Consider the following 218817-nt stretch of genomic DNA (forward strand, 5'->3'; position numbering starts at 1 on the left):
GAATTTCACAGAAAATTCTATTTTTAGTAACAATGGCAACAATGTTCATCGAAATCAAAAAATGTATCTTAGTGTAGTCTACTTGTGTGTTAAGTTCTATTAAAATCAGACCAAAACTGTAGGAGGAGTAGCGTTTTGAAAAATTGTTTACAGACAGACAGACAGAGGGACAGACAGAGAGACAGACAGACGGACGACGGACACCTTACTATCGCATAAGCTCTTCTGGTCTCTGACCAGTAGAGCTAAAAATACTGAATTGTAAGTATTGTAAAATGAAATATATACAACTGTACCTTACTGTACGTTTGTTTTTACAGTATATATTTTTTAACATAAACTCTCGTTTTTTTTTGCTTATATGGAGAGCTGCAAATTTTGTACTATTCTCGGCACCTACAGCATTAAGCAGTGAGGGATCTTTTTTGTGTCAGCATCTACTGCGAAACAGGACCTCAATGTATACAGTCCTATATAAGAAGGACCGGTCTCCACGTCTCACAGCGGATTTCCAAAACGCGACGCCAGGAACAACCCCTTACTCCGCGACTCTAGAGCAGATGCTCTAGCCACTATGCCACACGGGCGACTAAACATATAATGTATCTAAAACATCTTACACAATATAGAATGAGAGTTTCCCTTATTTCTTTTCGTTATTATTAAGTACCACTTGATGTTTGTGTCTCCTTAAGGAAACAATACTGACCCTACGAAAAAAATATTTTGTTTTGAATTGAATTATACATCAATTGTAAAAAGAATATCTTAAATAATATTTTGCAATGGCAAAGATATGACTCAAAAAGCACCTGTAATTCAGCGCAAAAAGCACATCTGAGGAGTAACTGGAAATATTAGCAATATAAGGTCATCTTTTGAAAAATCGTTTGGTTGAACTTTCCAGACCGAGTGACTGAAAATGGCCCGACTCAAAACTTTTCCTTACATTCCAAGATACGATATATTTTTTTTTAATTCCTCTTATCTATTGAGCATAATATTTTAAAATTTTCTGAGGAAGAAAGATTTTCCACTTACCTTCCGACCCAATAATTTTACCCTGGTCGGGAGCGGGCATACAAACATTCTTTTAAATATGTGGAAAATTATAGAATACAAATAAAAATTATACAATGCAAATGGGAAATTATAGAAAACAAATTAAATTTACACAATGCAAATGGAAAATTATAGACTAAAAATTAAAATTAGTCAATGCAAAAGGAAAATTATAGAATACAAATGAAAATGATCCTCATTGCAAAAGGAAAATTTAAGAATACAAATTATACAATCCAAATGGAAAATATTATATGATTAAAACTATACAATGCAAAAGGAATATTACACAATACAAACAAAAAAAAATACAAGGCAAATCGGAAATTATAGAACACAAATAAAAAGTATACAATGCACTGTAAGTGGAAAATTCTTGAATACAAATACAAATTATACAATGCAAAAGGAAAATTAAATAATACAAATAATACAATGTAAATGGAAAATCATAGAATACAAATCCTTTGATTTTTTCTTTTGTCATTGCTTGCTTTCTTTTTGGTATTTAATAATATAAAACAGTTATTTACATTATTCATAACATGTATCACTGCTCTTAATATAAAAGATTTTTATAGATGCTTGGGAATTATTTTCTCTAACCATATGTACAAAATGATGGCGTAAACGACACTGTTAAAATCTACAGATACTTTTTACAAGATTGTTTTAAACATATTTTAATGTAGAATACAAACAAAGAGATCGATAACAAGTTTTTACAACTTACAAAAACCTTTCCCTATAACATATACAATAATTAGTGATTGCCAAAAGAATTAATAACAATTGAAGATGTAAAGTTATACATATACATGATGTATACAAAATATTTCAAAGATACTTACTAAAGATTCAGAGTTCTTACAATGTGTAAATCTATAATGATACATGTTAATGATTACAATGACAACAATGCTTTGGAAAGAAAAAATATATGACAATAACGATAATAAATATAAACATGATCACAAGTAAAATTCTCACGTCATAAACAATCAAAGTTGTACATACTGTAAACCAACTATTATTCGCGTCATCTTTTATTCGCGATTCGTCAGTTTAAAATCAATCCACGACGATTAATTTCCGCGACTGAGGAAACATTCTCTACAAAAAACAAAGCAAAATGAATGGTTCGTGGCGATGAATATTCGCGAGTTAAAGGAGGTCGCGGAACTCGCGGATATTTCTCGCACGCGAATAAAAGTTGGTTTACAGTATATGATTAAATGACAGAGAAACAGAAAAAGAAAATAAGATCAAAGTCTACCCGAATCACGAATGAACTTTTGGACACAGTGAAATATTTTATTATTCACATCAACAGACAAGGAATTATTTTCAAATAATAAAAGATGGGCGTTGACTACCAGATTATATGAGGATAGCTAAAATCATTGACCCTCGTTTGTATTGAAGGTATTGTATGGTATTTAAATAAATGAATGAATTTTAAAAATGTTATTTGTCCTTCACCTTAGCATCTAGAATAAATAAAAAAAATTAACGTGTCTATACGTTATTCTATATGCATGATAAAAAAAAATTCAAATTTTATCTTATTTCTTTAAAAAAAAATTTTTGTATCAATTAGCTTCAATGCTTTTCAAACTTAGATTTCAGGGATTAAATAGTGTTGGTATTATTACTAATTTTTAATCTTGATGATAGTATATGATTTGAAACAACTTTAAAAATTAGGAATCTCTAGCTTAAAGATAAAATGGACTAGAAGTATCATCCCTGCCACATTTTAATGACGGAATATCTAATTCACCAAGTTGCTTGTTATAAAAGGGACTAGAAGTATTATCATTCCTGCTACATTTTAATGACGGAATATCTAGTTCACCCAGTTGCTTGTTACCCATAACGAACGTGACATGACATGGACATACCTTTGTTGAATTGCAGAATGGAATATTTATGTGACCCCCTCCATAAGATGAGAGTTCTTTGTGACAGTCTTTAATATTCAAAAAAAAATCTCTCAAATGAACACCGAGATCCCTCTCGTGCACAAATGTGTATTTTAATGTTTGTGATCAAGTTATACGCCTTGTATTTACAACATTGGTATTTCATCAAGCAGGTTTTATATTTTGGTACTAAACATTAAAATATTGTGGCGCAATGGAAAATTTTAACTGTATGATACGATACATATTAATTATGATTTTATTTTTCACAAACCCCACTTAATTTACATACAGGTATGTAAAACGCACTTCATTAAATCCTTTACTTGTGCAATGTACCTTCCCTCTTGTAGACAACTAATACTGTCATTTGTCTTTTAATCCCGAGTCCCATCTAACCTGCAGTTTTGAAATAATACAAAAATTTCAATATAAGTTTTTTTGCTCTTTATTATTGGCTAATTAATGACATAAAAGCATTGCCATGATTTACTCTACGCCATACAAATATTTCATTGTTGTAAATCTGGAAATTCCAAAATTCAAGGCCCATTCAACCTACATTTTTGGTCACGATCCAAGGGTTCTAGTAAAAATGTCAAATCATCAAATCCTCCCCGGAGAATGAAGAGCGTTATGGGGGACCTGTACCCTCCCTTACCTGAGCCCAGCATCACAGGTAGTAAGCAGCTTCACCAGAAAGCTTTAGTAGCTATAAATAATAACGTGTTTATCTTTGTTTGTGCACTTCTGTGAGTGATTACTAGTCTATCTCTCATCGCGGCTACCTTTTTGTCGTTCTTTACAAATATCGCAATATTTCTGTTAAATCGCTCGTAAAACGAATCATAATTTTTATTCATGGGAAAATCAATTGTCAATGATGTTGCGTTTCATAAAAGGTAAAAAAAAAAAATGTTTCACTTATAAAAGCCGAATTTCAAAGCTTACAAATACAGTATATAAAAGGTTTAACTTCAATCTAATGAATAAAAGTCTGTATTTTTATGCTTTAATTTAAAAACAAACCGAAGATGTTTCTAAATAGATGATCAATTTCGACAGGAATTTTAAAGAAAGTTAAGACTGATATATATTTATTTTTTATAATCAAAAGATGGAATTATATGGAACTATTTTTATGCTAGTTAGAAAATGGACTTCAAATAACTTATTTTTATTTCTATATATTTATTTAACCAAATTTATATTGTTTAAAGATTGTTTAGGCACAATCTAATACTAGTAAATATGAAAATTTATAGACTGTCAATATGCTTTTTTAAATGCAAAATTAAAGCTATATTTTTGAACCTGAAAAGAATGTACGAAAAAAGGACTCGGGGTATTATACTTAAATCTTGTCAAGAAATTAAAAAAAAAAGTATTAAATTCCACGAAGTTGTAGCTTAAGAAAGAAAGATATTCCGCGGTAAATTTCATTAATGAAGAAACTGTACTTTTTAAAATAATTTTCAAAGGAAAATTAATTCCACGTTATAAAAGTTAATTTGAAGCAAAATTCAGAAAGAGAAGTCCTCACAAATACTCTGGCAGTATTCATTATTGATTTGAATTTAATTTGATGAAAAATGTACAAAATACTTTACTGTATCTTCATATAAGATAATAGGGCTGGGCAATAATATCGATATTTCAATATATTGCAATACAATGACAAAAAATATCGTATCGCAATACGATTTTGTAATATCGATATATTGGCAATATTTTTAGATTAAGGAATTTAGTCATTAAATATAAAAATGGACTTATGAAAGTTTGTTATTAAGCCAAACAGTAAGTCAGAAGTTGTTTTGTGGTAACATTTCAGAGCATAACTTAAAAAAAATAAACAAGATTTTTTTTTGTGTGTTGGTTACTTATCATAGTTATGTTCATTCTGCATGTAATTTAAAGTAAATTTATTAAGAAAATGCCATTTTTATTACATTGAAAATATTGCAATACATATCGCAATACAGTTAAAAATATCGCAATATATCGCAATACAAAATCTTGGGCCAATACCCAGCCCTATAAGATAAGATACTTTTTATCTCACTTATTCATTGAACGTTGTGTGAAATGTATATATAGTGTGTGTATTTTTTGGAGGTATATATTTTTCTTTAAATATATTACCTGTATATTTTTTTTCATTAACGTGAGCTACAATTACTATATTTAAATATATTTAAATACTATTTAATTATTTTTTCAGTGTTGTTCTCCTAAACTAGGTGATTACAAATAAAAATAGAAAGCGTTTTAAGGTATGTCACTCGTCAGTTACAATATTGCTAGGAATATTTAACATAGGTCTTAATTTATATTTTTAGAACAAGTTTTACCCTTCCCTCAACAAACTTTGCCAAAAAATGAAGATATATTAAAGAAGTCAAGATAGAATTTACAACATTTTTTGCCAGAAAACACATATTTTGACCATTATTTTAAAATTAACATCACTGACCCCAACTTTTTCTTTCATTATTTTAAACTACTTGATACTTGTGACTGATCAGCACTTAAGTCGAAAAAAGCTTGATATAAGAAAACATTTTATTGCCTATTTAGTTTTTTAATACCCCAAATATGTTCCTTTTTAGTGCAAAAAGGTCACACAATAATTAATGCGCATTAATTTGCAAGATTTGTTCAATGATAAATAATATTTAAACCATTTTATGTAAAATAAGATTAAATTTATTGCCATGGTAACATCTGATAAAATATAATAAGGGATAAGTAATAAACCAAAGAGTTAAAATTTAAGTGCAAAAAAGTGAACTTAATTGACCCCTATTTTCTCTGCAACTTTGAGTCATACTATATGAGTACTTATCTAACATATACTTCTCAAAAAATCCTTGATTTAAGATATTTCACGACTGACACACCTTAAGCAGAGTTTTAATTTTCTACTTATACTGATTGAAATTTTCCGGGTGTCCCTTTTTTGATGGTTGAAAAGAAAACATAATGAAAGAAAACTTTGTTTTTAATATATTTTGTTGAATCGAAAGGATTGGAACAACTCCTTTCAACTTGCTGGTTTCCCTCCTTATTAATAGACAGATTATCAATACGTCTAGCAAATAATACATCAAAATATATATTTTAAAAGTGACATAAGTGAAAATTCAGCTCATTTACACATCAATTTTAAATCTACACGTTAAATCAATAAATTCATGGACAGCAGCAGAAAACATTGTTTATAATAGTTTGTGTAGACAAATTTACATCACCCAATATAACAGGTTAAGGTCAATAGTAACCAATTTGTCAAGCAGAAAAAATGGTGGTTTAAAAGATTATTCCTAGCAAAAAAGAAATGAAAATCCTCTTCTTATTTGGGTGAATTGAAAAAAAAAAACATCAAACTGATTTTCTTTTCTTCGTTTAAATTAAATTACTTATAACATATTTTTCACTTATATCATCATATTGCACATTCATTCTTGTTTAAAATCCTGAAGTGACAATAGTGTGGACAATTGAATTAAAAATTTTCAAAAATTTTATCAGTAAAATTTCTTTAGAAAAAAGAAAACATTCCTTAAAAGACCTTTTAAATACATAATGACAAAATATTATAGTTTTTTATGCTTTAAAATGGTTATAGGGATATAAATGAATAAATCTAGACATTGGTTGAGTTTCTTCTTTTGTATATGAGACAAAAAATTGGCTTTCTGAACATTATTTTACATTGTTTTTTAATTCTGGTTTGAAAAGTTTTAATATAAACAAAATATGAAGCAATAACATTCCACAAAATTCACGTTTTTGTCCATTCAAGTCAATTCAAGGGAAATTATTTAAGAGCTTGTTCTGTTGTTTCAGTGAAGTTGAGGAGTAATAATTTGAATTTTATGACTAATGCTGTGTTTATTTTCAACGTTCATTTGAAAAATCATAGAAAGGATAAGAACATATAAATGAATTAATAACATTGAAAAGGGAAGGATTTTTATAATAAAACTGCCAATAATTTAGTATTAAATTATACGAAACGATCGTTTTTAATTAATATATTTTTTATAATTAATTGAAGTGTTTTTGTCACAACTTGAATCTATTTTTTAAAAAATCGTGTTGCACTCCTGATCATAGAAATATAAATCTGAAGCACAGACAGATCCTGTAATTGATAGATCTACATGTATTTGGTAAATATGTTCTTTGTGTCTTTATTTTCCAAAATAAAAAATCAGAAAATCATATAATGATAATAGTTTTTGTTTTGCTTTATTAACATCAAATGTTGCACTCTTTGTCTTTACATTATTGGGTATGCATACATGTACATACTTGAGTTTTAAGTTTTAAATTGTACACCAGTTATTGTTTTACACTTAGAAAATTCTTTCTAGCTTAATTTTCTTTCAGAATTTTACAATTGATGTATTAAGGCAACACTACATTTTTTTCTATTGCACTCCTGACATGGTATAACATTTTTTAAACATCTGCCATGACCAAAACTAGATTAAACAAAAGTTACCGTACTTTAGAGTCCACACTTAAAACTCAATTCATTGAATACAAGTATTATCAGGAAAGTCTTTATTTTCAAAATAAACGTTTATATTTCTTACTTCACAGATCTAATTCCCAAATGTCTGACAATTTTAGCATCATTTTGGGCATAACTTTTTTGTTAACTGAGATATTGACTAGATATTTGACAGGTATTTAGACACTATCTAAAGAAATATGCTGAGACATAGACATCTATTTTCATTGCCTGTATTTTTAGTATGGGTTGACAAATATGCATTTGGTAATTTTTTTTTAATTTAACCACTTACCACCTGACCAAAAAAGACTATTAGAAAACTCTAAAATTATAACTTTAGTTCAAATACATACAATTAAATTGAAAACAAACAAAAAGAATGAATTAAAGATTGCTTTTCAAAAGAACCCAATGTTTCAATTCTATTTCACATCTCAACTTTAAAGATTAGACTTTTTATATCAACAGTCTATAACAAAAGGTATGCATTCCTTGCATGCCGTACAGACCAATGAAATGTGCATGATCAATGATAGTCCTTCAAAAAAAAAAAAAAAAAAAAAAAGAAATCCATCTCCTTAAAAAGTGCTATCGTAGTATTTTGTTCACTTCATTCAACTTATATAGTTAAATTGCACACTGATATGTATATAAATGAATAAGTATGACAGAAATGTAAAAGTTTATTTAATCAGAAGTGAGTTTCATACATGACTTAAGTAGTAATAATTCATATTGATGCAGTAACAATTACTAGTATTCTGAAAATAAAAGTTAATTTACATACCTATTTTTTAGCTATATATGTTATATTCAAAAAGAAAAAGATCAAATCCTCATTTACTGACAAAAAAAAATTCTCTGAACGTTTCGGAATTTGTAACATGTAGTTTAGTAAAATTTACTTTTGTTATGAGGAAGTTTTAATATATAATGGATCTATCTTTATTACGCAACCTTTTGACAAAATAGAGCAACAAAATGATCAAAAGAGTTAAGCAGCGCACTGACTCAAAACATCCGCGACGGGGGAGTGTATCTACACAGATCAGCAGTCTCGGAGCGTTTTTATCTTCTGTGAGATTAAATTGATTCAGCAGAAACAGATAATTGTTTTTACCGCCAATTTCAAGGGATTCGTGCTGATCTTGTATTTTGCCATTTCCATGGTTATTAAAGTTTTTACCAGCAAATTTTGTCTTGAATGATATATATTTGATATATATATTCAAATATAATTTCTTTTCTATTCTATAAGTAACATACTATACATTAGTGATCCTGATAAGTATTGTTAGTATCGATCTTCTGAAGTCAAGGTCGTCAGGCAAACGCTGTGGGGCCCTCTACTTGTTTGTTAAGGCTTGCATTTTGAGTGTTCTTTTTTTAGTCAATAAAGGTGCGCATACCTAATGGATCATGTGATTAAGAAGTCGCACGCGACTTATTTTCTTGGGTTTTTCCAAAATTTCTGGGTTCGTTCTGGTCGAACAAGAGTAAGCACGTACTTCCAGTAGGGCGCTTCTACATTGATCGCATACCTTGTCTTTTGCTTTAAGATAAGATGTATCGATCTTCTGAAGAAGAAAATAAAAATCTACCATTTCACATAAGATAACGTACTATTTCTCATTTTTAACATTGGATACCTGTATATTCATATTGTTCACACGTGTAACATTTATTTTGGATTTTGAGAGGTTTAGATAGTCAATAATTTAAGTAACATGTTTATATTTATTAGATCCGCTCTCTATTTAGTTTTGTTTCTACATCCTTAAAAGTATGGTTTATCATTTATTTTATGTTTAAAAACAGAAATGTTATTTTTTTTAATCATTTCTTTAAAGTGTCTAAAATTAATCAAGCAACGTCATGGCATTAAGCGCCATTTACCTGTCCGTTCCACTTCAAGTAATAATGTCAAGGTCATTTAATATTCGATTCAGCAAATCCTTTGAACCACGTGGTATAACAGATATGGTCTCTCTTTCCCTCTTTACCCTTATTTGGAAATTCTCTACAGCCCTATATGGTAAAACAGTCTAGTGAACGATAATGTTAAACTATATTGATAGGGATAGAAATACAATGTTTATCAACACCATGTTCCATAATCTGACTTACAATTGGCACCTATTGACCGTTTTTCTTTATGCCATATAAGGAAATGACGAAACTAGAAATTAACATGTAAACATATACAAAAGTCGGTTTCTCTGCTATTTAGTATCATTTTGTCAAAATGTTTGGACTTCTTACATTTGCTTACAGTAATCGTGTTATTGGTAAGTCTTAACCTCAGTTTGATTATATGGCATTTTAATTTAATAAATCATAGAACCCAGAACGCACGTGAGTGACTGCAGGAATTTTTTTTTTTCTGATCGAAAAATATTAATGCAAGAACAAAGCGTTTTGTGAAAAGAAATAGATACTTGATGTAGAACATCAAGCATTTGTAACGACATGAATATATAATTATACATATTGTTACAAAGCATGTTACAAACTGTGTAATGAAACCTACATGAGTTGAAATCAATCGATACTTTCCTTGATATAGTTTATTTGTGTACTTGTGCGAGTGTCGCAAATAAACATGCTTTTGCTAGACATTATCTAGACATCAATTAAAAGTGACACTAAACTAAGCCACTATAAGGTGATAAATATTTTATAATAAAAATAACAACCTTTACTAATGTAGGACTACAGAATTAGCTACAGCTATCTTTTATTGCGTTCCTGTCACAATCATTTATGTTAAGATACAATATAAGAAAAGCAAACATAAAAATGTAATATGGCCGATATATAAAATCGTTTAGTAACTAAAATATATCTTTTAAAAATCAAGATACAATATAAGAAATATCAAGCATATGACACCTAACTGGTAAATATATAATAACAGTATCATAACAATGCATTAACTGAATGTAAAAATAAATAAAAATACTTTGGTTTAAAAATATCCAGTGAAACAGAGTTTGGACTGTGTTAGTACAATTTATTCTGAAGGAATGCAGATAAAAAGCTGCATGCATGAACATTTGTGATTTTATGGGTTTTACATATAATTATTCGACCTGGTTTAACAACTGACATCTCTTGTATCATGAATCACATTTAGATAATTTAGCATTTGATTGTTTAAAATCTTAAACAGAAATATGCCCTTTCTAAACAAAAAATATTTCTTGATCATTATGAGATTTGCTCCCAAGACAGCCCTGGCTTAGTGCTTAGTTTTTGACGCCCCGCCATGACATTACCCGGGGCTTTAAGCTGCTTCATTCCGACACAGCTACCCTGTCACTTCAGCTCCATTAATTAACAACACGGAAAGACAGATTTTAAAATTCGCAGGGTCATTGTTAAGCAAAAAATGTGGAAAAAATATCGGATATTTTAAAAAAAATCTTAGGATATTGCTTCCGATGACATTTCTTACAATACTAGTATTTGATTATTCATTCATGGAGATTATAAAACGAGGTTTAATGACAATATTTAACCAAAATTCGACTTGTAGAAACAAAGTCAATAATATTAATTACCTCTTAACCAGTAATAGACTAAATTATTGCAGGTGCTATTTTATTTAAGTAAACTCTCTGCTACTCTGCGGTAAGGACTTTCATTAATTTTAAAGGATACTCCTGTTTTGTTTATACCCCATCGCTGTAAATAAAGCTGGTCCGTCTACAGGTGGAGCAATGATTTTGTGACGTGATTTGTTCATCCTTTCGGGAGCCCCTCCTTATTTGAATGCAGATCTATGTCAAATAGATGGAAAAACCAGAAATCTATTTATATCACTTTTAAACATGGCTAGAACGAAATCGATTTTGACTGGTTGAGGGGTGAGGTAATTCACGCTCTGTTAGTTTGAAACAGACAAGTTTTCATTGATAAATTTCGCCGCATGCAATTATTGATGTTTTTAAAAAAGAATAGAAAATATATAAAACACAATAATAAATTTAGGTATTAATAATATATTGCAAAAAAGGATATTCCGTATACCACGATTTAAACAGCAAATTATAATTTGTACAATAATCAAATTTAGACACGTATAGTTGTATCACGGGGGTGGGGGTGGGGGTAAAATATGAATAGTAAACGGTGCCTATAATTATTCTTCATATCAATCGTCAATATTCGAAGTGCAAGTAGTTGCTTGAAAAAATAGGAACGTATTAATTTTGCTAACACGTTCTAGTTTTCTTGATAAGCCACCTAAATATATTTATATTTGCGAATATTAGTATTCTTGATTAGCAAAAGAAAAAAAGAATTCTCCATATATATCATAAACATTGTTTCAACTTTTCAGCTATATTAGAAAGTTTTTTTAATTGTAATTTTTATAAAGAGACTTGAGCTGCTTTAAGTGGACCACAGTCCTAGGTTTTGGCCGTACAACACCGGCCGGTGTGTATTATAAGCAGACAGCGTGAGTAAGGCTCTCCCCTTGTGATTCTTAGTCATTCGTTCCAGCGTGGCGCGATCCAAGTGTACACAATCACACGTGGATATAACCGACTTCCTTCTGTTTATCGATCTGTTCTCGATCCGCTCCAATAAAATTAGAATCATAACCAGTATCTTACTATATTTTTTACTAACTTTGTGAAGTCACAATCAAAAATGAAATACTGAAATGAATCACCATTAAGATACAGAGTGATACCCCCCTTAAGAGCCACACGGTTAGCCGGGAGTTTATATACATATTCTAATTAGGGCTTAGAGTGACGTACCACCGTCATATGACTGCCTATAAATAGAAAAACACGAGCCGGTATTTAAACCACGCCGATATTGTGTTGATATTATTTCCATGACCGAGTATACAGGACGTTCGAGCAAGCTAAATAACAAAGTATTTCACAATCTTAGCGAAATAGTTTCATGACAGTGCATTCACGGGATAGCGTAGTCTGTGCTTACTTGGAATTTTTGTCGATGCTAGTGGTGAGTCTCCCGTTTTGTTTTTTTAACAAATGAAAATTAATTTACCAGCTTTGAAAACACAAGGAGATAAATGTAAATAAACAATACATTATTTGTAAACAAACGCCTTCGTAAATCACAGGTTGTATAGGTATCTCGTCAGACAAGAATAGTCTTACCATGCTTACTGCAAACTGTTGGTGGAAATTGTAAAAATATTTTTTTAAATCATAGTAAAATTTCCTATGGAGCAAATGATTGTGCTGCACAATTACCCCCCCCCCCCCCAAAAAAAAAGACTTCACATGCCATGAAAAATAGTAGGAAAGGGTTTTGATAATGCTTAATTAATATTTAATCCAAATAATTTTCATAAATATTTCATTCAGTATTTTATTTAATTTAAAATAATTTAATTTGCAGAAGACATGGTTAAGCAGGACAAAGTAGACATCCTGGACTTATTTCTTGAGAGCGGTGTGGACATTGGGCATTTTCTGTCTGAAGAAGGTCAAGCGTTTACCAGACCTCGGGTCATTATGGATGATCTAGTCCCACCCTGCACTCAGACACACATCGATCAGACTGCTGTTCTAGACAACCCCCTCTGTACTGATGTGGATTTTCTGAATGACAATGTCTCGGCTGTGGTGGAGATCAGCGAACAGGTTACTCCTCCAGTGATAGATGGTGAGGCATTGATCAATTAGTTAGCATTGATTTCTATATGTACTTATATGATATATGAAAGTCAACGCAGCATCAGTATATTAATACCCAGTAAACACTAGCACTAATTAAATACAAATAATTTTTTTTCTACATATAAATTAAAAAAAAATAACGATGTACATTGATATTGACTTGAGTTCTTTTTATCTTCAGATTCTGTACCAGAAGTGATATTAGAAAACAGCCAAAGTTCTACCTCATATCATGGCAGCATCTCTGATGGCTTCCATCACCTGGAGGAAAATGTCACAACCCAGTTCCCCTTCGACGACCTTGACCCCTCTCAGAACTTCTTTGCAGAGGAGGTCTCGGAGGCAGACCTGGACATTGACCTTAGTCCTCTACTGAAGGAAGAAATCAAACATAAGATAAAAGCAAGAAGGATTGCAGAAGGGAAGGCAGAAATCCGGGTAGAGTTCAAAGAGCCTTCTCCTGAACGGGTATGCAAAGTTATTGTGTTTTTAGTTATTAATGTAGACTGATTTAATTAGTTAGTCAAATTATCACTAAACACTTGTTTGATTTTTGCAGTTAACTCCCGAGGAAGAAGAACGTAGAAAAATAAAGAGAGAGAAAAATAAACTGGCCGCTCAAAAATGCCGGAACAAGAAGAGAAAACTAGCTGACACGCTTGAAGAGGTATGCAATTCTCAGAAGAGAAATTGAAGTGTCAACATTGAAAATCATGAATTTCTTGTGTACAACGGGAGAGGAATGAAGGGTCAGAAATGGGAGAAAAAGGGGGGTGTAAAGGGGAAGAGACTAGGGGAGGAGGGAGAGGAAAAAAGAGAAGTTCACTAAAGTGATAAATGATACACTTTGCATATATCAGCAAATTACGATAACTCTAAAAAGGGGTAATAAATAGTGAGGTACATCTAGATGTAAACACACGATGTTAACTTTGCTAGATTTTATTTTACAGGAGACATTACGACTTGAAGAAAAACAGGAGAAGTTACAGGACCAGGTGCAGAGACTGAGGGAAGAACGAGAGCACCTGCTGGACCTGCTCAAAATCCACAGCCAAGTCTGTCCCAAGATGGCCAAATTAGGATCGTGACGTCATCAACTAATACTCACTGGCGCAACATGAGTATAAGTTTTCCCCAACGAACTTGTACAAGTTTACACAAACTAACCATGTGTTTAAAGGTGCAGAAAAGTTTTATGTGAGAGACTGCATCCAAGTGACAAAAGTGGTTTCTCTGCGAACTGAACCCACCGTTTTCTATAGAGACACGTGAAGGGGAACCCAGAATTCTGATTCTTTGAGAGACTTGAATTCTAGTTCCTGTCTAAGTAAGGTCAACAATCCATATACAGTGTACTGTAAATTGTGCAAACTAGTACAACAAAAACTGACAAAAAAACATATTCTGGTATTCATTGTTAGTATTAATCAAAAGTTTGTGATTTGTTGTATATTTTTTTTATATACAGGGTGCAATAGTGTCCTTTCTGACATAATTTATTTTATCAAATAAACTCTGAGAGTTTATTTGATAAAATAAATTATATCAGAAAGGACAATAGGATAAAATAAATGACAGAACCAGGCCCCGAAACCATGGAAGCCGTTTTGGACTGTGATTAAACTTTCAGTCAAAGAAAATAATCTTTACAATGAACCTACACTTGAATTCGATAACTAGCTTGCAAAGGAGAGTTCTTCTTTTTACGAAAATTCTATGTACACACGTGTTTTCTATAATGAACTCTCAGATTGGAGTCCTTGATTGCTTCCTGATTCTGGGTTAGGCCCATATTGCTCACTTGCCAAATGTAACATTAAACCAGAAATATCAGAAATAAACTTCTAGTATAAATGGCAGCAAATTTTTATGACGGCTCTATTTGTTTGATACGATCTTTTATTTTAAAAAAAAACAATTATTGATATTTAAATTGGATGTAATAGGATAAAATGAATGACATGTGATATAAAAAAGTATTCCATGCATTGTCCCTTATTTATGAAATCTGTCATTTAAAGGGAAGCCTATGATGTAATTGCAAATTCTGAAATTGGAAATGCATTTCCATTAAAATATTTGTAAGACCTGGAATGGAATAGAATATTTGGGAAAAAATGTACTAAATATTTTTTTCTTATATTCTTGGAACTAAATCTCTAAAGGAAGGGTAGTGAAATTATATGTTCTATTATTTCAGCATTAAAATTGTTTATTACATGTTTTTACTTGAATTTCAAAACTAGCTTGAAAAGGAGAGTTCTTTTTTAATGAAAATTCTATGTACACACGTGTTTTCTATAATGAACTCTCAGATAGGAGTCCTGGATTGCTTCCTGATTCTGGGTTAGGTCCGTATTGCTCTCTTGCCAAATGTAAGACTAAACCAGAAATATTTTCAATCAAATGGCTTCTAGTATAAATGGCAGCAAATTTTATGACGGCTCTATTTGTTTGATACGATTCTTTTTTAACAAAATAATTATTGATATTTAATAATTTGGTAAATGGCAGACCAGAGACAATGAGAATTGTATTTTTATATCCAAAGTAACTAACAAGGATTCATTACGATATAGAATATTGATTGCATGTGATATAAAATCAGCTGTTTGCATTCTCTGATGTTGTCTTTGTTTATATGTTGTGTTGATGTTATTAAATTTTCAGTTGCTCATTGTCGCTTATTTATGAGATCATCAGTCTGTCATTTAAAGGGAAGAAACTCTACCCCCATGCTCTATGATGTAATTGCAAATTCTGAAATTGGAAATGCATTTCCATTAAAATATTTGTAAGGTCTGGAATGGAATAGAATATTGGGTAAAAATGTACTAAATATTTTTTCTTATACTCTTGGAACTAACTCACCAAAGGAAGGGTAGTATTTAAATTCTTTATTATATGTTTGTGCCTTTCTTCAAAGCGCTGCGCAGCATCTTAGTGGATTTCATTAAAAAAAAAAAAGTTTTCAAATATTAGAACTGTAGCTCTCTGAAAAAAATATATTGATAGACCGGAGAGCTACAGTGCCACCCATTTGAAGAAAAAAGGTAATATTTATTGCGCACAAAAAGCTGCGCTTGGTTCTGAATTAAATCTTCCAAATTCTTAATTACCCCAATTGCAAAAAAAAAACAAAACTAGATTTCAAAAAAGTCTTACTCCTCTATCAAGTACACTCGTAGTTTACATAATTATGCACAAAGCGCGTTGGACCGAATTATCTTGCAAACCAAAATGGCAGTATAAAGAAACAAAATTTTCGAAGATCTGAATTTCAAAGCCAGAAGGGATATTAACAAAAATTAGAAAGAATGTTTTATTGTGGAAACAGTGAAAAAAATATGTTAGGAACACACGGTTAGTAAAATTTCTAGATGACGGTTTTGAAAACATAGAGAAATAAATCGAGAAACAGCGCATTTTATTTGTGCGCAATAAATATACAGTTTTTTCAATGGGTGGCACTGTATCTCTCCGGTCTGTCCAAAATAAGGGGGGAAAAATCGGAGAGCTACAGTTCTGCAGTTAGTCTGGATCACAATCACCACATTGACGATATATCAACAGTTTGTCAAAGACAGAGGGCGCATTTCATTTGCATTCGGACGCACTTAAAAAGTGAAAATTTGATCGATCTGTTGGTCACACAATAGTTTTGATACAGGGTGTCAGTGATTTTAGAAATGGAAACATTTTCCTGATATTGTGTCTTGATTTTCTGAAAGAGTTTAAAAGATATGGGCAGATGAGTCATTTGGTATAAAACTTTACATTTTTAAAATATTTTTAACAACGACTTTAAAGATTATTTGCGTGAATTTATAGAAATCGTCACAAACCACAACACAACAACCAGAAAGTAACGGTAATATCATAGACATCTTATCAGAGAGAGAGAGAGAGAGAGAGAGAGAGGTCCCTAGCTGGACCGTGGATTTATACGATGAATTCAACAAAACGAGCAAACATTTGTAGAGAGATAGAAAGGATCCAAATACAATTAAAAGAATTAAAAACAATAGTTCTGTATATATACATGCCACATTGTGAAAAAGCCTTGCTATGTTTATCCTGGCTTCCCGCGGATTTGGATGTTTCACGGTAGGGGGCGTTAATGGTGATCTGACAGTGGGGTTGCTGATTTCTTTTTTTGTCATCAAGTTCCCTTGCTTGTGTAGCGGTTGTTCACTGGTCGCCTGTCAGAGGAGGTTTTTCTCCCCAATTATCATAGAAATTGTTGACCAATTCTTAACGCACTACGTTTTCCGTTAGCTCGTTTAAGGCGATCTCGTGAAAACTCTCCCCTCCCCCTCCCCATCCCCCACAAGTAGTCTGGTTGTATGGTGAGACAACATCGAGAGGAACTATTTGAGAACATAAGAGGATGTAACGCTGTGAATAGGGTATGTTGTATAGTTAGGTTTCCCTTCAGGGACTTTTACCCACTGGAGGCTTCAGTACAGCCATCTGACCCCCTTTGCCTTCTACAGCGCCCCCGTTACGAAATTCCTGGATCCGCCACTGTGAACCAATTTAATCTGAAGCCATCCACCTGTATTGATAAACTATTTCTAAACTATTTCTGTTGATAGCATTCCTAACATGAACAAGCGAACAGACAGACAAACAAACCCAGGTTTTCACTTTGACCATCTTGTACTTCAGGGACCATAAGGTTCTTTGTGGTTTTCTGAAATATTAGGCAGTTGTACCTCTACCTTTGATTATTTGAAACCAAAAAACAACGTAAAGTCTATTCGATGCATTAACTGGTACATGTATTTTATTAGATTTAATAAGAATATTTATTTTTCAATTTATGTGTATTATAATTTGCAGAAGTACTCAGAGCAGCGTTTTAGAGTGCAAGCTCAAAGTAAGATCGTTAAAATATTTATTTCTTTGTAAAATAAGATACATGTATATGACATATACCGTGACAATTTTACAATGTACATGCATAATACGAAATCAAGAAACCATGAAAAGGGACAATGTGATTAACAAAGTACGTCATTAGAATTAATATTCACTCTGGAAAATCCAGATATTTTTATAGGAATGAGCCATAGGCATGCATAGCTGTTTCTAAATGATTTTATTCAAACCAGGAATGACGAACATGCTGTACTATGAGAAAAAATCATTGAAAGATAGATACATGTATTTATAGGCTGTGTTTCTAACTGGTATTAAATTAGACGTCAATATTTGATAAATCAAGTTCAATGTATTGCTATAATGGCATGTACAGGTTACACGTGTACTACAGTATGAATTACAATATACTGTTATGACAAAAGGGACAGAACTCCAACACATGATAAAGATAGATTAGAGACATGATTCCAAAGCTTTGAAATAAACAGAGTGAATTTTTCAACCTGTTTATATGCCCCGTAATCAAAGATTTGGAAGTATATAGTTTATAACTGTGTCCGCAAAAACTTGCCCATAGCTTTTTATTGATTGGCGCTGGCTTTCATATTTCACGTGTATTCCTTGTGGCAAAACCCTCTCTTAGGTTCTAACATATTATATTTGACCTCTTGACCTTGGTTTGACCCACTTTTTGCAAAAAATTACCCACCTTTAACAATGGCCATTATTTTCGAACAGTACTGAGGCTCTCACATTTCTAAAATGTGTATTTATCTTGACAAAACATTTCCACAGATATTAATTTTTCTGACGTTCACCTTATACATGTATACACTGAAACAATGATCCTTGCCATAACTTTTGAACACCATGAAATTTCACAGGTGTATTCCTTGTGACAATTACCAACAATTTTGACCTTGACCTTGGTATGGAAAAAACTTACTTTAACAGTTGGTTTTGAGTCTTTTATATTTTGTGAGTTTTTTCAATAATAAGGCTTTCTCATAACTTAATACGATTTTCCCCCTGTGTACCATTAGTTTTCACTCTTTGATTTGACCTTGGAGTTTGATCCACTTTTAGAAAACATTAACGTTGACGATAGCTTTTCAATGGTTGGTGCTTGGGATTTCATATTCACCAGGTTTATCCATTGGCACAAGTTCTTTCCATACTACCCTTAGTCCTCTGCGTCTCCGCACTCAGAGATTTGGATTGGTACAAACGAACTCTGGCTGAAGTTTGAAGTTCTTTCACTGGGACAGTTGGTAACATTTTGACCTCTTGACCTTGAAGTTTGATTTGCATTTGATAAACTCTAACCCTCGCTTTAAGCTGCCACATGGGGGCATCAGTGTTTCACAAACACTTTTTTTTCTTTTAGAAATAGGTACTCAGCTCGGTTGTTTTAATTTAGATTGACATGCAAGAAAAATGATGCAAATATTCATAGTATTGGCTCAGTGTAAATTTTTCACATTCAATCTAGTTTCCAGAAATTGTGAGAAAATAAATACTCTTTAAAGGTAAGTACAAGAAAAAAAAGCATTCTCTTGCAGTATGATATTATTGTATCAATAGAGAATTTTTAATATAATTTAGCAAATGGCATCTTATTTTCTGTAGCGATATATGGGGTTGTAGAAAAATCTTGATATATGTAAACTTGTATAATTGATTTTATAGAATGTGAAACAGGACTATGTATTCCTTGGAATTAAACCTGCATGCACTCCCTCTTATTAAAAAAAAATCTAAAATCTTTCGTTGTATATATAAGAAATGTATGCGCTTTTGAATTCTGGGTCAAATAAGTATTGATATTGTTTACTTACAATTTCTGCCGACGAAGGTTAACCAAGATCGCTTATGAAATACGTGCAATCATTGCCTCATCAGTTGGATCAAGACGTGTAACTAGACCTGCAGGCTTCAAACCTGTTTAAAAACTGATATTATTAGTTCTTTGTCATTTTATTTAGAAGAATTCATTAAACAATTTAGCATATACATTTGACGCTGTATATAATTTTTACATCTAGCTTTATGACAATTCTGCTAATATTATAATTACATGATATTAAATAACTTTAAATAACTATAAGTAACTGATTTTTATATTCATAAAGGACTTGCAAGTTTTAAAAGACTGCATGCATATATATATATATATATATATATATATATATATATATATATATATATATATATATATATATATATATATATATATATATGTTTAAAATTATATTAAACTTAAATTAAATGATATTAATTTCATCATTCAATTTCATAATCTTGCAGTCCAGAATATTCCTTGAGATAAATCAACCAATCGGTGATCAACTCGTATTCGTAAAGAATATTTATAGACACGTAACAAAGTTAGAAGTTTCGTCACCGTTGTAAAATACCTCAGGTTGATATAAATAAGTCGACCTTCACCTTCGAGGAAGTATGGAATACACATCGTGTTTTCATTTTACGCGATGACAGATAAGCGCGAAATGAATGACATAGAGAAAAGGCTTGATAAATAATCTTAGAAGAACAGAATTAGAGTATATATATTTTCTTCTAACATTATTGTATAATCCAAATTCGCTATCATTTGTATTCACATTGAAAATTGTCAAATGAAATTTATTTATAGCCGCGATGGGAAGCCGTAGTTTTCATTGGTCGATTTTTTGATGCAAGACTGACTGAGTTTAAATATTATGACACAAGGTGATTCCCGACATTCACGCACTGATCAGCTGAGAGCTAGAGTCGCCGGTTACGCAAATATCGTCCACCGACAAAAACTAAAAGAAAAGTAGCAAATACAACTGAAAGTTAGCATTTTAGTGTCGTATAAAGCAAGGAATATTAATTCAAGATTCACCATGGTTCGAGTTTTGTGTCAAAATCAAGCAGGAGGGTGTAGTCGTGGTCAGCCAGAGGACCTGACCCCCACAGAATTTTCTGAGGGGGTAAACTGCGATGTCATTGATGCTGCAATGGCTAACCGTGCTGCAGGGGCCCTGAATGCACACAACGAGGATTCTAATTTTAGCACCGACTTTAATTCCACAGGGACAAGCTCTGACTCGGGGTCTTCCAGCGATAGCGACTCCCTGTGCATTGCTGAGGCGGATCAAAATGTTGACCAAAAGGAGGTAAATGTGTTATCTTTGCTTTTAATTTCTCTAGTGTATATAGATACACTATATTTTAAAAACAAGTTTAACAGTGATAGAAATAATTGTTAATCGTGAGCTTTTGCTATTTTTTATACCATAATTTGTACCAGACGTTAAATTACGCATTGGTTTGCATCTTCAGGTAATTGAAATGAAACGCCAGCGTAGAAGAGAAAGGAATAAAGTGTCTGCTCAGAATTACAGACAAAGAAGGCGAGCCCAGAACAGCTCCCAAAACCAGGTAAATAGCGCATCTGTAGCACTGGTCCCAAAACTAGGTAGCTGCAGATCTGTAGCTCTCCGGAAAAAAAATATATTTATAGTCTCCGGTCTATCAATATATTTTTTTTCGGAGAGCTACAGACCAGTCACCTGCAGCTAAAAACTAGGTAAATAGCGCATCTGTAGCACTGGTCCCAAAACCAGGTAAATAGTGCATCTGTAACACTGCATGGCCCCCAAACCAGGTAAATAGCGCACCTGTAGCACTGCTCCCAAAACCAGGTAAATAGCGCATCTGTAGCACTAGTCCCAAAGCCAGGTATAAATAGCGCATCCATCTGTAGCTCTGCAAGGTCCCAAGATCAGGAAAGTAGCACATCTGTAGCACAGGTCCAAAAACCAGTAAATAGCGCATCTGTAGCACAGGTCAAAATCGTATACTTTATTACTTTTTTATCCATACCTGTTCTTTGGGGGTATGATGAGCGATTTCACTTCTCTTCCAATATTTAAATTGAAATTTTGAAAATAAATAATAAGAAGAAAGAGCAATGTTCTGCAATATCTCTTTCGGTAAAAGGATACAAATGTCATTGTATGTCAGCTCTTTCGGTAAAAGGATACAAATGTCATTGTATGTCAATTCATTTCTGAAGAAAATTACACAGATCACGGCTTCTAAGTAAAAACAAAGATATAACAGTTGTCATATGACAATTGTTATTTTTTTGTTTACTACCACCCAATAACTAATAAAAAAAATTACAACATGACAAAACCATTGTTCAATATTTCTTCGAAAATATTTCTAATTGTCCCTGGTTGTGAGGAGACAGAAGAAATGGGTTGGGGGGGGGGGGGTTAAGAGAAGAACTGAAATTCATGATGTTGATGACAAGCAAAAAAAAAGAAAAGAAAAAGAAAGAAAGAAATTTAAAGGAAAAAAAAGTTATTGGAAGTCATCGCTAAAAAGTCACACGTTTTCTTTCCTTTTAACTGTACACTGAAAAAAATATTAACCCCCCCCCCCCCCCCCAAAAAAAAAATCCTCCTGTCTCCTTCTGGTCTAGCTTGTTCTCCGTCAATAAGAAAAAGATACAGTTATGGAAAATTAATAGATGAACTATCCTCAAGCATTGAACACCTGATCAAGTCGTCATGCAGTGTAATCTGATTTTCCAGTCACTGAACTTTTGTTTTATTTTTTTTTAAATTATTCAACAAACTTTTTTTTTACTTCCAGATACTTGCCGACTTAGAGAAGCGCCACCATGAGCTTTTAGAAATGGTTCGCAATCTCGAGGAACAGAAGTCCATTATCGAAGGATTGATTAAGAAGAAGGCAAAGATTCCTTGGCCTTGGGGCTACCATCCTACAACACATCCCTACGCCCCCGTGACAGAAGGAATGTGTGGATCCGCCGCCAGCATGGACGCCCCCATGTCTATGACAACGAGTGCGATAGTCGCATCGTGATGCTCAGTAAACCGTGAAGGAGTTTTACTGCCGCTCACCTTGTACTATATGTATGCGCCTGCGCATGGGAGACAACGTCATATCCCGTGAATCTAATTGTGTTGGCCCGGGGACTTGAAACTGATGGGCTTTAACAAAGATGTCCTTGAAAGGGGATACATTTGCAGCACATTAGATTGTATGACAAATTGTCTCGTGTATTCACTATTGTGAAGTGGAAAAGTGTTACATAAGACCAATATTCTGTCAGAGAACTGTCAAATATTGAAGGTTTTCAAGTTCCCATGACTTCCATAATGTTCTAGCTCAGACCAGACATTATGACTTACAATGTGTATAATTACTGCCATGTTTGTTTTTCAATCTTATTTAAACATAATTTGTGAGCGGCAGATGAAGTATTACATTGTTCAAGTTTTATGAATTTACATTTTTCATTGAACTGGTGATTAAATATTGTCATGTATGGTTTACTTGTTTATTTTTTGTTTGAATCCCAATCTGAAGATTGTATTTTTTGATACTAAAGACCAATGCAACTTGCAACCCCCCCTTTGGATTTGCAAAAAAGAAAGAGAATAAGAAAGTTCCAATTTTTTTGTTGTGTTTTACTATGGAAAATGGCAAGGTGAAAGGCTAATGTTGTAATATATAAAGAAATTCGGTTGTAAAAACAAAATAAAACCCCACCCCTTTACAAAATTATTTTAGGATTTATTTTCCTTTTTTTTTCAAAAACATGTATAGTTCCCACTTTCAAAAACCATACACCACCCTGTATCGATATTCTATTGAGTTATTTAACTATATGTATGTGTACAACGTACGTTTTAACTTTTTTCACCTTAAAACCCCCCCCCTTTTGAAAAAAAACTTCAACCCCCCCCCCCTTTGAAAAATTTCTGGATCCGCGCCTGAAGACCTTGTCCGCATTAATAGGAAAACTATCTTCATCGTTCAGAAATTAACACTGAATCAATATTTCAAAAAATAAAATGGTTTAATGTCCTCATTAATGGACCAATCAAAACTCAGCTCCAAGCAACGGGTTACTAAATCAAGATCAGAACTTTAATACACAATACAATCTTTATTTTTCATTATAATTCTACACAAGTATTATTATTTAATATACACCTATTATGTACATAGGCCTTGTCTGTTATCCTTATTGGAAAAAAAATCTGCTAGGAATTTGTTTTAAAAATGCAGATTACATATTTCAAATAAATTGAACTTGCAAAAATTCGAGTTTTTATGAGGAGAGACATGAAATAAAAACGTTGACGAATGACTTTTTATACTGATCTCTCCAATGAAATAACGTCTTTGAAATACTGCTTTTTAGAAATAAATAGCCTGAAAAAGTATTCATCAAAAAATTTTTCCTCCAGAAAAATTAATTTTTGGTTGGAACATGCTTAATTAGATATCGGACATAAATGGATCAAACAGCAGGCATTGTCTATATGTGTTTTCCTCATTCGTTCTCACAGCCCGTAGGAAGCAATTTCAGTTCGGGGCGGGGGCCATATTTCATTTGGGGGAAGTTTCAACTGTCAAAAAATCCTGAAAAGGCATATTAAAAAAAATGACATCAGACGTTTTAATTGAGGGGCAAAAGCATACAGTAGAATTTTTTTACTACTTTTTTTATCGTATACTGTATGGTCGCCCCCCCCCCCCCAACACACACACGGTTCTCACGGTTATGTATCCTGCATTATTTGGGTTTTTTTTTTTTAATTATATTCTTTTTTATATTTCCGATTATTGCATATGATTACATGTATTTGAACGTTTTTAGAAATTTTCTGATAATTCTAAACATATTTTTAATTAGAATGTCTCTAGAAATGTTCTTTTTTTTTTTTTTAATATTAATTAAATCTCTATATATAGTTCATGGATAATTTTTGAATATTTTTATTTATTTATAAATGATGGGGCTAATCAAACTGTAAAATATGGTACTTTTTCGGGATTTAGAATTTATCTAAAGATACTTGATTTTTGGTGAAGAATTTTTTTCAATTTTGTGTGAAGATGAGAGAGTGTTCCACAAGCGTGCATTGACGCTTGACCTTACACTAATAGATTATCAAATGTGGTTAAAAAAAATATTGAGGCATATGAAATTTTCAGTTTAATGAATCATCAGTCGCGTGTGTCCGTACATACATGTAATTAAAACATAACAGTCACTTATTCGAAAGCAAGAGTAAACCAAAATAAATATCTGTTAGTGTAGCCAGTACATCATATTACAATCGTCTTTCCCCCTTCCTGCACCTCATCATATTTTGTGCGGAGATGTTCTCGAGGTGACGTGGAAGATTTGACATCAATTTTAAATAAAAATTATCAAATAAAGTTTATATATAAGTTACATAATCTAGCACTATTTCATGATTAATCAATAGCATGCAATTAATTTTTGCGGTAGTCTATAGTGGCATGATAAAGGGAAATTGAAGTTTTGAGGCATATATAGGGAATATTGACACACTTCAAAAGAAGCTCATCTTACGTGAACAAATTGCTATTAAAAATTGCACACAAAACAGGGCATGATAATCTTTACATAATGTAGCGATATCACTTATTATTTACTCTGAATAATGTAAAAATTGATCTCTTTCAAAACATTGCATTAAATCTCCTTTCCGTCCCCCAAAAGAACGTTTTTAAGGAAAGTACCTTTTACTATTTTTAGCCAAAATTCGCCCGGCTGACGTCATTTAGTGTATTAGAATAATCTCCCTTGCTGAGCGAGCAAAACTTGTCGAGACATGTTAGATTTCAGAAACGCTGAATAGCGGACTTTTTAAAGGTAAAGTTTAAAGTGTACAGAGGTGATAGATTGATTGATTTTTGGATATACTACCAATAGTAAGGTAGGAATCAGTTCCACTCAACTTTATTTTTGCATAATTAAAGAAGAAAAGTGTTTTATTGCTGCAAATGAATCGTTTGTTTACAAACATTGAGGATAATTGCCAATGACGTGAAAAATAAAAATTGCTGAAGTTGACAATATCGTTTTAATGGTCAGCCTGATTATTTCTTTGACTGTAGTTTTTCTTCAGTACGGTCAAAAAAGATTTTTCAACTAAAAATTTATAAGTTCAAATAAAAATAGCCTACATATGTATGTGTAGAAAAATTATTTTATACATTATATTTCATCATGCAACATATTTAAAATTGTTTCCTCAATATTCAAATCACAGATATTTTGCACGGTTCCCCTCCCAAAATTTACATTGTCTTGATGGGAATTTATATTTTGAAATCTTCACCTCTGTAGATTGGCCGACTGAGAGATGCAAAAATAGAAATCGGCCATTTTTGTTTCGTTGCCACAACGTTTTGTTTGCAACCCATTTTTAAAATAAAAGAAAAAAAAGAAATAAAAGCCCCCCCCCCCCCACCCTTCTTTAATGTTACACAAACAAAGATCGAAACGATTTCTATTTTATATGCACTTGGGAAATTGATAGGTTATAACGATTTAAAGAACGATATATATTTGTTAAAAAAGGATTTTTTCCTACAAAGACTAGATCTCTTTATATAATAATACAATTGATGAAAAAGTTCATTTGAAACAGGAGTGAATACACTAAAATAATTTCCTTAGCACAAAAAAGCCGAATTTTTTGTTTATATCCTTAAAAAAAAAAAGAACTGGTTGGACTCTATAGTTCTTTAACCAAAACAAAGGCATGCTGTATGTTTGAATTGAAATACATTAAATTGAATATCATATGCAATGATAGCATCAAACATTAAAATTTACCACCACTCATGGAAGTAACCAAGACTGTACCGGGTCACGGTGACCAGAATTCCAACATCGATGTGATTCAATATGGCGTCCTCTGAATAAAAAATCAATTCTTTAAACTGTAATTTTTTTTAAATATTTTTTTTAGCTTTTTCAAATTCTGCAAAATTTTGAATGGAGTTTACTTTAAAATTCAAGTTTTTTTTTGTTCGGGGTGGGGGATGGGGGCTATGCAATTACTTATTAAAACAACATTGTCAAAAAGTGTTCTTAATTAAACAGCTTACTATATATTTCAAACGAACTTTTCCTTAATTTTAACTTCGTCGAGAATTTTTTATTCTTTTTCGGGGTGGTTTGGGGGTATTACAAAACCTAAAACAAATTGCCGACTTAAAAACAAACTTAACATAAAATTGAAATAAAAGATGGTCATGTTATCATAAAAAGAAATTCATTCTGCATATTTTACCGTGTTTATGCACAGGAACTAATTGACAGGTTTGAAAAGCCAAGTCAGAAATGGTTATCGTGAAAAAAAATCTTCATTTTTTGTGCATGTGTATGAAATTTACTTACAACAACCATTTCACATTTCTGTTTATTGTTGAGAGAGGAAAATGAAAAAGAGAACTTTTAATTTTGAGAAATATATGTTAAAATTGCTTATTTTCCTTTGTGGTTTTTTTTTCTCTGTGCCTGCTTTTTATTTTAGATTGTTACAAATATATAAATGCATTATGAAATCTTCATCCAGGTCACTTTGTCATTTCATCGTGTGTCCAATTAAAAAAAAGGTTTACAGGGTTTGAGAGTATAGGCATCACGAGAAAAAAAATCAACTAATATGTTCTTCCTTTGTGAATTTCAAATAATTGATAATACCGTAAAGTTTGGGTTGTCAAATCCCTTGCGAATTTTTACAGGCATATTTATTTTATAAATTTTTATGTCCCCATTCTTACTGTTTATCTTTCTTTTTTTCAACATTTTTGAAAACAGCGACTGTAACACACTGCCCAGATTATAAAAGAATTTATATTTTAAGTAGATGATTTAAATTTTTTTGAAAGTTATTAGCAATGTATGTATTTGTATATTTTATTGTTTCTACCCCAGTCTTAGTTGAGTAATTTATTTTTTTTTTTAAATCATCTTCAGGTACCTGCTTAAAATATGTATCTTTGAAAACTAAGAATCAAACAATTTTTCAATTTTCATGATAAAAGAAAGACTAGTAGAGGGTGAGAATTGTTATCCTCAAATCTTATTAACACTGCATAAATTAGGGTTAAGTAAAGTGATCCTTATTAAATATGCACAAACAGGATGTCCAATGGAAATCCTTGTTGATGTCTGGGATGTGACTGTAACCCCGCCACAACAGGGGGAACTGTGGGAAATTTGCATATACTAGTATCCTAATTTTGTTGTTATAGCGATATCAGCTGTTACTTTTTTTATACGGTAAATACTTATAGTGTCTAAATACACTAATTTAACTGGTCTTACTCATATTTGTGGATTTTTAAAATAAATACAGTACTCGTTATCCCTAAATAAATCAAAAAGTAAAAATAGGAGGTGCACAATGACAATATGCAATAAAACTTCTTTCAAGTCTCATCAAATTTCATTCAGTGGTATGAGAGGAGTTGCGGATAAGAGATGGGTACCCCAAAACATAACAGACGGACGGACATCCCGATTACCATATACCCTCCCACTTTTCAAGCGGGGAGTATAAAAAAAGTTATGTGCTGTGTTACAACGCACTTTGAAAAATTACTCACTTTGAAAAAAAAAAATTCAAAGTGCGTTAGATTTGGGACCATATCAACGCACTTTGGAAAAATAAAATTTCTTTTCAAAGTGCGTTAATATCGACCATATTAACGCACTTTGAAAAAAATGTGTATGGCTTGGACAATATTCTTGCAGATCGTAGGTATGATAAATAATTGAACCTGTTTGATAACTCTTATGTGATGAGGTCACTTCAGGGTGCGAAAGTGAGCGATTTTGATTTTTCCATACTTTGAAAATTTCTTCTCTCTTAAATGTTTTACTGTACTTAATTTTTTTTCAGTTTGCATGCATTCTAGACAAGATACAAGATACAAGATATTTTATTTAAATGTTTTACATAAATGTACAATTTAAACATTCTCTCTTTTTTTTTTTTATAACAATATAATTAATTTTTTTTTTATATTTTACATAATAATATTGTTCTCAGTGTCACTGATCATATATAATACAAGTGTCCAGAAGAATGTCATTGATCACAAAACAATACAAAAATGTGATGCTATACATGTATAAATTTAAATGGCTTAGCATGCATAAACATGATGACAGAGTCTATGTATTTATACATTGGTTCTTTTACCATTTTCAGAAATAAATTTTCCAAGTAAGCATAAAATTTCTTTATTTTCATTATTCAATATCCATATAAGTTTTTCATCATGTGTCAAAGAAGAGAACTAAAATTTATTGAAAGTTTTCAACGTCATACCAGTTATGCAAATACATATATTTGGGTGTAGCATAGGCATCTGTACTGACAAATGTTTTTCAAAGACATAATATAGGTATTGAAATTGGGGCTTACCTTGGACCTTGGGGGTTATCCTCTTTCAATTTGCTACCGACGGCTATGTATAATGCATAAGAAAAAAAGAGTTAGGCTGAGAGACCTTCTACTCGTCCTCTCCTTGTTCTCAATGAGGTTAATTCAATTCATATAAATTAAAAAGTTTTTCGAAAGATATAATTATTACAAATTGATTCTCTTATAATTAATTACTGAAATGTAGAATAGTCTAGAATTTTTTGTTTTATGCATATTTTTTTTCAAAGTGCGTTAAATGTCCCCGTTGTAAAAAATGTTTATGTACACTCTTAACGCACTGTGAAAAAATTTTCAAAATGTGTTGATTTTGTCCCAAATTTTACGCACTTTGAAAAAATGTTTCAAAGTGCGTTGATTTTGTCTCAATTTAAACGCACTTTGAAAATTTTTTTCAAAGAGCGTTGCCACAGTGCCGATACATCGTTTTAGAAAGATTTGTGTGTACAGCGCAGAGTCTGTGATGTTAAACATGTGTGTGAATAAAGATATTTTTGTCAGTAAATTATCAACACTTGTACTAGCTTATACAAAATATATATAATCTTGATAAATTTTAATGTTGTGTTTATGTTTCACAGTCAGAAAATGTAAGGCTTGTTTTCGTTTTATGCTTTACGAATGAGTTATCTCTCTTTTATCTTAGTTTTGTAAATCAAATGTACTAGTATATGAAGAAATGGAACATCATTAGTCAATATTCAAACAATGCAAATCAGGAAAAGAAAAAATACGGACTTCTAAAACATCAGAGATGGGATCTGAATCAGATGCAATGGAGGAGTGAGCATCCCCTGACGACCTGTCACGCCCACCACGTGCTTCTTGCCATGATCGGGAAAATCCGTCGACAATTCATTGTGTAAATAAATTGCAATGGGTTTACAATAATTTTTAAAAAAGGCAGTCATCATTTAACCTAGTGATAGATTTTATTTGCTCACAAGGTCATTGTATCGACCATAGAATTAACAAAATGATGACTATAAATGAGACTATTGATATAATTGTTTCATCAACTTGTTTGTCAATAATTTACCCCGTTTTATAGAAGTTTTTCCTACGTAAAGCATGCTTTTTCATATCGAATCAATTGTGAGATATGCCAGAACATACAGGTGATGAGGATCTACTGCTGTATAAGACTAAAATAACAGACGTTGACGATTGAAACGTTTATCTTACAGCGTCTTTGTTAGGTACCATTGACGTCCTTTTTTTTTTTTTTTTTTTTTTTTTTTTTTAAGAAAATATTAAAATATGAGACAGAAATGTCAGATTCTATCGTATCTCTAATCTCAAGCTTATTGGGGTATTAAAAATATCTCCCTTATTTTTGTACCCCCGCTTGAAAAGTTGGAGGGTACAGTAATGTATATAGTGATAGGAATGTCCATCCGTCTGCCTGTTTGTTACGCTTTGGGGTGCCCATCTCGTATCCGCAACTATCGTATACCACTGAAGAAAATTTAATAAGACTTTTTACAGTGTCATTGTGCAAATCTTATTTTTACTTTTTGATCTGACACTTATTTTGGGTCTCCAAGAGCAAAACATGGACTTTGCCGTTTCAATCGGTATCATTTAGTGAGCTCAATGCTCACTGCTCACAGTACCTCTAGTTCCAACTTTGCTTATAGTATTAAAATAATTTCCTAAATTTCGAATTTATTAACGCTATATACATGCAGTTTTGTTAAGTTATATGTTTATCCATGAGCATTCACTTACAGATGCAAGACATTCAAGGGATAGATGAAGAGGTAATGAAGGCAGGGGAGGAGGCCCAGGCGTCTGGGCAGTTGACGCCCCTCATTAAAGTGGAGCTTTGGTCGAAAATTCAGTCCCGAAGATTATCAGAGGGGAAGGAGGAACTCAACGTCCAGTTCAGTCCACCCACGGCCATACCTGTAAGTATTCCTATTTCTGTGAAATTATTTAATTAAAGTACATGTATTACAGTTTTGTTATCTTTGTTTAAAAATGAAAATCTGTACAGTACTTACCATTAGTTGTCAAAGAACTATATGCGGTATATTGCATATGTTTGCCCCCACAAAAGTCAAATTTTAAAAACTTCCTGAAATGTGCTGAATTCAATAAATTGTACGAGAAATATAAGTTAACAGAAAATATTATAGTTCCAGAGCAGTGTATTCACAATTTCTGTTTTTATGACGTCACAAACTAGTCCAATTTTATATCCTTTTTCAGAAAGAGGACAAAATGGACAAAATTTCAACAATTTAAGCTTTAAAATTTATAGAGCGCATGTGTGTTCAGGAACAATATTGACATATTTCATTGATATTATCATTCTACACATTATATCAAAATATTTATCCTGAACACACATGCGCTCGGTGACTTTTATTTAAAATATCGACGAAATATGTACATTTTTCTGCAAAATTCATAAAAAACTGAAATTACGTCATATTTGTGACGTCATTACGTACATATGACGTCATTACTTATGAAATTATTCAGTGCTTTGAAGTCAGCATATACTCCCCTGTTTAAGGACTTAATTAAATATTACTCCATCAAAGTTTGATTTTGGGGGGCAAATGTTGGTTAATACCGCATATAGTTCTTTGTTGTATTATTATAGTTGACAGAGGAGGAAGAGGAAAAAAGTAGAAGGAGGAAAGAGTGTAACAGGGAGGCGGCCTACAGATGTCGTCAAAAGAGGAAGGAACTACAAAAGGATAAGGAGAAGGTAAGATAGCACAAAGGTCCATAACGGTAAAATGTCAGGATCCGGATAAACACGATGTGTGCATCCACAAATGAATGTTATCTTATGCTCTTAATTTTCCCGTTGTAGGAGTTAGAACTGCTGGTGGCCAAGAACGAAGATTTGAAACGGCAGATCGAGCATCTTGAGCAGGAGATAGAAATGTATAAGGGTTTACTCAGTGTGGAGCCTATCGGTAACCCGGCCTCGCCGGAACAACAGGTGCCAGGTCACTGGAGCGGAACGGACTTCCTGGAGTATTCCCTGTGAGACCCTGTTATTAGTCCACGCATTATAAAGCATTATCATGTTGTAAATTTTACCAAACTTTTTCATCAACTGATTTTTTTAAACATTTTTTTTCACAGCATATTGTATTTTGTTATCAATACATAGACTCCAAAAAGTGATAAACTTTTCTGAAGTTACCATTAATATGAAGAATCGTTCCTGGATTTTTAATTTTTGAGCTTCATTTGGCGAAATTTTTTTTGTTTTAACTGAGGAGCCAGTTGTCTCCATATTTTTCAATTCTCAGGGAAAGTAAGTGAAGCTCCTGTAGTGCTATATCATTCCATTGAATTCTTAGTCACATTAAATTTCTCAGAATGATTCAAATGGCATAAACTGTGTATATAATCTCAGTGTAGGTGTAAATCACCCTGATCGTATTTGTTTGGTTGTAGCGCATCTGTAAATATTACATTTATTTGCTTAGTCAACTTTATCATCATTTTGTTGTTAAAATGTTTTGTAAGTTTTTGAGATTTTTGCTTTGTTAAAAGCTGTTGCAGTATTTTTGATGTTATTTTGTTTAAACATATACTATTTTTGTTTTGTATAAAATGTTTATTACTTACTGCTACGCCAGTGTTTCATTGGTCAGTTAATCACGAGACCAATTCAATCTGTATTGTTAGCTGGGCATTAAATGCTATAAAGCCATGTAATGACATTCATATCATCAGTGAATGCTTTAAAAGTACAAATAAGAGAAGTTGGGCGGGATTGTCTCGGAAATTGATAATCCGGATTTATATTGCCATATGTTTGTAACGAGATATTTGATTATTTTTTTCTCGCTGAATATGTAGTACAGTGTATACGTTTCATTTGGCATTCTTTTTAATTCGCCCTTTTCATAACTTTAATTTTTGTAGTCATATTTTACCATCCGGTTCATAATTGTATGCAATGTAGAATTAACCTCAGTTATTCTAGTTACATCTCCTATACTGAATAACTGTGTCCAGTGTGAGTGGTCATACAAGAACGATAGTGAAGAGTTGTATGTATAACTGACATTCAGGAATGTACTTATACTGTACCATCTAGTGCTGACAAATGTGTTCAAAGACCCAGCATATTGCCACAATGCCAACAGTGCTGGTAGTGTTGTATATTGTTATATATTTTTATACTTGTTATATATGATATAAAATGTTTATGTACAATATCTTCATATTTCTATATAATCCAAGGAATGAAAAACTGCATAATCACCATTTTTCGCGGGGACATACGTGCATGGTTTGAGGAAAAATGATGGTCTAAAGTGATTTGGTTTGTTTCTATTGTACAGTCTTGTCTTCTTTTAAAATTTTGAAATTTCTTGGTGGAAAATTTAACAATTGCTTCATACCATGAGAACAAGGAAAAATTAAGCCTACGAAAATTTATGCTTTGACATTTTTTTGAAATGAAAGCAGACCAGACAATTTTGCAGTCGTGTGCTAACGAGAATTTTCTTCGCAGACCAAAGTATCACCCAGGCCGCATTCTTCGTCGTATAATTGATTGTTCATATGTAAATTTACCACATTTTCAATCACTGGACCCTTTTTATCTAAATATGCATCATGATCTTTGAGCAATGGAGATGAAGTCTCTATGAAACATATTGAGATAACAAACAATATTCAAGATCAAAAGTCCATAAACAAAACAAAATAGGAGCAGAGCAAACACGGACCTCCAAAACACCAGAGGTGGGATCAGGTGCCATAGAGGAGTGAGCATCCCCTGCCTACCGGTCACACCCGCCGTATGCTCCTTGTCATGATCGGGAAATAACGGAAAAATCTGTCGTCAATTAAGTGTATAAATAATGGACTAACAATTAGTATGAAAAACGTCAGTCAGCATTAATTTGACTCAATGATAAAATGTATTTGCTGACAAGGTCATCGTATCGACCATAGAACTTACGAAATGATGACTTAAAACAAGACTGTTGATATTGTTGTTTCATCAACTTGCTTTTCAATAATTTACTTTGTTTTAGATATTGTTCGTACGTAGAGCATGCTCTTGCGTTTCGAATCAACTGAGATATATAAACTCCGTATGCAGGTGATGAAGGTATATTACTGCTTAAGTAAGAGAAGTTGACAATTGTTTAGTTAAAGTCATCACGTTTATCACAGAGCTTGGTTGTTAGATAACCATTAAGTCTTTTTCAAGTAAAATATCCAAATAAGAAACAGATGTGTCAGACTCTGGTATCTTTTAATCTCAAGCTCATCAGGATATATCGTATCGACATAGGAATGGAAATTACCATTGTCAATTGACAATACGTCGTCGATATATCTAAATGTCGAGTTGAAGGCCACAGCAACTGTTTTCTCCTTTTAACGTATAAGATTTGGGAGAAATTCTGATTCATGTGAATATAAAAATATATCCGCTAATAACGGAGCGCAATTGGTACATGGGTATTCCATTAGATTGTTGGAATACCTGGTCTCCAAAAACCACATACTGTAGTAAATATTATGAATCAGAAACTCAAGCATCTCTTTGATGTCAACTTCAGAGTACTTGTGTGTGTAATCAGAACGTGTTTTAACAAAATAATTTTGAAAATAAACAATGACCAGGTAAGTAAATTTAAGAGTTCCTTTTTTTCAATAAAAAAGCAGCTCAGTAACTCGGTTGAAAGCAGAATTTGATATTTTTTAAAAACATTATTCTGAAAACGAGAATATGAGATACATCCAGTAGCAATAGTTCATTTTGGAATCATTTTTGATTGGATAAAAGATTTAGTTTATATAATATAACTGCGCACGTCACAATTATTCATGTCAAAAACGTATATTAAGTTTGTCGTTACCTTTAAAGTATGCTCAAATTGAAGCCATTTTTGAAGGAAAAATATCTTTTTTGTCTACAGTGAATGATGGAAAATTAACTTATAAGGCATGAATTTAATAGCTACCCAGTAATACTGGTATAACTTGGGTTTGAACAATTTACGCTTTTTAATAAAACGCCTCACATGCTATTAAGTTCATACCAGTATAACTTGGGAAGTTCCCAAAGAATGATATATGGGGATAACCAACAGTATTCAAGCTCAAAATCCATTTTAAAAATGATTTTTGGGAGCAAACACAGACCTCCAACACATGAAAGGTGGGGTCAGGTGCCATACAGGAGTTAGCATTGCCCCCTCCCGGTCACACCTACCGTGTGCTCCTTTTCATGATCGGGAAATAACGGGAAAACTCCGTAGATAATTCAGTGTGTAAGTATGATGACATAAAATTGGTATGAAAAACGTCAGACAGCATTAGACTTAATGATTGGTTAACGACTTAGCAACTTGTTTGTCCAAAGCTAACATTGATTTACAAATATTTCATGCGTGGGGCATGCCCTTACAATTGTATCGAACCAACTGAGAGACATAAACGCCATAGGCAATTGATAGAGTATAATGCATCTTAAGTAATGGAAGTTGACGATTGAAAAGTTGAAGTCAACACTCTTCTTGTAAACTGTGTTGCTAGGTTACAATTGATATTTTTCTTCTTTAAAATTTCTTCTTTAATAATCTTTGTTTTATAAATCAGAAAAAGACCAATGGCAAGGCAATTAAATTAAAGAGGTCTATCTTTATTGTAAACGTTGGTGTAATAACACCTTTAAAACCCCGATTTTTTACAAAAATATTAAGTTCCACAAATAAAAAGTAAATCATTCTGACTAGGTTTTTCATAAAAAATATTTTGCTGTACAATAGATTTATATAGAATCATTTATTTTAACAAAAACGTCATTGTCTACGAACATTTTGGACAACCCTCGTATTTCAAGTAAAATGTTATTTCAATTTTAAAAGATATATTCTTGGAGTTTTTAAGTATCTAGTATCATTTATACCACTCTTCAGGAAGAAATGCTTCAATATTAGAAGGATTTATGAGGAAATTATTAGCTTCTGAAATGCCGATATTTTTCAAATCGTAAAAGACATTGGTGAGTCAAAATTATTGTTATGCAAAAAGAATGCAATTATGCTGTTAGTGAAAATTTTTAATAGAAATATATTGCATTCAGACAAGAAATTAGACTTGTCAAAAATTTGGGGGAAAATGTTTTATGACTACACCACTCACATGTGATGAAAGATATAAACCTTCACCCAAGAGAACGGATGCAAGTAGTGGTGGCTGATTTCCTGTCTTGTTCAGTCCAGCACGTGAAAATTTCGCATGATGCTTCTTATGTCTCGTGAAAAAATATCAGATCAGATCCTGATTATGGAATATAGTATTTTATAACCTTTTGTTTATAAACAAAACCCCCCTCTCACTTTCCTTCGGTGGCGGCAATTATACTTTTCTCTGAAACTTAGGGTATTAGAAAAATCTATTTGGGAAGTTTTTCTTAATGACATCTTAAAAAGGACAAAGACATATGTCAATCACTGCAGCTGGGTCAGAAATTTAAACTCCAGGCATAATTCGAAGACAAGAATCCCCCCCTCCCAAAAAAAAATTACTGTATGTATTATCATGTCTTATCGTATTATAAATGAAGCTAATCAAATAACATAAATTCTACAACAATTTATATGTAAATGTTCATAATAATTCAAAACAGAGTAAATTAATACACTGAATATGGAAAAATAAATATATTTAAAACATTTCTATACAAAATGTTTGACCCAAGAAAAAAATAAGTATAGGGTTGAAAAATATCACCTTACCATGGCATCAATTATTGTTTTGATAAAACCAGTTGCAAACAAACAAGGGAAGTTTAGGCCTATTGTATTTATTTATTGTATATAGCAATTACCTACTTTTTTATGAATATAAAAATAAGGGAAAGCAGACTATAAATAGTAAGCCTTAAAATATTTATAGATTATTGTCACACGAGTACAGAGCATATCATTTTTAAATAAAATCATTGAGTTGTTTATATTCATAGTATCCTGCTTTGTTAAGCTAGTGAGGTTTACCACACAACTTCACGTGAAACCGTCTTTACACATATTTTAATCGGATGTTCGGATTTTTTTATGTGCACTGTTTTGAAACGTACGATGAAATTCTTCAAATTACATGTGTGTATGTTTGATAACTTTGATTAGGAATATTTTACAGCATTTTTTTGAAAAATTAAATAATGTTATCTTTAGATAGAGACTATTATTGATTGGTTGGAAAAGCTGACATACATGTATATGCACATGAAATTTACAAGTAATTAATACAAGTAAGTTAATCACGTGTCATGTCAAAATACCCAGTGTAGAATCTATTTTGATAGTTAACCTTAAACAACATGTAAAGTTTAAAGTTCGTTGATGTTTTATTTACTTTTAAGGCATTTTGCCAAGCACCGATATAAAGTTTAACTACTTTCAGTTTTGCTTGATATGTGCACTACCAATTCGTAGAAAAGTGGACGATGTACATTTATTCCATTGATCCCAGGGACAAATATTCTTGGACAAATCAGAATCTTCTCGATGAAGATGTAAGCATTATATTTAAATTCTCACAAGCCGGATATTACGTACAGCCGAAAACAGGGATTACAATTGGCCGGTATTCGCGGTTTTCCCTCAGTCGAAGGGAAGCATGGCGGAAGATCTTTTGTCAACAATAAAAGACGAAAAGTTAAGAAATGCTTCTTTGGAGGCCACAAAATCTGGATGCATTCTGCCAATTCTTAAAGAAGAGCTTAAAAGTAAAATTCAGTTGAAACGATTTATACAAGGACAAGATGAAATAGATCTTACTGTGCCATCACCAACAAAGAAAGTGCATGTGGAGGTAAAAATTTTTCATCTTTTTCTTTTCCTGCTAAATGATAATTATCTTAGAAATGATATGTGTAGATATCAAGGAGTTTATAATGATATTTATAAAATTACAGTTTACTGAGGAAGAACTTGAGCGAAAGGAAAAACGAAAAGACCAAAACAGAAAGGCGGCCATGAAATTCAGATTAAAAGAAAAAGAAGATAAAGTTCGCCTCGAACAGGTATATTCATTCCATATATTCTTTTCTAAATTCTCATAATTTTTTTCAATTTAATAATCAATATTATTCATGTTTTTTTAAATTTAATTTGATCCAAAACATGATATGAATAATTATACTTGTTTGTAGAATATTAACGCAATTAAAATCAGTGGGAAAAAATGTTACATATTTAGATTGATAAAGTAAATTTTTTATCTACATTAAATCATCATAAAGTGTCAATACTTGTAACATAATTGTGTTTTTGTTAATGAACAGGAAAATAATTAATTATTGAAATTATTCAAAACACGCGTATTGTATCAGAAATACACTGTATATCAGGAGAAATAATTTTAAAAAATAAATAAAAATAAAACATTTTGCTCAGAGGTAATTTTTAAACATAACATCAATAAAGATCTAGAAAAAATGTTCTGATCTAATTTTTAAAATCTGGAAATTAGAAAAATGGTTCTAGGATAGAACAATGTACCTACATTTCTTTCAGAATTATTTTTATGAACAGGAGTAGATTTACTCCCATTTGAATAATTAATGACAGTTCCACTCATTGAATTCTTTATAAAGATATTTTACTAAGATCATTTCAATATGATTCACACAACATTATGTGAAATTAACATATTATGTTCCTGATTTTTAAAAATATTTTTTGGCATTATGATTTAATTTTTTTATTATAAAAATCGATAGAGCTGATGATAAACAACACTAATTATCCATTAAAAATATTTTTACAATAAAAAAAAATCTCAAAAATATAAATTTATGAAGAATTAATATATAGAAAAATATCATGAAAGCAGATTATATTATATCTGCCGAATCTATTCATGAGATTGATTATTTTAACATTTTTTTACAATTTAGACTCTGAAAGAACTTAAAAGAAGAAATGAAGAATTGAGGAGTAATGTACGTCAGATGGAGGAGGATAAAGCTAAGATTCTACAGCTCATTAACGATAAAAGTAAACGCTACATGACATGATGGTAGTGATCACAACGATGTCTCCATTGTGTTCATCATGTGACTGGGGTTTTACAGGTGTCTATTTTTGTCTTATCAAAAGACACATGCCAAAATTGTGTTCTCAGTATTTTCGCTCGAATCCGACCAATATACGAATCTTTTATTGTCTTTTGAAAACATTCCATATTGTTTTCCGAATTGGATTCATATTGCTCAAGAGAGGTAAAGTGTTATGTTTAATGTAAAGAGAAAGTGGTTTTGTTTTCTTTTCTTATGTACTCTGAGTATGTTTACTACATGTATGTATAAGAAAATCGTTTTTCTAGAGTGTGCATGAGTTGTCATAATTTATCATAAATTTGATTTAATCTTTCCAATAGTTTTTTTTATGACAATAAAACAGGAAAAGATAACCTGCATTTGTTGTCATTTTGATTGTTTATACTTTTATTAAAACAACACAAAAATTTTTATTGATACTCAGATTCTTTTTTTAAGTTTATATTTACACTTAAAGTACCACTTACTTACCTTAAAATATTTGAAGAATTAATTCTAAACTTTAATACATTAAAAGATTGTATAATATTTTTTTAATTATAAAAGTAATTAACAAAGCAATATAAAAAGAATACTAATTTAAAATTACCAATTTTTTAAAGCAAATATTTAAACGTAAAATACCACCTACTTGCCCTAAAATATTTGTAAAGAATGAACATAAATTTGATTCACTGTCTTAAAACATTTTAATAATATTTTAAAATGTATTATAAACATTATACCCTTCACAAAGTCAAATATATTTTTGAATACTTAAGTGTGCATAAATAAATTACTAAATATTTCACAATTTAGTAGAAAATACATTGGGAAAATTATTTCTTTGTAAATTCAGAGAGAGATAGCAATTTGCTCTATTCTGAAAACTCTTCGATGAGGTATCAATTCTTTGTGTTATAAAATACATTAAAAAATATTCAGTAATGATATATTCCCTTTTGGATTAATAGAAATGACAGAAATCGATATGCTTCTCTCTCTTATACATTTACAAATACAATTCATTTCAACTGCAGTTTAATAAAGTAATTATAATTTACAAGCATATAATTGCGCCTTTTCTGACTATTGTTTGTTAAATTTGAAAAGAATAATAACTCATAATTTATATGTTTAAAAATATCTATTTATTACGTATAATTTTTTAAAGAAATAATAAATGCTGTTAGGATAATGTGAAGGCGACTTTGGAATTATTTACTTTATGAGAAGTACATGTACTAAACACTTCTTCTGACTTGTTTATTTCATCGTAAATCACATATACTTGTGAACAAAATTTAAAAAAAAAAAACATCATTACCAGTTCATCATCGATGTTTATTTCTAATTATGATTGCAAGGGCTATATAAATAACTGAAAATTGTAAACTATGATTCGAATGCTTTGCTCTCAGTATAACTGCATGATAACAAAGATGGCTGCAACCTCACGTGTACATGCAATCTCGTCTTTTTACCTTTTTATCGCACAAGAGTAATGAGGATTTCCGATGTTGCAATAAAGATAATTGATTGGAAAAACCCTGATTATTTACCCAAATGAATATAGGAAGTACACCAAATATAGTTCTATTGAGTAATGGTAATTAATATTGTCGAGTCAGGTAAGTTTTTTTCAGTTCCAAATCTGTCAAATCTACGAAAATAGAAAAATATAATGGAATTATATGCAATATGTAAGTTTTCATTAAAAATTATGACTATGAAATTAGCTATCAATCTGATCAATTTTTTGAAAATGCAACTCAATTTTCTAGATTTAAAACATAACATGACATTGATAAGATGATTTTTGTAAATAGTTCAATGGTGTTTAAAGTCAATGGAGAGATACAATAAATTGAATGCAAATTGTCTAAACGAATATTGTTTTTGCGGATACAATGCATAGATTATGAAGTTTAAACTAACATAACCTTAATTGTATTTGTCTATTTAATTAAATATGTTTGACTGCATAAAACATGCACATATCCTGGTGTGTAACCTATTTGTGTGCAAAATATACTTACCTCTGCAAGTATCAATTGACCCAGTTGACCAGGGTCACGATGGCTGAGCGTGTGCAGCAACAGGGAGGTGCATTGTTTATTATTCAATGAACTTCACACAAACCATATTTTACTTGTGTTACGTCCGATATTTTTAAAGAAAACATTAAATATTTCACATACATGAAAAATATTGTATAGAAGCATTCAGAAAATACAATAAATAACCAACTTTGTTTAATTTTTTGTTGAGAAATTGTAATGTCTTCCGTATTCTTCACGTTATAATCGACTATCTACTTCATTATTTAGTGGTCAGTTACAGAGATTACATCGATTACAAAATCTTAACAATTTGACATTGTTTTATGATGAATGTTTTGGTTAACCTTGCTTGAAATTATTTAAAAACAAGATATAGCATGGATTATAGATATTGAATTGAAACATAATTTGACCTTCGTAAGTTGAGTTGTGTTTACAACCATCCTAAATCGTCCTTTTTTTGGCAAAAACTTTTTTTTGCAAAGAGGGAGGTTATATAATTTTGGTTACCCTCTTTCCACTCACATGACGTATGTACTGCATGGAGTGTGTTACTTCTTGTCAAGAAGTTTTTTTTTTCATTTAGCATTCACTAGTAATTTGTTGAAATAATTTTCACTTTCCTTAAGTATTTTTATAACGGGATAGAATTGTTTTTCTCTCGATCAAATAAGTCAAACACAGAACCTTTTTATTTTTTTTTAAGGATGATGAAGGAAGCAATCCTTTTTAAAATATTTTATTTGTTCTTTTCTATTTTGTCATTGATTTCTTTTTCTTTCCTCATATATATGGAGAACACGTATATATTAAGACAGTGATGGGTGTGTCCGTGCGTCCTATCATTCGATAAGCTTAGAGGTTAATTGACCTCCTTTTCCACTACATATAATTTACTGAGACTTTGATTGAATTTTCGTTTATATCTTAATTTTTGCATAATCGTGATTTATCATAGCAAAACATGGAAACTGTCATTCTTTTCTTTGTATTGGGGATATCCACCTGCTATCTGCAACTCCTTCTATATATACCAATGAATAAAATTTAAAGAGATTTTCATAGAATCTTCATCACAATCATCCATTTGTGTATTCTCTATTTAACGTTTAAATCGGACATATATTTGGAGTTTCCTTCAACGTGGACACTGTCATTTTTCTTTTTCTTCCAATAATATTCGTGGCGTCCATTTCTTATCCCAAGTCCAGGACAGAATCTTTCTAACATAACGTCATTGTGAAACTCCAGTTTTACAACTTGGGCATATATAAGAGGTTTCTCAAAGTCAAACATAGTGCCATTATATTCTTATGGGAGCGGAGGTATTATTTTGTGATATCCATCAATGTCCAGAGCACCTCTAGTTTTTCATTGTTAGGTTAAGAAGTAATATGACTAAGACTGTCCTCAACATCAGAAACGAGAATAATTTTTTAGACAGGAAATTGATAATTTAAATTATAACTCTTTATTTGCTTAATACATGTGTATTATGTCAATTTTCTATGATACAAAGAAAAATCAGTAGGGTGTGGTATGAAGCTTCTGCCCATCAAAAACAGACATAGAATTATATTTTATAACAAATCTGCATAGTATGGCGCTTCTACAAATGTTGATTAGTACAAACATTGTAACCAAGCTCTGGCGTACATTCAAACAATACAAATCAGGAGCAAAGCAAATACGGACTTCTAAATCATTAGACGTGAAATCAGGAGCAATGGAGGAAAGAATATACCCAGCCCACCGTTCACACCCGCCTTGTGCTCCTTCTTATGACCGTAAAAAGGAAAACCCGTAGACAATTCAATTCAGTGTGTAAATAATGGACAAACATGTACTATGAAAAACATCAGTAAGCATTTGACTCAATGGTATGTTGTATATTTGCGGATAATGCCATGGCATCGACAAAAAAAAAACGAAACAAAATGATGACTCCAAACAAAACCGTTACATACTTGTGTCATCATCTTATTTGTCAATAGTTTGCCTCTTTATCATACGTAGAGCATGTCCATGCATATCAGATAAACTGGGAAATAAAAACTTCATAAGCACATGATCAGGGTATATTCCTTTACAAGTAAGGAAAGTTGTCGATTGAAAGTTGAAGAATGGATTACATTTTTTTAACTTAAAAGCTAATCGCAAACATGTTCCAAAATAACAAAGCACAGAAAAATGGTGGACACCTAGTAATTGAGTCCAGGTGTATAGAGGTGAAAAAAGTGAACCCGATTTCGTTTTAACATAGGACGTGGTCATTATCCCAATGGAAAATTTTTAAAGGTGATAAGTAAATGACGAACAGAAACGAAAAGCATCATGGAGCTTCAAAGAAAGTCCTCGATTAATCTATTCTGGTCTGATTAAATCTTATGGCTAATTGGATTGTTTACAAATTTTACAAATTAGAATATACAGTAGATTTCAATTTATATGATTTTAGTTCTAAGGAAAGATCATTATAAATATTTAGTATGATCACTTCGTAGTTTTTAAGCCCTTGAGTAAAAATTCAAATTAACACTTATTTTAAAATACTAGTAATATTGAAAATAAAACGCACTTTTCATCATATGCTTATAATTGAAAATAATACAAACTCTCAACCATTTATATAAGCTTAATGAATATTCCAAATCAAAACTGAGTTTAAAGTCAGTTTCTGTTTCTTAGTATACGGTAGGAGCTCACCAATATATTTGAATTTGGGGACAATTTTATTAACATATCCAGAAGGTTTTTTCATTGCATTTCATTAAAACTATTAAATGACGAATGTATATAGCAATTTTGTTTCATACTTGGATATTTTACTTGAAAAAGACGTTAATAGTAATCTAACAACCAAGCTATATGATACACGTGATGACTTTAACTTTTCTATCGTCAACTTTCCTTACTTATGCAGCAATATACCTTCATCACCTGCATACGGAGTGTATATATCTCAGTTGATTCGATACGCAAGAGCATGCTCTACGTATGAACAGTTTCTAAAACGAGGTAAATTATTAAAAAGCAAGTTGATGAAATAAAAATATCAACAGTCTCGTTTAAAGTCATCTTTTCGTTAATTCTACACTAGTGTATGGTCGATACATTGACATTGTCAGCAAATACAATTTATCATTGAGACAATTTTTCATACTAATTGTCAGTCCATTATTTATACACTGAATTGACGACGATTTTTCCGTGATTTAACGATCATGACAAGGAGCACACGGCGGGTGTTTTTGTGGAATATTTTTGTGGAACATTTTTTATTTATACTATTGTATTTTTTTAAATCTTATGCTTTTTCCATGTTTCAAAAAAAGATTGAAGAGTTTTAAAATATATAAACCCCTGTTGATTTAATGAATTAATATCTATTTTATTACACTTGTGTTAGCACATCTAGAATTAAATTGTACAGGTATATATCAGGGATTATACAACTTTCTTTGTAAATGTTTATTTAATTTTTAATGAATCTATTTCTATTCATAAACTCTCAAGGGAAGCCATAACAATTTTCAAATATTAATCTTGCTTCTTTATATGTGCACGGTTTGCATTATTGACTGATAAACTTGCTGCATGTACTTCCTGATTTCATAAAGAACACTAAATGATTTCAACCAAAGAGGTCAGTTCGTACGGTTATCCAGTACTAAACGCCAATCAACTTTCCCTTCTTTGTGTGATAAAATATTGATACTTAAATTCAAACGTCTCGCTTCCCCAACAAGGAGCGGAGGGGTTCCCACAAAGAGACTAGTGTGAAGACATAGGGTGCAATCATCACTTCAGATGACGTATGAATGGTGGTCACCAACAATCAAAGGTAGATACAGGCGGACTGGAAATACTTGTTGTTAAATATAGTTCACATCTCACATATAAACATGTGCCTTTTGAAGTAGTTTGTCAAGTTGCTAGTTTTGAATTCATCAAATAGCAGTATAAACAAAATAATAACACGACAAACATTTTGATTTTGTGCTCATTAAATTCAGATTAATAATATATTTTTAGTATTGATAACCTTTTTTTCCGCATTTCCATTTGCCTCTCGGACAGTGTTTTTCTCAGAGAATGAGCAGTAAAATTACTATGATAATTCTCTCCGTCTTTAGATATGAAACTGAGATAGTTTGTTTTAAAAAGGTCTTTCAAGATGATAAGAAAAGAATCATTTCATCCTAAATACTCGTACATTGATTTGTTTAATTTCAATTCATTTTGCAAAATAATAACAAAGGAATTAATTACAACTTGTGTATAGGCACCTGAATAAAATAAATAATATATTAAACAACAATATTTTTAAACATTTATTTCCACATTGCACATATGTTAAAAGGAAACACAAAGGAAAAGAATAATGTAGAGATTTTTAGATATTTTAAGGATTAAAGAATCTTGCGTACAAACTCCACTCACTGCTGCTGTAAGATTCATATGCATATTTATCATATATGTCGGCTCTTTTCCTTTTTATTGTTAGCTGTCATGAACATACCATTACGTTTCTAACCATAAGAGAAATATTTTTCACCCTTGGCAGTATTAAAAATTTAGAGAAATTAAATGTAATTGATGTTGAACTTAATTTACATAAGACTTTACATGTACTTTGAACCTTACTCACAAGTAATATTTTCCTTGTTCTCAGTGCATTGCGGAAACGCCTGGCTCACGTGTCGTTGGTAACCTCCTGACCAAAATGAACCAAAAGAAAAGGCATGTGACATAAAGTGTATTGTAAATGTGTAACAAAGGAAATATATTTATATTTTTAAAGGATGAGGAATATAAAACATAATATATAAATTTGAGTAATTAAAAATACATACTCGTGACCATGTGTTATGAACGTTTTTTTTTTCGCTGCAATTGATTCAAAATAAATTTAGAATTAAAGAGAAAGAGGTTTACTGAACTCTGTCTCTCTCTCGAACTCTCTCTCTCTCTCTCTCTCTCTCTCTCTCTCTCTCAGGACAAACCCATGTCTTTCTGAATCAATGCACTAGCCCTGCTTCTTCGTTGACAAAACTAAGTTTATTGAATTGATATGTCCCAGTTTCCTTGTAATTTTTAGAAGAAAAATGGATATTATAGTTAATACCAGATTTCCTTTCTACCTCCAATGCATTTCGTCGTACAAATGCTGAAATAAAAAAAACTGAAATTAAAATAAAACTTTAGATATAAAATATCTTTATAAATCCAGAACATATGCAGTGTTTACTCTAGTATGTTTGCTTTATTTTCATGTTTTCCTGCTATAGATATGAAGAGACACAGTGCGCTATAGATATACTTTATCAGTATTTTATGTACGACCAATGCATTTGTTTTTAAACTTACTATGCTGGTGTCAAAATGTTACACTAGAGTCTTCAGTAATAGAGAGAAAACAAGATTGACCAATAAAGTGAAGTAACTACATTTACCTTTAAATTTATTTTCTAGGATTCCTAAACTATGTTTTCTGCGTATTCAATTTGAATTTTACATATATTAATTGTCTATATAGGCAATATTCGTCAAACATAAGAGAACAGAAAATTGTGAGTAAATTTATGACACTGAAAATATACAGTATATATGGGAGAGGTCTATCTAAGTTTTTGAAACTTGTGTCCAATTCCTTTGACATATTGTTAATAAAATATGTTGAAAACAAACAAAACAGTACTGTAGATTCCTTATTTTTCGCGAGTACTTATTATCGCAAATGAGTGAGAATAATAATTCGCGAATGGACGGTTGGTTAAAAGATTTAACATAGATTTCAGCACCATAAAAATGAAGACGAGTAATTTTATTTCGCGTGTGGTGCTTCTCGAGAAATAACGCGATAATTAATTCCGCGCGTTTATTTAGGAATTTACAGTAATGTAATATCCCTATAGTAAGCTTAAAATCTTATTATGCATAATATTACTATAATTGCAGTAAAAGTAAAAAAAAAATGATATTATATTTCTCTAATACTCCAATTTCTCTGATTTGCTGAAACACGACCACACGATCAAGTATATAACAGCATAATTATGTACATTTGTTACACTTAAAAGATTCTGAAATGCATATACACGTGATGTTTCTAAAAATAGGGGAACATCCTTTTTAAAACCAATAGTGTAAATTGACATTAGCTAAATATGATTTGATGGCTTTTTTAAAAAGATTATTTTTAATTCTAAATGTTAATAATACAGTATATTATGACCATCTGTAATAATTCCTAAAAGGTAACGATACGTTGGATATTGGTCTACCATATGTTGAAACAAATTTAATATATTTTTCATATATTCAATAAAATTATAATCAAGCAAATGTAGCTTTATTAATTGTCACATCAGTATAAGTTTACACAATGACATTCAACAGCTAACCTCTATTTAATCTCTGTATGAAAACAAGGTTTATTTTTAATATTTTTCAAGTTTTTTTTCTTGTCAATCTCTTAACAAAGTATTATAACAAATGTACCCTTTCATTCGGTCTATCCATAGATATATCGACTTGATAAAAATATCACATCGTTATATGCTTTTCCGTCAAGCTGATGCTGTTTTTAGTTAAGTGAATTTTATCAGAAAGAAATGACATTTTGCCTCCTAACCTTGCATCATTAAAGAATACTCCAAATATATCTGTGGCATTTTGTTAATCTCCCGGGCATATAATCTACAACAATTTTTGTATCCTCCATCAGCTTTGAACAATAAGTGATATTGATGTTTTTCTAGTGGATTGTTTAGATCGTTAAATTATGTGTATGATATTCTTATTACTGTTTGATATTTTGTTTTTCCTAGAAAAAGCACACATGCGTAGTTTTTCTGTATTTGTGTAAACTATCATTGTACAGGGTAAAAATAAAAATGTCAAGATGATTTTTTTCTTCTTGTGTGTTTGTTTGAAGCTTTTTTTTCATTTAAAAAAATATATTTTGATTTGTTTTGTTTTAATTAAGTTTATATTGTTTATATGATTTCTATATTCTTTTTACTTCTGATTCAGGTATATTTTTTTAATACAAGGGGCGTGATTATTATTTAAAGCAAAAGGGAAAAATGTTTATTAATATTAAAGGAAGCTTTTTTTAATGTTTGCCGTTTTAAATAAATATTTCCACGTCGTCTCTAATCAAATCCTTTAGATTACATTTGTTAGTATTGACAAGCTCACTTCCTGCATAGTCATCTGAGGGTCAGTCTAATGACCGCAAATTCACTCCATTCTGGTCAAGATCCTCCGAGTACATGTGGACAGAAATAAAATAATAGCGTGTAATATTATTGAATAGGTCTTCAAGATAAATAGCATAGAACTTTAAAAAAAACAACAAAAAACGAAAACAAATTAAATGTCATACATGAAAAAATGTTTAATAACATGGTTTACCTTGATATGATGTCTAATAATACAATTAAAATATCAGGAATATTCATAACATAGGGATAGTTTTAAAGAAGATAATTAACATTTCTAAGACCCTTTATTTATTAAAGTTTTGAAACAGTAATACAGGTATTATGAGATTAATGTCTGGTCCAGAATTTAGAGATTACAATTTAGAAAAATAATAATAATCTCTTAAAACTCAAGATTACACTTTTACATATGAACTGATTACTCAAAGTTTATGGATGTTGATTCCGCGAAACTCTTTTTCCTACTGATTTGTAGGGCAAGCAATTCTGTATAATGATAACTTAAATTAATGTATATCTTAAAATCATAATGTAACGCTAACAATTATTAAATTTGCAGTTCATTATATCTATATATAATCGATTTCGTCATTTTTACCTTTCTCATTAATTTCACTTATGATGTTTTGGAGGTCTTTGTTTGCTCTGTTCTTGATTTTATTGTTTGGATAGACTTAAGGGCTTTAATACTTTTTGTTATCTCCATATATTTCAGTTTAAAAAAAAATTTACCGTTAAATGTTGTCAAGGAACAAAACATTTAAATAACATCACTGTATTTAAAAAACTCAATGTATTTTTATCAATGGTCACTAATAAGGTCCTGATAACTCTAGATTTAGAAAAAATGACGAAAGGCAACCGTTAAATAAAATCTACATTCCTTAAAGGTTCCTCGCCAACATTTGACACTTGATTTTATGGTTCATCAAAATCTATCAATAAAAAATTAGGAAGTTTAAACAGTCATAATGACTAATCAATTTTTAATTAGAAGTTAAGATGATACAAATTATTTTTTGTTGCTGGATGCATGAGTGAACAAATAAATAAACAAAAATTACATCTCTGATTACAACTACATGTACGCTATTTCAATATTTTTTCTACTATTTTAACAATTTTTCGTGCTTTTTCTCGTAAAAATGTTTTATTTTAGTACAAATTCTTTTATTTGAGGACAGCAGAAATCACAAACATGCACTTGCAATGTATATACAGTTTATTATATGAACTGTTATATCTTCTGACAAATACACTCAAGCCCTTACATGTGTATCATAATAAAATAATCTATGAAATGTATATTCCTTATTCAGATCAATAATGCATTTTCCTTTATTTAGAGGACAATCTGAATACATTATATAAAATTATCATCGTTTAATACCTGTACATGTTATCTCTTCACAAACAAAAGTACTTGTCCCCCTCTCTAGACCTCTTCCTTACTTCCATAACAAATCGCCGGTCATCGCCTTGAGACCTTATCTTTAAAGAGAATCAGTACGTACATCTCTAAGTCATGGTCAAACAATACTAAATCTTAACATAATGCACGTATTACATATTTTATCAAAATATTGCCGAAATACCATCACAGTGTGTTTCCTATCCACGGTTTTTTTAGGGTTCCGTTTTGTTTTTGTTTTTTTGTTTTGTTTTTTTTTTGTTTTTGTCCTTTTTAAGAAAATTAGAGGATAAATGACATTGATCACTGTCCGTTATCTCCACCTTTTTCACTAAATTGTTGATGCTTTGTACGCTGTGAAGCATAGCCATATTTATTTACAAAAATTAGTATTAATTGGAGAGGGGGTAGGGGTATACTTTTAGATCTACCAATGTTAAGATTTGTAGAAACAGGATTAGTCTGCTCAGATTAAATGAGTATCTATAGTTTTTCATATCACATGATTATTTCTCAAAGATATTCCGTGTGAAACATTTACTAAATATGATGTAACTTTTACAAATATGATGTAACATTTAATATATGTGCTTTGATACAAATTAAAAAAAACTACTTACGAAAACACTATATAGATTATCTATCTTCAGAATATTATTATCATACACAAACCTGAATGAAATAAACTTTCCAAATCTTGCACAGATCTTTAAAAGTCATCTTGTAAATTAAAACAAAATGTGCAAATGAAATTTATGGAGATAACGAACAATATTCAAGCTCAAAAGTCCATAAAACAATACAAAATAGGAGCGGAGCAAACACGGACCTCCAAAATATTAGAGGTGTGATCAGGTGCCACGGACGAGTGAGCATACCCACCGACAGGCCACGCCAGTCGTGTGAGCTCTTTACCATGATAAAAAAAATTGCTCAACAAGTACAGGATTTTTAAAGGACACTTTAAGCAGATTAAAGTTATACGACCTGTAAAAAAATATAATTCAACAAAATAATATATTTTTTTTTTTACCTTCCTAAATTGGAAAACTGTCGTTTAATCTGAAGTTGATATTAAAAGGATGCTGGAAGTACGCATTGACATAATAAGGAGCCCTATATTAAGGGCAGGTAATAGATGTATAACATTTTTATGAATCATTTGTGATAGTTTACACGGCTTACTTAATTCTTACAGGTTAGTAAACACCGTTTACTGTTTAAATATAAGAATTCTTATATGAATTATTTTTAATGAGCAGGCTGTCAAAAATGTAAAAAAAAAAAATAACAGTAATTTCAATTTTGATTTAAATGAATTTAAGAAGTATGTCCTATTTGGAACCCAAAACACCCCAAGACGTCGATGTTCTTTTCTAAATAAATGAGAAATTAAAAAAAAAAGAGCAAAGCATAGAATTACATCGCGATTTGCGACATTAAATGAAAGCATATCAACTTCTTGAATTTATAATGCGTACGTGTACGTAATGTACAAAAGCTACAAGGGTTGATTAGTCCTTGTAGGCACCTGATCCTACTGCTGGTGTTTCCAGGTTCTCTAGCCTTGCTCACAATCTGTAGACTTTGCTGAACTTATGAAACTAATCACTACTCGTTTTCTTAGCTTTATTATAATGACTTTCCGTGAAGGCATTAACGCCTTCCAGTAATTTGAAACTTGTCCTTTGTTTCTCCATGTATATTATTACTGCAATAAACAAAATGAATTGACCACTCAGTTTTTGCATATTAACAATAAGTAAACATTTACTAGATATGATGTAACTTTGACTAAATATGATGTAACATTACTAGATATGCTTTGGTACATGAAAATGAAACATATGGAGATAACGAACAGTATTCAAGATCAAAAGTCCATTAAACAATAAAAATATAAGCAGAGCAAACACGGACCTCTGAAACATTGGAGGTGGGATCAGATGCCATGGAGAAGTAAGCATCCCCTGTCGACCGGTCCCAACCGCCGTGTGCTCCGTGTCATGACCGGGAAATAACGGAAAATCCGTCGTCAATTCAGTGTATAAATAATAGACTAACAATTAGTATGAAAAACGTCAGTCAGCATTTGATTCAATGATAAATTGTATCAGCTGACAAGGTCATTGTATCGACCATAGAACTTACGAAATGATGACTTTAAACGAGACAGCTGAAATTCTTGTTTTATCAACTTGTTTGTCAATAATTTACCTCGTTTTAGAAATTGTTCATACGTAGAGCATGCTTTTGCGTATCAAATCAACTGAGATATATAAAATATATGCAGGTTATGAAGGTATATTGCTGCTTGAGTAAGGGAAGTTGACGATAGAAAAGTTAAAGTCATCATGTTTATCATAGAGCTTGGTTGTTAGATTACCATTAACGTCTTTTTTCAAGTAAAATATCCAAATACATGTATGAAACAGATGTGTCAGACTCCGTGGTATCTTTATCTCAAGCTGACCAGAATATATCCTATCGACATAAGAATGGAAATTATCATTGTACGGAATCCGTCGGTGCTTTGTGTGGATCAGGGCACTCTTTACTGGTATAAGTGATATAAACATTTTCTCTGATTTCCTCCAGTTTTAGTATTAAGGTGATGTCACATGCACAGTAAAAAGATAATGATCATACAGATTCCAAATTCATTCCACGAGCGCTTTTGGAATTTAATAATCCATTGAATAATGCAAACATATGAACCAATATCTAAAATGCTAAATATCTAAGTGACAGGAAATGGTAATGAAGGGAAAGGGGTGCAAAGAAACGTGAGTAGCAGAGGTTGTAGGATTGCTCACAGATCACTAAAGCTTTAGTTTAAAAAGATTATTCTTAAAACTGGCGTAAAAACAAAAACATTCAAACTATTGTTCTACATTTGCAAATAAGTTTTAGGCGTTCGAGATACATTCTTTGAAAAAACAAACAAGGAACTGTTCGATTTTGAATAGTTATGAGCAAGTTTAAACCTCATGTACTTTTAAAAATCGATAATTACAAAAAACAAACTGGATTTAATTAGATAAAGGTGTCAATAACAGTCTAGCAAATAGATTTGCATTTTGTGTGCTAATTGTTAATTTAAAAATGCTTTAAAATAAGGCATAATTCATGTAATTTTATGTTAATAATTGTATTACATTTATGAGGTATGTAACACTTAAATTAACAAATACTTTCTTACTGAATTGAAATGCATTTATATGCTCAGAAAATTAAGGGTGTGCTTCCAGATAAATAGTGCTAACAACTTTGTCTGCATTTGCAAAAAAGTGGAGATTTATCCCTATGATGCCTTAATATTATCTCCCTCTTTATATATGCAAATTACAGTGGAAAGTAAATTGACCATAAAAGCTTTCTATAAATAAAATATTACTAACAGTTCTATACCTACGGAAAATTGATGATTTTTAATTATTGTTATAGTGTGGAGAGTTTAAAATTACGACAAACATATCCAAGTTCCATTTATCAATTAATTAAATGATGAGTTCTTTTTATTCGATGTTCAATGCGAATTCCAGTTAATATACATATATAGACGAATAGTAAGTAATATTGTTTGCCTAATAAATATTAAATTGCTTTCCAACCTCAATGGAAAATCGATATTCAAATGATAAGTACTTTTAGATTTAAATCATATTCTATTATAAATATTTTTTCCCTTTTTAAAAAAGAGCAATATACAAATATGCAATAATAAATGAAAGCTGAACAGATTTGCATTTGAAAAATAACCCCTTTGTAACAGATGCCGGTGCTAGCCATACAGTATAGATACACGCCCTGTGTATGACACAGTAGTGATAGTCATTTAACTGCACTTAGTCAGTGCCATGGAAATTCCTAACTTCTAAAATTATTCATACTTTAATAATTAGTCACATTTATCAATAAGTCTTTACTAAGAGGGGTAGATGCAGAGGCTGTTTTTTTTAGGGAATTTCCGCGCTAAAAGTTCCCGCCCGACTGACGACGATACAACGCAGCCGTCAGTTCACGAAAACGACTCTCTTTCATTAGTTCTAGTATTGATTGATTTCTGTCTCGTCCTCGGCGAGAAATTATATATATTTAGTAGCACCCGATTCTGTTTACAAGTTACCAGAATGTTTGTCTGCGCAAGCACTCTATAAACGCTGCGGCCAGCTAGAAGACAGACAAGCGACCCCTAACTTGTTCAACCTATAGCTATTGAGATACATGACACGAGTTACGCCCCTTGAAACTACGTTAGAGTTATAAATAAAACATAAACACTAAACGTGCCGAGACCTGACTGATAATACACATGTTTAAATGACACAAGTATCGGATAATTGCTAAGTGCGGTCATTAAAATATCACCTGGTGAGTTAACCAAACATAAGGAAAAGTATTGATAACTATTACGTAACAAATATCACTAAAAGGAATAGTACTCACAAAATTGGCTTTAAAAATTCTTTATTTTCAAATTTTACAAAAGTTTTCTTTGTTTTCAAAATGCATATTATAAAAATCATTTCTTAATAAATATGACTTTTTAATGGTTTAAGTTTTCGCCATTATTTTTTCAGCGCATCAGAGGTCGGGGGTGACTACAGTGGGATGACACACAATATTATTTTTAGATCCTTCTCTTCTTGTATCTGACCGTCACAGCAGTTTTGCATCTGGAGAAAATATCTACGTCATCCCCTGCGAGACTTCGCGGGAACTTGGTATTATTATTATTTTTCAAATTCAAGAGACGGAGGCCCTGTTTTTACTGGCATTGTCGACCTGACGTGATGGAGTTGGACGATATTTCGGACTGCGGGAGTCTGGAGGACGGCGAACTGGACGAGGAATTACTGTCTGCCACGATGGAGGCGCTGCAGACAGGAAAACTCACGCCACTTCTAAAGACGGAGCTTAAATGTAGAATCCAGAAAAAGTGCTTTGACGAGGGGAAAGATTTAACTTTGGACGACGAACCAAAAATGGTTCAAAATAAACCCCCGGTAAGCACTTGTTGTTTTTATCATAAATATTATTTATTTCAGTTTTGCGTTTCCTTATTTGTATGAATTATTAAATTGATATGAAATTATATGATATGCAAATAGCAGATTTAGTTTTCTAAAAATGTTAATTATTATTAAGTTTTTAAAAACTTTTTTTTAAATTTATGTTTCATCCCCACATGGCGGCTTCGGTTCTATAACATTTCCCTCTTTCAATCACGCGGGTAGGCTTTTATGGACAAGTGTTTGTTAAATTGCGCAGTTAATTTATCAAGCATATGCTCAGACAAAAAAACTTAGATTAAACCGTAAGATTATATACACTTTTAATGTAAGTTTCTTTGAAGATCATTTTTGATGAAAATCTTATAAAAAAAATATTTTGTGTAAATTCATCTTCAATAATTATTTTACATAAAAAGACTTTTTGAAGTTTTGAATAAGTAAAAGTCTATAATAATAGAATGAAATTATTGTTGTATTTTTTAGCTAATAATAATCACAATATTTTATTATTTTATCTGAATAGTATAACTTTTAAAGAATTTATGTAAAGATTTAACCCTGCTATATTTTTATAATTTTCATTTAATAATTAATTGGAAACTTCAAAGATACATATTCCATTTTAGGTTTAAATATATTTAATTTTTAAACAATCACGATATATAAATTAATTTTCTTTCAAAAAATAAATTAAGCTCAAAATTACAAGCTTCTGTTATTTTTATTTATTTTTCAATAATTTATTTTAACTTTAAACCGACAGAACTATATTTTAAAAAAACGTTGTGGTTGATAGTTACACATAACTTGTTTTTTTAACATTTCGTACCATTTATGTATGTTTCTGAATTGAAGATTAAATTATTTTATAAATAAGAATGATGAGGAAAATATAAAAATTTTCGTCCATCTCTCTAGGAAGAAAATGCCGTTTTATAAAAAAAAATATTTTATTTAAAAAAAAATTATATTGACAAAATAAGAAATCGCAACAAAGAAATATCTTAATTTGTTTTTAATTCTAATATGGGAGCCCTTCTTTCTCCAGCTACTGCCATTTGAGATAGAGAGACTGGAAAGAAGAAAAGAACAGAATCGCCGAGCCGCCAAGAAGTTCCGCCAAAAAAGGCGACAAGCATCGGGAGAGTTGAAGAAGGTTAAAAGGATTTATTTTTATGACATACCGGGTGCACTTTAATAATGTTTATAACAGATATATAAATAAAAAAAATATAAACTTCCTTGTCAATAAAAAAATAAGCTGGATCTGTTACCTTTATTCGAGTATTTGAAAAAATTAAACATCAAAGATAACATTTTTGTGATTTTGTGTTGACCACAAACAAACTCAGTTGGTGCAGTGTGTCCCAACAACAAAGATATTACTGAAATCATTCGGTCGAGAGAGAGAGGAAAAAAATCAACACAAAAATAAAACAAAACAGAACAAAAAATATACTTACATTCAGATTTGATAGCAAATCCTCAATTAAAAAAAATTAACTGGTGTTCCCAATAAAATAAAACACAGATCACTTAACCAGATAAAATATGCTGCAGATATCCTCAATATATAAATAAAAATATACTTGCAACTTAGCTAACGAAGACGACGAACAGACGAAATATATCAGAGGAAAAGTTGATGACTAACAGACTTTCATCCGATGAACTGAATCACCCTCTATCTGTAACAGGGGAGCGGCCTGACCACAAAACAAACAAAACTCGCTCACCCCAATTAAACTGACCGAGATTTTATTGATATTTTTCTATATAAAAACTAAATCATCCAAAAGTTGATATGCGATCAAAAAATAAAATTTTATTGGACAAATTTGTTATTTCAAAAAATAAAGTTATTTTAGTAAGTTTTAATGATTTAAAATAAACTCTTGTATACAACTATCTCATTTTTAGACATAGCGATTGTTTACTAAACAAAAGCAAAGTTAAATAAACAAATAAAGGAAAATTGTTTATCGATATATCACGAGTTTACAATAAAATAAATAGTCTTTTTTTTTCTACAGTACAGTCTCATTAAGCCATATTTACAAAATGAACTTTTAATCACTTCAGTAGGAATGATGTCGTATTAAACGTTAGTATATATGTCCGGTAAAAACTATTTCTTTACATTTTCATCAAGATTGTCGTCGAATTGGAGGAAAAGAACCGCCAGCTCAAAGAAGAAATTAAGAGACTACTGACGGAAACGGACATGATTCGAGCCGTGTTGTCCAGTCAGCTGTGTTCGCCGGAGCCCGAGACCCTCCCTCCCTCAGGGTCATCGCTTCACCCCCGGGAATTCACCCTACACTGACACTGATGGTCGTTAATTGTTTGCATATTGTGTATAAACTGTCAATCTTTTCATCTCATACATGCATATAGACCACAAAGATGGGTAATTCAATTTTTGTTTTGAGTCATTATCATAAATTATAAATGAAGCATCTCATATGTTGAACATAACTGAAAATAATAACTGCAGATTGTTCTCATATTGATAACATAGAAGCAAGTTTATACTGTTGTGAAAAAAAAAAACGAGTTAACACTTAGTAATAGGGGATTAAGATTATCTAGGCTCTTAACTGATGCTTAGGTGGCATATAAACTAATCAACAGTATAATTCTTCGTCTTCTAATTAAAGCAATGAATATATGTGGCCTTACCTCAGCTGTTTCTCAACGAGAAAAATTCCGTAACAGACTCTCAAATTCATCTCAGTCCTGAAAAAGACAAATGCTGTCTCTAACAAAATAGCTTTTGAAAAAGTTGATCTCAATTTTGTATATTGCATATCATCAAATGATGTAAAATTTGCATTGTTTTGTCTAATGAAGTAGATTAGAAAAATATTTACAAAAATTGTCTTTAAAAAAATATAAAAAATGTGATTTAAAAAAATTAGTTATATAGTTTACAATAGATTGTTAAATATTGTACAGATTTATCTTGGCATGGAGAAAACATAACTGCAATGTCGACAAGATGGCTGTTGGTAAACAAATCTTACATTGTTGTTTTTTTCTATATTGGTATCTTGTATATTTGGGTTGATGACAGTAGGAACTTTTTTTCCAGAGTCTCTTATTTTTGGGCTCAATGGCATTCCTCGTTCTTTCGAAGTTTTATTTGTTCTGAGGAATGGAGATGTGTTCGTTGTCCGATAAGGCAACATATCCAGTATATTTAATGATGGAGTTTGTACTACTTCCTATTGTTTCAGATAACGCACAATGTTCATGTTTTATGTGTTGCTTTGCGTACAGAAAAAATGTACAAGTTTTGTTTTTATTATTTTTTTTGTAAATAAAATATTCTTTACAAATAATTATGTCCTTGTAGTCTGTACACAACACACATTAATGTATTCTTTCCGTCCATTAGACTCCAAGAAAATCGTCGTAAAATATTATTGTCATATTTAAACATCTATAACTGATCACATACACTGTTTTGGCTGCTTTCCAAAGTCGATAGACTTTGACATACGCCTCGCCGATACTAGCTGATCGACTGGGGTCACATTAAAGGTCACTCTAACACAGTCCAGACGGTTGTGACATCACCGGGACAAGCATTGAGCGCCGAAGTTTATTTTAAATTCCGGATAATATATCCTCCGAGGTTGTTGTCCAAATTCGTCCCCTTTTCTGGATAAAATTCACCTCCAGGATCGATATTTGTGTACCTGAAGCGAGCTTCTAAAACTGGAGTAACAATAACAAATAGTGCTGCATGTTGAGGACCGGCTGTTCTGTTTTTTCCATGTTCCACAAGCCTCCGAGGACGCCTAGCTGTGAGGTTTACACACTTCACTTGACGACAACTTCCCGGGCAGACGACCGGATACTCACAGTGCAAACTATCGTCTGGTCACGGAGACCTTTACGTACCAATGTCAAACAGATAGATGATAACGTTTCATTTTGCCAAAGAATTGCCGACACAGCATCTTAAATGTCTTGCTTTTTCATTCATGGCGAATTTGCAAAAGAGGAAGAGTTTACAAGGATGTGTTACGTGAATGAAATTCGTTCTCCCGGAAATAAGGAGAAAATTTGAATATTCATATCTGGTGGAAGTTATATGACCTAGGATTTTTGAAAAATCAATCAGTCAACTTCCCTAATTCGATCTGCATCCCGATTCCGACTTGTATGTACCTTTTCATGGAAACATTAGCTGCAAATGCAACCAGCTTTCAATATATGACACGGAGTAGGTTCACATTTATAATTTACTTTGAGAAAATTATGACGAATGACAGTAGAAGGTACTGAAGAAAAAGTTGACAGTGGAACGGACTCGAAAGATTCCATGGATCCAAACTGATGAAAAGAAACACTATGACACTTACCTGTTCATTTACCTGTGCATCAGAAGTGATGGAAACCGGTAGCCGTGATGATAAGAAATTGAGCGTAACCAGATTGCCTGTTCACCTGATATGCCACCTTGTGTTATTATAATATAATATCTTTTCAAAAGGCGTAGAAAGATACATATTTTCAAAATGTAACGGGTTTACATTTGACAAGAGAGATAAAATATTAGTGAAAAAGATTCTATCTAAAAAGGATCAACCATAAAAAGAAAAATCGCACTTGGATTTTTAACGTGTGTTTTTTGTTGTTTATGTCATAAATGCAATTACAGATGGTAAATTTATTTTTTTTTTCTCTATCAAAGAAGTGCTATTCTATGGAATTCTATAGAATTACCATCTGCCAGGCATCGACAATGTTGGATAACTCAGGTATTCAATTTCAGAATATCAAAGCGACCTTTGTCAGGTAATAAACAAAATATTTCTCTCCTACATCAATAAAACTTTTTTTATTTTTCTTTGGAGAATTTTTTTAAAATTAATATTGAAATGTCAATAAATATTTTTAAAAGAATATTTTATTCAAATGCAAATATAAAGCCACAATTTAAAAAAAAATGTATATCATAGAAAAAATAATGACAACACATGATGTACATAATTTTATTTTTAAAAATCACCTTATATTTTGATTATACAAAATAGGATGTATGCATTTTTAGATGCATAGAAATATATATAATTAAATAATAACATATTTTTGTGAAAATAAATTATTTCTTGTTGCATAAAAAATTAAGTTATTTTTCCAGATTCAGCTTAGATTTTTCCTGAATAATATTGTTCATTTTAATGCCAAATCTGCAAGAAAAGTGTATTAATATTGACTTAAAAATGTCTCTTAAAAAATATACACTGTGCTTACTAATGAACAAACATTAACCTATTTTTATCGTAGAAACCTGTAGATAATATCGTTAATGTCAATGAATTTTCGTATTCAGACCTCTGCATGTGTTTTATAAATATATATTAGTCAAATATCTGATGAGAAAAGAAACCTGTGTTGTTAATCAAAATAGCGGGGGGAAAAGACTCAAGACAAACCCCAAATAATGAACATTTCTAATAGAATTCATGTTCAACTTCTGAAAGAATTAATGTAATGACCATGGCGAAGAACGGTTGCAATAAAGCGAGTATTTTGATACATATCTATTGCCAAATTGTGTATAATTTACTCTTTCTTTCTTTTTAGCATTCTCTCTGTGAAGCAACACATACAGTGCTGTGAAACTGCAAGAATCTTTTGTCTTTTTAACATTAATATGCATACATTTCAAATGAGATCGAGAAGAAATAAGATTTACAAGCTTATCCTCATGTTTTATGTTTTACATTTTGTGTCAGTATTGGCATAATATATCCATGGGATAGGTATGGTTTTTCCTAGTTGCATTTGATTGCCACTTTTATTAAAATTAAAGCCCATACTTTTGTTTAACAACACACCATTTTCCAAACAATGGTTGAAGATTGGTGTGTGAATTGAACCGTGGAATAAACTATCACGTGTCCATTTAAAAAATCAATGATTTAAAATGCGTCCTGGACTGATTTCTTGATATAAATAATATGCTGTTGCAATGTGCAAAGTACAGGAACAGCAAAGGCGTTATCAGATAAGTAAATATCTAGTGAACAGCTGTTGGCAAGTCACATAAACGATATTGTCAAAGTACGAGGGATTCCGAACGAATGAAAACAAAAGAGGTCATAATTAATAATAAAAGCTTCAGCAGTTTGAAAGTAGGATGGGTACTACTGAAGAGTGGCGACTATCCGTCTCCTACTTCATAATTGTTATTTTTCTTAATTATGATTATTATGATTAAAAATACTTTTTATCTGAATCGTACTAGAAAAAGTTTGCTCTCTCGTTGGTGATGTTTTAAATGCAGTCTCAATGGTTGGTGGCTTTATTCAAAATAAAGTATTTTGAAATGCATCAAGTGTTTCTCAATTGTTGAATGTAGTGGAACGTCGGAAGATTATGCTAAGAAATGAGTATCTAATCAAGCTTGAGCATTGTCTAGTTTTATTAAATTGTTTAAAACAGGTACCTCACATTTTACACAGTTTTTGGTTATAGGCTAACTCTTGAGTTATTTGAATCTTTGAAGGTAATCATTTTCCATTTGTTCTTTTTTTTTCATGTATTACGATGAAGATCATCATTGGTGTACACCAATTTGTTGGTAATTTAAATGCATATTATATATTTATTTATTCTAGAGGGCACCGTTTATATTAAATATGGGATAAGACTACAATCTTTATGACTTTTTTCATTGAATTGTTATAGTTAATGTTACTTTAAAAATATATATTTTTGAAATTTATACAAGTCTTTGAGACACATGTGTGCGTATTCTAATAATATTATAAAACGTACATAGATGGTCTGCTTTATTACTGAATTATATTATACATTGTATGTCAAAATTTCTTGGAAAAAAAATTATAGTTGTCCAATTAATCAGTTAATGGAATTGATCTGTCAAGATAATTTAGATTTGTAAATTATGTAAATGATCTCTCATTCCATATGTTGATTTATTTCTGATAGAATTCGCTAAACATACTGTCATTATACACGAAAATAAACATGTGAAATAAATTACGTGCTGCAACATAACGTGAATTTGAAAGGCTTTGAAACCGGAAATCTTGTAAAATGCAACTGATATTCTTCAGATTATTTTTTACACTGAATGGCAGGGGAAGGGGATGGCCACAGATGTGCACATCCGGTCTGGCTGATGCATTTAACAATTTGTCATGAAGTAAGCGAAAGTTTCCTGTCAAACTCTCACAGTTGTCATAGTGACATACGTGAACGAGTGTCAAAACTCTTCATAAAACGTGTCAATAAAATGACAAATTCAAAAACTTGGACAAAAGACAGTAAAAAATATTCAAATACTGTGCAGTGATTTAAAGTAAGATTTTTTTTTACAAAATAATTTCGTTTATTATCGAATTAAAGTTTATACCTTTTTATATATTTTTTCACTAGCTTTAAAATATAATCTAAGATTTAAATTCTTATATATGCAGTGATAATAGATTGACTTACCGCATGGTCCTGTGTCTACCTCCAACAAAGAAAGAACGATTTTCCTAACACCTGAAAAGTAAAGACAAACTATCAGTGTTTTGTCCAATCAGAATTCAATATTTATGAATACAATACAGCAAATTCTTGAAGTTTAAAAAATAATGCAGGAAAGGTGTAGAATTAACAAAGGATGAAATTCTCTTGTGATAAAAATCGGATAATAATTGTGTCAATGGTAAATTTACACCAATTACTTTTTTTACGTGGTTTCGCACATGTCATGGTTAAGCGGTTTCATCTTGATGGCAAGGTTAAATAAATTGTCGAATACAGCTGACTTCAGCATTACCTTGGTAATCAGAAGTGTGCACGTCAGTCACCACCTGGGGGTGCTGCATCTGATTTCTGAGGAATCACTCTTGTGTAACATTTGCGTGGGAGACAGCCGTTACGAATCTTATTAATGTATTGTATTTATTTTTAATTTTCGATGCACTTAGCAGCAAACTAAATGAACATTATTCTTCTGCATATGCTTTTTATAATAACTTTATTAAATTTTGGACGAAGACCATATGCTAAATATAATTACTTTTTCAAAATATTTTCGCTTAAGTACGATTAATTATATAATTATTTAGATAAAGTTCTACATTTGTATTTCAGGTTTCATGTACATTGTAAGTATTTTGTGATAAGAAATAACCATTATGTTTTGTAGTGTCTGTAATAATTGTATATGACATTGATTAGCATGTCCAAGACCACCGAAAGTGTACATTGAAGAGGAAATTAAGATTATTGTTTTCTCAGCTTGGTATTTATACATAGAAAAATGTTACCAACACAAATGATTAATAAATTTCCATTTCCATCTCTTATAGAATAGAAAAATAGATAAAATACTGAGAGAGTGAGAAAAGGGCAAACAGACCTTCACTGGAAAAAAAAATAACCTCAGACTGAATCACACAAGAAAAGCTTTCTCGATATTCATTTGATTATTTTTATTGACTCGTGTTTCATTTAAATTATTATTACTTTTTTCCAGATGTTGAAGAGCATAGTTTCATCGTTTTTAATGAGCATTTATTTGTTACAATTAAGAATTTTTTTTAATGCAATTAAAAAATACATGCGGTATTATCACTTTAATTATGTATAATTTTATTCACAAAACTGATTAGGATGAGGCAGCAGGCATAACCTATTTTATCCGATACACAATGTAAATATTAATAGACTGGACAGTCTGATTGATTTTTTTTTATTGCTCAGTGAAGATAACATTATTGACGGTATGATATGGATTATTTTGAATTTACAAGATTTCTATTTCAGATTTACAGATGACACGAAAAAAACTAAGTACTTGTTAAAATACATAAAAGTACCAGTTGTCTAGTAAAATCTTGTTTTCAGGATTGGTAGAAAATCACAATGTATGGATTTCGAGCACGATCGAGCAACAAATTTCAAAATGATGATATAAATATATATCAGTATAAATGTGAATTATTTTTTTTATATTGCATGGAAAAAATTATAATATTAAAAGATTATGAAAAGAAATCCAAAAAAGTCTTTATATCAATTTTTCTTTACAATCATATGAGTGAAAAATTCTCAAAAGGGACGGTAAACAATATACAATCTTAAGTCATTGTACACTAATATTAACAGAACATCTATATTACTTAGATTAGTGCTCATGATCTGAAACTTCAAAGAGGAAGATCAATAGTCTCAAAAAAATGTAAAAGATGCAATTTTTGTCAAATCGTTGATTTAGAAGACTAATATAACTTAAATGTTAAAAGTACGGAACTTTGCGATAAAAAAATACATTTAAAAACTATTGACCCCCAACCCCTGCCCTTGTATTTATGATTTTATTTGTTAACCAGTCTAAATACAAAGAAATTATGAAATTTTTAAAATTGTATATTCTCGAAAATAAATGAAGAAATTTTCATGGATAAAAAATGCCATGATTATTCCTTACTCGTCCATTAAATATTATGTCGTTCCGCTGTGATGCATGGAATATAAATATTTATTGATATAACAGAGATGAAAGTCTTTTGGTCCAATAAAAATATATAGTATTACTATTATAGATTTTTTTGTCACAGGAAGTACTTCTCGCACTGCCTGATTTTTTCAACAACTGTGGAATAATTATTTTTATTTAAATCGAAAAATCTAGGTTTTTGTTTTTGGATATTGATTACTTATTTTCTTGAAATATTTATGCACCGGTATTAGTTAATTCGTTGAAATGGCTCACAAAAATCAATTTCATAAAATTATTTTACAATGTAAAACACTGATTCTGGATTTAGTATTACATGAAAAGTGTGGGATATAGATTAGAAGTCAGTACTAAATAGGGACCCAATGAATTGGGCATATATTATATACAACACAATATATGATTACAGATAATGCAAAAAGTAGGGGAATTCTTAAGATTATAATAGATTGATATTAAAGTCCACAATTCTTTCATCAGCTGTTTCATATTTAGATATTTTACAAGAAAAGACATTATTGGTAATCTAAGAACAAAACTTTATGATAAAAGTGATGACTTCAACTTGATAGTCGGTCTTTTACATGCATATTTATTATCAATACACCCTTTACACCTGTATATAGAGCTGATGTTTCTCAATTGTTTCGATACGCAAGAGCATGCTTTACGCCAACAATTTCTACAATGATCCAAGATATTGACAAAAATTTCGGGGAAATAAGAATATCAACTTCTTGTTTAAATTAATTTTTTTGCAGATTCTATGTTCGATACAAGACCTTGTCAATAAATACAATTTTTCGTTAAATCGAAGGTTGACGAACGATTTTCATACAAATTTCTTGTTCATTATTTTCACACTGAATTGTTTATAATTACGGATTTTTCCATTTTCCGATCAAGACGAGGAGCACACGGCGTGTGTGACCGACCGGCAGGAGATGCTCACTCCTCCATGGCACCTAGCTGAACCAATCTCTGATGTTTTTAGATGCCCGTGTTCTACTTCCAATCTGTATTTTCATTGGACTTTTGAGCTTGACTATTGTTCGTTATCTTCATGTTGTCAGGACTTCAGATACTGATCACAGTCGTTATCTTGTAGAATTATTGTTATTGTTGTTTCAGTGAAATTTTGCTAAGTGGAATGCCTAGTCAAGGACAGGTGCAAATTTGTTTGCTCAGATGCAAAAGCAAATCTTGTTTGCTAAGAGATTCGTCTATGGCGTTTCTTGATAAAGATTATAAACTTTTCACTGAGCCCTCTACAGATGAAAAGATTGATCAATCTCTTTTTTTCAATTTTTGTTCAAAATTTAATTAAAAGTTAAAATTAACTGGTTCTTGACTGTGCTTTCTCCTTCTAATTTTTCGCTCAATGAAGAACAATTCGCAATGCCGTATATATTTCAAAGAATTCTCTTTCTCTTTACGAAGGCATTTTTATGGAAATAATGCTAACATTTTTAAAGAATAACAGATAACATATGAATGTATTCATATTATATAAAATCACACGAGAATTCTCTGCTTTACACACAGGTTGAAATGTTGATTTTTGTGATTGTCTTTTACAATGTTAATGTGCCGTATACACACGTGTTGCATTTTTGTTATTTTTTGATTGCCAAATACGTATACACACAGGTTCAGGATTGATATTTGTTATTGTCATATACACACTTGTGGATGTTTAATATTTGTGATTGTCATACCGGTATACACATTTGTTGATGTTTAATATAATTTTAATTGCCTTTTAATCATAAGTTGATGCTTGATATTTTTGATTGCCTTATTCAATTATAAACAAACCATACAAAGTGGATCCTCAGTAACTCTTAAGAACTTTTATAAACTTTAAATTTACTATTTTTTTTTCAAGTCTATATATCAAAACTTACAACTTTTCTACTCTTTATACAACAATTCCTCGCGATAAGTTAAGATCTCAATAAAAAACTGAGTTCGGAAATTTTCACATCTTAATTTGTCATCATCAAAAATAATTACTTCATTAAAAATCACTCTCATTGTACTCACGATTACTTTGAAGTCGATATAAATAAGATATGCTGAATTTCTTATTGTCGAGATTTATACAGTCTTTGGAGACCAAGACTTCCAACAATCTGTTATTTTTATTGTTTATAGATTTTTCTTTTAGATCAATCACGGTTCGTTGTCTTCACCTTTAACAAACGTTCTGATGTTTGATATTTTGATTGCCTTATAGATGCACTTAAATTAGTATTTATTTGATGTTTCATATTTTATTGCTTTATACAGTCGTGTTAATGTTTTGTATTTTTGATTGCCATTAACACACATGTTGATGTTTGATATTTCTGAATGCCTTCAAATTTTTCATACTTATTTTAAACACATATGGTGTGTACCTTATACGCATATGTTGATTTTTTTTTTATCGTTTTTGTCTGTGAAATAAAAAAAGGAAATAATTGTCTAGAAAGAAATGGCAGACGCATCATCATACAAGTAATGTGTTTTATGGCTACGGAGTGATAAAATAGAATGAAATAATAATAAAATTATATTTTTAAGATATTGACAAATGACTATCAAAATATGTCGAGAAGGCAATAGCAAAAAAATATTAAAATTCGTGTGTAAGACTGTAAAAAGTTTCAAAATGAAAGTGTTTAACAGAACAACCAACCATCTTTAATTTTTACATTGTAAATCACAACAACACTAATATCTGTGCGTCATGTTAACGAAGTAAAAACTTTTGAGTTTGTTGCATCACGCATATACTAGTATGTACTTTGAGTCAAGAAGATGCATGTATCATATGATTTTTAACCATGTACATGTAATCGACGCATGACCTTGGCAAGTAATTAAGAAAATTTATTTGCTAGTTTAACAAAGGGTTTTGGCAATCTATCAATGCTACATTTGTACACTACACTAAAGATTTAAAACAGAATACATCAACTAGGATTACAATTTACGAAATATACGTAAGGGATTTCCATCAATAAAAGCATTAACTTCCTTTTATTAATTAGACTTTATATCTGTAAAATTTTCACTGAAAATTCTTTTACTTTTTATTTAAGAATAATGAATATTGACAAAAAAAGATCTTTTTTAAAAGCATAAAGAAAAAAGGAGAGGAGATGAAAATGTATTTTTAAATATTTTTTAATGTTATTAACATAATAGGGCTGTGCAGCAGTGCCTTTGTAAAGTATCCCTATATTTTTAGTCTAGTCCCCTGCCCTTGTTACCGAATATACAATTATAAGTAAATTAAATTAATCATCTGTTCAATATTTATATATATTTTTCTATTTTTTGTTTGATGAAAATATTTCACTCGAAAAAACAAAAAATTCCAAAAAGCTACTTTTAATTATCAATTTATCTTCTTTCATATGTGCATGTTGATAAAATTTATTGAATTTTTTCCATGTGTAATTTTAGTTTTAAAATATACATTAAGCCCAGGGTAATATAAAACACTGCTGAAAATTGATTCTTTCATTTTATTTGAGGTAAATAATTGCGTCTTTTGTATCACATATAAATATTAATGATATGGCCTACATTTCAGCAGTAGGCGGGCTGTGCATCTAACTGTAAAGATGACCTTTTTGAAATCAATAAAGAATAGCATCATGGTATTTATATATAATACACATATGATTTGATTGTACGGTAACTACAGAAAGAGGTTATGCGTGAGGGATGTTTCGAAGGATATGTTCTTGGTGTACAAACGTATTCTATCCCACCCCCTGTCGGCATTCATCACCAAGTACAGGAATTCTGGACTGCGCATGTTCCGTCTTAAGAAAAGAATAACATAAACCATGCTGATTTTATCTACATATATTTACTCCAAAGGGCTCATTAAAAAGTACGCTCTTATTTCTGTTTTGATGCTTATTTTTAAATTAAGATTCCAGCGTATTGTTGTGAAATGACGAAAAATAATAATAATAAAATATAAATGAAATGATTAGAAATATTTTGAATTAATAGTTGTAAAATAAACCAAAAAATCCACTGTGGTTGACTTCTGTTCTGCCATTTATTAATAAAACAGCTGTACAATAACTGGACAATATACAATAACTTGACAATACTTCTTCCATCCTAAAACTACCACTCTGAATTTGTTTTAAAATTGTCAACGTTTGAAATAAATAAGACAGGGCCTGATATATGACCAATTAGATTCCATTAAAAAATGTTAGGAACACGCCATTTCTACATGTAAAAGTGTAACATTTTTTTGTAATTTGTGGCAAAAAATGACTGACTCTACACATGCTCTATTTCATGCATCTATCTTCAAGTTAATGTTTTATATTAAAGTTATTATGAACAACACGTTGAACATTCACAAATAAGTTAGTGTAACAATGGCTCAAGACCACAAGCTGACAACAAATTTAAGTCAAAATTTTGATTTTGAATATCTTGAGTTCTAATTACCATACGTGTATGAAAATTTCCAGGTTTGTATAGTATAAAAATTCATACACGTTGTGAAAATTTGTTTATTATCTTTTTTTAAATCAAATTTTGACTGTTTTCAGTTTATGATCTCGGGGCCTAATTAGTATACAGACCAAAAGGGATGACTATATATAAAAATTGTACTGAGTTAGTATTTCTAAAGTAACTTCCTTTCAATAATTAGATAACGACCGTCATCAGTCGGTGACATTTGCAGTTGCTTTGGAAATAATTACACAGCCAAGCTTTCGGCGACTAAGTCTACATTTTCCCCCAATATGACTGTTAGGGTTCATGATATAAAATTTACTATTTTTAGCCCTAAAGCAACCAACCAACCAACTCCAATTCAGAAAGCCTATCCTGCAATTACCTACTTCATTACATTCACATTGCACAATACAAAAATATATCTTGACAACCGTTTATTAAATAATTATAGCCAGCATGTATTTGCATACTAAATGCTGTAAACTACTCCAAGGGTTAACAAAAATGCATTTTTGTTCTTTCAGAAATTCCTGTTTTTATATATATTGTTTAATTTATTAATCTATTGATCGATATGAGCGCCATCTACCAATCAACCAGTATATAAGCAAACATTTTAAATCGTAATATACGTGAACTCATTAACACACATAAAACCGCTGACCTCAATTTGCATAACATTTATATTTCCACAAATGCACAAGACATTAATGGGGGTAATGCATTTAATAATGGCGGTATTGGTTGTAAACATGAAGTCTGGAGCCTTTAATTTACATCCATTGAAGGTGTAGAGCAAATAGAATTTAAGATAATCATTTTAAGGGTCTAAAGTGGCATAAATTTGTTTGGTCTTCTTGCCATATATGTTTCTTGGAGTTTACCAGTTTCTTTCCTTTTTTCATGTACCATGGTTATGAGTAAATAAATAACACTTTCAGTTTAATTAAACATCTTTCTACTTAGACAAATGAAAACATGGATCTGTTTAGACTTTTTAAAACGGCTGTTGTCTTAGACGGTCTCTGTAAATGGTTCCAATGTAGAAAGAAAAGTGTGACACATAAGAGTCACATTAAAGTTCTTTATCACTCATGAATTCTCTTATATTCACATCTTTTTTCCCAGTGAGTTAGGATGAACTCATGTACGTGTGTCATGGTTCTGGATGTAAGTTGTTTTTTTTTTATTAAAGAGATTATTGTGATACTGATACAAGAATTTTTTTTCTCATGTCTCTTAGAGCTTATAGTTATTGTGCACTATTTGATTTTCTAACCATATAGAAGTTTATTTATAAAGGTAAAAATATATCTTTCTCTGTTGATTTAAAATAGTTTTGGTTTCTAAGATTTAAACTAGCGGTTCAAATTATATTTTTTAAATAATTAAATGCAGTCAGAAAAATGCAATGACATGCCATTTTATCGATATAAAGTACCGCAGTAGTACGCATCACCTCCGCAAGGATTGCATGCACCTGTTCTCTTTGTTCGTGTTAATCCCATGATGCAAAACGACACATATCCGTAATTCTATAAAGGTTTTTTTGTGTATTTTTTTCTAAGTGCAATTGCAAAACTGTGAGTGCACTTCACATGACAATCAATTTTTTTTTTTTTGCTTTCTGTACACACTTATGACGTCATAATGATAATGAAAATGTTTATTTGGTTTATTTTATTGTTGTTTAAGTCCCTTCGAGAATTTTTCAATCATATTAAGACTCTCCCATACGTAGAGACGTATTTAGAGAATGCCCTGTATATCAAACAAGTGTTTGGGGTAAAAATAAGTTTAGAGAATGCCCTGTATATCAGACAAGTGCCTGGGGGTAAAAATGAATTTAGAGAATGCCCTGTATATCAAACAAGTGCCTGGGGTAACAATAAGTTTAGAGAACGCCCTGTATATCAAACAAGTGCCTGAGGTAAAAATGAATTTAGAGAATGCCCTGTATATCAAACAACTGCCTGGGGGTAAAAATAAGTTTAGAGAATGCCCTGTATATCAAACAAGTGTTTGTGGTAAAAATGGGGGTGTACCCTATATATGGAACAAGGACTTTGGGTAAAAATAGGGACAAGATGCCCTGAATATGAAAAAAAAATGTCTTGGGGAAAAAGTACGAGAAGATCCTGAATACGGAACAAGTGCCAGGGGTAAAAATAAGTAGGGGATTCAATGTATATGAAACATGTGTTGTGTGCATATAAGTATAATTACATGCTGTCCTTTATATGAAATAAGTGCATGTGGTAAATATTATCGCATGATGCCCTGTGAGAAACAAATGCCTTTGGTAATTTTAATTCTGTGATGCCCTGAATATGAAACAAGTGCCTGTAGGAGTAAGAAATCACTAGGGCTGGGACGATACAACTTTTTCTATATCGATACGTATCACGATATTTGAGCCACGACACGATATGTTTAATTGCATATAAAATCTGTTTTTGCATTGAAATAAACAAATTATTTCTTTGCAAATAAGAATAATTTATTCAAAATAGTTGTTTATATGTTGTAAAACAAAAATATTTTACTCAAGTGGTGTATTATTATTTATTTCATATCTACATTTATATTTATCTTATTTACTTTATATATTAAACCCCAAATTAAATAAACAAAGAAAAATAGAAGTAAGATTTTGGGGGGCGATATTTTGATATTTCTTCATATGTATCGATATGCGTATCGTCCTCACAGATATCTCGATATATCGTCCCAGCCCTAGAAATCACTGCGCCTCTGATATGCTAATTGAAATATATCCAAATTATTCTCTACTGAATCGAACTTTCCATCATCTTTAAGGATAATAAAGGTCATCGAAAACTAATTTTTTACATAAAAAACATGGGTATAATAAAATGTGAGTTTCTGCGTAAACCATTTGTCAGTCGATCAACCTGACATCAAAGTGACTGCAGTAAAACTATATACATGTACATGTATATTGGTTTATGTGTTTTTTTTCTTCGATACATGAAAAGTTAAATTTTCAATAAGAATCAAGTTTTTACAGCACTTTCTCGGCTTAGAATGACCGATTCATTTAGATTTTATTTTTTATTTTTTTTTTCCTTTACCAAAACTGAATGTGCATGACTTTAAAATCTTTTTTATTCTTCAAGCCCTGCCATTTGAAGCGTTTATCAAATATAGTGTGCGTTTGGTATACTTATCAATGTTTCATATGCTTTATGTTTTAGTTAAGTGTATATTTTGTATAATAATGTTTGATTTAACAATGAAATAAGATCAATTATATTTTGAACACTAGAGCTTAAAAATCACTTTGTATTAATAAAAGAAAAAGGCCTTTACCAAAACATACAGTTCGACGCTGTGTTGATTTTTATCAAATTTATACTGCTTTAAAATAATAAATCTACAACTGTATTCTTAACATGCATGAGTTAATAAATTTTCTAATTCATACTTTTCTTTCCTGTATATGTACTTTGGGTTTGAAACATAAGTTGTGATCTCGAAAAAGTAGCATATTTTACTTTGTTGTTGTTGTTGTTGTTGAATATATGCTCCTTGAAAAGTGCAGTCATATACTGGAGCTAATTTGTAAACTTCTGGCTTATTAAGAGATAAAGGCTAAAATTAAAAATAAATATATACTTCCGTACATTTCTCGTTTCATTTTGTAATCAACATGATATGGCATACAAGAAAAGTTAGTATTTTGTCTGTGAAATACTCTATTTCAAATTTCAGTCAAGACGGGACAGTTTTAAGATGATTCATGACTGTCTTCCTATACAGAGCTTAGTCATTCGTAAAAACCCACCTCTCTCTCTCTCTACCTCTCTCTCTCTCTATCGTGAAACTTTTTTTCCAACAACAGATGCAGAATTAGTATCTATATATCGTATTTTTTTTATTAGTGTCACGGCGGTAGGTCCACCGCGATGGTTCTCTCGGAAATGTTGATACAGTCATTTTAATGAGAGAATATTTCTGATATTAACCTTAATAAGTAAACATGCTATAATATTTATTTTTTTAATCAGCTTTGTAGCACAGCGTGGTTTAGAGTTTGTAAAAACAAAGTTTATTTCTTTCTTCCATTTTAATATGCTGTTAAAATACATATGAATAATATCAATAAAACATGCAAGTGTGTGAGGGGGGGGGGGGGGGCTTTGTGGGTGTTAGGCCTCTGTCTCACCCCAACATATTGTCAGGTCAATGCGTAGTTTTCCCCCTAAATTAGCGAAATCAATAGCATATATAAAAACAGAAATATTAAGAGGTATATTTTGCTGGTCCAACAAGTGTAAAATTAATTAATAGAATTCATAGACATAGTACACAATTTAACTTAAACAGTCAGTACATACATAATTTTTTAAGTAGACCTTTGAATTATGAATTCCTTTTTAATTAATCTTACTGACCCTCGATGTGAATCATTTAATTTTATTAGTTGATCCTCACGTCGTAAAGAGTGGATAACAGCTGTGGTCTGAGACTGGGGGGATGAGTCAGTGGTCGGCAGGGGGTCTGACTCTAAGTGTTGACTCACCGGACCCGACGTCTGAGAGTAGACCAAAAGGGGCGTGTCCACAGTGGAAAGAGCGCTTTATGCATATAACGGGATTTACATATCAATTAATAATAGTTAGCATTATACATATTCATCGTAGATAACGATTACCAACAGTAAATAAATCGAATTCTACGGTACTAATTTTTTTTTATTAATATCGATTTATTTGGACTATTGACATCTCTACTGAAGTCCTAAATTCATTATAAAGATTTCCGAATGCATTCTAATGCATGTTTAAATAAAATAACTGTTTGTATGATAACAGATATTCTATTTACCAATCAATTAAAAAATTTTAAAAATTGAAAACTATAAATTTTAGCATACATGTTTATAAATGCACAATTAAAACATTATGTAGTATAATATTTTTATGTGTAAATCTAAAGTTACATAAATGACTAAGTTACATTATTTTCAATGTGTCAATGGTCAATCATAGACAATCCAAGTATCCAGATGAATGTCAATGATCACAGGACAGCCAGTACAAAGAATGATATGCTAAATATGTTAAATCGTGCATTTTAGAAAAAAAATGTCTGGTAATATATCATATATTATTATACATATGGAAGAATTTAAAACATGTACAGATATGACAGTGCAAGTAAGACGGAAGAAGAAAAATCAAGTATGGCATATTTTTGACATGTGTGATCCACAGAAAATGAAATAATCCAAAATTTCTTTCTTATGCACTGGCGTAATAAGAGGGGCCGGGGGGGGGGGGGGGGGGCTCTTCTCCCTTTTGTGTCCTAAATATACACAAGATTTAATAAATCACTTTCTTTGCTATGGCTATGGGTCCCTACCCCAACCCACCCCCATCCCCTTTTCAGGATTCCTGGATCCGTCACTGTCATGAATAATATAACATTAAAGGTAAACTGGAATATATCTATTATGGATTAGTTTTTGTGCTAGCTCGTTTTTACCATTTAATACTAGTAATTTATGAATGGTGTGGTTTTATGGTCCCAGCATTCATTCGTCTTTTACGGCGATATAGGTGCAGGAGAGATAACTCGTGTTCTTTGCATAGACGGACAACTTCTAAGACATCCATATTTTTCAGGGGGAAAAAAAGATGCTCTCTTGATTTTTTTTCTTTTGAGAAAGTTATATCATATGAGTTCATTTGCAGCATATAGTAGTTGCCCAATATTTTCTCATGAAAAATCAAGATCAGAAATCACATTTGTTCAGTTTACATACGGGCACATTGGTAAATGCTTGTAAATTTAACACAGTCATTTATTTTACCTGGGTATAATGTTAGGAAATCTTTAATTTATTAAAAATTGTTAAATTAACTTTAGATTGCAGTTTATTCCTTCTGTGGACATCCTAACTACTGGAAACTACTAGAGCTTTTTACATGAATGTAATGTGCAGTGATTAGACAGTTTCCTTCGCTTAAATATCACTGTTTATTTTCCAAATGAGAGAAATATATAGTTACCCTAACCCTTATATTATTGAAAAAAAAAATCACAGAATCAATAAATTATAAAACTTAATGAAAATGCACATATTTGTAAAGCAAAAAATACTGTAAATTTGTAAATTTAATTGCAATAGTATTTTTTTAAATTTAGATCAATATTTGGTACAAACTCGCGTACATGTAAATTAGTCTATATATTAACTTAATTATTACATTTTGTCACACTGGAAGCGTGTAATCAATTAAGCTTTAGAAAAGATTTCAGATTTCGAATTATGCCTGGATTTAAATATTCATTATTATTCTTTCTTAATATTTCTAAATATTCCTGTTAGCATACTCTAATAAAAAAGGAAAACAGAAAGTGTCTTTTTCTTACCAGAACTAAAAAAAAATCCAAACATCATACAATTGTTACTGCATTGCTGTAAAATGCATCTAGATTGCAGCAGAACTCGCATGATTATGCACACATAGTTTGGCGTAATCACGCTGTACTTATTTACACGAGTGTACATATTAGATGGAGTTAAATATTGGTGATAAAATGTGGAACGTCAGCGGGGATTGGGATGAAGGCTTTCATCTGGCAGCTGTTTTAGCCCGCATTCAATTTACTTTCATGTTCTAATAAATGAAAGTTCGTCAGTTCCTAGTAAGCTTGTATAAATTCTCTTTACGCCTACGCCTTTTCGGAATAACCTGGGTTTAAATCTCCCCGTTTGTTTTTCATTAAAAGATAGAACAGATACACGAACATAAACTGTGGACTTATTCAAGTTAGCATTTCTTTTGAAATAACTTTTTTAAAATAAAAAATATGCTTTAAATTTGAATATAAGCCTTTTACCTATCACAATAATGCAATTCAATATTTAAGATACATCCAACAAGTTACAAAATTTTAGAACTCTTTTTTGAAAAAAATATACGTCATTCCCGGTATATTTGAAAAGCAATTAAGTTAAATTCATCTTATGAGACAAATTAAACTACATCATAGTGCGATCTGCATGTTTCGATTTTTTTTTTCAAAACAATTTATGTAAGAGATAACGCATATTTTTCTGTCATAAAATTAAAATTTACAATAATTCTTCGAAATGTTTCTGACATTGAGCATAATTTTGAAGGGATTTTATTAACTTTTTTTTTGTCCGAGACAGCGATGTTCCATATTAGGAATTTTTCGCGTACACTGTAAGGAAGATAACTCGTCTTTGTTCGAGCATCCTTCAAGACCGAACCTCTGACCCCCTCGTCCAAGAAATAGAATCGTCCATTCCGGAAGCCATCCGAAACGATCATCGCGAACGGGGAAAGTGGATGCTCAGAGAACTGAGAAGGTAAACAGACGGTGTGTGTTAATCTGGTTTGTTTTCTGTCTTTATCTACTGATTGCAACAGCTCGCACTGTTAATCAGGTGTTGATTGCAATTAACTTTTCATGCTTTAGGTGTAGTCCCGACGTGTAAAACTTTCTGCGGCAGAAGAGAGGATTAGTCAGTTAGTGGCGAGATGTCCTACACCACTAGAACGACCCGAACTGTTCGCACGTTCTACTCTGATGGGCGTGGCCCGCCCAAGGTAGAGACCAAGACCTACACCTACGGGGATGACAGTGGCGGATCATCGATTAACGGAGGTGTGAATTTCGGGGGCGGGGGTGGACGTTTTCAGATTCGCTTTGGTGGACCTAGGGAAGACGGGGGTGACCAGCCGAGCTATAGTGTCCCAGCGTTCTCTCAGAGGCCCCAGGTGGTTGGGAGACCCACGAGGAAAGAGAAGAAAGACCCATTTTCTGGAGTCATTAACCAAAGTTATGATTCAATCAAAAAGAAATGTCTGGAAGAGGGTTGTTTGTTTGAGGATCCAGAATTTGAGGCAGAAGATTCATCCATCTTTTTCAGCAGGGCACCCCCTCGTCCATTCGAATGGAAAAGACCCCATGTAAGTTTACTCCATTGGATTTTATAACTTACTTTTCAGTAGCTGTCAGTTTCTTAATTATAAATTATATCTTATTTATGCACCTGTATTTGTAGATGCAATTATAATTAACAAAAAAAGAATATAATATAAATATGCATTCTAATCTGACCCTATCCCCAGATATTTAAATCACTGAACAATCCCTTATCTGTCTTAAAAATTTGAAAAGGATAAACTTTAATGTTAATCCACCTACTCCACCCCACCCTTATGATGCCTTGTCACATTGTAAAAGTTATGTGTATCAAATGTAAACACAACTGAAGATTTCTTTCCTATTCTGTTAATCAGCCATAAACAGGAAAGACAGGCAATTCTTGTCCTAACAGTTGGTATGCCATTACACTTGTAAACAATTGTCAATACACAATCCACAGGGCTTAGATCTGCATAATTATTCTACAGCTCTAGACATTGACACTTTATAATGGAGTACAATGTAAGACACACATTATCGTCATTTCCCCCACTTATAATGCTGTTTGGATTGAAAACATCTGTCAAAGACAATACACTACTGTGAAGAGAGGATGGTTTCAGAATAGTTACAAAACTTTCTATGAAACACTCCAGTATGATGAGGTAATTCACATATACAGTCGTGTACATAGGGAGGATGAAAATTGAAATGAGTCAAGAACTTAAGTATCAGGTGGCATAATGTTTTTAAAAAATATTAACAAAAGCAAAGGCAAGGTGCTTTAAAACTTCAAGTGGGGCTTTTACCTGAATGACATTCCAGGTAGATTTTTTAAACTACCTTGGTCTTTCGAAGTTAGCAAATTCAGTGAAATTGCATAATGAACACTGATATCCAAGCCATGTATTATTTTTTACACAATGAGGAGAAAAATGAAACATCAAAATTTGTAAATAAGTAAAGATAAAAATCCTTGATACTTGTTGATAATCAGAGAAAATAAATCAGGCCTTGTATGATTCAATTAAAATCGTAACATTGTGCCTGGGGCTTTGTGTAAGAAATAAAAAAGCTGTCTGTTTACTGTCAGATAAGCCAGGAACGGAATGTGATTGAAAGACTTCATAAAAACTCCTGATACAATCATGATGCATGTGTAGAGAATGGGGAGAGATTGTCTTAATAGTTAAGTGCTTCAATGGGCACATGTTTTATTATTACAGTAGATACAAGTGATGAATTTGTAATGATCATATTTCCTGACTGATCAAACAAACTTATTTTTGTCAAAAACATTGATGATATCAATCTTAGATGAGAGTTTGGTCATCCATGTAGAAGAAAAACAAATTCCTCTGTGCACTTTTCGTGTCAGCTGAAATTTAACCATATCCCTATTCATTACAGCAGATAGGACTTTTAATATAGTGTACATGAACCTGTAGGCCTTTTAATCAAGGCTCAACATTCTTTGAGATTTAATTTAGCTCAACACATTCTTATACTAGGTAAAGTCAGTACTGTCTAACAATGAATAATATTTTCCCAAAGACTTTACAGACTAGAAAAAGTTTCTTATATAATAAACCTGAAACTTACGGTGAATCTAGTAATTCCTCCTCATTCACAAAAAGCCCAGTATGTCCGGGTAGATTGGGTATATGCCGTGTTTACCTTGTCTATTTGCTTAATCGAGTCATTGATAGGCATGATAACATTCCAAAAACCAAGATAAATATTTCATAACCATCGACATTCTGTTAACAAGCTTCAACCTGCCTACCAAAATATTAATGAACTTTAAAAGAGAACTTTGCGAGAGTCAACCACAGTGGACATTAATAAGAGAGGTGTGGTTTGTGTGTTACCGTAGGGTGATTGGAGACTTACAGAATGTCCGAGTACTATAGTTACTCTAGCAGTACATATGCATGTCACCGTGCAATCGGGGGTAGGCACTCACGACGGGAGGAAAAAGACCTGATTTCAGGCATCAGAAAACAGCATTACGACGAGGTGAAGGAACAGTGCTTAGCTGACGAGGTTTTATTTGAGGACCCCGAATTTCCCGCCGAGGATAGCTCTATTTTCTTTAGTCAGGCTCCTCCAAGGGAATTTGAATGGAAGAGACCTCATGTGAGTTAAAGTACAATGTAGGATTATACATGCACAATTATGACAAAAACATTCTGTGTGTGCAACCATTGGGTAAGCTCAGTAGGTAGAAACCCTTTGTAAGCTGGGGAACATATGACTGTCAGCTCTTACACAAGATTTCATGCTTAAATTACCCTCCGGAATCCATATTGTGGATTCTATTTTTGTGTATCATATTTTAAGAGAAGCCTCAGATAAAGACATTAGATTTAGTTTTTGGCAAATCACTGATGGTGCCAATGTTCCATGGCCTGTTGACAGTAGGTGGGGTGGGGGAGTGGAGGGCTCACATTTAATGCAGTAATTCTGTCACTGGTGTCTAATTAACTGAATGCTGAGTGGACAGTAGTCCAGTATAAATCAATATTTACCAGGTCTGTGTTGTTTACATTTCACATATGTCGGCAAATACAGTGGCATCAAAGCAGCAATAAACTTTGATCACCTTGCATGATGCATTCCGCCACAAGACCTTGCTGTGTATTGAAGTTTTTTGCCACACTGCCTTCCTACACATTGTAGTTTTTTATTTCTATTTGTTGGCAGCTATGACCTGTTATACTTGGCTCACTGATTGATTTGTTAATGGTTAAAATAATAAGATTCAATGCCTCTGCTCTATTTATATCATTGGGCTTTATATATAATCATTCCATCTGTGGAATTAAATTCTACTTCTGGTCAAATCAGCGTCAGTAATTAGTAGAAGTCATAAGAGAAAGTAAAAGCAAGTTCATCAGGCCCCAGACATCAGCTGATAGAAGGTTGGTATGACTGAGAGAGGTTCCAGTAAACCCCTGCTGATGTGTAGAAAAGGATATCTGCCAACAGACTACACATTTATCTGTTTTTTATTTACCTTGAAGATATTATCTGTACAGCCTATAATGCATACACAGTGCAAATGTTCCAGGATCCCTATTATCATCAAACAATGTCGATTCTCTTGATGTGTAATTGTTCTTTGAGGTGGTTGTGAACCCCCACCCCCCTCTTTCTGGTGACACTGGTAAAGACTTCTACTCAGGGTCCTTTGATGGGAGGGGTTGACACCCTAACATTCTTTTGATATCATTGCAGTTATTGTTTTATTTGCATTGCCGATCAGAAGTTTGAATGTATAAATTATTTATATTGTCTTGAAGATTTCAATCAGTCTTAATAAGTAATTTTTTGTTTTTTGTCGTATTATAATTTTCATGAGAATTATAGAATGCTCTAACATTCTATAGGATTTTATCCTTGCACATATCTCTTTGCAGTTTGTTCTTAACCAAGGTCATCATACACTCATGACCAAATTATGTATAAATCAGGACTTTGATAATATCTGTAATAATAATGATAAAAAATGCTGGCATTATAAGCCCTCTACAGCACCTGGGAAATGGCATCTCTTGTGTTACAAGGAAATTTTTACTTTGATTTTAAGATAGAAAGTTTCAATATAAATAACACATTTAATGTAGAATATTTGCTTTGAAGAAGGATAAATAATGCATTCCTCTTTAGCCTTTTTATCTTTTTTAAAGTGCTTTACAACAGTTTACCTACACTATACATATAAAATGTAGGATGATTTCCCACAGAGAAACTTCACTAAGTAATTCAACATTCAACCTGAGAATTTATTATTAAGGTAAAATTAAAGATAAATACAAAAGTTCCTTGCAGGCTTCACTGCACAAGAATTATTTAGAAGTACGGATTTAAAACTTGCTGACAGAACAAAATGAATTGATGTCTTATTAAAATCTGACGGATGTTTAGTATGGAAATCTGCCTTCTCTTTTATGAACCTAATCACACCATTTAAACAAAATTTTGATATTTGCCAACATTTTTTAACTTGTTACACAGTGCATGTTTTAAGAATGCGATCGTTTCTGTGTAAACAGTAAGTTTTATGTTTCTGCTTGCTTCATGCTTTTCTCTCTGCAAGAAATTTCAGTTGCAAGGATTTGCTGAATTCTTTGGGGGAGTGATAGGATGGAAACATTCCTGTATTAACTCCAGGGAGGAGAAATGTTTGGCTGTCAGTGAGTGAGCAGCTGTGAGCAGGTCTTAATTACCTCAGAGATCAGAAGTCAAAACACACTACAAACATACTGTAGACAGATCAGTTCAAAAACACAAACTAACACTCTGCCCTTTTATGAGATAAGTTTGATCTAGACTTGTGTATGTTTTTATGGTCTGTGTTAAACTTTATGCAAAGTCTGACCAAAAGAATACAAATGTGTCAGATATAATGTATCAGCTAGTTTATAAATCAGTTTAGATAGATAGTCATTAAGAAAAAGAGAAGAGGGTACATGTATTTTTCAAGATTTCTGATGATTTCTATTCTAGTTCTTGGCTTTTTTGCACATCCTCAAAGTGCTGAATGAACATTTTTTCAGCTTCCTCGATTGTTTGATTTATATAATAAAAACACAATAGACTAGCTCTTCCCCCCTGTGACATACCCGCCTACACAGAAACCCTTTTAAAAGTTATTATGCTTAACATTTTTGCAATTTTATAGACAATATGAACTTTAAGGTAGCAGTGATTTGCTAATGCCTCAAACACCATTCTCTGATATCTTGCACAAACAGTGCAGTTTACAATTTATTCTTATTTTTTGTCAAAGGGGTGGTGGGGAGTGGGTAGGTCAGTCTCACTTTACACAATAATACCTTAGTATAACTGTATTAGCTAGGGTGCAGTATAGAGAGGGTCCTTAAAATGAGATTGTTAAGAATGTTAAAGAAATCAAATGTAAATGTGTTTTGTGTTTTTTACAGGAGATTTGTGACAACCCAGTCTTTATTTCGGACGGAGCCAGTCGATTTGATGTTCAGCAGGGAGAGCTAGGTATAACATGTTTATAAGCAATTCATTATCACTTAGCTGTAGAGCTGTAGCTCTCTGCTTGAGAAAATTCGGACAAATAAAGAAGAGAGCAGCTGAGCTACAGGTCCATGCATTGTATTATTCGATTTACACCACCATACAATACCTGAAGTGAGCAACAAAAAATTGAAGGTTTTTAAAATGCATGGATCTGTAGCTCTCTGCTTTATTTGTCTGAATTTTCTGAAGCAGAGATCCACAGTTCTGTTGCCGCACTGTCACCATACATACTGCAGGGATAGGGAAAACTTCAAAATGTCTTTAAGATTGTATCTATGATGCATGGGCTTTTGCTCTTTTACCAGTACGTTTAAAGTTAAACATTCTGACAAACTTGACCTCAGTACAGATGAGGGTAAGGGAGTAACACTGTTATGACTTTGCCCCCATGAAAATATTTATAAGTAGGAATTTTACATGACAGTAATGTCTGATGTCTGGAAGAAACAAATTTATCTGTCTATTGTGGCTTACTCATACAGCTGTATGATGCTGAAGACTGCACTGTTATACTGAAAGATGTGTTCATGTGTGTGTCAGGGTGAAATGTTACTTTAACTGTACCAAATAAACCCTCCTACATATTTTTATCCCTTCCTTAATCAGCTGTAGAAGTGTGTGTGTGATGAGTGATTTCCTCACTGGTGTCACTGTTTATTCATACTTCTAGTATAAGGTTTACATTGTCACATCCAAGTAACTAAAAATACATTGTGTATACTGTATACAGGGTGTTATATTTTCTCTCCTGTTATTTTTCACACTTTTGCACATGTCAAAAATTTTGCCATGCTTAAAATTTGCCCATCAAAGTATTTGTTTAAAAAATTGTACCGTATTCTTTGAATTCGCCCCGTTTTAAATTCGCCCAAACAAGGATATGACGAAAGGGACGAAAATAAAACAGGTGAAATTTTCCCTGTATACAGTAGTAAGATTGTATAGACTAATGATTTTTTTGTCAGTCTATTAGTTTGGCTGTCCATAGCTATAACCTTGTACTACATTTTTGAAGTGTATGAATTATTTAGTAATTGTGTCAATGTGTGTGTCTAATTGCCGGTCAAAATGTTAAAAGCCAAAGAAAAAAAAAACTGCAAATCAAAGAACTTGTTACCTCCGTTACTATTTTACATCTACTTAAAATTTCAGTCTCTAATGTTTCTTTACAGGTGACTGCTGGCTATTGGCTGCCGTGGCCTCTCTGACTGTGAACCAGCGTCTCTTTGCTAAGGTGGTTCCGCCGGATCAGACATTCCAGGATGGGTACTGCGGAATGTTCCGCTTCCACTTCTGGAGACAGGGAGAGTGGGTGGAGGTGGTCGTGGATGACCGACTGCCAACTTACTATGGGCAGTTGACCTTCATGCACTCTTTGGACAAGAATGAATTCTGGAGTGCACTGCTAGAGAAAGCTTATGCCAAGTACGTCAGACATTTTATGGCTTTATGAGTACCACCTTTATGAAATGTCTCAGGAAATTTTGATTAAGGAAACATATTCCACTACACATAGAAAATTCACTGAGCATGAACAGTTTTTTTGCATATCTTTGAAATAATTTTTTTTTTAAGTTGATTTGCTTAAATTAAGAATCTATTATCATTATAAAAATAAAGTATGTACATTTGCTTCACTCATCAGGGTATCTCTACTCTCTACACTGTGCGAGAAATATTTGATCTTGTTCTTTGTCGAACACCTTTTATTTATTTTTTTTTTACATCTAGAGAAATGGCAGGTAGATTTAGAGTTGTACTGTATGTTGTAGGTTGGAGGTAGATTTAGAGCTGTACTGTATTTTGTAGGTTGGAGGGCTCCTATGAATCCCTGAGATTTAGAGTTGTACTGTATATTGTAGGTTGGAGGTAGATTTAGAGTTGTACTGTATTTTGTAGGTTGGAGGTAGATTTAGAGTTGTACTGTATTTTGTAGGTTGGAGGTAGATTTAGAGTTGTACTGTATTTTGTAGGTTGGAGGTAGATTTTGAGTTGTACTGTATTTTGTAGGTTGGAGGTAGATTTAGAGTTGTACTGTATTTCTAGGTTGGAGGTCTCCTATGAATCCCTGAGATTTAGAGTTGTACTGTATGTTGTAGGTTGGAGGTAGATTTAGAGTTGTACTGTATTTTGTAGGTTGGAGGTAGATTTAGAGTTGTACTGTATTTCTAGGTTGGAGGTAGATTTAGAGTTGTACTGTATTTTGTAGGTTGGAGGTAGATTTAGAGCTGTACTGTATTTTGTAGGTTGGAGGTAGATTTAGAGTTGTACTGTATTTCTAGGTTGGAGGTAGATTTAGAGTTGTACTGTATTTTGTAGGTTGGAGGTAGATTTAGAGTTGTACTGTATTTTGTAAGTTGGAGGTAGATTTAGAGTTGTACTGTATTTTGTAGTTTGGAGGGCTCCTATGAATCCCTGAGATTTAGAGCTGTACTGTATTTTGTAGGTTGGAGGGCTCCTATGAATCCCTGAAATTTAGAGTTGTACTGTATTTTGTAGGTTGGAGGGTTCCTATGAATCCCTGAGATTTAGAGCTGTACTGTATTTTCTAGGTTGGAGGACTCCTATGAATCCCTGAGATTTAGAGCTGTACTGTATTTTCTAGGTTGGAGGTAGATTTAGAGTTGTACTGTATTTTGTAGGTTGGAGGGCTCCTATGAATCCCTGAAGGGAGGCAGCACCTGTGAGGCAATGGTGGACTTTACTGGTGGTGTCTCAGAATTCTTCGATCTCCGTAAAGCTCCTCCCAACATGTTCAGCATCATGTTAAAGGCCAGCCAACGGGGCTCTCTGATGGGCTGCTCTATTGACGTAAGAAAAACATAAAAAGGGGTCAAGTTTTATAGATATAACACGAAATATTTATTTGGAAACTTTGAATTGCATTCAGTAAATGGATACATACCAGCCCTGTGCTTGACAGAATCAACATTGTTAACTAGTAGGTTTCAGTGAATATCATCATTTGATAAATGCCTATAATGCTTGGTAAAACATGATTTTTCTGTTACAGGCTGATCCCAATCAGTTAGAAGCTCACCTGGCCAATGGACTCGTTATGGGTCATGCCTACAGTATAACATCTGTCCTACTGGTAAACACAAACCTTAAATTCACACATCTATTACTTTAGTGAGCTTGTTGGGTCCTGTAAATGTAAAATTTAAATACTTATTAATCATATTTCACACTGTTTGATGTAGAATTCTGGATTTGTTTTTGTTATTATAGATACTGAAAAACTTTTGGTCTGTAAGTGTTCTTTTAGTTGTTCACCACATTTGACTTTTAGATGGATATAGAGACCCCCAGCATGTCTGGTAAGATCCCCATGGTCAGAATCCGGAATCCCTGGGGTAATGAGGCAGAGTGGAAAGGCAGATGGAGTGATCAGTAAGTAAAAAGCAGAGGGACGGGTACTGATTTCTGATGTGTCACACATTCTGTTCTTATGTGTACAACCAAAAAAAATTACAAAACAACAGCATACCTACAAAATATAAAGAAATTGAAGGAAATTATGACGGTTAAACTCCTTTACACAGAAAGATGATTGATTTTCTCTTTACCTGCCTGAGTGTATAGTGAGTTCTAGGGAGGATCTTTCTGTTTGTCAGGTCTCGGGAGTGGTCATTAATTCCGGATTCACAGAAGGCAGAAATGGGTCTGACTTTTGACGATGACGGAGAGTTCTGGATGTCTTTCGATGACTTCTCTAAGAATTTTGAGAAGTTGGAGATCTGTAACCTTGGTCCAGACTCACTGGAGGAGGATGAATTGGACGGGAAGAAACGCTGGGAGGGGCACACAGAAAATGGGGAGTGGATTCCGAGAGTAAACGCAGGTGGATGTAGAAATTATCTAGGTAAGTCAAGATCAGGAGACAAGTTTTTACCAGTCAAATTCAAGTTACTAGTGTGCAATCTTTGTTATGTAGATGTTTAGTATCATATTGAAAAATGGCTGTAGAAAAGAAATATTTTTGTGCATTAGTGTGTTGAAAGCTTCCTCTTGAATTTGTTTGATTTTTAACTAAGGGGGATAATCAGTTATACAGAAGGAAGCAAGCAATTTAAGCAACAGGAAACTCAATAAAGGCCTGCTTGTAGATTAAAAGACTAAGAGCAACTTTTTTTCACTCGAAAGGTTATTGATGAAAAGATGGTATGTAACCTCCTTAAGGAAGGTCTTAATGGCAAGTCAGAAGTTTCCTGTTAAAAGCACATTATTTTTCTGTTGTAAGGAAGACTAGATAACATAAGTATACACTGAAATCTTATCTATACATACCACCCCATGTACTTCCTTTGAGCCCCAGAAGCTCATGAGAGATTTTCTGATCAAACTTTGTGCGGCATGTGTACAAGTATGGTTGTAAATTATAATGTACATGTGTTTGTATTTATTTGTATTCAATGACCAATATATGAACACAAGAGCTGCAGATCCAGGTAAACAGACTTCAGTGAGGACCGAGGGTCATTTTTTATACAGTGCAGAATCAAAATTCTTGAAATCATACGCCATAGGGTTTGTACTATACATGTACCCAATAGGAGTGAAAAGATTTACATTAAAATGTATGTTGAATTCTACAAGACTGAAACTCTTTAAAAGAAGAAATGAGTTAGTTTGATTTTAAAATATGCTCTGGAACATGATTCCAGTTTATGTTGAAGCCCCCCCCCCCTCCCCTCCTTCTTCAGATTCAAACTTAAACAAGTAGGAATGAGATAAATTTTCTAAAGAATGTCAGTGGATGTATGCAATAATAAAGGTTGACTAACTATAGAAGCTTTGTGTTCATATCAGAACAGAGTACAGTGAATCATAGGTGAGCAGAGTGGCCAAGGCCTCTATGTATTTCTTGCATGTCTCTAATTAGGAAACCTTAATAATGAAATATACCATCATTAAAATACTGGATATTATTTGAATCATATTGCGTTTTACTTTATTTGAACTATTCATTTTGTACAGATACTTTCTGGACCAATCCCCAGTATCGTGTGACCTTGACCGACCCTGATGATGATGATGACGATGACCTTTGCACTATGCTGGTGGGTGTCCTTCAGAAGGATAGGAGAAAAAAGCGAAAAGAAGGACTGGATATGTTAACCATAGGATATGTCATTTATAAGGTATGATTATAGGATATATCCATTGACATACTTTAGAAAATATGTTTGCATAACTGATGGAACAGCCATTGTTCAAGAAATCTATGCAGTTGGCTTGCTTAGTGTCATTTTTGGCCTGATTAACTGCATTAGTATTCATAAGAAATAAAGGAAATAATATTCAGTTAATGTAAATATAAGGTATTGACAAAAGAATATGTCATTTATAAAGTAGTGACAATAGGATATATCCTTTATAAAGTACCTGGTATTGTCCTAAGGATATGTCATTTATAAAGTATGTCCTTTGTAAGGTATGGACCATAGGATATTTAAGGATTAAGGTACTGACCATATGATACATGTTTGTAATTTCTAAGGTATCAACCATATAGGATATGGGTTTAATGCACTTGTCATAAGATGTGTAATTTATAAAGTACACATTCAGAATGAGTCTATTGGGGAATAATTTGTGTCAAATGGAAACAGTGTAAACAGTGGAATGATTATTTCTTTGAAGTTACGATAAATCATCAGTGTGTAGATTGGGAAATTACTATGACATATTTTAATTTACCTCTGTTACAGATATGGCAGTAACTAAATGCTGATCATAAGATATACATGTTACATATTTCAGGAAGTTTGCAGTATGCAGTCAATGGGGAGACAACCCGCCAAGATTTCCTCCACTTTATCTTTGATACAGATTCATGAGCATGTTTGAATTATTTTGTAGTTGGACGATGAAAATCATGGCCCTCTTGATCTTAAATTCTTCAAATATCATGCCTCTTGTGCTAAATCTCCATCCTTTATAAATCTACGAGAAATTTGTGGACGACACAAGATGTCCCCAGGGACATACGTTATTATACCCTCCACTTTTGAACCTCACCACAAAGGAGAGTACTTACTGAGGATCTTCACAGAGAAAGCTAATCAGACAGCGTGAGCATCTACTTCTGTTAGCTGTAGTCCTAGCTTTGTGTGACTACTGTTAGCTGTAGTCCTAGCTTTATCTGTCTAGTGTTAGCTGTAGTCTTAGCTTTTGTGTGACTGTTGTTAGCTGTAGTCCTAGCTTTATCTGTCTAGTGTTAGCTGTAGTCCTAACTTTGTCTGTCTAGTGTTAGCTATTACAGTAGTCTTAGTTTTGTCTGTTTAGTGTTACTTTTAGCATCTGGCTTTGTCTGCCTGACTAGTGTTAGTTTTGCGCATCTGGCTTTAGCCTTTCCAGTGTTTGTTTTAGCATTTGGCTTTTGCCTGTCTAGTGTTAGCTGTAGTCCTAGCTTTGCCTGTCAAGTTTTAGCATCTGGCTTTTGCCTGACTAGTGTTTATCTTAGCGTTGGACTTCTGTCTGTCTTCCTAGATTATTTTTAGCTCCTCTGTCCAGTGTTAAACTTGGTATCTAGCTTCTTTCTATTTCATTCTATTGAAATGTTGTCCCGATTCATGTATGTATTACTGAGAAGTTTCGCTTATGCTGTGGTGGATTGATGTTAAGAACACAATCTTCAGTTTCTTTACAGCAAAGCACATCTGGAAAGTAAAAAATAAAGTTTTAAAAAAAAATAAAAAGTGCAGAATTTATCTGTTTGAAGTATTGAAATAGTGTTAGTACATTAATGTTTGTTGATTGTGTTCTTATCATCAATTCACTGACAGGTAAATTTAGTTTGTTGTTTGACATCTTTATAATACAGGTGCTGGCAGAACTAATGTTCTCAGTAATACTCCAAGTACTGAGATAATCATATACAGGTATAAATAGCCTAGAAATAATATAAATATTTTGACATCAATTAAACATCAGCCAAAACTCCCTGTAGATACCAGAAGGAACGGGGGAGGGGCCACTACCTCTGGATTTTTTTAAGTACAATGCCTCGTGTGCCAAGTCTAATAACTTTATCAACATGCGAGAGGTTTGTACGCGACACAAGCTCTCCCCGGGGCAGTACTGTATAATACCCTCAACATTCGAGCCTCATCATGCTGGGAATTACCTTCTGAGACTTTACACAGAGAGAAAGTCTCATACTCAGTGAGATTATAGCATGAACACAACATATCCCAGCAGTCCATTCTCTGACTGAATGAGGCCTTCACAGCATGCTTTCTGTAATCAAATTTACCTACACTACCTATAGATCTTCAAATTATTAAATAATATCAATGGGTTTTCCGTTATACCTGTACACACTTGCAAGGAAAATTTTATAAATAAAGGGAAGTAACTACAGCAATACTTAATTTTCCATTCTGATTGTATGAATACCTGTATAATACACCCCATCATCCCTTGCTATTTAATGAGGGCAACTTTCACTCAGAGGTTACCTTTCTTTTTAAAATGGATATTACTGAAGTTATATTTTGCTCTATTCAATACACAGGCATGATCTGTAGCCCTTAGTTTCTGTTTTTGCATTCATAGCAAGTCTTGTTTGTAGCATCTTTAATATATTTTTGTAAAGTGTGTGATTAATAAAATAGAAATGAGATCTGAACAGAAAATTTTAAAGCATATTTATTGTTTCCTGAAATTCAATGTTTTCTTTTTAAAAAAAATAAAAGAAAAATACATGTATTTTTTTTAAAAAATCTTACTTATAATTATTCATTTTGAAAATTAAAAACATAATTTGTTATTGTTTTATGTTTGAAATTTCAGAGAAATGGATGAAGAGACAGGAATAATTGAAGATCAGGTAAAATTTAATTATTTATATACGACATGTACTTCTCATTCAGTCTTACAATAAATGCTGTTAGATTTGTCCATGGCTAATTAAGATTTGTTGTATGTAGGCTCCATCCCCATTAAGTGACTGTATACTGTATATACATGTGTCTTGTACATATTGTATTTCTGTTTTGTTGTTGAATATCAAATGTTTGTGATGATAAATCAGCGTACTTTTACAAGGACAAAGTGCTGAGACTTCTATTTTCACATGCCAGAACAAACCTGAATTCTGTTGAGTAATGATTTTAATAGCTACCCACGTTATTCTGTATGACCAGGGTTAAGACAGTTTACACATTCAAAACTAAAAGCGATTTATTAAAATAAAAAACGTAGTCTTTACCAAACCAGGATATTCAAGAACATGTATAAGTTAAGTATTTTATAATTTAATTGTCTAGCATGTATTGTATAAAAGCTATTTCCCGTCAAAAAGGACATCTTATTTTTGAAATGCAATATAAATTGGATTAATACTTTTTGAAATGAAAACCATCCTTTTTATAATGTGACATTGGCAACACAGGTTAAACAAAAGGATTTTTTTTCAGCTTATCAAATAACACGTTACAACTAGATTTAAAAGTTATTATACCCCCCGCAAACGAAGTTTAGGGGGGGTATATTGGAATCACCATGTCCGTCTGTCCGTCTGTCCGTCTGTCTGTCTGTCTGTCTGTCTGTCTGTAGACGAGATTTTGTCCGGATCATTACTCAGAAACTATTGGAAGGATTTGTCTGAAAATTTGTACACATATTATTCACCATATGAAGTTGTGCACCTGATATTTTCATCTTGATTCGATTATTATTTTGAATTTTACAGGTGTTTTTTCATTTTTATTTTGTGGTTTTGTCCGGACCGTTTCTCAGAAACTATTGCAAGGATTAATCTGAAAATTTGTACACTTATTATTCACCATATGAAGGTGTGCACATGGAATTTTCAACTCTTTTTGTTAATTTTTTTGCATTTTACAGGTTTTATTTTTTATTTTAATTGACTAGTTCATTTTGGGCTCATGTATAAGGTTTGAGATATAGAATCTAGAATATCTGTTCAAAAATGCTACAGCTTAAAACTACTCATAAAAACTTAAAAAAAAGAAACATCATCAAGTGTTAAAAACAGTTTTTACATTGCACAGAAGATAATGTAATTTCATTTGTCTCTTGGGAATAATGACTGGACATGCATCCAGTTAAAGATAAATTAATGAGTTTGGTGTTGGAAGTTGTTAAGGCATATCTCTTATCAAGCGTGTGTGTGTTATCTAATCTCCAGGGAATAAGGCACAAGAATTAAAGATCTCTCTTCTCTTATTCTCTTAATTGTAATTTATTGTCTGTCAAAGCACTTCATTACTGGATGACCAGCTCTTTATTTTCAAAATGCATTTCAAATTGATATATCAAGATTAATTTGATTTTGTATAATGTTTTTTTTTTTAACAATCAGTTTGCAGAGTGACATAACACATAATTGCAATTTATTTTTTTAATGCAGAAATAAAAAAAAATAAAATGAAAAAATAAAAAAAATTGTTACAATGGAATTACAATGTATTAGTATTGATGTTTCATTTGGTTGCACCTTTGTTTCATTCATTAAGAAACATGATGAGCAATTATATTTCACTGCAAATTTTTGTAAGTAAATTGTGAACACCTCTAGATCCATAAAGTATTTTTGAATTGGCACCTTCTCTGAAAAACCCAGCGGGGGGTATTTGTCCCTATTGGACAGTTCTAGTTTTATTTATCATTGCACTGTTTTAAAAAGAAGCATTTTCAGATGATGCCTTAAAAAGTTATCCATCAAATTTCAAGTTAGAAATATTAAGATTTTTAGGATATTAAATTATTTTAACAGGAAAATTTCTGTAATTGTGTACATTTTTTTTTTCAAAAAGGTTTGTACATAAACCAACGCTCATATATGTATTTAAGAAACTAACTTATTCAACAACACACAAAACTCCACCTTTTCATTGGACCATTTTTGTAAAAAAAAAAAATCTTCTGCAAACTGACATTATATGTTTCTACTTTTATGTGATGTGTAATAGGGACCACATCCAAGCTTGAGGGTTATAGGCGTATACAATGTTGTAAATCGTCGAGTTTACAATGCTCGTGTAAGTTACACCATCTGAGTTCTCTCGGCGCGTGAATCGTGATCAGCTGTTGATCTCTGTGCAATCCGTGGATTGTATTGATGCTTTAGAGGGATATACAGAAATATCCCCAATGGTTTTACCAGCAAGAGTTTTTGGTACATTGATTTTAAAGAGATCAGTGCAGTGTGATGTTCTCTTTATGTTTACATGTAATATGTTATTGTTTGTGTGTCTGTATGTATCCTACAGCATTAATTCAAATTTCTTGCTAAGTTATGGAGGTTGAGTTACAGATTCTGCCAGCATGAGAAAATTTTCCAAGACCTCTGTTGAAGTGAACAAGGTTGATGTGGGAGTTGTAATTTCTATCATTGGCTGCCAAAAATGAAGGACTTTGCCTATGAAATAAGTTATGAGTTTTTGTGGCTGTTTGCCGGAAAAAGTACAAAACAAGCTTGTTTGGAAAATTGCTATGCTTGTTAGTTCCTATTTTTGTTTTATTTACTAATCCATGTAGTATGTAATTGGAGTACTTATAGGCAAGAAAGAAAAAAAAGCACCTAGTTTACACAATTTTCTTAGATAGAATGATACTCTACACTTATATTTAACCTGTTTAAAATAATATACTAGTTCGGTTGAATTACTATTTTTATTTGAGTTTTGGGTTGAATTTGAATGTTGATTTAAATAAAAATATGTTTCAAAGTAAGTATAAGTTGTATATTGCTTTTCATTTTGATTTCATTTGATAAAGGACATGGATTTACAATAAACATAAAGCTAATACTTTTCACTTGACCTCATCAGATTCAGTTGTAACATTTCCTGATGCTTTCTATTTACCAGCAAAGTGGGGATTATATGCAACCTGTACTAGTCCCCGCAGTAGCTAGTGCCCCACCCTCTTTGGGGAGGCAGGTAGTAATGCATGCTCAAGTGTGACTTCAGTCCTACCCATTTTCATTGAAACCAAGTTTTGAAGTTTACATTGTAGGAAAATAGAATTTCTTTTCTTCGTATTGATTGTTTTTCCATAGGACTGAAAATTTTAAGTACTATATAGGGAATAGAATTTGCAGGTGTTTGTCTGCATCTCTGTAGCTCACTGAAAAAATACATTGACAGGCAGGACTGAAGAGCTGCAGATCTGCAGCTAGCAGACTCACACCTTAAGTACCTTAATTATTTCTGATATACAGGGAAACTTGTCTAAACTGGATATTGGATTATACAGAATCCTTTATACAGTGTAAACTTAAAGTCCTTGCAGTAAATCAATTTGTATAAAGTGTTTGATCCAGAATACATTTATTGCCTTATTTGGACTATTGCCATATTTGGACCATTGCCTTATTTGGACTATTGCCTTATTTGGACTATTTCTTTGGAACAGTGGTGTCTGGATTAAACAAATCCAAAAAAAAAAAAAAAAGATCCAGTAATGTGGAATATAATGATTTACATTCATGATATCTCAAATGGCTGCTCTACATGTATCGTATCTGAAAATTGTAACATCACATTAAATAAGATTGATATTCTGAATATTATCCAGCCTCCCACTACACAGTATAACTGTTTCTCTGCCATGTGTTACTAGATCAGAATAAATGTCTGTCTTGAAAGCATGTTTTCAAAGATAAATTTAAAGTAGACATTTTTAAGCATGCCTGAAGATAATCTACCAGGTGTGGAAATTCTTTCTCCCCCTCCCCCTTCCTCAGTGAAATATATTTGATTCTGTACCCAATAAAGAAAGTTTCTTTGCCTTCAGTGTTTGAAGATGAATGTCAAGTTTGAAGACATTTGACATATGTTAGATTAAGTTTATCACAGTGTGAGAGTATCATTGTGACAAATTCTTCAAATTAAGGATGGACTGCATTGAATTGTATCTATTTCATTGTAAACTTTATAGTAAATTACATGTGATTCTTGTTATAGTTGTATGTTTAAAACTGATGGATAATGATGTAATCTTAAATTTTTAAAAGTCTTATTGCTTGTTGCTTTACAAAAGGCTATTTACTATTAATGATTGTTTTCAACAGTGTAAATATTGATTATATTTGATTTCTTTGGTTATTGAAGCAAGCTGTGTGTTATGTATGTGTCTTTCAATGTTTATGTTTTGTCTTTCAAACTGCCAGGAGATCCGTAAAATCCCAGCCGCTAGAGTAAGTCACTCCCTCAGAGTGCTCCATACCAAGTTTGGTGTTGATCTGTCACATAATTTTATCTTCACTTTGTAACACTATATTTTGTCAAAATTTTAAATAGTTTCCCCTTTACATGTTTCTTAATCTCTTTCTTGTTGATTTTAATTTTTGAGTTCATTGTTAACAACACTGTGAATAAAAGAGAGAATTGTGTGACAGTGTGATGAGATGACAAGAATTTTATGAACATGAGATGTTTTTGAATTTGTTCATGTTGTCCTGTATATTATATTGATGATATATTCAGTGTATATATGTACCTTGGGTGCAGAGGGTGTATTTCCGCATGTTTGTGTAGAATTCTGAATGAGCGTTACCCCTGATACAGTAACAAGTAGATGAATGACCAATTCCAGGTTATTTTCCCCAGTAGCATGAATATTAAAATTACTGATGAAAACATGCCTTTAAGGCAACTCTGTGCATTTATTAGAGTATAGAAATGACCATTTATTAGAATATAGACAGCAAAGTAACAAAGTAGATATGAGCTTTAACATACAATTTTCTTTGATCAGTATAGATAAGATTTGATTCCTTTTTACAGTCAATGAAAGTGATCCCTACAAAATCTGCGGTCAGTTGACATTATCCTGAGACACTGGCTGACATAAAAACATGAATGCTTGTAATAATGCTTACCTTTACTTCATTTGTTTTGTTTTTGGTAAAAGGGGACAAAACCTAAACCCAAGCCTTCCAGTAGAACACAGCAAGTGTTGGGGGAAAAAATCAGTCCACCACCAGATATTAACTTCACTCGCCCAGAAGCACTTGAATTCCTAACTAAAGCACTGAGAGTAAACTCATTTAATGGCTAGAAAAATCTTATATCTGCCTCAAACTTCACTTGAATTCCTAGCTAAAGCACTGAAAGTAAACTCATTTGATGGCTAGAAAAATCTTATATCTACCTCAAACTTCACCTGTCTTTCAGCGCTTGAATTCCTAACTAAACCTTGGAGATTTAACTCATTTAAACTCAAACTTCACTTGTCCTAAAGTGCTTGATTTCTACAAAACTCTGACTTTATTTTTTACTAGTCAATCTTTCATATTCAGCCAGATTTGATAAAGCATGCCATTTTGAACTTATTATAAGTAGTGAATTTCATCTGAAACTACAAAATAGATGTATGTGGAGTAAACTCTCCAATTTTTTTTATTCCTTCTTAGTTCCTATAGCCATAAGGTATTGGAAGGTTGGAATTTTTTTTTAAACTTGTGAAAACTGTATTTATACTTTCTCCAGTTTCAATTACTTTATTTGGGTAGTTATAATTACTGGTCAGAACAGATAACAACCAGACAGAAAAAAACTGACTTGAATGATAAATCTGATACGATTTGTCATGATGCTAGCTACTTAAGGATTGGGCATATTATTTTCTAGCATTAATGCTAGCAATTGTTCTAACCCTCTGCTAGCTATAGTTAAGAAATTTTGTCTGTCAGAATGATATAATATATAAAAATTATATAATGTATTGAAGGCAGCACATTTATGCCAATCAAAAATTGTAATTTCCGAGATAGTTTATTTGACTTGAAATAAATACATCTGTACTAATTTTACTGAGGCATGGTTGACATAGTCTTGTTTTATACATGTATGATTTACATGTATTTTTATATGTTATATGTTAGTATCTGGACAATTCTTTTGTCTTCTTTGTCATGTGATGTTATGTAAGATATATGTCTTATTCTGAATGCAGTTTTCTATTGTTCATGTCTTGGTTGAGAATGCATGTTTGAGTAACAAAAATTTGCAAATACATTTCTTTTTATAATTTTATTTGTTAACATTTTAAGTTCAAAATTTATTTTTATCTGTTTAGCTTTATTTTTAAAAGTAAACCAGTTAAATTTAGATCTAACAGTAGAATTTTATTTTTCAACTTATTTTTGTTCAAACTTTCTCAGCTCAATGTATTTAAGGTAATAGCATTATAAAGCAGTGTTAAGTTGACCTCATCATTTTAACAATTTCGTCAATAATTATGATGCAACAGTATTGTTTGTTTCACCACTGAATATAACAGGAAAAATTGTGAGAATTATTTATTGCACAGATATGTTCTGCAACTTTTTCTGTCACATACCTTTTGAACCTTTGCCTTTTTGGTTGAATTTTACATACAAAGTGGCCCCATCACAAGTATTTCTGTTATTGTTAAACAAGCAAGGTCATTCTGCACTGCCTTAAAGTAGTAGAAAGTATTAACCTTTTATGTTAGCTTTTACTGTACAATGGCTTTGAATAACCGAGAATGAAATATCCCATTTCTATTTTTATCCAGGAAATCCCTCCCCCCACGGAGGAGGAACAGGAGCAGGAACAGGCTCTGAAGAGCAGCTTCCGCCGCGTCGCAGGCGACGACCTGGAAATCGACGCCTACGAACTCAAGGACATCCTAAACGCCGTGTTTACCAGAGGTAATTATACAGTCCACATTCCTAAGAGAATTCATTAAAAATCTATTCTATTTAAATAATTTGTATCCAAACTTGAAAGGTTGTTATTTTTATACTGAATGAAATTTTATTTATTTTACGTTTCAAGATTCGAAGCATTTAATTTGTCTCCTCAAAATATTGATTACAATGAGATATTTGATATTATTATAAATAAATGGACATACTGAATTAACAATAATTGAATTCCTTCAAAGAGGGAAATGTTGGTAAGACTCTGCACTGTATAAGGCCACATGTATTCTGCATATTACTGTAAATGGTACACTACAACACTGATATAAGTGTTAACATGCAGTAAAATATAAGAAAACATTATTTACATGTACTTGTCTAACTTATAAATGCATGAGATTATTTTTGCATGGTCTGTTATTGCACAAAGTATTGAAGGAATGGAGAAATAAAATGTTATGTAGGACTCTGTGTTAACTTTTATAAAATTACAGAAAGCAAACATGAGCCCCATCCCCCAAAAATCTATTCTCTGGGTCAGATCAATGTCTTAAGAAATAAGGAAAACCAAAATTTTGCTAACTTATGAAATAATGATAGCAGCCAATATGGACAACATAATTTAGTAAAGGCCATATATCTTTATGATGCCTCAAGGTGAAGCAAAATCCACAAATTTAGCATCGGCAAACCTGAACTGCAAGACCAATCCTTGAGTACCATTGTGGTCATTCAGTCAATTTTAATTCAATTTATTGAAAATCTATTCTATTTGAATAATTTATATCCATACTTAAAATGTTGTTATTTTTATACTAATGAAATTTCATTTGTTTTACGTTTAAGATGCTAAGCATTTATGGAACTGTAACTTTTGCATGTTGTAGAGCAGAAAAATTTGATAAGTACAATACAACCATGTAATCCATAACTGTTGTATATATATATATTGAAAGTAAATGTATGTAATAAGGTTCAGATTTAAAACTTAATCATGATACTCTCGTCTTTTTGATCGTTCACCTCATATGTTAACTGTTGGTTTAATTATTAACTAGAATATTAATAATCCATCATTCTGTTTACTAGCATGCTGAATAAAATCTGCCAACAGGCATACTTGTAGATAATATTTGTAGATGTCTGCAAATGTTGCTAGACTGTGAGAGCATGTATATATAATTGTGTTGAATACTTTACTGATTTAGAGTAAGATTGCATATTGACACCATCTTGTTCATTGTAGAGTTTTCCTTTGATGGCTTCTCCTTAGAAACATGCAGAAGTATGGTGGCCATGCACGATGTATCCTTTCCAACTTAACATATTTTATTATATATTTAAAACATAGGAAATCATAAAAAAAATAAATCTTGATGCTTGTATGGCAAACAATGAATTACTTGGCAATAAGAATGAATTTGTTCATAAAGTAACAAACAAATAATTATCAACTTTAACTGATCTAAGGGAGATCTCTCAGGAAAGTTGGGATTTGATGAATTCAAAGTTCTCTGGGCCGACTTAAGAAGATGGAAGGTAGGACTTCAAATCTGGATCAGAATTAAAGAATCTCACATTCAGTAGGTAGTAACCTGTATAGAAATGTTTTAATTTGTTGTATGTATTTAATTTGTAGGGGGTATTTAAGGAGTATGACAGAGACAAGAGTGGAAAACTTAGTTCCTACGAGCTGAGATCTGCTTTACATGCCAGTGGTACGTATCGTACATAACTAAGTTCTTACAAGCTGTTATCCATCATAACTAAGTTCTTACAAGCTGTTATCCATCATAACTAAGTTCTTACAAGCTGTTATCCATCATAACTAAGTTCCTATAAACTGTTATCAAATATAACTAAGTTCCTAAAAGTTGTTATCCTACATAACTAAGTTGCTACGAGCTGAAATCGGCCTTAAATGCCAGTGGTAAATCTCCAACATAACTAAGTTCTTACAAGCTGTTATCAGATATAACTAACAAGCTGTTATCCAACATTACTAAGTGCTTACAAGCTGGTATCCAACATAACTAAGTTTTTACAAGCTGGTATTCAACATAATTGAGTTATAAAAAGCTGGTATCCAACATAACTAAGTTCTTACAAGCTGGTATCCATCATAACTAAGTTCTTACAAGTTGTTATTCAACATAACTAAGTTCTTACAAGTTGTTTTCCACCATAACTAAGGTCTTACAAGCTGTTATCCAACATAACTAAGTTCTTACAAGATGGTATCCAACATAACTAAGTTCTTACAAGATGGTATCCAACATAACTAAGTTCTTACAAGATGGTATCCAACATAACTAAGTTCTTACAAGCTGGTATCCAACATAACTAAGTTCTTACAAGTTGTTTTCCAACATAACTAAGGTCTTACAAGCTGGTATCCATCATAACTAAGGTCTTACAAGATGGTACTCTACATAACTAAGTTCCTATGAGCTGAGATAGGCTCTACATGCTAGTGCTAGGTTAATTTTTTTTAAAATTAAATAGAGCATTTTACTGAGTGTTCATCTGTTATAAAGAGAATTCTCCTCTTAAGCTACATTCCTTGTCAGAGATTATTTTGCCTGGTCACAGATTGGTTTCCTTTGTTTTACCTTGATTTACCTCTATTTTACCTTGTTTTATCTGTGTTACCTGTCTTGTTAACCAGGTGTATATTTACCTGTGTTTTAATTAGGTTTCCGCCTGAGTAACAGGACATTCAGTGCTCTGGTAATGAGGTACAGCAGCAAGGATGGCCAGATTGAGTTTGGAGACTTCATTCTCTGTGCCATTAGAATGAAGACCATGCTTGGTAAGGATATTAATTATTTACCCAACTGTATTTCACTCAACATGCCCCACCATGAACATAGCCAGGGGCATACAGTGTTTGTCCTGTCCTTCTTCTGTCCTTCCATCTTTCTTTGCATTTAGCTCAGTTCAAAGCTCAGTTTCAAAGAAACTATTCAAGATATTTTTAAGAAAGTTCATATGCTGATAGATATTGATGAGAGCTGTGCAACTGAATCAGCATTTTTGACTGTGACCTTTCATTTGACCTTTACCTCACTTTTCTTTAATTAGTTTTTAGCTCGGTTTTAAAGATACCATTCAAGATGGTGTAATCAAACTTTATATTTTCATACATAATGATGTAAGCTTTTCATCTGCATCAACATTTAATGACCTTGACTTTTCTTTTGACCTTGACCTCATCTTTCTTAAATGAGTGTTTAGCTCATTTAAAAAAAAACATTTAAGATAGTGTAATTAAAATTCATGTGTTGATACTGATTTAGTTTTATTTTTTATTGATAGGAAAACTTCATGAAGTTTAAATATTTTTCTTTCTTTTTCTGTTGCATTAACATATCTATGTGTGTATATTTATAGCCTCTTTCAAGAACATTGATGTGGAAAATTCTGGACATGCAGCCTTTGATCTGGATGGAGTAAGTAAACCTGGAAGTCATTCCAAAAATAACTGCTCATTTACAGTTTTAATTTTATCAATGGACCAAAAAATATCTCTATTGGAAAATATAAACTATTTCTAATAATAATAAAAACAAATAAATACTGATGCATCAGAACGATGATTTCAGTTTAATTTACATTTTTAATACAAAAGATATTTGTAAACAAGTCCTTGTATTTTTTTTTCAGTTTATCCAGACTGTGATGTATTCATAAGCCTTCTGGGTACTACTGCTGTTGACTGGGAAAACTTCCAGATTCTTGACTGTTGAAGAGATTTCTTCATAGGAACAAACATTAATATTTAGGAATATATCTACAATTGTAGATCAGTTTATTATGATATTAAATTGTTTTACTTGTTCACCTAGTAAACTGTATAAACTTTATAGCTATGCATGGCTCCTTGTTTTTGTTAGTCCTGCATTACGTTATGGTTGGATACTTTTGTAGAAGTTTACACATTAGCAGCTGAGCAGTGCAATAACTGTTAATACCTCTCATGTTTTGTTAGTGTGGGGAATCTCTTCTGTATGTACAGTTATCAGATAGTAATATATACAAATCTGACATATCTTCCTTCCTTCAATGTTTTAATACAAAATTAATATATGCTCACTAGTTGGTTTTGTGGAGGGTTTTTTCCTTAATATTTACACCAGTGTACATTTTTTCCTATTTTCAATGCTTTTGTAAATATATTTACTTTTTATTAAAAAAAACAAACAAACAGCATATATAATATTTTTATTACAATATCTTTTTATTGCTAAACAATATTTGTGCATCACTGCTTCTTGTTTTCTGATCATTAATTAACAAGAAACTACTTTGCTATTATGTGTCAAGTTCTTTGTTATTTAGGGATTGGAGACTTGTAACATGTATAGCAGTTAAACAAATCTATGGCATTAAATTTTCATGGTGCTCATTACCAGATTTGCCTTCTTGAATATTTAATCATTATGATCTGAAAGTGACAGGAATGTTGTTTTATTATCAATTGTTTAATGATAAAGCCCAGTTCAATTTTTTTTACTCTTATATGCTTCACCAATTGACTTTTTTTACACCCACAATTTGATTATTATATCTTTTGATCCTACTTTGTAGATCTAGGTGTTGTAATAAGTACTTGTTTTATTATATACATACAATGTTGTCTTTCTATTGAGGACATTTGGTTTTTTTGCAAGTTGGCTTGAGTCCATGTTTGATGAGCAACAACTGTTCTAATGTACCTTGGTATATATTACTGGATATAGAATAAAACCATCTGTCTAAAGTACAAGTCTTTTGTGTGCACTATTTTATGATTTCAATTTCCACCTGCAAGTCCAGGGGTGGTCAGTAGCACTAAATCTGTAACAGGAAGGGAGAAAATGTATGGCTGGACTGGGAATCAAACCCAGGACCCCTGCATCTCCAGTCAGGTGCTCTACCAACTGAGCTATCCAGGCCGATATCCATGGCCCAAACCATTACAAAACAAATTGTTAAAAAATTCAGATCTATAGAAAGTCGACCCCCTTTAAAAAGTTTTATCCTTGTCAAATCAGGGTAAATAAAAGTCAAATGTCGCATCTGATATATGACATTTATCTTATGTTCCATTTTGCATCCATGTTGAGGCAGGGCTTAGTAACTGGAATTTGATTCACACCATATACTTGATATTAAGTACAGAACTTCCTGTACTGACTAGGGTATAGTCATTCCCTTGTTATCCTTGGGAACAAAAGAGCTAGAACATGTGGGCAAAATAACGAAGAAGAAGCTAAACTGCGACAGGGTAACAACACCAGGATGTAGTGAGGAGGCTGCCAAGCATGTATTGAGAGGGAATTTAGGAAACGGGACTGTGCTAAAGTGGAAAATGCATTCACTTAAACAAAAGGGAGCAAGAAAATGCATGGCCTGAAAAAAATGTTGATGACCAGAGAGCTACAGAGCTATCCATAGAAAAAAAAATTTTTAATGTGCACAAGTTGCTCTCAATTTTGGATTAAGTTCTCCAAATTCTTATCTCAACTGTACAAAAGCTTGTTTTCAAAACATTCCTTTGAGATCTCTATTTCTCTCGTTTTTGATATCTGACTGAATTATCTTAGTGTACATGTAAATATGGAAAATTTTGATTGTCTTAATTTAAGGTTCATGAGGGCTATAATCAGTAGTTAAAAAGTGTGTTTTGTTGTGGAAAAAGTAAAAGAATGAATTAGGGATGCACAGTAACATTTTGAGATGGCAGTTTGAAAAACACTGAAAAATAAATCAAAGAACAGGGCACTGTTGTGTGCAATAAATATTCATTTTTTGTAATGGGTGGCACTGTAGCTCTCTGGTCTGTCAATATCTTTTTTGGAGACCTACAGTTATGCAGCTAAAAATTGCACTGATATAAAGATAACAGGCATCAGCTTCATCATTTTGCACTTTCTATCATACTTTCTCTTGGACCCAACTGTAACGGAAGGAAATTGCCAGAAGCACACCTAATTTACCATTATTAAATAATTCTGATTTTGTGATTAGTGATAAATAGACAAAAACAGCAGGCAGCAAAAACTAATGACAACAAATTCCAATCTTTAACGATTTATTGGGATAAAACAAAATGTACATTGTACTCATCATATGGTTCTCTCAGAACTACTATGTTCACTTGTCTACTCATTCATGCAACGATTATTCAGTAATATAAATTTTAGATTTAATGAAATAATGAGGATGAATAAGTTTTCCAACACTTCAGCATTAGGTGGCAGTAGAATTGACCACAGTGGTCAGCATTAGGTGGCTGTAGACTTGACCACACTGGTCATTTCTGAGTCATTCTGGTCACAGGGACTGTCCTCCAAACACATAGCCTCAGTTTGTCTGTCTATCTGTCCGTCCATTTCTTCACTTGCTTCAAAAACGCTGTCATCTTCCTCAGTATTAAAGTACTTCTCTTCTTCATCCCGATCAAGTAGGTCAAGGTCATCATAATCAGCATTATGGTCCACTGAGCTAAAAATAGAAAAGTTTCACTGTATTTTTCAGTTTCAGAGGAGCAATTTTCTCACTTTTAATGAAATATTTGTACATGGGCATGGGACTTTTATAAAACGGTCAAACTTTGTATAGAAATTACAACAGAACAGATGCACAAGTCTAAGACAGTAGAAGAGCATGTAAAATAACAGAGAGAGATTGTGCATTGTTGATCTTAGAGTGACCGACCTGTAGTCAAAATGTCTGTCCTCTCCAGCCATAAACCTTTCCTTCATGATCCGAGTGAATTCTGCTCGTAAATCCTGTCTCTTTTCCTCGGATATCTCCTCTGTGTCATCCTCGATTTCTTCCTCTGAAGAAAAGAATTCAGTCTTACAGTACTGTAGGGTTATTGTAAATTCATCCCTCCTCTCTTTGATTTTCCTTTCATCTAATTGTACCAATTTATTAAATGATAATAGATTATATCTTTATATATCTTACATATGAGTATTACAGAGATAAGCTTCTATTATAGTACACCTGTACTGAAGAGAACATTACCTTCATCACTGGTGTCCTCTTCTTCCACTTGACATTCCTACATCATTTGTCAAAAATAAATATAAATACATCATTTATCATGTTTATACAATGTACTATGTTAGACTTCATTCAAAATTGGACATTGCCATTTTTTGCCTATGACGTCACATAATAGAAGCTTCTGGATAACATTTTTTTTTAAAAAATTTGATGACAGCTCACAGTACCTCTAGTTTAATTTCATGACAGCTACTTCACCTATAATAATAGAACACCCACCTCCCTTTCTTTTTCCATCTTGTACAGTTCCTTTTCCTCCATATTATCCATGTGTTTTAACAGAATGGTAGAGAATCGGAGATCAGACTTGTCAATCATTTTCTGAGCCTCCTCCTCCGTTATAAACTGACCAATCAGCTGTTCATACAGAAACGGATCTCGGTACTTCATCTCTTCCTCACTGAAATATTCACCATCGTGTTCCAACTTTTTCATCGCTTCATAGCGTCTGTTTTTCACTACATTTGTACAGAAATGTGCATTACAGTTTTTTCTAATTTCTCGTAAATAAAAGTTAACCTCATAATCATTTTTCCTCTCTCTGAAATAATCCATGTCCTCTAAAGAGAGATGCTGCCAGAACCTGGCCAGAAATGTGTTATCTCCCTTGTTTAAAATTTCCTCTGCTATCTGTAGCTTCTCTGTCTTGGTTAGATCAGACTCTCCTAGCTGCTGATGTTTAAAGTGAGCATTTGACTTAGCTACACGTTCCAGCATTCTCTCCTTAATGTTTCTCAGATCAGAATTCATTTCTGTATTCTCCATTTTGATGTCCTCCTCATTTGCCTTTGTTGTGGAAGGCTGGTCATGTGGATCCATTGTGATGGTAACCAGAATTTCAACTACCGGTAAAATGTTGCAGACATCTTCTACAACATCATTTGTCTTCTGGAAATTAAAAATCAAAACCACATTCAAATGTTAGAAAAAGCCAACTAAAATCAGAAGTAAACAAATTGAACTTGACCAGCCCCATTAGCCCGTGGTTTAGCTGCAGATCTGTAACGTTATGGGTTATGGTCAAAGACAAATATATAAAACCATTTTAAACGCTACAGATCTGCAGCTACCCGTGGTTTGACTATCATGCATCTATCAGGTCCAGCACAATACCCCGATAAAGGTATATAGCTTGATAAAGCTATATAGCTTTATCAAGGTATTTAAAATACCTTGATCAAGGTATTTTATTTAATGAAAATTCAAAAAAATTCTTTAAAAATTAAATACTGAAAGTCGAGTTCTGAGTTTTTGTCAGTGTGTCTACTCGAGCATGAAAAACACTCTGGTATAAAAAAGAAAGCATAAAATAGTGTCTCCTCACACGACACATTTTTATACTGATTTGTTTGTGTTTCAGTACTTTACATGCATGGGTAAATTTACTAACAACAACTCAGAACTCGACTTTCAGTAATTAATTTTTAAAGATTTTTTTTTGAATTTTCATTACATAAAATACCTTGATCAAGGTATTTTAAATACTAAATATTTCAAAGCTATATATCTTTTTATCAAGCTATATATACTGGTGTCTCATAATATCGCGGTACTTAATCCTTTTGCATAAAATGTGTTAATCCAATGTTTTACTTTAACTTTCATCAAATACTATCCATAAACCAATGTATGGCCTAACTTTTTAGTGTCAAATTATTACCCAAGCCCGCATCGTTTAATTTGTTGTCTATTTTTAAAACAGGAAGTCTTATTTACCTCCTAAATTGGAGAGTCTCATAGTATCGCGGTATAGGAAAACATGGAAACTTGTGGCTGACATGGACTTCAATTTTTATTTTTATATTTACGGTGTTATTCTTCATAAAAAATAAACATTTATACAAACTAAAGATTGTCTAAACATAAACATTATTATGGTTTTTACTAGGTTATAAAATCAATGATCTAAATATGATAACAACGGGAATGGAAATCTGTAAAATTACGTTTTATTTGAATAAAAAAATTACCGACGCATGTTCCATAATTTTTAATCGTCACAAACATTTACATTCGGACTACAAACAGATAGTATTATGACAGAAAGGATATGAGCTATGTATCTGAATTTTTGAAATAAACCGCGATACTATGGAACCCGCGATATAATGAGAAGCGAGTATACCTTTATCGGGGTATTGTGCTGGACCTGTCTATGTTGACACGCATATTCTATAAAACTTTGGTGAGACTATATGCCAAGGTCATATTGTGTACAAATTAATGCAAAAATTGTACCTAAAATCTTCTACCATGGTCATTCCATCTGTAAAACCATGGTCCTAAGGTTGTAAATAGTCAGGGTAGTAAAAAAAAAATAGAAAAAAATCTCTTTTCGTGTCAAAACCGGAAGTACATATTCGGAAACTAAAAAAGAAAGGAAAGAAAAAATCCGGAAAAGAGAATTCTGGTTTGGAATGGTTTTACTATTTCCTTGACGATAATAAACAATATGGCGGATAATCCAGACAAAATCTTGCCAACCGAGGATATTTCGAGTTCAAATACGGACATTGCTTTCCCTGACATGAGTTCAGCCGACGATATTGTTAGCAGGGCTCGAGAGGAAATCGAGAAAACAATGGAGAAAGCAATGGCGAGCCAACAGGGTGGACAAGAGTTTGAAGAAGTGATTGAATATGTTGAACCTATTCAGGATCCGTATGGAAAAGCCATAAAATATCTCGAACAACACGATATTTTACAACTTTTTCAGGTTTGTTCATTGCTAATAGCTGATTGAGTTGTACAAAGTTTCCCTAACATTCAACCTGTGTTAGCTAGGTCAGTTACATTAATTACACAATACCAGAAAACCTGCACCTAGTCCATTCATGGTCATGATTGAATTTAGGACCCTTGTAGCTGCAGATCTGCATTATGGTTTTATATATTTGTCTTTGACCATAACGCTACAGATCCTGTAATGCAAAAAAGGTGCAATTTTTGGTGCAATATTTTTTGTGCACATTTGGGGAGATTTTCTCCACTTTAATCAGCATCGGTCAATTAACTACCATTTCCCTAATTCTAGGAACATTATTTAACTAATCTGTATATTTTATCCATCTCCCAACCCTTCATAGTCGTCTCTACAAGTGATAAACTCGCTTGATGAAAATTATTTGTTAGATTGCTGAAAATTCACTTCAAGCAAGATTATTGCCTGTAGAGACAAAAATAAGTGGTTGGGAGGTGGATAAAATATACATATTGGCTACAGAATGTGTCTAAATTTTATAGGGAGTGAAAGGTAGTTGATTGACCAATGCTAGAAAGTGGAGAAATTCTCCCAAAAATTGCGCAAAAAATATTGCGTCATAAATTGCACCTTTTTAGGTCACCTGAGTCACTCAGGTGACCTATTGCTATCTGTTTTCGTCCGTCGTCGTCCGTCGTGTGTCTTGTATCGTGTGTCTTGTGTCGTGTGTTAACATTTGAACATTTTCAGCTTCTTCTCTGAAACCACACAACCAATTTCAACCAAATTTGGTATACAGCATCTATGGGTGAAGGGGAACAAAAATTGTGAATTTTATGGTCCCAACCCCCCTGGGGCCTGAGGGGTGGGGCCAAAACCACTAAAATTAATGAAATCTTTAAAAATCTTCTTTACTCCTGGACATCAAGCAGTCAAACTGTTAGCATGATTGTAATCAGCATTGAGTCCTCTACCAAAATTGTGAAATTGATGGCCCCAGGGTCAGGGTTCTAGTGCTAGGGCAGGGCTATATAGATTATATATTGAAAATGCATTATTTCTTTGAAAATCTTCTTCTCTGCTCCTGGGTGTTAAATAAACTAACTACGTACATAGATATGATGAGCAAGATTGCCTCTTCCAAAATTGTGAATTTTATGGCCCCAGGGTCAGGGGCTCTGTTGATTATATAGTGAAAATACATTAAATGTCTGAAAATCTTCTTCTCTGCTCCTGGGTATTAAATAAAATATATAAGTACATAGATACGATGAGCAAGAGTGCCTCTACCAAAATTTTGAATTTTTTGGCTCCAGGGTCAGGGGTTCTGGTGTTAGGGCGGAGCTCTAAGGATCATATAGTGAAAATGCATTAATTCTTTGAAAATCTTCTTCTCTGCTCCCGGGTATTAAATAAACTAACTTATACATAGTTATGATGAGCAAGAGTGCCTCTTTCAAAATTGTGAATTTTTTGGCCCCAGGGTCAGGGGTTCTGGTGTTAGGGCGGGGCTCTATTGATTACATCGTGAAAATACATTAAATCTTTGAAAATTTTCTTCTCTGCTCCTGAGTATTAAATAAACTAACTTAGTATATAGCTATAGTGAGCAAGAGTGCCTCAACCAAATTTGTGAATTTCATTGCCCCTGTATCAGGGGTTTTGCCAATTGGTGTAAGGGGGGGCTCTTTTGATTATATAGTGAAAATACATTTATGCTTTTAAAATCTTTTCCTTTGCTCCTGAGTATTATGCCAATGATCCAAGTATATATATTTATGATGTAGAAAGTTGCATCTAGCAAAATGGTTATTTTCATGCCCCCTGGGTCAGGGGTGGGGTGGGGGGTGGGGGGTACATAGATTGAAAATAAATTAACATTTTGAAATCTGCTTTTTAGTTATTAATCAACCATTTTATGATAAAATTTTCAAAATTTTGAAATATGTGGCCCCAGGGCCAGTGTTTCCTTTGGGATGGGGTGCACAACTGGTTTGAAGTGGAAGTCTATTTTCTCTTTGTTACTCTGTTCTGCCTCTGGGTATTAAGTAAATAGAGTAAGCATGCTAAGTTTATAATTATGATAAGCAACGGTGCACCTTTCAAAATTCTGAATTTCGTGGCATCTGGTTTAAAACACGAACCAAATTCAATTGTTGGAAAGTTGATACATGATACTCAGGTGACCTATAAGGCCCATGGGCCTCTTGTTTGCATTACGATCTCGGTCTGTAGCGTTATGGTCAAAGACAAATATATAAAACCATAATGCTAAAAGATCTGCAGCTTAATTAGGACCCTTGATGTTGTGAGGATGAGGAAATGTATTAGAAATAAAAAGATTTTTAAACTTTCAAATACTTATTTAAAAAAAAAAAAACTACACTTTGTTCAAATGAAGTCATTGGTAAAATTGAATTTACTCTATAATTATAGTCAAGTTTCCCTACCTTCAAATGAACATTTTTTTTTCATTTTAAATGCTTTACTATACATGTATCTTGTTTCTGTTTTAGGCTTTAACTGCAAATATAGTTTACTTTAAACCAGAGGATCCTCTTAGTTACATGATGAAAGAAATTGAAGTCATAAAAAAGGAGAAAGCTGCTGCAAAAGCAGAAAAGAAGTGAAACTTGTACAGCAAACTTTGTTTTTTACATATCTGGGAGGATTAAGTGAGTTGTAAACAAAGTGTTTTGTGCTTCAGATGAAAAAGGAATCAAAATTTACATCATTTATTTTGTGTCATGAAGCGCGATGAAATGTGTGCAATTTAATTCAAATCTTGTGTATAATCACAGATATACAACAACAATATGTTCATGTTCCACAAACTTTACTTGTTGTAAATTGCTTGCCACTTTACAGATTTTACAAATATAGTTTAGTTGTCCAGTTTTTAAAGACACTAGTGTTTCAGAACTTTTTAAAGGGTTCTAATTGTAAATCTTTTAATAATTTTGTTTTTGTAACAAATTTTGAGATTATGATCATCAAATTGAAATGGCATTCTTACTATCAAGTATTAAGATGTAAAATATAGAAACTTATTTACACATATTAAATATATTATATTTGTGGTTGTGTTATGTGCCAAACTTGTTAAATAGACTTAGAAGTAACTTAATTTCTGTTACAGCATTTCTTTTAAAATCATAATATAAAAAAATGGAATACTTGTATTTCTAATTGTAAAATGATTTAGCCTATGGTTGATGTAATTATATACTGAGTATGTATATATGTATAAATATTGTAATTGACTTTTGATTATAAAATAAAAATCAACTTGTTGTATGGTTACTTTGATTGATTTATAAAACATTTTTCTGCATTGACCTCAACCAAAGATTTGAACTACCACCACATCGGTTTCACAAAGAAAAATGTATAGGTTTACATTTTGTGAAAATAAGTGTGCTGTATAAAAGCTTGCTAAAATGTAAGGGTACCCAATCTATGCTATCTCCCTCCTCCACCCAAGACCCAACACAATTCTTATGAATTTCACTTAAATAGCATATGCATGGAATCTTTTCACTACTACATTTTCTTCCTAAAATACTACATTACCCTTATACTTCACCCTTACTCTCACGAAAAGTGGGGCCCAAATGGCCTTTCAATAAACATTTTCAATAGTAAAAAGTTATGTTTGGAAAAAAGGGGGCATGCCCCCCCCCCCCCACACACACACACACCATCCCCACATCCCTCTTGCTACGTGGCTGCTTTAGAATGAACCTCCTCCCCCAAAAAATTAACCTAGTCACTCGTCCAGAAAATACTGTTCATCCGAAGCAAACTTGGTAGTATGTATTCTTAGACTGGTCAATTATTTAGAAATAAGACCTGTTCCAAAGCTTTAACTTGCTCCTAAAACGCTAGCTAGCTCCAAAATAGTACACTGATTATTCTTTGGCTGAAAATGCAGATCTGAAACCTTGGCTGAAAATGATGATTGCATCTACAGTTACTTGTACAGATTATACATCAGATACATGCATGTATTTACTAGTATATGTGTGTATGTTTATTTGTGTGTATGTAGCCTTTCTTTCAGAACTTTCTATCTTATCATTGTAAAAAAAAACAACAAAAAACAAAAAAAAAAAAAAAAAAACGTGTATGTCTTGTCACAACGCAAAATGCATTAAACTGAGATTATTGCATTTTGCGTTATTACATTTTGCGTCAAAATCAACGTAGAATGTAATAACACAAAATGTAACAGCACACTTTTTAGCATTATTACATTTTGCGTTATTACATTTTGCTTCGAGATCAACGCAAAATGTAAAAACGCAATATGTAATTACACGATTCTTGGATTATTACATTTTGTGTTGTTACATTTTGCGTCGAGGTTAAGCAAAAGGCAAGAACGCAAAATGTTATAAAACACTTTTTTGTCAATCAGCTTGAGTATAATTTTCAATTGAATAGTGGGCGATGAAAATAAATGTACACAAAGTAAACCAAAAGGGAAAATATACACAGATGCTTTTTAAATAGATTTATTTTATAATCTATTGATTTCATTAGGTACTTGTATTAAATATTCAAATCAATGGTGCATGTTGCATTTTAGACCATAATTTTACTGGTAGGTATAAATATATATCGGTGAGGGAGTTTATAAACAATTTGGATGCCATATACATGTATACTATTTGAATACTCTCTCTCTCTTTCTCTCTCTCTCTCTCCAATAATAAAATGGGTTGGTTCTCCTGCCCATTCTCGCTACCGAGACACACATTATACACTTTTACTTTGCTAACCAATGTGCACATGCCAAAGAACAATCAAGAGCTGTAAATTGACCTATGAAAATCTTTGATCAAAAATGTTATGATCAGAAATTAAATAAGACTGATTTATAAAACGGCAGTGTCAATCAAAGTTAGATTAATGTTTCATAATAAAAATGTATCCAATAAAATTGTTACTATTCTGTAAAGTGTATTTCCCATAATTAAACATTTAAATCAATTTTATGATGTTTTGTGTTTAACACAACCCCAAAAATTAACTAGATTTTGTTTTATTACATATTGATTTATTACATTTTCTTCAACGCAAAAATTAATTTACGCAAAATGTAACAACGAAAAAGTACGTTATTATACCCCCCGCTCGAAAAGTGGGAGGGTATAAAGTCACGGTAATCGATATGTCCGTCTGTCCGTCCGTCAAGCTGTCGATCCGTCTGTTACGCTTTGGGGTACCCATCTCTTATCTGCAACTTCTCTCATACCACTGAATGAAATTTGGTGAAACTTTCTCAGAATCTTTATTACATATTGTCATTATGACCTCCTATTTTACTTTTTGATCCGACACATATTTTGGGTTTCCCACAGCAAAACATGGACATTGCCATTATATTCATATGGGAGGCGAAGGGGGGGGGGGGGGGCGGGGCTCATTGCTCACAGTACCTCTAGTTTTTCTTTTCATATCGGTAAAGGACAAATTATTTATTTCCACTTCATCAAGGACAGATTTAAAAAAAAATACCAAAAAATATAATAAAATAAAAGACACCAAAGTGCAAAATTAATTGGGGGGTGGGGTGTAATAGCACTAGTCAGGGACAGCTTATTTATTTTCTTGTCCATCCAGGACAAATCATTTATTTCTAACATATTCTAGAACAGATTATTTTTTTTATTTTTTCCAACAATACTTAAAAGTTGTCGGACTCAATATCCCAAAGGGGAGATTCCATATAAGATCCGATTGGTTTTTAAAAGTCACATGGGGGGAATTCCTTGTCGAGCGCGGCTGGTGGAAATGTCGATTCTTGTTGGTGCATGATTTGGCAGTAAAGTATTTTGAGCATCATTGCAGAATGGCGACCAAAACTGCACCCAAGAGTCAGCTAAGACTGGAATGGGTGTATGGTTATCGGGGACACCAGTGTCGTAATAACCTATTTTACACTGCCAGCAAAGAAGTGACCTATTTTGTGGCCGGTGTGGGAATTGTTTACAACCCAAGGGAACATAAACAACGATTCTTTTTAGGACACGATGACGATATATTATGGTTAGCATTCTGTATTTAAATATTTTCGAAGCAATTTTATTTGCCGCGATCTGATTTCAGTGCATTAATTTTATAGCCATAGTTGGTTGTTAGGTTGGATGCTATCAACTAATTCGAATTTTCTCTGTTTGAAAAATAGCTGGCTCTTAATAGCTAACTATAGGCCTAGTATATCCCACACCCATACCCCACCCACCCAGCTCTAAATGCTCTCATGATGCAATTACATTTTGCAGTACAAATCTAATGAAGAAGTAGTCCTAAATATCTGACGTTTTCCAGTCATGTTTTTTAAATTTGATTTTATTTTTATTAATCCGATTCCTCTGACTCTAACCCCCGCTTTTATTATGACTTGTCTCCCCCGCACAAGTCATAATATAAAAGCGGGGATTAGAGTCAAAGGAATCTCGGATTATATTTTTATGTGCCGGGAAAACATCAGAACTGGCGCCATTACAAAAACTGGAAATTATGCCCTCTCTAACTGGAGTTGATTTTCGATATTTTGGATCCGAACTAAATGCCAAAATCAAAATATATCAGTAGCTCAATGCTTCTAGTACTAACACATTAACATCGATGAAAAGAAAATGTCTCGCAACATTGCGCTACAGAACTTGCAAGACTTTAGAATGCAAAAAATGAAGACAAATTTGGACAATATGATGAAATGTGTTCATCATATTCATTATTGTATATTTTATAAATGAACCAGAATGTTCTGCAAAATTCTTAAAGTGACATTTTCATACAGATCTGTCAAGTGCTTGTCCAACGACACTAATTATATTTAGGTGCACCTGCTTTTGGAGAGGTTTTTGCATTCTTAGATGGGACAATAATTCATTGATTAAATCTAATGTATTTTGTATGCCTTTACTTGCCTATAATTAGTATATGAAATATTTTGTAACACAGAGATATTATTAAGTGTTTGTTAACCTGTTGTGGGATAATACAATTTCAATGCTCTGAATTTGTATCAAGAGTGCAAAATTATTGTTCGGTTATGGTTTTTTAACTCCAAATGTGTACTGTTTTTGATTCTTTAATTTATATATTATAGCCTGGCCCTTCACCCAGATAAGACCATGGTTGCCACTGGGCAGACAGGAAAGAATCCGTTTATTTGTGTATGGGACACAGCTACCATGGAAACAGTTTCCATTCTACGTGATGGACATCAAAATGGCATTGCAGCGGTAGCATTTGACAAAGATGGAGGGGTAAAGATAGGAATTATACTTCTTTTGGTCCCATCCATGATATGACCAAATACAGACATAACCCGGCCTACTTGGCTTTTAACTGGAAAATTATTAGACTAGAATCATAAAAACTGAGCAGATATTAACATCATATTAAAAGTTGTATGTGTTGCATCCTACACCAGGGGCACCTTCTACCTTTAAGTAAGATGATTTTTTTAATATGGTAAATATGGATATGACAGATATTGACCTTCTGTTTATGTTTCAGCATGTAGTGTCTGTAGGATTGGACCAGCACTCTACCATTAATGTGTGGGACTGGAGGAAAGGCAAGATTCTGGCCACGGTGCGGGGACACTCGGATAGGGTGAGTCAACCGCGAACAAAACCATCATAAGAAGTAATCAGAAAGTGTGGTAAAAATGTACTGTAGCCCAGACTGATCAATTTGTTTTATAACTGTACACATTAAGTTCATGTGAATTGATTGCATTAACTTTTTTTAAAGATCTTTGATGTCCAGTTTAACCCATATGCAGCAAACAGTATAGTAAGTTGTGGTGTCAAACACATCAAGTTCTGGTCTCTCTGTGGTAATGCTCTGACCCCTAAGAAAGGTGTGTTTGGGAAGGTAGGGGAGATCCAGACCATCCTCTGCCTGGCGTTTGGTCCAGACGACACGACGTACTCTGGAACGTTGGCTGGAGATGTCTACATCTGGAGAGGAAGTCACTTAGACCGAGTCATTCCGGCAGCTCACCAGGTTAGTTCCTGTGTGGGGAAAGGAGTTAGATAAGTCTGATGATTGATTTATTTGTGCAGGAGTTTTATCAGTCTTTATGCAATAATTATTATTCTCTGTTTCTATAAAATAAAAAAGGAGATGCTCTTGCGCCAAAGCTAATTTGTTAGTATATTTTATTACTTCAGAATGGAAAATAAGGAATGACGTTATAGACTGATGTTAGGATTTGTAAAGGGTATATCATGTCATTGATAATGAATGCTTTAGAAAGTGAGTTTAAACCTATTAATTCTCTATTCTGATGGTTGACAGGGTGCAATATTTACTATGGACATGTCAGAGGATGGGTACAGTACTGGAGGTAAGGATGGGGTGGTGAAACTGTGGGACCCAGACTTTAAACCAGTTACCAGCATCAACCTGGCCAACTCACCAGCTGGATATAAAGGTTAGTCATCCATAAAATGTATTGATCTGTGAGTTATCCATTGGTCACTCATGTATAGTAAAACTCGGTTATAGTGAAGTCTAAGGGACCTGTGAATTTAATTTGCTATATCCGTAATTCATTATATTAGTATAATGAATTCGTATTAGTTTATATGGCGAATTCGTAATAAGCGCGTTTTCCTTTAAGTGTTACTACCAAATATGTTTGGGAAGCAATTATTACAAAACATACCTTGGCTTACTAAGGTTTTCATTATGAATTGAATTTCATTTGCAAATTTTTACTAAAAATAAAGTCGGTTTAATATATCTAATTTTGAGATTTTTGAAAATTTGTTATAAAAGATGTGAATTTCATTATTTTAAACCTTTGCGGGACAAAAAATTGGTTCGCTATATCCATAAATTCGCTATATCAGAGTTTGTTAGAACCATAAAAATTTACAAAGAATTGTTAAGAATTTTGCCGGGGACAAAGAAAAACTTCGCTATATCCGTGAATTCGCTATATCCGTGTTCATACTAAACAAGTTTTACTGTACTAGTTTTAAGAGGTCATCATGTGCAATTCTATCTAGACATGTAAATTTGTGAAATTACCCTGAGGATTTCAATACTCCCTGGTTTTTCAGGATTAACTGTGCGGAGCGTTTGCTGGCGAGGGGATCGGGTGCTAATTGGGACACAGGACAGCCAGATATTTGAGGTGATGGTCCGAGACAGAGACAAGCCACACTGCTTAGTGGACGGCCATGCAGAGGGAGAGTTATGGGCCTTGGCAGTCCATCCTAAGAAACCTATTTTTGCCACAGGAAGTGATGACCAGACTTTAAGGTATTGTGGATGCCATAGTCAAATGTTCTTTTACTTTGATTTTAACTTTTTTTGTTGAGGGAGGATACTTGTGTACATTTTTGTACATAGAATTCAAATCTATCATGAGATATTAGAACTAGATGATTACAATTAACAGTCAGATTGATTACACTTCTGTTGCATAATATATATTTTGTGTATTTATATGTATGTATCGAAACATAATACAGGCTTTTTTATCTCACATTGCTGAAATGTTTCTATTTCTTCAGGCTGTGGAACATGAACAATTTTGAGATCCTCTCCAAGATGTCTGTGGACCAGAAGATCCGGAGCTGTGCCTTTGATGCGGACGGAAGCCATATTGCTTTGGGTCTCACTGACGGCTCATTCATGGTGTTAAAATCCAGGTCTGTTTACTTGAAATACTTGATTTTGAAATGTTCAGCAATGTACATGGATATAGGAGAGGTTTTTTTCATATTTTGCATCAAAACATTTGTGCATTTTTTGATAAAGGAATAAATGAAAACATAAAATTGCATTTTAAAGTACTGGGAAGAGAGTCAAATATTTTATTTTTCAAAAGAGAGTTATCGGACAATATTATGTGAGTAGTGGTGTATATATTGTGTAATTTCCTCACAAGTTAATGTGATTTATACAGAGATTTATCTGAGGTCGTCCACCTGAAGGATAGGAAGGAGGTCATACACGAGATGAAGTTTTCGCCGTGTGGTAAATACCTGGCCGTCGCTTCTAATGACAACTTTGTGGACATCTACTCAACAGAACAGCGGTATAAACTCCTGGGAACATGTCGTGGCAGCTCAAGTTTCATCACTCATATAGACTGGTCTACAGACAGCCAGTACCTACAGACAAACAGCGGGGCCGCAGAGAGACTCTTCTACAAAATGCCAGGTCAGTTTTTCTCTTTCATTCATAACTTAGATAAATACTCCTTCAGAACAGGTAACAAGAATTAGAAAATTAAACCTGCATGCTGTATGTAATACTCCTTAAATATTTTCCTTCATTCATCATTTGTTTGGCCTTCATCATGTTGTGTAGTCAACCATATTTGCCACAAAAAATCCTCTGATGAAGGGAATTTGTTGAAATAAAGGGCTACATTCTATTTAATAATTTACGTAATTAAGAAAGAACGGAAATTTTTTGGCATCTTTTAAAAATCCATTGGGCCAAAAATGATCAAACTTTTGCAAAAGCATGGAATCAAATTTATTTATTTAGGTCGCACATGATTCTAAGGAAGAGGATAGGGCCACAACGAGAAATCAAAGGTTAGATAGGAACAACTATGAAAAATCTTTAAAAATCTTCTGAAGAAGAACAGCTGAGTCATAATTATTCATATTCCTAGGAGCACCCTCAGGAATTCAATATATAGGAAAAAATCCCTGAAAGTCCTCTCAAGAACAGCAAAGCCATGATCATTAATATTTATATGGAAGCATTCCCAGATAGTGTAGATTCAATTTTGCTTAAACCATGACACCCCAACTTCTTCCCCCTTTTGGGTAAGTTGGGGCCACATTGTTAATGGCCAATCAAATGTTGTGGCCCATGGGCCTCTAGTTTAAAATTATTTTTGCAATTAGGTATATTCAGTTTTAAAACATTGCATATCCCAATTTTTATCTCCATAGCTGGAAAACAAGTGACGAACAAAGAGGAGATCTCCAGTATACATTGGTGCACATTTACTGGTGTCTTAGGGAACGAGGTCAACGGGATCTGGGAGAAATACACCGATACTAACGACGTCAATGCTGTGGACGCTTATTTCCAAGGGGAGGTGCTGGTCACCGGGGATGATTTTGGACTTGTTAAGCTGTTTAAATTTCCATGTTTGAAAAAAGGTGAAAAAGGATTTATTTCCAACAGAATTTAAAACACTGCAATTTAAAAGAAAGGAAATAAGCTGTATAACTCATTAAAAATAGTAAATTTTATGAATGCATGGTATATTTTAAAGGAAAATGAAGGGACTCAGATATGTATACAAGTTGTCTTTACTGTCTAGGTGCAAAGTTTAGGAAGTATGTGGGACACTCAGCTCATGTGACCAATGTGCGATTTTCTCATGACAAGACGAGGGTCATTTCTACTGGGGGTGCCGATCATGCCATGTTCCAGTGGAAGTTTTTATTGGATGGAAGTAATGAACCCGACCCTCAGTCAGGTTTGTATACAGAGTGTCATGTAATAGCTAAATTGGTGAAGACAGAACAAAACTAAAAAAAGAGAGGAAAAAACAATTTATAAGTGAAAAACCTAAACATTTACAGGATGTTATCTGTAGGTAGTAATCTCTTGCGGTTTACGGATGTTGACAGGTTTTGATGTAAATCTATATATTAGGTAGTGATCTTTCATGGTTTACGGATTTTGACAGGTTTTGTGGACTCTAACAGTGAGGAGAGCGACTCCGATTTATCAGACGTTGCTGACATGGACTCCGATTTGGAAGCAGAGAAACAAGTCGTGTATTCTAGGGCCATCTATAAAGAGGATGCCGCAAAAATCCGAAAAATGATAAAGGACGAGCTGCCAGCAGGACAGAAGCGTAAACGGGGACCAACTGCAGGACTGAAACTGCAGTTTATTCATGGGTAAGGGAGATAAGTTTTGAATATATATCTTTATGAAACAATTTATTGAATGGGAAAAATAACTCTAATTTTTGTTTGCAGTTTAGATCTAGTACCAGCAACAAAAATTTTAATTACTGTCATTATGCATATACAGTGGTGCCTCATTTATCTGGATGCTTTGGTTCCCAGGCAAATTGTCCGGATAAGTGAAGTGTCCGGATATCTGAATTCTATTGATTTCACTTCCAGGTATACTGTATTTGTATTGTAACTCTTATATATAAAGAAAGATAAATGCTATCATATAGAAATAATAATTTATTTTTTTTAAAAACTATATCTTTAGTACACATCAGCACTACTTTTACACTTTTTTCAAATATAATAAATATTTTTATAGCTAAAAACTAAATGCAGACTCGCGCTCTCTTTGTCGGTGGTTTAGACATGGTTGTAGCTGGAGAGCAGAATGACAAACATTGGATATAACGCTGCTTATATGGGCAGATTTTTCATTACCCAGCTTAGTTTTTACTTTCTACTTCCTATAAATTGATGAACATAGCCAAGTGAATTCTCTCATTTGCAGCTTTGATTACCGGTACACCCAAGCGAGCTGTCAGTATCGAGTCTAATTTTAATTTGAACACTCATCCACGCTAAATCTGACATATTAAAAATTCACGCAGTAATCATCCCAAGCGAAATCATTGATTGTCTAAAATTATTCAAATTTGATTGAATGTTTTAGTTTTTTTTTTCGATGATAACTGCCACCAATCTACAGATGAAAATTACAATACCGATTGTGTGTGCACATGTGTAGACTATGAGATTATGAAACTATGTCGTCCCGTCTATAAATAGAAAAATATTTAAAACCAGCTCTGTACTAAAATTATAAATATTTCGCAGATAACAAATAACTGAATAGAAAATTGTTTTCTGTTACCAACACAGTTAATTGTTTATTTTCATTTGTGTATCGATCTCTCTTATATTATGACCATAGGTCACAGGTGATCGTCTTGTAAAAACAATCAATCCGGCCAGTGTTTTGATAACAATTATCACTCAGTTCAGGCGTGAATGTTGACAAGAATGGAAGTACAAATTAAAATTTACTGTCCGGATAAATGAACCAATTTATAACGTAAAAATACATTTTGTAGTAAAAAAGAGCCGTCCGGATACGGAACGCGGAATTCCGGATAAATGAGTCAAAATTACGTTGAAAAAATCTGTTCCCGAGAAAAATTGTCCGGAAGGTGAAGCGTCCGGATATCTGAAGGTCCACTGTAATTGAACTATCATCGTATTTTACTTCTGAAACAGTTTTACACTAACAAATTTTAAAAATATTTAGGTACAGGGGTTATGACTGCCGCAACAATTTGTTCTACACCCAGAATGGTGAAGTGGTATACCATGTGGCGGCCGCTGGTATTGTGTATAACAGAGAGAAACACACCCAGAAGTTCTACACGGAGCATACGGACGACATCTTATGTCTGTGTATACACCCGATCAAGGACCTGGTGGCTACAGGACAGGTGTGTAGCAGGGTGTCCTCAGAGAGTTACAGGGGAAGGGATAGGTGTGTAGCAGGGTGTCCTCAGAGAGTTACAGGGGAAGGGATAGGTGTGTAGCAGGGTGTCCTCAGAGAGTTACAGGGGAAGGGATAGGTGTGTAGCAGGGTGTCCTCAGGGGAGAGGGGGGAGGGGAAGCTACAGGACAGGTGTGTAGCAGGGTGTCCTTAGAGAGTTACAGGGGAAGGGATAGGTGTGTAGCAGGGTGTCCTCAGGGGAGAGGGGGGAGGGGGAGCTACAGGACAGGTGTGTAGCAGGGTGTCCTTAGAGAGTTACAGGGCAAGGAATAGGTGTGTAGCAGGGTGTCCTCAGAGAGTTACAGGGGAAGGAATAGATGTGTAGCAGGGTGTCCTCAGAGAGTTAGGGGGGGAAGGGATAGGTGTGTAGCAGGGTGTCCTTAGAGAGTTACAGGGGAAGGGATAGGTGTGTAGCAGGGTATCCTTAGAGAGTTACAGGGGAAGGAATAGGTGTGTAGCAGGGTGTCCTCAGAGAGTTACAGGGGAAGGGATAGGTGTGTAGCAGGGTGTCCTCAGGGGAGAGGGGGGAGGGGGAGCTACAGGACAGGTGTGTAGCAGGGTGTCCTTAGGGGAGAGGGGGGAGGGGGAGCTACAGGACAGGTGTGTAGCAGGGTGTCCTACAGGACAGGTGTGAGAGGGTGGGAGGGGGGGGAGCTACAGGACAGGTGTGTAGCAGGGTGTTGTCAGGGTATCTCAGGGGAGGGGAAGCTACAGGACAGGTGTGTAGCAGGGTGTCCTCAGGGAATCACAGGGGAGGGGGAGCTACAAGACAGGTGTGTACTGGGTGTCCTCAGAGAGTTACAGGGGAAGGGACAGGTGTGTACAGGGTGTTCTCAGGGGAGAGGGGGGAGGTAGCGACAGGACAGGTGTGTAGTAGGGTGTTCTCAGGAGAGAGGGGGGAGGTAGCTACAGGACAGGTGTGTACAGGGTGTTCTCAGGGGAGAGGGGGGAGGTAGCAGGGGAGAGGGGGGAGGTAGCTGCAGGACAGGTGTGTACAGGGTGTTCTCAGGGGAGAGGGGGGAGGTAGCTACAGGTCAGGTGTGTACAGGGTGTTCTCAGGGGAGAGGGGGGAGGTAGCTACAGGTCAGGTGTGTATGGGGTGTCCTCAGGGGAGAGGGGGGAGGTAGCGACAGGACAGGTGTGTACAGGGTGTTCTCAGGGGAGAGAGGGGGAGGGTAGCTACAGGACAGGTGTGTAGCAGGGTGTTCTCAGGGTATCTCATTGGAGGGGAAGCTACAGGACAGATGTGTAGCAGGGTGTTGTCAGGGTATCTCAGGGGAGGGGAAGCTACAGGACAGGTGTGTAGCAGGGTGTTCTCAGGGGATCTCAGGGAAGAGGGAGAACTGAAACTTCTTAGTCCTTAAAACTAAATGAATGTTCTTAAATTTAGGTTGGTCGGGACCCTGCTGTTCACGTTTGGGACGCGGAAACTCTGAAGACAGCCTCCATACTGAAAGGACAGCACCAGAGAGGAGTCTGTGCTGTAGATTTTTCAGGTATACTGTAACAAAAAGTGTATTACACAGGTCTCATCTTATCTCAGGTACATTGTAACATAGTAATGTATTCCGCAGGCTTCATCTTATCTCAGGTACATTGTAACAAAGTAGTGTATTCCGCAGGCTTCATCTTATCTCAGGTACATTGTAACATAGTAATGTATTCCGCAGGCTTCATCTTATCTCAGGTACATTGTAACATAGTAATGTATTCTGCAGGCTTCATCTTATCTAAGGTATACTAACAAAAAATGTATTCCGCAGGCTTCATCTTATCTCAGGTACATTGTAACAAAAAATGTATTCTGCAGGCTTCATCTTAATACAGTGTTGTAAAGCAGAATCTGTTATGTGTAATTTTGGTTCATGATATTTATTAGGTGATGGTAAAAAGTTAGCCTCTGTTGGATTGGATGATAATCATTGTATCGTTGTCTGGGATTGGAGAAAAGGAGAAAAGTTAGCTACCACCAGGTATACCTCACTACCCAGTATACTTCACATTATAAATGCATATCATGTTCCCATTTAATTGATTTTTTAATTACATCCATGTACTTCCATTTGAAATACTGCATTAATTTCCTCTTACTGAAAGTACAATTTTTACATGATCCAAATTAATCTTTCATACAAAATGATGTATTCTTCACAAGAAGGGACAAAATTCAGACTATATCTTATAAATGTAGTGATTTAATGACCTTACTAGTTTATTATTAACAATATTCTCATATTGTGTGTAGTGAGTATGTATTTGATTATATTGTAGAATCTAAAGATGTGTTTGATTTACAATTTATTTTGCAGAGGTCATAAAGATAAGATATTTGTCATCAAGTGGAATCCATTTGAAGCCAACAAGTTGATAACAGTAGGAGTTAAACACATCAAATTCTGGTCGCAAGCAGGCAAGTATTTCACCAAACGAGTGTCAGTATCACTCTGACAGGGAATGTAAAAACAAACCTGTAAGTGTCGTTTTTCCTTCTGTAGGTGGTGGATTCACGTCCATGCAAGGTACCTTCGGTAATGTGTTTAAGTCCAGTGACACAAACTTTTAATGCTGTTTTTTCCTTCTGTAGGTGGTGGCTTCACGTCCACACGTGGTACCTTTGGTAACGTGTCTAAGTCCTGTGACATGCTCTGTGTGGCGTTTGGGAAGGCAGCGGATATTAGTTTTTCTGGAGGAAGTGATGGCAATGTTTTTATCTGGAAAGACTCGACCCTCCAGAAGTCAGTCAAAGCTCATGAAGGGCCTCTGTTTGCCATGCACTCACTAGACAAGGTCAGGGATTGTTTCCTTTGGTTTCAAATTCACAAAACTTGTCATTGGTGATGAATTAGATATTTTAGACGGAAAAATGCCTTTTAAACATGAAAAAAAATTTAATTGAGCTTTAAATCAAAGATGACATTAAGGACATTTTTACAAGATAAATCAGCACTTATTTAAGATTACATTAAAGAACACTCTGATTTCTTATTACACAAGCAATAACTGGTGTACTTTAAGTGTGAATAAAATAATTATAAAAAGCATTAAGTAAACTCTGATTTTATTTTCTCTAGGGTTTTGTGACGGGGGGTAAAGATGGCATGATTGGTTTGTGGGATGACCAGTTTGAGCGATGCTTGAAACAGTACTACATCAAAAAATCAGGAATTGAGCAGTCTTCTAGAGGCATGCTGATGACAGAATTACCAGCTGTGCGGGCCATTGTTCTGGGTCACGGAAAAATCCTGGTGGGGACCAAGAATGGGGAGGTTCTGGAGGTGGACAAGGGAGGACCCATGACAATCCTGGCACAGGTACCAAAGGGGGTATCATTGGGGAGGTCTTGGTGGACCCATGACTAGGGGCGGGGATTATCAAGGGGGGAGGTCTTAGTGGACCCTTGACAATTCTGGCACAGGTTCTAGAGGGAATTATCAGAGTGGGGGAAGGTCTCCATTATGTTTATGCTGCAGAATTTACTTGTAATAAGATAAACAATTCAGCTTATGTGATAGCAGTTACATGTAGTTCGTATTGATTGTATGTGTAAACAAGAGGTAAATATTCTTGGAATATGCTCAACTTATCTTTTTAGCTCACCTGAGCCGAAGACTCAAGTGAGATTTTCTGATCACATTTTGTCCGTCGTCCATCCGTCTGTCCGTCCGTCTGTCCGTCTGTCTGTCTGTCCGTCTGTAAACTTTTCACATTTTCGACTTCTTCTCAAGAACCACTGGGCCAATTTTGACCAATCTTGGTACAAAGCATTCTTGGGTGAAGGGGAATCTAAATTGTTAAAATGAAGGGACATATCCCCTCGCAAGGGGAGATAATCAAGAAAAGACAAAAATAGGGTTGGGTCATTAAAAAATCTTCTTCTTAAGAACCACTGGGCCACTAAAGCTGAAACTTATGTGGAAGCATCCTGGGGTAGTGTAGATTTTAAATTGTTCAAATCATGACCCCCGGGGGAAGGGCGGGGCCACAATGGGGAATCAAATTTTTATATAGAAAGATATAGGAAAAATCTTTGAAAATCTTCTTCTCAAGAACCACTGGGCCAGAAAAGCTGAAACTTATGTGGAAGCATCCTGGTATAGTGTAGATTCTAAATTGTTCACATCGTGACCCCCGGGGGAAGGGCGGGGCCACAATGGGGAATCCAAGTTTTACATAGAAATATATAGGAAAAATCTTTGAAAATCTTCTTCTCAAGAACCACTGGGCCAGAAAAGCTGAAACTTATGTGGAAGCATCCTGGTATAATGTAGATTCTAAATTGTTCAAATCATGACCCCCGGGGGAAGGGCGGGGCCACAATGGGGAATCAAAGTTTTATATAGAAATATATAGGAAAAATCTTTGAAAATCTTCTTTTCAAGAACACTGGGCCAGAAAAGCTGAAGCTTATGTGGAAGCATCCTGGTATAATGTAGATTCTAAATTGTTCGAATCATGACCCCCGGGGGAAGGGCGGGGCCACAATGGGGAATCAAAGTTTTATATAGAAATATAAAGGAAAAATCTTTGAAAATCTTCTTCTCAAGAACCACTGGGCCAGAAAAGCTGAAGCTTATGTGGAAGCATCCTGGTATAGTGTAGATTCTAAATTGTTCAAATCATGACCCCCGGGGGAAGGGCGGGGCCACAATGGGGTATCAAAGTTTTACATAGAAAGATATAGGAAAAATCTTTGAAAATCTTCTTCTCAAGAACCACTGGGCCAGTAAAGCTGAAACTTATGTGGAAGCATCCTGGTATAATGTAGATTCTAAATTGTTAAATTAATGACCCCAGGGGGAAGGGCGGGGCCACAATGGGGAATCAAATTTTTATATAGAAATATATAGGAAAAATCTTTGAAAATCTTCTTCTCAAGAACCACTGGGCCAGAAAAAGTGAAGCTTATGTGGAAGCATTCTTGGGTAGTGTTAATTCTAAATTGTAGGAATCATGACCCCCGGGGGAAGGGTGGGGCCATTATAGGGAATCAAAGTTTTACATAGAAATATATAGGAAAAATCTTTGAAAATCTTCTTCTCAGGAACCACTGGGCTAAAAAAGCTGAAACATATGTGCCCATGGAAAGTTCATGGGGTAGTGTAGATTTCAAAATGTCTAAATTATGATCAGTGGGGTAGGGTGGGGATGCATTATGTATAACAAGGGGGAAATCTGGTAAAGAACAGAATGGTCAAAGCTTCTCAGGTGAGCGATGTGGCCCATGGGCCTCTTGTTTATTTTACATAATAGTTTTTGCATTTGTATGTTGATATTTGAATAATATAATCAGTCTAAAAAGTTGCCATGCACACTGACCCCAATTTCATTGTTGATTGATTTGTCAAAACAGCAGCTGCACCCCCACCCCCCAATTTACTTTACCAGATGAGATGTTCATTCATGTGTTTTATAGGGCCATATGCAAGGAGAGCTCTGGGGGTTAGGGATGCACCCCACACAGCAGATTTGTGCCACTGTGAGTGATGATAAGACTTTGAGGGTGTGGGATATTGGATCTGATCACAGGTTGATTAACTACAAAATCCTCAAACAGGCTGCGAGAAGTGTGGCTTTCTCATCAGATGGGAAATTTCTGGCTGTTGGACAGAAAGATGGTATGGTGTTTCTTTAATGTGAGGTAGTATTGTAGCATTTCGATTAAGTATTGTGTAGAGAATCAAAAATATGCTCCATGTTGAGGGACATCCCAGAAGAACATTTGTAGTTAAAGCATACCGGCCCGGTATATGAGATATTCAATATTTGCATCAAAATTTTTTCAAAATAGTAGATTCTAAAGTAGCAGGAAACAAATATTTGTAATTGGGATGTTATTTGGTAAAAGAGCTGATATTTTCACAGATTTTTATTTATGTTGTTTTACCAGTGTTGTTGATAGATGATATGACTTGTTACAGGGAGTTTTGGTTTATTTGATTATTTTGTATGGCCAGTATTGTTGTAAGATGATACATTTTGTTACAGGGAGTTTTATGGTGGTCAATATAGACAACATGGAGGAAGTCATCTCCTTCCATCACAGGAAAGAAGAAATCTCCGATATCAAATTCTCCCCAGGTAAACAGGAAAATATTCACATTGTAAGAAATCTCCGACATCAAATTCTCCCCAGGTAAACAGGAAAATATTCACATTGTAAGAAACCTCCGATATCAAATTCTCCCCAGGTAAACAGGAAAATATTCACATTGTAAGAAATCTCCGATATCAAATTCTCCCCAGGTAAACCGGAAAATATTCACGTGTGCAGAATTTCTCCTATCAGTAATTGTAAGAAAATAATTCGTGGTAGATTATTTACTGTTTTTTTTTCTTAAAACATGAGTACATGTAAATGAAATACATTGAGAACCATAGATGTAGTATACACTGACTAAAACTGATGAATTTCAGAGGAGGGAAAGTACCTGGCTGTGGCCTCCCATGACAACTTTGTAGACATCTACAATGTCCTGAGTAAGAAGAGGGTGGGGACATGTAAGGCAGCCTCCAGTTATATCACACACGTGGACTGGGACAAAGCAGGTAATTAAGTAAGAAGAGGGTGGTGACATTACAGTTTCATTTACATGTAATCACCCTGGTTAATGGCTAGATGGGTAATGGACAAGAGACACTCTGTTGTTATTCTTCTTAAGATGTGTTTGCATTATTTTGACTTACAAGTGGAGAATAAGTTAAGAGATATTTCTCTTAAAAATATAAAGATGACAAAGGCCTTAAAAATTAATGCAGTGCATTGTTTAATTTTGTTTATTTTTGCGTCATTGAAAATAATTCTGAGGCACTTATGTTACAGGGCGATTACTAATGGTTAACACCGGGGCTAAGGAACAGCTGTTCTACGAGGCCCCGCGTGGGAGAAGAGTGACTCTCAGTAACTCGGAGATAGAGAAAATCGACTGGGCTTCATGGACTTGTGTTCTAGGGAAGACCTGCGAGGGGATCTGGCCTCCTAAAAGTGACATTACTGACGTGAATGCCACATCTCTCTCAAAGGACAAACAGTTACTGGCTACCGGCGATGACTTTGGATTTGTCAAGCTCTTCCAGTATCCAGTTAAGGTGGGCTGGTCTTAAGATTACAATAGGTGTATGTTCTAATCAAAATTTAAGGTGTTGCTTAAAGATGTGTGTGCACAACAAGTTTTTGTGAAGAATCATAAAAGTCAGGCATGACATCTTATTTATGATGTACTCTATGGTAATATTTCATGCTGTGTCACATTTTCTTGTTATTCTAATAAAATGTTGTCATGAAATGAAACAGTATATTACTTGCCATGAATTCAGATAATATTCATGTTTGTGAATATATTTTCAATAATTTCAGGGAAAGTTTGCCAAACACAAGCGCTATGTAGGTCACTCTGCCCATGTGACCAATGTGCGGTGGTCGTCAGATGACAAGCTGCTGGTGTCTACAGGTGGGGCTGACACCGCGGTAATGGTGTGGCAGTGTACGTCCGCGGCGGACAGGAACACCACATGTGGTGAGAGTGACGACTCTGACACAGACTCTGAGGAGGAGGGAGGTAAAGCTCGGACAGATAGCAGAACACTCTCATATTTGTTCTGTTAAAATAAAGTGTAGAGCAATGTACATGTACTAGTAAAAATGTTTTATCTATGTTTGTACTGTGCATACTTTCATAATTGGTATGTGTTCAGATAATCAGGCAATGTTGAAATTGAATACTTTTTTGAAGTCTCTCTTTAGTTTGTTTGATTTTTCTTTCTTATTATCACTAATCAGGTTATGACAGTGATGTTGAACGAGAGAAAAATATGGATTACAACACGAAGATATATGTCAACCCAATCCGAGAGAAAGAGGGCACTAAACCTCATCTTCAAGAGCACACAGAGGTGGAGAAGTAAGGATTTTTAATCAGTATATGTAAAATAATGAAAAAACATTATGACTATTGGTAAGACTGAAAGTCCTTGGAAGAGAAAGAAGTGCTCTTGTAAGTCACAACACAATGGGGACTCCAAAATACACTAAACAGCATGTGTTATCATTAGAGTTGTTGAGATTTCAGTCTTTGATCATTATTTTTTCAGACCCAGTGTCAGTAGAAATGCACCTGTTCCACCCAAAGTCCAGAGAGCAGAGATTCCCAGCTCTGGTTCTAAACGCAAGAAAAGAACACCAGTCAATGTAAGATAGGAGAATATAATACACCCCCACTACCCCCACTCCCCTACACACAGTACTATCCAATATTTTAATGTAACAATGAATATTTTTTGCCTTCTGTCAGTTTCACCCTTGCACTCTTGCAAACAATTTTTTCCCACTTAAAATTCATCCGGACACAGTTGTGTTAAAATGATAATCCTGTTTGAATTTGCCTCATTTAAAATTTTACCTTCTTGCAGGCAAAAATAAAATGATGATGAAAATATCCCTACATGCCGTATTTTCATTCCAACATAATTTTTTTACCTATCAGTGTACATGTAAAAGATACTTTACAAAATTAATTGTTTGTCAGTAGTTAGATACTCTTTACAAGTTCATCCCTTTTATTCCCACACAGGACTTACAGTTGGAATACGTCCATGGATACAGAGGGTTTGACTCCAGGAATAACCTCCACTACATCAATGATGGGGCAGACATTGTCTTCCATGCAGCAGGAGCAGGCATTGTCCAGAATCTGTCTACAGGTGAAATCAATCTTTTATATTATATTCTCACAAAGACTTGAAACTTGATTTCACGTCAAGTTTAGAATATGTGTACATTACGTGTACATTACTTTTAAAAAAATATAACTGACTTGTAAGCAGACCAACTTATCTGCAGGTACAGCAGAACTCGGTTATAACGAAGTCGCTTGGACCCCTTGGAATTACTTCATTATATCCGTACTTCATTATATTCCTATAAGAAATATAGCTGGGGATCCAAGATGACTTCGCTATATCCATGAATTTGCAATATCTGTGTTCGTATTAAACAAGTTTTACTGTATAAATGGTACTTATCAAACTTGATGTAAAAGTATTTCAAAGAAAATTGATTACTGTAAATGTATTATATTTAGCGTGTACGATATTTGGCGGAAATTGAGTTTTGAACAAGTTAGCGTAGATTTGATTTAGCGCATTTCTTATCGTTCTTATTTACGTATATAAGTACAAAATATTTAGCGTTGTACTTGAATTAGCGGAAGTGTCTTTCCGCCAAAAGCGCTAAACAGCCAAATGTGCTACGTTTACAGTATAACCAAACTAACGAAAGATACTTAGTGAAAAGCTGCAAGCTGAAATATCCTCTTCCATTTTAGGACATCAAAGTTTCTACTTGGAACACACGGATGACATCATATGTTTAGCAGCTAATCAAAATAACAAGTTTAAGAACATTGTGGCCTCTGGTCAGATAGGAAACCCTCCCTCCATTCACATTTGGGATGCTGCCACCAAGGAGACAAAGTCAATACTAAGGGGAGGCCACTCTAGAGGGGTGTGTTCAGTGGACTTCTCCTGTACTGGGAAGTACATTGTGTCTGTAGATTTGGCAGATGATCACCAGATAGCTGTTTGGAGATGGCAGGAAGGTAAACTTTCCATTACTTAGAAACCATATGAATTCCCTTCTGACAAGTTGTTTGAAAAGTTAGGTTGTGCTCTCATATAATATAAACCCAGCATTGTTAAAATTACTTTATTGAATAAAACGTCTGATATTTCTAGGTGTAAAAGTTGCAAGTGCCCCAGGACACAACCAGCGGATTTTCCGGGCTGAATTCCGGCCTGATTCAGACAGTCAGTTTGTGTCTGTTGGGGTGAAACATGTGAAGTTTTGGACGGTAGCTGGCAGCGAGCTGCTGGGTAAGCGTGGTATTCTAACGGACGCCGGGTCGGGAACTCAGATAAAGACTCTACAGACCATGCTATCTGTGGCATTTGGAGCTGTATGTATATGCAATAAAATTTTTTTGATAGAAACATAAAGAATTTATTTTTACTCTTTAAGAATGAATCAAACTTGTCCAGACCTGTTATGACAACTACAGATTTTAGTCTTTCTAGAAAGTGACCTCCAGTAATCTTCATCATATTGAATTCTTCACATCTCACTACACTTTTCTTAAAGTGCAGGTAGTCTTGCTGAAAAGATGACTGTTTTGTTTTGTAGAACAATGTGACCTTCACTGGGGCAATGAATGGAGATGTTTATGTGTGGAAGGATGTGACTTTGACCCGGATAGTTCCTAAGGCCCATAATGGACCTGTATTTACCATGTTTACTACACTTAGAGACGGCTTTATAGTCACAGGAGGAAAGGAGGGATCGTATGTATTGATAGATTGATCTACAAACCTTTCTGTTGAAAGAACAGATATATACATTAAAACCTCATAAAAGTCAATCAACGGCACCAAGGATGATAATATTGATTACGTACTGTAAATTATTGACGAGTTGAAAAATTGATGATCTTTTGTTTACAAAATTTTATGAGTGTTAATTTTGACGAAATATTGAATCAAGTACAGTATCTTTGAATTTACAAAGTAAAAAATGAATTTCAGAGTTAGAGTTAGACCATCTACAGTGTGTAAGATTGTACATACCCTATGAGTGTGTAAGACTTGATAACATAAATTACCCTTTTGTATTTTGATTTTCAATATTCATGTTATTAGCTTGAGGTGACAAATTTGGTCAAGCACGGCGTGATAATTACGCTAAGTTACGCATGCAAGTATTTGATACATTAGTTTAGATTCAATGGTTTTTAAAAAGTGTGATTATATATCACTATGTTTTCATAACTAATTACAAAGGATATTAACTCTTTACAACTTGCTGATCTGTGACGCAACATGCACTTAATGTTCGCGTCATAGAAATATGACGTTACCATTTCCCCGCAAGCACTTTATAGCAACGTACAAGTTTCTCTAAATTTTAGCGTAAATAATATCATGACGTAGTATTTTAATATGAAAATAACTTTTCTCATTTTATGATGTTTAAGCAAGTATAAAAAAAGAAGGAATTTAGCAATTAAATGAAGATTAAATGAACTTTTTAAAGTGCGTGAAAATGCATGGTTGCGGGGAAACGGTATATGCGTGATTTTGCGTTAGAAATAGGAAATGGTATATGCGTCAAAATGCGTGACCGCGGGGAAGGGGGTTAACAGTAACTTTCATCTAGTTTTAATAGGGGAAAGCCGAGTAAATTAAGCGGAAAAGTTGTACAATGGTCAATGTTTGTTGTGTCGCTATATGTACGATTTGAAGATTGACGAGTGTAAATTTTGACGAGAAAAGAAAAATTGTCAATATAGTCAAAATTAGCACATCGTCAAAATTTCCACGTTTACAGTATTGTATTGTGGTTACAGAAGTAAAGATAATGGCCCGGTAAAGCTGTGGGACCAGGAAATGTTGAGACGTAGAGCATTCCCCCTCACTGAGACAGGAAACAAGATAGATGTGGTTAAATCAGTCTGTAGAATCAAGGTGAGATTAATATGAGATATAGGACATTCTCACTGAGACAGGAAACAAGATAGATGTGGTTAAATCAGTCTGTAGGATCAAGGTGAGATTTTGTCTGAGACTTACTACATTTTTAGGTCACCTGAGTAACTCAGGTGACCTATTGCTATCTGTTTTCGTCCGTCGTCGTGCATCGTCCGTCGTGTGTTAACATTTGAACATTTTCATCTTCTCCTCTGAAACCACTGAACCAATTTCAACCAATTTGTGAATTTTATGGCCCCAGGGTCAGGGGTTCTGGTGTTAGGGCAAGGCTGTATTGATCATATAGTGAAAATGCATTAATTCTTTGAAAATCTTCTTCTCTGCTCCTGGCTATAATAATAAACTAATTAAGTACATAGTTGTTTTGAGAAAGAGTGCCACTTCCAAAATTGTGAATTTCATGGCAGGGGTTCTGGTGTTAGGGGGGGGGGGGCTCTATCAATTATATAGTGAAAATGCATTTATTCTTTGAAAATCTTCTTCTCTGCCTCTGGGTATTAAATAAACTAACTAAGCACATAGTTTTGATGAGCAAGAATGCCACTTTCAAAGTTGTGAATTTTATGGCCCCAGGGTCAGGAGTTGTGGTGTTGGGTGGGGCTCTATTGATCATATAGTGAAAATGCATTAATTCTTTGAAATTTTCTTCTCTACTCCTGGGTATTAAATAAACTAACTAAGTGCATAGTTATGATGAGAAAGAGTGCTTCTTCCAAAATTGTGAATTTCATGGCCCCATGATCGGGGTTCCGGTGTTAAGCTTTGAAAATCTTCTTCTCTGCTTCTGGGTATTAAATAAACAAACTAAGCCAATAGTTATGATGAGCAAGAGTGTCTCTTCCAAAATTGTTTATTTAATGGCCCCAGCGTTAGGGGTTCTGGTGTTAGGGTGGGGCTCTATTGACTATATAGTGAAAATGCATTAATTATTCTTTGAAAATCTTCTTCTTTGCTTCTGGGTGTTAAATAAAGTAACAAAGTACATAGTTATGATGAGCAAGAGTGCCACTTCCAAAATTGTGAATTTTATGGCCCCAGGGACAGGGGCTTTGGTGTTAGGGCAGGGCTCTATTGATTATATAGTGAAAATGCATTAACTCTTTGAAAATCTTTTCCTTTGCTCCTGGGTATTATGCCAATGATCCAAGTATATATATTTATGATGAAGAAAGGTGCATCTAGCAAAATGGTTATTAGGGCCCCGCAAGGATTTGCGGGTGCCCTATAGTAATCACTCTGTCTGTCTGTCCGTCTGTCTGTCCGTCTGTCATTCTTCCGTCCACAAATTTTCTGTTTTTTCCTAATAACTTTTTTTATTGTAGTCCAATTAAGTTCAAATTTGGTATGGTAGTTCAGTAGGCAAAAAGACATATTTTGATGCTAAGTTTGTTTCTCTATGTCCTCTGGTTTGGAGCTGGGGTGGTGGGGTAGATTCCTTAACTTAACATAAAAATGAATTGGCAAAGAGAGATAACTTCTGAAAATGTTCCCATTGTAAACTGAATACTGGCAATGAATGAGTCCCTTGGGATTAATTAGCTTTCCTCCTGAAGAAAATCCAAAGCATTGTCTTTATCTGTCACATTGAAATTAATTACCACCTCTGTCTGCAAATGAAGTTTGTTTTGATGTTAAGTCCATTTGGCATGCTATGAACACTCTGAAATGTTGATTGAAGTATGGATGTTTTTACTTTATTTTTGTTGAAATACCCTGCACAATGAGTTCTAATTTCATTAAATTCTAAAAACAAGAAATAGATTAAAGAAGACATATTTTTTTATTTTTATTTATTTATTTTATTTTATTTTATTTTATTTTTATTTTTATTTTTTTTTGCTTCATGAAAATTCAAGAATATTAATTTTTAGGGCAGTAGGATAAAAACTTCATTCTATCATTACTGAAAAAGTTCTTATTATAAATTAAGAAGAAGATGATGAGAGAGAAGTACAATTAATCCCTTGGGATTAATTATCTAGTCTGCTGCAGAAAATTTAGAAGGCTTATCTTTATCTTTCTCTTTAAGATTAATGAAAACCTTTGTCTGCAACTGCTGTTTGTTTTGAAGTTAAGGTCAAGCCTTCATGATATGTATTTGCATTCATTGAAGGCTGGCATTTTATATAACACAAGCTTCATTATTGTTTAGATATACATTCAGTGTTGAATTGTTCTTTACTGCCTTATGTAAAATAAATAGAAGGATATTATTTACAGGTTTTTAGATATTCAGGAATTATCTTGAAATTTTAAGAATACAGTTGCTGTTTCTTATTCGTCATATATTTTTTAATCATTCCATAAGCTGCACCCTTATAATTCTACCCCATGGCGGGGCCCTTGCTGATTGGTCAGTTTTCTAGTTTTTTATGCCCCCTGGGTCGGGGGGGGGGGGGTACATAGTCTGAAAATAAATTAATGCTTTGAAATTTGCTCTTTAGTTTTAATCAACCATTTTATGATAAAATTTGCAAACTTTTGAAATATGTGGCCCCTGGGTCAATGGTTCCTTTGGGGTGAGGTGCACAACTGGTTATAAAGTGGAAGTGCATTTTCTCTTTGTTACTCTGATCTACTTCTGGGTATTAAGTAAATAGAGTAAGCATGATAAGTTTATAATTATGATGATAAGCAATGGTGCCTCTTTCAAAACTGTGAATTGTGAATTGTGAATTTCATGGCCTTTGGTTTAAAACATGAACCAATTTAAATTGTTTGAAAGTTGTTACACGATACTCAGGTGACCTATAAGGCCAGTGGGCCTCTTGTTTAATATACAATTATGGACTGTTTAGAAGGGAGACATCACCAATTATCAGGTCTGATAAGGTTTTTGACAAACCTACTTAGACCTGATGATTGGTGATGTCTCCCTTCTAAACAGTCCATAATGGATTTAATCATTTATTATCCTGAAGAATCTAAATTATCAATTAGATAGTGTAGAAAATAGTTATCAAACGTCTTGTGTTCTCCTACTCTGCTCTGATTCCATACATTTAAAATATGTCAACAGACAACTTCGATGTTCTCGTTAGAATTTATCGTTTACCGATCCTGCATATATTTAGCAATCAATGTACATGTATAATTATGAATAAGAGTTATCTTGCTTAAGCCCTTGTATTTTCATTCAAAGAGCGACAACACAGTTGTTACCCTGCATGCTCACTTGCGCCATTTCATTATCATCTGAAGGGTGACAACTGGAAGGGTGACAACAGTTGTCACCCTGTGCATGAGCGAGACATCATGAATTGTCCCACCTCAAGTGACATGCTCTAAACCAATCAGATTGACTGTATAATTCAGAAGGATAATAATAGATTTTGTCTTACTTTGTATCATGTGTGACTTAGCATATTATCTAATTCAGAATATTCGTTCATATCATGACTTACTTAAATATAGAGAATTAAGACTAAATATTTGAGTCCTCCATATTAAAGCTAATGTTTTGTTGCAGGGTAAGATTTTGGTCGGGACAAAGGACAACACGATCCTAGAGATCACAGAGAAGAATGCAGCGGTCCAGGTCCTGGTAGCAGGTCACGGGGAGGGGGAGGTGTGGGGACTCGACGCTCACCCCGTCCTCTCCAGATTTGTCACCGCCAGCTTTGACGGCTCTGTACGAGTGTGGGACCTGACAAATAAGGTTAGGCTTACTAGAATTCCTTATATTAGAAAAAACATATAGAAACATGTAACTGAAGCATCTGCAGAGAATGAGATAAAAAGAGATTATTTTGAATTTCAGTAGTACATGTATGTTTGTTTTTTACCTCTTAGACTTTTTGTGTTACATGCTAGGTATATATACTAAACATTTGAAGACATGAGATAAACCCAGTGTATTTGATAATTTCAGTCCTTGGTTGGGAAGTTGTCGGTGAGTGCTGCTCGCTCAGTTGCCTTCAGTATGGATGGAGAGTTAATTGCTGTGGGTTGTAAGAATGGGGAATTCCTTGTCTTCTCGGCCAATGAATTAAAGTTACTGGGAAAGAGACGAGATCGCTCAGGGGCCATAAATGACATCAGGTAGGTCATGCTACAAATGTAATCAATTGCTTGGGGTTATCCTTGTTATATTTTTTTACAAGTAATCTGTCTGAAAACTTGTTGGGTTTTTTTCAAGCATAAACCTTTCATGAAACATATACACAACTATTGTGGTGAAAGAAAATTTTACGAGTTAATTAAAGTTATAAAGCACAAGCCTTGGCAATGCTCATATTTTCTTACCATTAAAAATGTGCTCTTTAATTTTTTTTAAGGAAGGGTTTTTGGGGGGTTACTCTACAATGAGTTACATGTAATTTTTGTATGTATAGATTCAGTCCAGATAAGAAGCACCTGGCCGTTGGGTCGGAGGAGAACTGTGTGGATTTTTACGACCTGACCTCGGGGCCTGCCCTCAATAGGAGTGGCTACTGTAAGGGGATTCCGAGCTTTGTTATCCAGATGGACTTCTCAGCCGACAGCAAGTACATCAGGGTCAGTCTGTCTGTCTGTGGACGGCAAAAACGCTCATTTTATTACCAATTTCAAATAAAATTACAACTATAATTTACAGCTGATTGAACATGTTACACAATTTGCATCTTAGTAAAAATATTCCTGACTCTCAATAAAATATTTCTCTTGACAAACGTAAAGTTTTACAGTAACTCAATTGTGAAAACTCTTCTTAGTGTGGTTTGTCCTTCTAATTTAATGTTAAAAATAAAAGTAATTTAAGGTAATCTCCATTGAACATACACTGTAGTGTTAATTTCTATTCTGTAGGTAAGCACGGGAGCTTATATACACCAGGTGTTTGAGGTTCCCAGCGGGAAAATCATAGAAGACCAGAAAATCATAGATAGCATCACATGGGCTTCGTGGACAAGGTATATATACTTGTCAATAGCTGCAGAACTGTAACTCTCTGGTGTAGAATGTAGAATAGCAAATTAAGTATCCAAAAACAAATGTATTTCTTAATAATCTTAATTCTTATTAGCATCCAGATGAGGGAAGATATGAAAATATATAGATGTATAATTAAAATGTTTAAAAATAGAGATATAAAAGCTTTCCAATAATTTTGAGTTGTGTATTTTATAAGACATTCAATCCTTACATTTGTACCTGTTTGACAGTGTTCTGGGGAAGGAGGTGGTGGGAATCTGGCCCAAGGACTCCAGTAATGCCGACGTGAACTGTGCTCACCTCTCACATCTGGGAACAGCCCTGGCCACGGGTGACGACTTTGGTTATGTCAAATTGTTCAACTTCCCTTGTTCAGAAAAAAATGTAAGTCGGTTGATAAATACACCTAGTGACAAATACCATTATAACTGTTCTTAGTTTAATTAATTTCACACTTATCTATATCTGCGTTCAAGAAATATAAAACAGACTCAGCTCAAAATTAAGCTTGTTCCTTTTTATCAGTGGGTGAGCTTTTTGCTATCTGTCATTGCTCATTGTTACATGTTTTGACCCATGCCTTTGCTTGCCTTCTCTAGGCCTTGGTAAGTTTGCGTTGGAGTAAGTATGATTGATTGTACTCCTGCCTTTATTAGGGCTTCATCACCAGACACTGATCAGGCATACCCTTGTAGATCCATGTAGCAAAGTATAGAGCTAGTATATGTACACAATCAACAGTGAACCATAATGATATCTTGCAAAAATAAAAAGACTGTCCTAGTAGTGGTTGAAAATAGGAATTAATTTAAACATGGTGAAATTTTAAATCTGTGAACTTAATGATAAACCCACGATCAAACTGATGCTTTCTGTATTGATGTTGAATTTAAAAATGGTTCCTCTGCATGAATAATAATATTATATACCACAATAGAGGCTACAGTGTTATATCTAACGTGCAGATTAATAAAGCGTGACATGAACGTCTGACAATAAATACAGAGGTGACTGATGGAGTGGAGGTTTATAAGAACTGTTATGTTTGTTTATGGGGATTTTTTTAATGGGGATTTTTTAATTTTTTTGCATTAACATAAAATTCTGTCTACTAATTTGTTTTTACTTGTGTGTTAATGAAAGATTCAAGAATGAAATTGCATTGACAAGGGAGAAAAATTAGATGTTCACATTTGGCACAAGGCATTTTATAACCTGAGGGTGATGTGTGAAATATAAATACAGTCGAATTTAGGTATCTTGAACTCTGACATCTCGAATACCAAGGAATATGTCGAAGTGATTTTGAAGTCCTAACTACTTATTCTTTAAGTATTTTTCCCTTGATATCTAGAATGCTTGGAAATTTCTAGGGTTCTCAGCCCCATCATGTTAGCCATAACAAGGTTTGACTGTAGTTATATTTTTATCACAAGCGTGTTAATATTTGAACATTTTTTATCATCAAATTTAAAGATAAGATTGGTTCCATTGTTTTTTGTATAGTAACAATATGCTTTGAACTGTTTGTGTAAAACAGGATTTGGTTTTATAGATAATTTGGATTCTTCTTTTTTTGTAGGCACCTCATAAATCGTATGTGGGACACTCAGCCCATGTAACTAATGTCCGCTTCTCATTTGACGACAAATACTTAATAAGTACTGGAGGAGATGATTGCAGGTTTGTTATTTCTATAATTAGAATCTCTTGGGAGACTCTTACATTCGAACTATTATTACTTTCATTTTCACCTTTTTACAATTGATTTTTAGATACTTAAAATATATACTATACAATGTACATATATAACATTTGTTCCCAAGACCAACTTCAAGATATTATTTGGTATGGTAGTGACACAAAAAAATTTTATAAAGAAAATCACAAAATAATTTTAGATGCTAAATACCAAGGGGTATTTTGTGTAGTAAGATGTTATTTCTTGTTCATTATATGGCTGTACAGAGATGTATTTGTGTTGGTTACGTTTCAGTGTCTTTGTATGGCGTTGTCTCTGAGCATAAAGACTACAAAAGACAGCCTGTGTCCGTTCTCCTGGAAGAACTCATCTAAGAAATAACCAAGGACTAGAAGTACATGTAGATACAACTGAAAAACACTGTTAATTATACATGTAGATTAATAACTCTAAATATTACTTTACTTAGATAGTGTCCCAATCTTAAAAATTTTACTTATACTGGTCACATATTTGACCATTAGGCAGCATGAAGTATGAGTGGTTGTGTATTCCTGGAATTTGTGGAGAAGTGTGAGTCAGTATACTCATCAAGAGAGCTTGTAGAAGTACCTTATTATAATCTTCCATGTATTAATTGTCTAATGTATACATATCTAAACATACAGTCAAACTTCCCTCGAAGTCAATGGGCTGAGAAGAAAACTTGAGATATCCAAGGATTTGAGACATTGAGGTTCAAAAACATATAGAAATGGTGATTGGGACATGTAACTCCTCTTGACATATCTATGATATTGGAGGTATCAGTGAAAGAGATACCAAAGTTTAACTGTAGCTGTATTATTATCTAACTGTAGTTGAGAGAGGATGGTTTTTTTTATTTATGTTTAAAAGATATGTTTGTATTCTATGTTAACTCATATGTATATCTTCAGGAAAATGAAATATTTTTATGTCTCCGTCCACTTAGAAGATTTGCCTTCAGGCTTCAGTCTTATTTTGTACTTTTATTTTTTATATACATTACAGTTTTACATAAGTTATGTAACTTCTAGATCTGGATATTTGAAAAATTTCAAAATTGACTATAAATCTTTTATGGTTTTTGATACTTTAGTCACATCAGAATGTGATATTAAAATGTCACAATTTATTGTATCAATGTAAAGATCTGAAGAAATTTTAATCTTATAAATCAAATTGTGATTCCTTTATGGTCTGCTACACATTATAGTGATCAATAAGAGGTTGTTTACAGAAAGAAACCATAACATATACAAAATTTATTAACTTTACCACTCCATATTTTGTGCAGATATACATGTTTTTGTTAACTTATAAGCAACTTTTGTTCAAACTGTGATAGCATGATTTTGAGATTTATGTATAGCTTCAGCAAACTTTTGTTTCTTTGTTTTATAAAGTATATATTTATAAAGATGTAATTACTTTACTATAGGTGCAAGTATGTATGTAGTTGCATAAATTTTACTAGTATAAATGATTTGTTTTTTTTAAACAAGAGGCAATGATATTCACAGTTTTGAAAGAGGCACCATTGCTCATCGTAACTTAACACTTGCTACTTTGCTTATTTAATACTTAGAGACAGAGCTAAGGAACAAAGAAAAAAATGCATTTCCCCTATATAATCAGTAGTGCCCCACTCCACAGGAACCCCTGACCCTGGGGTCACACACTTTACAATTTTGGAGAAGGTGCCCTTGCTAATAATAAATCTACCCCCTCCCCCCCACTCACACACACACACAAATAACCTTGACTCATGCACCAGAAAATATGAATATCACAATTTTTGAATGGGCACCCTTCCTCATCCTAACAATGTACATGGATCATTGGCATACTCCCAGGAGCCGAGATTTTCAAATATACAATATAACTAGATGAGATCTCGTTGCGAGCAACGAGTAGGTCTTCCGTCCGATTTTTTGATCAGATATGATTTTGACCATGATCTTTGTTAGGTCATAATGATATCAAGAATTCTCTCCCTTGATTAAATTCTTTTACTTTCTATAAGATTTTTAAATTCATGTAGTTACGGATGAAAGTCTTTTGGCCCCTAAGGGCCCCTCATTTGAGGGGTCAGACCCTTTCTTCCTATCCAATGATAAGGTTTCTCATTTCAAAGAATTTTTGTTCAACAACTATGCAGAAATTTCTTTTTGTTTTCGAGCTATGTAGGATAGAAAAATTTAGGGGCCAGTCCTTTACATCCTTAATGGGATGTTTTTGCATATATAGAATGGTTGTATAATGTTTAAAAGACGATTCTGAGCATCTTTTATTCGATACTGCTTATCAAAATATTTCCCCTTTTGGAGGTATAAAGATTCCAAGATTGAACATTTTGTCCCCTAATGGCCCCTAATTACGTAACATATTATCAACATTTTACAATGCATTGATGCAGATTGTTATGATAAACAATTTTGCTTCAGTTATTTATAACAAAAAATTGATAAATAAAGAGTTATAGATGAAAGACTTTTGGCCCCTCTCTGTCCTTTATTTGAGGGGTCACACCCCTTTTCTTCATATCAAATGAAAGGAAATTTAATTCTGCACAACTTTTATTATACATCTTTTAACAAATTATTGACAGGTATAAAGATATAAGAGAAAACGTGTTAAATTTTCCGAGCCTATTTTTTGAGCTCAGGCGAGCTTCAACGCCTTTTGCGACGGGAAGATACAGACTCAAAAAAGCAATTCAGCAATCCTTCCTCTACCTACACTGAAAATCTCAAGTCAATATCTTCATTCGTTTTTTAGTTATTGCCAGGACAAGCTGACCCTCTAAAAATCAGTAAATCGTCCATATCTCACGACCGGAAGTGACGACTTACTTATAAAAAATTTCCAACAAGGTTCAGACCAATATCTATCAGATCTGAAAGTTTCGTGAAAATCGACCGAGCCGTTTCCGAGAACTTGCTCAAAATCGGTAAGAAAAAAAAATAATAGGGAAAAAGAAACCGAACGAAAACAAGGTCTTCCGTTGTAAACGGAAGACCTTAATTACGTCATTGGCATATACTAGTAATACTCAGGACCAGAGAAGATTTTCTAAAAACTAAATAGTGAATGCATTTCCGTACACAATCATTAGATCCCAACCCTAACACGAGAATCCCTGTCCCAAATTAAGGGCCATGAAATTCAAAATTTTTGAAGAGTTACCCTTCCTCATCATAAACATAGCTCACCAGCTTATATTCTGTTCAAAGAAGTGGTCTGTTCACTATAATATATCAACAAAGCTCCGCCCTAACACTAGATACCCTGACCCTGGGGCCATGAATTTCAATATTTTGGTAGAGGACTCGATGCTCATCACAAGCATGGCAACAGTTTGACTGGATGATGTCCAGGTGAAAAGTTTTAAAAAATAAAGATTTTAAAGATTGCATTAATTTTAGTAGTTTTGGCCTCACCCCTCAGGGGGGGGGGGGGGGGGGCATGCACAGGCACCATGGAATTCACTATTTCTGTTTCCTTTCACCCAAAGATGCTATATGCCAAAGAGCGGTTTCAGAAAGGTTTTGAAAATATTCAAATATTACAAACTACGATAGACTAAAACAGATAACAATAGGTCACCTTAATTAGTGACTCGGGTGACTTAAAAATCTTTTAAAGTCTTCTCCTCAAATACCACTGAGTCAGAAAAAATGAATTTGATGTGGAAGCATCCTAGGGTAATGTAGATTCTAAATTTTAAACATCATACATGTAATTACCGGGTAAATAGGTATAGGGGAAAATTAAGGGAATCCAGTTTTTTTGCATTGAAGTGTATTTATATAGGAACAATTTTCGCAAGAACCATCGGGGGTAGGGTGGGGACATGATAGATATTACAAGGGAGAAAGTCTGGCGAAGAACGTTATTCAGGTGAGTGTTGTGGCCCAAGGGCCTCTAGTAATTCACATGTATGAACATTTATACTAGTACCTCATACTTTTTGGAAAGACCACCTTTTATCATCGGGACAGAATTTCTCCCCTGATTTGTCCTTGCTACAACAAAATAGGGAGAGGATGTAAATTATAAGGATCGACATAGTAGATACCCGGTATCCAAAGGTGGATCCAGAGCGGCGCGCCGCGCCAGGCGTAGCCCCCCTTTTCTTGTTTGATTTTTTTGTTAGTAAAACTTATATATGTCCATTATCCTCAAATCAAGGGGGATCGAAACATCTCTTATTTGTAAGAACTTGTCAGCTTCCGGGGCTTCGCCTCCGGACCCACAAAAGGACTTTGCCTTAGACCCACAGGGGCTTCAGTACAGGCCCCAGACACACACACACACACACACACACACCCGCCGCCTTCTACTGCGCCCTCTCGTTACGAAATTCCTGGATCCCCCACTGATATATGTTTCGGTTTCAAATAGGGGGAGGAAAAACATTTTATTAACTGTCCAAATCCTGTGGAATTTGCCAGTGCTCGATCATACAGCAATAAAAAGGAAGGGTGGGGGAGCGGGTTTGAGGCAAACATCATCTAAATGCAATTTCACCACTGCAATTAAAATACTGTGCTCAGAATTTACTGGATGAATTGATCTGCCTTCCCCCATTTGTACCCCCCTGCGACATGCCCAATATTTTGGTAGTATAGTTGTCGCTTGCATTAGGTTAACATTGTGATTTATGCAAGGTAAGGCAGATCTATTCAAAATTGTTAAAATTGCATATAATGAAATTTTCAGAATTATGTACAAAACATCTCTTTTTAAACTTTTAAAGTAGGCTTTGATTGCGGGATAGGTTACTGACCCACTTAAAACTTTCGTTTTAGTAGTAGTCTAAAAATAACTACATGCGGACATACTTTAAGGATAATTTTTTGGAAGTTGATGGCACAGGCACTTGTTTCGGGAATAAATTTTAACCCATAGTATAATAAGTGTTATTATTATACTATGGGTAAAAATTTATTCCCGAAACAAGTGCCTGTGGTTGATGGTTCGTTTTAATAGCGAATAAAGGATAATTAGATCTGGACATACTAACAGTATACAAATATGAAATTTCATATTAAATGATACCGATATAATATATTCTATGACTGAAATGCAAGTTTTTGATAAATTTAAAAGAAAACAATACAGCCAAACAACACGATACTATTTCACTACAGAGCCTGGTGACACCCCCCTTTTGAGATGTTGATTCGTTTTATTACTCCTAGAGTATACGTAACGAGCCATGATTAACTTCTTTTTTTACCACCCCCTATGAGCACTGAGGTTTGAAGAATGGGACAATGGTCATCATTTTTCACCCCACCCCCCTCCCCTTCACCTGCTCTAATACTAATTGTGGTTAAAAAAATATGAATTTGATAATGTCATTGTACAAGAACACAATATGAAAAACAAAGCTTAGGATTGGAACTGTGACCAACAATTTCTGAGCTGCCTGTCACAAATAATAAAAAAAAAATTACTAGTTCACCTGGTCATAAAGGAATTGTGAACTGGGCCCAATTTTACAAATACACGTAAAATTTGAAATCTTGTATAACATTAAAATTCAAATATATGTTGAAAATTTTGTTTCAAAATTGATTTTGATATGAAATTTTGACTTAAGTCTATTCTTAATTTATGGTCTCGGGCCCAGGCCCCAGGATCATGAAACATCTTAAGCTTAAGTCAAAATATTCATGTTGTACTAGAATTTAGATTTATGGGTCAAGTAAACAAAAATTTAATAAAATATTTTTTAATATTGTTTTACAAAAATGGTCGTTATCTGCAAAATTAGAGATTCATTCAATAATTCAATCTAAGTCTATTTCATGATCCTTGTCCTGCCATTCATTCTCAATTTAACATTCCTTTTTCAGAATGCTGCCTGCAGGTTTATTGTCTATTGGTGCCATATATATTTGTATTATTGGATTCAAGGTATTCTTCCCATTTCATAATGATCTAGTAAACAAATTCCAAATTCTGCTCAAATTTTAGGGATTTCCTATTTTGTGACTATATCCTTAATGCTTGACATAATCATGTCCTCTTTTATAATACAGGAGACCCATCAGTTCAGTATTCCCTGCAATGAATCTTTAGCTACTGTCCGGCCAGTCAGTTACTGCCCTATGGATGAGATATCATTTGAGAAGGCAGCACAGAATATGAGTTGTGCTACCATTAACAACAATTGTGTCAGATTTGAGTACCACTGTGTACTAAATGACTATTTAAATGGGACAGTGGAAGTGTGTGCCCCCTCATTATGGGTGACTGGTAAGTAGTAAAACAAATCCACATGCTACAATGTAGGTCACTTTAGAAAGAGGTAGAAGGATATGGGGCTCCTTCAAAGAAAATCACTATTTATTGATTGAATCAATTCTTGTGCATTTTGGATATATTTAGGGAAGAAATCTGCTGATGGAGAATGATAGGCCCATGGTAAGTTAGTAACCCAGGTAAGTGATATGGCCCACGGGCCTCTTGTTCTGAAGAATAGCAAGGTCAGTGATCCTAGTACTCAGGTGAGCCTAATGACCCATAAGTCTCTTGTTAACCTCCAGTTTATCATTTATGAGGAAACCTTGCTTTCATAAATATGAATATATCAAACTTTGAAAGTATTCAAAGAAAATATCTTTGATTTACATGCAGTTATCTTTTATTTTGGCAAGGTGGCTGGATCATAGGGTGGTTTATTGGGAGGAAATCAGGGAGAAAAATGCTAACCTTAATAATGGCATACTGAAGCAGCAATATTTCAAAAATATATGTTCATATGAAGTTATTTTTTGTGTTTTATATTGATGAAAATAATGATGACCATGATAATTAATTAAATGTTAAAAAATATGATGTATTCTTTATTTTTCAGGTCATGTGTGCACCAAATTCGATTCAAAACTGAAAAGCATTTTTAAAACAGAGGACATAAGTTGTAAAAATTCAACACCATCATGTGGCTTCAGATATAATTCTACAACTCTTTACAACTGTAAGCAGGCTGAATTTAAAAATCATTGAAATACTAGTACCTTAATTTGTCTCCTTTGATTATAAAGGATGGGCTTGATGGCTGTCTGTGTATATGTCATTTACAAAATCATATTGTACTATGAGTATTAACTCATGACTTTTTAAACTCTTCCTTTGAATGGGCTCAAACTTAGTATATTACTGCTCATACCTAGTGGTGTGTCAAAAATCTGACATAAATTCATCTCAAACTTTAAAATCACTAGGTAATCAATGTCTGAATTATGAAGTTAAAGACATTTACTTCAGAAAATCCCTTCCATAAGATTTACGGATGTGTCCTGACCTGGCTGCAAGGTCATATCTTAGAGGGAGTCAAGGTTAAACATTATAACAAGCATATTATAACTGTAGAGCAAATATGTTCTGGAGATAGCTCCATAATAGCTTTATTTTTATGTCTCCTTAAACGAGGTTTCAGGCTTATATAGTTTTTGTTGTGTCCATCCGTCTATCTGTCTGTCTGTCTGTTTATCTGCAAAAACTTTAACCTTGCCCATGATAACTTTTGATTTAGTGGAGCTCTGATAGACTTTCATATTTCAAAGTTTGACCCACTTTTACACAAAAATTCTAAACTTTTACTTTGGCCAAATTTTTGAACAGTAGATACCAGGACTTTATACTTCATATTTATATTTTTGTGGAAAGACTTTTCATTGAGTACCAAAAACTTTGACCTTTTGATCTTGACCTTGGAGATTTCCTTACTTTTGAAAAAAAACTTTAACATTGGCCATAACTTTTGAACGGTAAGGGCTAGGGCTTTCATACTTCACAAATGTAATCCTTGTGAGAAGATAATTCATTGCATACCAAAGACTTTGACCTTGGAGTTTGACCTACTTTAAAACACAGCCTTGACAATCATTTTTAAGGGGCCGGGCTAGGGCTTTCATACTTCACATATTTAATTCATGTAACAAAACCTTTAATTTGATATCAAGAACTTTGACCCTTTGACCTTGGCATTTGACCCATTTTTACACAAAAAATCTAAACTTTTACTTTGGCCCTTATTCTTAAACGGTAGATACTAGGAATTTCAAATATCAGCTCCTTGTGGTAAGACCTTTTATTTGAAATCAACAATCTTGTACTTGACTTGACCATAACTTTTGAACGGTAAGGGCCAGCGCTTTCATACTTCCCATATGTAATCTTTGAGACAAGGCCTTTTTTAGAATCCAACAACCTTGACCCTTTGACCTTGACCCCGGAGTTTGTCCTATCTTTAAAAACGTTTACCTTGGTCATAACCTTTGTACAGGTGGTGCTAGGGTTTTATATTTCACATTTGTATTTCTTGTGAAAAGACCTTACTTTAGATACCAACATATTTGATTTGCATTTGAGAAAGCTTAACCTTCGCTATGTTGCCATACGGGGGCATCTGTGTTTCACAAACAGATCTTGTTTATTTCTGTTTCAGATAGAAGTTGCTATAATTTGAGCAATATAGCTAAAATTATTGACAAAAAATTAACCAATCTGAAAACAACTGCAGTCCCCCCCAGTACACGGTCAGTAGGTCTTTCACATAAATGTTGATAAGTGGGTTTTTTGTTTGAATAATGAATAAAAACAAAATTTAAATTGAAGAAAAATAATGCTGTTAATTAAATGTACTTAGATTTTAATTATTTTTTTCTAGAGAAATTTTAAAAACAACTGTCCCTGTTTTTTCCACATCGAAACTGCCAACTGTTTTTGATAAAGGGTAAGGGATTATACTTTCATTGTTTTAATGTTAAATAATTAATTTATTTAAAAAATGAAGTATTTTGAAATATTCATTGTTGCTAAGAGTCTCCTGTGCATGCTTGAGTCATCTTTAAATAAAAATGTTTGATTGCCCTCTCCCGACCAACCGACTAAAAATGGCCCAACTCAAAATTTATTTAAGCTCAATGAAGCATGTTTTTTATTTTGCATTCCAGTAAATAGATTTTAAAGATTCAGCATTGCTTTTGAAATTTCCTTTGAAAAAAATTCTCATCTGCCGGTACCCACCGACTCAATTTCATCATCCTCTCACCTACCGGTACCCACCGACTCAATTTCATCATCCTGAGTCGCGAAAGGGAAAGCAAACGTTATTTTTAGTTGGCCTGGTCAATTTACATTTCCCTAATTTTGACATTTTTTATTTAAATCAGAGAAGATGAGGATAAAACAGCTGGTAATGTTGTGGGTATAGTTCTTGGTGCTATTTTTGGAGTTTGCGTGGTAGTGGTAGGGATAGTTGGCAGTCTTGTCTTATGTCTGAAGCTCAAATGGAGAACTCAAAGAAGGAAACGCTTACCGGTAAAATACACAGGTAACAGTAAAAATCACTTATCAACTTCTTACTCCCCATTTTAAGATAATATTTTTCTGAAAGTTCTGTACATTTCATCCTTGACCTTTTATTAAACCAGAACTTAAAATGGCAACACAAAGTGATAAGAAACATATTCAGGACACATTGGACTATATTGAAGTGGATGGAAGTCCTGAAACTATTCCTTTGTTTAGTAAAAATGGGGACAAAGAAGAAAAACCAGAATGTGATCACACAGGTAATAATACAAGTATTGAGATGATATGAAGAATGGACAACTCCCAGAAATTTAAAGAAAAAAAGAGGGACAAATTCAAAACCATGGAAGGAAAACCTGCCTCAAATTAATTGCCTGTAATGAAAAATATGGAAATATGTATTGTATTCAAAATATCCTTCTTTATCTGTGAACATCTACCCAACAATATTATAAGGAAAGCTTTGAGCTTAATTTCAACCAAAATTGTGACATTTCAACCACACCCAACCCCAACCCCAAACAAAATTGGGATATGGAGGTGATCATCACAGAACATATTTGGTCGTTATTTTATCAGATGATTATTTCTCAATATAATTTCTTAATTATATACAACACTCATATTTTGTATATAAAACTTGTACATTGTCCTCATTTTGTCAGTAAATTAATCATCATTTCTCAGTATAAATTGTTAAATTTATTTTTTTGTATATACGCTTGCAAAAGATGGGGGAGCTAAGGCACTTGAAAATGAAAAGTTACCCACCAGCGTTTCTGATATGTCTCCTTTGCCATACAAGTTGATGTCACAGGAACAAGGAATCAAAGAAGAACAAGTAACGGCTCCTAAAACTGGTAACATTCCATTATCTGTCCTGTAATCCTGTGACACTGGGATGTGGCACAAAAAGAATATATTTTATTCATATATTAATATTCAATTCACCTTTTAAGTCTTTTTAAGATGTTAAAAAAGATTTTTTAAAATTATTGTTTATATAAGTTTTTTTAAATATACAAGAGCTATTTAACATGTTTAAATTAGTTGGTTGGTCCAAGACAGGTATGACAGGTCAACAGGGGATGCTTACACCTACAAGGCACCTAATCCCACCTCCAAAATCTGTGATAACCTGTTTACAGATTTGTATTTTTGAAAGATTAATAACAGTTATTATTACCTGTTTTGTTTAGACAAAGGTGCTTCTACAATGCCTGCAAAACAGAAAATGCCCCGTGTATTAGAGCCAAGAAATGAGAATGATTATCCTAGAAGTAAACCTAATTATCAAGGTAATCAAAGTATATCGATATAACTATTAATGTCCTTCCTGATAATTATCTGCTACTCTCTTAACTGATTTTAATATGAATAAATTCTTTTTAGATTACCAGCATGACGACAAGAGAGCCAGAAAGAGTGATGTATGTAACTTGTACTTTGAATCCCACCGTTTAACATTAATGTATTTAAAGATTGGATAGCTAAAGACTGAAAATGTGCCTATCCAAGGCATTAAAACCTCTTTAAGAATTAAGCCAATATACCAGGGGCATAGCAACCGGGGGGCCAGGGGGGGCCTGCCCCCCCTTTTTTCCCCAACCTTACTTATACTATATAAATGTTAATTGAAAGCCTGGTTGGCCCCCGCACTTTTAGTGATGTACCGAAAATGTAGTATTAGAATTGGTACTTAAAGTAGTTGACACTAAAGTTTAACCCCCCCCCCCCCCCACCCCCCCACGAAATAGGATTTTCGACTTTGGGCAATTTCTAAATTTTTCCTTTTTTTTTTTTTTTTTTTTTTGGCTTGTCAACTTTTACAGGTAAGTAAAAAAAATTTTTCTCTGGCTGGCCCCCCCACTTTCAAAAACGATGCTACGCCACTGTATACATAGATGACTTCTTTTTTATTGTATCCCACCCCGCCTTATTCATATAGATTAAATGAGCATGATTTGAATGCTGATGTTAAATATGTTAAAGATTTCCTGAACAAAGTATCTAAACAAAATCAGTCTAATTGAAGAAATTTTAAAAAAAAATAGTGCTGAAATATCAATCATGATTTAAAATTCCAAGCTGTCTATCATAGAAAAATTAAAACTGAAAATGGCCATGACTGTAATTAGAAAGTCTAACAACTACAGTGCTGTAGTGTGCTCTTCTAAACCATTAAGCATGTCATATGTTTGATAAACTTCAGTTTGAAGTCTTTACACTATCTGAGGAAAATTTATTTACATGACAAATAACAACTATATTTTCTTGGGAAAAAGATTTTAAGGACTTTTCTAAGCATTTTTTTATAAAATTTTGATCCCAAATTGTGGCACCAGCCTATCCCTGTGGTCATGATTCGAACAACCTTAAATTTATCTCATATGTGTGGATGATACTACCCGTGAGATAAACCTATGCTTTATCCACGGGTAGATGCTTTATTAATAGCACTTTCGGTTTTGACGTGAACCCTCTGCGTCGCTTCAAGAATCAAATTCATGAAAACTTGATTTGTAAAATTGCTTTATAAATAAATGATATTAAACAAGAACTGGGCTAAAAAGCATAAAAAAAGACTCGTATATTTTAAAGAAGTGTCAAGTTTTAACAAGTTTCTGTATAGGTTACCCCCCCCCCCTCCCCGCCCCCCGACGTTGTGCATGTGCATTAACATTTGATTATTTTCAGTTTTTTTCAGCAACCTCTCAAACATTTTTATTTCTTTTTAGCCCATGTCTGACCATGATAGAATTGGACAATTGGAACAGAAATTTTTATATGTTGATACCGAATTGGCCGAGGGGCGTAGAGAAAGGGAAGAGTTGAAAAAAAGTATAACAACTTTAGAGGAAAACATAAAGAAGGAGAAATCAGAAAAGGAGGATTTACAAGAAAAGATTAAGGAACTACAAATCGAAAATAATGAACTCAAACTCGAGAATAAGGACAACGAAAATAAAATCAAAGAACTGCAGAAAGAGATAGAAGAGAAAGATAAAAAGTTAACTTACTTCCAAAACGAGCTGCACAAGCTACAAAAGGAGACTGAGCAGAGATGTGATAAGTCAGGCACAACAAGGCATAAAAGTTATTAAACTACAAATAATAAGATCTTATAAGACATTAGATTATTGGTTAAACTGATGATGTCTATAACTGTGTATAGGTTACACACGAAATCGGAAATTTCACGTTTATCCAAAATGGTTCAGTCATGGGAGGGGACTAAAGTTTCTGAAACATGTATCTAATCCCTTTGACATATTTGCAATAAAATTTGTTAATAAAAGCACAAAAACCTTCTTTTTCAGCTAACCTAGCCGAACGCTTAAGTGAACTTTTCTGATCACATTTTGTTCGTCGTCCGTCCGTCCGTCTAGCTGTCTGTCCGTCTGTAAACTTTTCACATTTTCGACTTCTTCTCAAGAACCACTGGGCCAATTTTGACCAAACTTGGTACAAAGCATACTTGGGTAAAGGGGAATTTAAATTGTTAAAAAAAAAATAAAGGGCCAAGTCTCCTCACAAGGGGAGATAATCAAGAAAAGACAAAAGCAGGGTGGGGTCATTAAAAAATCTTCTCAAGAACCACTGGATCAGAAAAGCTGAAACTTATGTGGAAGCATCCTGGGGTAGTCAAGATTCTAAATTGTTCAAATCATGACCCCCGGGGGAAGGGTAGGGCCACAATGGGGAATCAAAGTTTTACATAAAAATATAAAAGGAAAAATCTTTGAAAATCTTCTCAAGAACCACTGGGCCAGAAAAGCTGAAACTTATGTGCACATGGAAGGATCCTGGGGTAGTGTAGATTTCAAAATGTCTAAATTAAGATCAGTGGGGTAGGGTGGGGATGCATTGTGTATTACAAGGGGGGAATCTGGTAAAGAACAGAATGGTCAAAGCTTCTCAGGTGAGCGATGTGGCCCATGGGCCTCTTATTTAAATTTTTGTTTCCTTTTTTTTTTTTTTTTTTTTGTTTGTACAAATGCACAGTGGAATGATATATCTAGTAAAATGTGAAGAAGAAAAAATGTCATACCCTGTATTTATTAAATTAGTTTGTATTTATGTGATGACAATTTCACATGGTTATAATTTTTTGTATAGATTAATGATTTCAGAAAATGAAAGCAGCATATCAGTATGAACTATTATGAATTGTATTCTGTTATTTAGAAAAAAAAAATGTTCATAAATAATGCATTTTATTTTAAAATAAAATGGAAAAAAAAATGTTTTTCTGACTCTTCTTTTAATTCTTTTGAAATTAATGTGACTTTGATAGAATCTATGAATTATAATTGTGGAACAAGAATGTGATCAAACGAGTGTAGAGCAAGTTTCAATTACTGATCAGAATGATACTGTTTAGTGACTGGATGTCTTCCATAATAAATATTTATGTATTGTATGTTTATTTTATTGTTGAATCATACACTCTACATCTATCTTACAGTAGGACAAATAGCAGTTGTTAATGGACTTAAATTTTTTTTTTTTAAACAATACAATATCAATAACCATTATGGAGAACACTCGATTGTCATAATCAAAAACCGAAAAATTAAAGTTGCATTTTTGTTCATAACTCCGTACTCTTTTGAAAACGATTGTTTAATGTACGTATTCATAATTCAATAATTCAGATTTTGAACTTGCAAGTTACCAAGTGGGTTGGTATTGGTGATCGGAATGTCCGTCGTCCGTCTATCTGTAAGTCCGCCTATATACTGTAAATTCCTAAATATACGCGTGGAATTAATTATCGCGTAATTTCACGAAAAGCACCACACGCGAAATAAAATTATTCGCCTTTATTATTATGGTGCTGAAATCTACGTAAGATCTCTTGATCAACCATCCATTCGCGAATAATTATTCTCGCAATTTGCCGTTGAAGAGCCCATTCGCGATAATAAGTACTCGCGAAAAATAAGGAATCTACAGTATTACACGTTGGGATGCCACACTCTTATCCAGAACTCCTCTTAATCCATGCACCTAATGAGAGACTTTCACAGATTCTTTATTACATAATGCCTTTGTGACCCCCTATTTTACTCTTTGATCCGACACTTATTTTGTGACTTCAAGAGCAAAACATGGACACTGCCACTCTTTCTATAATATTGAGGGTACCAATGTCCTATCCTCCTCCTATAACACTGAATAAAATTTAATGATGCTCTCACAGATTCTTTATTACATACTGCCATTGTGCACCTCTGTTACAACGCACTTTAGAAAATTACGCAATTTGAAAAAAAAAAATTCAAAGTGCGTTAAATTTGGGACCAAATCAACGCACTCTGAAAAAATAAAATTTCTTTTCAAAGTGCGTTGTTAATATCGACCATATTAACGCACTTTGAAAAAATGTGTATGGCTTGGTTAATATTCTTGTAAATCTTAGGTATGATAAATAATTGAACCTGTTTGATAACTCTTCGGTGATGAGGTCACTTCAGGATGTGAAAGTGAGCGATTTTGATTTTTCCATACTTTAAAAATTCTTTCTCTTATATGTTTTACTGTACATAATTTTTAGCTCTACTGATCAGAGACCAGAAGAGCTTATGCGATAGTAATGCGTCCGGCGTCCGTCCGTCTGTCTGTCTGTCCGTCTGTCTGTAAACAATTTTTCAAAATGCTACTCCTCCTACAGTTTTGGTCTAATTTCAATACTGCATACAGGGTTATTTTCGCCCTTTTGCACTTGCGAACAATTTTGCCCCGTTTTTAATTCGCCCAGTTATAGTTTTGTTTAAGAAATTATGCTGTGTAATTTGAATTCGCACCGTTTTAAATTCGCCCAATCAGGAAGAGGGCGAAAGGGGCGAAAATAAAACGGGGGCGAAAATTTCCCTGTATACAGTATAACTTGGAACACAAGTAGACTACACTAAGATACATAATTCTATGTATCGGTTTTTGATTTCGATAAACGGTGTTGCCGTGGTAACTAAAAATAGAAATTTCTGTGAAATTTCTTTAAAAATGCTACTCCTCCTACAGTTTTGGTCTGATTTCAATATAACTTGGCACACAAGTAGACTACACTAAGATACATAATTCTGTTTATTGATTTTTGATTTCGATAAACGGTGTTGCCGTGGTTACTAAAAATAGAAATTTCTGTGAAATTTCTTTCAAAATGCTACTCCTCCTACAGTTTTGGTCTGATTTCAATATAACTTGGCACACAAGTAGACTTCACTAAGATACATAATTCTGTGTATCGATTTTTGATTTCGATAAACGATGTTGCCGTGGTTACTAAAAATAGAAATTTCTGTGAAATTCTTTCAAAATGCTACTCCTCCTACAATTATGGTCTGATTTCAGTATATAACTTGGCACACAAGTAGACTACACTAAGATACATAATTCTGTTTATCGGTTTTCGATTTCGATAAACAGTGTTGCTGTGGTTACTAAAAATAGAAATTTCTGTGAAATTCTTTCAAAATGCTACTCCTCCTACAGTTTTGGTCTAATTTCAATATAACTTGGCACACAAGTAGACTACACTAAGATACATCATTCTGTTTATCAGTATTTGATTTTAATGAACGGTGTTGCCATGTTTACTAAAAATAGAAATTTCTGTGAAATACTTTCAAAATGCTACTTCTACAGTTTTGGTCTTATTTCAATATTACTTGGCACACAAGTAGACTACACTAAGATACATAATTCTGTATATCGGTTTTTGATTTTGATGAACGGTGTTGTCATGGTTACTAAAAATAGAAATGTTTGTAAAATTGTTTCAAAATGCTACTCATCCTACAGTTTTGGTCTGATTTCAATATAACTTGGCACACAAGTAGACTACGCTAAGAACATAAAGAGACTTTATCAAGGATCATTATTCTATTTATTGCTGTTGTAAAGTTTCAATTCCCAACTGCTAAAGTACTTTTCTCTTCCTTTGCTATAAGTACAAACCAGTAGAGCTTCAGTCTCGACAGAGACTTCTGGTTTCCATTTTGCATGCATTTTATGTAAATTTGCACTGAAAATTTGGGCTTAACTTGGGGAGGGGGAATCCACTTTCAATCTGCTTCCGACGGCTATTTACAATGTATAAGAAAAAAAAATGGGCTTAGAGACCTTCTTCTCGTCTTCTCCTTGTTCTCAATGAGGTTAATAAATGAGTATATGTAAATTAAAAAGTTTTTCGAAAGATATCATTATTACAAATTGATCCTCTCAATTACTAAAATCTATAATTTTTTGTTTTATGCATATTTTTTTTCAAAGTGCGTTAAATATCCCAATGGTAAAAATATGTTTATGTACACTCTTAACGCACTTTGAAAAAAAATTCAAAGTGCGTTGATTTTTTTTTCAAAGTGCGTTGAATTTGCCCCAATTTTAACGCACTTTGAAAAAAAATTTCCAAGTGCTTTGCCACACATCTCCTATTTTACTTTTTGATCTGACACATATTTTGGGTTTCTGTCATGTTGTAAATTTTTAATTTACCGGGTGGCAGTAAAATTCAAAATTTACAACATGACATTTCTCACAACAAAACATGGACTTTGTCATTATATTCATATAGGAGGCGGGGTATGTGGCAACGCACTTTGAAAAAATTACGCACTTTGAAAAAAAATTTCAAAGTGCGTTAAAATTGAGACAAAATAAAAGCACTTTGAAAAAAATTTTCTAAGTCCGTTAAATTTGGGACCAACTTAACGCACTTTGAAAAATTTTTTCAAAGTGCGTTAAGAGTTTACATCAATATATTTTACCACGGAGACACTTAACGCACTTTGAAAAAAAAATCGTATTTTAGTTAAGGAAAGATTTTATTGCTATTTATCTTATGAATTGATTTACTCCCTTCGAAAAGAGGAGAAGACGGGTAGAAGATCCCTCAGTCCAAATCTTTATTTTTCCAAACATAGGTGTCGGTAACAAATGGGGGAGGGGAGAAAAAAAAACCCAAAGAGTAATCCGAATTTTCAATGCTTATATGATCATGATGTATATATTTTTCCAAAATAAGTTGGGGTCTTAGTCCCCCTTCCCTGGCCCTTCGCCCTGCTTCGATGTCTATGCTATATACCCAAACATGTATTAGTCGTCAGGCCAACAAATTAAGATTTCCTCCAACAAGCTGTCCTGGGTTTTCATTTTTTCCAGACTGCTCAATAGGCATCGTCCCTTGGTACCTTATGCTGCCAGGCCAACAATATATATATATATACTTTTTGTAATAATATGACTATTAATAATAATAATTTGATTACATAATGTGTTTGCTATTATCCCCCTGGTCATTGCAGTATAAAGGAGCTTGGTATTTTATTACTTATTTTTTTCTTCATATTGTATTATTATCATTATATTATATATGTAATGCTTATATTAAATATATTTCTTTGTGTACTACCCTTTATATCAGTATTTCAAATCTGAGAACTTTTACATGTGGGGATCAAGTCAATTTTGCTTTGTTATAATCATGATTATATTGTTGTTTCTTAATTGTATATGCCCCCAGAGGGCCCTTGATTGATTGGTGAAATAAATAAATATATATATGTATTTACACAACTGGTATGACGTTGAAAACTTTCAATAAATGAGTTAACTTAAACAGATCATGCAGATGAAAACTAGAAATTTTTAAGTACAGTAAAATAAAAGAGAGAAAGAATTTTCATGTTATATATAGTTTTGATCGATCAATTTGACCCCTTTTTATAGTTCTCCCCTTGCATCTACTTATTAAAGACTAGAATTAAAAAAAAAACGAAATAATGATATTAAACAATCGTCACTCTATTTTTTCAGGGCCCTTTTCCCTTTTATTTTATCACAACCTCAAATATTTAAAACGTCAATATCCCAGTTCCTAAGGTGACTTTATCATAAAAAAGTTATCCAATAAGGGTCAGTTATTTAGTATACCAATTATATGTAAGAATGTTGAACAAGCTTTACAGTTTTTCAAAGTGCGTTAATATGGTCGATATTAACGCACTTTGAGAAAAAAAATAATTTTTTCAAAGTGCGTTAGCTTGGTCCCAAATTTAACGCACTTTGAATTTTTTTTTTTCAAAGTGCGTTGTAACAGGGGTATCATTTAGTGAGCTCAGTGTTCACGGTACCTCTAAATTGTTCGATAAACAAATCACCCATTCCTCTCATATACCTACAATTTGTCTACTCATTTACTGAAACATCTTAGTCGTGTATATGTGATGTATAAAACCCTAAAAATCCATGAGCTTCCGGGGGCCCTGCCCTGGATCCGATGGGGGCCTCAAGGCGGCCCCCAGACCCCTTGCCTTTTTAAATACAGTAGATATTTTGCTAGCTACACCACTGCTATCCAACACCAAAATCAGGATTGACATGTCAACAAAACACATCATTACTGCACGTGGTAAAAAATTAAAAATATCTTTCCAAAAATTAAATCACCTCGCACTGAAATTCAATTCCTTTCAATTTTAAAGTGATGAATGAAGAAAATTTAAAGAGACATTGAGCGATCGGACTTGAGGAGTCTAAGGTAGCGGAACCGGTCGGACTACTCAGGTATTAAAGGAGAAGAGTATATTAATGTGTATCACTGCAGACTGAGCTACCATGACGGGACATTCGGGTGTTCCGTGGAGGCTCCCAGGCTGGGTTATAGCCCTCATTCTTGTGGGCACCCAGCTTTCTTTGGGCCAAAAAGGTAAGGGTTTTTTTTTTTTAATTTTGAGATGTTTGGAATTTGTGGGATTATAAATTTTCCAGTGGAATATGGAGATTTGCCGGGGTACCCATTGTTGATCGATACTCGTATGTATGCATAGTGAGAGTATGTTCGGACTGTCAAGCTACGGCGCCGCTGGAGGGCCAGGTAAAAAAAAAAATTTTATTTGTTCGGACAAATTAGAAATTCGTTCGGACAAATTAGTTATTTGTTCGGACGAATTAAATATTCGTTCGGACAAATTAGTTATTCGTCCGGACGAATTAGATATTCGTTCGGACAAATTAGAAATTCGTTCGGACGAATTAGTTATTTGTTCAGACGAATTAGATATTCGTTCGGACGAATTAGTTATTTGTTCGGACGAATTAGTTATTTGTTCGGACGAATTAGATATTCGTTCGGACAAATTAGAAATTCGTTCGGACGAATTAGTTATTTGTTCGGATGAATTAGATATTCGTTCGGACAAATAAATTATTTGTTCGGACAAATTAGATATTTGTTCGGACAAATTAGATATTTGTTCGGACAAATTAGATATTTGTTCGGACAAATTAGAAATTCGTTCGGACAAGTTAGATATTTGTTCGGGCAAATTAGATGTTTGCACAAATTATATTGTAAAGAGAGATATACACTTTGTTACGGCGCCGCTGGAGGGCCAGGTAAAAAATATTTTTATTAGTTCGGACAAATTAGAAATTCGTTCGGACGAATTAGTTCTTTGTTCGGACGAATTAGATATTTGTTCGGACAAATAAGTTATTTGTTCGGATAAATTAGATATTTGTTCGGACGAATTAGATATTCGTTCGGACAAATTAGAAATTCGTTCGGACGAATTAGTTATTTGTTCGGACGAATTAGATATTCGTTCGGACGAATTAATTATTTGTTCGGACGAATTAGATATTCGTTCGGACAAATTAGAAATTCGTTCGGACGAATTAGAAATTTGTTCGGACAAATAAGGTATTTGTTCGGACAAATAAGTTATTTGTTCGGACAAATTAGAAATTCGTTCGGACAAATAAGTTATTTGTACGGACGAATTAGAAATTCGTTCGGACGAATTAGTTATTTGTTCGGACAAATTAGAGAAATTGTGAACAACTATCAGGACACCGCGAATAATGTGCGGTTTGCACCAAGACGTTTCATTTTATTTTGATTCTTTGCAAAACAATTTTAATGAACAACATTATCAATAAACATTTTGAAGATAAGTCGTTTTAATGTTGATCTCTTTCTTATGATTTTTATGTACATATTCACTACCGTGCAGTTATTAATCATGACATGTGAATGATTTTTGAAACACATTTCTGATAGGCCTACATGTCATATGTCGCCGATTTGTAGCTGAAATATTGCCGATTCGGCGTAAAACATTCAATCAATCAATCAATCTGGTACATATGCAGTGTATAAAATGATTATAAGGTCCTCATTGAGTTTTTAATTAAATATTCCTGTTTGTGAATTTAGAAAACTTCACAAAAATGAACCTGTTCGTATTGATCCCAGGTTGTTCATATGACTCGTGAGCCGGTGAATTACGAGGTCAACCGATCAATCTGGTATATTCCCTAGTCCATTGATTTTCAGAGCATAATTATAGCCCCCTCCCGTTATTGGAGAGGTACATGTAGTCGAACAAACTATTTAATTTCACTTGCAGCATTTCTTAATTTTGTTTATACGCTTTTGCAGTTGAGTACCAGTTCGAAGGTTTGATAGGCCAATGACTCACATATAAAGGGAAATTATGAAAGCAACCCCTTTTACGGGGAAAATAAATCATGAATGAATGTCAAAATATTTTCAAGTAACAACCCCCCCCCCTCCTCTATTTAAAAAACGATCGATTGTCTTAATCATTGAGAACCTTAACTTGCATTAAATTATGATGTGTTTTTAAATTTTACTGCACTTTCTAGGAACGTACATGTATTCATCTATTTTTTATCCTTTTCCCGGAAAGGGGCGTGTGTTTAATTTGGTCAATATTATACCTGCATGTTTTAAAATGCGCTTTTCTGATATTTAAATATAAAATAAAAGTTTTTAACGATCTTAGAAAGAATCCATTGGAGATGGACTTATGAGATTCCCTCTTTTTGTTCCTTTATCACAAAATACGTAATTGTGGGAACAGCGGTATAGAAGCAAATCTACAAATGTCCTAGCTAGTAAGCCCCACCTTAAAAAAAATGAAGACCCTCGAATAAGAGGCTCGATATTTTGAGTCCGAAGTTTATTCAATATAATACAATGCAGCCACCTAGCATCGTTTTTGAAAGGGGGGGGAGCCTGAGAAAAAAATAGCTACCTGAAAAGTTGACAAGCAAAAAAAAAAAGGGGGTGACTCAGGAAAAGTTGCCCAAAGTTGACAGTCCTATTTCGTGGGGTGGGGGTGGGGGCTTACTTTTTCAATGCAGTAGGAGTAAAACCTTAAGGAGTGGATCTCATCTTTTCAAAGAAGCGGTAACTGACTACTGGCACCCCAGTGTTAGTCAGGGATGGGAGTGAAAATATGTTTGATAAGAAGTAACTGACCCTTTGAATTTACTAGTGGGCTCTCAGAAAATATACTTTCAGAAGTAAATAGCTCTTTGGACCATGACATACACACGTAGCAACTAGACATGTGATATTAAAGTCGGGTATGTTGATTGTAAATATTCGGAAATAATGGATCTATACCGGTATATATTATAGGCCTAAAGTCTGCCATTCTGAAAGTATATTTTCTGAGAGCCCACTAGTAAATTCAAAGGGTCAGTTACTTCTTATCAAACATCTTTTCACTCCCATCCCTGACTAACACTGGGTTGCCAGTGGTCAGTTACCGCTTCTTTGAAAAGATGAGATCCACGCCTTAAGGTTTTACTCCTACTGCAGGCAATTGGTACGGGAAAAAATTGACATTGAAAAAGTAAGCCCCCCCCCCACCCCATGAAATAGGACTGTCAACTTTGGGCAACTTTTCCTGAGTCACCCCATTGTTTGTTTGTCAACTTTTCAGGTAGCTATTTTTTTCTCAGGCTCCCCCCTTTCAAAAACGATGCTACGTGGCTGCATTGTATTATATTGAATAAACTTTGGACTCAAAATATCGAGCCTCTTATTCGAGGGTCTTAATTTTTTTAAGGTGGGGCTTACTAGCTAGGAGAAATTTGTAGATTTGCTTCTATACCGCTGTTCCCACTTTTAAGTATTTTGTGATAAAGGAACAAAAAGAGGGAATCTCAAAAGTCCATCTCCAATGGATTCTTTCTAAGATCGTTAAAAACTATTATTAAGTACAGTGTATCTATATAAATTTTATTTTATATTTAGATTTCAGAAAAGCGCATGAATTAAAACATGCAGGTATAATATTGACCAAATTAAACACACGCCCCTTTCCGGGAAAAGGATACAAAATAGATGAATACATGTACGTTCCTAGAAAGTGCAGTAAAATTTAAAAACACATCATAATTTAATGCAAGTTAAGGTTCTCAATGATTAAGACAATCGATCGTTTTTTAAATAGAGGAGGGGGGGGGTCTTACTTGAAAATATTTTGACATTCATTTATGACTTATTTTCCCCGTAAAAGGGGTTGCTTTCATAATTTCCCTTTCAATGTGAGTCATTGGCCTATAACGGGAGGGGGTTATAATTATGCTCTGAAAATCAACGGACTAGGGAATATACCAGATTGATCGGTTGACCTCGTAATTCACCGGCTCGCGAGTCATATGAACAACCTGGGATCAATACAGTACGAACAGGTTCATTTTTGTGAAGTTTTCTAAATTCACAAACAGGAATATTTAATTAAAAACTCAATGAGGACCTTTTAATCATTTTATACACTGCATATGTACCAGATTGATTGATTGATTGAATGTTTTACGCCGAATCGGCAATATTTCAGCTACAAATCGGCGACATATGTATCAGAAATGTATTTCAAAAATCATTCACATGTCATGATTAATAACTGCACTGTAAAAAATGATGTTTAACTTGTGTTTTATTTTTAAACAGTCGTGTTTTACAATTAAACATAGAGGGTTTAAATATAAAACATTAGTGTTTTATATATAAACACTGATATTTAATCTGGTGTTCAATAAGTAGGGTGTTTAACCATACGTCTTAAACACGTAATGTTCATATGCATCAAATCAAAAAATAAATAAGGTGTTTCTTCTCAGTATTTGCTGTAGGAATTCACCATTTTTACAATATCTTAATTTATGAAGCAATTCCGCACATAATGGTAGACATTTTTCGACACAGAAAAAAAAATGAATCGCAAAGCAATATGTTGACTTTAGATCACACCAAAAGCAATTACAATTAGCATTAATTAGTAGTAATTTTGTGCCAAAATTTCAAAATTTTCGTAAACTTCTAAAGACGAAATAAAAACAAATATTATGATGATTTCTATAATTGTATTAATATTTTAATCACCGGTGTTTAACACGAGTGTTCATTTCTTAATCATATATATTTATAAATTAAACACATGGTATTTATATAGAAATTGCAAATTAAACACCATGCAGTGTTTAATACGTTATGATAGAAAATGACGCAGTTGATTATGTCATAACATGGCATTTGAACGCAGAAGATGTAGAATCACGCATATACTGACAAAGAAACACCATATCCAGCAATGAAATAGGAGGTATTTATACATTTCTTTATGTTAAATCTTTTATAAAAGAATGCTAAATACGTGATAAGAGATCTAAAATGATTTTCATTTTTGAAATGCAGGGTTGTTTCCTATACTTAGTAATCGTCTGAGTGCAATGCAGCCATGCGCTGATATAGACATAAAATATTGTAGTCTTGATATCTAATTAATTTGCAGGGACGTTCATCTGTTATTGTGAATCCTGAGAAGCAAACATTACTTGATAAAGAAAAGGGATTTTAAACGAAGATCATACTTAACCTTGAGAGGTGAGTCTTAAAAGACCCCCCCCCCCCCACAAACACACACCGTTGATTCCGGTGTGATAACACACACCGGTAAATAAGTCTAATCAAGTTAGGTACATGTCCTTGCTTACTTTTATGTTCCCTAACATCCAACAATACCACAATCCCGCATGTACAAAAATTTTCATCTCCAGCCCGCGCACATATGGGAGTGCTTGTTTACATGATAGAAAATGTCTTGAGACAAGGTAGCCCCCCCCCCCCCAACCCCTTCTCTTAATTTTTGCTTTTGGGCCGATCCTGCAGGTACATGAACATTTAAATTTTTAGTGTACACACTGTACGCTTATATGATTTATTTCAATTGCAGATTTTTATTCCAAATTTGTCTCAGTATGTATTATATAATTAAAAATGGCGTGAAGAACAAATTATTTTAGTTTTCGATCTCAATGTATTCTTTTGCATATAATTATCTTGATTTTCATAGTGAATCTTTTTTTCATCTATCTTTTTTTCAGGATATTTCTGATGAGAAGAAGGAACTAGAACTACTTAGTGTGGATACAATTTTGGAGAATGGAAAACTGGAGATCATCATCGATATATCTGTGTAGAAGAACCTGAATTTTACCCACAACCAGAGGAGCTAGACTGTTTAAAGGCCGAGATTTTTAACCGTACGGTTTTCTCAGGTAAGGGGAGGGACTAAATTTTACTTGCGTGGCACCACGAGGCATAGACGGTCGTGCAGACCGTGGGAATCGCTAATCACTATACACAAATAGTATACACAGGAAGTCCATGGGTATTACCTGTACAGCTTGATGGCCTACTGTTCATCATAAAATTAGTAGAATTCGACATCGTAATTTAAAAATATCAATAGTAATTAATGATAATTGGAAAATTTCGTAATTTCAGATCATAACTAATATTAAACAAAAAAAATCTACGATATGTTGTACGTCACATGTACAGCAGCAACGACTTGAGTTCGTTGTAAAAAAATAAATAATTATTATGATATACAGGTATAATTTCAAAAGTAAAATACTCATCCTTGTCTGTCCCTTTCATAATCTTAAAAATTATTCATAATTATTGATATATAGTTGCAATTAGAGCATCGATCACGGTCAAACAGTAACAGTTACTTGCCGTTTGTATAAAAAGTCGCGTGATCCTATTTTTAGCAAATGTACATTCTGTATCCCATTGAGTGAAAAAATCGCGATAACGATGGTTTTGTAAAATTACATACAAGTATTTGTGTATTTTAACTTAATTTAGATTATAATATTACAAATTAAAACAAAATATTAAATTATTGCTAACATATGTATTTCTTTCAAAACACTTTTTAACACCTGTGACCTTGAACGGAGGAAACAACCCACGAAGCAAGAAATGCTCGGTTATAAAAAGGAAAAGAAAAGAAAGAAACTCTTAATACTTGTCCAGACGAAGTTGTTACTTATAAAATATTTTGTTTTCATCCTTAGTTGTCCATTACATGCAAAAAGTGTTACTCCTTTATTTACATCGTAATTTTTCGCCGCATCTCAAAAAAAGAACCATTCTTAGTTTTTACGAGTTAAAATAAGATTTCATTCATTTCATTAGTAAAAGTATATACAATCTTGATTTATTTTATTGAAATACAATGAGATCATAAATCATTTTTTATTTACATGTTTGCAATACGGATGATTAATTAATTATAATCAAGCTGAAATTGTTTACATCGAAATGGCTTCCTTATTGCGATCACAGGCACCTGTGATTGCGATGGTAAATTAGCGGTAAACATCAGAAGCCGAAAGTTAATTTGATGGTGGCCACGCGTGTCAAACAAGGTGAAAGAGATATACATAGGGACTAGTAGCTAACTGTCAATCAATTTCAAGTACCCAATGATGGACCTTAATTCATTTGATTGACAGGGGGATACAGACCAGGTAAATCTGAAGGCGGTGCTTATTATCTCGGGCTTTAACTCGGTTAGAATATTATATGGAATTGAGTGAGTGATACCCCGGCAGCCCATGTATAGTATAGAGAATATTTAATGAATGAGTCCTACAGGTCAAAACTGGAAAATTTCTTCATTTGGTTAAAACTCTGAATATTTATGAAAGTAAACTTTACAACTAGATTTATCAGACTGAGTGTAATACATGTATATACATGTACATCCCGTACCCAGACAACAAATAACATTTTCAGTCTTTTTGCATCATATATTCATGGATTTGATTCTTTTATTATTAAAAAAAATGTCAAGGAAGACCTAGCCCTTTTTAAAATTTTACTGATGGAAAATATTTCATTGTATTAATCGATAATGTATTTTGTTTTATATTTCAAAGACACCCCCTTCCCGAAATTAATTTTTTGGATTTTAGTTTACACATGCAGGTTTTACATGTTCGTGATAGCTTCTTTTGATAATTCTATTTTTTTAAAACTTAAATTGAAATGTATCTATGTGTAAATAAATGTGTTGTTTAATGTTATAATTGTTTAATAAGTTTGAACCCCCAAATCAACATTAAATCATTAATTTATCAATTAAAAATAACTTTATGTACAACATGTTCATTATCAACCAAATTGTGTGTTTTGTACTGTTTTATGTTTGTTTCAAATAAAATGTTGAAAAACTTATAAACACGTTTAAGTGTTTATTTATTTGGTAAAATAAACATGTTGAAGTGTTTAAAAATTGATGTATAAACATGTTTAAGTGATTATTATCTGTTGCATCGAATAAACATGTTTAAGTGTTTAAATGTTTAGGTTGAACATGTTTATTAATTAAACATGAAGTGTTTACATATTAAACATTCACGGTGTTTATCTAGTAAACTCTATGTATTAATTCAGTGTTTAATATTTAAACATTTTGTGTTTTTGAAGTGTTTAATATTTAAACAGAATGAAAAAGAAGTATTTAAATATTAAACCTCGTGTGTTTAGAATTTAAACATTCTAACGTGTTTATTTCTTAAACACTTCACGAGGTGTTTAAATCTTAAACGTGTTGAAGTGTTTATTATCTGTTGCAATTTGGTGTTTATTTCTTAAACACTTATTTTTTACAGTGTGCACGGTAGTGAATATGTACATAAAAATTATAAGAAAGAGATCAACATTAAAACGACTTATCTTCAAAATATTTATTGATAATGTTGTTCATTAAAGTTATTTTGCAAAGAATCAAAATAAAATGAAACGTCTTGGTGCAAACCGCACATTATTCGCGGTGTCCTGATAGTTGTTCACAATTTCTCTAATTTGTCCGAACAAATAACTAATTCGTCCGAACGAATTTCTAATTCGTCCGTACAAATAACTAATTTGTCCGAACAAATTTCTAATTCGTCCGAACGAATTTCTAATTTGTCCGAACGAATATCTAATTCGTCCGAACAAATAACTAATTCGTCCGAACAAATAAAAATATTTTTTTACCTGGCCCTCCAGCGGCGCCGTATCAAGCAATGAAAAAAAATGAAAGTTTAATTTAAAATTTAAAAAAAAAAGGTAATGCTGCGTAGAGTGTATCTACGGACACTGAAAATTTCTCTCAGAAGCATCTCCAAATCAAAAATTTGTTTTTTTTTTATGATATAAATTTTCAAAACATTTTGACAAATACAGAAAAAATTAGCCGGTTAATCGCTTGTGAAACAAAAATTAGGTTTACTGTTTTTATCTAAAAATGTAAGAATGATCTAATTGACGGTATTCATAACTTAGTGGAAAAAAATAAATATGATATAGTGAGAACAAGAGAGAAAGTCTTGAAAGGGGGAAAAGTCGTTGATTTCCTTTTTAAAAAGACATTTTTTTATCTTTCATCAGCGTATGGGGTTGATGTCTGTTATTCTGGATAGGCCCACAACCTTCCTAATGAAGATTTCGGTCACAAGCGCTAGTCCATACTTTTTTTTATTCCACATGCTAATTACTATCATTTAGTTAAAAAAAAGTATTTCGAAAAAAAAAGTAAATGGATCATCCGGGATTTGAACCCGGGAACTCTCACATGTGAAGTGAGAGACATACCAATAGACCACGGAACTGCTTTTCGCTTGTGAAATTATACGCAAATATGAAGTAACATACTTGTATTTATATATTTACGTTCGATATTGTCAAAATTTTACACAATGCATGGTGTCTTAAACAGTTCTAATGTAATAAGAATATAAAGTCTGCCGAGAACCTGTTTTATACGTAATAACTCTCTTCATGCCCATGTGCTAAAAATAGCGACATGTAATACAATAAATACTAATATAACAAACGGGGCAGGACACTTTGAGAGGGGTGAGAGAGGTCCTAGGGAGTTTTGATTTAAAATTACATTGCAAAAGCTCAAAATCCTCTTGAAATATCGCCCGGAAAGAATAGTGTTACACACAGACATAATGTATAATTTAACGACGTTGAACTTTGACATTTTAACCTCAAAATATATAGGGGTCTCACTTAGGCCATAGGGAGTTGCTATGTAAAAGTTTATTGCAAAAGCTTAAAGGGTTCTAAAATATCGCGCGGAAACCAAAAAAAAAAGTGTTCTAGCAGACAGAATTTGCGAATTTATGACCTTGACCTTTGACCTTTTGACATCAAAATCAATAGGGTTCTTTTAGTCCATAAGGAGTTGATATGCAAAATTTCATTGCGAAAGCTCAAAGGGTTCTCGAGATATCGTGTGGAAACGAAAGCATTACAGACAGACAGAATGACAGACGGACGGACGGACGGACCCAAAGTAATATCCCCCACTTTTCAAGCGGGGGACAAAAAAAAAAAAAAACAGCCGTCTGCGAAATACCTTAAGATACAGACCATTAAGATGATGAACATAATGAGAGCAAAGACTCCTTTAAGAATCCACCCGATTTATTAAATCTCTATAAATTCCATTTTTATTTATTTTTTAATTAGGTCAAACTCCAAGGTCAAAGTCAAAGGGTCAAAGTTCTTGTTATCAAATGAAAGGTCTTGTCACAAGAATTAAATATGCAAAGTATGAAAGCACTAGCTCTAACCCTATAAAGTTATGGTCAATGTTTGCTTTGTTAAAGTAGGTCAGTCTCAAAGGTCAAGGTCAAAGAGTCAAAGTTCTTGGTATTCAATGAAGGTACTTCTCACAAGGATTACACATATAAAGTATGAAAGCCGTATCCCTTACTGTTCAAAAGTTATGGCCAAGGTTTTAAGTTTTTTCACAAGTACAGAAATCTACAAGGTCTAGGTAAAAGGGTCAAGGTTGTTGGTATCCAATGAAAGCTCTTTCAACAAAAATTACATATGTAAAGTATAAATGTCCTGGTATTTACTGTTCAAAAGATATGGCAAAAGTAAAAGTTTAAAATTTTCATGTAAAAGTGTGTCAAACTCCAAGGTCAAGATCAAAAGATCAAATTTGGTGGTAACCAAAGAAACGTCTTGTCACAAGGAATACACTTGGGAAATATGAAAGTCATGGCCCCACTAAATCAAGTTATGGGCAAAGTTAAAGATTTTGCGGACAGAGAGACAGACAGAGAGACAGCTAGACAGACGGACGGACACGACAAAAACTATATACCCCCGAAACTTCGTTTACGGGGGCGTAAAAATACAAAAACTATATGCCCCCGAGACTTCGTTTACGGGGGCATAAAAATATGATGTTTATTTCAGGTCATGTGTGTGCCAAATTCAATTCAAAACAGAAAAGTATTTTAAAAACAGAGGACATTAGTTGTGAAAATTCAACACCACAATGTGCCTTCAGATATAATTCTACTACTCTCTACAACTGTAAGCAGAATGAATTTTAAAATCAATGTAATACTAGTAACCCTGTCTCCCTTAACATGAAAAGATAATTTTGAGCATGTCTGTCTGTCTGTTTTTCTAAATATCAGTCAACAAATCATATTGTATATGCTGTATACCGAACATTTTAAACTCTTCTTTGGAATAGGCTCAAACTAAGTATATTGCTGCCCATGCCTAGTGGGCAGTAGTGTGTCAAAAATCTGATATAAGGTCATCTTAAAGGTTAAGGTATCCGATCCATAATAGCCTCAGATTCAATGAATTGATATGCATAACATATATATATTTGCTATATACTCAGTATATGTAGTAACAATATTCATGATTAAGTGATATTTTTTTTTTTTTAGTCTCAATATGTAAGAAGGGAATGTGTCCTGGTTTTTTTTACCTTGACCCGTCGTTGAAAAGTCCCCCCCCCCCTTTGCTTTTAATCAATAAAATTAATTAAAAAAAAAACTATCTGATGAAAAATTATTTTTTAATCGTTTTTCTATTCTTAATAATTATATGCATCTTTCCATCATAGCATTTTTTGATATTCATAGAATTTAAACTTTTATTTTAAAAAAATAGATTCCTCCCATAAAGCTCAATACATTCTTGATTAATGAATTACTGCTCGAGTAATTATATTTTTGAAAATTTCTCCTAGTAAATCCTTTTCTACTATAAACTGCTTTGAATTAGTTTCAGAGTATTTAATATAGGATGAATATTGAAGGTTTGAAAATTATGTCCTTTTATGGATCGGATACCTTAAGATCTCCAGGTAATGATGTCTGGATTATAACTTCAGCATGTTCAGGGCCATTGATTGAATAAAAATCTATTAGGTGTGTTCTGTCCTTGGTTCAAGGTCTTTTCTTAAAGGTTAATTAACTACAGGAGTCAAGGACAAATTTTATGACAAGCATCATACCTGTAGAGCAGCTTTATTTTTAGCTCCCCTGAGCCGAAGCCTCAAGTGGCCTTTTCTGATCACATTTTGTCCGTCGTCCGTCCGTCCAGCTGCCTGTTTGTCCGTCTTGTAAACTTTTCACATTTTCGACTTCTTCTCAAGAACCACTGGCACAAATTGGCTCAACTCCAATATAAGGATAAAGTAGTACTTTGAATGAAACAATATTAACATATTCATACATCACTGTATATTGTAGTGATGTTACGAAGTTAATTATTTCTACATTCCACACATGGATTTACTGTCAACCAGGGAGGATTGACGGTCGACGGTTGACAGTTGACACTTCCCATGTGTTTTAGTGTCGACCGGGGACAGGTTGACGGTTGACAGTTGACACTTCCCTTGTGTTCTAATGTCGAGCAGGGACGGGTCGACGGTTGACAGTTGATACTTTTCTTGTGTTCTAGTGTCGACCGGGGACAGGTCGACAGTTGACAGTTGACACTTCCCATGTGTTCTAGTGTCGACCGGGGACAGGTCGACGGTTGACAGTTGACACTTCCCTTGTGTTCTAGTGTCGACCAGGGACGGGTCGACGGTTGACAGTTGATACTTTTCTTGTGTTCTAGTGTCGACCGGGGACAGGTCGACAGTTGACAGTTGACACTTCCCATGTGTTCTAGTGTCGACCGGGGACAGGTCGACGGTTGAAGGTTGACACTTCCCTTGTGTTCTAGTGTCGACCGGGGACAGGTTGACAGTTGACACTTCCCATGTGTTCTAGTGTCAACTGGGGACGGGCCGACGGTTGACACTTTCCATATGTTCGGGACATTGACCCTAATCACAGCTATGAATGCGAAACTAACCCTAATCACAGCTATTAATGCGAGACTAACCCTAATCACAACTATTTGTGCAACTAACCCTAATCACAGCTATAAATACGAGACTAATCCTAATCACAGTTATTTATTCGAGACTAACCCTAATCACAGTTATGTATGTGAGACTAACCCTAATCACAGTTATGTATGCGAGACTAACCAACTGTCAACTGTCCTCGGTCAACAGTAAAATGGTTAAATGTCAACTGTCCCCGGTCGACAGTGGAAATGATTAAATGTCAACTGTCCCCGGTCGACAGTAGAAATGATTTAATGTCAACTGTCAACTGTCCCTGGTCGACAGTAGAAATGGTTAAATGTCAACTGTCAACTGTCCCCAGTCGACAGTAGAAATGCTTAAATGTCAACTGTTCCCGGTCGACAGTAGAACAGAATCACTACTTTTATATATACACAAGCTTCCACATCGGGAAATCATACCCTTATATTGGAGTCTGGCTCAACTAAGGATAAAGTAGTACTTTGACTGAAACAATATTAACATATTCATACATCACTGTTTTAACCAAAATTGGTACAAAGTATCATTAGGTGAAGGGAAATTTAAATTATAAAAATGAAGGGCCAGGTCCTCTCACAAGGGGAGATAATTAAGAAAAGAAAAAATAGGGGGGTCTATAAAAATCTTCTTCTCAAGAACCACTGGCCAGAAAAGCTGAAACTTATGTGGAAGCATCCTGGGTTATGTAGATTCTAAATTCTTGACTCCCAGGGTTGGGCGGGGCCACAATAGGGAATCAAAGTTTTACATAGAAATATATAGGAATAATTTTAAAAATATCTTCTTCTCAAGAACCACTGGGCCAGAAAAGCTGAAACTTATATGGAAGCATCCTGGAGTAGTGTTGATTCTAAATTCTTCAAATCATGAACCCCGGGGGATGGGCGGGGCCACAATAGGGAATCAAAGTTTTACATAGAAATATATAAGAAAAGACTTTTAAAATCTTCTCTGGGGTAGTGTAGATTCTAAAAATGTTCAAATGATGATCCCCGAGAGTTGGGCTGGGAATCAAATTTTTACATAGAAATACAAAGGGAAAAACTTTTAAAATCTTCCTCTCAAGAACTACTTGGCCAAAAAAGCTGAAACTTATGTGGAAGCATCCTGGGGTAGTGTAGATTTTAAAATGTCCAAATTAAGACCCGTGATGTCTGATGCCATCATGGGGTCACAATAGGTAATACAATGGGGACATCTGGTTAAGAATAGCATGGTCAAAGCTTTTCAGGTGAACGATTTGGCCCATGGCCTCTTGTTTTCTGTTTCAGATAGAAGTTGCTATAATTTGAGCAATATAGCTAAAATTATTGGCAAATTAATTACTTTAATTACTCTGAAAACAACTGCAGTCTCTAATACTACAAGGTCAGTGAGTCTTTTCACATAAAACTTGATTTGTGTTTATTTTTTAATAACGAATAACAACAACTCTTTCAGTTCTTTCTACATTAAAACTGTCAACTGTGTTCGATAAAGCATAATAAAGAGATTGCACATTGTTTTATTGTTTAAGTCATTCATGAATTAAATAATTGAAGTATTTTCAAACATCAATCATTGTTGCTCAAGAGTTTCTTATGCATCCTGTCTATTTAAGTTTCCCTAATTTTGCCATTTTTTTAATCAGAGAAGATGAGGATGAAACAGCTGGTAATGTTGTGGGTACAGTTCTTGGTGCTATTGGTGGAGTTTGCGTGATACCAGTGGTGCCAGCGATAGTCGTTGGAAGCCTCGTTTTGTGTCTGAAGCTCAAATGGAGAATTCAATGAAGGAAACGCTTAATCTCTATAGGTAAAGGTAAGAATCACTTCTCAACTTCTCACTCATTTAAAGAAAAATTTTTCTCAAGTTCTGTACACTTCAACCTTGATCCAGAACTTGAAATGGCAACACAAAATGGTTAGAAATATCTTCAGGACACATTAGACAATACTGAAGTGGACGGAGGTTCTGAAATTATTCCTATGTTTAGTTAAAACGGGGACAAAGAAGAAAAAACAGAAAGTGATCACACAGGTAATAATACAAGTATTGAGATGATATGAAGAATGGACAACTCCCAGAAATTTAAAGAAAAAAGGGGGACAAATTCAAAACCATGGAAGGAAATCCTGCCTCAAATTAATTGCCTGTAATGAAAAATATGAAAATATGTATTGTATTCAAAATATTCTTCTTTATCCATGAACATCTTCCCAACAGTATTATAAGGAAAGCTTCAAGCTTAATTTCTACCAAAATTGTGACATTTCAACCACCCTAACCCCACCCCTGAACAAAATTTGGATAGTGAGGTGACCATCACAGAACATATGGTCCTTATTTTTTTAGATGATTATTTCTCAATATAAATTCTTAATTATATACAACACTCATATTTTGTATATTAAACTTGAACATGGTCCTCATTTTATCAGTAAAGAAGAAGGTACAGTTTGAGTTTTAATGTGCCCTAAAATTGAATGGTCTTAAAAAGTTATGATATTGGCTTTAACAATGGTTGAGTAGATGGATATGATAAAACATGAAAGAATATGGCATGAATGAGGACCTTTCTGGTAATATGACGTCATTAATTTGATGCATTTCTAAGTTTCATGCAGAAAAGCCTCAAAATGACACATTTCGGTGCTTATTTTCCTTTAGAAAATAGTGTCTGCCACCGTCGCCCACTTTAATTTTTGGATATATTATTTAAACTGTTATGAAAAATCACATATCTCAAAATCTTTAGTATGAAAGAAAATTCCACTGAAAATTGATGTCTTCTGCAACTTTTTAGGAAAATACGGGAAAATGCACAAGTTAATGACGTCACAATAAGCGATAAGGAGGTCATATGAGAAAAACGATTTGTATATATTCTTGCTGCAGGGAATTTCTATGATTAAGAAAGAATTAATTTTGTTTTCTTATATCACTTTCATATTTTAGAAAAATATCGGGCTTACTTTGTATTGAAACTGTACCTTCTTCTTAATCATCATTTCTCAGTAAAGATTGTTATATTTATTTTGTATATACGCTTGCATAAGATGGGGGAGCTAAGGCACTTGAAAATGAAAAGTTACCCACCAGCATTTCTGATATGTCTCCTTTGCCATACAAGTTGATGTCACAGGAACAAGGAATCAAAGAAGAACAAGTAACAGCTCCTAAAACTGGTAACATTCCATTGTCTGTCCTGTAATACTGTGACACTGGGATGTGGCACAAAAAGAATATATTTTATTCATATATTAATATTTAATTCACTTATAGTCTTTTTAAAAGGTTAAGGCCATACGCAACGCAGTTTTAACTTTTTGGGGCTCTTTACTGGTGTTGACGAGTTCCACTAAAGGAAGGACCTGTGTGCAATACTTTTAATGTCTATATATGGATTTGTACACCTCTTCTAAAATAAATTTTGTTGGAAAAACATCTGGAATTTATGTTTCGTAATTTTTGTATATTTTTTTTCTGAATTATGCAAAAAATTTCATAACTTGATATCTTCCAAAAAACCCTGGTATTGCAATCTGATTTTTTGTCCATGAACATTTGATGGCACTATAATGGCAATATAGAATATCTTGAAAAATTATCAGTAGGTAAAGTACCTTGCGTATGTCCTTAAAAAGATTTTAAAATATTATTGTTTACATAAGTTTTAAATATACAAGAGCTGTTTAACATATTTAAATCAATTTGTTGGTCCAGGAGACGTATGACAGGTCAACAGGGGATGCTTACACCTACTAAGTACCTGATCCCACCTCCAAAATCTGTGTTTAATAACCTGTTCACAGATTTGTATTTTTTTTAAATTAACAACTGTTTTTATTACTGTTTTGTTTAGACAATGGTGCTTCTACAATGCCTGCAATACAAAAGACCCGTGTATTAGAGCCAAGAAATGAAAAGAATTATCCTGGAATTAAACCTAATTATCAAGGTAATCAAAGTTTATTGATATAACTATTTATGTTCTTCCTGATAATTATCTGCTACTCTCTTAATTGATTTTAATATGAATAAATTCTTTTTAGATTACCATCATGATGACAAGAGAGCCAGAAAAAGTGACGTATGTAACTTGTACTTTGAATCCCACTGTATAATATTTATGTATTTAAAGATTGGATAGCGAGAGACTGAGAATGTGCCTATCCAAGGCATTAAAAACTCTTTAAGAATTAAGCCAATAAACATATGCTTTACCTGAGATCACTTCTTTTTTATTGTATCCTACCCCACCTCATTCATATAGATTAAATGAGCATGATTTGAACGCTGTGATTTGTAAAAGATTTCCTGAACAAAGTATCTAAACAAAATCAATCTAATTCAAGAAATTGAAAAAAATAATAGTGTTGAAATATCAATATTGATTGAAAATTCCAATCAGTCTATCATAAAATATATACATTTAAAACTGAAAATGGCCACGACTATAATTAGAAAGTCTAACAACTACAACGCTGTAGTGTGCTCTTCTAAACAATTAAGCATGTCATATGTTTGATAAACTTCAGTTTACAGTCTTTACACTATCTGAGGATAATTCTTTAATTATATGACAAATAACAACTTCCCGGTATATTTTCTTAGGAAAAAGATCTAAATGACTTTTCTAAGCATTTCTTTATTAAATTTTGATCACCAATTGTGGTGCCAGCCTATCCCTAGGGTCATGATTCGAACAACCTTAAATTTATCTCATACGTGTGGATGATACTACCTTTGAGATAAATCTCTGCTTTATCCGCGGGTAGATGCTTAAAAAATAGCACTTTCTGTTTTGACGCGATCCCTCCGTGTAGCTTCAAGAATCAAATTTATCAAAACTTGCATTGTAAAAATGCTTTATAAAATAAATGATATTAAACAAGAATTAAGTTAAAAAGCCAGAAAAAGACTCGTATATCTTACAGAAGTGTCAAGTTTTAACAAGTTTCTGTATCGGTTTAGGCGGTTACTACAAAGACGGATGTTAACCCACCAACCCTGAACGTTTTCTAGAGAAACATAGGGCCTAGCAGTTAACAGGTTACAGGAAACTATATAGTTTGGGTAATATCCATCTTCGCTAGCCAAGGGTTTCCGATCCGAAGATGGGTAATATCCAGCTACACAAAGTATCCTTGGGTGAAGGGGATTCAAGTTTGTTCAAATGAACGGCCACACCCTCATTCAAGGGGAGATAATTGGGAATAAATGAAAATTTGGTGGCATATTTTAAAAATCTTCTTCTCAAGAACCACTGTGCCAGGAAAGATGAAACTTATGGAGAAACATCCTCAGGTAGTATAGATTCAAATTTGTTCAATTCATGACCCCCGGGGGTAGGGCGGGGCCAAAATGGCCGACCAAAGTTTTACATAGAAATATATAGGAAAATTCTTTAAAAATCTTCTTCTCAAGAATGACAAAGCCATAATTCATCATACTTATATGGAAGCATGCTCAGGTAGTGTAGATTCAAATTTGTTCAAATCATGACCCTCTGGGGTAGGGCGGGGCCAAAATGGCCGACCAAAGTTTTACATAGAAATATATAGGAAATTTCTTTAAAAACCTTCTTCTCAAGAATGACAAAGCCATAATTCATCATATTTATATAGAAGCATGCTCAGGTAGTGTAGATTCAAATTTGTTCAAATCATGACCCTCGGGGGTAGGACGGGGCCAAAATGGCCGACCAAAGTTTTACATAGAAATATATAGGAAAATTCTTTAAAAATCTTCTTCTCAAGAATGACAAAGCCATAATTCATCATATTTATATGGAAGCATGCTCAGGTAATGTAGATTCAAGTTTTTTCAGATCATGACCCCCGGTGGTAGGGCGGGGCCAAAATGGCCGACCAAAGTTTTCAAAGATATATATAGGAAAATTCTTGAAAAATCGTTTTCTAAAAAATAGCAAATCCATGATTGGTCTTGGGACTACTTTTTAATTTAAACTTTACAATAAAAAAAAACATTTTCTACTTTTTCCTACCCTTAGTGCTCAGGTGAGCGATGTGGCCCATGAGCCTCTTGTTATATGTTTAATTCCTAAACATGTAAATTTTTTAAACATGTATGAGAAAGTGTTTAGAATCTAAACACGTATGTGCTTCGATTCTTAACACTTTCTCAAATGTGTTTAGAAATTGAACATGTTTAGGTATTAAACGTATAAAAAAGGTGACAAAAAAGTGTATAGAAAAGTGTTTGGATTCTAAACACATTTCTTACAGTGTGATGATCTAAACAGGTGACCTATTGCTATCTGTTTTTGTCCGACGTTGTGCTGTGTGCGTTAACATTTGATTATTTTCAGTTTTTTTTTTCTGCAACCTCTTAAGCACTTTAATTTCTTTTTTAGCCCATGTCTGCCCATGAAAGAATTGACCAATTGGAGCAGAAATTCTTAAATGTTGATACTGAATTGGCTGAGGGGCGTAGAGAAAGGGAAGGATTGAAATTAAGAATAAGAGCTTTGGAGGAAAACATAAAGAGAGAGAAATCAGAAAAGGGGGCTTTATAAGAAAAGATTAACGAACTACAAATGGAGAATAATGACCTCAAAATCCAGAATAAGGACATTGAGAATAAAATCAAAGAACTGCAGAAAGAAATAGAAGAGAAAGATATAAAGTTAGATTACTTCCAAAACGAGCTGCACAAGCTACAAAAGGAGATTGGGCAGAGATGTGATAAGTCAGGTACAACAAGGCATAAAAATTATTAAACTACAATTAATTAGATCTTATAGGACATTAGATTATTGGTTAAACTGATGATGTCTATAACTGTGTATAGGTTACACACGAAATCAGGAATTTCACGTTTATCCAAAATGGTTCAGTCATGGGAGGGGACTATCTAAGTTTCTGAAACATGTATCTAATACCTTTGAATTATTTGCAGTAAAATTTGTTAATAAAAGCACAAAAACTTTCTTTTTTAGCTAACCTGAGCCGAAGGCTTAAGTAAGCTTTTCTGATCACATTTTGTCCATCGTCCCTCCGTCCGTCTAGCTGTCTGTCCGTCTGTTAACTTTTCACATTTTCAACTTCTTCTCAAGAACCACTGGACAATTTTGAGCAAACTTCGTACAAAGCATCCTTGGGTAAAGGGCAATTTAAATTGTTAAAATAAAGGGCCAAGTCTCCTCACAAGGGGAGATAATCAAGAAAAGACAAAAATACGGTGCATGGGTCATTAAAAACTCTTCTTCTCAAGAACCACTGAAAAGCTGAAACTTATGTGGAAGCATCCTAGGGTAGTGTAGATTCTAAATTGTTCAAATCATGACCCCGGTGGAAGGGTAGGGCCACAATGGGGAATCAAAGTTTAACATAGAAATATATAAGGAAAATCTTTGAAAAACTTCTTCTCAAGAACCACTTGGCCAGAAAAGCAGAAACTTATGTGAAAACATCCTGATATAGTGTAGTAGATTCTAAAATGTTCAAATCATGACCCCCGGGGGAAGGGCAATATATAGGGAAAATCTTTGAAAATCTTCTTCTCAAGAACCACTGGGCCAGAAAAGCTGAAACTTATGTGGAAGCACCCTGGGGTAGTGTAGATTCTAAATTGTTCAAATCATGATCCCCGGTGGAAGGGCGTGGCCACAATGGGGAATCAAAGTTTTACATAAAAATATATTGGAAAAATCCTTGAAAATGTTCTTCTCAAGAACCACTGGGCCAGAAAAGCTAAAACTTATGTGCACATGGAAGGATCCTTGGGTAGTGTAGATTTCAAAATGTCTAAATTAAGATCAGTGGGGTAGGGTGGGGATGCATTATGTATTATAAGGGGGAAATCTGGTAAAGAACAGAATGGTCAAAGCTGGGGTGAGTGATGTGGCCCATGGGCCTTGTTTAAATGATTGTTTTCATTTTTTGTTTGACATATTGCAATAAAATAAAACCATTTTTTAATTATTTCTTTTTCTTCATTTTTTGTTTGTTTGTACAAATGTACAGTGGAATGATATATCTAGTAAAATGCGAAGAAGAAAAAATGTCATACCCTGTATTTATTAAATTAGTTTGTATTTATGTGATGACAATTTTACATGGTTATAATTTTTTGTATAGATTAATGATTTCAGAAAATGAAAGCAGCATATCAGTATGAACTATTATGAATTGTATTCTGTTATTTAGAAAAAAAATGTTCATAAATAATGCATTTTATTTTAAAAAAACAAAATGAAAAAAAAAATGTTTTTCTGACTCTTCTTTTAATTCTTTTGAAATTTAATGTGACTGTGATAGAATCTATGAATTATAATTGTGGAACAAGAATGTGATCAAACGAGAGTGTAGAGCCAGTTTCAATTACTGATCGGAATGATACCGTTTGGTGATTGGGTGTCTGCCATATTAAATATTTATGTATATTGTATGTTTATTTTATCGTTGTTGTAGAGCATCAAAAACTGCATGTACATGTATCTTGAATTTGGACCAAACTACTTCAATTGTACAAATAGCAATTGTTTGTGGACTTAAACGTTTTTACACAATACAATATCAACGAGAGGTACTGTGAGTACGAAAGACGAATAGGGCCACATAAAAAAATATTTTTATCTCGTAATTACGAGAAAAGATCTCGTTATAGCGAGAAAAGATCTCGTTATAACGAGAAAAGATCTCGTTATTACGAGTTAATTATCTCGTTATTCCGAGAAAAGATCTCGTAATAACGAGAAAAGATCTCGTTATTACGAGTTAATTATCTCGTTATTAGGAGAAAAGATCTCGTTATTACCAGTTAATGATCTCGTTATTAGGAGAAAAGATCTCGTAATAACGAGAAAAGATCTCGTTATTACGAGTTGATTATCTCGTAATTACGAGAAAAGATCTCATTATTACGAGTTAATAATGTAAATAATATGTATTGAATTTATTAGTTAACATATGTTTCTGTTTTGTTTTTGTTTGTTTGCTTGTTTGCTTGTTGTTGTTGTTGTTTGGGGGGGGGGGTGTACAATGTATGTATTATCGATTTTCAACTCGGTATTTTGTTTACTCGATATATGAGAATAAAACTGAAAGAAAAAAAATAGAACGAAACGCCATAGATTTTTTTAATGTGGGTTGCCATATCCGGTGGATATTACTCGTGTAATTTGATATTACATTGTGTGTTTTTACGCGGCGTGGCGTCATATAAAGACAATACATGTACATTATTAATTCGTTTAAAAACATGTGAAAAGTAAAATCATATACAGTATCAGATAAAAAATTACCCTTTCCACTAATAACGAGATGATTAACTCGAAATAACGAGATAATTATCTCGTAATAACGAGATCTTTTCTCGTTATTACGAGATAACTCGTAATTACGAGATCTTTTCTCGTAATAACGAGATAATTATCTCGTAATAACGAGATCTTTTCTCGTAATTACGAGATCTTTTCTCGTAATAACGAGATAATTATCTCGTAATAACGAGATCTTTTCTCGTTATTACGAGATAATTAACTCGTAATAACGAGATCTTTTCTCGTAATAACGAGATAACTATCTCGTAATAACAAGATCTTTTCTCGTAATTACGAGATCTTTTCTCGTAATAACGAGATAATTATCTCGTTATTACGAGAAAAGATCTCGTAATTACGAGATAAGAATATTTTTTGTGGCCCTATTCGTCTTTCGTATGTGAGCGATGAGCTCACTAAATGATAACCCCGCCTCCATATAGTTATAACTGCAAAGTCCATGTTTTGCTGTGGCCGGGAAACCCAAAATATGTGTCGGATCAAAAATTAAAATAGGAGGTGCACAATGGCAATATGTAATAAATATTCTGTGAAAGTCACATCAAATTTCATTCAGTGGTATGAGATGAGTTGCGGATAAGAGATTGATACCCCAAAGACGGACGGAAGGATGGACGGACGTACGTACTGACGGACAGAATTAACGATTACTATATACCCTCCCGCTTTTTAAGCGGGGGGTATAATAACCATTATGGAAAACACTCCATCGTCATAATCAAAAACCCAAAAAATTAAAGTTGCATTTTTGTTCATAACTCCGTTCTCTTTTGAAAACAATTGTTTAATGTACGTACATGTATTCATAATTCAATAATTCAGATTTTGAACTTGCAAGTTACCCTTTTATTGTACCTCCGCTTAAAAAGTGGGAGGGTATTAGTGATCGAAATGTCCCTCCGTCTGTCTGTACGTCCGTCTATTACGCGTTGGGATACCAAACTCTTATCCAGAACTCCCTTAATGAGAGACTTTCACAGATTCTTTGTTATATAAAGCTTTTGTGCACCTCCTATTTTACTTTTTTATCCGACACTTATTTGGGTCTATCGTAGCAAAATGTGGACACTGCCATATAATCATATGAGAGGCGGGGGTATCATTTAGTGAGCCCAGTGCTCACAGTACCTCTTAATTGTTCTAAAAACAAATCATCCTTTCCTCTCATATACTTACAATTTGTCTACTCATTTACTGAAAAAAACCTTTTCCCGTAATAATATGGAAAAAATGAGGTCAAGATTATCAACATTCACAGTAGTCCGAAATATCTGACGTTTCCAGCTTTTTTTACGATTTTGATATTTTACGTGCCAGGAAAACGTCATCTATCCGGAGGCGGCATTCTCGGGTTGATTTTAGATACTTGGGAATCGAAAAAAAATTCAAAATCACGTTATCAATTGGTAAATACCTCAGTACTTACTAATATCGTTTTCATGCTTCATTTATAAAATAGACAATCCGTTGAAAACATTTTATCAAAGTGTCGAAATTTGTCTTCATTTCGTGCATTTTAAAATTTTGCAAGGGTTGGAATGAAATGTGGAGGGAATATTTCTTTGCATCGATATTAGTGAGTACTAAAAGCATTGTGCTATTGATAAATTCTGATTTCACAATTTAGTTTGGTTCACAAGTATAAAAAATAAAAAATCGTTTGGAAACAGCGAAATTTCCAGTTTTCGTAATGGCACTGGTTCTGACTTTTAAAAAAAATAAATATCAAAATCGTTAAAAAAAAAAGCCTAAAAAACGTCTGATATTTCGGACTAACATAGAAGAAAATTTCTTCTTGCAATATGTAAGACAAACAAAGGTGAGAAAATAAGCTTTTTAATAAAATCTATAATGGAATCTACCAAAACACGCAGATAATGGTTTACACACCTTTACGATGTATCAGACTAAAAAATATTCCCACTGAACTCTCATGGTATGACTGCGTAAAATTGACACTAAAAATTCTCCAAAGCCACAAGCATTCGTCTATCTTAAGCTGAAAAGGTGAACAGTTGCAAAGAGAAAACATATTTTCTGTGGCAGAAATTTGGCACGAGTTCCTAAGGAACTGTTCTAATAACTCAGTTCCCACGGGTGTCTTACGAGCTGGCGCTCTTTCCCGCGTGCTCTCCCCATTAATTGTTGTCATTGTTGTTAACAACAATCGTACAACTTCTTTGTTATAATAATTAATCTACCAGAATCACGCATTCCTGAAGCATCTTCCGCGAGTCGCACTTACTCCTCTTTGTGTATTTATAACCGGTGTTTATCACTAGATTTTACGATGTACTGGGAGAGATAGTAAAAATTGTTTGTAAACGATACACAGACTTTGATAAAATTTCATGATTATGTTTCAGATTAATCGTCCGTATCCTTCACTAGATCGGTTCAGATATTTCTACTAATTTCATCATTGATACTGGATCAGATCGGGGTAATATTTGATACGAGGATTCATCTACCAATAGTCTGATAATTTTGCGGATCAGTTGAATGATGAGAAGTATAATTTGCCTATTGTGGCTAACACTACTTTGTAAATGTTCCATATGAAGCAAACCTCTTCTAGAACTAGAGAAACAAGAGGCCCATGGGCCACATCGCTCACCTGAGCACTAAGGGTAGGAAGAAGTAGAAAATGGCTTTTTATTGTAAAGTTTAAATCCAAAAGTAGTCCCATGACCAATCATGGATTTGCTATTTTTTAGAAAATGATTTTTAAAGAATTTTCCTATATATATCTTTAAAAACTTTAGTCGGCCATTTTGGCCCCGCCCTACCCCCGGGGGTCATGATTTGAACAACTTGAATCTACACTACCTGAACATGCTTCCATATAAATATGATGAATTATGGCTTTGTCATTCTTGAAAAGAAGATGTTTAAAGAATTTTCCTATATATTTCTATGTAAAACTTTGGTCGGCCATTTTGGCCCCGCCCTACCCCCGGGGGTCATGATTTGAACAAACTTAAATCTACACTACCTGAGCATGCTTCCATATAAATATGATGAATAATGGCTTTTTCATTCTTGAGAAGAAGATGTTTAAAGAATTTTCCTATATATTTCTATGTAAAACTTTGGTCAGCCATTTTGGCCCCGCTCTACCCCCGGGGGTCATGATTTGAACAAATTTGAATCTACACTACCTGAGCATGCTTCCATATAAATATAATGAATCATGGCTTTGTCATTCTTGAAAAGAAGATGTTTAAAGAATTTTCCTATATATTTCTATGTAAAACTTTGGGCGGCCATTTTGGCCCCGCCCTACCCCCGGGGGTCATGATTTGAACAAACTTGAATCTACACTACCTGAGCATGCTTCCATATAAATATGATGGATTATGGCTTTGTCATTCTTGAGAAGATTTTCAAAGAATTTTCCTATATATTTCTATGTAAAACTTTGGGCGGCCATTTTGGCCCCACCCTACCCCCGGGGGTCATGATTTGAACAAACTTGAATCTACACTACCTGAGGATGTTTCCCCATAAGTTTCATCTTTCCTGGCACAGTGGTTCTTGAGAAGAAGATTTTTAAAATATGCCACCAAATTTTCATTAATTCCCAATTATCTCCCCTTGAATGAGAGCGTTGCCCTTCATTTGAACAAACTTGAATCCACTTCACCCAAGGATACTCTGTGGCAAGTTTGGTTGAAATTGGCCCAGCGGTTCTTGAGAAGAAGTCGAAAATGTGAAAAGTTTACAGACAGACAGACGGACTGACGGACGCCGGACAAAATGTGATCAGAAAAGGTCACTTGAGCCTTCAGCTCAGGTGAGCTAAAAAACTGATTGTGGAATCTATAAAGTGATAAAACTTTGAAATGCACCTTCTCTTTTAGCATGTCAGGCAATAGAAAATATTTATCATGGCAAAGGAAAAATAACATGTTAAGTGGAAAAGAAAATGGTTTTTCAAGGAAAAAGTTTCATTTTGGGCCGCGAATGCGGATACATGTAATGCAAATCTGCATGTAATTCGTCTTTATATATTATTTCACAAATATCAAAACTTTTAAGTTCATTCTCTCTGTGAACGTTTAACAATTATGAGATTTAGAACAATTCAGAAATAGATGGTAGTTATCAGACTTAAAAATTCCAATTCATCTCTTTAATCTCTGTATTCAAACAACGTGTTTATTGATGTATTTCGATCCCGTCTCACTTCACAGTAGAAAGTAAATATACATCAAATCTCATTAAAGAAAAAAGTCGCACCAAGTTCGTCATAGATTAATTAATGTAAATCGAGAGTAACGGAGCAAAATGAGAATTTAATGCTCACTAGGAAACCGGAAGAAGAATAATAGGCGCTTGGCCTCGTTCGATTACCGGAAGTGCAGTTTGGACGTCTGATTCTCTTTGATGGCCTTTAGTGACTGATTATTTTGCAACTTGATGACAGAATAATTGATAGATCATTAAACTCCGAGAGAAGGAAAATAAATACGATCCTTCAAATGTATTCGTTACCTCATAGCAATAACCCTCGAAATATAGAATATTTTGATATTTTCTTGGCAACAATTTCCAGAAAATTTTATGATTTTTTTTAAATATTTAATGTTATCGGAATCAAAATGCATTTTTCCCGATTAGTCTATAAGTTTTTTAAATAAAATAATTAATCATTCAATATCAAATTACAATGTTGTAAAATTTCACAGTATTTTAAACATACAGTGTATTATACTTGCATTGTAAATTTTTATCAGTACTGCAAACGATTTTCCCTTTCGACAACTAGACAGACTGTGTCTACGTCCACGTATGTGTGTAGGCAAAGATTGTCCACTTCTTTAAAGAGAGTACTGCACACGCCAGGTCAAGATCAGATGAGGGAACAGATTTTAATTGACCTCCATCCTCCTTTTTTACGGTTCAAACCCGTTATTAGGCACCCCTTGTCTCGTGGCAGCCCTCTATGACAGCTCTTGCAGATTCTTGGCAGAACCACTTTCATTAAAGCTGTCTTTTTTACCTCTTGATATCTTTGTTTTTCTTTCAGACAAATCGATCTTGATGGTTAAGTATTCTAAATATTCCCTCCTCTACCGATATTGCAGAAGTTGAATCCAGGACAAAGAACCCAAGTTGACAACATGTGCTAAACATGTGAAAAAAAATGTGTTCGCTTACTTTGCAAAATTTAAATCATTAAATTGTTAAAACCTTTTCCCTATAATTTTATTTTGAATGTATTTAACTCTCAAAATAGACAATTAACATAATTTAGGTATAGTAACAAATAAAAATACAATAAAGTAATAGACGTTCAAAAACACATAAAAGTACAACTCGAAAAATTATTTTACAACAGAAATTGAACTTTAAAAAAATCAACAAGATTAATGCTTGTACACCCCCCACCACGTCAAACCCCAGGTCTCTCATTATTGCAAGGTAAGTTAGTTTAAACAAGTCAAACAAATTTTAAAACTTAACGTCGTTTTCTTCCTGAATTTTTGTCTTGAAAAAATGGATGTATTCTACATCGAATAAATGCACATAAATTCTGATTTAGCCACCCTTTTGTTGTTTTTACCAATATCAAGGTATGATCTGCTCATTCTGTTCTGGAAAACTGTCATAGAAACATGTATAAAAATATTTTGACAGGAGACTGAAAAACTAATGAACTAAATCAAGTAATTAGCGTCAGTTAATTAAACTTTTTTGTATGTTGTCTCAGACGCTGAAATCTGATTACACGCGATTTTTTTCGTGTCAAAGTTTATGAAATTGGAGATATTCCAAGAAACAACACAGAGAAGATAAATAAATCATCGGAAGGCCACGGTATATATGTTTCAATTTCCCCAATTACATCCCGAGACCAATACTTCAGAAAAAGTTCCTCAGTCTGTCAGGAGACAACGAAACGCAGAGCTTTATCTGTCTCGGTCCCGTCACAAAACTACTTCTGTTTACAACCGCCTCTTATCGGTCGTGCAATCAAAATATCATTAACGCACGTGCTTTTCACATTTTCTTTGTGAGTAAATTATCAAATATTCCGTTTTGAACCTCTCGCGGGGTTAAAGATGTCAGTATGTAAACAGAAAATGTTTAAGTTTTTACCTATGCTGTCAATGTTCTATAAATTAATCGGGCGCAGATGGAGAATTCGGACTAAGTCTGATGTATTTCGTCTGGTCGGCTCTGCTTGCCGCCAATCTATAACACCTGCCATTTTCAAATATCTGCAAAAAATTACAATTTACTGTGGTTTGTAAATAAATTAACAGGCAGTCATGAGTAAGATTTTATTATGAGTGGTAGAAACATTTAAAAAAAAAAGAAGAGCAGAACATAGAACGTCTCTCGTCGATTTATACAATTCTGCAAATTATCAATTTGCCCCTTTTCGAATGATTCTTGAATCACTCGCCGATTAATACGTCAAACAACTTATCATCTCCATAAACCAGAAATGAAGAATTGTCACGCTAATAAATGGTTTTCGTGTTAATAAACAGCAAATTGAGAGATTTCCAGAATTCTGCAGCATCAAACAAGCTTCACTCGTCGTAAAATGAAATAATTTTATTGATACTCACGGAACTTTTTCCGTAAAGTTCTCTTTATGACAAATCTTTTTCGATCGACTCGTATAACAATCCCTTCTCTTTCGCGTGCAAATACATTAGAGAGACAATTAGAGTTTCTCTTTATTTTTATGTGATATGAATTTCACGGCAAATCATTAAAAGACAAATAAAAGACCGTGGCCTGCATCGCTGCAGTGTGTCCCGGAATCGTCCGATTTTACCGAGGTAATCCTGTAATTAGAGCCATTATCATCAGTCTCATTTCCACATGAATTGTGTCCAGTGGATGTCAAGATTAGAGTGCTGTTGTTCACATTTGGGATAAAATATCAACAGACAACAAGGTTCGGTCACAGAATTAGCGGGCGGACGACCACTTCACTTAAACCTCTCAAAAATGATCCCCCAAACAACGTGTCCTCAAACAAACCTGATTCAATGATAGGATAGGATAGATTCACTTGAAATGAAGTTTTAAAGAGAGGTTTTTGTAAACATTGTTTGGAATATGCCGGAAAGTGAGTTTAATTAAATAATAAGTCGAAAAAAAGTTTAATAGAAATGTTTCCAAAGAAATATATATCTGAAAATTAATTTTAAGTCCACAGTTTAGCTGGTTAATAATATCCTTCATATATTTAGTATGGAAATGAAGGTGGTGACTTTGATTTTTAAAAGTACATTGTATGGCTTTAGTTACCAATATACAATGCATGGACATTGTATTGCTAATAATATTACTGTTATACGAACTATTATTCGCTATATCTTTTAATCGCGATATTTTAGTTTGAAATCCATCTGGGATTATTAATTTTCACCATCGAGGCAAAATTCTTGTTAAAAATTTACTTGTACATTGGTTTGCAAAGAGGAATACTGGCGAGTACCCAGTCACGAAGCTCGCGGGTATACTAGGATCTTACTCGCAGATAAAGTAGTAGACATTGAAAGCAGATTGTTTTAGGTACTTAAATACACTATAAGTACAAAGTACAAACTGTAAGTACAATGTGCTCTTTTAGGTACTGATAAACACCATCAGTACAATAATGTACTGTTTTAGGTAAATGTACATATTCCATTCACATGTTGACTCGATTAATCCCAGTAGGGTGGTTAAAATAGATACATAGTCTGACACCATCTGTCTCATATTTGGAGATTTTAGTAGGAAAAGACACTGGTTACACCCTAACAACAAAGCTTTAAGATGAACGTAGTGACTTCAACTTTTCAATCGTTCACTTTCTTTACTCATGTGGCAATAAATCCTTATCACCTGCAAATAGGTTTTTATCTCTCAGTTGATTCGATACGCAAGATCATGCTTACATACGAACAATTTCTATAACGAGACAATCTATTTACAAACAAGTTGATGAAACAAGTTTATCAACGATCTTGTTTCAAGGCATCATTTTGCAAGTTCTATAAATGGTTGGTACAATGACCTTGTCAGCAACTACATTCTATCATTAAGTTGATTGTTGAGTGACGTTTTTTAAAACCAATTGTTAGATTATTTTTACACAATGAACTGTTTACGATTTTATTCCGTTTTTACAATCATGACAAGGAACAAACAGTGAATTTGACCGATCGGCAGGGGATGTTCCTTCTTCATGGCACCTGAACCCATCTCTGGTGCTTAAGGTGTTCACTTTTGCTTAGCTCCAGATTTGTAACTTCAATGTTTGGATACTGGTAACACTCTTAGTATATTGAATGAAGGATATGGAGATAATGAACAGTATTCAATATCAAAGTCCATAAAACAATATAAAACTAGAGCAGAGAAACACAGACTTCCAAAACATCAGATGTGGGATCAGGTGCCATGGAGGAGTGAGCATCCGCTGCCGACCGGTCACATACGCCGTGTGCTCCTTGTCATGATCGGGAAATAACACAAAAATCCATCGTCAATTCAGTTTATAAATAATGGACTAACACTTCGTATGAAAAACGTCAGTCAGCATTTGACTCAATGATAAATTGTATTTGCTGACAAGGTCATTGTATCGACCATAGAACTCACCAAATGGTGACTTTAAACAAGACTGCTGATATTCTTGTTTCATCAACTTGTTTGTCAATAATTTATCTTGTTTTAGAAATTGTTCATACTTAGAGCATGCTCTTCCGTATCGAATCAAATGAGATATATAAACGCCGTGAAAAAGGTATATTGCTGCACAGGTAGGGGAAGTTGACGATAGAAGAGTAAAAGTCATCACGTTTATCATAGAGATTGGTTGTTAGATTACCATTAATGCCTTCTTCAAGTAAAATATCCAAGTATGAAACAGATTTGTCAGACTCTGTGGTGTCTTTTATCTCATGCTCACTAAGATATATCGCATCTACACAGGAATGGAAACTACATGTACCATTGTTAAATTGACAATACGTCGTCGATATATCTAAATTTCGAGTTGAGGGCCACAGCAAGTGTTTTCTTCTTTTCATGCATAAGATTTTGCACAAATTCTGCTTCATATGAATACAAAAATAGGTTTGCTAATAACGGAGCGCAATTGTTACCCATGGGAATTCCAATACATTGTTCTGTTTTGGGTAGTAATAACACAGTAAGTACAATGTTTTTTGGGTACTATTAACACACTACATACAATGCACTGTTTTGGGTATACTTATATCAAACAAAGAACAATGTACTTTTTGGGGTATTCGTAAACAGAAGTAACACAATTGTACCCACAGGTACTTGTGGACAGGACCCCCCCCCCCCCCCCCGATATTCAACCCCGGGGCTTATTGGACATTTTTTTCACAAATTATATTTATTACACTTATTCATCATGTGTACAATATGAAAAAATCCTCAAAACCCCAAGATAATCGCTCCTCAAAAAAAATACCCCACTATACATTATAAGAGAGAAAGTTCTCTCTTATAATGTATAGTGGGGTATTTTTTTTGAGGAGCGATTATCTTGGGGTTTTGAGGATTTTTTCATATTGTACACATGATGAATAAGTGTAATAAATATAATTTGTGAAAAAAATGTCCAATAAGCCCCGGGGTTGAATATCGGGGGGGGGGGGGGGGGGGGGTCCTGTCCACAAGTACCTGTGATTGTACCAGATCGGATTCAGAGACAAAGGGTCAGCAAAGAACATAGCATGTAGGTCAACTACTGCGCGGATTTTACCCTTCTACGCGGTGAGCACCACTAATGACATGTGTATAGCATTCCCTGATATGTCCCGTCACTATAGGTCACGTCGCCGGGGGTCCCTTTTATCAACCAGATTCATGGAACAGCTACCATTGCCGAGGTTATATATTGTTTCATGCTATTCTGATTTTTGTTATATATATAATTTTTCCACTTCTTGCTGTGTCTTTTAAATTGTATACAACATTAAAATCAGTTGTTGTTTTTTTTAATTCTTGAGGATTTTTCTCAATATTTTCACTATCTGTTCAATAATCTATTTTTTAAATGCATATCAGAAAAAATTATAACAAAACTGCTCAATTATCATTTTAAAAAAAATATTTGTTTTTTAATGAAAAATAATCAAGCTACAACTTTAATGTCAAAATTTTCTGTTGCAGAATTGTTATGTAACATAATTAATACTAAATATTTGATTGTACAGAGGTCTTTCTTTTGAAACAATTTCATACTTTTTTAAGTCTTATTAATCATAAAGATTTAAAGTACTTAAAATCAATCATAATGACATATTTTCATGGCAAAATAAAATTTTCAAAAATGCAGCTCATATTGCTTTAATTTAGTTCTTTAATTCTGTCCTTTTGGTTTCTCGGCCTTGTAAAGTAATTATTTTAAAAGAAAGTTTCAGAATAGAACCAAAAGAAAGTGTGGACGAATGAATTAATCGTTTGAGATTATTCCAAAATTCAAACATATTTCCCTTCAATGTGATGGGAATGTTTCTAATCCAAACAAAGGCGCTTGAAAATTAAATAATTTATTTTTGTGATATAAAAATATGTTTATCATATACTAAATATTTTTTTTAAAATTATCAATGCAAATCGTTTTAAAATTATATTCAGATTATATTTCAAAAGTTAAAATAACTTTATTTATTCTTTTATTTATTTATTTATTTATTTACTTGTAGTTGAGATTATATTTCTTTTTTAAAAAAGATTCCCCCTCACAATATTCTACTTTTTTGTCATTTCAGTCATAACTCATCCAATTTCATTAAAATAAATATATACTGAAAACTACTAATGCACAAAATGAAATATTTATATCTTGTTATTTCAAATAGAGTTCATATTGCCATGAAAATTCGAGGGTTGTCATATGGTTTAGGGAGAAATGTTTCAACTATCATTATATTGAATATACTGCCAAATGGAGAATAACATCTTAATATAGATTATAATTTAGTGAAGAAAAAATATATGAACACTGAATTATGAAATATTCACACACAGACGGATGTAGGGACAATATGTACATATAGGGGTGCAGTAATTCATGCAGGAGCATTACGAGTTAGTGATCTTTTTGTAATAATGAAATTCGAGATGATAATTTTACACTGTATAGTTAGTATCTCATGATGCGGGTTTTCATTTTATTCAAACTTTTTGCTTATTTTACTTATCTCGTTATTATTACTTCATTAAAATGAATTAAAACTAGATAATTAACTAATTATAATGAGATGTTCGATAAAATAACTTAAAACTTGTTTTAGAGAGACACTGACAATTACTACGAGAATGCTAATTTTAATTATAATTTTAAAAAAACATCCAAGGTTTTAGGACGAGATACCGTGTTATAACGAGATGGTGTGCTACCGATTACAAGTTTGGTACAGGTTATACAACTAGTACTGTCCGGAGTCGTTATAAGGAGATATATCAAAGTACAAATGTACTAGTCTATGCACTGAATTGATGCTGGATAAAAGAAGAAAGTCGTAAATATTCAAATCAATATTTTGTCTTTTTTAGGACAATGCCATATATAGATATTGATGAAGGTCTTCTAACTGCTGTCACCAAAACATATTCCACATATGTGAGCAGTGACTCGGCAAGGTCGATCAATATTGCTAATGCCATCCTCATGCAAAAATAACCGCCCTTATTAAATTAGAAAAATGATTCCACTACATGACTGCTTCATGCAGGATGAAATATTAATAATTAATCATGACTTAAAATGAGTATTAATGTTTTTACTGACACCTGGTCTTTGCCCCCTCCCAACCCCAAATGATACTAGTATTTCAGCTCAACGAAATACACTAAATATTTGATAAATTGTGATTCATTCGTGCTTTGAGAAATTATTTTTTTTTACTTACTTTGAGGAAAATGCACATTGTTACAAATTTAACTCACCCCTACCATGTACTATAGTGAGCCTTTCAAAACTAATGTGTAGTCCTGTCTTTGACATCCATAGACTGTTGCAAAATTACTGTCTGACTTGGCTCGAAGACTTGAAGGGCATCCGGGTATGTTTAAAAAGAACCAAGTCCCATTTCAAACGTGACTTTGCAAATACTACTTAGAGATGTAAAATATATGTAAGAATCTTAAGAAGAATAGGTGCACATTCAGACATATCAGTGTTAAATCATCCTTCATATTTTTTCAGTTTGTTTGCTACTGGGGCTAAGAAGGCCACGATAGAGAAGAAATTTTAAAATCGAAATATAGGAGAACATTAGTAATCTTTCAAGAAAACTAAGCCATGAAGGTAAGTGTAAACCCCTGTGTTTTAAGACCCCACTGTGTTTAAATCATAACACCTGAATAAAACGAAGCCACAATATAGGAGGTAAAGTATATTTGAGGAAAAAAATATATTATTAAACTAGATGATGACAAAATACCCACACTTAGGTGTTTGTCTCTAGATGTACTTTAACTTCATTTTTGGGTAACCAAGGAAGAAGCCACAATTATTTTATAATTTACAAAAGAGTCGATTCATGACCCCAAATAACATCCAGGATGAAAATCAAAATTCCAAAACCTAAAAGCTCATCTTTACAGAACTCCTAATCACACTCCAAAATATGACTCGAAAATGTAAGAGGTTTTCAAAGAACCAGTTTTTAAAAATTGGTATGGGGTAGAAGTCATGGTGTTTCTTTAACCCTAATTTGGCACTAAGTGAAAATTAAAATATGCTCAAGGCACTACCAATCAAAAGATCATTTAGCTACTGTTATAAATATAAATAAACTTTCTGGCATAAAAAATTTATAAATAATCAAAGTTAGTGTAAAGTTGCTTTAAGTCAAACTAATGAAATGAAGTTTGGCTTGAATGGGATTGTACAAAGTGTTCGGCATGATTATGTCAGGAAAAGTCCTTTACTCTAGCAAGAAACGCAACTGATTAGACTATAATATAAATGGAAGCACAAGTGTGTAGATAAGGATTTTTTTAATCATGGGGATTAAAAGGGGTCATAATAAGAAGAAATGAAACAAAAAAGTTTTACATTCGATTTGACAAGAAAAACAACATTTAAAAATGATCTTCAGATCATCCAAACTTCAAATCTATAACAATAAATTAATGTATGACTGCAAATCCACTACCAAATATTTACTTTAAGTTGACTACGGAGAGTCCCGTCTACCTGAGCAATACAGAGGGTTCACGGCGGCTGTGTTCGGTCAACACGGGGTGCTTTCTCTTCATTGGCACCTGATCCCATCTCTAAAATTTCTAGAGATCAGTGCTTATGCCTTCTCTAAATAATTTTATTGTTTGTCATTATTTAGATCGATCACTGTTTTTTAACTTTACCTTTTTTAATTTCTCAAATTATATGAGAGAGAGAGAGAGAGAGAGAGAGAGAGAGAGAGAGAGAGAGAGAGAGAGAGAGAGAGAAACATAAATACAACATATAATTCATCTATAGGAAAAATGTACTTTATATATAAAAAAAAATGCATATGTTGCACATTAATTTTACTTGTTTTGAACATATTTTATTGTATAATTTATACAATGGGATTGGTTACAAGTTCTTGCAACTTAAAAAAACCTCTCCCTGTAATATATACAATAATTAAATTAGTGATTGCCAAAATAACAATTTAAGGTGTAAAGTTATACATATACATGATAAATACAAAATATTTCAAGTTAATACAAAATATTTCAAGTTAAGGCACTTACTTAAGATTCAGAGTTCTTACGATATGTAGATCTATAATGATACATGTAAATGATTACAATTATAACAATTATTTGGAAAAAAATATATATATATGACAATAATGATAATAAATAATAAACATGATCACAAGTAAAATTCTAATTTTACTTCATATCAAGTAACACGATATACAATTATCATTTACAATAAAACAAGAGTTATTGATATTTCATAAATGTCTCTACCTAAGCACGTGACACTGGGTCAAATTTAACGCTAATTTTATGTTTTATATTTGGCATCAAACAGCACAGCTGCATGTGGGTTCAACAGTAGTTCTATATGGACTTTAAAGCACAATTTACACTTTAATCATTTACTTAGTATTCATTGATATGTCATTTTTAGGTATAGCTTTTAGTATATATAATTTTGATGATATGATGATTAATTGTTACTTACTTTAATCGCATCTTGTAGCCTCTCAAGGGCTACAGTAATCTTTCTCTTGGACTGTGCAGTATTTGTAGCTCTTGAGGTTTTATCAATTATGCTGACTTTCATTTTCAATTGAACTGATATTAATTTAGTACTGTAAAACGTTATTTTCCAATGTTTCATTTTAGGTGTGGAAGGGACATTTAAAGATAAAGTGCATTTTAATACATTTTAGAGGGTACACTTTCTCATTCTTTAAGACAAATGAGCTGCACAATGGGACCTGAATTCCGGACTCAGTTTGTTTTGAACATATTTTATTATTTAATTCGTATAAAGGGATTGGTAACAAGTTCTTACATCTTAGAAAAACCTTTACCTTTAATTTATATAATAATTAATATTATAGTGATTGTCGAAGGAATTGTTTACAATTTTATTAAATGAGTAAAGTATATATATATATATATATATATATATATATATATATATATATATATATATATATATATATATATATATATATATATATATATATATATATTTCAAAGACATCAATTCAATTCAATTCTTTATTCACTCAAAACCAGATCACTGGTCCAAGAGGTACATATATACATATGTACAAACAACAATTACAGTCAAGGGTCAAGAAAAAAAAGACAAGTATATAAAGAAAAATGAAAAGGACGAGATAATCATACACATCAAAGATTCGAAGTTAATACAATGTGTAAATCTATAGTGCTACGTGTGAAAAAAGTAATATGACAATAATGATAAGCATATAGTTATTACTTTAAACATATTTTATTGAGTATAATTCAATCAGGATTGGGCAACAGGCAATGCCTATGTACACCCTCTCCTTGTATAATTGGTCAAGATACAATAGTAGGAAATAATACATGAACATGATAATCAATAAAATTATAATGAAAAATAAAGATTCACAATAGTGATGGGGAATCGGAAAAAAATCATAATCAATTATCGGTAATAATCGGCTGGGCATAATCGATTAATAATCGATTATAATCGAAATTTTGAACTTTAATGAAATTAATACAGAAAAGTTAAAACTTATTAAGATTTCTGTCAGACTTTTACAAAAGAAACATTTACTTACATAAAATATTTAAAAATGTTAATTGAAATTTCTTTTTTAAAAACTGGAAAATAATATTTTGTTTACTTTAAACAATATAGGACTATTGAAACAGAATGAGTATATTTATTTTTTGTAAAGTCCATGCAATGGGTATTTTACTGATATTAGTCCCACTTTTCATTAATATATCTACATATTTATTTCTTAAAATTAGTTTTAATTAGTTAAAATTGCAAGTTTTAAAAGTAATTATCCAAAAGTTATACTTGTATTTATGATTATAATTACGTTTAAAGATTGACTAGACTAATTATGTTTTCCTTTACTTGCAATATTACCGTTTCCTGGTATTAGTCTAACCCCATATTTAATCATGGCGGTAAAAGTATCAACAAGACACGGGATCCTTCCATGTTTTCAACATTCATCACTACTTTTATGCTCTTTGCACTTGGATTTGGTATTAAAATTAAAGTATGACAATTTTATTTTTTGTTAGCGATGTCGGCGACATTTATTTTATAATCGATTAGTAGCATCGAAGAGCTTCTAACGACCGACAATCGATTGTCGCCGACAATCGTTCCATCACTAATTCACAATCAAGTATTATTTATCAATATTATATCTCAAAAAAAAATGACACCCCTCTAACTGTATACATATTATTTACATACTGTTCCAGCTTAAAAATAATACAAATATTTGAAAAAAAAATGCATTTAATAGAATATTTAATATAACAGTGTCCCTAATTTAGTCTTTTAGAAGATTTGATAAATTCTTGTACATATGAAAATATTTACAATTTGTTTGATAAGAGTATTGAGATTTTCCTCTTAGTAGAGCGTCGAGTTCAAAAACAACATCAATATCATTTAATTTTTTTTACCAATATGTTTCTTTCAACATTATATGATGGGCAGTTGATAAAATAATGTTCAGTATCTTCAGTATGAAATCCACACTTTTGACATGATTGAATATCTGATAAAAAATGATTTTTTAAATGTGCATTAAGATTACTAGCATTGTTTCGCAACTGACAATGCAAGATATTTTCTTTTCTATTACCAAAGTTAAACTACCTACAAGGTTTATTAGTTGCTCCCCAATTCTTAAGTTTTGCTTTATTTAGTTATTATACTCACAAATAAAATTCTCACGTTATAAAGAATCAAAGTTATACATCTGTAATTAAATGACCCAGCTCTAGGAATGTGAAATCACTTTTTATAAACCTTCTAAAAAGATGTTTCTTATTATAACCAGACAAACAGTTGTTCATATGAAAAAAAAAACAGATTTAATATTTGTAATACATGTATTTTAAGAAGACTTCCCCACGGCAGCCAATTTAGGACCTATCAATAATATATATCTGTGATTATTTCATTTTAAAAAAAAATGTCGAATTCGTTATAACGCAATTTCTTCAAATTTGTTAAAATGAATAAAATCTGTTTTAACGAATTTTTCAAATTTTTTGTAACGAATTCAAAATTTTATAATAACAAATTCTAAAATTGTTATAACAAATTCAATTCGTTAAAACAAAGTAGGTAAATTGTTATGACGAATTCGTTAAAACCAATTTGACAATGCAAACCATTGGATCGAATTAATATATATTTTTCTATAGGTCCTAATTGCTAAATTGTTTATATGACTTCTTAATAACTGTTTTTAGAATAACGAATTTAATTTATAATAAATGTTAGAATTTGTATATACGAATTTAATTTATTATAACAAATTTTAGAATTTAGAATACTAGATAATTGTTTTATAAACTTATCTAAAAAATGTAACTGTCGATTATTAAGGATCTTTTGTAAATAAATTTTATACTGAAATATTAAATGGCTCGTCATCTTCTTATTTTCGTATAGCAGTTTCATTTAACTTTGGAAAAACCACTGTATCTTTTAATTAACATGTAATTTTGTGAGTACAATTAATTGTACACATGTTTATGGTAATTTTTAAATCTTATTCTGCTGGTATTTTACATGTAATTTTAAAACAAGTTCGCGGTATTTATTTGTTATCAAAATAGTTTTGAATGTTATATTCAATAATATTGATATTTAGGTTCATTTGAAATGCATTTCAATTCAAATACCTCATGAAAGTATTTTTTAAAATAACTTTAACAAACTTTCTAGAGTTTATATCTTATGCAGTGTACCCACCGGCAAGTGATGGCGTCTCGAAAAGAGTGCAAAATTTTCGAAAGGGCCGTAAAACAACTAAACTGAAATTATTACTTCTCTTTATTGTAGCCCATTTCTGTTGGAAAGAAATCAGACCTGATGTGAATATTTTTAAGAATACACATATACGATAGTTTTGTAATTAATTGGTAACTGGAAATCTCTTCCTAAATCTTAAACATTAATAGGAGAACGAACAGACGTGATGACTAATAGGCAAAATATACGTTCATCTTGCAATTCATTTCCTATATATTACTAAAGTTAATTGACCTGTCATTGGGCAACATTTATACTTAATAAATATGTCACGATGGTTCCAACATCTGTTTTCCTGCATTTTCCATTATTTTTTCTAAATATTTATGCCATAGTTTAAACACCTGTGTGACCCAGTCACTACAACCGAATTAATAAGGTTAATGTGACAGAATTTCTTATCAAATACGCCAAAATAAACTTAATACAAGCAAAAAAAAACCCCTTCGATCTAAGAATAAAGTTTGATTTGTAAACAGTAAAAAATCAGAGACCTTGATATTAGAATAACGACAAAATGGAAGGAAAACCTCAAGTTCCGATGTGTTAACCAATGAGATAAAGAAATGTCTTAACTCTTGTAAGAAACTTTAATCTTTCAATGAGATACCGTTTGTGTTGAATGAAATTCTTTTTAATTTCATCTTAACCACCAATTAGTAGCAGTTCTAATCAATGCTCTTCTTACGTTATGGCCCCTGCCGTCAACTTCAAAAGTTTGTGTCCAATTAATTCGAAAACTAAATTACTAAGATTACTAATTGGGGCATCCAATCATGATTAAGGACCTATAATTCGGACCATTATGGAAATGAACGAGAGGGAGGTCTGAGGACGTCGCCGAATCTCGGTTTGGATTATGTGTCACGGAAGCCATTATAACACGACAAAGACCAAGTGCTGCTCCGAGAAAGTAATTTGTCAGCAGGAATGTAAATTTAGCACACTCAAGCACAAAATGAATACAAGAGATAGCACTTATCGAAATTAACTTCCGATAGTCAGAAAATTTACGATTCTTCTTTTGCCAAACGAAGCATCTTCAAGACATTGCAATATCAGAAATAAAGTGAGTTAATTTTCGATGGCTGTAAGCAATGAGGGTTAAGGATTGATGTGCATTACTTTTTAACCTTAAATCCACCACCAGTGCATCACTGGCCTTAATTGTCTATTTGGGGACAGGATTTGTCTTGAATTGAGATCCTCAATTTAATTACACGGACATACCATCTCAAGCTGTTGCCATAACTAGCCGTTCGATGTCGTGCTGTATAAAGATTTCAATTGGTCACTGGGCGTTTTGAGTGATTAGGAAACCGACATCCTCAAGTACCATACAGAAAGCACATTGGTGCAAACAATGGTCGCTATTTTACTGACTGCAGGCTAATGAAAATTACGAAAAAATATGTGCAATATCTGAATTTTATATTAGATTTACAACAAGAAACCAGTAGAAAATTAAACATGTGAAGATAAACGATTATAAGACGTTTACTCTGTACATAACAATATTTATGATTTCTTTAAAACGTATTGTCGAATTTGTTTTGAAGAATTTAACTCGTTTAACAATTTTGTTGAATTCGTCATGGCGAATTTAATCTGTGCAAATTCGTTGAAACCGTTAAAATCTATTCTAAAATTTATTATCACAAATTAATTTTTTTACACAAATACATATTCGATGTAAGGATTTGTAGAATTAATTTTAGCGAATTTAATTCGTTACAACAAATGAAAGAATTCGTTTTAACGAATTCAATTCCTTGTGACAAAATTTTGAATTCGTTATAATGAATTTAGCAAAGTTATAGCAGATAAAAATCATTATACTATAGTAACCAAGCCATAGAAATCATTATAAGGAATTCAATTCGTTATAACAAATTCGACGACTCAATAAATCGAATTCACAAATAGTTTTGATAGGTCCTAAATGAGTTTTATTAAAGAGTATCCATGCACAGCTAAATTATCTTCTGAAATACAATGTATGTATGCTCCAGTTGCAGATAGATAAAAAGATTTTTGCAGATACTTGTAGATAAAAATGTTTTGTTTGTTCTTATACTTTATAACCTTTATAACAATGAAAAGGTTTAAAAAACGAACAGGAATGAGGTGGGATCAGGTGCCTGTAGGAGAGGGAAGCATCCCCTACTGAGCTCTTACACCCGCCTGGAACCCTATATATTGATCAGTCAGACGGAACAGTCAAAATAAGTAGTAAATTAAAGATCTAAAAATAAATATGAAATTGGTCAGCCAAAATATTTGCTATTAAGGTCATTAAAACGACCATAGATTTTACAGAATGGATGACTTTCAACGAGGTTTTTGAAATTTTGTGAGTAGCCTGTCCAGGTTTAAAAATTGATTGTATTCCCAGCATGCTCTTGAGTAGCAAGTAAGTTGGGAAACATAAAGAACAAATGCAAGTGATAGTGGAACATTACTATATAGATAAGGAAATACTCTCGAACGGGCCATTAAACAACATATAGTCGATCAATCAATAAAATATATGGGTTTTAGTGAGAGAAAAAAAGAGAGAAAAGAATTTTTCGTTTGTTTGAAATTTTCTTTCTGTAGGTTGTTTCATTTTCTCTGCACGAAATATTTGGAACATAAGTGGTGTTTTTGATTGTTTTTGTTTTAGATTTCAAAAGAACATCTGAATTGTTCTGACTGAAGGTGTTTGTCAGAACAGCTGTGGGTCCTTAAATACTAAAAACTGAATGTTTACTTGTAGAAGATTATTATGCATATATATAGAAGTGGAGTGTTGAAAAAACGTGTGATGTTTGTAATTAGCAATTTTGATAAGTTTATAGTATATAAATATAACCAGAATTATTATATAACTCACGATGAAGTACTTATGCTTTTGTTGAATATCAAGAAGGTGCCTATTAGAATCACCAAGATGTATGAAAATTTCTCTTTGTAGCACATTTCTGTAGGATTATAGGAAATAAATTAAGCTGTCTATTTTTATGGTAATTGATAGAAAAATCTGGAACATTTAGACGCTTTTCTTAAACATTAAAGAAAAAGGCAGGTGTGAAGAGTCATCATTCGAGTCTGAAACATGTATTTTATTATCATTGGGGTATTTTTCGCACCGACGAAATTAAAGAAACAAAAACATCAACAAGATGGTGTTAATTACTTTGGGTAAAATCCCTTAAGAGGTGAACACCTTCATTTTCCACAGCAAAGGAATAATTGCAATTATTTACAATTAATCAAAGAAAAATATGCGGCCTTTACAATTGATACGCTATCAGATTAGTTTCTAATATTTGATTATTATTTTTTATCTTTTCTTTATGAGGTGCGGATATCGCCATTTTATCTGCTCGCTCTGTTATTACAATACGGTATTGATACTCTTATCACAAAGAAGTCGGATACTAACAGCTGTTAAACGCTATTTAGACACCACCGTGATCGCTTTTGAAATTATGAGATTTGGCGTGAAATTGTAATTCGATTGCTCCCTCGATAAGGATTTTATAGTTTTTGGCGTTGTTATTGCTAAATTACCATAATGTAGGATGTATTAACAATTAATTCTGTATGGTTACCCGCGAAACCACCATCAACAAAAGTGTAATAAATATAGGAAACAAGGGCAATGCTTCTTAAATGAATTCTTGTTAAATCTATTATTTCAATATCAGTGCCTTTGATCACATAACTTTGCACTAGTCAATGCCTTGATAATTGGTACTTTCCATCATTGTAAAAATTTAATGCTGTTGCTTAGTTTTGTATGACTTATCAATTAATACATTGTGGACCAATTCTAAAATTAATATATATGATTTTTTCAGTTTGTTTGATGTTTCATAATTGTGCTGATTATAGATGTGGTAGATAAAAATGATTTATTGTAGTAACTTGTGTTATAGAATATCAATAACTATATATGTACACGTGTATATTTATTTTGAAATAGCAGAGGTTTTAGGTGTTGTCCCGAGATTGTCATCTCTGTTCATCCTTTTGCCACAATTTCTTGTTATAGGATTTTAAGTATATATTTTGAACGCCATTAGCCGCGTCATTAAAGCGTTACATTAAAAGTTCAAATCTGAAGTTCAAACATTTCATTAAAATCAAAATTGTTATAGATATCATAAGTTTTAACTTGAGATTTAAAATTTTAATGTAACAAAAGTATGCACTTTTGTTACGGAATTCCGACTTTATGTGAAATATATGGAGATAACGAAGAGTATTCATGATCAAAAGTCCATAAAACATTTTACAAAATAGGAGCGGAGCAAACATGGACTCCAAAACATCAGAGGTTGGATCAGGTGCAATGAAGGAAAGAGCATCCCCAGCCGACAGGTCATACACGCCGTGTGCTCCTTGTCGTGATCGGGAAATAACGGAAAATCCGTTGTCAATTCAGTGTATAAATAATTGGCAAAAAAATTAGTATGAAAAATGTCAGTCAGTATTGACTCAATTTTAAAATTGTGTTTGCTGATAACGTCATTATATCGACCATAGAACGTACGAAATGATGACTTTAAACGAGTCTGCTGATATTCTTGTTTCATCAACTTGTTTGTCAACAATTTACCTCGTTTCAGAAATTGTTCATGCATACAAGCATGCTCTGGCGTATCGAATCAACTGAGATAATTAAACTCCGTATGCAGGTGATGAAAGTATATCGCTGCATAAGTAAGGGAAGTTGACGATAGTAAAGTAAAAGTGATCAAGTTTATCATAAAGCTTGGTTGTTACATTACTATTACCTTCTTTTTCAAGTAAAATATCCAAATATGAAAAAAAGACGTGCCAAACTCTGTGGTATCTTTTATCTCAAGCTCACCGGGATATATAGTATCGACATAAGCCTGTGGACCTATATATCAATCTGCATATAACCAGACCTCAATTAGCGTGTTACTATCAAATATTTTGTAAATTAGTGATTCAATGGTAATTGTTACCTTGAACCAACTTACCTGGACAGATTCTGATAGGAGCATTGATGCTCTATGTGCAATGATCAAGGTAATTGTTCTAAAGAGGACCAATCCAAAGACATAAAAAGCCAGAAAGCCTGCATTAAGACAAATATAGGGTATATTAATAGACAATCTAAGTTTCCGATACTAGATTTAACATATTGTATAGATGAAGTACGACTCACAAGGCCATGACATCATAGTATAAGAGCTCCTCTTTTTTTTTTCTTTTTTCATCTCAGTCTCACTTTTACTTTATATGTGTTTCTAGAAAAGTGAAGGTGGGATCAAAAATGAGCACATCTTTATGCTTTTTTGTTCTGCATTATGATCTTTAATCAATCAAGTGGATTTAAAATAGAAGAATAGTTATTATTATAAACACCCTCTCCGCCTTCTGAATAACATTTATTTGTGAAAGGGAATGATTGTATGTTACAAAGAGTTTTTAATTCTATGGGGTAAATTTAACAAGACGATGATCCGATGTAATTACGGTTACCTATTCTCCGAGCACCTGTGTCTTAACTCCAATTATCTGGAGATGCTCGGACAATTTCCTCTGGGTTATATTACGTATTCTGCTTTGTCTGTTGTGATGTGAATTGTGCGAAATGAAATATCCCATGCATTCTGCAATGACCCGTGCAGTGTATAACATTCAAGCGTTTTGTCATAAATAAAGCATGTAGACAACAAAAGATACCGTTTCATAAGAATAAGAGGCATACTCTCTATCTACTATTCAGAAACTTTTTTCTCCTTACATAATGTCAATTTCTATTTAATTAACAATACTTTTTTTTAACATTTATTAAGGTAAGCTACATGGTAAAAAATATCCCTATTTACAAAAAAAAAAAAATATATTAAAATTAATATTGTATTAATTTTCTTTTGAATCTGTCATGTTTTCTGGGGTTTTTTTTTCTCTCTTTTTGATTTTGCGGTTTCACATTCTCTGTAATTGATTCCTTACCTGTCTTGCCATATCGATACAGGACACACGTCTCAGAGAAACGTTAAACCTCGGTTCGTATTGGCGATCATGCTTTTAAATAATGCATCATCGCATGTTACGTTAAATTGACTCTTCAGCTAACCTCTAAAACTTCTTTGAATGAGAAAGTTCTAACACAAGTATCAAATGTTTCCAGGGTTAGTCAGAAAAAAATGAAAAAATTACCCGTATGAATGAAAAAAAAAAATTATATTTATAAGATAATAAAACTTAAAAAAGAAATAATAAAACAAAAATCTAACAGAATGATTAAGGGAAAAAAAGAAATTAAAGAAAATTAGATAAAAGAAAAAGAAGAAAAGCTTTACTTAAACAATTTGGTATAACCCTAAAGTCTAGTTTAAACATGCAGGTTTTACATGTTCATGCTTTTTAGTTTATTTTTTGAAGTTTACACAATTCGTATTTCAAAAGATATTTTTCAACTAAAATTGAATAATGTATCCATGTGTTGGTAAATGTGTTGTTTAATGTTTCAGTTAAGTTTGAACCCTCAATCAACATTAAATCATTTAAAAATTAAAAAAGCTTTATGTACAACATATTCATTATCAACCACAGTGTGTTTTGTACTGATTTTTATTACATTTTTACCTGTGAAATACTGTAATTTATTCATTGAATAAAAATGATATCCTGTAACAGTGTGAAAGGATATCAAAAATGTTGAAAACTTATAAACACGTTTAAGTATTTAATAATTTTATAAAATAAACACGTTTAAGTGTTTAAAATTGACCTATAAACGTGTTTAAGTGATTATTATCTGTTGCATCGAATAAACATGTTTCAGTGTATAAGTGTTTATGTTGAACACGTTTATTAATTAAACATGAAATGTTTAAATTTTAAACACTCACGGTGTTTATTTAGTAAACTCTAAGCATTTATTCAGTGTTTAATCTTTAAACATTTTGTGTTTTTGAAGTGTTGAATATTAAACCTCATGTGTTTAGAATTTAAACATTCTAACGTGTTTATTTCTTAAACACTTCTTGAGGTGTTTAAATTCTAAACGTGTTGAAGTGTTTATTATCTGTTGCAATTTGGTGTTTATTTATTAAACACTTATTTTTTACAGTGTAATTTTAAATAAATATGATTTTTTAGCATTTTCATGTGTGATGGTTTAAACCCCCTTTAAAAGGTTTAAAAAGAATTGTCTAAATAAATTAGATAATTCTTTTCAAGGATCTTTTTTTTAAAGATAACTTTATTATTATTATCTATTTATTTATTTCCGAAAATTTTCTACAATATTTCTTTACTTATGTTAGAATCAAAAAGCAAATTAGAAAATCAACACAATAAAAAAAATCCAAAACAGATGCAATCAATGTTCTTGTGTGAAATATATTAAAACGATAAAGCCAGTAAAATTAAAAAAAATATATGCATTGAAAAAAAGTAATTTGGTATGTATGTAAATAATTAATAATATTTCTCTCTCTGATGAACTGAAATGTAAGACTCGGGGGATATTTTTAACAGCGAGCTATCAATAACCTTTCATTATATATATTTGAACAAAAGAAAAATTTGGGAAAGTGTTGAATTCCAAAAAACCCTGCGAATGTTTTTCTATAACTTCCAGTTCCGGCGGAATGCGGTGACTGTTTGATCCTATCCGCTAGACGGCGTGCTATATTACCACGATGACCTCTCACCGTGACAATGACGCATGCTCGATGGTCACTTAATAAATGTAAATTGACAATTACACGTTTATCAAAAGGTTCTTGTTGTATTAAAGGGCACTTGTTTACACCAATATTCCCTCGTGTCAAATACACCAGTTAATTCGCTTTAATTTTCTTTGATTTGACTTTCCATTATAGAGGTCTGTTATGCAATGTTAATTCTATTGTCCCGCGTGACGGGACGGGGCGCGAGTCTAGCCCCATGATGTATAATTATCTCCCCTGAGAAAAACTGACAGTGTGTTAATACTGGTTTATTGGCATTGTGATTCATCTTTCCAAAGAATTTACTAAAGGCCGGTTTACACTATGCATCTTGACACATGCATCTAAACTCATGGTTCAATTTTGCCACATGTATCTTCTTATTTACACTATGTGTCTTGATGCATGCATCTTGAAATTTCTCTACTTCAAAAAATAACAATACCTTCAAATTTCATTTCCAGACTTATTTTAGCTGAACAAATCATTCTAAATTTCCTTTTTATGATAATTCTTAAAAGATATAATTTATATTTATTCCAAAACAAAAACTCCTCTATATCATAATAATCAAATAAGTTTTTCTAATTGTAGTTTTAATCAGTATTTTCTGTTTTTGTGTATCTTGGGAAGCTATTTTTGAAATTATATGAAAAAATAAGGCTCATGCTTTAATTTCTTTGATTTGACCTTTCTTTTCATTATAGTTCCAGGTCTGTTATGCAAGTTCTATTCCATCGTTCAAAAGATGCAACACCCATTTAATTTGACACAAGGAGCTTTTACACTGAGATAAACTGACAGTGTGTTGCATCCAAGATGGCATGTGTGATGCATATCTTTAAGAATTTATTAAGGTACAAACAATGTAGATGTCTCCTTGTAATTCAAATTCTGCCGAAGTATAAAAAAATGAGTTTACTCCCGTAATAGCAAGGACTTATAAACTTACACATTGGACACTTCAGTAGTCTTGTAGTTTAATATAGATTTTTAAAATCATTATATACTTGTACACAATTAAAAATGTGTATACACAATTAAGTATGTGTTCTTTTCCAATTTTTTTTCTCCTTCACAATCAATACTTCAAGCATGATCGAAAAGGTAAAAGTCATTTCTATCAATTAAGCGCTTATCTAGAGTAGAGTTGACATTTGTACATCAGTGGCCTATGTCAGCGGTTCTGAGCATTTCATAACAAACGCGAGGTACACGAATTCAGGAGTGAAAATTGACGAAATGTCAAACGTGTCAGGTAAGATCTACTGGCTACAGAAAATAATATACCCACACCTGTAGATTTCATTCGGGCGCATTTATCTTGGCACCATGTCCGAGTCGCTATTGTTGTAGTATTTATTTAAAATTATCGATCATCAAAACAAATGATAATGCTATTAAGCCACATAGATAAGAGACTGAAAGCATTGCAGAATCTATTTGGCGTTCATAATCTGACATTTCAAAAGAGTTATGAGTCAACCTTTCACTGTTTCTAATTGTTTTCCAATACACTCTCAATACACCGGGGAAGTGCTTAAATTTCTTTGTGTTAGTGTTGGTAAATATAATCCCAAAGGGCAGCATTCGCAAATTAAAAAGCAAGAAAGACTTAGGTGTCTGAAGGAAAAAATGTACACGATTTCGATGTCTTCTATTATACATTGTACACTCTCTCACACAGCAAACGTAATGAGAAACATATGGAGATAACGAACAGTATTCAAGATCAAATATCTATATAAAACAATACAAAATAGGAGCAGAGCAAAATGGACCTCCAAAACATCATATGTATGTATAGGTATATATTCAAATCTAGTGAAGCCGATAAAGCTTCTACTACGATACCGTTATCTGGCTAACTGATGGTGGGTCGGATACTAGAGGTCAGTGTTTAATTGAATCCACGAGACATGCTAATTTTGACCCGGACATCAATGCCCCTGTTTGGGGAGATAAAGATCTGCCGTAAAGCTTATTAATTTAATTGACAATGAAGATTATAGTAGAAACATCTAAAATCACGTTATCCCTTAATTAGAATGCAAGTGATTGATAACGCGTCCTGGACACGCGCATCGAACGCCACCGGAAGTCGGATTTACTAGAACAGTGGCATTTTCTCACATATTCGTCCACGGCGACGTATGCATTTCTGGTATCTGTTACCACTGCTTTCTGACAAATATCGGTGATTAATGAAGATATGATATTCGGGTTGTTTGATGCAGTTTGATGCACGATTAATTAGGAGAGAGGTCGTAGAAATATTTACACGCGGTCAGCAGCGGTGGTCATTTCCGACGATTTAATTGACACAACTAAAATTCCAATGACGCTGACGACAGACAAAACTTCCAACTGCATCCACGAATATCTTTCTTGTTTAACTTGTCAGACATATTCACCAAGAGATGACTTTCGTAGCGATAACCTCAAGATATCTTAATCATTGAAACTACGCATAACGATAACTAACTAATTGTCCATCACTTGCCACATTTTTGAGATAGACTGTTGGAATTTGCCGTCAAGCAAACCCGACAAATATATCGAGTATCCACCAGCACCAAATGTTGCGTGAATCTCGCCCGTCTTTGAAGCATCACTTGTCAGTTCAACACAAAAAAGTGCACGATAGGTTAATTAAAGATGAAGACGTAACCAGCAGACATCGTACTCACGCGAATTATTTTTTTTAAATCGAGCCGCGTCTCTGCTCAAGTCTCGGTAATGCTGACTCAAACGTTCACAGCTCTGCTCGCATCCATGTCAAAATTAATCTCATTTTTTGTAGCACTTTGTACGGATGCTTGCAAATTTCTCTTCTCGTTTTACAAGTTACAGCTTAAATATGTTTTTTTATCTTGAGAATGAATCATTCTGTCTATGTTTTGTGATGGAAAAGATGGCATTATTTGGGCCGCGGGGAAACATCTTATTTGCTACATATGTGCGTTATCATGCATAATATGATATCAATATATGTCGGGTTTTATCCGGCATCAACTTTGGCATACATTGTATAACTGTCTCCTCAACCATTTAGACACTGGAAATGATACATTTATCAGTCCTTCTCAGCTGAGAACTAAATGTACAATGTGGTTGTTTTAATGCATTATCACTTAAATCGCGTTTTAATTATTTATAAAGCGAATGAAACAAGTCGTTCAGTGAAGCAGGGAGTATATTTATCATTCACAATTCGATGTGATCATTGCAGGAAACAAAAATATAAAGAATTGTTCTTATTAAATATGCATACAAACATTTAAACATATTCTAGAAAATAAATGCGCAAATTATTTAATTTCAATGCCATTTTTATCACAGATCTGCCATAAACAAAACAACACGCTGCTTAGTATCTCGTTTGCTTGGGAAAAAGACCCAGATGGGAAAAAAACGTGATTAAAAATCAAAAATAGATACAAACAAGTAAATTGTAGAATAGGGTGCAATTTGACTCGAACTGAATAAAGAAAGGCACTGCGAAATTTTCAAAAAGATCGTGTGACCATTGAAACGATGGTGATATTTATAACGGAGCTTGTTGCAATAATGGTAAGTATCAAATCTCGTCATCTGTAAAAAGATGTTATTTACTGGGGACATCGGTCTGTTTTCTGTCAACAGAATGAAATATTGATGACAGATCGTGCTCAAGAACGATTACAGATGGTGCCAAAAATAATATTTCTGCAAATAGTTGGATATTGTAAACTTTCATTATAGCTTTATAAAAATGGAATTCTTTTCCTTTCAAACAAGAACCAAGTAGAGTTATTAGATATGCATCAAACTATTATTAAAACCCAAATTAAGAAAACAAAACAAAAGGGAGAAAAAGAAGACAAGCAAATTCAAAGATTTGTGGTATCTTTGTGGGTGAGATGTCATTATTTATGGCATATTGTGCCAAATATGACACCTATCATATGTCATTCAAAAGTTGTCACAAAAGTAGATTTTTTTAAATTAGGTCAAACATGAAGGTCAAGGTCAAAGGGTCAGGGATCATGCTCGGAAATATCTTGTCACTGGTAATACACATGTCAAACAAACATGAAAGCCACATCTCTTCTCCATATCAAAAGTTATAAGAAAAATATAAGGGTCAAAAATCATACTGCATTTAGAAAGGTCTTTTCACATGTAATAAACATATGCTATATGAAAGTCATATCTGTTCTCATTCAAAAGATATGACCAAGGTTAAGCTTTTTGTGATAGACGGACAGCGGGGGGACAAAGTGCAAAGCATCTTATTTTTTATGTGTTGTATATACATGTACATTTCTTTATTCTGCTGAAAAAGTTCTTGCCCCTCTTTTTTATCTCAATTGTTTTCTACTGGTATGCATTTCTGATTAAAATGATAAGTTTGCAACCATATTGCTTGATTATGTAATTTCCCGCTTTTATAATTTCGTAGATCCTCAAAACTTACGAATTTTCAATTTAATACACAACAATTCCCCACGATATATTAAAGTCCATGCCTTTTCATATCATTGACAGCTGCCTCTTCAATAAAAATGGAACTCGAGTTGTAAATCTAGTTAATCTACTTATCGGTCATTGGTCATTTGCAAAATAATTTTGTTAAAACATTTCTGATTGTATACACAAGTACACTGAAGTTGATATTAAAAAGATGCTTGAGTTTCTGATTAACAATATTTATATGGTTTTTGGTGACCAAGTCTCCCAATAATCTATTGGAATTCCCGTGGGTACCAATTGCGTCTCGTTATGAGCAGACCTTTCTTTGTATTCATACGAAGCAGAAGTTGTCCAAAATCTTATTCCTGAAAAGTAGAAAACACTTAAAGTTGCCTTCAACTCGACATAAAAATATATCGACGACGTATTGTTTATTTACAATGGTTATATATTTCCAATCTAATGCGTGATTGGGAGGTCGTGAGTTCGTATATCGGCCGCGACTGACCTAGTCAATAAAATTGGGTAGCAACTGTTCCTTCGCCATGCGCTCGGCACTCTGAAGTGAAAGTTGTGGGTCCTTCGGATGAGACCTTAAAAACCGAGGCCCCGTGTCAGCGGCAGGCGTTGGCACGATAAAGATCCCTCACTGCTCAATAGCCCTGAGTGCCGAGTAAAGGTCAAAATTTGAAGCCCTTCACCGGCATACGGTGACGTCTCCATATGAGTGAAAAATTCTCTAGAAGAACGTTAAACAATATACAATCAATCAATCCAATCTAATGTCGATACAATGTATCCCGGTGAACTTGAGGTAAAGGATACCACAGAATCTGACACATCTGATTCATATTTGGATATTTTACTTGAAAAAGACGTTAATGGTAATCTAACAACCAAGTTTTATAATTAACATGATCAACTTTTCTTATACTTATGCAGCAATAAACCTTCATCACCTGCATACGGAGTTTAAATCTCTCAGTTGATTCTATACGCAAGAGCATGTCCTACGTATGAACAATTCCTTAAATGAAGTAAATTATTGACAAACAAGTTGATTAAACAAGCATATCTGTAGTCTTGTTTAATGTCATCATTTCTCAAGTTCTATGGTCGATACAATGACCTTGTCTGCAAATACAATTTAACATTGAGTCAAATGCTGATTGACGTTTTTCATACTATTGTTACACACTGAATTGACAAAGGATTTTTCCGTTGACAAAGAGCACCTGGCGGGTGTGACCGGTCGGCAGGGGATTCTCACTCCTCCATGGCACCTGATCCCTCCACTAGTGTTTTGGAGGTCCGTGTCTGCTTTGGTCCTATTTTGTATTGTTTAATGGACTTTTGAGCTTGACTACGTTGTCTCAATATATTTCATCTGCACATTATAAAACCTCGGTGTGTCCGGTCGAATGGGGATGCTCTCTCCTCCATGACACCTTATCCCACTTCTGGTGTTTTATAGGTCCATGTTAACTCTGATCCTGATTTATTTTTTATTTCAATTGATCTATCGAAAAGGGGAAAAGGGGACCCCTGTTGCCGACGCACTATGGAAGCAAAACAAGGTTAAGTTTGAGGTCCATAAGAACAGTCATTCAGAAATGAATACGATTATAAAAAAAATCAGAGAAGCATATTAAACTTGGTCACCCAGCAAGTTATATTTATATGTTTATATTTTTTAAAAATGTCTCGCTTATCATGAATCACGTGTGTTCCTCGACACGCTGATAAACAGAATTATTTTCTTGAGCAAGTAAAAGTTTACGAAATTACCACCACATCATAAAAATATGCGATATTAGGGATCATATCCGTGAGGGATTACAAGAACATGGTTCCTGATTTGTAAGAGACGATCGATGACCTCTAATGCTACCAGACTCAGACGGACATCAACATATGAAGTTTGGTCTGATTTTATCACACCATGCTGCTGTCACTTGTAAACGATTGATTTAGTTCAAAAGTTTTGTTTATATATCTCGTGAAAATAAATCAAGTTGAAATTGGAATAACCCAATATTTTTTATATATGATGTTTAGCTACAGATTTGATATCTGATTCTCTGCTCCCTTATGTTGTTTTAATGATATACACGGATAACTTCGGTAAATGATGATAAGACCCAGTGTCATTATAACTATCACACACAACTCGATACGTAGATATCAGATCATTATCATTTAATGGCATCTCTGGATTTATTCATCATTGAATATTGAATATTATCATTATAAGATGTTGCATTAGTTCTGCATAACTGAACGAGAAACTATGCCCCTCATTCATTGATTGGTTTTGCATATGATTATGTGCCTGTAGGTTTGGTACTGATATCTCGAAAAAACACCTTTGTTAATATGGAGTATGTCTGGATTCAGCATTTGTTTGATGTATAAAGAGGATTGTATGTTGTATGGTACTAGTATTTGTATCAGCATTTGCTTGTATTATGAATATAAAGATCAGCATTTGTATGTTGTGTATATTGATTGAATTATAATTGCATCAGCATCTGTTCGATTTATATTTTGATTGTAATAAATTTATGTTGTGAAATTTGATGTATTACAATTGTATCAGCAATAATATCACAAAAAATATTTTGATATTGTATAATATAGATAGCACCATCATTTGTTTGTTGTTTATTTTAATACTCCTCAGTATATATACAGAATACAAAAAATTATCCTCCTGAATTATTTGCTTTTGTTTGAGCACATTAGTGTACTGTTTGTATTAAGTTGTATAATCATTTTTCTTTTTTAAGATTTCATGGGTGAGGGAAGCAATTTAATTATATGATGTTTCTATTCATATTTTAACAAAATGCATCCCTTTAATCTTGAGAAATAAGACTATTTTTATATACTTAGATTATTATAAATGAGCTCTCAGGACTTTTAGAGTTATCTTTGATCTTTTATCCATATATTGCTTTTTGAAATGATCTTCTTTTTTTTTATTTTTATTTTTTTTGGAAAATTTAAAACCTTTACGAATTATTAGATATTTGCGGTCTGAACTGATGTATACGGCATTTGAAAGGAGAATATTGATATAAAAATAAAGCTAATGAGTGACATGAAGAATTAATAAAAAAAAAGAAAGAAACAATAGAAAGCGTAAATAGATGTGTTAATATAAAATAATACTGAACTTAAACTTTTTATGTCATTTTATACATGTATTTCTATATCAGCTTTTAAAAATAAATTGCTTTTAGCTTGTGAAAATTGTATTTATCTCATTTCATAATTTCAAAAGTTATAAATACAGGTATGAAATATGAAACTGCGTATATCAAAGTATTTTACATTCTTTGAAATAGTAAAACTCGTAAAAATTTCAATCTAACCGCTTACACGTGAGCGCGAAGCAAAATGAACGACTGTGTACATATATCAGATATATTTATCACAGTACAAATACATCGTTCTTTATTGCGTAATTTCTTATCTTAGTCACGCGCTGAAATGCTTCTGTATTATGTCAGTTTAAATAAGTATGGATCAATACTGACTTGTAGAAGAAATGAGCGACACCTCGTGCTGTGATTGACAGGACAAGTGGTTCCGCCGATACCCCGCCCCTCCAAGAGACAACATAGTGATGACACGCCCAGTCACGAGACGGGTTGGTACCTGTGCGGTGTCGTCTGTCAATAAGATGGCCGTGTCAAAGTAATGGTATCTTTGCTCCAAGCGAGGTTAAAAATGATTAATTAATGTTATAAATGTTTTTAAATGAGATCAGTTTTGCAGGTTTTCAACCTCATGCATTATGTATTGTTATTTCGTTCCGTTCCATAAGTAAATGGTGGATTTTTAAAGGTCTTTGACGTTCGTTTTTAAAATATACATGCACATCACATTACTCAAGTTAACAATATTTGATTTTGGTAAATGCCTTTGTGATTGGAAAGTCGTGGGTTCGAGCCCCGGCCGCAAGGAATCGTTTAAAAAGGTAACAACTGCTCCTTCACCATGCGCTCGGCAAATGGAGGTCTCCTGTCACAGCAGCCGTTGGCATGAAAAAGATCCCTCAACATGCTCTAGTCTCAATGGTCTCAAGTGCCAAGTAAATGTCTAAAGAAGCCCTTCACCGGTGTATGGTGACGTCTCTGTGTGAGTGAAAAAAATCTCAAACAGGATGTAAAACAACATACAATAAATCAATCAATTCGACATTAAGATGTTGACGACATTTAAATACTGCAATTGGTTGGTTGTTTGGTTGGTTGGTTGTTTAACGTCGCTTTCGAGAAATGTGCACTCATATTGAGACGCCACTAACTGGCGGTGGAGGACTGCAATTTTAAAACCCTATAACCTGGCAATCTGGGTCATTGAGCACGAAGTAAATTTTCCGCGCCAGCTCCCACTGCACTATGGGACCTCGGTTTGTACGAGCTCATCCAAAGGACAGGTCTTCATGTTCTCAGTAAGATTCGAACCTGCGATGTTAAGATCATCCCCTTACTCCACGACTCTAGAAACAGACGATCTAACCACCGGGGCTAGTAGGGAGACTGTTATCATTTGACAATTAGTTACTTCCACTCATATATCGACTCAGTATGGTCTCAGGGAACTTGAAACAACAGATAAAAGATAAAAAAGTCATACCATAAAATCAAAGTCTCACATATCTCTTTGGATATTTTACTGAGGAAAAACATTAAAGATAACATTACAACAAAGCTTTATGATAATCGTGATGAAGTTGACTTTTCGGTGGACAACTTCCCTTAGTTGTGTAGTAATATAACCTTATCACCTACACATAAGGTTTCCGTCTCACTGATGCTTCTATACGCAAAAGCATCGTCTACATACTAACATATTTCTAATCTAAGCAGTCTTTTAACAAACAAATTATTGAAACTAGGATATTAACAATCTCGTTTAAAGTCATAAATCAGCAAGTTCTATGGTCAATACAAGAACCATTTCAGCTACATCAATTCATCATTAAGTCAAATTCCGACCAAAGTAATACATGCTTATTGTAAGGTCATTTTTACACACTGAAATTTCTACGTAATTCCTGTTTGCCTGATCATGACAATTTAGGAGCACACGGCAGGTGTGACCGGTCGACAATGGATGCTTGCTCCTCCATGGCACCTGATCCCACTTGGAATATTTTTAGAGGTCTGTGTTTGCTCTGATCCCTATATGTATTGTTTCAATATACATGTACTGTTAAGCTTGATTACTGCTCGTTCTCTCCATATTTAATTGAAAAAAGTATAACATTTTTTACAATGTAACGTGAAATTGTAAAAGTCTATTTTGAACACCACTCATGGATTCTGAAAGATTGAAGTCTTAAAAATTCATCCAGCTTGAAATTTTCTTTTTACAGGATAATTAAACGTGTCTTGATAAATACCCAAGTAATCAAGTACGTCATGTACTTCATTTGCCATGTTTTTGCTTCAGTCAGAAAATTATTTTTTTAATAAGTGGATTAATTACACATGTTCCATAGGCACTGTCCTTTCTGACATATTTTATTTTTCAATAAAATCTGCAACATGACGTCATGTTGCAGATTTTATTTGAAAAATAAAATATGTCAGAAAGGACAGCACGGAGAGATATCTTACTAAACCAAACCAATCATAAAAGTATGCATTATTTATTTATACAGAAGCGTCATGAATACAACGTCAATCTTTTTCTATTGTATGAAGGTTATAAAAATTTATGATACTTAAGTATGAAAAAAATAAGAAATAATAATGAATATTTTATATTAATTCTGTTTAGAGTAACTATCAATTGTTTTCCCCCCAGTTTTTATCAGCTGTATCAATTACTAATCTAAAAGTCTTTCTTTTAACATCGTCCTTTGGATTTCTGGCAATGTGCGCATATATCCTTTTGAAAGATTTAGCAAACATATTACACCGAGTCACGGGATTTCGTTATTTTAGTTATTTATAACAAATTGGTGTGAAAACAATACTCATAAATAATTAATCATTTATTGAGACTTTCATCTTTCATATTCTTATTTTGGGTATATCCATTTGAATTAATGAAGTCTATTTCTGCTTAATTTCAGATCATTTCCCTGTCTTCTCATGAAAACTTTTTGGTGTATGAAAGCGGGCGAATTTGATACAATATTTAGGCCACAGTTCTGCCCTATGGGAAAATTCAGTTTCAACTGCATATTTTTTTTTTTGATTTTTAATATCAATTACAAGTAGGATCAATAAACTTGTGCAATGTCTATACCACAAACCAAAAGAAATATATATTTGGAGCTCAAAAGTTCATTAAACAATACAAATTATAGAACAGAGCGAACATGAACCTCTGAATCAGAAATGGGATCAGGTGCCATGGAGGAGTGGGCATTCCCTGCCGACCGGTCGTACCCACCGCGTGTTCCTTCGGGCGGGAAATAGCCTAACAATTACTTTGAAAAACGTCAGTTAGCTTTGACTAAATGATATATTGTATTTGCTGACAGGGTAATTGTATCGACCATGTAACTTACTAAATGATGACTTTAAAAAATGGAACAAATTTAGCAAGAAAAAAATTAAGTAAATCATACATAAAATGTATTTACACGATATCCTTAGTACAAGGAATTCTATCGCATAAGAAATTTATATGCTGCTTGCATGCTCCAACCTATGGTGGCATATTTCTGCCCCTTGTGTGCAAGTTATTTTTCTATCAAATATGTCGACATGCAAGATAAATATGTTGACATGCAAGATAGTTATGTCAACATGCAACATAAATATGTTGACATGCAAGAAAATTGCAATCAAATAAATATTATAAAAAATCTTCAAAAATCTCAGATATCGCCCACATGTGACATCCAACATGCTAGATGCTACTTATTTATGTTAACGTGCAAGATAAATATGTTGACATGCAACTTATTTATGTTGACATGCAACTAAGTTTTGTTGACATGCAAGATAAATATGTTGACATGCAACTTATTAATGTTGACATGCAACTTAGTTATGTTGACATGCAACTTTGTTATGTTGACATGCGAGATAAATATGTTGACATGCAACTTATTTATGTTGACAGGCCAGATGAATATGTTGACATGCAACTTATTTATGTAAACATGCAACTTAGTTATGCCGACATGCAACTTATAAGTTGCATGTCAACATATTTATCTCGCATGTCAACATAACCAAGTTGCATGTCAACATAAATAAGTTGCATGTCAACATAGATAAGTTGCATGTCAACATAAATAAGTTGCATATTAACATATCTAAGTTGCATGTCGACATAAACAAGTTGCATGTCGACATAAATAAGTTGCATGTTTACATATCTAAGTTGCATGTCAACATATTTATCTTGCACGTTAACATAAATAAGTAGCATTTAGCATGTTGGATGTCACATGTGGGCAATATTTGAGATTTTTGAAGATTTTTTATAATTTTTATTTTATTGCAATTTTCTTGCATGTCAACATATTTATGTTGCATGTTGACATAGCTATGTTGCATGTTGGCATAGCTATGTTGCATGTTAACATATCTATCTTGCATGTCGACATATTTGATAGAAAAATAACTTGCACACAAGGGGCAGAAATATGCCACCATACCAACCCTTTTATTTTGTTATTTTATTCCCCCGTTATCGAGCGCTCGGAGTTTGGTTTGTCTGTCTTCCTAACTGTCTGTTCGCTTTTCTGTTGATCTGTTTGTCTGTATCTCTTTGTCAAAAATACTTTTAAACAAGATGTAAACTTTTGCATGATAGATGCTAGGGATTCCATTTTCTATTTGTATATTTTAAATGTCTAGACCTTTTCTTAGGTATCAACATGTTTTACCTTTCAATTACCCTTTTTCTGGGTGGGGTGGAATTGGGTAGTTAACCTTGTCTATAATGTTAATGGTTGATGTTTTGTCTTTCTTACGTATTGCATTAGGCAAGACCTCTTTTTTTCTTTAGTATCTTTATTTTCTGACTCCCTATGACCTTCTTCTCTTTCTTTATTTCTGAAAAGTTGGAACAAGAATTATATATTTCACATGTGCATTTCTTGTGAAAAGACTTTTCCGTAGGTATCAACATTTCTTTACTTTTAATATGTAACATGTGGTTTGGCCTAATTTTCAAAAAATAAGAAATAAAAAATCACGGTAGTGATTACGTTTGAATGACATTTGATAGGCCTTTCATATTCGACACAATATATCATAAAGAATGTACGCAACTATTCCACCTTTCATTAATTTCATTAATGGCATCCCATCCACTAAGACGCCGAAATCGGGGTACCACAATTAATTTTTTTCAGATTGCATAAAAAATTGAGTTTCATAATCAGAAATACGTCCTATATTATGTGCTCTTTTTACTGAATGGTTGATAAACCTATAGGAAATTGACCTACGTACATGTACACAGGGCCTGTGTATATGTAAGGGATTATCTAGTTCAACCAGTTTTAGTGTTTTAATCACTGCAGCCATTTACTGCATGTAGCGGGCTCAATATAAGTGCCTACCACGTTCTGTTTCTCTGTCTGAATATGTCGCTAGTTGATTTAAATTTGAAAAACTTAAAATCGGAGTTACAATCATAAAAATTTGTGAATAACTACATGTTGATGAAATATACCAAGATAACTAACAGTATTCAAGTTCAAATAGTCCATTGAAACAATACGAACCAGGAGCTGATCAAACACGGACCTTTATAAACATCAGAAGTGCCACCAGGTGAGTAGTATAAGCCTCCTAGATAGGGGAAGATTCTGATTGGCTGAGAGAAATCACGTGATCAGTTCTGATTGGTTGAGGGGATAGGTGGGTCAACTGAGTGCAGTCCGAACCCTAACCCCTCTAACCCTAACCCCCTAGCCCTAACTAACCCTAACTAACCCTAGCCCTAACTAACCCTATACCCCTTAGCCCTAACTAACCCTAACCCTAACCCCTTATCCCCTAACCCTAACTAACCCTAACCCCCTAGCCCTAACTAACACTAACCCCCTAGCCCTAACTAACCCTAACCCCCTAACCCTAATCCTAACCCCCTAGCCCTAACTAACCCTAACCCCCTAGCCCTAACTAACCCTATCCCCCTTAGCCCTAACTAACCCTAACCCCTTTTTTAACCCTAACCTATCCTATCCCCTAAATACAGGGTGTTTACATTGTGTTTTTTACATTGGTACGTGGGTACTACGTTTTGTTTATGCTAGCTGCACAGGTAAATGCGCCGTGTGCAAAGCATTTCAAGAATGTCATTATGACGTCACGCTTCATAGTCTAGACAGCCTAACCAGTTCAAACTGGATTTTCTGAAAGCAATCACAACCTGGATTTTTTACTGAAAACAATAACAAATAAGACACAATACAATAACAAGGGAATTTTATTCAGAATAAAAATACATACGTTTATATACCATTGGGTTGTTTTGGGCCGTGTGCTTCAATAGGTTGGACTTACCTATTGATCCTACTATGTACGATTTTGTACACAGTCTAGTCAGCGAGCTTACCTATGCATTATTACATCATACACTTGTAAAATTAAAGTTTCATTTTCACTTTTGTTTCTAAGAAGTGAACTTAAATTTTCAGAAAATATAGGACTATTTTTTTGTTTTTTCTCTCTTTTTTCTATGATGATTGTCATGCTATGAAGCTTTTCTTGTATAAAGCTCAATTTCTCTATGACCACGGAAGTAAACATCCTGATGCATTCTTGTCATGTGAATGTTGAGATCATGTTCATTTTTGAAATCTCCTTTCTGACAAACCTATTCCACAGGTAAGTTTGTCTTATTTTTGTTTACATTTCCTATGAAGATCATCTTTGCATTTAATCATGATTTATATGTAAAGTTCTGTTTTGAATGTAACCACCCTTAGGAAAGAG

At 33.2% G+C, this 218817-nt stretch overlaps 10 protein-coding genes and 4 long non-coding RNA genes across 28 annotated transcripts; 10 read left to right on the plus strand and 4 right to left on the minus strand.

Annotated features, from left to right (window-relative positions):
• Window positions 1–9554: 9554 nt before the first annotated feature.
• Window positions 9555–14560, plus strand: LOC134258414 (protein c-Fos-like). 2 transcript variants are annotated; one of them, XM_062740961.1, is made up of 5 exons: window positions 9555–9803; window positions 12904–13170; window positions 13366–13652; window positions 13744–13851; window positions 14138–14560. In XM_062740961.1, the coding sequence occupies exons 1-5, from the start codon at window positions 9761–9763 to the stop codon at window positions 14273–14275; spliced, it is 843 nt and encodes a 280-aa protein (XP_062596945.1). In that variant the 5' UTR covers window positions 9555–9760; the 3' UTR covers window positions 14276–14560. The 2 variants fall into 2 exon arrangements, with proteins under 2 accessions (XP_062596945.1, XP_062596946.1); XM_062740962.1 differs by lacking the exon at window positions 9555–9803 and adding an exon at window positions 12124–12501.
• Window positions 13414–31205, minus strand: LOC134258419 (uncharacterized). The gene is made up of 3 exons (XR_009990154.1): window positions 31118–31205; window positions 19913–20015; window positions 13414–13553 (listed from the first exon to the last, which is right to left on the minus strand). It is a non-coding gene; the product is annotated as an uncharacterized LOC134258419 (long non-coding RNA).
• LOC134258397 (activating transcription factor of chaperone-like) lies at window positions 20803–23434 on the plus strand. The gene is made up of 3 exons (XM_062740933.1): window positions 20803–21238; window positions 21405–21503; window positions 22728–23434. The coding sequence occupies exons 1-3, from the start codon at window positions 20966–20968 to the stop codon at window positions 22959–22961; spliced, it is 606 nt and encodes a 201-aa protein (XP_062596917.1). The 5' UTR covers window positions 20803–20965; the 3' UTR covers window positions 22962–23434.
• Window positions 25558–33519, plus strand: LOC134258417 (cyclic AMP-dependent transcription factor ATF-3-like). 3 transcript variants are annotated; one of them, XM_062740967.1, is made up of 4 exons: window positions 25558–25794; window positions 31120–31296; window positions 32001–32108; window positions 32217–33519. In XM_062740967.1, exons 2-4 carry the CDS (start codon window positions 31120–31122, stop codon window positions 32394–32396), a joined length of 465 nt encoding a protein of 154 aa, XP_062596951.1. In that variant the 5' UTR covers window positions 25558–25794; the 3' UTR covers window positions 32397–33519. The 3 variants fall into 3 exon arrangements, with proteins under 3 accessions (XP_062596951.1, XP_062596950.1, XP_062596949.1); XM_062740966.1 differs by having other exon boundaries at window positions 25559–25858; XM_062740965.1 differs by lacking the exon at window positions 25558–25794 and having other exon boundaries at window positions 31102–31296.
• A 4187-nt stretch (window positions 33520–37706) lies between these two features.
• Window positions 37707–39754, plus strand: LOC134258371 (jun dimerization protein 2-like). The gene is made up of 3 exons (XM_062740897.1): window positions 37707–38206; window positions 38310–38417; window positions 39294–39754. The coding sequence occupies exons 1-3, from the start codon at window positions 38012–38014 to the stop codon at window positions 39411–39413; spliced, it is 423 nt and encodes a 140-aa protein (XP_062596881.1). The 5' UTR covers window positions 37707–38011; the 3' UTR covers window positions 39414–39754.
• Window positions 39755–40948: 1194 nt separating this feature from the next.
• LOC134258416 (cyclic AMP-dependent transcription factor ATF-3-like) lies at window positions 40949–61509 on the plus strand. Of its 2 annotated transcripts, XR_009990153.1 has the most exons (5): window positions 40949–41065; window positions 54724–55149; window positions 56207–56314; window positions 57311–59967; window positions 60760–61509. XR_009990153.1 is itself a non-coding variant. In XM_062740964.1 (4 exons), exons 2-4 carry the CDS (start codon window positions 54937–54939, stop codon window positions 57482–57484), a joined length of 495 nt encoding a protein of 164 aa, XP_062596948.1. In that variant the 5' UTR covers window positions 53936–54514; window positions 54724–54936; the 3' UTR covers window positions 57485–59842. The 2 variants fall into 2 exon arrangements, 1 of the variants encoding a protein (XP_062596948.1); XM_062740964.1 differs by lacking the exons at window positions 40949–41065; window positions 60760–61509 and adding an exon at window positions 53936–54514 and having other exon boundaries at window positions 57311–59842.
• Window positions 46510–57971, minus strand: LOC134258420 (uncharacterized). The gene is made up of 3 exons (XR_009990155.1): window positions 57841–57971; window positions 50120–50220; window positions 46510–46667 (listed from the first exon to the last, which is right to left on the minus strand). It is a non-coding gene; the product is annotated as an uncharacterized LOC134258420 (long non-coding RNA).
• LOC134258421 (uncharacterized) lies at window positions 60060–75886 on the minus strand. Its single transcript, XR_009990157.1, has 3 exons — window positions 75548–75886; window positions 62641–62691; window positions 60060–60362 (listed from the first exon to the last, which is right to left on the minus strand). It is a non-coding gene; the product is annotated as an uncharacterized LOC134258421 (long non-coding RNA).
• Window positions 75887–76504: 618 nt separating this feature from the next.
• Window positions 76505–101553, plus strand: LOC134258410 (calpain-B-like). 11 transcript variants are annotated; one of them, XM_062740947.1, is made up of 20 exons: window positions 76505–77118; window positions 82027–82096; window positions 83308–83560; window positions 84778–84946; window positions 85149–85229; window positions 85428–85528; window positions 85753–86000; window positions 87116–87279; window positions 89091–89305; window positions 89936–89972; window positions 92080–92148; window positions 92980–93051; window positions 94284–94310; window positions 96656–96791; window positions 98032–98090; window positions 98256–98324; window positions 98425–98503; window positions 99481–99597; window positions 100179–100237; window positions 100452–101553. In XM_062740947.1, exons 1-20 carry the CDS (start codon window positions 76687–76689, stop codon window positions 100476–100478), a joined length of 2484 nt encoding a protein of 827 aa, XP_062596931.1. In that variant the 5' UTR covers window positions 76505–76686; the 3' UTR covers window positions 100479–101553. The 11 variants fall into 11 exon arrangements, with proteins under 11 accessions (XP_062596931.1, XP_062596935.1, XP_062596937.1 ...); XM_062740948.1 differs by lacking the exon at window positions 89091–89305 and adding an exon at window positions 88001–88212 and having other exon boundaries at window positions 76507–77118; XM_062740951.1 differs by lacking the exon at window positions 92080–92148.
• A 1291-nt stretch (window positions 101554–102844) lies between these two features.
• On the minus strand, window positions 102845–106207 carry LOC134258399 (coiled-coil domain-containing protein 97-like). The gene is made up of 5 exons (XM_062740934.1): window positions 106083–106207; window positions 104064–104732; window positions 103803–103839; window positions 103488–103611; window positions 102845–103274 (listed from the first exon to the last, which is right to left on the minus strand). The coding sequence occupies exons 2-5, from the start codon at window positions 104661–104663 to the stop codon at window positions 103055–103057; spliced, it is 981 nt and encodes a 326-aa protein (XP_062596918.1). The 5' UTR covers window positions 104664–104732; window positions 106083–106207; the 3' UTR covers window positions 102845–103054.
• Window positions 106208–106269: 62 nt separating this feature from the next.
• On the plus strand, window positions 106270–109716 carry LOC134258400 (testis-specific expressed protein 55-like). The gene is made up of 2 exons (XM_062740935.1): window positions 106270–106560; window positions 109062–109716. The coding sequence occupies exons 1-2, from the start codon at window positions 106297–106299 to the stop codon at window positions 109173–109175; spliced, it is 378 nt and encodes a 125-aa protein (XP_062596919.1). The 5' UTR covers window positions 106270–106296; the 3' UTR covers window positions 109176–109716.
• A 2610-nt stretch (window positions 109717–112326) lies between these two features.
• LOC134258401 (echinoderm microtubule-associated protein-like 6) lies at window positions 112327–139662 on the plus strand. Its single transcript, XM_062740936.1, has 36 exons — window positions 112327–112599; window positions 113669–113828; window positions 114082–114180; window positions 114322–114576; window positions 114871–115006; window positions 115641–115842; window positions 116097–116234; window positions 116492–116748; window positions 117498–117710; window positions 117875–118033; window positions 118247–118463; window positions 119812–119998; window positions 121442–121547; window positions 121931–122024; window positions 122361–122461; window positions 122636–122838; window positions 123123–123362; window positions 125465–125666; window positions 126037–126129; window positions 126466–126597; window positions 126872–127137; window positions 127406–127607; window positions 127829–127949; window positions 128140–128236; window positions 128619–128748; window positions 129372–129644; window positions 129781–130001; window positions 130226–130383; window positions 131445–131562; window positions 135056–135244; window positions 135458–135627; window positions 135921–136083; window positions 136375–136478; window positions 136731–136884; window positions 138083–138183; window positions 138497–139662. The coding sequence occupies exons 1-36, from the start codon at window positions 112403–112405 to the stop codon at window positions 138519–138521; spliced, it is 5883 nt and encodes a 1960-aa protein (XP_062596920.1). The 5' UTR covers window positions 112327–112402; the 3' UTR covers window positions 138522–139662.
• A 3104-nt stretch (window positions 139663–142766) lies between these two features.
• Window positions 142767–151730, plus strand: LOC134258372 (uncharacterized). The gene is made up of 12 exons (XM_062740898.1): window positions 142767–142896; window positions 144091–144151; window positions 144277–144493; window positions 145095–145214; window positions 146688–146778; window positions 146910–146975; window positions 147415–147575; window positions 147676–147816; window positions 148288–148416; window positions 148756–148854; window positions 148949–148986; window positions 150295–151730. The coding sequence occupies exons 2-12, from the start codon at window positions 144092–144094 to the stop codon at window positions 150658–150660; spliced, it is 1488 nt and encodes a 495-aa protein (XP_062596882.1). The 5' UTR covers window positions 142767–142896; window position 144091; the 3' UTR covers window positions 150661–151730.
• Window positions 151731–161868: 10138 nt separating this feature from the next.
• Window positions 161869–162850, plus strand: LOC134258373 (uncharacterized). The gene is made up of 3 exons (XR_009990151.1): window positions 161869–161988; window positions 162178–162269; window positions 162770–162850. It is a non-coding gene; the product is annotated as an uncharacterized LOC134258373 (long non-coding RNA).
• Window positions 162851–218817: the final 55967 nt, after the last annotated feature.

This window comes from Saccostrea cucullata, unplaced genomic scaffold (assembly GCF_032062105.1).
Source record: "Saccostrea cucullata isolate Sc308-1 unplaced genomic scaffold, CSIRO_AGI_Scuc_v1 ctg4, whole genome shotgun sequence".
NCBI lineage: Eukaryota > Metazoa > Mollusca > Bivalvia > Ostreida > Ostreidae > Saccostrea > Saccostrea cuccullata.

Excerpts from the sequence above, each read along its gene's own strand:
- LOC134258414 (XM_062740961.1), top strand. The coding sequence starts at position 9,761 with ATGTTTGGACTTCTTACATTTGCTTACAGTAATCGTGTTATTG. Across the intron at positions 13,653-13,743 it reads AAGAGCCTTCTCCTGAACGG|TTAACTCCCGAGGAAGAAGA; the intron begins GTATGCAAAGTT and ends TGATTTTTGCAG. Across the intron at positions 13,852-14,137 it reads TAGCTGACACGCTTGAAGAG|GAGACATTACGACTTGAAGA; the intron begins GTATGCAATTCT and ends TTTATTTTACAG.
- LOC134258397 (XM_062740933.1), top strand. The coding sequence starts at position 20,966 with ATGGTTCGAGTTTTGTGTCAAAATCAAGCAGGAGGGTGTAGTCGTGGT. Across the intron at positions 21,239-21,404 it reads AAAATGTTGACCAAAAGGAG|GTAATTGAAATGAAACGCCA; the intron begins GTAAATGTGTTA and ends TTGCATCTTCAG. Across the intron at positions 21,504-22,727 it reads AGAACAGCTCCCAAAACCAG|ATACTTGCCGACTTAGAGAA; the intron begins GTAAATAGCGCA and ends TTTTACTTCCAG.
- LOC134258417 (XM_062740965.1), top strand. The coding sequence starts at position 31,102 with ATGAGCATTCACTTACAGATGCAAGACATTCAAGGGATAGATGAAGAG. Across the intron at positions 31,297-32,000 it reads GTCCACCCACGGCCATACCT|TTGACAGAGGAGGAAGAGGA; the intron begins GTAAGTATTCCT and ends GTATTATTATAG. Across the intron at positions 32,109-32,216 it reads TACAAAAGGATAAGGAGAAG|GAGTTAGAACTGCTGGTGGC; the intron begins GTAAGATAGCAC and ends TTCCCGTTGTAG.
- LOC134258371 (XM_062740897.1), top strand. The coding sequence starts at position 38,012 with ATGGCGGAAGATCTTTTGTCAACAATAAAAGACGAAAAGTTAAGAAAT. Across the intron at positions 38,207-38,309 it reads CAAAGAAAGTGCATGTGGAG|TTTACTGAGGAAGAACTTGA; the intron begins GTAAAAATTTTT and ends ATAAAATTACAG. Across the intron at positions 38,418-39,293 it reads ATAAAGTTCGCCTCGAACAG|ACTCTGAAAGAACTTAAAAG; the intron begins GTATATTCATTC and ends TTTACAATTTAG.
- LOC134258416 (XM_062740964.1), top strand. The coding sequence starts at position 54,937 with ATGGAGTTGGACGATATTTCGGACTGCGGGAGTCTGGAGGACGGCGAA. Across the intron at positions 55,150-56,206 it reads TGGTTCAAAATAAACCCCCG|CTACTGCCATTTGAGATAGA; the intron begins GTAAGCACTTGT and ends TTCTTTCTCCAG. Across the intron at positions 56,315-57,310 it reads CATCGGGAGAGTTGAAGAAG|ATTGTCGTCGAATTGGAGGA; the intron begins GTTAAAAGGATT and ends ATTTTCATCAAG.
- LOC134258410 (XM_062740947.1), top strand. The coding sequence starts at position 76,687 with ATGTCCTACACCACTAGAACGACCCGAACTGTTCGCACGTTCTACTCT. Across the intron at positions 87,280-89,090 it reads TAGGATATGTCATTTATAAG|ATACCAGAAGGAACGGGGGA; the intron begins GTATGATTATAG and ends AACTCCCTGTAG. Across the intron at positions 89,306-89,935 it reads GAGAGAAAGTCTCATACTCA|AGAAATGGATGAAGAGACAG; the intron begins GTGAGATTATAG and ends TTGAAATTTCAG.
- LOC134258399 (XM_062740934.1), bottom strand. The coding sequence starts at position 104,663 with ATGGATCCACATGACCAGCCTTCCACAACAAAGGCAAATGAGGAGGAC. Across the intron at positions 103,612-103,802 it reads AGAGGACACCAGTGATGAAG|AGGAAGAAATCGAGGATGAC; the intron begins GTAATGTTCTCT and ends TCTTTTCTTCAG. Across the intron at positions 103,275-103,487 it reads GACAGACATTTTGACTACAG|CTCAGTGGACCATAATGCTG; the intron begins GTCGGTCACTCT and ends TTCTATTTTTAG.
- LOC134258400 (XM_062740935.1), top strand. The coding sequence starts at position 106,297 with ATGGCGGATAATCCAGACAAAATCTTGCCAACCGAGGATATTTCGAGT. Across the intron at positions 106,561-109,061 it reads ATATTTTACAACTTTTTCAG|GCTTTAACTGCAAATATAGT; the intron begins GTTTGTTCATTG and ends TTTCTGTTTTAG.
- LOC134258401 (XM_062740936.1), top strand. The coding sequence starts at position 112,403 with ATGGCGACCAAAACTGCACCCAAGAGTCAGCTAAGACTGGAATGGGTG. Across the intron at positions 116,749-117,497 it reads ACTCTTCTACAAAATGCCAG|CTGGAAAACAAGTGACGAAC; the intron begins GTCAGTTTTTCT and ends TTATCTCCATAG. Across the intron at positions 122,839-123,122 it reads CCATGCACTCACTAGACAAG|GGTTTTGTGACGGGGGGTAA; the intron begins GTCAGGGATTGT and ends TATTTTCTCTAG.
- LOC134258372 (XM_062740898.1), top strand. The coding sequence starts at position 144,092 with ATGCTGCCTGCAGGTTTATTGTCTATTGGTGCCATATATATTTGTATT. Across the intron at positions 144,494-145,094 it reads CCCCTCATTATGGGTGACTG|GTCATGTGTGCACCAAATTC; the intron begins GTAAGTAGTAAA and ends TTTATTTTTCAG. Across the intron at positions 148,855-148,948 it reads AAGTAAACCTAATTATCAAG|ATTACCAGCATGACGACAAG; the intron begins GTAATCAAAGTA and ends AATTCTTTTTAG.